This window comes from Procambarus clarkii, chromosome 14 (assembly GCF_040958095.1).
Source record: "Procambarus clarkii isolate CNS0578487 chromosome 14, FALCON_Pclarkii_2.0, whole genome shotgun sequence".
NCBI classification, from domain to species: Eukaryota; Metazoa; Arthropoda; class Malacostraca; order Decapoda; family Cambaridae; genus Procambarus; species Procambarus clarkii.
Genome location: NC_091163.1, coordinates 47,264,504 through 47,552,861, shown reverse-complemented (window position 1 = coordinate 47,552,861; position 288,358 = coordinate 47,264,504). Strand labels below are relative to the sequence as shown.

At 46.0% G+C, this 288,358-nt stretch overlaps 2 protein-coding genes across 2 annotated transcripts; both read left to right on the top strand.

Moving 5' to 3' along the window:
* The first annotated feature begins 51,393 nt into the window (after positions 1-51,393).
* On the top strand, positions 51,394-59,626 carry LOC138364633 (uncharacterized). The gene is made up of 2 exons (XM_069324592.1): positions 51,394-58,781; positions 58,844-59,626. The coding sequence occupies exons 1-2, from the start codon at positions 58,433-58,435 to the stop codon at positions 59,398-59,400; spliced, it is 906 nt and encodes a 301-aa protein (XP_069180693.1). The 5' UTR covers positions 51,394-58,432; the 3' UTR covers positions 59,401-59,626.
* Positions 59,627-175,497: 115,871 nt separating this feature from the next.
* On the top strand, positions 175,498-265,956 carry LOC123749125 (uncharacterized). The gene is made up of 6 exons (XM_069324591.1): positions 175,498-175,835; positions 191,392-191,462; positions 220,126-220,827; positions 240,080-240,226; positions 256,706-256,957; positions 257,074-265,956. The coding sequence occupies exons 2-6, from the start codon at positions 191,457-191,459 to the stop codon at positions 257,587-257,589; spliced, it is 1,623 nt and encodes a 540-aa protein (XP_069180692.1). The 5' UTR covers positions 175,498-175,835; positions 191,392-191,456; the 3' UTR covers positions 257,590-265,956.
* The last annotated feature ends 22,402 nt before the right edge of the window (positions 265,957-288,358 follow it).

The window sequence follows — 288,358 nt, the reverse complement described above, 5'->3', positions numbered from 1 at the left end:
AATGGGCTGACACTGTCCACAGGTGATAATGGTGCTGACTGTTATAAATAATAGTGTGTGGGGCTTCTATGGGGTACTGGTACTATTAAGGGGTAAGGGTAGTTAGAAGACAAGAGTATCAAATATGGGAGAGCTAAAAGGCCCGGCCCCCAAAATAAACTATCCACCGTAGTAATAACTTGCTACTAGACCATATATGTTAGTCTAAGGGTTGATCAATGCGCTCCCACATAGGAAAAAGGGATACTCTGTAATTCATGTACTTATTTATTAACCCCTTAACAACCCCCCCCCCCCCATATACACTCACACCAATAACAATAATAATAATAACTTTACCACACTATCTTACGTTAAAAGCCTTGGTCCACGTAGGCAGGATACAAGGTTTACACTAATAACAAGCTAGGGTAAAGTACTACTGGATAAGCACTGAAGCTGGATGCAGCTTAGGGTAGTGAGACCATGTGGTACCCTAATACAAAACACAACACTTAGGGTAAACAAAACACTGGCAAATACTAACCCCAGGTCTCACCAATATTTACTACCAGAGTAGGCACACTTAACACCATATAATACTTGCCTGAAGTTCCTATTCCCTTAAGTTAAGGGAAATAAGTAAGAGGAGAAGGGAGAAGAGTAGGGGTGCAGCCACAGAGTAGGTCTTATCCGCACGAACACCAGCCAGAGAAGAGGGAGCTCCTAGCGACCAGCTGGCCTCCCTCATGTCGTGGTGCCGGAAGGAGCCTAATTGATCGTGCAGCTAAGCACATTAAAGATCTTCCCCTATGCAACGTATTGTTACTTTATGAATGATTAGAAAGTATTAGTAAGCAAAGTTGGTGCCTATGTTATTATTTAATAATCAACCCCCAGCTCAGTCTTTAAATGCTCTTTGAGAAACAATAATAGTCTTACGTCTGGCAGGGAAGATACAAACAATTGCCGTTCGAGTTGCACTCAACTTGTACTACTAGAAAGTTTAATAGCTCAATTTTGACCTCTGGTTTCCACTGGAGAACCCAGGGTCGTAACACTGACACTAATCACAGGAGATAATGGGGCTGACACTGTCCACAGGTGATAATGGGGCTGAGACTGTACACATGTGATAATGGGGCTGACACCGTCCACAGGTGATAATGGTGCTGACACTAACCACAGGTGATAATGGGGCTGACACTGTCCACAGGTTATAATGGGGCTGAGACTGTTCACATGTGATAATGGGGCTGACACTAACCACAGGTGATAATGGTGCTGACACTGTCCACAGAGGATAATGGGGCTGACACTGACCACAGGTAATAATGGGCCTGACACTGTCCACAGGTGATAATGGTGCTGACACTGTCCACAGGGGATAATGGGCCTGACACTGTCCATAGGTGATAATGGTGCTGACACACCACAGGTGATAATGGTGCTGACATTGTCCACAGGGGATAATGGAGCTGACACTGTCCACAGGTGATAATGGGGCTGACACTGGCCACAGGTGATAATGGGGCTGACACTGTCAACAGGTGATAATGGGGCTGACACTGTCCACAGGTTATAATGGGGCTGAGACTGTTCACATGTGATAATGGGGCTGACAATAATCACAGGTGATAATGGTGCTGACACTGTCCACAGGGGATAATGGGGCTGACACTGACGACAGGTGATAATGGGCCTGACACTGTCCACAGGTGATAATGGTGCTGACACTGTCCACAGGGGATAATGGGCCTGACACTGTCCACAGGTGATAATGGTGCTGATACTGACCACAGGTGATAATTGTGCTGACACTGTCCACAGGGGATAATGGAGCTGACACTGTCCACAGGGGATAATGGGCCTGACACTGTCCACAGGTGATAATGGTGCTGACACTAACCACTGGTGATAATGGTGCTGACACTGTCCACAGGGGATAATAGAGCTGACACTGTCCACAGGGGATAATGGGCCTGACACTGTCCACAGGTGATAATGGTGCTGACACTGTCCACAGGGGATAATGGAGCTGACACTGTCCACAGGTGATAATGGGGCTGACACTGACCATAGATGATAATGGTGGTGACACTGTCCACAGGGGATAATGGAGCTGACACTGTCCACAGGTGATAATGGGGCTAACACTGACCACAGGTGATAATGGGGCTGACACTGACCACAGGTGATAATGGGGCTGACACTGTCCACAGGTTATAATGGGGCTGAGACTGTTCACATGTGATAATGGGGCTGACACTAACCACAGGGGATAATGGTGCTGACACTGTCCACAGGGGATAATGGGGCTGACACTGACCACAGGTGATAATTGGGCTGACACTGTCCACAGGTGATATGGAGCTGACACTGTCCACAGGTGATAATGGGGCCGACACTGTCCACAGGTTATAATGGGGCTGAGACTGTTCACATGTGATAATGGGGCTGACACGGTCCACACGTGATAATGGTGCTGACAGTGTCCACAGGTGATAATGGGTGTGACACTGACCACAGGTGGTAATGGGGCTGACACTGCACATGTGATAATGGTGCTGACACTGTCCACATGTGATAATGGGGCTGACACTGTCCACAGGTGATAATGGTGCTCACACTGACCACAGGTGATAATGGTGCTGACACTGTCCGCAAGTGATAAAGGGGCTCACACTGAACATAAGTGATAATAGGGCTGACATTGTCCTCATGTGATAATGGGTCTAACACTGACCACAGGTGATAATTGAGCTGACACTGGCCTCAGTTGATAATGGGTCTGACACTGACCACAGATAATAATTGAGCTGACACTGACCACAGGTGATAATGAGTCTGACACTGTACACAAGTTTATAATGAGGCTGACACTGACCACAGGTTATAATGGGGGTTACACTGACAACAGGTGATAATGGGCCTGACACTGTCTACATGTGGTAATGGGGCTGTCACTGACCACAGGTTTAATGGGGCTGACACTGTCCACAGGTGATAATAGGGGTGACACTGTCTACAGGTGATATTGGGGCTGACACTGTCCACAGTGGTAATGGGGCTGACACTGTCTACAGGTGATAATGGGGCTGACATTGACCACGTGTGATATTGGTGCTGACACTTTCCACAGGTGATAATGGGCCTGACACTGACCACATGTGATAATGGCCCTGACACTGACCACAATTGATAATGGGCCTGACACTATCCACATGTGATAATGGGCCTGACACTATCCACATGTGGTAATGGGGCTGTCACTGACCACAGGTGATAATGGGGCTGACACTGCCCAAAGGTGATAATGAGGCTGACACTGATCACAGGTGATAATGGGGCTGACACTTTCCACATGTGATAATGGGATTGACACTGTTCACAGGGGATAATGGTGCTGACACTGTCCACAGGTGATAATGGGGCTGACACTGACCACAGGTGATAATGGTGCTGACACTGTCCACAGGGGATAATGGGGCTGACACTGACCACAGGTGATAATGGGGCTGACACTGTCCACAGGTGATAATGGGGCTGACACTGTCCACAGGTTATAATGGGGCTGACACTGTCCACAGGTTATAATGGGGCTGAGACTGTTCACGTGATAATGGGGCTGACACTAATCACAGGTGATAATGGTGCTGACACTGTCCACATGGGAAAATGGGGCTGACACTGATCACAGGTGATAATGGGGTTGACACTGTCTACAGGTGTTAATGAGGCTGACAATGACCACAAGTGATAATGGGGCTGAAACTGTCCACAGGTGATAAGGGGGCTGACACTGATCACAGGTGATTTTGGGGCTGAGACTGACCACAGGTGATAATGGGGCTGACACTGTCCACAGGTGATAATGGGGCTGACACTGTCCACAGGTTATAATGGGGCTGAGACTGTTCACATGTGATAATGGGGCTGACACTAATCACAGGTGATAATGGTGCTGACACTGTCCACAGGGGATAATGGGGCTGACACTGACCACAGGTGATAATGGGCCTGACACTGTCCACAGGTGATAATGGTGCTGACACTGTCCACAGGTGATAATAGTGCTGATACTGACCACAGGTGATAATAGTGCTGACACTGTCCACAGGAGATAATGGGCCTGATACTGTCCACAGGTGATAATGGTGCTGACACTGACCACAGGTGATAATGGTGCTGACACTGTCCACAGGGGATAATGGAGCTGACACTGTCCACAGGGGATAATGGGCCTGACACTGTCCACAGGTGATAATGGTGCTGACACTGTCCACAGGGGATAATGGAGCTGACACTGTCCACAGGTGATAATGGGGCTGACACTGACCACAGATCATAATGGTGCTGACACTGTCCACAGGGGATAATGGAGCTGACACTGTCCACAGGTGAATGGGGCTGACACTGACCACAGGTGATAATGGGGCTGACACTGTCCACAGGTGATAATGGGGCTGACACTGTCCACAGGTTATAATGGGGCTGAGATTGTTCACATATGATAATGGGGTTGACACTAACCACAGGTGATAATGGTGCTGACACTGTCCACAGGGGATAATGGGGCTGACACTGACCACAGGGGATAATGGGCCTGACACTGTCCACAGGTGATAATGGTGCTGACACTGTCCACAGGGGATAATGGAGCTGACACTGTCCACAGGTGATAATGGGGCTGACGCTGACCACAGGTGATAATTGGGCTGACACTGTCCACAGGTGATATGGAGCTGACACTGTCCACAGGTGATAATGAGGCTGACACTGTCCACAGGTTATAATGGGGCTGAGACTGTTCACATGTGATAATGGGGCTGACACTGTCCACATGTAATAATGGTGCTGTCACTAACCACAGAAGATAATGGGACTGACACTGTCCGCAGGTGATAATGCTGCTGACAGTGTCCACATGTGATAATGGTGCTGACACTGTCCACATGTGATAATGGTGCTGACACTGTCCACATGTGATAATGGGGCTGACACTGTTCACAGGTGATAATGGTGCTCACACTGACCGCAGGTGATAATAGGGCTGACATTGTCCTCATGTGATAATGGGTCTGACACTGACCGCAGGTGATAATTGAGCTGACACTGGCCTCAGTTGATAATGGGTCTGACACTGACCACAGATAATAATTGAGCTGACACTGACCACAGGTGATAATGAGTCTGACACTGTCCACAAGTGTATAATGAGGCTGACACTGACCACAGTTTATAATGGGGGTTACACTGACAACAGGTGATAATGGGCCTGACACTGTCTACGTGTGATAATGGGGCTGTCACTGACCACAGGTTTAATGGGGCTGACACTGTCCACAGGTGATAATTGGGCTGACACTGACAACAGGTGATAATGGGCCTGACACTCCACATGTGATAATGGGGCTGTCACTGACCACAGGTGATAATGGGGCTGACACTGTTTACAGTTGATAATGGTGCTGACACTGTACATAGGTGATAATGGGGCTGACACTGATCACAGGTGATATTGGGGTTGACACTGTCTACAGGTGATAATGGGGCTGACACTGACCACAGGTCATAATCGCACTTAAACTGTCCACAGGTGATAATGGGACTGACACTGTCCACAGGTAATAATGGGGCTGACACTGACAACAGGTGATAATGGGGCTGACACTGTCTACAGGTGATATTGGAGCTGACACTGTCCACAGTGGTAATGGGGCTGATACTATCTACAGGTGATAATGGGGCTGACATTGACCACGTGTGATAATGGTGCTGACACAGACCACAGGTGATAATGGGCCTGACACTGACAACAGGTGATAATGGGGCTGACACTCACCACAGGTGATAATGGGGTTGACACTCACCACAGGTGATAATGGGGTTGACACTGTCCGCAGGGGATAATGGGGTTGACACTGTCCACAGGGGATAATGGGGCTGACACTGACAACAGGTGATAATGGGGCTGACACTGTTTACAGGCGATAATAGGGCTAACACTGTCTACAGGTGATAGTGGGGCGACACTGTCCATAGGTGATAATGGGGCTGACACTGTCCACAGGTGATAATAGGGCTGACACTGTCTACAGGTGATATTGGGGCTGACACTGTCCACAGTGGTAATGGGGCTGACACTGTCTACAGGTGATAATGGGGCTGACATTGACCACGTGTTATAATGGTGCTGACACTTTCCACAGGTGATAATGGGCCTGACTCTGACCACAGGTGATAATGGGCCTGACACTATCCACATGTGATAATGGGCCTGACACTATCCACATGTGATAATGGGCCTGGCACTATCCACATGTGATAATGGGGTTGTCACTGACCACAGGTTTAATGGGGCTGACACTGACAACAGGTGATAATGGCCCTGACACTGACCACAGGTGATAATGGGCCTGACACTATCCACATGTGATAATGGGCCTGACACTATCCACATGTGATAATGGGGTTGTCACTGACCACAGGTGATAATGGGGCTGACACTGTCCACAGTTGATAATGGTGCTGACACTGCCCAAAGGTGATAATGAGGCTGACACTGATCACAGGTGATAATGGGGCTGACACTTTCCACATGTGATAATGGGATTGACACTGTTCACAGGGGATAATGGTGCTGACACTGTCCACAGGTGATAATATGGCTGACACTGACCACAGGTGATAATGGTGCTGACACTGTCCACAGGGGATAATGGGGCTGACACTGACACAGGTGATAATGGGGCTGACACTGTCCACAGGTGATAATGGGGCTGACACTGTCCACAGGTTATAATCGGGCTGAGACTGTACACATGTGATAATGGGGCTGACACTAATCACAGGTGATAATGGTGCTGACACTGTCCACATGGGAAAATGGGGCTGACACTGATCACAGGTGATAATGGGGTTGACACTGTCTTCAGGTGTTAATGAGGCTGACAATGACCACAAGTGATAATGGGGCTGAAACTGTCCACAGGTTATAAGGGGGCTGACATTGACCACAGGTGATTTTTGGGCTGAGACTGACCACTGGTGATAATGGGGCTGACACTGACCACAGGTGATAATGGGGCTGACACTTTCCACATGTAATAATGGGATTGACACTGTTCATACGGGATAATGGTGCTGACACTGTCCACAGGTGATAATGGGGCTGACACTGACCACAGGTGATAATGGTGCTGACACCGTCCACAGGTGATAATGGGGCTGACACTGACCACAGGTGATAATGGGGCTGACACTGTCCACAGGTGATAATGGGGCTGACACTGTCCACAGGTTATAATGGGGCTGAGACTGTTCACATGTGATAATGGGGCTGACACTAATCACAGGTGATAATGGTGCTGACACTGTCCACAGGGGATAATGGGGCTGACACTGACCACAGGTGATAATGGGCCTGACACTGTCCACAGGTGATAATGGTGCTGACACTGTCCACAGGGGATAATGGTGCTGATACTGACCACAGGTGATAATAGTGCTGACACTGTCCACAGGGGATAATGGGCCTGATACTGTCCACAGGTGATAATGGTGCTGACACTGACCACAGGTGATAATGGTGCTGACACTGTCCACAGGGGATAATGGAGCTGACACTGTCCACAGGGGATAATGGGGCTGACACTGACCACAGATGATAATGGTGATGACACTGTCCACAGGGGATAATGGAGCTGACACTGTCCATAGGTGATAATGGGGCTGACACTGACCACAGGTGATAATGGGGCTGACACTGTCCACAGGTGATAATGGGGCTGACACTGTCCACAGGTTATAATGGGGCTGAGATTGTTCATATATGATAATGGGGCTGACACTAACCACAGGTGATAATGGTGCTGACACTGTCCACAGGGGATAATGGGGCTGACACTGACCACGGGATAATGGGCCTGACACTGTCCACAGGTGATAATGGTGCTGACACTGTCCACAGGGGATAATGGGCCTGACACTGTCCACAGGTGATAATGGTGCTGACACTGTCCACAGGGGATAATGGAGCTGACACTGTCCACAGGGGATAATGGGGCTGACACTGACCACAGGTGATAATGGGGCTGACACTGTCTACAGGTGAAAATAGGGCTAACACTGTCTACAGGTGATAGTGGGGCTGACACTGTCCATAGGTGATAATGGGGCTGACACTGTCCACAGGTGATAATAGGGCTGAAACTGTCTACAGGTGATATTGGGGCTGACACTGTCCACAGTGGTAATGGGGCTGACACTGTCTACAGGTGATAATGTGGCTGACATTGACCACAGGTTTAATGGGGCTGACACTGACAACAGGTGATAATGGGCCTGACTCTCCACATGTGATGATGGGTTTGTCACTGACCACAGGTGATAATGGGGCTGACACTGTCCACAGTTGATAATGGTGCTGGCACTGCCCAAAGGTGATAATGAGGCTGACACTGATCACAGGTGATAATGGGGTTGACACTGTCTACAGGTGTTAATGGGGCTGACATTGACCACAAGTGATAATGGGGCTGAAACTGTATACAGGCGATAAGGGGGCTGACACTGACCACAGGTGATAATGGGGCTGAGACTGACCACTGGTGATAATGGGGCTGACACTTTCCACATGTGATAATGGGATTGACACTGTTCACAGGGGATAATGGTGCTGACACTGTCCACAGGTGATAATGGGGCTGACACAGTTCACAGGTGATAATGGGGCTGAGACTGACCACAGGTGATAATGGGGCTGACACGGTCCACAAGTGATAATGGGGCTGAGACTGACCACAGGTGATAATGGGGCTGACACGGTCCACAGGTGATAATGGGGCTGACACTGTCCACAGGTGGTAATGGGGCTGAGACTGACCACAGGTGATAATGGGGCTGACACGGTCCACAGGTGATAATGGGCCTGACACTGTCCACAGGTGATAATGGGGATGACACTGTCCACAGGTGATAATGGTGCTGACCCTATCCACAGGTGATAATTGAGCTGACACCACAGGTGATAATGGGGCTGACACTGTCCACATGTGATAATGGTGCTGACTGTCCACAGGTGATAATGGTTCTAACACTAACCACAGGAGATAATGGGGCTGACACTGTCCACAGTGGTAATGGGGCTGACACTGTCTACAGGTGATAATGGGGCTGACATTGACCACGTGTGATAATGGTGCTGACACTGACCACAGGTGATAATGGGCCTGACACTGACCACAGGTGATAATGGCCCTGACACTGACCACAGGTGATAATGGGCCTGACACTATCCACATGTGATAATGGGCCTGACACTATCCACATGTGATAATGGGGTTGTCACTGACCACAGGTTTAATGGGGCTGACACTGACAACAGGTGATAATGGGCCTGACTCTCCACATGTGATGATGGGGTTGTCACTGACCACAGGTGATAATGGGGCTGACACTGTCCACAGTTGATAATGGTGCTGGCACTGCCCAAAGGTGATAATGAGGCTGACACTGATCACAGGTGATAATGGGGTTGACACTGTCTACAGGTGTTAATGGGGCTGACAATGACCACAAGTGATAATGGGGCTGAAACTGTATACAGGTGATAAGGGGGCTGAAACTGTATACAGGTGAAAAGGGGGCTGACACTGACCACAGGTGATAATGGGGCTGAGACTGACTACTGGTGATAATGGGGCTGACACTTTCCACATGTGATAATGGGATTGACACTGTTCACAGGGGATAATGGTGCTGACACTGTCCACAGGTGATAATGGGGCTGACACAGTTCACAGGTGATAATTGGGCTGAGACTGACCACAGGTGATAATGGGGCTGACACGGTCCACAAGTGATAATGGGGCTGAGACTGACCACAGGTTTAATGGGGCTGACACTGTCCACAGGTGATAATTGGGCTGACACTGACAACAGGTGATAATGGGCCTGACACTCTACATGTGATAATGGGGCTGTCACTGACCACAGGTGATAATGGGGCTGACACTGTTTACAGTTGATAATGGTGCTGACACTGTACATAGGTGATAATGGGGCTGACACTGATCACAGGTGATATTGGGGTTGACACTGTCTACAGGTGATAATGGGGCTGACACTGACCACAGGTCATAATCGCACTTAAACTGTCCACAGGTGATAATGGGACTGACACTGTCCACAGGTAATAATGGGGCTGACACTGACAACAGGTGATAATGGGGCTGACACTGTCTACAGGTGATATTGGAGCTGACACTGTCCACAGTGGTAATGGGGCTGATACTATCTACAGGTGATAATGGGGCTGACATTGACCACGTGTGATAATGGTGCTGACACAGACCACAGGTGATAATGGGCCTGACACTGACAACAGGTGATAATGGGGCTGACACTCACCACAGGTGATAATGGGGTTGACACTCACCACAGGTGATAATGGGGTTGACACTGTCCGCAGGGGATAATGGGGTTGACACTGTCCACAGGGGATAATGGGGCTGACACTGACAACAGGTGATAATGGGGCTGACACTGTTTACAGGCGATAATAGGGCTAACACTGTCTACAGGTGATAGTGGGGCGACACTGTCCATAGGTGATAATGGGGCTGACACTGTCCACAGGTGATAATAGGGCTGACACTGTCTACAGGTGATATTGGGGCTGACACTGTCCACAGTGGTAATGGGGCTGACACTGTCTACAGGTGATAATGGGGCTGACATTGACCACGTGTTATAATGGTGCTGACACTTTCCACAGGTGATAATGGGCCTGACTCTGACCACAGGTGATAATGGGCCTGACACTATCCACATGTGATAATGGGCCTGACACTATCCACATGTGATAATGGGCCTGGCACTATCCACATGTGATAATGGGGTTGTCACTGACCACAGGTTTAATGGGGCTGACACTGACAACAGGTGATAATGGCCCTGACACTGACCACAGGTGATAATGGGCCTGACACTATCCACATGTGATAATGGGCCTGACACTATCCACATGTGATAATGGGGTTGTCACTGACCACAGGTGATAATGGGGCTGACACTGTCCACAGTTGATAATGGTGCTGACACTGCCCAAAGGTGATAATGAGGCTGACACTGATCACAGGTGATAATGGGGCTGACACTTTCCACATGTGATAATGGGATTGACACTGTTCACAGGGGATAATGGTGCTGACACTGTCCACAGGTGATAATATGGCTGACACTGACCACAGGTGATAATGGTGCTGACACTGTCCACAGGGGATAATGGGGCTGACACTGACCACAGGTGATAATGGGGCTGACACTGTCCACAGGTGATAATGGGGCTGACACTGTCCACAGGTTATAATCGGGCTGAGACTGTACACATGTGATAATGGGGCTGACACTAATCACAGGTGATAATGGTGCTGACACTGTCCACATGGGAAAATGGGGCTGACACTGATCACAGGTGATAATGGGGTTGACACTGTCTTCAGGTGTTAATGAGGCTGACAATGACCACAAGTGATAATGGGGCTGAAACTGTCCACAGGTTATAAGGGGGCTGACATTGACCACAGGTGATTTTTGGGCTGAGACTGACCACTGGTGATAATGGGGCTGACACTGACCACAGGTGATAATGGGGCTGACACTTTCCACATGTAATAATGGGATTGACACTGTTCATACGGGATAATGGTGCTGACACTGTCCACAGGTGATAATGGGGCTGACACTGACCACAGGTGATAATGGTGCTGACACCGTCCACAGGTGATAATGGGGCTGACACTGACCACAGGTGATAATGGGGCTGACACTGTCCACAGGTGATAATGGGGCTGACACTGTCCACAGGTTATAATGGGGCTGAGACTGTTCACATGTGATAATGGGGCTGACACTAATCACAGGTGATAATGGTGCTGACACTGTCCACAGGGGATAATGGGGCTGACACTGACCACAGGTGATAATGGGCCTGACACTGTCCACAGGTGATAATGGTGCTGACACTGTCCACAGGGGATAATGGTGCTGATACTGACCACAGGTGATAATAGTGCTGACACTGTCCACAGGGGATAATGGGCCTGATACTGTCCACAGGTGATAATGGTGCTGACACTGACCACAGGTGATAATGGTGCTGACACTGACCACAGATGATAATGGTGATGACACTGTCCACAGGGGATAATGGAGCTGACACTGTCCATAGGTGATAATGGGGCTGACACTGACCACAGGTGATAATGGGGCTGACACTGTCCACAGGTGATAATGGGGCTGACACTGTCCACAGGTTATAATGGGGCTGAGATTGTTCATATATGATAATGGGGCTGACACTAACCACAGGTGATAATGGTGCTGACACTGTCCACAGGGGATAATGGGGCTGACACTGACCACGGGATAATGGGCCTGACACTGTCCATAGGTGATAATGGTGCTGACACTGTCCACAGGGGATAATGGGCCTGACACTGTCCACAGGTGATAATGGTGCTGACACTGTCCACAGGGGATAATGGAGCTGACACTGTCCACAGGGGATAATGGGGCTGACACTGTCTACAGGTGAAAATAGGGCTAACACTGTCTACAGGTGATAGTGGGGCTGACACTGTCCATAGGTGATAATGGGGCTGACACTGTCCACAGGTGATAATAGGGCTGAAACTGTCTACAGGTGATATTGGGGCTGACACTGTCCACAGTGGTAATGGGGCTGACACTGTCTACAGGTGATAATGTGGCTGACATTGACCACAGGTTTAATGGGGCTGACACTGACAACAGGTGATAATGGGCCTGACTCTCCACATGTGATGATGGGTTTGTCACTGACCACAGGTGATAATGGGGCTGACACTGTCCACAGTTGATAATGGTGCTGGCACTGCCCAAAGGTGATAATGAGGCTGACACTGATCACAGGTGATAATGGGGTTGACACTGTCTACAGGTGTTAATGGGGCTGACATTGACCACAAGTGATAATGGGGCTGAAACTGTATACAGGCGATAAGGGGGCTGACACTGACCACAGGTGATAATGGGGCTGAGACTGACCACTGGTGATAATGGGGCTGACACTTTCCACATGTGATAATGGGATTGACACTGTTCACAGGGGATAATGGTGCTGACACTGTCCACAGGTGATAATGGGGCTGACACAGTTCACAGGTGATAATGGGGCTGAGACTGACCACAGGTGATAATGGGGCTGACACGGTCCACAAGTGATAATGGGGCTGAGACTGACCACAGGTGATAATGGGGCTGACACGGTCCACAGGTGATAATGGGGCTGACACTGTCCACAGGTGGTAATGGGGCTGAGACTGACCACAGGTGATAATGGGGCTGACACGGTCCACAGGTGATAATGGGCCTGACACTGTCCACAGGTGATAATGGGGATGACACTGTCCACAGGTGATAATGGTGCTGACCCTATCCACAGGTGATAATTGAGCTGACACCACAGGTGATAATGGGGCTGACACTGTCCACATGTGATAATGGTGCTGACTGTCCACAGGTGATAATGGGACTGACACTGTCCAAAGGTGATAATGGTTCTAACACTAACCACAGGAGATAATGGGGCTGACACTGTCCACAGTGGTAATGGGGCTGACACTGTCTACAGGTGATAATGGGGCTGACATTGACCACGTGTGATAATGGTGCTGACACTTTCCACAGGTGATAATGGGCCTGACACTGACCACAGGTGATAATGGCCCTGACACTGACCACAGGTGATAATGGGCCTGACACTATCCACATGTGATAATGGGCCTGACACTATCCACATGTGATAATGGGGTTGTCACTGACCACAGGTTTAATGGGGCTGACACTGACAACAGGTGATAATGGGCCTGACTCTCCACATGTGATGATGGGGTTGTCACTGACCACAGGTGATAATGGGGCTGACACTGTCCACAGTTGATAATGGTGCTGGCACTGCCCAAAGGTGATAATGAGGCTGACACTGATCACAGGTGATAATGGGGTTGACACTGTCTACAGGTGTTAATGGGGCTGACAATGACCACAAGTGATAATGGGGCTGAAACTGTATACAGGTGATAAGGGGGCTGAAACTGTATACAGGTGATAAGGGGGCTGACACTGACCACAGGTGATAATGGGGCTGAGACTGACTACTGGTGATAATGGGGCTGACACTTTCCACATGTGATAATGGGATTGACACTGTTCACAGGGGATAATGGTGCTGACACTGTCCACAGGTGATAATGGGGCTGACACAGTTCACAGGTGATAATGGGGCTGAGACTGACCACAGGTGATAATGGGGCTGACACGGTCCACAAGTGATAATGGGGCTGAGACTGACCACAGGTGATAATGGGGCTGACACGGTCCACAGGTGATAATGGGGCTGACACTGTCCACAGGTGGTAATGGGGCTGAGACTGACCACAGGTGATAATGGGGCTGACACGGTCCACAAGTGATAATGGGCCTGACACTGTCCACAGGTGATAATGGGGATGACACTGTCCACAGGTGATAATGGTGCTGACCCTATCCTCAGGTGATAATTGAGCTGACACCACAGGTGATAATTGGGCTGACACTGTCCACATGTGATAATGGTGCTGACTCCACAGGTGATAATGGGGCTGACACTGTCCAAAGGTGATAATGGTTCTAACACTAACCACAGGAGATAATGGGGCTGACACTGTCCACAGTGGTAATGGGGCTGACACTGTCTACAGGTGATAATGGGGCTGACATTGACCACGTGTGATAATGGTGCTGACACTTTCCACAGGTGATAATGGGCCTGACACTGACCACAGCTGATAATGGCCCTGACACTGACCACAGGTGATAATGGGCCTGACACTATCCACATGTGATAATGGGCCTGACACTATCCACATGTGATAATGGGGTTGTCACTGACCACAGGTTTAATGGGTCTGACACTGACAACAGGTGATAATGGGCCTGACTCTCCACATGTGATGATGGGGTTGTCACTGACCACAGGTGATAATGGGGCTGACACTGTCCACAGTTGATAATGGTGCTGGCACTGCCCAAAGGTGATAATGAGGCTGACACTGATCACAGGTGATAATGGGGTTGACACTGTCTACAGGTGTTAATGGGGCTGACAATGACCACAAGTGATAATGGGGCTGAAACTGTATACAGGTGATAAGGGGGCTGAAACTGTATACAGGTGATAAGGGGGCTGACACTGACCACAGGTGTTAATGGGGCTGAGACTGACCACTGGTGATAATGGGGCTGACACTTTCCACATGTGATAATGGGATTGACACTGTTCACAGGATATAATGGTGCTGACACTGTCCACAGGTGATAATGGGGCTGACACAGTTCACAGGTGATAATGGGGCTGAGACTGACCACAGGTGATAATGGGGCTGACACGGTCCACAAGTGATAATGGGGCTGAGACTGACCACAGGTGATAATGGGGCTGACACGGTCCACAGGTGATAATGGGGCTGACACGGTCCACAGGTGATAATGGGGCTGACACTGTCCACAGGTGGTAATGGGGCTGAGACTGACCACAGGTGATAATGGGGCTGACACGGTCCACAGGTGATAATGGACCTGACACTGTCCACAGGTGATAATGGGGATGACACTGTCCACAGGTGATAATGGTGCTGACCCTATCCACAGGTGATAATTGAGCTGACACCACAGGTGATAATGGGGCTGACACTGTCCACATGTGATAATGGTGCTGACTGTCCACAGGTGATAATGGGGCTGACACTGTCCAAAGGTGATAATGGTTCTAACACTAACCACAGGAGATAATGGGGCTGACACTGTCCACAGTGGTAATGGGGCTGACACTGTCTACAGGTGATAATGGGGCTGACATTGACCACGTGTGATAATGGTGCTGACACTTTCCACAGGTGATAATGGGCCTGACACTGACCACAGGTGATAATGGCCCTGACACTGACCGCAGGTGATAATGGGCCTGACACTATCCACCTGTGATAATGGGCCTGACACTATCCACATGTGATAATGCGGTTGTCACTGACCACAGGTTTAATGGGGCTGACACTGACAACAGGTGATAATGGGCCTGACTCTCCACATGTGATGATGGGGTTGTCACTGACCACAGGTGATAATGGGGCTGACACTGTCCACAGTTGATAATGGTGCTGACACTGCCCAAAGGTGATAATGAGGCTGACACTGATCACAGGTGATAATGGGGTTGACACTTTCTACAGGTGTTAATGGGGCTGACAATGACCACAAGTGATAATGGGGCTGAAACTGTATACAGGTGATAATGGGGCTGAAACTGTATACAGGTGATAAGGGGGCTGACACTGACCACAGGTGATAATGGGGCTGACACTGACCACTGGTGATAATGGGGCTGACACTGACCACAGGTGATAATGGGGCTGACACTTTCCACATGTGATAATGGGATTGACACTGTTCACAGGGGATAATGGTGCTGACACTGTCCACAGGTGATAATGGGGCTGACACAGTTCACAGGTGATAATGGGGCTGAGACTGACCACAGGTGATAATGGGGCTGACACGGTCCACAAGTGATAATGGGGCTGAGACTGACCACAGGTGATAATGGGCCTGACACTGTCCACAGGTGATAATGGGGATGACACTGTCCACAGGTGATAATGGTGCTGACCCTATCCACAGGTGATAATTGAGCTGACACCACAGGTGATAATGGGGCTGACACTGTCCACATGTGATAATGGTGCTGACTGTCCACAGGTGATAATGGGGCTGACACTGTCCACAGGTGATAATGGTTCTAACACTAACCACAGGAGATAATTGAGCTGACACTGTCCACAGGTGATAATGGGTCTGACACTGACCACATGTGCCAATGGGGCTGACACTGTCCACAGGTGATAATGGTGCTGACACTGACCACAGGTGATAATGGTGCAGACACTGTCCACAAGTGATAATGGGGCTGACACTGTCCACAGGTGATAATGGGACTGACACTGTCCCCAGGTGATAATGGGGCTGACACTGACCATAGGTGATAGTAGAGTAGACCTGACACTGACCACAGGTGATAATGGAGCTGACACTCCACAGGTGATAATGGTACTGACACTGTCCACAGGTGATAATGGGACTGACACTGTCCACAGGTGATAATGGGACTGACACTGTCCCCAGGTGAAAATGGGACTGACACTGTCCCCAGGTGATAATGTGGCTGACACTGACCACAGGTGGTAATGTGGCTGACTCTGACCACAGGTGATAATGGAGTTGACACTGATCACAGGTGATAATGGGGCTGACATTGACCACAGGTGATAATGGAGTTGACTCTGACCACAGGTGATAATAGTGCTGACACTGTCCACAGGTGATAATGGAGTTGACATTGATCACAGGTGGTAATGGGGCTGACACTGAACACAGGTGATAATGGTGCTGACACTGTCCACAGGTGATAATGGGGCTGACACTGTCTGCAGGTGATAATGGGGCCGAGTCTGACCACTGGTGATAATGGGGATGACACTTTCCACATGTGATAATGGGGCTGACACTGTTCACAGGTGGTAATGTGGCTGACACTGACCACAGGTGATAATGAGCTGACACTGTTCGCAGGTGATAGTGAGGCTGACACTGTCCACAGGTGATAATTGGGCTGACACCACAGGTTATAATGGGGCTGATGCTGACCACAGGTTATAATGGGGCAGACACTGACCACAGGTGATAATGGGGTTGACACTGTCCACAGGTGATAATGGGGTTGACACTGTCCACAGGTGATTTTTGGGCAGACACTGACCACAGGTGATAATGGAGCTGACACTGTCCACAGGTGATAATGGAACTGACACTGTCCACAGGTGATAATGGGGCTGACACTAACCACAGGTGATAATGGGGCTGAGACTGACCACTGGTGATAATGGGGCTGACATTGACCACAGGTGATAATGGGCCTGACACTGTCCACAGGTGATAATGGTGCTGACACTGTCCACAGGTGATAATGGAGCTGACACTGTCCACAGGGGATAATGGAGCTGACACTGTTCACAGGTGATAATGGGGCTAACACTGTCCACAGGTGATATGGAGCTGACACTGTCCACAGGTGATAATGGGGCTGAGACTGTTCACATGTGATAATGGGGCTGACACTGTCCACAGGTGATAATGGTGCTGACACTAACCACAGGAGATAATGGGGCTGACACTGTCCACAGGTGATAATGGGGCTGAGACTGTTCACATGTGATAATGGGGCTGACACCGTCCACAGGTGATAATGGTGCTGACACTAACCACAGGTGATAATGGGGCTGACACTGTCCACAGGTTATAATGGGGCTGAGACTGTTCACATGTGATAATGGGGCTGACACTAACCACAGGTGATAATGGTGCTGACACTGTCCACAGAGGATAATGGGGCTGACACTGACCACAGGTGATAATGAGTCTGACACTGTCCACAAGTGTATAATGAGGCTGACACTGACCACAGGTTATAATGGGGGTTACACTGACAACAGGTGATAATGGGCCTGACACTGTCTACGTGTGATAATGGGGCTGTCACTGACCAGGTTTAATGGGGCTGACACTGTCCACAGGTGATAATTGGGCTGACACTGACAACAGGTGATAATGGGCCTGACACTCCACATGTGATAATGGGGCTGTGACTGACCACAGGTGATAATATGGCTGACACTGTTTACAGTTGATAATGGTGCTGACACTGTACATAGGTGATAATGGGGCTGACACTGATCACAGGTGATATTGGGGTTGACACTGTCTACAGGTGATAATGGGGCTGACACTGACCACAGGTCATAATCGCACTTAAACTGTCCACAGGTGATAATGGGGCTGACACTGTCCACAGATAATAATGTGGCTGACACTGACTACAGGTGATAATGGGGCTGACACTCACCACAGGTGATAATGGAGTCGACACTGATCACAGGTGATAATGGGGCTGACACTGACAACAGGTGATAATGGAGTTGACACCACAGGTGGTAATGGGGTTGACACTGTCCGCAGGGGATAATGAAGTTGACACTGTCCACAGGGGATAATGGGGCTGACACTGACCACAGGTGATAATGGGGCTGACACTGTCTACAGGTGATAATAGGGCTGACACTGTCTACAGGTGATAGTGGGGCTGACAATGTCCATAGGTGATAAAGGGGCTGACATTGTCCACAGGTGATAATGGGGCTGACACTATCTACAGGTGATATTGGAGCTGACACTGTCCACAGTGGTAATGGGGCTGATATTGTCTACAGGTGATAATGGGGCTGACATTGACCACGTGTGATAATGGTGCTGACACAGACCACAGGTGATAATGGGCCTGACACTGACCACAGGTGATAATGGGGCTGACACTGACAACAGGTGATAATGGAGTTGACACCACAGGTGATAATGGGGCTGTCACTGACCACAGGTGATAATATGGCTGACACTGTTTACAGTTGATAATGGTGCTGACACTGTACATAGGTGATAATGGGGCTGACACTGATCACAGGTGATATTTTGGTTGACACTGTCTACAGGTGATAATGGGGCTGACACTGACCACAGGTCATAATCGCACTTAAACTGTCCACAGGTGATAATGGGGCTGACACTGTCCACAGGTAATAATGTGGCTGACACTGACTACAGGTGATAATGGGGCTGACACTCACCACAGGTGATAATGGAGTCGACACTGATCACAGGTGATAATGGAGTTGACACCACAGGTGATAATGGGGTTGACACTGTCCGCAGGGGATAATGGGGTTGACACTGTCCACAGGGGATAATGGGGCTGACACTGACAACAGGTGATAATGGGGCTGACACTGTTTACAGGTGATAATAGGGCTAACACTGTCTACAGGTGATAGTGGGGCGACACTGTCCATAGGTGATAATGGGGCTGACACTGTCCACAGGTGATAATAGGGCTGACACTGTCTACAGGTGATATTGGGGCTGACACTGTCCACAGTGGTAATGGGGCTGACACTGTCTACAGATGATAATGGGGCTGACATTGACCACGTGTGATAATGGTACTGACACTTTGCACAGGTGATAATGGGCCTGACTCTGACCACAGGTGATAATGGGCCTGACACTATCCACATGTGATAATGGGCCTGACACTATCCACATGTGATAATGGGGTTGTCACTGACCACAGGTTTAATGGGGCTGACACTGACAACAGGTGATAATGGCCCTGACACTGACCACAGGTGATAATGGGCCTGACACTATCCACATGTGATAATGGGCCTGACACTATCCACATGTGATAATGGGGTTGTCACTGACCACAGGTTTAATGGGGCTGACACTGACAACAGGTGATAATGGGCCTGACTCTCCACATGTTATGATGGGGTTGTCACTGACCACAGGTGATAATGGGGCTGACACTGTACACAGTTGATAATGGTGCTGACACTGCCCAAAGGTGATAATGAGGCTGACACTGATCACAGGTGATAATGGGGCTGACACTTTCCACATGTGATAATGGGATTGACACTGTTCACAGGGGATAATGGTGCTGACACTGTCCACAGGTGATAATATGGCTGACACTGACCACAGGTGATAATGGTGCTGACACTGTCCACAGGGGATAATGGGGGTGACACTGACCACAGGTGATAATGGGGCTGACACTGTCCACAGGTGATAATGGGGCTGACACTGTCCACAGGTTATAATGGGGCTGAGACTGTTCACATGTGATAATGGGGCTGACTCTAATCACAGGTGATAATGGTGCTGACACTGTCCACATGGGAAAATGGGGCTGACACTGATCACAGGTGATAATGGGGTTGACACTGTCTACAGGTGTTAATGAGGCTGACAATGACCACAAGTGATAATGGGGCTGAAACTGTCCACAGGTGATAAGGGGGCTGACACTGACCACAGGTGATTTTGGGGCTGAGACTGACCACTGGTGATAATGGGGCTGACACTGACCACAGGTGATAATGGGGCTGACACTTTCAACATGTAATAATGGGATTGACACTGTTCACACGGGATAATGGTGCTGACACTGTCCACAGGTGATAATGGGGCTGACACTGACCACAGGTGATAATGGTGCTGACACTGTCCACAGGTGATAATGGGGCTGACACTGACCACAGGTGATAATGGGGCTGACACTGTCCACAGGTGATAATGGGGCTGACACTGTCCACAGGTTATAATGGGGCTGAGACTGTTCACATGTGATAATGGGGCTGACACTAATCACAGGTGATAATGGTGCTGACACTGTCCACAGGGGATAATGGGGCTGACACTGACCACAGGTGATAATGGGCCTGACACTGTCCACAGGTGATAATGGTGCTGACACTGTCCACAGGGGATAATGGTGCTGATACTGACCACAGTTGATAATAGTGCTGACACTGTCCACAGGGGATAATGGGCCTGATACTGTCCACAGGTGTTTATGGTGCTGACACTGACCACAGGTGATAATGGTGCTGACACTGTCCACAGGGGATAATGGTGCTGACACTGTCCACAGGGGATAATGGGCCTGACACTGTCCACAGGTGATAATGGTGCTGACACTGTCCACAGGGGATAATGGAGCTGACACTGTCCACAGGTGATAATAAGGCTGACACTGACCACAGGTGATAATGGGGCTGACACTGTCCACAGGTGATAATAAGGCTGACACTGTCCACAGGTGATAATAAGGCTGACACTGTCCACAGGGGATAATGGGCCTGACACTGTCCACAGATGATAATGGTGATGACACTGTCCACAGGGGATAATGGAGCTGACACTGTCCACAGGTGATAATGGGGCTGACACTGACCACAGGTGATAATGGGGCTGACACTGTCCACAGGTGATAATGGGGCTGACACTGTCCACAGGTTATAATGGGGCTGAGATTGTTCACATGATAATGGGGCTGACACCAACCACAGGTGATAATGGTGGTGACACTGTCCACAGGGGATAATGGGGCTGACACTGACCACAGGGGATAATGGGCCTGACACTGTCCACAGGTGATAATGGTGCTGACACTGTCCACAGGGGATAATGGAGCTGACACTGTCCACAGGTAATAATGGGGCTGACGCTGACCACAGGTGATAATTGGGCTGACACTGTCCACAGGTGATATGGAGCTGACACTGTCCACAGGTGATAATGGGGCTGACACTGTCCACAGGTTATAATGGGGCTGAGACTGTTCACATGTGATAATGGGGCTGACACTGTCCACATGTAATAATGGTGCTGACACTAACCACACAAGATAATGGGACTGACAATGTCCACAGGTGATAATTCTGCTGACAGTGTCCACAGGTGATAATGGGGCTGACACTGACCACAGGTGGTAATGGGGCTGACACTGTCCACATGTGATAATGGTGCTGACACTGTCCACATGTGATAATGGGGCTGACACTGTTCACAGGTGATAATGGTGCTCACACTGACCACAGGTGATAATGGTGCTGACACTGTCCGCAAGTGATAAAGGGGGCTCACACTGACCATAAGTGATAATAGGGCTGACATTGTCCTCATGTGATAATGGGTCTGACACTGACCACAGGTGATAATTGAACTGACACTGGCCTCAGTTGATAATGGGTCTGACACTGACCACAGATAATAATTGAGCTGACACTGACCACAGGTGATAATGAGTCTGACACTGTCCACAAGTGTATAATGAGGCTGACACTGACCACAGGTTATAATGGGGGTTACACTGACAACAGGTGATAATGGGCCTGACACTGTCTACGTGTGATAATGGGGCTGTAACTGACCACAGGTTTAATGGGGCTGACACTGTCCACAGGTGATAATTGGGCTGACACTGACAACAGGTGATAATGGGCCTGACACTCCACATGTGATAATGGGGCTGTCACTGACCACAGGTGATAATGGGGCTGACACTGTCCACTGGTAATAATGTGGCTGACACTGACTACAGGTGATAATGGGGCTGACACTCACCACAGGTGATAATGGAGTCGACACTGATCACAGGTGATAATGGGGCTGACACTGACAACAGGTGATAATGGAGTTGTCACTCACCACAGGTGATAATGGGGTTGACACTATCCGCAGGGGATAATGGGGTTGACACTGTCCACAGGGGATAATGGGGCTGACACTGACCACAGGTGATAATGGGGCTGACACTGTCTACAGGTGATAATAGGGCTAACACTGTCTACAGGTGATAGTGGGGCTGACACTGTCCATAGGTGATAATGGGGCTGACACTGTCCACAGGTGATAATAGGGCTGAAACTGTCTACAGGTGATATTGGGGCTGACACTGTCCACAATGGTAATGGGGCTGACACTGTCTACAGGTGATAATGGGGCTGACATTGACCACGTGTGATAATGGTGCTGACACTTTCCACAGGTGATAATGGGCCTGACACTGACCACAGGTGAAAATGGCCCTGACACTGACCACAGGTGATAATGGCCCTGACACTATCCACGTGATATAATGTGCCTGACACTATCCACATGTGATAATGGGGTTGTCACTGACCACATGTTTAATGGGGCTGACACTGACAACAGGTGATAATGGGCCTGACTCTCCACATGTGATGATGGGGTTGTCACTGACCACAGGTGATAATGGGGCTGACACTGTCCACAGTTGATAATGGTGCTGGCACTGCCCAAAGGTGATAATGAGGCTGACACTGATCACAGGTGATAATGGGGTTGACACTGTCTACAGGTGTTAATGGGGCTGACATTGACCACAAGTGATAATGGGGCTGAAACTGTATACAGGTGATAAGGGGGCTGACACTGACCACAGGTGATTATGGGGCTGAGACTGACCACTGGTGATAATGGGGCTGACACTGACCACAGGTGATAATGGGGCTGACACTTTCCACATGTGATAATGGGATTGACACTGTTCACAGGGGATAATGGTGCTGACACTGTCCACAGGTGATAATGGGGCTGACACAGTTCACAGGTGATAATGGGGCTGAGACTGACCACAGGTGATAATGGGGCTGACACGGTCCACAAGTGATAATGGGGCTGAGACTGACTACAGGTGATAATGGGGCTGACACGGTCCACAGGTGATAATGGGGCTGACACTGTCCACAGGTGGTAATGGGGCTGAGACTGACCACAGGTGATAATGGGGCTGACACGGTCCACAGGTGATAATGGGCCTGACACTGTCCACAGGTGATAATGGGGATGACACTGTCCACAGGTGATAATGGTGCTGACCCTATCCACAGGTGATAATTGAGCTGACACCACAGGTGATAATTGGGCTGACACTGTCCACATGTGATAATGGTGCTGACTGTCCACAGGTGATAATGGGGCTGACACTGTCCAAAGGTGATAATGGTTCTAACACTAACCACAGGAGATAATGGGGCTGACACTGTCCACAGTGGTAATGGGGCTGACACTGTCTACAGGTGATAATGGGGCTGACATTGACCACGTGTGATAATGGTGCTGACACTTTCCACAGGTGATAATGGGCCTGACACTGACCACAGGTGATAATGGCCCTGACACTGACCACAGGTGATAATGGGTCTGACACTATCCACATGTGATAATGGGCCTGACACTATCCACATGTGATAATGGGGTTGTCACTGACCACAGGTTTAATGGGGCTGACACTGACAACAGGTGATAATGGGCCTGACTCTCCACATGTGATGATGGGGTTGTCACTGACCACAGGTGATAATGGGGCTGACACTGTCCACAGTTGATAATGGTGCTGACACTGCCCAAAGGTGATAATGAGGCTTACACTGATCACAGGTGATAATTGGGTTGACACTGTCTACAGGTGTTAATGCGGCTGACAATGACCACAAGTGATAATGGGGCTGAAACTGTATACAGGTGATAATGGGGCTGAAACTGTATACAGGTGATAAGGGGGCTGACACTGACCACAGGTGATAATGGGGCTGAGACTGACCACAGGTGATAATGAGGCTGACACGGTCCACAAGTGATAATGGGGCTGAGACTGACTACAGGTGATAATGGGGCTGACACGGTCCACAGGTGATAATGGGGCTGACACTCTCCACAGATGGTAATGGGGCTGAGACTGACCACAGGTGATAATGGGGCTGACACGGTCCACAGGTGATAATGGGCCTGACACTGTCCACAGGTGATAATGGGGATGACACTGTCCACAGGTGATAATGGTGCTGACCCTATCCACAGGTGATAATTGAGCTGACACCACAGGTGATAATGGGGCTGACACTGTCCACATGTGATAATGGTGCTGACTGTCCACAGGTGATAATGGGGCTGACACTGTCCACAGGTGATAATGGTTCTAACACTAACCACAGGAGATAATGGGGCTGACACTGTCCACAGGTGATAATGGTGCTGACACTGTCCACGGGTGATAATTGAGCTGACACTGTCCACAGGTGATAATGGGTCTGACACTGACCACATGTGCCAATGGGGCTGACACTGTCCACAGGTGATAATGGTGCTGACAATGACCACAGGTGATAATGGTGCAGACACTGTCCACAAGTGATAATGGGGCTGACACTGTCCACAGGTGATAATAGGACTGACACTGTCCCCAGGTGATAATGGGGCTGACACTGACCATAGGTGATAGTAGAGTAGACCTGACACTGACCACAGGTGATAATGGAGCTGACACTCCACAGGTGATAATGGTACTGACACTGTCCACAGGTGATAATGGAACTGACACTGTCCACAGGTGATAATGGGACTGACACTGTCCCCAGGTGAAAATGGGACTGACACTGTCCCCAGGTGATAATGTGGCTGACACTGACCACAGGTGGTAATGTGGCTGACACTGACCACAGGTGATAATGGAGTTGACACTGATCACAGGTGATAATGGGGCTGACATTGACCACAGGTGATAATGGAGTTGACTCTGACCACAGGTGATAATGGTGCTGACACTGTCCACAGGTGATAATGGAGTTGACATTGATCACAGGTGGTAATGGGGCTGACACTGACCACAGGTGATAATGGAGTTGACACTGACCACAGGTGATAATGGTGCTGACACTGTCCACAGGTGATAATGGGGCTGACACTGTCTGCAGGTGATAATGGGGCCGAGTCTGACCACTGGTGATAATGGGGATGACACTTTCCACATGTGATAATGGGGCTGACACTGTCCACAGGTGGTAATGTGGCTGACACTGACCACAGGTGATAATGAGCTGACACTGTTCGCAGGTGATAGTGAGGCTGACACTGTCCACAGGTGATAATTGGGCTGACACCACAGGTTATAATGGGGCTGTGACTGACCACAGGTGATAATGGTGCTGACACTGTCCACAGAGGATAATGGGCTGACACTGACCACAGGTGATAATGAGTCTGACACTGTCCACAAGTGTATAATGAGGCTGACACTGACCACAGGTTATAATGGGGGTTACACTGACAACAGGTGATAATGGGCCTGACACTGTCTACGTGTGATAATGGGGCTGTCACTGATCACAGGTTTAATGGGGCTGACACTGTTTACAGTTGATAATGGTGCTGACACTGTACATAGGTGATAATGGGGCTGACACTGATCACAGGTGATATTGGGGTTGACACTGTCTACAGGTGATAATGGGGCTGGCACTGACCACAGGTCATAATCGCACTTAAACTGTCCACAGGTGATAATGGGGCTGACACTGTCCACAGGTAATAATGTGGCTGACACTGACTACAGGTGATAATGGGGCTGACACTCACCACAGATGATAATGGAGTCGACACTGATCACAGGTGATAATGGGGCTGACACTGACAACAGGTGATAATGGAGTTGACACCACAGGTGATAATGGGGTTGACACTGTCCGCAGGGGATAATGAAGTTGACACTGTCCGCAGGGGATAATGGGGCTGACACTGACCACAGGTCATAATGGGGCTGACACTGTCTACAGGTGATAATAGGGCTGACACTGTCTACAGGTGATAGTGGGGCTGACAATGTCCATAGGTGATAATGGGGCTGACATTGTCCACAGGTGATAATGGGGCTGACACTATCTACAGGTGATATTGGAGCTGACACTGTTCACAGTGGTAATGGGGCTGATATTGTCTACAGGTGATAATGGGGCTGACATTGACCACGTGTGATAATGGTGCTGACACAGACCACAGGTGATAATGGGCCTGACACTGACCACAGGTGATAATGGGGCTGACACTCACCACAGGTGATAATGGAGTTGACACTCACCACAGGTGATAATGGGGTTGACACTGTCCGCAGGGGATAATGGGGTTGACACTGTCCACAGGGGATAATGGGGCTGACACTGACAACAGGTGATAATGGGGCTGACACTGTTTACAGGTGATAATAGGGCTAACACTGTCTACAGGTGATAGTGGGGCGACACTGTCCATAGGTGATAATGGGGCTGACACTGTCTACAGGTGATAATGGGGCTGACATTGACCACGTGTGATAATGGTACTGACACTTTCCACAGGTGATAATGGGCCTGACTCTGACCACAGGTGATAATGGGCCTGACACTATCCACATGTGATAATGGGCCTGACACTATCCACATGTGATAATGGGGTTGTCACTGACCACAGGTTTAATGGGGCTGACACTGACAACAGGTGATAATGGCCCTGACACTGACCACAGGTGATAATGGGCCTGACACTATCCACATGTGATAATGGGCCTGACACTATCCACATGTGATAATGGGGTTGTCACTGACCACAGGTTTAATGGGGCTGACACTGACAACAGGTGATAATGGGCCTGACTCTCCACATGTTATGATGGGGTTGTCACTAACCACAGGTGATAATGGGGCTGACACTGTCCACAGTTGATAATGGTGCTGACACTGCCCAAAGGTGATAATGAGGCTGACACTGATCACAGGTGATAATGGGGCTGACACTTTCCACATGTGATAATGGGATTGACACTGTTCACAGGGGATAATGGTGCTGACACTGTCCACAGGTGATAATATGGCTGACACTGACCACAGGTGATAATGGTTCTGACACGGTCCACAGGGGATAATGGGGCTGACACTGACCACAGGTGATAATGGGGCTGACACTGTCCACAGGTGATAATGGGGCTGACACTGTCCACAGGTTATAATGGGGCTGAGACTGTTCACATGTGATAATGGGGCTGACACTAATCACAGGTGATAATGGTGCTGACACTGTCCACATGGGAAAATGGGGCTCACACTGATCACAGGTGATAATGGGGTTGACACTGTCTACAGGTGTTAACGAGGCTGACAATGACCACAAGTGATAATGGGGCTGAAACTGTCCACAGGTGATAAGGGGGCTGACACTGACCACAGGTGATTTTGGGGCTGAGACTGACCACTGGTGATAATGGGGCTGACACTGACCACAGGTGATAATGGGGCTGACACTTTCAGCATGTAATAATGGGATTGACACTGTTCACACGGGATAATGGTGCTGACACTGTCCACAGGTGATAATGGGGCTGACACTGACCACAGGTGATAATGGTGCTGACACTGTCCACAGGTGATAATGGGGCTGACACTGACCACAGGTGATAATGGGGCTGACACTGTCCACAGGTGATAATGGGGCTGACACTGTCCACAGGTGATAATGGGGCTGACACTGTCCACAGGTTATAATGGGGCTGAGACTGTTCACATGTGATAATGGGGCTGACACTAATCACAGGTGATAATGGTGCTGACACTGTCCACAGGGGATAATGGGGCTGACACTGACCACAGGTGATAATGGGCCTGACACTGTCGACAGGTGATAATGGTGCTGACACTGTCCACAGGGGATAATGGTGCTGATACTGACCACAGGTGATAATAGTGCTGACACTGTCCACAGGGGATAATGGGCCTGATACTGTCCACAGGTGATAATGGTGCTGACACTGACCACAGGTGATAATGGTGCTGACACTGTCCACAGGGGATAATGGAGCTGACACTGTCCACAGGGGATAATGGGCCTGACACTGTCCACAGGTGATAATGGTGCTGACACTGTCCACAGGGGATAATGGAGCTGACACTGTCCACAGGTGATAATAAGGCTGACACTGACCACAGATGATAATGGTGAAGACACTGTCCACAGGGGATAATGGAGCTGACACTGTCCACAGGTGATAATGGGGCTGACACTGACCACAGGTGATAATGGGGCTGACACTGTCCACAGGTGATAATGGGGCTGACACTGTCCACAGGTTATAATGGGGCTGAGATTGTTCACATGATAATGGGGCTGACACCAACCACAGGTGATAATGGTGGTGACACTGTCCACAGGGGATAATGGGGCTGACACTGACCACAGGGGATAAAGGGCCTGACACTGTCCACAGGTGATAATGGTGCTGACACTGTCCACAGGGGATAATGGAGCTGACACTGTCCACAGGTAATAATGGGGCTGACGCTGACCACAGGTGATAATTGGGCTGACACTGTCCACAGGTGATATGGAGCTGACACTGTCCACAGGTGATAATGGGGCTGACACTGTCCACAGGTTATAATGGGGCTGAGACTGTTCACATGTGATAATGGGGCTGACACTGTCCACATGTAATAATGGTGCTGACACTAACCACACAAGATAATGGGACTGACACTGTCCACAGGTGATAATTCTGCTGACAGTGTCCAGAGGTGATAATGGGTGTGACACTGACCACAGGTGGTAATGGGGCTGACACTGTCCACATGTGATAATGGTGCTGACACTGTCCACATGTGATAATGGGGCTGACACTGTTCACAGGTGATAATGGTGCTCACACTGACCACAGGTGATAATGGTGCTGACACTGTCCGCAAGTGATAAAGGGGGCTCACACTGACCATAAGTGATAATAGGGCTGACATTGTCCTCATGTGATAATGGGTCTGACACTGACCACAGGTGATAATTGAGCTGACACTGGCCTCAGTTGATAATGGGTCTGACACTGACCACAGATAATAGAGCTGACACTGACCACAGGTGATAATGAGTCTGACACTGTCCACAAGTGTATAATGAGGCTGACACTGACCACAGGTTATAATGGGGGTTACACTGACAACAGGTGATAATGGGCCTGACACTGTCTACGTGTGATAATGGGGCTGTAACTGACCACAGGTTTAATGGGGCTGACACTGTCCACAGGTGATAATTGGGCTGACACTGACAACAGGTGATAATGGGCCTGACACTCCACATGTGATAATGGGGCTGTCACTGACCACAGGTGATAATGGGGCTGACACTGTTTACAGTTGATAATGGTGCTGACACTGTACATAGGTGATAATGGGGCTGACACTGATCACAGGTGATATTGGGGTTGACACTGTCTACAGGTGATAATGGGGCTGACACTGACCACAGGTCATAATCACACTTAAACTGTCCACAGGTGATAATGGGGCTGACACTGTCCACTGGTAATAATGTGGCTGACACTGACTACAGGTGATAATGGGGCTGACACTCACCACAGGTGATAATGGAGTCGACACTGATCACAGGTGATAATGGGGCTGACACTGACAACAGGTGATAATGGAGTTGTCACTCACCACAGGTGATAATGGGGTTGACACTATCCGCAGGGGATAATGGGGTTGACACTGTCCACAGGGGATAATGGGGCTGACACTGACCACAGGTGATAATGGGGCTGACACTGTCTACAGGTGATAATAGGGCTAACACTGTCTACAGGTGATAGTGGGGCTGACACTGTCCATAGGTGATAATGGGGCTGACACTGTCCACAGGTGATAATAGGGCTGAAACTGTCTACAGGTGATATTGGGGCTGACACTGTCCACAGTGGTAATGGGGCTGACACTGTCTACAGGTGATAATGGGGCTGACATTGACCACGTGTGATAATGGTGCTGACACTTTCCACAGGTGATAATGGGCCTGACACTGACCACAGGTGAAAATGGCCCTGACACTGACCACAGGTGATAATGGCACTGACACTATCCACATGTGATAATGTGCCTGACACTATCCACATGTGATAATGGGGTTGTCACTGACCACATGTTTAATGGGGCTGACACTGACAACAGGTGATAATGGGCCTGACTCTCCACATGTGATGATGGGGTTGTCACTGACCACAGGTGATAATGGGGCTGACACTGTCCACAGTTGATAATGGTGCTGGCACTGCCCAAAGGTGATAATGAGGCTGACACTGATCACAGGTGATAATGGGGTTGACACTGTCTACAGGTGTTAATGGGGCTGACATTGACCACAAGTGATAATGGGGCTGAAACTGTATACAGGTGATAAGGGGGCTGACACTGACCACAGGTGATAATGGGGCTGAGACTGACCACTGGTGATAATGGGGCTGACACTGACCACAGGTGATAATGGGGCTGACACTTTCCACATGTGATAATGGGATTGACACTGTTCACAGGGGATAATGGTGCTGACACTGTCCACAGGTGATAATGGGGCTGACACAGTTCACAGGTGATAATGGGGCTGAGACTGACCACAGGTGATAATGGGGCTGACACGGTCCACAAGTGATAATGGGGCTGAGACTGACCACAGGTGATAATGGGGCTGACACGGTCCACAGGTGATAATGGGGCTGACACTGTCCACAGGTGGTAATGGGGCTGAGACTGACCACAGGTGATAATGGGGCTGACACTGTCCACAGGTGATAATGGGCTGACACTGTCCACAGGTGATAATGGGGATGACACTGTCCACAGGTGATAATGGTGCTGACCCTATCCACAGGTGATAATTGAGCTGACACCACAGGTGATAATGGGGCTGACACTGTCCACATGTGATAATTGTGCTGACTGTCCAAAGGTGATAATGGTTCTAACACTAACCACAGGAGATAATGGGGCTGACACTGTCCACAGTGGTAATGGGGCTGACACTGTCTACAGGTGATAATGGGGCTGACATTGACCACGTGTGATAATGGTGCTGACACTTTCCACAGGTGATAATGGGCCTGACACTGACCACAGGTGATAATGGCCCTGACACTGACCACAGGTGATAATGGGCCTGACACTATCCACATGTGATAATGGGCCTGACACTATCCACATGTGATAATGGGGTTGTCACTGACCACAGGTTTAATGGGGCTGACACTGACAACAGGTGATAATGGGCCTGACTCTCCACATGTGATGATGGGGTTGTCACTGACCACAGGTGATAATGGGGCTGACACTGTCCACAGTTGATAATGGTGCTGGCACTGCCCAAAGGTGATAATGAGGCTGACACTGATTACAGGTGATAATGGGGTTGACACTGTCTACAGGTGTTAATGGGGCTGACAATGACCACAAGTGATAATGGGGCTGAAACTGTATACAGGTGATAAGGGGGCTGAAACTGTATACAGGTGAAAAGGGGGCTGACACTGACCACAGGTGATAATGGGGCTGAGACTGACCACTGGTGATAATGGGGCTGACACTTTCCACATGTTATAATGGGATTGACACTGTTCACAGGGTATAATGGTGCTGACACTGTCCACAGGTGATAATGGGGCTGACACAGTTCACAGGTGATAATGGGGCTGAGACTGACCACAGGTGATAATGGGGCTGACACGGTCCACAAGTGATAATGGGGCTGAGACTGACTACAGGTCATAATGGGGCTGACACGGTCCACAGGTGATAATGGGGCTGACACTGTCCACAGGTGGTAATGGGGCTGAGACTGACCACAGGTGATAATGGGGCTGACACGGTCCACAGGTGATAATGGGCCTGACACTGTCCACAGGTGATAATGGGGATGACACTGTCCACAGGTGATAATGGTGCTGACCCTATCCACAGGTGATAATTGAGCTGACACCACAGGTGATAATTGGGCTGACACTGTCCACATGTGATAATGGTGCTGACTGTCCACAGGTGATAATGGGGCTGACACTGTCCAAAGGTGATAATGGTTCTAACACTAACCACAGGAGATAATGGGGCTGACACTGTCCACAGTGGTAATGGGGCTGACACTGTCTACAGGTGATAATGGGGCTGACATTGACCACGTGTGATAATGGTGCTGACACTTTCCACAGGTGATAATGGGCCTGACACTGACCACAGGTGATAATGGCCCTGACACTGACCACAGGTGATAATGGGTCTGACACTATCCACATGTGATAATGGGCCTGACACTATCCACATGTGATAATGGGGTTGTCACTGACCACAGGTTTAATGGGGCTGACACTGACAACAGGTGATAATGGGCCTGACTCTCCACATGTGATGATGGGGTTGTCACTGACCACAGGTGATAATGGGGCTGACACTGTCCACAGTTGATAATGGTGCTGACACTGCCCAAAGGTGATAATGAGGCTTACACTGATCACAGGTGATAATGGGGTTGACACTGTCTACAGGTGTTAATGCGGCTGACAATGACCACAAGTGATAATGGGGCTGAAACTGTATACAGGTGATAATGGGGCTGAAACTGTATACAGGTGATAAGGGGGCTGACACTGACCACAGGTGATAATGGGGCTGAGACTGACCACAGGTGATAATGGGGCTGACACTTTCCACATGTGATAATGGGATTGACACTGTTCACAGGGGATAATGGTGCTGACACTGTCCACAGGTGATAATGGGGCTGACACAGTTCACAGGTGATAATGGGGCTGAGACTGACCACAGGTGATAATGAGGCTGACACGGTCCACAAGTGATAATGGGGCTGAGACTGACTACAGGTGATAATGGGGCTGACACGGTCCACAGGTGATAATGGGGCTGACACTCTCCACAGATGGTAATGGGGCTGAGACTGACCACAGGTGATAATGGGGCTGACACGGTCCACAGGTGATAATGGGCCTGACACTGTCCACAGGTGATAATGGGGATGACACTGTCCACAGGTGATAATGGTGCTGACCCTATCCACAGGTGATAATTGAGCTGACACCACAGGTGATAATGGGGCTGACACTGTCCACATGTGATAATGGTGCTGACTGTCCACAGGTGATAATGGGGCTGACACTGTCCACAGGTGATAATGGTTCTAACACTAACCACAGGAGATAATGGGGCTGACACTGTCCACAGGTGATAATGGTGCTGACACTGTCCACGGGTGATAATTGAGATGACACTGTCCACAGGTGATAATGGGTCTGACACTGACCACATGTGCCAATGGGGCTGACACTGTCCACAGGTGATAATGGTGCTGACACTGGCCACAGGTGATAATGGTGCAGACACTGTCCACAAGTGATAATGGGGCTGACACTGTCCACAGGTGATAATAGGACTGACACTGTCCCCAGGTGATAATGGGGCTGACACTGACCATAGGTGATAGTAGAGTAGACCTGACACTGACCACAGGTGATAATGGAGCTGACACTCCACAGGTGATAATGGTACTGACACTGTCCACAGGTGATAATGGAACTGACACTGTCCACAGGTGATAATGGGACTGACACTGTCCCCAGGTGAAAATGGGACTGACACTGTCCCCAGGTGATAATGTGGCTGACACTGACCACAGGTGGTAATGTGGCTGACACTGACCACAGGTGATAATGGAGTTGACACTGATCACAGGTGATAATGGGGCTGACATTGACCACAGGTGATAATGGAGTTGACTCTGACCACAGGTGATAATGGTGCTGACACTGTCCACAGGTGATAATGGAGTTGACATTGATCACAGGTGGTAATGGGGCTGACACTGACCACAGGTGATAATGGAGTTGACACTGACCACAGGTGATAATGGTGCTGACACTGTCCACAGGTGATAATGGGGCTGACACTGTCTGCAGGTGATAATGGGGCCGAGTCTGACCACTGGTGATAATGGGGATGACACTTTCCACATGTGATAATGGGGCTGACACTGTCAACAGGTGGTAATGTGGCTGACACTGACCACAGGTGATAATGAGCTGACACTGTTCGCAGGTGATAGTGAGGCTGACACTGTCCACAGGTGATAATTGGGCTGACACCACAGGTTATAATGGGGCTGTGACTGACCACAGGTGATAATGGTGCTGACACTGTCCGCAGAGGATAATGGGGCTGACACTGACCACAGGTGATAATGAGTCTGACACTGTCCACAAGTGTATAATGAGGCTGACACTGACCACAGGTTATAATGGGGGTTACACTGACAACAGGTGATAATGGGCCTGACACTGTCTACGTGTGATAATGGGGCTGTCACTGACCACAGGTTTAATGGGGCTGACACTGTTTACAGTTGATAATGGTGCTGACACTGTACATAGGTGATAATGGGGCTGACACTGATCACAGGTGATATTGGGGTTGACACTGTCTACAGGTGATAATGGGGCTGGCACTGACCACAGGTCATAATCGCACTTAAACTGTCCACAGGGGATAATGGGGCTGACACTGTCCACAGGTAATAATGTGGCTGACACTGACTACAGGTGATAATGGGGCTGACACTCACCACAGATGATAATGGAGTCGACACTGATCACAGGTGATAATAGGGCTGACACTGACAACAGGTGATAATGGAGTTGACACCACAGGTGATAATGGGGTTGACACTGTCCGCAGGGGATAATGAAGTTGACACTGTCCACAGGGGATAATGGGGCTGACACTGACCACAGGTCATAATGGGGCTGACACTGTCTACAGGTGATAATAGGGCTGACACTGTCTACAGGTGATAGTGGGGCTGACAATGTCCATAGGTGATAATGGGGCTGACATTGTCCACAGGTGATAATGGGGCTGACACTATCTACAGGTGATATTGGAGCTGACACTGTTCACAGTGGTAATGGGGCTGATATTGTCTACAGGTGATAATGGGGCTGACATTGACCACGTGTGATAATGGTGCTGACACAGACCACAGGTGATAATGGGCCTGACACTGACCACAGGTGATAATGGGGCTGACACTCACCACAGGTGATAATGGAGTCAACACTGATCACAGGTGATAATGGGGCTGACACTGACAACAGGTGATAATGGAGTTGACACTCACCACAGGTGATAATGGGGTTGACACTGTCCGCAGGGGATAATGGGGTTGACACTGTCCACAGGGGATAATGGGGCTGACACTGACAACATATGATAATGGGGCTGACACTGTTTACAGGTGATAATAGGGCTAACACTGTCTACAGGTGATAGTGGGGCGACACTGTCCATAGGTGATAATGGGGCTGACACTGTCCACAGGTGATAATAGGGCTGACACTGTCTACAGGTGATATTGGGGCTGACACTGTCCACAGTGGTAATGGGGCTGACACTGTCTACAGGTGATAATGGGGCTGACATTGACCACGTGTGATAATGTTACTGACACTTTCCACAGGTGATAATGGGCCTGACTCTGACCACATGTGATAATGGGCCTGACACTATCCACATGTGATAATGGGGTTGTCACTGACCACAGGTTTAATGGGGCTGACACTGACAACAGGTGATAATGGCCCTGACACTGACCACAGGTGATAATGGGCCTGACACTATCCACATGTGATAATGGGCCTGACACTATCCACATATGATAATGGGGTTGTCACTGACCACAGGTTTAATGGGGCTGACACTGACAACAGGTGATAATGGGCCTGACTCTCCACATGTTATGATGGGGTTGTCACTGACCACAGGTGATAATGGGGCTGACAGTGTACACAGTTGATAATGGTGCTGACACTGCCCAAAGGTGATAATGAGGCTGACACTGATCACAGGTGATAATGGGGCTGACACTTTCCACATGTGATAATGGGATTGACACTGTTCACAGGGGATAATGGTGCTGACACTGTCCACAGGTGATAATATGGCTGACACTGACCACAGGTGATAATGGTGCTGACACTGTCCACAGGGGATAATGGGGCTGACACTGACCACAGGTGATAATGGGGCTGACACTGTCCACAGGTGATAATGGGGCTGACACTGTCCACAGGTTATAATGGGGCTGAGACTGTTCACATGTGATAATGGGGCTGACACTAATCACAGGTGATAATGGTGCTGACACTGTCCACATGGGAAAATGGGGCTGACACTGATCACAGGTGATAATGGGGTTGTCACTGTCTACAGGTGTTAATGAGGCTGACAATGACCACAAGTGATAATGGGGCTGAAACTGTCCACAGGTGATAAAGGGGCTGACACTGACCACAGGTGATTTTGGGGCTGAGACTGACCACTGGTGATAATGGGGCTGACACTGACCACAGGTGATAATGGGGCTGACACTTTCCACATGTAATAATGGGATTGACACTGTTCACACGGGATAATGGTGCTGACACTGTCCACATGTGATAATGGGGCTGACACTGACCACAGGTGATAATGGTGCTGACACTGTCCACAGGTGATAATGGGGCTGACACTGACCACAGGTGATAATGGGGCTGACACTGTCCACAGGTCATAATCGCACTTAAACTGTCCACAGGTGATAATGGGGCTGACACTGTCCACAGGTAATAATGTGGCTGACACTGACTACAGGTGATAATGGGGCTGACACTCACCACAGATGATAATGGAGTCGACACTGATCACAGGTGATAATAGGGCTGACACTGACAACAGGTGATAATGGAGTTGACACCACAGGTGATAATGGGGTTGACACTGTCCGCAGGGGATAATGAAGTTGACACTGTCCACAGGGGATAATGGGGCTGACACTGACCACAGGTCATAATGGGGCTGACACTGTCTACAGGTGATAATAGGGCTGACACTGTCTACAGGTGATAGTGGGGCTGACAATGTCCATAGGTGATAATGGGGCTGACATTGTCCACAGGTGATAATGGGGCTGACACTATCTACAGGTGATATTGGAGCTGACACTGTTCACAGTGGTAATGGGGCTGATATTGTCTACAGGTGATAATGGGGCTGACATTGACCACGTGTGATAATGGTGCTGACACAGACCACAGGTGATAATGGGCCTGACACTGACCACAGGTGATAATGGGGCTGACACTCACCACAGGTGATAATGGAGTCAACACTGATCACAGGTGATAATGGGGCTGACACTGACAACAGGTGATAATGGAGTTGACACTCACCACAGGTGATAATGGGGTTGACACTGTCCGCAGGGGATAATGGGGTTGACACTGTCCACAGGGGATAATGGGGCTGACACTGACAACATATGATAATGGGGCTGACACTGTTTACAGGTGATAATAGGGCTAACACTGTCTACAGGTGATAGTGGGGCGACACTGTCCATAGGTGATAATGGGGCTGACACTGTCCACAGGTGATAATAGGGCTGACACTGTCTACAGGTGATATTGGGGCTGACACTGTCCACAGTGGTAATGGGGCTGACACTGTCTACAGGTGATAATGGGGCTGACATTGACCACGTGTGATAATGTTACTGACACTTTCCACAGGTGATAATGGGCCTGACTCTGACCACATGTGATAATGGGCCTGACACTATCCACATGTGATAATGGGGTTGTCACTGACCACAGGTTTAATGGGGCTGACACTAACAACAGGTGATAATGGCCCTGACACTGACCACAGGTGATAATGGGCCTGACACTATCCACATGTGATAATGGGCCTGACACTATCCACATATGATAATGGGGTTGTCACTGACCACAGGTTTAATGGGGCTGACACTGACAACAGGTGATAATGGGCCTGACTCTCCACATGTTATGATGGGGTTGTCACTGACCACAGGTGATAATGGGGCTGACAGTGTACACAGTTGATAATGGTGCTGACACTGCCTAAAGGTGATAATGAGGCTGACACTGATCACAGGTGATAATGGGGCTGACACTTTCCACATGTGATAATGGGATTGACACTGTTCACAGGGGATAATGGTGCTGACACTGTCCACAGGTGATAATATGGCTGACACTGACCACAGGTGATAATGGTGCTGACACTGTCCACAGGGGATAATGGGGCTGACACTGACCACAGGTGATAATGGGGCTGACACTGTCCACAGGTGATAATGGGGCTGACACTGTCCACAGGTTATAATGGGGCTGAGACTGTTCACATGTGATAATGGGGCTGACACTAATCACAGGTGATAATGGGGTTGTCACTGTCTACAGGTGTTAATGAGGCTGACAATGACCACAAGTGATAATGGGGCTGACACTGTTTACAGGTGATAATAGGGCTAACACTGTCTACAGGTGATAGTGGGGCGACACTGTCCATAGGTGATAATGGGGCTGACACTGTCCACAGGTGATAATAGGGCTGACACTGTCTACAGGTGATATTGGGGCTGACACTGTCCACAGTGGTAATGGGGCTGACACTGTCTACAGGTGATAATGGGGCTGACATTGACCACGTGTGATAATGTTACTGACACTTTCCACAGGTGATAATGGGCCTGACTCTGACCACATGTGATAATGGGCCTGACACTATCCACATGTGATAATGGGGTTGTCACTGACCACAGGTTTAATGGGGCTGACACTGACAACAGGTGATAATGGCCCTGACACTGACCACAGGTGATAATGGGCCTGACACTATCCACATGTGATAATGGGCCTGACACTATCCACATATGATAATGGGGTTGTCACTGACCACAGGTTTAATGGGGCTGACACTGACAACAGGTGATAATGGGCCTGACTCTCCACATGTTATGATGGGGTTGTCACTGACCACAGGTGATAATGGGGCTGACAGTGTACACAGTTGATAATGGTGCTGACACTGCCCAAAGGTGATAATGAGGCTGACACTGATCACAGGTGATAATGGGGCTGACACTTTCCACATGTGATAATGGGATTGACACTGTTCACAGGGGATAATGGTGCTGACACTGTCCACAGGTGATAATATGGCTGACACTGACCACAGGTGATAATGGTGCTGACACTGTCCACAGGGGATAATGGGGCTGACACTGACCACAGGTGATAATGGGGCTGACACTGTCCACAGGTGATAATGGGGCTGACACTGTCCACAGGTGATAATGGGGCTGACACTGTCCACAGGTTATAATGGGGCTGAGACTGTTCACATGTGATAATGGGGCTGACACTAATCACAGGTGATAATGGGGTTGTCACTGTCTACAGGTGTTAATGAGGCTGACAATGACCACAAGTGATAATGGGGCTGAAACTGTCCACAGGTGATAAAGGGGCTGACACTGACCACAGGTGATTTTGGGGCTGAGACTGACCACTGGTGATAATGGGGCTGACACTGACCACAGGTGATAATGGGGCTGACACTTTCCACATGTAATAATGGGATTGACACTGTTCACACGGGATAATGGTGCTGACACTGTCCACATGTGATAATGGGGCTGACACTGACCACAGGTGATAATGGTGCTGACACTGTCCACAGGTGATAATGGGGCTGACACTGACCACAGGTGATAATGGGGCTGACACTGTCCACAGGTGATAATGGGGCTGACACTGTCCACAGGTTATAATGGGGCTGAGACTGTTCACATGTGATAATGGGGCTGACACTAATCACAGGTGATAATGGTGCTGACACTGTCCACAGGGGATAATGGGGCTGACACTGACCACAGGTGATAATGGGCCTGACACTGTCCACAGGTGATAATGGTGCTGACACTGTCCACAGGGGATAATGGTGCTGATACTGACCACAGGTGATAATAGTGCTGACACTGTCCACAGGGGATAATGGGCCTGATGCTGTCCACAGGTGATAATGGTGCTGACATTGACCACAGGTGCTGACACTGTCCACAGGGGATAATGGAGCTGACACTGTCCACAGGGGATAATGGGCCTGACACTGTCCACAGGTGATAATGGTGCTGACACTGTCCACAGGGGATAATGGAGCTGACACTGTCCACAGGTGATAATGGGGCTGACACTGACCACAGATGATAATGGTGCTGACACTGTCCACAGGGGATAATGGAGCTGACACTGTCCACAGGTGATAATGGAGCTGACGCTGACCACAGGTGATAATTGGGCTGACACTGTCCACAGGTGATATGGAGCTGACACTGTCCACAGGTGATAATGGGGCTGACACTGTCCACAGGTTATAATGGGGCTGAGACTGTTCACATGTGATAATGGGGCTGACACTGTCCACATGTAATAATGGTGCTGACACTAACAGAAGATAATGGGACTGACACTGTCCACAGGTGATAATGCTGCTGACACTGTCCACATGTGATAATGGGGCTTACACTGTTCACAGGTTATAATGGTGCTCACACTGACCACAGGTGATAATGGTGCTGACACTGTCCGCAAGTGATAAAGGGGGCTCACACTGACCATAAGTGATAATAGGGCTGACATTGTCCTCATGTGATAATGGTTCTGACACTGACCACAGGTGATAATTGAGCTGACACTGGCCTCAGTTGATAATGGGTCTGACACTGACCACAGATAATAATTGAGCTGACACTGTCCACAAGTGTATAATGAGGCTGACACTGACCACAAGTTATAATGGGGGTTACACTGACAACAGGTGATAATGGGCCTAACACTGTCTACGTGTGATAATGGGGCTGTCACTGACCACAGGTTTAATGGGGCTGACACTGTCCAAAGGTGATAATTGGGCTGACACTGACAACAGGTGATAATGGGCCTGACACTCCACATGTGATAATGGGGCTGTCACTGACCACAGGTGATAATGGGGCTGACACTGTTTACAGTTGATAATGGTGCTGACACTGTACATACGTGATAATGGGGCTGACACTGATCACAGGTGATATTGGGGTTGACACTGTCTACAGGTGATAATGGGGCTGACACTGACCACAGGTCATAATCGCACTTAAACTGTCCACAGGTGATAATGGGGCTGACACTGTCCACAGGTAATAATGTGGCTGACACTGACTACAGGTGATAATGGGGCTGACACTCACCACAGGTGATAATGGAGTCGACACTGATCACAGGTGATAATGGGGCTGACACTCACAACAGGTGATAATGGGATTGACACTATCCGCAGGGGAAAATGGGGTTGACACTGTCCACAGGGGATAATGGGGCTGACACTGACCGCAGGTGATAATGGGGCTGACACTGTCTACAGGTGATAATAGGGCTAACACTGTCTACAGGTGATAGTGGGGTTGACACTGTCCATAGGTGATAATGGGGCTGACACTGTCCACAGGTGATAATAGGGCTGACACTGTCTACAGGTGATATTGGGGCTGACACTGTCCACAGTGGTAATGGGGCTGACACTGTCTACAGGTGATAATGGGGCTGACATTGACCACGTGTGAAAATGGTGCTGACACTTTCCACAGGTGATAATGGGCCTGACACTGACCACAGGTGAAAATGGCCCTGACACTGACCACAGGTGATAATGGCCCTGACACTATCCACATGTGATAATGGGCCTGACACTATCCATATGTGATAATGGGGTTGTCACTGACCACAGGTTTAATGGGGCTGACACTGACAACAGGTGATAATGGGCCTGACTCTCCACATGTGATGATGGGGTTGTCACTGACCACAGGTGATAATGGGGCTGACACTGTCCACAGTTGATAATGGTTCTGGCACTGCCTAAAGGTGATAATGAGGCTGACACTGATCACAGGTGATAATGGGGTTGACACTGTCTACAGGTGTTAATGGGGCTGACAATGACCACAAGTGATAATGGGGCTGAAACTGTATACAGGTGATAAGGGGGCTGACACTGACCACAGGTGATAATGGGGCTGAGACTGACCACTGGTGATAATGGGGCTGACACTGACCACAGAAGATTATGGGGCTGACACTTTCCACATGTGATAAAGGGATTGACACTGTTCACAGGGGATAATGGTGCTGACACTGTCCACAGGTGATAATGGGGCTGACACAGTCCACAAGTGATAATGGGGCTGAGACTGACCACAGGTGATAATTGGGCTGACACGGTCCACAGGTGATAATGGGGCTGACACTGTCCACAGGTGGTAATGGGGCTGAGACTGACCACATGTGATAATGGGGCTGACACGGTCCACAGGTGATAATGGGCCTGACACTGTCCACAGGTGATAATGGGGATGACACTGTCCACAGGTGATAATGGTGCTGACCCTATCCACAGGTGATAATTGAGCTGACACCACAGGTGATAATGGGGCTGACACTGTCCACATGTGATAATGGTGCTGACTGTCCACAGGTGATAATGGGGCTGACACTGTCCACAGGTGATAATGGTTCTAACACTAACCACAGGAGATAATGGGGCTGACACTGTCCACAATGGTAATGGGGCTGACACTGTCTACAGGTGATAATGGGGCTGACATTGACCACGTGTGATAATGGTGCTGACACTTTCCACATGTGATAATGGGCCTGACACTATCCACATGTGATAATGGGGTTGTCACTGACCACAGGTTTAATGGGGCTGACACTGACAACAGGTGATAATGGGCCTGACTCTCCACATGTGATGATGGGGTTGTCACTGTCCACAGGTGATAATGGGGCTGACACTGTCCACAGTTGATAATGGTGCTGACACTGCCCAAAGGTGATAATGAGGCTGACACTGATCACAGGTGATAATGGGGTTGACACTGTCTACAGGTGTTAATGGGGCTGACAATGACCACAAGTGATAATGGGGCTGAAACTGTATACAGGTGATAATGGGGCTGAAACTGTATACAGGTGATAAGGGGGCTGACACTGACCACAGGTGATAATGGGGCTGAGACTGACCACTGGTGATAATGGGGCTGACACTCACCACAGGTGATAATGGGGCTGACACTTTCCACATGTGATAATGGGATTGACACTGTTCACAGGGGATAATGGTGCTGACACTGTCCACAGGTGATAATGGGGCTGACACAGTTCACAGGTGATAATGGGGCTGAGACTGACCATAGGTGATAATGGGGCTGACACGGTCCACAAGTGATAATGGGGCTGAGACTGACCACAGGTGATAATGGGGCTGACACGGTCCACAGGTAATAATGGGGCTGACACTCTCCACAGGTGGTAATGGGGCTGAGACTGACCACAGGTGATAATGGGGCTGACACGGTCCACAGGTGATAATGGGCCTGACACTGTCCACAGGTGATAATGGGGATGACACTGTCCACAGGTGATAATGGTGCTGACCCTATCCACAGGTGATAATTGAGCTGACACCACAGGTGATAATGGGGCTGACACTGTCCACATGTGATAATGGTGCTGACTGTCCACAGGTGATAATGGGGCTGACACTGTCCACAGGTGATAATGGTTCTAACACTAACCACAGGAGATAATGGGGCTGACACTGTCCACAATGGTAATGGGGCTGACACTGTCTACAGGTGATAATGGGGCTGACATTGACCACGTGTGATAATGGTGCTGACACTTTCCACATGTGATAATGGGCCTGACACTATCCACATGTGATAATGGGGTTGTCACTGACCACAGGTTTAATGGGGCTGACACTGACAACAGGTGATAATGGGCCTGACTCTCCACATGTGATGATGGGGTTGTCACTGTCCACAGGTGATAATGGGGCTGACACTGTCCACAGTTGATAATGGTGCTGACACTGCCCAAAGGTGATAATGAGGCTGACACTGATCACAGGTGATAATGGGGTTGACACTGTCTACAGGTGTTAATGGGGCTGACAATGACCACAAGTGATAATGGGGCTGAAACTGTATACAGGTGATAATGGGGCTGAAACTGTATACAGGTGATAAGGGGGCTGACACTGACCACAGGTGATAATGGGGCTGAGACTGACCACTGGTGATAATGGGGCTGACACTCACCACAGGTGATAATGGGGCTGACACTTTCCACATGTGATAATGGGATTGACACTGTTCACAGGGGATAATGGTGCTGACACTGTCCACAGGTGATAATGGGGCTGACACAGTTCACAGGTGATAATGGGGCTGAGACTGACCATAGGTGATAATGGGGCTGACACGGTCCACAAGTGATAATGGGGCTGAGACTGACCACAGGTGATAATGGGGCTGACACGGTCCACAGGTAATAATGGGGCTGACACTCTCCACAGGTGGTAATGGGGCTGAGACTGACCACAGGTGATAATGGGGCTGACACGGTCCACAGGTGATAATGGGCCTGACACTGTCCACAGGTGATAATGGGGATGACACTGTCCACAGGTGATAATGGTGCTGACCCTATCCACAGGTGATAATTGAGCTGACACCACAGGTGATAATGGGGCTGACACTGTCCACATGTGATAATGGTGCTGACTGTCCACAGGTGATAATGGGGCTGACACTGTCCACAGGTGATAATGGTGCTGACACTGTCCACAGGTGATAATTGAGCTGACACTGTCCACAGGTGATAATGGGTCGGACACTGACCACATGTGCCAATGGGGCTGACACTGTCCACAGGTGATAATGGTGCTGACACTGTCCACAGGTGATAATTGAGCTGACACTGTCCACAGGTGATAATGGGTCGGACACTGACCACATGTGCCAATGGGGCTGACACTGTCCACAGGTGATAATGGTACTGACACTGACCACAGGTGATAATGGTGCAGACACTGTCCACAAGTGATAATGGGGCTGACACTGTCCACAGGTGATAATGGGACTGACACTGTCCCCAGGTGATAATGGGGCTGACACTGACCATAGGTGATAGTAGAGTAGACCTGACACTGTCCACAGGTGATAATGGTACTGACACTGTCCACAGGTGATATTGGGACTGACACTGTCCACAGGTGATAATGGGACTGACACTGTCCCCAGGTGAAAATGGGACTGACACTGTCCCCAGGTGATAATGTGGCTGACACTGACCACAGGTGGTAATGTGGTTGACACTGACCACAGGTGATAATGGAGTTGACACTGATCACAGGTGATAATGGGGCTGACATTGACCACAGGTGATAATGGAGTTGACTCTGACCACAGGTGATAATGGTGCTGACACTGTCCACAGGTGATAATGGAGTTGACATTGATCACAGGTGGTAATGGGGCTGACACTGACCACAGGTGATAATGGAGTTGACACTGACCACAGGTGATAATGGTGCTGACACTGTCCACAGGTGATAATGGGGCTGACACTGTCTGCAGGTGATAATGGGGCCGAGTCTGACCACTGGTGATAATGGGGATGACACTTTCCACATGTGATAATGGGGCTGACACTGTCCACAGGTGGTAATGTGGCTGACACTGACCACAGGTGATAATGAGCTGACACTGTTCGCAGGTGATAGTGAGGCTGACACTGTCCACAGGTGATAATTGGGCTGACACCACAGGTTATAATGGGGCTGATGCTGACCACAGGTTATAATGGGGCAGACACTGACCACAGGTGATAATGGGGTTGACACTGTCCACAGGTGATAATGGGGTTGACACTGTCCACAGGTGATTATTGGGCTGACACTGACCACAGGTGATAATGGAGCTGACACTGTCCACAGGTGATAATGGAACTGACACTGTCCACAGGTGATAATGGGGCTGACACTAACCACAGGTGATAATGGGGCTGAGACTGACCACTGGTGATAATGGGGCTGACATTGACCACAGGTAATAATGGGCCTGACACTGTCCACAGGTGATAATGGTGCTGACACTGTCCACATGTGATAATGGAGCTGACACTGTCCACAGGGGATAATGGAGCTGACACTGTTCACAGGTGATAATGGGGCTAACACTGTCCACAGGTGATATGGAGCTGACACTGTCCACAGGTGATAATGGGGCTGAGACTGTTCACATGTGATAATGGGGCTGACACTGTCCACAGGTGATAATGGTGCTGACACTAACCACAGGAGATAATGGGGCTGACACTGGCCACAGGTGATAATGGGGCTGAGACTGTTTACATGTGATAATGGGGCTGACTCCGTCCACAGGTGATAATGGTGCTGACACTAACCACAGGTGATAATGGGGCTGACACTGTCCACAGGTTATAATGGGGCTGACACTGTTCACATGTGATAATGGGGCTGACACTAACCACAGGTGATAATGGTGCTGACACTTTCCACAGAGGATAATGGGGCTGACACTGACCACAGGTGATAATGGGCCTGACACTGTCCACAGGTGATAATGGTGCTGACACTGTCCACAGGGGATAATGGGCCTGACACTGTCCACAGGTGATAATGGTGCTGACACTGACCACAGGTGATAATGGTGCTGACACTGTCCACAGGGGATAATGGGGCTGACCCTGACCACAGATGATAATGGGGCTGACACTGTCCACAGGTGATAATGGGGCTGACACTGTCCACAGGTTATAATGGGGCTGAGACTGTTCACATGTGATAATGGGGCTGACACTAATCACAGGTGATAATGGTGCTGACACTGTCCACAGGGGATAATGGGGCTGACACTGACCACAGGTGATAATGGTCCTGACACTGTCCACAGGTGATAATGGTGCTGACACTGTCTACAGGGGATAATGGGCCTGACACTGTCCACAGCTGATAATGGTGCTGATACTGACCACAGGTGATAATGGTGCTGACACTGTCCACAGGGGATAATGGAACTGACACTGTCCACAGGGGATAATGGGCCTGATACTGTCCACAGGTGATAATGGTGCTGACACTGACCACAGGTGATAATGGTGCTGACACTGTCCACAGGGGATAATGGGCCTGACACTGTCCACAGGTGATAATGGTGCTGACACTGTCCACAGGGGATAATGGAGCTGACACTGTCCACAGGTGATAATGGGGCTGACACTGACCACAGATGATAATGGTGCTGACACTGTCCACAGGGGATAATGGAGCTGACACTGTCCACAGGTGATAATGGGGCTGACACTGACGACAGGTGATAATGGGGCTGACACTGACCACAGGTGATAATGGGGCTGACACTGTCCACAGGTGATAATGGGGCTGACACTGTCCACAGGTTATAATGGGGCTGAGACTGTTCACATGTGATAATGGCGCTGACACTAACCACAGGTGATAATGGTGCTGACACTGTCCACAGGGGATAATGGGGCTGACACTGACCACAGGGGATAATGGGCCTGACACTGTCCACAGGTGATAATGGTGCTGACACTGTCCACAGGGGATAATGGAGCTGACACTGTCCACAGGTGATAATGGGGCTGACACTGACCATAGGTGATAATTGGGCTGACACTGTCCACAGGTGATATGGAGCTGACACTGTCCACAGGTGATAATGGGGCTGACACTGTCCACAGGTTATAATGGGGCTGAGACTGTTCACATGTGATAATGGGGCTGACACTGTCCACACGTGATAATGGTGCTGACACTAACCACAGGAGATAATGGGACTGACACTGTCCACAGGAGATAATGGGACTGACACTGTCCGCAGGTGATAATGCTGCTGACAGTGTCCACAGGTGATAATGGGTGTGACACTGACCACAGGTGGTAATGGGGCTGACACTGTCCACATGTGATAATGGTGCTGACACTGTCCACATGTGATAATGGGGCTGACACTGTCCACAGGTGATAATGGTGCTCACACTGACCACAGGTGATAATGGTGCTGACACTGTCCGCAAGTGATAAAGGGGCTCACACTGACCATAAGTGAGAATAGGGCTGACATTGTCCTCATGTGATAATGGGTCTGACACTGACCACAGGTGATAATTGAGCTGACACTGGCCTCAGTTGATAATGGGTCTGACACTGACCACAGATAATAATTGAGCTGACACTGACCACAGGTGATAATGAGTCTGACACTGTCCACAAGTGTATAATGAGGCTGACACTGACCACAGGTTATAATGGGGGTTACACTGACAACAGGTGATAATGGGCCTGACACTGTCCACATGTGATAATGGGGCTGTCACTGACCACAGGTTTAATGGGGCTGACACTGTCCACAGGTGATAATTGGGCTGACACTGACAACAGGTGATAATGGGCCTGACACTCCACATGTGATAATGGGGCTGTCACTGACCACAGGTGATTATGGGGCTGACACTGTCTACAGTTGATAATGGTGCTGACACTGTACATAGGTGATAATGGGGCTGACACTGATCACAGGTGATATTGGGGTTGACATTGTCTACAGGTGATAATGGGGCTGACACTGACTACAGGTGATAATGGGGCTGACACTCACCACAGGTGATAATGGAGTCGACACTGATCACAGGTGATAATGGGGCTGACACTGACAACAGGTGATAGTGGAGTTGACACCACAGGTGATAATGGGGTTGACACTGTCCGCAGGGGATCATGGGGTTGACACTGTCCACAGGGGATAATGGGGCTGACACTGACCACAGGTGATAATGGGGCTGACACTGTCTACAGGTGATAATAGGGCTGACACTGTCTACAGGTGATAGTGGGGCTGACAATGTCCATATGTGATAATGGGGCTGACACTGTCCACAGGTGATAATGGGGCTGACACTGTCTACAGGTGATATTGGGGCTGACACTGTCCACAGTGGTAATGGGGCTGACACTGTCTACAGGTGATAATGGGGCTGACATTGACCACGTGTGATAATGGTGCTGACACTTTCCACAGGTGATACTGGGGCTGACAGTGTCCACAGGTGATAATGGACCTGACACTGACCACAGTTGATAATGGGCCTGACTGACCACATGTGATAATGGGGTTGTCACTGACCACAGGTTTAATGGGGCTGACACTGACAACAGGTGATAATGGGCCTGACTCTCCACATGTGATAATGGGGCTGTCACTGACCACAGGTGATAATGGGGCTGACACTGTCCACAGTTGATAATGGTGCTGACACTGCCCAAAGGTGATAATGAGGCTGACACTGATCACAGGTGATAATGGGGTTGACACTGTCTACAGGTGTTAATGGGGATTACCCTGACCACAGGTCATAATCGGGCTTAAACTGTCCACAGGTGATAATGGGTCTGACACTGACCACAGTAGATAATGGGGCTGACACTGTCCACAGGTGATAATGGGGCTGACACTGTCCACAGGTGATAATGGGGCTGACACTGTCCACAGGTTGAGGACCTCCGCAGGATAAGGGAGCCCGTCAAGAGCCTGGTGGAGGCTGGCCGGGTGGTGGCCGTCAAGAGCCTGGTGGAGGCTGGCCGGGTGGTGGCCGTCAAGAGCCTGGTGGAGGCTGGCCGGGTGGTGGCCGTCCAGGAAGACCAAGATGGCCGCCGCTCCGCCAGGATAACTCTACAAGACGGACAGCTGTACCTCCACCCACTCCTGCGTCAGCCCACGCCCGCCCACGCCCACACCCTCCAGGTTACTTTATTACACCCACTAGTCTTACTGACATTACTGACTTACTGAGTTGTGATAACTAATATGATAACATTTTGTTATACAGTTATCAACATGATTTATATCATCTTGTGCAGGAGAGTGATGTTGTGGGCGTGCTGGACCCCTCCTGCACCCTGGCGTTCCTTGACCTCGGGTGGGCGGGGTCAACAAGAGGGCGGGTCACCATCCAGCTGACCCCTGACACTCCGCTGGCCAGACAGTTTGTGTTGTTGTGTACGAGCCAGCGGGGCCACACCTACCGCAACACTAAACTGTTGTGCGTGGACAACAAGGGTCGCCCGGGGGAGCGGGTGGTGGGCGGAGACTACGAGAGTAATGATGGTAAGGGAGGAGCCCCAGTGTTGCCTGACCTCCGGGGGCAGTACCGGTGGTCACGCCAGGCAGGAGCTGTGTCGTCCAGGTGGCCGCTGGGGGGTCCCAAGAGTGCCCAGTTCATCATCATCATCAGGGACCTCCAGGATGGTGGCCAGTGGTCATGTGTCTTCGGTGATGTGGTGAGCGGCCTGGATGTGGTGAGGGCAGCAGTCAACCACAGTGACATTACGGAGGTGACTGTGGTGGACTGTGGTGTTGTGCTGCCACTCTAGTTCACTGTACCATCACCATCACTACTGTGGTGTTGTGCTGCCACTCTAGTTCACTGTACCACCACCATCACTACTGTGGTGTTGTGCTGCCACTCTAGTTCACTGTACCACCACCACCACTACTGTGGTGTTGTGCTGCCACTCTAATTCACTGTACCACCACCATCACTACTGTGGTGCTGTGCTGCCACTCTAGTTCACTGTACCATCACCATCACTACTGTGGTGTTGTGCTGCCACTCTAGTTCACTGTACCATCACCATCACTACTATGGTGTTGTGCTGCCACTCTAGTTCACTGTACCACCACTACTGTGGTGTTGTGCTGCCACTCTAGTTCACTGTACCATCACCATCACTACTGTGGTGTTGTACTGCCACTCTAGTTCACTGTACCATCACTACTGTGGTGTTGTGCTGCCACTCTAGTTCACTGTACCATCACCATCACTACTGTGGTGTTGTGCTGCCACTCTAGTTCACTGTACCATCACCATCACTACTGTGGTGTTGTGCTGCCACTCTAGTTCACTGTACCATTACTACTGTGGTGTTGTGCTGCCACTCTAGTTCACTGTACCATCACCATCACTACTGTGGTGTTGTGCTGCCACTCTAGTTCACTGTACCATCACTACTGTGGTGTTGTGCTGCCACTCTAGTTCACTGTACCATCACCATCACTACTGTGGTGTTGTGCTGCCACTCTAGTTCACTGTACCACCACTACTGTGGTGTTGTGCTGCTTTCTAGTTCACTGTACCATCACTACTGTGGTGTTATGCTGCCACTCTAGTTCACTGTACCATCACTACTGTGGTGTTGTGCTGCCACTCTAGTTCACTGTACCATCACTACTGTGATGTTGTGCTGCCACTCTAGTTCACTGTACCACCACCATCACTACTGTGGTGTTGTGCTGCCACTCTAGTTCACTGTACCATCACTACTGTGGTGTTGTGCTGCCACTATAGTTCACTGTACCATCACCATCACTACTGTGGTGTTGTGCTGCCACTCTAGTTCACTGTACCATCACCATCACTACTGTGCTGTTGTGCTGCCACTCTAGTTCACTGTACCATGACTACTGTGGTGTTGTGCTGCCACTCTAGTTCACTGTACCATCACCATCACTACTGTGATGTTGTGCAGTCACTCTAGTTCACTGTACCATCACCATCACTACTGTGGTGTTGTGCTGCCACTCTAGTTCACTGTACCACCACTACTGTTGTCTTGTGCTGCCACTCTAGTTCACTGTACTATCACCACCACTACTGTGGTGTTGTGCTGCCACTCTAGTTCACTGTACCATCACCATCACTACTGTGGTGTTGTACTGCCACTCTAGTTCACTGTACCATCACCATCACTACTGTGGTGTTGTACTGCCACTCTAGTTCACTGTACCATCACTACTGTGGTGTTGTGTTGCCACTCTAGTTCACTGTACCATCACCATCACTACTGTGGTGTTGTGCTGCCACTCTAGTTCACTGTACCATTACTACTGTGGTGTTGTGCTGCCACTCTAGTTCACTGTACCATCACCATCACTACTGTGGTGTTGTGCTGCCACTCTAGTTCACTGTACCATCACTACTGTGGTGTTGTGCTGCCACTCTAGTTCACTGTACCATCACTACTGTGGTGTTGTGCTGCCACTCTAGTTCACTGTACCATCACCATCACTACTGTGGTGTTGTGCTGCCACTCTAGTTCACTGTACCACCACTACTGTGGTGTTGTGCTGCTTTCTAGTTCACTGTACCATCACTACTGTGGTGTTATGCTGCCACTCTAGTTCACTGTACCATCACTACTGTGGTGTTGTGCTGCCACTCTAGTTCACTGTACCATCACTACTGTGATGTTGTGCTGCCACTCTAGTTCACTGTACCACCACCATCACTACTGTGGTGTTGTGCTGCCACTCTAGTTCACTGTACCATCACTACTGTGGTGTTGTGCTGCCACTATAGTTCACTGTACCATCACCATCACTACTGTGGTGTTGTGCTGCCACTATAGTTCACTGTACCATCACCATCACTACTGTGGTGTTGTGCTGCCACTCTAGTTCACTGTACCATCACCATCACTACTGTGGTGTTGTGCTGCCACTCTAGTTCACTGTACCATCACCATCACTACTGTGCTGTTGTGCTGCCACTCTAGTTCACTGTACCATGACTACTGTGGTGTTGTGCTGCCACTCTAGTTCACTGTACCATCACCATCACTACTGTGATGTTGTGCAGTCACTCTAGTTCACTGTACCATCACCATCACTACTGTGGTGTTGTGCTGCCACTCTAGTTCACTGTACCACCACTACTGTTGTCTTGTGCTGCCACTCTAGTTCACTGTACTATCACCATCACTACTGTGGTGTTGTGCAGTCACTCTAGTTCACTGTACCATCACCATCACTACTGTGGTGTTGTGCTGCCACTCTAGTTCACTGTACCATCACCATCACTACTGTGGTGTTGTGCTGGCACTCTAGTTCACTGTACCATCACCATCACTACTGTGGTGTTGTGCTGCCACTCTAGTTCACTGTACCACTACTACTGTGGTGTTGTGCTGCCACTCTAGTTCACTGTATCACCACCATCACTACTGTGGTGTTGTGCTGCCACTCTAGTTCCCTGTACCATTACCATCACTACTGTGGTGTTGTGCTGCCACTCTAGTTCACTGTACCACCACCATCACTACTGTGGTGTTGTGCTGCCACTCTAGTTCACTCTACCATCACTACTGTGGTGTTGTGCTGCCACTCTAGTTCACTGTACCATCACTACTGTGGTGTTGTGCAGTCACTCTAGTTCACTGTACCATCACTACTGTGGTGTTGTGCTGCCACTCTAGTTCACTGTATCACCACCATCACTACTGTGGTGTTGTGCTGCCACTCTAGTTCACTGTACCATCACTACTGTGGTGCTGTGCTGCCACTCTAGTTCACTGTACCATCACTACCGTGGTGTTGTGCTGCCACTCTAGTTCACTGTACCATCACTACTGTGGTGTTGTGCTGCCACTCTAGTTCACTGTACCATCACTACTGTGGTGTTGTGCTGCCACTCTAGTTCACTGTACCATCACCATCACTACTGTGGTGTTGTGCTGCCACTCTAGTTCACTGTACCACCACTACTGTGGTGTTGTGCTGCTTTCTAGTTCACTGTACCATTACCGTCACTACTGTGGTGTTGTGCTGCCACTCTAGTTCACTGTACCATCACCATCACTACTGTGGTGTTGTGCTGCCACTCTAGTTCACTGTACCATCACCATCACTACTGTGGTGTTGTACTGCCACTCTAGTTCACTGTGCCATCACTACTGTGGTGTTGTGCTGCCACTCTTGTTCACTGTACCATCACCATTACTACTGTGGTGTTGTGCTGCCACTCTAGTTCAATGTACCATCACCATCACTACTGTGGTGTTGTGCTGCCACTCTAGTTCACTGTACCATTACCATCACTACTGTGGTGTTGTGCTGCCACTCTAGTTCACTGTACCACCACCATCAATACTGTGGTGTTGTGCTGCCACTCTAGTTCACTGTACCATTACCATCACTACTGTGGTGTTGTGCTGCCACTCTAGTTCACTGTACCACCACTACTGTGGTGTTGTGCTGCCACTCTAGTTCACTGTACCATCACCATCACTACTGTGGTGTTGTGCTGCCACTCTAGTTCACTGTACCATTACAATCACTACTGTGGTGTTTTGCTGCCACTCTAGTTCACTGTACCACCACTACTGTGGTGTTGTGCTGCCACTCTAGTTCACTGTACCATCACCATCAATACTGTGGTGTTGTGCTGCCACTCTAGTTCACTGTACCATTACTACTGTGGTGTTGTGCTGCCACTCTAGTTCACTGTACCATCACTACTGTGGTGTTGTGCTGCCACTCTAGTTCACTGTACCACCACCATCACTACTGTGGTGTTGTGCTGCCACTCTAATTCACTGTACCATCACTACTGTGGTGTTGTGCTGCCACTCTAGTTCACTGTACCATCACTACTGTGGTGTTGTGCAGTCACTCTAGTTCACTGTACCATCACTACTGTGGTGTTGTGCTGCCACTCTAGTTCACTGTATCACCACCATCACTACTGTGGTGTTGTGCTGCCACTCTAGTTCACTGTACCATCACTACTGTGGTGTTGTGCTGCCACTCTAGTTCACTGTATCACCACCATCACTACTGTGGTGTTGTGCTGTCACTCTAGTTCTCTGTACCATCACTACTGTGGTGTTGTGCTGCCACTCTAGTTCACTGTACCATCACTACTGTGGTGTTGTGCTGCCACTCTAGTTCACTGTACCATTACTACTGTGGTGTTGTGCTGCCACTCTAGTTCACTGTACCATTACTACTGTGGTGTTGTGCTGCCACTCTAGTTCACTGTACCATCACCATCACTACTGTGGTGTTGTGCTGTCACTCTAGTTCACTGTACCACCACTACTGTGGTGTTGTGCTGCCACTCCAGTTCACTGTACCATTACCATCACTACTGTGGTGTTGTGCTGCCACTCTAGTTCACTGTACCGTCACCATCACTACTGTGGTGTTGTGCTGCCACTCTAGTTCACTGTACCATCACTACTGTGGTGTTGTGCTGCCACTCTAGTTCACTGTACCATCACCATTACTACTGTGGTGTTGTGCTGCCACTCTAGTTCACTGTACCATCACTACTGTGGTGTTGTGCTGCCACTCTAGTTCACTGTACCACCACTACTGTGGTGTTGTGCTGCCACTCTAGTTCACTGTACCATCACCATCACTACTGTGGTGTTGTACTGCCACGCTAGTTCACTGTACCATCACTACTGTGGTGTTGTGCTGCCACTCTAGTTCACTGTACCATCACCATTACTACTGTGGTGTTGTGCTGCCACTCTAGTTCAATGTACCATCACCATCACTACTGTGGTGTTGTGCTGCCACTCTAGTTCACTGTACCATTACCATCACTACTGTGGTGTTGTGCTGCCACTCTAGTTCACTGTACCACCACTACTGTGGTGTTGTGCTGCCACTCTAGTTCACTGTACCATCACCATCACTACTGTGGTGTTGTGCTGCCACTCTAGTTCACTGTACCATTACCATCACTACTGTGGTGTTTTGCTGCCACTCTAGTTCACTGTACCACCACTACTGTGGTGTTGTGCTGCCACTCTAGTTCACTGTACCATCACCATCACTACTGTGGTGTTGTGCTGCCACTCTAGTTCACTGTACCATCACCATCACTACTGTGGTGTTGTGCTGCCACTCTAGTTCACTGTACCATCACCATCACTACTGTGCTGTTGTGCTGCCACTCTAGTTCACTGTACCATTACTACTGTGGTGTTGTGCTGCCACTCTAGTTCACTGTACCATCACTACTGTGATGTTGTGCTGCCACTCTAGTTCACTGTACCATCACCATCACTACTGTGGTGTTGTGCTGCCACTCTAGTTCACTGTACCACCACTACTGTGGTGTTGTGCTGCCACTCTAGTTCACTGTACCATTACCATCACTACTGTGGTGTTGTGCTGCCACTCTAGTTCACTGTACCATCACCATCACTACTGTGGTGTTGTGCTGCCACTCTAGTTCACTGTACCATCACTACTGTGGTGTTGTGCTGCCACTCTAGTTCACTGTACCATCACTACTGTGGTGTTGTGCTGCCACTCTAGTTCACTGTACCATCACCATCACTACTGTGGTGTTGTGCTGCCACTCTAGTTCACTGTACCATCACCATCACTACTGTGGTGTTGTGCTGCCACTCTAGTTCACTGTACCATCACTATTGTGGTGTTGTGCTGCCACTCTAGTTCACTGTACCATCACCATCACTACTGTGGTGTTGTGCTGCCACTCTAGTTCACTGTACCATCGCCATCACTACTGTGGTGTTGTGCTGCCACTCTAGTTCACTGTACCATCACTACTGTGGTGTTGTGCTGCCACTCTAGTTCACTGTACCATCACCATCACTACTGTGGTGTTGTGCTGGCACTCTAGTTCACTGTACCATCACCATCACTACTGTGGTCTTGTGCTGCCACTATAGTTTACTGTACCATCACTACTGTGGTCTTGTGCTGCCACTATAGTTCACTGTACCACCACCATCACTACTGTGGTGTTGTGCTGCCACTCTAGTTCACTGTACCATCACCATCACTACTGTGGTGTTGTGCTGCCACTCTAGTTCACTGTACCACCACCATAACTACTGTGGTGTTGTGCTGCCACTCTAGTTCACTGTACCATCACTACTGTGGTGTTGTGCAGCCACTCTAGTACACTGTACCATCACCATCACTACTGTGGTGTTGTGCTGCCACTCTAGTTCACTGTACCACCACCATCACTACTGTGGTGTTGTGCTGCCACTCTAGTTCACTGTACCATCACCATCACTACTGTGGTGTTGTGCTGCCACTCTAGTTCACTGTACCATCACCATCACTACTGTGGTGTTGTGCTGCCACTCTAGTTCACTGTACCATCACTACTGTGGTGTTGTGCTGCCACTCTAGTTCACTGTACCATAACCCATCACCATCACTCCTGCATCACTATGGACTGTGGGTTTTGATGCCAATGTAATTCAAGTACAACCTTTATCACTATATTACCATAACTTCACTATCTTTGGTGTTTAACTATCATACGTGACTATCACTGCTGTATCACCATCATTTGCTCTTTCACAGTACTGTCACCTATCATTGCTATATCACTATCACCTCACTATAACATCTATATCACCATCACCTCAGGTCCCACACCTGGGATAATGTACTGACCATGTTGAGTAACTGATTGTTGGTGTCACTGTTATATCACCAACAGCTCACTATCACTTTCACTGCTTCACCAACATCATCTCACTTTCACTGCTTTATCACCTCACACTGATATATTTCCTCCTTACTTTCACTAATATATCACTATCATTGCTACATCACCACTACTGCACCATCACTGCTATATTTCCTTCACCTCACTATCACTGCTATGTTTCCTTCACCTCACTATCACTGCTATATCACCATCACCTCACTATCACTGCTATATCACCATCACCTTACTATCACTTGCTATATCACCATCTCACTATCACTGCTAGATCACCATCACCTCACTATCACTGCTATATCACCATCACCTCACTATCACTGCTATATCACCATCACCTCACTATCACTGCTATATCACCATCACCTTACTATCACTTGCTATATCACCATCACCTCACTATCACTTGCTATATCACCATCACTGGTATATCACCTTCACCTCACTATCACTGCTATATCACCATCACTGGGATATCACCTTCACTGCACTAGCACTGCTATATCACAATCACTGGTATATCACCTTCACCTCACTATCACTGCTATATCACCATCACTGGTATATCACCATCACCTCACTATCACTGCTATATCACCTTCACCTCACCATCACTTGCTATATCACCATCACTGGGATATCACCTTCACCACACTAGCACTGCTATATCACCATCACTGGTATATCACCATCACCTGCTATCACTGGTATATCAACATCACTGGTATATCACCTTCACCTCACTATCACTGCTATATCACCATCACTGGTATATCACCTTCACCTCACTATCACTGCTATATCACCATCACTGGTATATCACCTTCACCTCACTATCACTGTTATATCACCATCACTTGTACATCACCATCACCTCACTATCACTGCTATATCACCATCACTGGTATATCACCATCACCTGCTATCACTGGTATATCACCATCACTTGTATATCACCTTCACCTCACTATCACTGGTATATCACCTTCACCTCACTATCACTGCTATATCACCATCACTGGTATATCACCTTCACCTCACCATCACTGCTATATCACCATCACTTGTACATCACCATCTCCTCACTATCACTCAGGTCCCACACATGGGGTCAAACACTAAGCTAAGTAACAAAACTTAGCTGTGGATAAGCTGCCATGTATATATTTGACACCAGAATATAACAATGTAATATAATATATATTATTTCATTATCCATAGTGTTACTCTACAGTTGTAAATTGGTCGGTGCTTGTTAGTCTGTAAATAATATTACTGCTAAACACTACTAATAATTATGTGTTTAAATCACGAAAATTTACTCATGATGAAAAATTTGTTTCAATAATTACCCCTGAAATCATTCCATGGTTTAGATATGTTGATGATATTTTGTGTATATGGCCTACAGATGTAAACACAGACGAATTTGTAGCTAAACTTAATGATCAAGTCACCTCTAGAAAATTTACTATGGAGACTGAAATTGGTAAATGTTTGCCATTCTTAGATATACTTATTCATAGGGAAGATTGTTCACTAAAGTTTAGTTTTTACAGGAAGTCTACGAATAATTTATCTTATTCATTATTTCTCAGGACAGATACAATGTGAAAAAATCTATTTTTTCCTCTATGTATCTCAAGAGCTCTTCGGGTTGTTAGTCCAGAATTCTTTGATGAAGAGTTTAAGAATATTGATTCTATTGGTCTCAAGCTTTGTTATCCACTGAGTTTTTTGGAAGTTTGCCGTAGCAAAGCACGTCGTACATATTATAATAATATATGCAGTGAGAAAATTCCCCCAAAGAATGTGTTGTGTTTACAATATTTTTCTGGGTTTGAAAATATTGTCAAGGCCTTGAAACTTTTTGATATACATGTATTGTTTAATTACGAAAATACTGTTAGAAAACTATTAGCTAGAAACAGTCCTCGTAGTGATAATTGTATCATATATAAAATACCTTGTAAAGATTATAATAGGTTCTATGTTGGGCAAACATCTTAAGATTTGAAATGTAGAATGTCGCAACATAAATACTCTGTAAGACATGACCAATTGTCTAATGCGTTGTTTGTTCATTTGTCAGAAAATTCCCACCAAATTGATTGGGAGATGGCTTCTTCAATAATGAATTGTATAAGCACTTTCAGTAGGAACATAATTGAATCTGCTTTAATAGAGATTACAAAATTATGTAACTTGAACATTACCAGTGGTTTGTATAATTTATATCCATTTTTGATTGATCAGTTAAAGGGCATTTTTAGTAGGATCATTGATACACATTTGTCTCACTAATACCATGTTAATATCCACTATTTTATTAATATCAACGTATGGGCCTATTGACCCATAGGATAGAGCCCCCTATTTACATCCACCCTTTCCCAGTCATACGTTTATCATTGTACCTCACTTCACTTCACCTCTCTCCTGCCTATATATGTACAAATCTATGTACATGTAACTCACCCTTCTGAAGATGTATTATTAAATACGAAAGTACTTAAGGAAATTCCTGTTTCAATTCTTCCTTCGTGGTCTGACACTGTCACTACTAATAATTATGTTAATTGTAATAGTTATGGCAATTATGTTTTGTAACTGTTTGTTAACAGTTTCCACTGACTGTTGTCATACTGGTCCATAGTGTGTTGTGATATTACCATACTGGTCCATGGTGTGTTGTGATATTACCATACTGGACCATGGTGTGTTGTGATATTACCATACTGGTCCATGGTGTGTTGTTATATTACCATACTGGTCCATGGTGTGTTGTGATATTACCATACTGGTCCATAGTGTGTTGTGATATTACCATACTGGTCCATAGTGTGTTGTGATATTACCATACTGGACCATGGTGTGTTGTGATATTACCATACTGGTCCATAGTGTGTTGTGATATTACCATACTGGTCCATGGTGTGTTGTGATATTACCATACTGGTCCATGGTGTGTTGTGATATTACCATACTGGTCCATGGTGTGTTGTGATATTACCATACTGGACCATGGTGTGTTGTGATATTACCATACTGGACCATGGTGTGTTGTGATATTACCATACTGGTCCATGGTGTTGTGATATTACCATACTGGTCCATGGTGTGTTGTGATATTACCATACTGGTCCATGGTGTGTTGTGATATTACCATACTGGACCATGGTGTGTTGTGATATTACCATACTGGACCATGGTGTGTTGTGATATTACCATACTGGTCCATGGTGTTGTGATATTACCATACTGGTCCATGGTGTGTTGTTATATTACCATACTGGACCATATTGTGTTGTTATATTACCATACTGGTCCATAGTGTGTTGTGATATTACCATACTGGTCCATGGTGTGTTGTGATATTACCATACTGGTCCATGGTGTTGTGATATTACCATACTGGTCCATAGTGTGTTGTTATATTACCATACTGGTCCATGGTGTTGTGATATTACCATACTGGACCATGGTGTGTTGTGATATTACCATACTGGTCCATAGTGTGTTGTGATATTACCATACTGGTCCATGGTGTGTTGTGATATTACCATACTGGTCCATAGTGTGTTGTGATATTACCATACTGGACCATGGTGTGTTGTGATATTACCATACTGGTCCATAGTGTGTTGTGATATTACCATACTGGTCCATAGTGTGTTGTGATATTACCATACTGGACCATGGTGTGTTGTGATATTACCATACTGGTCCATAGTGTGTTGTGATATTACCATACTGGTCCATGGTGTGTTGTGATATTACCATACTGGTCCATGGTGTTGTTATATTACCATACTGGTCCATGGTGTGTTGTGATATTACCATACTGGACCATGGTGTGTTGTGATATTACCATACTGGTCCATGGTGTGTTGTGATATTACCATACTGGTCCATAGTGTGTTGTTATATTACCATACTGGTCCATGGTGTGTTGTGATATTACCATACTGGTCCATGGTCTGTTGTGATATTACCATACTGGTCCATGGTGTGTTGTGATATTACCATACTGGTCCATGGTGTGTTGTGATATTACCATACTGGTCATACAAATACAGGTTTGGATAACCTAAAGGTTATCCAAACCTGTATTTGTATGTTCTCTCCATGTTCCTAAAATATCCTCCCAAATGTCCATTCCATATTTTTCACCTGTTTCTCCATATTCTCTATTATCTACCAATGTTCACAGCATGTTCTCCGTATTCTCCATTATCTACCAATGTTCACAGGATGTTCTCTGTATTCTCCATTATCTACCAATGTTCACAGCATGTTCTCTGCCAGTTCAAATCATATTTTTGCATTCTCTTTCATGTTTTCTATGTTCTTTGTCATATTCTCAATGTTCTCAGCAAGTTCTTCACTGGGTTCATGTCATTCTCATTCATGTTCTCTGTGTACTTTCTCATGTTCCCCGTATGTTCACTGTGTCCTCCGCATTCTCTTACATGATCTTTAAAATCAAATGTACAATTATTTCTTCCATTCAGTAACTAGTTCTTTGTCAAATATTATCAACAGCAGCATTACTAATTCTTAACAAGTTAATACAAAGTAACTTTGTAGTAACTCATCACCTTTATTTTCAAAAACTATGTCCATGTATTTTTGCTTAACAATTTATTATTTGTTACCAGCACTGTTTGTAAACAAATCTTCACTTTATACAGTAACAAATTTACCAAGACAATCTTGTTCTTTTTAACTAAAAGTTTTTGTCAACAAAAAAATAATCACATTCGTCATCTTTTCTTGTCTTTTCTTAACTAAACTCATTCGTCAATCAACTAAAAATAGTCAGGATTAGCTTCGTTCAACACTGTTCTTAACTAAAATAAACCTTTCCTCTTAGCTAAAAATAGTCAAAAGAAACTTTCCAACACTGATCATAACTTACTTTATCCATAGTCATTCAACTAACAATAGCCACGTTCATCATTTCTTAACTAAAATTATTCGTCAATCAACTAAAAATAGACAAATACGTCATCTTTACATCCTTAACTAAAATAATTCTTCCCCTTAACTAAAAATATTCAAATGTAACTTCTTTAAACACTTTTGTAACTAACAATATACTTCATGGAGTAAGAAAAATAGTCAAATGTGACTTCTTTAAACACTTTTGTAACTAACAATATACTTCATGGAGTAAGAAAAATAGTCAAAGACATTCTTCGAGACATCAGTAACAAGCTCAAAGACTCAAGTGCCTCAAAGGCATTCTTTAAACATCTTCGTTAATCACAGTTATTCTCTAACATACCTTCGTTCATCAAAGTTGTTCTCTAATACATCTCAAAGTCATCAAAGTTATTCTCTAAGTCACCTTAATTCATTAAAGAAATTAAGCAGACTATGATACATTAGTGGACTGTATGACTCAAAAGTTGTCCTGCTAGTGGCCTGACGGCTGAGTGGACAGCGCTCGGGGTTTGTAGTCCTAAGGTTCCATGTTCGATCCCGGTGTAGGCGGAAACAAATGGGCAGAGTTTCTTTCACCCTGATGCCCCAGTTCACCTAGCAGTAAATAGGTACCTTGGAGTTGGACAGCTGCTTCTTTGGGGTGTGTAACAAAAAGGAGGCCTGGTCGAGGTCCGGGCTGCAGGGACGCTAAGTCCCAAAATCATGTCAAGATAACATCAAGAAGATAAGCTAGGAGCTTCCCTCACCACCTGGGAGTTTATTTAATAACCAGCTGTACCCGGCCACGCATTGCTGTGGCCCAGCAACACATGTGCGTCGCTGAGCCACAGCAACCTATCCCTGTCTCCCAGTCCTCCCCACCATTCTCCCCCTCCCCTATTCCCTCGTCCTCCCAACCATTCCTCACTCCCCTGTCCCCTCGTCCTCCCAACCATCCCCCACTCCACCGTCCCCTCATCCTCCCACTCCCTGTCCACTCGTCCTCCTCACCCTCACCTGTTCCCTTGTCTTCCCTACCACTTTCCATTCCCCCTATCCCTTCGTCTCCATCCCCAACTCCCACGTCCCCTCATCTTCCCCACCATTACCCCCTCCCTTGTTCCCTCGGCCTCCCCACCATCCATCCCCCACTACTGTCCCCTTGTCCTCCCCACCATTCCCCACTCCCTCATCCGATGCATTCCCAAATGATCTGATGTTCCCATCAGAAAATTGGAAACATCAAATGATCTGATGTTCCCATCCCTGAAATATAAGAAAAACTTTTAAACAACAAAATGAAAAACATTGAAAAAAATATAAAATAAACTATACTCACGAAATGAATGGTATGGTAAACAACACAGCTCAATTTCAATGAAATGTCACACAAAATAATTATAACAATTAAAATAAATCAAAATCTATGAAAATTAAATTTATGAATGCAATCAGAAACATTTATATGGAATCGTAACATATTTAATATAGTGTGTGTTGCTATTGTGTGCAACAGATGGCACTGTTTAAAAAAACAAAACATGTTTTTACCTGTCACAGGTGTGGCATCTATATAGTAGGTATATAAAAACACGAGCGTATTCAAATGGAACATTGTGTCAAATTTCAAAACAATTGGTGAAGAACGTTCTGAGATTACAGTGTGTGTTCCTCTTACCTACAACAGATGGCGCTGTTTTTCAAAAGAAGCATGTTTTTTCCTGTCACAGGTTAGGCATGTATATAGTAGATATATAAAAGGCCTATTTGAATGCAACGTTGTGTCAAATTTTCAAAGCAATCGGTTAAAAGTTATCGAAGATTTACCTCACATAAAAAACACAGTTTTTCAAAAAAAGCATGTTTTTTCCTGTCACAAAAGGGACATCTATATAGTATGTATATAAAAACCCACTCGGATGCGAACAGAAAGTTATGTGAAAATTTCAAAGCAATCACTGAAGAACTTTCGCATATTAGCAATTTTGAACAAACGAACTTTTACATTGTTATTTGTATAGACCAGCTGTATCTGGCCAGGCGTTGCTGTGGCTCAGCAACACATGTGCGTTGCTGAGCCACAGCATCCTTTCCCTGTCTCCCAGTCCTCCCCACCATTCCCCACTCCCCCATCCGCTCGTCCTCCCCTCCATTCCCCAGTCCCAAGTCCCATTGTCCTCCCCACCATCCCCCACTCCAGCGTCCCCTCGTCCTCCTAACCATTCCCCACTCTACTGTCTCCTCGTCCTCCCCACCAGCTCCCACTCTCCCAGTTCCCTAGTCCACCTTACCCCTTTCCCTGTCCCCCTCGTCTTCCCCACCATTACCCCCTCTGCCCTGTCCCCTCGTCCTCCCCACCATCCCCCACTCCCGTCCCTTCGTCCTCCCTACCATTCCCCATTCCCTTGTCCGATGCATTCCCAAATGATCTGATGTTCCCATCACTGAAATATTAAACAAAATTAAAAAACGAAATGAAAAAAAAAATGAAAAAAACTATGCTCATGAAATGAACATTTTGGTAAACAATACAGCTATATTCCAACGCAATGTCACACAAAATAATTAAATTTAAATCTATGAAAATTCAATTTTTCAATGGAATCAAAAACATTGAAATGGAATCGTAACATATTTAGTATAGCATGTGTTGCTATACTAAATATGTTATAAGTATACTAAATAAGTATACAACACGAGGTATACCAGGTGCAACACGTGGTATACCTCGTGTTGCACGTGGTATACCTCGTGTTGCACGAGGTATACCCCGTGTTGCACGTGGTATACCTCGTGTTGCACGTGGTATACCCCGTGTTACACGTGGTATACCCCGTGTTGCACGTGGTATACCCCGTGTTGCACGTGGTATACCCCGTGTTGCACGTGGTATACCCCGTGTTGCACGTGGTATACCCCATGTTGCATGTGGTATACCCCGTGTTGCACGTGGTATACCCCGTGTTGCACGTGGTATACCCCGTGTTGCACGTGGTATACCCCGTGTTACACGTGGTATACCTCGTGTTGCACGTGGTATACCCCGTGTTGCACGTGGTATACCCCGTGTTGCACGTGGTATACCCCGTGTTGCACGTGGTATACCTCGTGTTACACGTGGTATACCCCGTGTTGCACGTGGTATACCCCGTGTTGCACGTGGTATACCCCGTGTTGCACGTGGTATACCCCGTGTTGCACGTGGTATACCCCGTGTTGCACGAGGTATACCCCGTGTTGCACGTGGTATACCCCGTGTTGCACGAGGTATACCCCGTGTTGCACGAGGTATACCTCGTGTTGCACGAGGTATACCCCGTGTTGCACGAGGTATACCCCGTGTTGCACGAGGTATACCCCGTGTTGCACGAGGTATACCTCGTGTTGCACGAGGTATACCCCGTGTTGCACGAGGTATACCCCGTGTTGCACGAGGTATACCCCGTGTTGCACGTGGTATACCCCGTGTTGCACGAGGTATACCCCGTGTTGCACGAGGTTTACCCCGTGTTGCACGTGTTATACCCCGTGTTGCACGAGGTATACCCCGTGTTGCACGAGGTATACCCCGTGTTGCACGAGGTATACCCCGTGTTGCACGAGGTATACCCCGTGTTGCACGAGGTATACCCCGTGTTGCACGAGGTATACCTCGTGTTGCGCGAGGTATACCCCGTGTTGCACGAGGTATACCCCGTGTTGCACGTGTTATACCCCGTGTTGCACGAGGTATACCCCGTGTTGCACGAGGTATACCCCGTGTTGCACGAGGTATACCCCGTGTTGCACGAGGTATACCCCGTGTTGCACGAGGTATACCCCGTGTTGCACGAGGTATACCCCGTGTTGCACGTGGTATACCCCGTGTTGCACGAGGTATACCCCGTGTTGCACGAGGTATACCCCGTGTTGCACGAGGTATACCCCGTGTTGCACGTGTTATACCCCGTGTTGCACGAGGTATACCCCGTGTTGCACGTGTTATACCCCGTGTTGCACGAGGTATACCCCGTGTTGCACGAGGTATACCCCGTGTTGCACGAGGTATACCCCGTGTTGCACGAGGTATACCCCGTGTTGCACGAGGTATACCCCGTGTTGCACGAGGTATACCCCGTGTTGCACGAGGTATACCCCGTGTTGCACGAGGTATACCCCGTGTTGCACGAGGTATACCCCGTGTTGCACGAGGTATACCCCGTGTTGCACGAGGTATACCCCGTGTTGCACGAGGTATACCCCGTGTTGCACGTGTTATACCCCGTGTTGCACGTGGTATACCCCGTGTTGCACGAGGTATACCCCGTGTTGCACGAGGTATACCCCGTGTTGCACGAGGTATACCCCGTGTTGCACGAGGTATACCCCGTGTTGCACGTGTTATACCCCGTGTTGCACGTGGTATACCCCGTGTTGCACGAGGTATACCCCGTGTTGCACGAGGTATACCTCGTGTTACACGTGGTATACCCCGTGTTGCACGAGGTATACCTCGTGTTACACGTGGTATACCCCGTGTTGCACGTGGTATACCCCGTGTTGCACGTGGTATACCCCGTGTTGCACGTGGTATACCCCGTGTTGCACGTGGTATACCCCGTGTTGCACGAGGTATACCTCGTGTTACACGTGGTATACCCCGTGTTGCACGTGGTATACCCCGTGTTGCACGTGGTATACCCCGTGTTACACGTGGTATACCCCGTGTTGCACGTGGTATACCCCGTGTTGCACGTGGTATACCCCGTGTTACACGTGGTATACCCCGTGTTGCACATGGTATACCCCGTGTTGCACGAGGTATACCCCGTGTTGCGCGAGGTATACCCCGTGTTACACGTGGTATACCCCGTGTTGCACATGGTATACCCCGTGTTGCACGTGGTATACCCCGTGTTGCACATGGTATACCCCGTGTTGCACGAGGTATACCCCGTGTTGCGCGAGGTATACCCCGTGTTACACGTGGTATACCCCGTGTTGCACATGGTATACCCCGTGTTGCACGTGATATACCCCGTGTTGCACGTGGTATACCTCGTGTTGCACGTGGTATACCCCGTGTTGCACGTGGTATACCCCGTGTTGCACGAGGTATACCCCGTGTTACACGAGGTATACCCCGTGTTATACCTCGGGAATTACATAATACAAACATATGATCAGCAATATGACCATACAACACTAAACTGGTACAAGCCGGTAGCTCTCCACTATCATATCCTGGCTTCACCAACTGTCCATATCAAGTGGCTGCACAACTCTTGGCTTACCACTTACTACTCTTTCACTGCTTGGAACTGAGATACCTCAAACATCTACATAAGTATCCCACAACAAAAGAATATATTAATCTCTCACTTTACACTGCGTCTTACATGCCAATAACCATTCAAGCACTTGCCCTTATACAATCATGTGTCCACAATGAACCTCTGTTCTGCTCCTAGAAGCTCCTTAATCATTGCCTATATCTGGATCCTCCAAAATATCAGGAAAGGCACTTGTGCAGTTCTCCCAATCTGCTGCACTCCTCACTATGGAGTTCTGCTCTACCACAGAGTTCAGCACACACTTCTTCTCCAGCCTCGAAGTTCCTCCATTAACTTCTTCTCCAACCTCAATGTTCTTTCATGTACTTCTTCCCAGACACACCGCGCCCTCCAACAGTGTAGGGTACTCCCCCATCCTGGACGAGTCCAAGCTGGGAACATGTCTTGACATGCCAATAACCATTCAAGCACTTCCCCTTATAAATACTAACTTAACTTACCTAACCTAACCTAACCTACCTAACCTTACTAACTTAAGTAGTAAGTCATAAGGTTAACTTTCCTAACCTTACTCACTTACATAATGTAACCTATCCTAACCTAACCTTACTAACTTAACTTTACTTACATATCCTAATGTAACTTGACTTACCTGTACTATCCTATTCTAATGTAACTTAGTTAAACTTACCTATCCTGACAGTACCCAACTTACATAACTTAGCCAACTTAACTGAACTTAGCCTACCTTAATTAACATAACTTACACAACTTAACTTTGCTTACCTAACCTAACTCTCTCTCTCCTACATAATGTAACTTAACCTAAGAATCATCTTATTCTCTCTGAAACATAATTTTTTCATTTATTTTCCCAGAAATTCATACAACTCTTGACAAAAACACGAGCAACCTTACACAAACTTTATCAATAATCCTTTATATACAACCTCTCTCTCTCCCCCCCCCCCACCCACCACCACCACCACCACCACCACCACCTCTCCCACCACCACCACTACTCCCTACTACTGAGAGGTTGTGGTGGTGGTGGTGGTGGAGGCCAGATGTGGCCACACCCAGGCACCATGCAGGGAGGCCAGATGTGGACACACCCAGGCACCATGCTGGGAGGCCAGATGTGGACACACCCAGGCACCATGCTAGGAGGCCACATGTGGACACACCCCAGGCACCATGCTGGGAGGCCAGATGTGGACACACCCAGGCACCATGCTAGGAGGCCAGATGTGGACACACCCAGGCACCATGCAGGGAGGCCAGATGTGGACACACCCAGGCACCATGCTGGGAGGCCAGATGTGGACACACCCCAGGCACCATGCTGGGAGGCCAGATGTGGACACACCCCAGGCTCCATGCTGGGAGGCCAGATGTGGACACACCCAGGCACCATGCTAGGAGGCCACATGTGGACACACCCCAGGCACCATGCAGGGAGGCCACATGTGGACACACCCCAGGCACCATCCTGGGAGGCCAGATGTGGACACACCCCAGGCACCATGCTGGGAGGCCACATGTGGACACACCCCAGGCACCATGCAGGGAGGCCAGATGTGGACACACCCAGGCACCATGCTGGGAGGCCAGATGTGGACACACCCCAGGCACCATGCTGGGAGGCCACATGTGGACACACCCAGGCACCATGCAGGGAGGCCAGATGTGGACACACCCAGGCACCATGCAGGGAGGCCAGATGTGGACACACCCCAGGCACCATGCTGGGAGGCCACATGTGGACACACCCAGGCACCATGCAGGGAGGCCAGATGTGGACACACCCAGGCACCATGCAGGGAGGCCAGATGTGGACACACCCAGGCACCATGCTGGGAGGCCAGATGTGGACACACCCAGACACCATGCTGGGAGGCCAGATGTGGCACACCCGGCACCATGGAGGGAGGCCAGATGTGGACACACCCCAGGCACCATGCTGGGAGGCCAGATGTGGACACACCCAGGCACCATGCAGGGAGGCCAGATGTGGACACACCCAGGCTCCATGCTGGGAGGCCAGATGTGGACACACCCAGGCACCATGCTGGGTGGCCAGATGTGGACACACCCAGGCACCATGCAGGGAGGCCAGATGTGGACACACCCCAGGCACCATGCTGGGAGGCCAGATGTGGACACACCCAGGCACCATGCTGGGAGGCCAGATGTGGACACACCCCAGGCACCATGCTGGGAGGCCAGATGTGGACACACCCAGGCACCATGCTAGGAGGCCAGATGTGGACACACCCCAGGCACCATGCTGGGAGGCCAGATGTGGACACACCCCAGGCACCATGCTGGGAGGCCAGATGTGGACACACCCAGGCACCATGCTGGGAGGCCTGATGTGGACACACCCAGGCACCATGCTGGGAGGCCTGATGTGGACACACCCAGGCACCATGCTGGGAGGCCAGATGTGGACACACCCCAGGCACCATGCTGGGAGGCCAGATGTGGACACACCCAGGCACCATGCTGGGAGGCCAGATGTGGACACACCCAGGCACCATGCTGGGAGGCCAGATGTGGACACACCCCAGGCACCAGGCTGGGAGGCCAGATGTGGACACACCCCAGGCACCATGCTGCGAGGCCACATGTGGACACACCCAGGCACCATGCAGGGAGGCCAGATGTGCACACACCCAGGCACCATGCAGGGAGGCCAGATGTGGACACACCCAGGCACCATGCTGGGAGGCCAGATGTGGACACACCCAGACACCATGCTGGGAGGCCAGATGTGGCACACCCGGCACCATGGAGGGAGGCCAGATGTGGACACACCCCAGGCACCATGCTGGGAGGCCAGATGTGGACACACCCAGGCACCATGCTGGGATGCCAGATGTGGACACACCCAGGCTCCATGCTGGGAGGCCAGATGTGGACACACCCAGGCACCATGCTGGGTGGCCAGATGTGGACACACCCAGGCTCCATGCTGGGAGGCCAGATGTGGACACACCCAGGCTCCAAGCTGGGAGGCCAGATGTGGACACACCCAGGCACCATGCTGGGTGGCCAGATGTGGACACACCCCAGGCACCATGCAGGGAGCCAGATGTGGACACACCCAGGCACCATGCTGGGAGGCCAGATGTGAGTAGTAGGGAGTACAGTCCACAGGTGATTTTTTTTTTGGCCAGAGGACCCCTGTGGACTGTACAGTCCACAGGTAACTTTTTTTTCTGGGAAATATCGTGTCTGTGAGCCAGGGTTTTCAGGTAAATTTTGTCAGTCACAGATTTTAGAAGTATGGAGTTCTTATGATGAAAATAATTTCCGAGACTTAGAAGTTTGTTAAGGTCTTATGGGAGAAATTCAAATATCGTATGTAGCGCTTTAGGGTTTTCGGGAGAACTCTACGGACATATTTTACATGTTTCAACTTACAAAATCCGTCTGTGTGAGCCATAGTTTTCAGGTAAATTTAGAAAATCCCGTGTGTGAGCCAAGGTTTTTCAGTTCTCGTACCTCACACCCCCTCCCTCCCCCCCTTACCTCGCAATCTCTCGCGTCACCTTTATTTACCTTACGCCCGGCCAGCCAGACGCTTCGTGTAGATCACCTCGGTAATCTTATCTTATCTTCTCCATAATATCTGGACCGTCCCTCCACCCTCTCTCTCTCTCCTTTCATTCAGTTCAGCTATTTTCCAACATCGTATGTTTTCTCCTTTTCATTAAGCAAGTCAGTTTTACACAAATAAATCGTGTTAGTAAGCATGTTCTAGCTCACGTTCCCCCGCCTTAGTCCCCTGTCGTATAATGAATACTATCATTCCAATCTCTCTAAAATTTTAAAATAATCATATTTCAAACGTATTTCAATTCAGTAATTTAGTTACCGAGCTCCAGCGCTTGTCCTCCGCCTTAGCTCTCTCTCGTATCTTCGTTAATACCTATTCAAATTCCCCAAAATTTCTACCCGCTGTATTTCAGACATAGTTTAGTAAATGCAAACAATTATCAAACTCTGGCTCTTGTCCCCAGCTTAGTTCATTTATACAAGATCGTTAATACCTATTCAAATTCCCCGAAATTTCTACCCGCTGTATTTCAGACACCGTAAATAAGATCAAAACAGTTATCGAGCTCCAGCTCTCGTCCCCCACCTTAGTTCATTTATACAAGATCGTTAGTAACAGTCCAAATTCCCTGAGATTTTTACCCTCTGTATTTCAGACACCGTAAATAAGATCAAAACAGTTATCGAGCTCCAGCTCTCGTCCCCCACCTTAGTTCATTTGTACAAGATCGTTAGTAACAGATCAATTCCCCTGAAATTTTTTACCCTCTGTATTTTCAGGCTCCGTAAATAAGATCAAAACAGTTATCGAGCTCCAGCTCTTGTCCCCCGCCTTAGTTCTCTTTCGTATCTTTTTAAATAACCCATCAATTTCCCTGAAATTTTTACCCTCTGTATTTCAGGCACCGTAAATAAGATCAAGTCAGTTATCAAGCTCCAGCTCTCGTCCCCGCCTTAGTTCTCTTTCGTATCTTTTTAAATAACCCATCAATTTCCCTGAAATTTTTACCCTCTGTATTTCAGACATAGTAAATATGAAGTAAACAATTATAAAACTCTAGCTCTTGTCCTCTGTCCAAGCTCGCTTTTGTAAATTCATTACTCTCAGTCCAAATCCCCCTGAGATTTAAACACCCAACTACATTTTCAGACATAGTAAATAAAAACCAGTTCAGTTATCAAGTTTCAACTCTTGTGCCCCAGCTTAGTTCATTTTGTACAAGTTCTTTATTTTCCAACTAAATCACCCTGAGATTTAAGATCACCTTATTTTCTAACGTAGTAAAATTAATCTGGACATTAGCCAAGCTCCATTTCCTCAGCCTTAGATCATCAGACATAAATATATTCGATCAAGTCCGTCTCCAGCTTAACTCTTATCCGAGTACTCACATAACCCCAACCTGTGTAATTACCTTTCATCCCCTCTCACATTCCTCCATCTCATCCAAGTCTCATAAATTTAAATGTAGCTGTTAATTTGCGTTCTTTCCCCGTTCATAGCATATTCTCTGTAAGTTCAGATCTGTACTTAGTCTTACATATTCTCTAGTTCTTTCCCATTTTATACAAGACTTAAACAGCTATTACTGTCTCCTCTATCTTATTTAAACATGAGTCATATGTAAATATACCCGACTCCTTCCATCCATTACAAGTCCTAGCTTGTTCACCGCCCAACTCACTACACTGTCTACTTTACATGTTGTAGCATGTTTTCCGCACATCTTGATACCATCCCTTACAATCTCTCAATCCTTTACACATCCCAACTTTCAACCCTTTCTTACAATTTTCCTCCATCCTCCGCTACATGTTCTTACCCGTTCATTACAGTCCACTACATATTCTCTAATCATCTCTGTACTAATTCTCAAAACTAGTTGTTTCTGTCATTTTAGTAAGTAAGTAAGTAAGTAGATCATCGTTATTAACAACAACAACAACAACATTACTAATTCACAGTGAGTTACTACAGAGCATTTAGTAGTTATCCATTTTCAAAATAAGGTCAATATAAATCATTCTAAGACATCTTCGTACAATTAAAGATACTTGCCTGTGCACTAAGTCATTACTTACAGTAGCATCTTAAGGCAGTGTTTTCGTAACTCAGTTTTATTAAACATACACCTTCATTAGTCAAAGGAAAACTTTTCAAGTCATTGTATTCAATATTTCCGTTAAACTTACTACATTATGTCATTATTCGGTTTCATAATTAAGTACTTGTTTCAGTCCTCCAATGTAATAAGCAAATTATTCTATTAAGGATAAAGAAATCTTATTTAGAAGAGACATTAAGTTTATTACAACATTTAACGCATACAGTTATTCATAGTAGTTATACAAGTGTTCAAGAAGCAATCATATACAGTTATTCATAGTAGTTATGCAATTATTCAAGAAATCATAAACACTACAGTCTTATATAGAAATAAACATTTGAATTTAGAAAAGAATTATAAGTAAAACATGTATTTGATTTCACACAATGAAACTCACTAGCCAGCAAGTTAAAAAATCCATCACATGCACAGCAACCCCCTTCCCCTTCTCCAAAATAGATTAGTTTTTGTCCCTTAAATTCCTTTAAAACATAGAAAGCATCGCTATAAACATTATCGTCACAAATCAATTCAGGCCAGGACATTAGAAGTACTTCTCTGTCATTACAATAAGTCCTCACTGCTTCTACAGCATCCATTTGTTCAACCTCCATCCACTTACTCTCACCCATATGTGAGTAATTATCTGTAGCTCGTACCACATTAGTATGTCTTATCCTAATAAGATTTTCAATAAAGGCCATACCAGAGAAAACACCAAGTACAGGATCCTGTCCTATAAATCTCATCACTGCCTCTATTTCTATCTTTTGGGGGGTATGATATCCTATTTCTGGTCTCATCTTTATTAAATTTAACGGAAAAGATGGAAAGCTCTCCTCCATATGATCAATTAAACTCCAATGTTCATCTTCTTCCGTTTTAGGGTGAATAATACTAAGCTCTTTCACAGTCTTACTATTTACCTGCTGTTGCAGTTCATCCTGGCTCATTATAGTATACACTTCTCGTTCTTCAGAACTCAACTTATTAATAAACCAGTTTGCAGCATTTGGAGAACCAATTTCATCCACAAATTTTCTTATAAAAAATTTATCCTTTAAGTTACATCCTATAGGCACTTCTTCAAATTCTGGAAATATGTATTTAAAACGGGGTCTAGGTCTAAAAGTGCAAATTATTTTATCACCTTTAAATAACAAAGAAATTTTCTTCATCTCGGCCTTACTAGGAATTTTCGTCAGCAACAACACTTGACAATTCTCATGTTTCTTGAGTACATCTGTAACACTCTCTTTTAACGTAACTCTATGATTCACCACTGTGGGGCAGTGTGTTATTAACGTAAATTAATTGAGTAATTAACTTGTTAATTATGTTTGAATGGCGTCCAAGTGAGGTGCAGTAACGTAGTTGATTGTCTTGGTGACATTGAGTGTTAAAGTAACTGTGGCGAGTGTCTTAGTGACATTTGAGATAATAAAGTAATTACTGAGGTAATTGTCCTGGTGACATTGTTGTTTTATTTCACGTGTTCCTGTCATGTGTTGGTGTTTGACCTGACCAGAGTGTACACCAAGTGTCTCAGGTTAGTTCATTGTTGTTGATGACCTGTCCAGTGGGTCGAGGCCTTGTGTCTGTATACATCTGTCAGGTGGTGGGTCAAGGTCACCTGCTACAACAGTGGGTCGAGGCCTTGTGTCTGTATACATCTGTCAGGTGGTGGGTCAAGGTCACCTGCTACAACAGTGGGTCGAGGCCTTGTGTCTGTATACATCTGTCAGGTGGTGGGTCAAGGTCACCTGCTACAACAGTGGGTCGAGGCCTTGTGTCACTACACACCTGTCAGGTGGTGGGTCAAGGACACCTGCTACAACAGTGGGTCGAGGCCTTGTGTCTGTATACATCTGTCAGGTGGTGGGTCAAGGTCACCTGCTACAACAGTGGGTCGAGGCCTTGTGTCACTACACACCTGTCAGGTGGTGGGTCAAGGACACCTGCTACAACAGTGGGTCGAGGCCTTGTGTCACTACACACCTGTCAGGTGGTGGTGTTGGAAATTTCCAACATCGAATACAACACTGTTGTATTCTCATTAATTATTACTAACTCTACTGATTATTGTAGTAAGTAAAATTAACACCACGTAGAATTCACATGTACTAATAATTTCATCTGTGCAGTAGGCTAGAATTCTCACGTCACCCGACGCCAGTATTGCGTCAGATTTCATTACAATAAACACATTATATCCAATGTATCTGAGAACTGAATTCGATTCTCTATAACCAAGGCGTTCTATGTGATAATTAATTACAGATGAATTGGCCTCCAACTAAAAGCCGAATAGAGCGTTAGAGTCATAGCAGTTATCTAGTAATGAAAATTAACGTCACAAGTGAATGCCCTGGAGAGACATTAATTCCTCTCCCTTATATGTTTACTATCACTAAACTGGCAAATAATAATATTTCCCTCTTCTAAATAATAAACCCATCCTGTCTCCAACATTTCAAGCACAAATGCGAGAAATACTAATATTCATGACAATAATTTGTCTAATGAACGCAAGACGCGGCGTGGGGAAGGAGGGCACGCCAGTACACGTGTGCATAAGCTCTCGAGCGGACCTGTTCGCGTCGTGCTCACGAGGAGACGCCATTACCCAGTCATCAGGGTAAACGTTATCCATCCTCAGAAGAAAGTCGCCACTGTGAGGCGTGAACAACCTTGCAGACAATATCTTCAACTGGTGTCAGTGTAATATAAGGAACCTTTTTAATCTGGTTCTTGACTACACGTGACCGGCCAGAGAAGCGCGCCATTATCCAGGATAGGTGAAGCCAGAGCCTGGGGCGCGAATTTCGGCAATCTTAAAACTTATACAGTGCCCATATTAGCTAAGTATCTTATCCTTATTTGATGCATCGTGTAAGGTGTAGAATAGTAGCTGGGTGATTTGTCGTGACGACGTATACCAACACCAAACCACAGGTTATTACCCATTATCTCCTATTAATATTAATTTCTTGAACATAGAGATTCAGTAGTTTAATTAGTTGCTACTGTAAATATTTGTTTTGCAGCACGTGAGAAGAATTCTCCCTGCTGCCTTCTCCCATGTTAATCCATCCCACTCGTCATCTAGCCGAGCCCAGGAGAATCAGAGGAAGCATCGTGACTTACACAAAGGAATCGTCATTAAGCTAAGATTCCTTTGTTTTCCTTTATTAATTATCTGGAATTATTTACATGCAGAACTCTTTTTGGATTGACATGTGTTTATTGTGATTATCATTATTATACTCATAATCTATGTTCCCATTAATGGTAATGACATTGGTTTCATAATAATTCATAGGATTAGATTATTATATCTTGGATTAGTGAACGAACCACACTAGTTCCTGGACGTACTGAGTTTCAGTAATAACCCCCCAATGTAGGTGTTTGAGGGTTTGATTCATTTAATTATACAGCCCATTAATTATTTCTATGATCATATTCTCTAGTATTTTATCCATAGTTACTGGTTCATCTAGGAATTATCTAATGATCAGAAATTCTCAGTTTCCCTCTTTACTATAAAAGCGGGTGGTCCTTCGTAATTTAATTTACTACATTAATATTTAAATAATTAGATTCAAGCCCCAAATGTCCCACACTATGGTCCTTCAAACCGGATAGGCATTAAAATTATAATTAAAATATTAATCATTAATAACTAATCTTTGTGTGATAGAAGCTAGACTAACTATTTAATTAATTGTGTCAACTAAAAGTGTAACACATCAGTTAGCCTAGATCACACTAACATATTGCTACTTTCACCTCATGTATAAAGTAGCTTTAGTGGGTCATAGCCAATTACCCACAACACTTAGACCTATACCTCACACAGAGGTGAGAATCTGAGTTCTTTAGGTCACTTTAGGTCAATCTTTAGGTCACCAGGAGCAACAGCTCATAACTTTTATAATAACCCCACCCTAACACCTGCGTTAGAGTGGCCTCACCATCTAACCATTATATACTTAGGTGGTAATGACATCCACCCTACTCGTCATCCAGCTGAGGTGATCAAACACCTCAAAGCCATAATTTCTTCTTTCAAGCTCATCAGTGAATCGGTAGTATTCACATTAGTGGAGCCTCGCCAACCAAGTCAAGATAATCGTTGGGGAGTAACCCCAGAATACTACCTGAGAGCTGCTAAGTACATAAATTTCAGGCTGAAAAAACGAGTGAGATTGGATGCCACATATATCCAATTTACAGCCAGAACCTGACCAGAGATGGTGTACACTTGTCAGGGGAATCTAGGTTGCATGTGGTTGACAAGTTAATTAACACCATCAACCATCACAAAAGGCTGTGACTAGCAAGCCAAACTTAACTGTACATAATTGTTCACCTGTGTGTGCAAGAGCACTCTTATAAAACAAAAAACCCAAAAATACAGCACAACTATATTCACCTTACTGCACCACAATAATCTTTACCAATGTTATTAGGTAGAATTTAGGCTGAGATTGTGCTGAATTTGGTACAAGCCCAGACTAAATAACTTTATAGTTCTTAGTTAGGAATTATTACGACTAGACCTAAGCTAGTCAGTGTTGTATGTATTATACTATTTGTGCTGACCCTATACAGGGTGGGATTAAATTTTTAGATAACTCTGATTGGAGTGTCTCCATAATATTTCTCTTGTATGCATTATTTTGTGTATCTATTTTGTGTATTGCTGAATAATCTCCATTAACTGATGGTGATATAGAAGAGCTAACCGGACAAGAACTAATGGTGAAGTTCAGACAGTGCACAAAATATCTAGCTATTTGTTGTTAGGTAGGTAGGTACATTCAACCTCAAGTGAGGTAAAATATAAATAGCCACCTTAAATTAGGCTACATTTAATGTTACTTGTCCACTAATGAACAAGTACCCGAGCTTCATTAGTAATACATATACTAACACTGTGAAGTTTGAACCTAAGCCCAACATGGCTACTCCTGAGCAATTGAGGAGAACCTACAGTAGCCTTAAAGGTCATTTGACCAGGTTAATTAATAAACAAATCCACAAGGGCCGTGACGAGGATTCGAACCTACGTCTGAGAGCATCCCAGACGCTGCCTTAATCGACTGAACTACGACATGGTCAAGAGACCATGACATAGCTCGAGTGCATGGGGGAGTTGTGTAAAATCCTGGTTTGTGTCTCAGGGAGGTTGCAGGATCCGAGTAAGTTCAGTAGTACTTCTGGTTTCAACTCTTTTGACCATGTCGTAGCTCAGTCGATTAAGGCAGCGTGTGGGATGCTCTTAGACGTAGGTTCGAATCCTCGTCACGGCCCTTGTGGATTTGTTCATTGATGCTTCACGCTATTGTGATTTTTGTGTGTAGTTACGCTAATACACTGTCACCCTGACAATTAGCAGTCACTTCAATACGTTAAATTATTGTTTATCACAATAGATGAAACAATCAATTAACAACTCAATACAGTATCAAACTGATAGCTAACAATCAATGACAATAACGACTTCATTAAATAAGTTAGATGGCTTTAAATAATTAATCTGAAGGATTAATTATCTGGTGTCAGCAGACAATTAAGCCACTAACAAGAGTATCGCTCTATACCACAACACAATCAGCACACACACACATGAGAAATAATCTAAAGAGAAACAATCAACAATCAATGACTTAGTCTTACTGGTCCTCTGGAATGAGATAGAAACACTGTGTCACACGGACATTAATGATCAATCAATTCATTAACTACACTTAGACGTTAACAGCCTAATTGTCAATGTGTTATAGTTCACTTGTACACACACACAACACGTCACCTGTCCCTCTCACTAGTGACAGGTCAAGGACGGTTAAGAGCTGTCACCACACACATTAACAACCCCATAATCCCTTTGGACTACTGACACAGAGGTCACGTTACGAGCACACTCTCATAAATCCCAGATTGAGTGCTTTACTGTACCACCAAAACGATTGTGCACAATAGAATATGAGGAATAGAGGAATCTTATCATAAACAACAACCTCAACAAAAATCCCATAGTTCTGGGAGGTGACTTCAGTATTGACCTCAGGCAACAAAATAGCCCTCAAGTAGACTATTTCCTTAACAGCATGAATTCCTGTATGCTCATCCCCACAATCACCAGGACCACCCGAGTCACTCAACCATCGGCTACTACCCTGGATCACTTATGGACCAACATAACAGCTCCCCTTACATCTGGTATAATCACTGACACAACAACTGACCACTATCATACCTTCCTTGTAGCCGACGTGGCCATAACACCTCCAGCCAACAAGAAACTTACCTTTAGGTTACACAGTGAAGCAGCAATAGGTAATCTCACAAATGCCCTACACAATATAAACTGGGAATCTGAATTTAACAATACACAGGATATAAATTCGTTAACTAGCCTCTTCCTTTCCAAAATACTAAGCCTTTACAATACTTATTGTCCTCTCCTCACCAAGCAAGCAACTGGCAAAAGGTTAAATAATCCCTGGCTCACTAATGGCATACTCAATGCAATCGACAAGAAACATGAATATGAAATAAACTTAGGATTGGCCTAGTTACAAAGGCAGTAGTTAAGAGGTACTCGTCAGTGCTTACCAGTATAATAAGAAGAGCAAAGCGTTCCTATTACGAGAATAGATTCAAATAAGCAAAAGGCAACATGAAAAGCACATGGAGAGCCATCTCTAACATCCTAGGAGCTAAACAACATTCACATAATAAGATAAAAATCTCCAAGGATGGTTATACACCTGCAACACATCTTGAAATAGCAACTGAATTTAATAGCTTCTTTTCATCGATTGGTGCTAACCTTGCCAGTAAAATCCATAGACTCAGACACGTGTTACCACATATCTTTCCAGGCAGCTACCCAAACTCTCTTCTCCTCTCACCGGTCAGCCCTACAGATGTTGTGTCCATCATTCACTCACTAAAAGCCAAAGCTGGAACATTAATGAAATACCGTCGATGGTATACAAGAGTGCCTCCCATGCCCTTGCACCACCCACAGCTTTGCTGTTCAATAAATCTCTAGAGTGTCATACCTTCCCTGACATCCTTAAAAAAGCAAGAGTAACGCCAGTTCATAAAGGAGGTAACACGGCAGACATAAATAAATACAGACCCATACCAAATCTACCTATATTATCAAAAATATTTGAAACAATTATTTAAAAACAGCTCTACTCCTGTCTCGTAAAATTCAATATACTAAGTCCCTGTCAATTTGGCTTCCGCTCCCAAAAGAGTACCACTGATGCAATTGTTAGTCTGCTTGACTTAATCTACTCAGCCCTGGACAAAAGTGAGTTTCCGATTGGACTCTTCATCGACCTGAGCTTTTGATACTGTTAATCATGACTACCTCTTACTTAAACTCCACCATTATGGAATCCGTGGTCTTGCCCTGAACTATATCCGATCCTATCTTAGTGACAGACACCAATATGTAGCCATCAATGATATAACCTCTCTTACTCTATCACTAACCGTAGGGGTGCCACAGGGCAGCATCCTAGGACCCTCCTGTTTCTTATATGCATCAATGATCTGCCTAATTTCTCTAACATGTTTAAACCTATATTGTTTGCTGATGATACTACTCTCATCTACTCTGACCCCCAACCCACACACATTAATTAATGTTGTAAACAATGAATTAAAAAAGTCCAATGTGGATGTCAACCAACAAACTCACCCTAAAAATAAAAAAGACTTACTACATCTTATTTTGATGCAAATCAACAAATGCAATTCAGCTTCAGATAGATAATGTAAACATTAGCAATAAAAATGCTGGAAAATTCCTTGGCCTGCACTTTGACAAGAGACTCAACTTCAGCACCCACATTCAACATATAACTAAAAAGGTTTCTAAAACAATTGGTATACTCTCTAAGATCAGATATTATGTACCCTACTCTGCTCTCCTCTCACTCTATTATGCACTTATCTATCCCTATCTTACTTATGGTATCTGTGCTTGGGGTTCAACCTCTGCAAACCACCTCAAGCTCATCATCACCCAGCAAAAATCTGCTATCAGGACAATAACAAACTCTGCTTTCAGACAACACATAGCTCCCCTGTTTAAATCCCTAAACATGCTAAACATAAATTCACTCCATACATTCTCTTGTGCCAATTACATTTATAAGACCCTTTTCTTAAGTGCAAACCCTGTTCTGAAACTCTTCCTGGACAGATGAACACATACTCACCACACCAGACATAAATATCTCTTTGACATCCCCAGAGTCAAACTTAATCTATGTAAACACTCTATGCAAATAAAAAGACCCAGTCTGTGGAACTCACTCTTTAATGAATTGAAGAGCTGTCCAACTTTTGTGTCATTCAAAAATAAAACCAAAAAGTACGTAATTTCATCTTCATAGTTTCCTACCTAGTGCTGTAACTCGCTCTGTATCTAGTGCTACCAAATCCCCCAATATATGTACCTAAGCCATATTACTTTATCACTGTAATCTTTGATATCATCTGATATCATGATTGTTATATTGAGTATATACTAATAATAATAATAATTTTTATTTAGGTAAAGGTACATACATAAAGAGATTTTACAAAGTTTGTTGGCTTTATAGATAGAGCTAGTACATACAATGCCTAAAGCCACTATTACGCAAAGCGTTTCGGGCAGGAAAAAACACTAATGACTAAAGCTTAAAACTAATGGGTAAAAAGAATAAAATGTGTTGAGTACAAATAAGTGCATATTCATACTGCATATTCTACTGCATTAGTTCCTGAAATGATGCTCAAATTCTGCTACAGTGAACCAATGAATAACCCAAAATTTTACCGTAATGTACCTGGTAATCCTTGTTCATTATAGTGTATTGTTATTATTGTGTACTAATCTAATCTTTGTTTGTGTCAAAATTTCTTACAGTGTACTTGTAAACATTTTTTGGTCAATTTTACTGTAAATTATCTACTTAAAATTACCTATACCTGTACCTGTATCATGAGATGATTTCGGGGCTTTAGCGTCCCCGCGGCCCGGTCCTCGACCAGGCCTCCTTGTTACACACACCCAGGAAGCAACCCGTTGCAACTGTCTAACGCCCAGGTACCTATATACTGCTAGGTAACAGGGGCATCAGGGAGAAAGAAACATTTTGCCCATTTGTCGAACCCGGGACCTCAGGACTACGAATCCGAAACGCTGTCCATCCAGCTGTCAGGCGCAAAGTAAAGCTGTAAATTACCTGTAATTTTTTGTTTTCAATTTTACCGTAAATTATCTACTCCAAATGATGTGTTAGTTTAAGGACTTGCCAGAAACGCTAAGCGTGCTAGTGGCTTTACAAGAATGTGTTAGTTTAAGGACTTGCCAGAAACGCTAAGCGTGCTAGTGGCTTTACAAGAATGTGTTAGTTTAAGGACTTGCCAGAAACGCTAAGCGTGCTAGTGGCTTTACAAGAATGTGTTAGTTTAAGGACTTGCCAGAAACGCTAAGCGTGCTAGTGGCTTTACAAGAATGTGTTAGTTTAAGGACTTGCCAGAAACGCTAAGCGTGCTTGTGGCTTTACAAGAATGTGTTAGTTTAAGGACTTGCCAGAAACGCTAAGCGTGCTAGTGGCTTTACAAGAATGTGTTAGTTTAAGGACTTGCCAGAAACGCTAAGCGTGCTAGTGGCTTTACAAGCATGTGTTAGTTTAAGGACATGCCAGAAACGCTAAGCGTGCTAGTGGCTTTACAAGAATGTGTTAGTTTAAGGACATGCCAGAAACGCTAAGCGTGCTAGTGGCTTTACAAGAATGTGTTAGTTTAAGGACTTGCCAGAAACGCTAAGCGTGCTAGTGGCTTTACAAGAATGTGTTAGTTTAAGGACTTGCCAGAAACGCTAAGCGTGCTAGTGGCTTTACAAGCATGTGTTAGTTTAAGGACATGCCAGAAACGCTAAGCGTGCTAGTGGCTTTACAAGAATGTGTTAGTTTAAGGACTTGCCAGAAACGCTAAGCGTGCTAGTGGCTTTACAAGAATGTGTTAGTTTAAGGACTTGCCAGAAACGCTAAGCGTGCTAGTGGCTTTACAAGAATGTGTTAGTTTAAGGACTTGCCAGAAACGCTAAGCGTGCTAGTGGCTTTACAAGAATGTGTTAGTTTAAGGACTTGCCAGAAACGCTAAGCGTGCTAGTGGCTTTACAAGCATGTGTTAGTTTAAGGACATGCCAGAAACGCTAAGCGTGCTAGTGGCTTTACAAGAATGTGTTAGTTTAAGGACATGCCAGAAACGCTAAGCGTGCTAGTGGCTTTACAAGAATGTGTTAGTTTAAGGACTTGCCAGAAACGCTAAGCGTGCTAGTGGCTTTACAAGAATGTGTTAGTTTAAGGACATGCCAGAAACGCTAAGCGTGCTAGTGACTTTACAAGAATGTGTTAGTTTAAGGACTTGCCAGAAACGCTAAGCGTGCTAGTGGCTTTACAAGAATGTGTTAGTTTAAGGACTTGCCAGAAACGCTAAGCGTGCTAGTGGCTTTACAAGAATGTGTTAGTTTAAGGACTTGCCAGAAACGCTAAGCGTGCTAGTGGCTTTACAAGAATGTGTTAGTTTAAGGACTTGCCAGAAACGCTAAGCGTGCTAGTGGCTTTACAAGAATGTGTTAGTTTAAGGACTTGCCAGAAACGTTAAGCGTGCTAGTGGCTTTACAAGAATGTGTTAGTTTAAGGACTTGCCAGAAACGCTAAGCGTGCTAGTGGCTTTACAAGAATGTGTTAGTTTAAGGACTTGCCAGAAACGCTAAGCGTGCTAGTGGCTTTACAAGAATGTGTTAGTTTAAGGACTTGCCAGAAACGCTAAGCGTGCTAGTGGCTTTACAAGAATGTGTTAGTTTAAGGACTTGCCAGAAACGCTAAGCGTGCTAGTGGCTTTACAAGAATGTGTTAGTTTAAGGACTTGCCAGAAACACTAAGCGTGCTTGTGGCTTTACAAGAATGTGTTAGTTTAAGGACTTGCCAGAAACGCTAAGCATGCTAGTGGCTTTACAAGAATGTGTTAGTTTAAGGACTTGCCAGAAACGCTAAGCGTGCTAGTGGCTTTACAAGAATGTGTTAGTTTAAGGACTTGCCAGAAACACTAAGCGTGCTAGTGGCTTTACAAGAATGTGTTAGTTTAAGGACTTGCCAGAAACGCTAAGCGTGCTAGTGGCTTTACAAGAATGTGTTAGTTTAAGGACTTGCCAGAAACACTAAGCGTGCTTGTGGCTTTACAAGAATGTGTTAGTTTAAGGACTTGCCAGAAACGCTAAGCGTGCTAGTGGCTTTACAAGAATGTGTTAGTTTAAGGACTTGCCAGAAACGCTAAGCGTGCTAGTGGCTTTACAAGAATGTGTTAGTTTAAGGACTTGCCAGAAACGCTAAGCGTGCTAGTGGCTTTACAAGAATGTGTTAGTTTAAGGACTTGCCAGAAACACTAAGCGTGCTTGTGGCTTTACAAGAATGTGTTAGTTTAAGGACTTGCCAGAAACGCTAAGCGTGCTAGTGGCTTTACAAGAATGTGTTAGTTTAAGGACTTGCCAGAAACGCTAAGCGTGCTAGTGGCTTTACAAGAATGTGTTAGTTTAAGGACTTGCCAGAAACGCTAAGCGTGCTAGTGGCTTTACAAGAATGTGTTAGTTTAAGGACTTGCCAGAAACGCTAAGCGTGCTTAGTGGCTTTACAAGAATGTGTTAGTTTAAGGACTTGCCAGAAACGCTAAGCGTGCTAGTGGCTTTACAAGAATGTGTTAGTTTAAGGACTTGCCAGAAACGCTAAGCGTGCTAGTGGCTTTACAAGAATGTGTTAGTTTAAGGACTTGCCAGAAACGCTAAGCGTGCTAGTGGCTTTACAAGAATGTGTTAGTTTAAGGACTTGCCAGAAACGCTAAGCGTGCTAGTGGCTTTACAAGAATGTGTTAGTTTAAGGACTTGCCAGAAACGCTAAGCGTGCTAGTGGCTTTACAAGAATGTGTTAGTTTAAGGACTTGCCAGAAACGCTAAGCGTGCTAGTGGCTTTACAAGAATGTGTTAGTTTAAGGACTTGCCAGAAACGCTAAGCGTGCTAGTGGCTTTACAAGAATGTGTTAGTTTAAGGACTTGCCAGAAACGCTAAGCGTGCTAGTGGCTTTACAAGAATGTGTTAGTTTAAGGACTTGCCAGAAACGCTAAGCGTGCTAGTGGCTTTACAAGAATGTGTTAGTTTAAGGACTTGCCAGAAACGCTAAGCGTGCTAGTGGCTTTACAAGAATGTGTTAGTTTAAGGACTTGCCAGAAACGCTAAGCGTGCTAGTGGCTTTACAAGAATGTGTTAGTTTAAGGACTTGCCAGAAACGCTAAGCGTGCTAGTGGCTTTACAAGAATGTGTTAGTTTAAGGACTTGCCAGAAACGCTAAGCGTGCTAGTGGCTTTACAAGAATGTGTTAGTTTAAGGACTTGCCAGAAACGCTAAGCGTGCTAGTGGCTTTACAAGAATGTGTTAGTTTAAGGACTTGCCAGAAACGCTAAGCGTGCTAGTGGCTTTACAAGAATGTGTTAGTTTAAGGACTTGCCAGAAACGCTAAGCGTGCTAGTGGCTTTACAAGAATGTGTTAGTTTAAGGACTTGCCAGAAACGCTAAGCGTGCTAGTGGCTTTACAAGAATGTGTTAGTTTAAGGACTTGCCAGAAACGCTAAGCGTGCTAGTGGCTTTACAAGAATGTGTTAGTTTAAGGACTTGCCAGAAACGCTAAGCGTGCTAGTGGCTTTACAAGAATGTGTTAGTTTAAGGACTTGCCAGAAACGCTAAGCGTGCTAGTGGCTTTACAAGAATGTGTTAGTTTAAGGACTTGCCAGAAACGCTAAGCGTGCTAGTGGCTTTACAAGAATGTGTTAGTTTAAGGACTTGCCAGAAACGCTAAGCGTGCTAGTGGCTTTACAAGAATGTGTTAGTTTAAGGACTTGCCAGAAACGCTAAGCGTGCTAGTGGCTTTACAAGAATGTGTTAGTTTAAGGACTTGCCAGAAACGCTAAGCGTGCTAGTGGCTTTACAAGAATGTGTTAGTTTAAGGACTTGCCAGAAACGCTAAGCGTGCTAGTGGCTTTACAAGAATGTGTTAGTTTAAGGACTTGCCAGAAACGCTAAGCGTGCTAGTGGCTTTACAAGAATGTGTTAGTTTAAGGACTTGCCAGAAACGCTAAGCGTGCTAGTGGCTTTACAAGAATGTGTTAGTTTAAGGACTTGCCAGAAACGCTAAGCGTGCTAGTGGCTTTACAAGAATGTGTTAGTTTAAGGACTTGCCAGAAACGCTAAGCGTGCTAGTGGCTTTACAAGAATGTGTTAGTTTAAGGACTTGCCAGAAACGCTAAGCGTGCTAGTGGCTTTACAAGAATGTGTTAGTTTAAGGACTTGCCAGAAACGCTAAGCGTGCTAGTGGCTTTACAAGAATGTGTTAGTTTAAGGACTTGCCAGAAACGCTAAGCGTGCTAGTGGCTTTACAAGAATGTGTTAGTTTAAGGACTTGCCAGAAACGCTAAGCGTGCTAGTGGCTTTACAAGAATGTGTTAGTTTAAGGACTTGCCAGAAACGCTAAGCGTGCTAGTGGCTTTACAAGAATGTGTTAGTTTAAGGACTTGCCAGAAACGCTAAGCGTGCTAGTGGCTTTACAAGAATGTGTTAGTTTAAGGACTTGCCAGAAACGCTAAGCGTGCTAGTGGCTTTACAAGAATGTGTTAGTTTAAGGACTTGCCAGAAACGCTAAGCGTGCTAGTGGCTTTACAAGAATGTGTTAGTTTAAGGACTTGCCAGAAACGCTAAGCGTGCTAGTGGCTTTACAAGAATGTGTTAGTTTAAGGACTTGCCAGAAACGCTAAGCGTGCTAGTGGCTTTACAAGAATGTGTTAGTTTAAGGACTTGCCAGAAACGCTAAGCGTGCTAGTGGCTTTACAAGAATGTGTTAGTTTAAGGACTTGCCAGAAACGCTAAGCGTGCTAGTGGCTTTACAAGAATGTGTTAGTTTAAGGACTTGCCAGAAACGCTAAGCGTGCTAGTGGCTTTACAAGAATGTGTTAGTTTAAGGACTTGCCAGAAACGCTAAGCGTGCTAGTGGCTTTACAAGAATGTGTTAGTTTAAGGACTTGCCAGAAACGCTAAGCGTGCTAGTGGCTTTACAAGAATGTGTTAGTTTAAGGACTTGCCAGAAACGCTAAGCGTGCTAGTGGCTTTACAAGAATGTGTTAGTTTAAGGACTTGCCAGAAACGCTAAGCGTGCTAGTGGCTTTACAAGAATGTGTTAGTTTAAGGACTTGCCAGAAACGCTAAGCGTGCTAGTGGCTTTACAAGAATGTGTTAGTTTAAGGACTTGCCAGAAACGCTAAGCGTGCTAGTGGCTTTACAAGAATGTGTTAGTTTAAGGACTTGCCAGAAACGCTAAGCGTGCTAGTGGCTTTACAAGAATGTGTTAGTTTAAGGACTTGCCAGAAACGCTAAGCGTGCTAGTGGCTTTACAAGAATGTGTTAGTTTAAGGACTTGCCAGAAACGCTAAGCGTGCTAGTGGCTTTACAAGAATGTGTTAGTTTAAGGACTTGCCAGAAACGCTAAGCGTGCTAGTGGCTTTACAAGAATGTGTTAGTTTAAGGACTTGCCAGAAACGCTAAGCGTGCTAGTGGCTTTACAAGAATGTGTTAGTTTAAGGACTTGCCAGAAACGCTAAGCGTGCTAGTGGCTTTACAAGAATGTGTTAGTTTAAGGACTTGCCAGAAACGCTAAGCGTGCTAGTGGCTTTACAAGAATGTGTTAGTTTAAGGACTTGCCAGAAACGCTAAGCGTGCTAGTGGCTTTACAAGAATGTGTTAGTTTAAGGACTTGCCAGAAACGCTAAGCGTGCTAGTGGCTTTACAAGAATGTGTTAGTTTAAGGACTTGCCAGAAACGCTAAGCGTGCTAGTGGCTTTACAAGAATGTGTTAGTTTAAGGACTTGCCAGAAACGCTAAGCGTGCTAGTGGCTTTACAAGAATGTGTTAGTTTAAGGACTTGCCAGAAACGCTAAGCGTGCTAGTGGCTTTACAAGAATGTGTTAGTTTAAGGACTTGCCAGAAACGCTAAGCGTGCTAGTGGCTTTACAAGAATGTGTTAGTTTAAGGACTTGCCAGAAACGCTAAGCGTGCTAGTGGCTTTACAAGAATGTGTTAGTTTAAGGACTTGCCAGAAACGCTAAGCGTGCTAGTGGCTTTACAAGAATGTGTTAGTTTAAGGACTTGCCAGAAACGCTAAGCGTGCTAGTGGCTTTACAAGAATGTGTTAGTTTAAGGACTTGCCAGAAACGCTAAGCGTGCTAGTGGCTTTACAAGAATGTGTTAGTTTAAGGACTTGCCAGAAACGCTAAGCGTGCTAGTGGCTTTACAAGAATGTGTTAGTTTAAGGACTTGCCAGAAACGCTAAGCGTGCTAGTGGCTTTACAAGAATGTGTTAGTTTAAGGACTTGCCAGAAACGCTAAGCGTGCTAGTGGCTTTACAAGAATGTGTTAGTTTAAGGACTTGCCAGAAACGCTAAGCGTGCTAGTGGCTTTACAAGAATGTGTTAGTTTAAGGACTTGCCAGAAACGCTAAGCGTGCTAGTGGCTTTACAAGAATGTGTTAGTTTAAGGACTTGCCAGAAACGCTAAGCGTGCTAGTGGCTTTACAAGAATGTGTTAGTTTAAGGACTTGCCAGAAACGCTAAGCGTGCTAGTGGCTTTACAAGAATGTGTTAGTTTAAGGACTTGCCAGAAACGCTAAGCGTGCTAGTGGCTTTACAAGAATGTGTTAGTTTAAGGACTTGCCAGAAACGCTAAGCGTGCTAGTGGCTTTACAAGAATGTGTTAGTTTAAGGACTTGCCAGAAACGCTAAGCGTGCTAGTGGCTTTACAAGAATGTGTTAGTTTAAGGACTTGCCAGAAACGCTAAGCGTGCTAGTGGCTTTACAAGAATGTGTTAGTTTAAGGACTTGCCAGAAACGCTAAGCGTGCTAGTGGCTTTACAAGAATGTGTTAGTTTAAGGACTTGCCAGAAACGCTAAGCGTGCTAGTGGCTTTACAAGAATGTGTTAGTTTAAGGACTTGCCAGAAACAGCTAAGCGTGCTAGTGGCTTTACAAGAATGTGTTAGTTTAAGGACTTGCCAGAAACGCTAAGCGTGCTAGTGGCTTTACAAGAATGTGTTAGTTTAAGGACTTGCCAGAAACGCTAAGCGTGCTAGTGGCTTTACAAGAATGTCAAATCATCAACATTTCTATGTTCTCTCTTAACCCCCAGTGTACCTTCTGGTATATAAATAAATAAATAAATAAAATAAATAAACGTAAGTCGTCGCTCCAGAAGAAGAAGGATATTTGTGGCTTTTGGAGAGGAATTTGTGAGGACCCTACGTGAGTAACGTGTGAGGACCCTACGTGAGTAACGTGTGAGGACCCTACGTGAGTAACGTGTGAGGACCCTACGTGAGTAACGTGTGAGGACCCTACGCGAGTAACGTGTGAGGACCCTACGTGAGTAACTTGTGAGGACCCTACGTGAGTAACGTGTGAGGCCCTACGTGAGTAACGTGTGAGGACCCTACGTGAGTAACGTGTGAGGACCCTACGTGAGTAACGTGTGAGGCCCTACGTGAGTAACGTGTGAGGACCCTACGTGAGTAACGTGTGAGGACCCTACGTGAGTAACGTGTGAGGCCCTACGTGAGTAACGTGTGAGGACCCTACGTGAGTAACGTGTGAGGACCCTACGTGAGTAACGTGTGGGGACCCTACGTGAGTAACGTGTGAGGACACTACGTGAGTAACGTGTGAGGACCCTACGTGAGTAACGTGTGAGGACCCTACGTGAGTAACGTGTGAGGACCCTACGTGAGTAACGTGTGAGGACCCTACGTGAGTAACGTGTGAAGACCCTACGTGAGTAACGTGTGAGGACGCTACGTGAGTAACGTGAGGACCCAACGTGAGTAACGTGTGAGGACCCTACGTGAGTAACGTGTGAGGACCCTACGTGAGTAACGTGTGAGGACCCTACGTGAGTAACGTGTGAGGACCCTACGTGAGTAACGTGTGAGGACCCTACGTGAGTAACGTGTGAGGACCCTACGTGAGTAACGTGTGAGGACCCTACGTGAGTAACGTGTGAGGACCCTACGTGAGTAACATGTGAGGACCCTACGTGAGTAACGTGTGAGGACCCTACGTGAGTAACGTGTCAGGACCCTACGTGAGTAACGTGTCAGGACCCTACGTGAGTAACGTGTGAGGACCCTACGTGAGTAACGTGTCAGGACCCTACGTGAGTAATGTGTGAGGACCCTACGTGAGTAACGTGTGAGGACCCTACGTGAGTAACGTGTGAGGACCCTACGTGAGTAACGTGTGAGGACCCTACGTGAGTAACATGTGAGGACCCTACGTGAGTAACGTGTGAGGACCCTACGTGAGTAACGTGTGAGGACCCTACGTGAGTAACGTGTCAGGACCCTACGTGAGTAACGTGTGATGACCCTACGTGAGTAACGTGTGAGGACCCTACGTGAGTAACGTGTGAGGACCCTACGTGAGTAACGTGTGAGGACCCTACGTGAGTAACGTGTGAGGACCCTACGTGAGTAACGTGTGAGGACCCTACGTGAGTAACGTGTGAGGACCCTACGTGAGTAACGTGTGAGGACCCTACGTGAGTACCGTGTGAGGACCCTACGTGAGTAACGTGTGAGGACCCTACGTGAGTAACGTGTGAGGACCCTACGTGAGTAACGTGTGAGGACCCTACGTGAGTAACGTGTGAGGACCCTACGTGAGTAACGTGTGAGGACCCTACGTGAGTAACGTGTGAGGACCCTACGTGAGTAACGTGTCAGGACCCTACGTGAGTAACGTGTGAGGACCCTACGTGAGTAACATGTGAGGACCCTACGTGAGTAATGTGTGAGGACCCTACGTGAGTAACGTGTGAGGACCCTACGTGAGTAACGTGTGAGGACCCTACGTGAGTAACGTGTGAGGACCCTACGTGAGTAACGTGTCAGGACCCTACGTGAGTAACGTGTGAGGACCCTACGTGAGTAACGTGTGAGGACCCTACGTGAGTAACGTGTGAGGACCCTACGTGATTAACGTGTGAGGACCCTACGTGAGTAACGTGTGAGGACCCTACGTGAGTAACGTGTGAGGACCCTACGTGAGTAACGTGTGAGGACCCTACGTGAATAACGTGTGAGGACCCTACGTGAGTAACGTGTGAGGACCCTACGTGAGTAACGTGTGAGGACCCTACGTGAGTAACGTGTGAGGACCCTATGTGAGTAACGTGTGTGGACACTACGTGAGTAACGTGTGAGGACCCTACGTGAGTAACGTGTGAGGACCCTACGTGAGTAACGTGTGAGGACCTTACGTGAGTAACGTGTGAGGACCCTACGTGAGTAACGTGTGAGGACCCTACGTGAGTAACGTGTGAGGACCCTATGTGAGTAACGTGTGAGGACACTACGTGAGTAACGTGTGAGGACACTACGTGAGTAACGTGTGAGGACTCTACGTGAGTAACGTGTGAGGACCCTACGTGAGTAACGTGTGAGGACCCTACGTGAGTAACGTGTGAGGACACTACGTGAGTAACGTGTGAGGACCCTACGTGAGTAACGTGTGAGGACCCTACGTGAGTAACGTGTGAGGACCCTACGTGAGTAACGTGTGAGGACCCTACGTGAGTAACGTGTGAGGACCCTACGTGAGTAACGTGTGAGGACCCTACGTGAGTAACGGGTTAGGACCCTACGTGAGTAACGTGTGAGGACCCTACGTGAGTAACGTGTGAGGACCCTACGTGAGTAACGTGTGAGGACCCTACGTGAGTAACGTGTGAGGACCCTACGTGAGTAACGTGTGAGGACCCTACGTGAGTAACGTGTGAGGACCCTACGTGAGTAACGTGTGAGGACCCTACGTGAGTAACGTGTGAGGACACTACGTGAGTAACGTGTGTGTGGGAACCGACCTGTGAGATTTATATGAATTTATATAGAATTTATATTTACATTAATTTATATATTTCGATGGCAATTTGTATGATGTTAAGTGGACGGTATTTCTGCAATATTTCTCACAAATCGTTCCTTACACATTAGGGGGTTTATATTAAATTTATATATATGCAGCCAATCAAACTACAGTATTAAACTACATATATTAGTATATAAATTGAGGAGGTGTCTTATGTTATTGTAGAGCAGGCTTAGTCCACCAGGTATAACTAGGATGTAGACACCAAATTATCCTCGTGAGAGGCGAGCTTCCATCACCCAAGTAACTGATGTACCAAGATTAATTCTTGCTTCCTCTTCCTCTTCCTGTCAAAGGGCACTAGCTGTCAAGCCGGAATCCTAATATATGACAGCTATATCAGAGAAAACACTGTATATTATTAGATAACGACCAAGGCTTAATTACCTGTGTTGAGTCCATCGTTTGTGTTGTAACAGGAAATAATGCTATCTAACATAACATTACTGGCCAATAATGACTTAGATAAGATTTCTGAAAGACAGTTCCCTTGTGGTTGTTGACAGCGTGTTGATGATGGTAGAACACTTTGATCTCCATAACACTTCGTCCAAGGGAAATAAAGGAGCAGAATTTGCTGCAGACGACTCTGGTCTTAACAAACAATGGGTGAACTCCTTCACCACTCTGACGCTACTCCTGGCTCACTTTGTCCACATCTCAATATGTGCTACATGGCTCACATTTACTCTATTTTGCTACTGATAATTAACTTAATTCAAATAAGATGTTTTTATGATGTTATAAATCCAAAGACTACAGTATTTAAGAATAATTCCCAACAGAATAGCTGGTGAATTTATAGTACTATGTGGCAATGATATCCCGTTTTCTATTGACGGAAAATTCCACTACAAGCTACATGATCTATGGGTAACTTGTGTATACAACACAGCAGCAATATTATCTGACTATTGTATGTAATATTAGTAAATGGTGTCGCATTTTCCGATAGTGTGAGGAAGCTACAGTAGTAACGTGTGAGGAAGCTACGGTAGTAACGTGTGAGGAAGCTACGGTAGTAACGTGTGAGGAAGCTACGGTAGTAACGTGTGAGGAAGCTACGGTAGTAACGTGTGAGGAAGCTACGGTAGTAACGTGTGAGGAAGCTATGGTAGTAACGTGTGAGGAAGCTACGGTAGTAACGTGTGAGGAAGCTACGGTAGTAACGTGTGAGGAAGCTACGGTAGTAACGTGTGAGGAAGCTACGGTAGTAACGTGTGAGGAAGCTATGGTAGTAACGTGTGAGGAAGCTATGGTAGTAACGTGTGAGGAAGCTATGGTAGTAACGTGTGAGGAAGCTATGGTAGTAACGTGTGAGGAAGCTATGGTAGTAACGTGTGAGGAAGCTATGGTAGTAACGTGTGAGGAAGCTATGGTAGTAACGTGTGAGGAAGCTATGGTAGTAACGTGTGAGGAAGCTATGGTAGTAACGTGTGAGGAAGCTATGGTAGTAACGTGTGAGGAAGCTATGGTAGTAACGTGTGAGGAAGCTACGTGAGTAACGTGTGAGGAAGGTACGTGAGTAACGTGTGAGGAAGGTACGTGAGTAACGTGTGAGGAAGGTACGTGAGTAACGTGTAAGGACCCTACGAGACTAACGTGTGAGGACCCTACGTGAGTAACGTGTGAGGAAGCTATGGTAGTAACGTGTGAGGAAGGTACGTGAGTAACGTGTGAGGACCCTACGTGAGTAACGTGTGAGGAAGGTACGTGATTAATGTGTGAGGACCCTACGTGAGTAACGTGTAAGGACCCTACGTGAGTAACGTGTGAGGAAGGTACGTGAGTAATGTGTGAGGAAGGTACGTGAGTAACGTGTGAGGATCCTATGTGAGTAAAACGTGTGAGGACCCTACGTGAGTAACGTGTGCGGACACTACGTGAGTAACGCGTGAGGACCCTATGTGAGTAACGTGTGAGGATACTACGTGAGTAACGTGTGAGGACCCTATGTAAGGTTCGTGTGAGGACCCTACATGAGTAACGTGTAAGAAGAAGGTACGTGAGTAACGTGTGAGGAAGGTACGTGAGGAACGTGTGAGGACCCTACGTGAGTAACGTGTGAGGACCCTATGTGAGTAACGTGTGAGGACCCTACGTGAGTAACGTGCGAGGACCCAACGTGAGCAACGTGTGAGGACCCTACGTGAGTAACGTGTGACGAAGGTACGCGAGTAACGTGTGAGGACCCTACGTGAGTAACGTGTGAGGACCCTACGTGAGTAACGTGCGAGGACCCAACGTGAGCAACGTGTGAGGACCCTACGTGAGTAATGTGTGACGAAGGTACGCGAGTAACGTGTGAGGACCCTACGTGAGTAACGTGTGAGGACCCTACGTGAGTAACGTGTGAGGACCCTACGTGAGTAACGTGTGAGGACACTACGTGAGTAACGTGTGAGGACCCTATGTGAGTAACGTAGGAGGAAGGTACGTGAGTAACGTGTGAGGACCCTACGTGAGTAACGTGTGAGGAAGGTACGTGATTAACATGTGAGGACCCTACGTGAGTAACGTGTGAGGACCCTACGTGATTAACGTGTGAGGACCCTACGTGAGTAACGTGTGAGGACCCTACGTGAGTAACGTGTGAGGACCCTACGTGAGTAACGTGTGAGGATCCTATGTGAGTAAAACGTGTGAGGACCCTACGTGAGTAACGTATGAGGACCCTACGTGAGTAGCGTGTGAGGACCCTACGTGAGTAACGTGTGAGGAAGGTACGTGAGTAACGTGTGAGGACCCTACGTGATTAACGTGTGAGGACCCTACGTGAGTAACGTGTGAGGAAGCTACGTGAGTAACGTGTGAGGACCCTACGTGAGTAACGTGAGGACCCTACGTGAGTAACGTGTGAGGACCCTACGTGAGTAACGTGTGAGGAAGCTACGTGAGTAACGTGTGAGGAAGCTACGTGAGTAACGTGTGTGTGGGAACCGACCTGTGAGATAGCAACCCGTTCTCGCAAATTCGTAAAGTCAATATTGACTTATTAACTACGTGCATAGGTCATATACTAAACATAATAGATACCCTTAAAAAGATTCATAGAAAACACCGACCTTACCTAACCTTGTTAGTATCTTAAGATAAGCATCTTATTGCTTCGTAATTACAATTATTACTTAACCTATACCTATTATAAGGTGTGAGGACCTATACCTATTCCTATTATAGGTTAGGTAATAATTGTAATTACAAAGCAATAAGATGCTTATCTTAAGATACTAACAAGGTTAGGTAAGGTCGGTGTTTTCTATGAATCTTTTTAAGGGTATCTATTATGTTAAGTATGTCACCTATGCACATATTTAATAAGTCAATATTGACTTATTAAATTTGCGAGAACGGGTTGGAGATATATATGAATTTATATAGAATTTATATTTACATTAATTTATATATTTCGATGCCAATTTGTATGATGTTAAGTGGACGGTATTTCTGCAATATTTCTCACAAATCGTTCCTTACACATTAGGGGGTTTATATTAAATTTGTATATATGCAGCCAATCAAACTACAGTATTAAACTACATATATTAGTATATAAATTGAGGAGGTATCTTATCTTATTGTAGAGCAGGCTTAGTCCACCAGGTATAACTAGGATGTAGACACCAAATTATCCTCGTGAGAGGCGAGCTTCCATCACCCAAGTAACTGATGTACCAAGATTAATTCTTGCTTCCTCTTCCTCTTCCTGTCAAAGGGCACTAGCTGTAAAGCCGGAATCCTAATATATGACAGCTATATCAGAGAAAACACTGTATATTATTAGATAACGACCAAGGCTTAATTACCTGTGTTGAGTCCATCGTTTGTGTTGTAACAGGAAATAATGCTATCTAACATAACATTACTGGCCAATAATGACTTAGATAAGATTTCTGAAAGACAGTTCCCTTGTGGTTGTTGACAGCGTGTTGATGATGGTAGAACACTTTGATCTCCATAACACTTCGTCCAAGGGAAATAAAGGAGCAGAATTTGCTGCAGACGACTCTGGTCTTAACAAACAATGGGTGAACTCCTTCACCACTCTGACGCTACTCCTGGCTCACTTTGTCCACATCTCAATATGTGCTACATGGCTCACATTTACTCTATTTTGCTACTGATAATTAACTTAATTCAAATAAGATGTTTTTATGATGTTATAAATCCAAAGACTACAGTATTTAAGAATAATTCCCAACAGAATAGCTGGTGAATTTATAATACTATGTGGCAATGATATCCCGTTTTCTATTGACGAAAAATTCCACTACAAGAAACATTTTCTATGGGTAACTTGTGTATACAACACAGCAGCAATATTATCTGACTATTGTATGTAATATTAGTAAATGGTGTCGCATTTTCCGATAGTGTGAGGAAGCTATGGTAGTAACGTGTGAGGAAGCTATGGTAGTAACGTGTGAGGAAGCTATGGTAGTAACATGTGAGGAAGCTATGGTAGTAACGTGTGAGGAAGCTACGGTAGTATCGTGTGAGGAAGCTATGGTAGTAACGTGTGAGGAAGCTACAGTAGTAACGTGTGAGGAAGCTACGGTAGTAACGTGTGAGGAAGCTACAGTAGTAACGTGTGAGGAAGCTACGGTAGTAACGTGTGAGGAAGCTATGGTAGTAACGTGTGAGGAAGCTATGGTAGTAACGTGTGAGGAAGCTATGGTAGTAACGTGTGAGGAAGCTACGGTAGTAACGTGTGAGGAAGCTACGGTAGTAACGTGTGAGGAAGCTACGGTAGTAACGTGTGAGGAAGCTACGGTAGTAACGTGTAAGGAAGCTACGGTAGTAACGTGTGAGGAAGCTATGGTAGTAACGTGTGAGGAAGCTACGGTAGTAACGTGTGAGGAAGCTACGGTAGTAACGTGTGAGGAAGCTATGGTAGTAACGTGTGAGGAAGCTACGGTAGTAACGTGTGAGGAAGCTACGGTAGTAACGTGTGAGGAAGCTACGTGAGTAACGTGTGAGGAAGCTACGGTAGTAACGTGTGAGGAAGCTATGGTAGTAACGTGTGAGGAAGCTACAGTAGTAACGTGTGAGGAAGCTATGGTAGTAACGTGTGAGGAAGCTACAGTAGTAACGTGTGAGGAAGCTACGGTAGTAACGTGTGAGGAAGCTACGTGAGTAACGTGTGAGGAAGCTACGGTAGTAACGTGTGAGGAAGCTACGGTAGTAACGTGTGAGGAAGCTACGGTAGTAACGTGTGAGGAAGCTATGGTAGTAACGTGTGAGGAAGCTACGGTAGTAACGTGTGAGGAAGCTATGGTAGTAACGTGTGAAGAAGCTATGGTAGTAATGTGTGAGGAAGCTACGGTATTAACGTGTGGGGAAGCTACAGTAGTAACGCGTGAGGAAGCTATGGTAGTAACGTGTGAGGAAGCTATGGTAGTAACGTGTAAGGAAGCTACAGTAGTAACGTGTGAGGAAGCTATGGTAGTAACGTGTGAGGAAGCTACGGTAGTAACGTGTGAGGAAGCTATGGTAGTAACGTGTGAGGAAGCTATGGTAGTAACGTGTGAAGAAGCTACGGTAGTAACGTGTGAGGAAGCTATGGTAGTAACGTGTGAGGAAGCTACAGTAGTAACGTGTGAGGAAGCTATGGTAGTAACGTGTGAGGAAGCTACAGTAGTAACGTGTGAGGAAGCTACGGTAGTAACGTGTGAGGAAGCTACGTGAGTAACGTGTGAGGAAGCTACGGTAGTAACGTGTGAGGAAGCTATGGTAGTAACGTGTGAAGAAGCTATGGTAGTAACGTGTGAGGAAGCTACGGTAGTAACGTGTGAGGAAGCTACGGTAGTAACGTGTGAGGAAGCTACAGTAGTAACGTGTGAGGAAGCTATGGTAGTAACGTGTAAGGAAGCTACAGTAGTAACGTGTGAGGAAGCTATGGTAGTAACGTGTGAGGAAGCTACGGTAGTAACGTGTGAGGAAGCTATGGTAGTAACGTGTGAGGAAGCTATGGTAGTAACGTGTGAGGAAGCTACGGTAGTAACGTGTGAGGAAGCTATGGTAGTAATGTGTGAGGAAGCTATGGTAGTAACGTGTGAGGAAGCTATGGTAGTAACGTGTGAGGAAGCTATGGTAGTAACTTGTGAGGAAGCTATGGTAGTAACGCTTGAGGAAGGTACGGTAGTAACGTGTGAGGAAGCTACGGTAGTAACGTGTGAGGAAGCTACGTGAGTAACGTGTGAGAAAGCTACGTGAGTAACGTGTGAGGAAGCTACGTGAGTAACGTGTGAGGAAGCTACGTGAGTAAAGTGTGAGGAAGTTTTGGTAGTAACGTGTGAGGAAGCTATGGTAGCAACGTGTGAGCAAGCTACGTGAGTAACGTGTGAGAAAGCTACGTGAGTAACGTGTGAGGAAGCTACGTGAGTAACGTGTGAGGAAGCTACGTGAGTAAAGTGTGAGGAAGCTACGGTAGTAACGTGTGAGGAAGCTACGTGAGTAACGTGTGAGGAAGCTACAGTAGTAACGTGTGAGGAAGCTACGGTAGTAACGTGTGAGGAAGCTATGGTAGTAACGTGTGAGGAAGCTACGGTAGTAACATGTGAGGAAGCTACGGTAGTAACATGTGAGGAAGCTACAGTAGTAACGTGTGAGGAAGCTATGGTAGTAACGTGTGAGGAAGCTACAGTAGTAACGTGTGAGGAAGCTACGGTAGTAACGTGTGAGGAAGCTATGGTAGTAACGTGTGAGGAAGCTATGTGAGTAACGTGTGAGGAAGCTACGTGAGTAACGTGTGAGGAAGCTACGTGAGTAACGTGTGAGGAAGCTACAGTAGTAACGTGTGAGGAAGCTACGGTAGTAACGTGTGAGGAAGCTATGGTAGTAACGTGTGAGGAAGCTACGGTAGTAACATGTGAGGAAGCTACAGTAGTAACGTGTGAGGAAGCTATGGTAGTAACGTGTGAGGAAGCTACAGTAGTAACGTGTGAGGAAGCTACGGTAGTAACGTGTGAGGAAGCTATGGTAGTAACGTGTGAGGAAGCTATGGTAGTAACGTGTGAGGAAGCTATGTGAGTAACGTGTGAGGAAGCTACGTGAGTAACGTGTGAGGAAGCTACGTGAGTAACGTGTGAGGAAGCTACGTGAGTAACGTGTGAGGAAGCTACGTGAGTAACGTGTGAGGAAGCTATGGTAGCAACGTGTGAGCAAGCTACGTGAGTAACGTGTGAGCAAGCTACGGTAGTAACGTGTGAGGAAGCTATGGTAGTAACGTGTGAGGAAGCTACGGTAGTAACGTGTGAGGAAGCTATGGTAGTAACGTGTGAGGAAGCTATGGTAGTAACGTGTGAGGAAGCTATGGTAGTAACGTGAGGAAGCTATGGTAGTAACGTGTGAGGAAGCTACGTGAGTAACGTGTGAGGAAGCTACGTGAGTAACGTGTGAGGAAGCTACGTGAGTAACGTGTGAGCAAGCTACGTGAGTAACGTGTGAGGAAGCTACGTGAGTAACGTGTGAGCAAGCTACGGTAGTAACGTGTGAGGAAGCTATGGTAGTAACGTGTGAAGAAGCTATGGTAGTAATGTGTGAGGAAGCTACGGTATTAACGTGTGGGGAAGCTACAGTAGTAACGCGTGAGGAAGCTATGGTAGTAACGTGTGAGGAAGCTATGGTAGTAACGTGTAAGGAAGCTACAGTAGTAACGTGTGAGGAAGCTATGGTAGTAACGTGTGAGGAAGCTACGGTAGTAACGTGTGAGGAAGCTATGGTAGTAACGTGTGAGGAAGCTATGGTAGTAACGTGTGAAGAAGCTACGGTAGTAACGTGTGAGGAAGCTATGGTAGTAACGTGTGAGGAAGCTACAGTAGTAACGTGTGAGGAAGCTATGGTAGTAACGTGTGAGGAAGCTACAGTAGTAACGTGTGAGGAAGCTACGGTAGTAACGTGTGAGGAAGCTACGTGAGTAACGTGTGAGGAAGCTACGGTAGTAACGTGTGAGGAAGCTATGGTAGTAACGTGTGAAGAAGCTATGGTAGTAACGTGTGAGGAAGCTACGGTAGTAACGTGTGAGGAAGCTACGGTAGTAACGTGTGAGGAAGCTACAGTAGTAACGTGTGAGGAAGCTATGGTAGTAACGTGTAAGGAAGCTACAGTAGTAACGTGTGAGGAAGCTATGGTAGTAACGTGTGAGGAAGCTACGGTAGTAACGTGTGAGGAAGCTATGGTAGTAACGTGTGAGGAAGCTATGGTAGTAACGTGTGAGGAAGCTACGGTAGTAACGTGTGAGGAAGCTATGGTAGTAATGTGTGAGGAAGCTATGGTAGTAACGTGTGAGGAAGCTATGGTAGTAACGTGTGAGGAAGCTATGGTAGTAACTTGTGAGGAAGCTATGGTAGTAACGCTTGAGGAAGGTACGGTAGTAACGTGTGAGGAAGCTACGGTAGTAACGTGTGAGGAAGCTACGTGAGTAACGTGTGAGAAAGCTACGTGAGTAACGTGTGAGGAAGCTACGTGAGTAACGTGTGAGGAAGCTACGTGAGTAAAGTGTGAGGAAGTTTTGGTAGTAACGTGTGAGGAAGCTATGGTAGCAACGTGTGAGGAAGCTACAGTAGTAACGTGTGAGGAAGCTATGGTAGTAACGTGTGAGGAAGCTACAGTAGTAACGTGTGAGGAAGCTACAGTAGTAACGTGTGAGGAAGCTATGGTAGCAACGTGTGAGGAAGCTACAGTAGTAACGTGTGAGGAAGCTACAGTAGTAACGTGTGAGGAAGCTACGGTAGTAACGTGTGAGGAAGCTACGTGAGTAACGTGTGAGGAAGCTACGTGAGTAAAGTGTGAGGAAGCTACGGTAGTAACGTGTGAGGAAGCTACGTGAGTAACGTGTGAGGAAGCTACAGTAGTAACGTGTGAGGAAGCTACGGTAGTAACGTGTAAGGAAGCTATGGTAGTAACGTGTGAGGAAGCTACGGTAGTAACATGTGAGGAAGCTACGGTAGTAACATGTGAGGAAGCTACAGTAGTAACGTGTGAGGAAGCTATGGTAGTAACGTGTGAGGAAGCTACAGTAGTAACGTGTGAGGAAGCTACGGTAGTAACGTGTGAGGAAGCTATGGTAGTAACGTGTGAGGAAGCTATGTGAGTAACGTGTGAGGAAGCTACGTGAGTAACGTGTGAGGAAGCTACGTGAGTAACGTGTGAGGAAGCTACAGTAGTAACGTGTGAGGAAGCTACGGTAGTAACGTGTGAGGAAGCTATGGTAGTAACGTGTGAGGAAGCTACGGTAGTAACATGTGAGGAAGCTACAGTAGTAACGTGTGAGGAAGCTATGGTAGTAACGTGTGAGGAAGCTACAGTAGTAACGTGTGAGGAAGCTACAGTAGTAACGTGTGAGGAAGCTATGGTAGTAACGTGTGAGGAAGCTATGTGAGTAACGTGTGAGGAAGCTACGTGAGTAACGTGTGAGGAAGCTACGTGAGTAACGTGTGAGGAAGCTACGTGAGTAACGTGTGAGGAAGCTACGTGAGTAACGTGTGAGGAAGCTATGGTAGCAACGTGTGAGCAAGCTACGTGAGTAACGTGTGAGCAAGCTACGGTAGTAACGTGTGAGGAAGCTATGGTAGTAACGTGTGAGGAAGCTACGGTAGTAACGTGTGAGGAAGCTATGGTAGTAACGTGAGGAAGCTATGGTAGTAACGTGTGAGGAAGCTACGTGAGTAACGTGTGAGGAAGCTACGTGAGTAACGTGTGAGGAAGCTACGTGAGTAACGTGTGAGCAAGCTACGTGAGTAACGTGTGAGGAAGCTACGTGAGTAACGTGTGAGGAAGCTACGTGAGTAACGTGTGAGCAAGCTACGGTAGTAACGTGTGAGGAAGCTATGGTAGTAACGTGTGAGGAAGCTACGGTAGTAACGTGTGAGGAAGCTATGGTAGTAACGTGTGAGGAAGCTACAGTAGTAACGTGTGAGGAAGCTACGTGAGTAACGTGTGAGGAAGCTACTGTAGTAACGTGTGAGGAAGCTACAGTAGTAACGTGTGAGGAAGCTATGGTAGTAACGTGTGAGGAAGCTATGGTAGTAACGTGTGAGGAAGCTACAGTAGTAACGTGTGAGGAAGCTACAGTAGTAACGTGTGAGGAAGCTACGGTAGTAACGTGTGAGGAAGCTATGGTAGTAACGTGTGAGGAAGCTACGGTAGTAACGTGTGAGGAAGCTACGTGAGTAACGTGTGAGGAAGCTATGGTAGTAACGTGTGAGGAAGCTATGGTAGTAACGTGTGAGGAAGCTATGGTAGCAACGTGTGAGCAAGCTACGTGAGTAACGTGTGAGCAAGCTACGTAAGTAACGTGTGAGCAAGCTACGTGAGTAACGTGTGAGGAAGCTACGTGAGTAACGTGTGAGCAAGCTACGTGAGTAACGTGTGAGGAAGCTACGGTAGTAACGTGTGAGGAAGCTATGGTAGTAACGTGTGAGGAAGCTACGGTAGTAACGTGTGAGGAAGCTACAGTAGTAACGTGTGAGGAAGCTATGGTAGTAACGTGTGAGGAAGCTACGGTAGTAACGTGTGAGGAAGCTACGGTAGTAACGTGTGAGGAAGCTACGGTAGTAACGTGTGAGGAAGCTACAGTAGTAACGTGTGAGGAAGCCACGGTAGTAACGTGTGAGGAAGCTACAGTAGTAACGTGTGAGGAAGCTACAGTAGTAACGTGTGAGGAAGCTACAGTAGTAACGTGAGGAAGCTACAGTAGTAACGTGTGAGGAAGCTATGGTAGTAACGTGTGAGGAAGCTACAGTAGTAACGTGTGAGGAAGCTACAGTAGTAACGTGTGAGGAAGCTATGGTAGTAACGTGTGAGGAAGCTACAGTAGTAACGTGTGAGGAAGCTACGGTAGTAACGTGTGAGGAAGCTTTGGTAGTAACGTGTGAGGAAGCTATGGTAGCAACGTGTGAGCAAGCTACGTGAGTAACGTGTGAGGAAGCTGTTACCACCCTTGAGACTAAATAAGGTTCTTCTCCCCGCAGTGCAATAAAAGATAATAATAAATCGGCCTTGCCAACAACTGTCTAGGGGTAAATATAAATCACTGCATAAAAATGGAGAACAATATATTTATGCTAAGGGGGACAATCATAACAACACTTAAATGTATAATAACCAGAAATATTCTTCAGCATGCAAATCATAGAATAACCTCCTTATTGAGACATGAGCACTATCACTAAGACATGGATTAATTAGAGAGATATATACAATATGATCTAACCAGATAATTAACATTTATATGGGCTAAAATAACAGTGACCAAGGACTTAACTTAAAACACATCTTCACTCGACTTCAGCTGCCACGCTTCTGCCCACGCCTTGGACCGCAGGCCAAGCGTCTACCCAAATATCAACTAACCGTCCACACAAAACATTGTGGAAAATCTAATAATAAAACGCAGCACTAATATTCAAAACATTGTTAAACTAAAGAATAGTAAACACTGGTACAACATTCTATATAATAATACAGAAACCAAATATGGGAATAATTTAAGGTGAAACTATAAACACTCAATTGACAACAATGTTCCCACACTGGCCATATCCCAAATATGGTCAACCGCCCACACGGAGAAACTACATGAGAAATTAACACCAAAAGCCTCACACAATATAATGTAACTCATGCACACTACTGCATGCTATAATATATATATATAACATACAAATCTTATATCATACAACTAGATGCTATATTAAAGAACAAGACAATAAAGTAATATGAGAATCAAGAGTAATGCAGAATCCTAGTGAGATTCGTAACATCCCTCCCGTCCCCTAAGAAAAAAATGAAATTAACTGAAGGTTGATTTCATTTTTTTTTGACTGCATGAGTAAGTAAGTAAGTAATTATCAAAAGAAGGCACCAAACCGGGAAGGCTATGTAGCACCATCAAATACGCAAAATAATCAGAGGGCGCTAAATATCACCAAGGATGCCAATACGAGAACAAAAACGCATAAGGCGAACGATATCAAAAGTATCCGAGTCACCAAGAATTCTATCGAGGGACAGGTGACCGCGAGGGGCGGTCGGAAAGCAAGACACACGCTCGTCCTGGAAGTCAGGACATTCAAGAAGGACATGCACGACCGTAAGAGGGACAATGCAACTAGGACAATAAGGAGCAGGGCGCCGCTCCATCAAGTGACCATGGGTTAAGCGAGTATGGCCAATACGCAACCTCGCCAGAGCTGTTTCCCACCGCCGGTTACGGTGGAAGGAGGACTGCCACGAGGAAACACAACATTTAAGAGTACGTAGCTTGTTACCAGTAACAGACAACCAAGAAGCCTGCCAACGGGTAAGGACTGAGGAATGGATAACCGGGTAAAAGTCGGAATACGGAATGCCCTTACGAGAGATGGGACAAGAGCGGACAGCTTCCTTGGCGGCAGCATCCGCACGCTCATTTAAAGACACACCAATATGGCTGGGAACCCAACAAAACTCAACCGACTTAAATTTACTATGAACGAGAAACAGCCAATGCTGGATCTCGACAACCACTGGATGAACTGGATTAAAGGACCCGAGAGCCATGAGGGCACTACGAGAGTCAACAACAACTACAAAGGAAGACTGACAACGAGAAAGTAGGAGACGAAGAGCATAGAGAATAGCATAAAGTTCCGCTGTAAAGATGCTAGTCTCCGGAGGCAAGCGACACATATAAGTGCGATCAGGAAAAACAACAGAGTAGCCAACACCGTCCGCTGACTTAGACCCATCGGTGAAGACAGAAACGGAGCGGGAGTGAGAAGAAAAGTGCTCGAGGAAAAGGCGTTTTAGAACCGTAGGAGGGGTAAAAGCTTTAGTGATACGGGTCAAGGAAGTACAAAACCGCGGAAGAGGGACCCTCCACGGGGGCAAAGAAGGAACAACACGAGGAGAAACATCAGAAATACGAACGGAAAGAGAATCCTGCAGGCGAGATAACCGGACAGAAAGAGGGAGGTGGTGAAGAGGAACAGGAACCGCAGGAGGGGTAAAAGTTAAAGCACGACAGAGGCGAGAGGAAGGATGTTGCAAGGACCGCGCAAGATAGCGAAGACAGTAGCGATCACGGCGGTCCTGGAGAGACAGGAAGCCAGTGTCAACATACAAGCTAAGGACGGGAGTCGAACGAAAGGCACCAGAACTGAGGCGCAACCCAGTATGGTGCAAAGCATCAAGACGGCGAAGAGTAGAAGGAGAAGCAGACGAGTAAGCAGGGCAACCATAATCGAGCTTAGACAGGACGAGAGAAGAATGTAAAGCAAGGAGAGTGCGCCTATCTGCCCCCCAAGAAGTATGGGACAAGACCCGAAGGAGGGTAAGGGCCTTAGAGCACTCAACACGGAGGTAAGAGATATGGGGAGACCAAGACAAACGAGTGTCAAGGAATAACCCCAAAAGCTTCGCGGAATCTTTGTATTCAAGGGGATGACCATAAAGTGACAAAGAGGGACGAAGAACAACCCGTTTCCGCGTAAATGTCATGGCACAAGTCTCAGAAGTAGAGAACTTGAAGCCATGATCAGTGGCCCAAGACGACACGGCATCAATTGCAAGTTGAAGCCGGCGTTGAAGGAGAGGCGAATCATCACCCTGACAGCATAGGGTAAGATCATCGACATAGAGAGCGGAGAAGACACCAGAAGGAAGAGAGGAAAGAAGACCATTGAGGGCAACCAGAAAAAGAGTAGTGCTCAGAACACTACCTTGGGGCACACCTTCATATTGCTGAAAAGAGGGAGAGAGAGCGGTACCAAGGCGCACCCGAAAGGAACGACGAGAGAGGAAGCTGCGGAGAAAGAGAGGGAGATGACCACGAAGGCCAAAAGAATGAAGTTGAGATAGGATATGATAACGCCAAGTGGTGTCGTAAGCCTTTTCCAGGTCAAAAAGGACGGCAACAACGGAGGTCTTCGCAGCAAAAGCAGTACGAATATAGACCTCCAAGTTCACCAGGACATCTGTCGTGCTGCGGCACTTGCGGAAACCAAATTGAGAAGGGGAGAGGAGGTGATGGTGTTCCAGGAACCACATCAGACGAACGTTAACCATACGTTCAAAAAGTTTGCAGACACAACTTGTGAGAGCAATAGGGCGAAAGTCCTTAGGGGAAGTACCCAGAGACCCCGGTTTGCGAACAGGGAGGACAACGGCATCGAGCCAGTCCTCAGGGACTGACGACGACTCCCAGATCCGATTATACAGACTCGGTAAATACTGAGACGTGCTCGGAGGGAGATGGCGAAGCATCTCATAATGAATACCATCGGAGCCCGCCGCCGTAGAACCGCAGAGGGCCAGAGCAGAACGAAGTTCAGAGAGAGAGAAGGGATCATTATAGGGAAGCTGAAGATGAGTGCAGAAATCTAAAGGACGAGACTCAAGGATAGGTTTACGAAGAAGGAAAGATTGGGGAAGATGAAGACCAGAGCTAACAGAAGAAAAGTGGGAACCCAGTTCGGAAGCGACCTGCAACGGGTCCGCCACAAGAGTATCATGGAGGTGAAGGACCGGTGAAACATCGGGAACGAACTTACCCGCTATCTTGCGGATAAGCTTCCAGATCTGGGCCAGAGGGGTTTCGGACGTAATTGTTGAGACATAAGATGCCCAACATTCACGTTTAGCCGTACGGATGGCCCTACGGGCCACCGCACTCGCTTTCCGAAAGAAAAGAAAAGAATCGGTCGTCTGCCTACGGCGGTGCCTCTTCCAGGCTGCACGCTTACAGCGGACAGCCCGAGCACAGTCCGCATTCCACCAGGGAACGCACTTCCGTGGACCCCGAGAGGAAGAGCGAGGAATAGAGCGGAGGGCAGCGTTGAAGACAGTGTCATGAAAAAGGAGGAGAGCGCGAGAGAGAGGCAGAAGGGAGAGGTCAGAGAGCAGCACTGAGGGTAAATAGGGTCCAGTCTGCCTTAGCAAACTGCCACCTAGGGAAAGAGAGGGAAGGGCGAAAAGAGAAAAAGGAAACAAGGATGGGGAAATGATCACTTCCATGGAGGTCATCAAGAACCTGCCACGTGAAATCCAAGTAAAGAGAAGAAGAGCAGAGAGAAAGATCAAGACAAGAAAGGGCGCGAGTCCGAGAGTCCAAATGAGTGGGCTCACCAGAATTCAGAAGAGACAGGGAAGAAGATAGGAGAAACGGCTCAAGGAGGCGACCCCGGGTATTCGTCAGAACGTCACCCCAAAGAGAATGACGACAATTGAAGTCACCCAGCAGGAGCACAGGCTCCGGCAAGGAGTCTAGGAGGTGTTTCAAATCAGGAAGAGAGAGCGGGACACTCGGGGGGAGATAAATGGAACAAACTGTGTACCATTTCCCCACAAAGATACGAGCAGCAGAACAATGGAGAGGCGAAGGAAAAAGTAAAGGAACAAAGGGAACATCTGCACGAATCAAGAGAGCAGAAGAATTAGAAGCCCCAGCAATGGCTGGGGGGGGGGAGAGAAAGGAATAGCCACGAAAACGACCAGGACGAGCACCAAGCATTGGCTCCTGGAGACAGACACAAAGGGGCGAAAACCGCGAAATCAGAAGTTGGAGTTCGAGGAAATTGGCGTAATAACCTCGAACGTTCCATTGAAGAATGGACAACGACGGGAAGAGAAAGGACAAAACCAGAGAACAAGGAAGAAACAAAGGCGAAAGAGCAACAGAGCACGTTAAAGAATATCAGGGTCGGGATCAGGGTCAGCAAAGTCAGGGTTAGGGGGCATGGGTAAACTGAGCAAAGACGGAGGGAAGGAAACGGGAGAACAGATCAGAGGTGGGCGGGCGGGGTCCGGAGGAGGAGGAGGAAGAGGAGGAGACAACGGAGAGGAGCAGTCAAGGACAGCAGTAGGAAGAGGGGGAGTAGAAAGAGGGGAGCGCACCCCAGCAAGAGCAGCAACCGAAAGGGAAGCAGGGGCCAAAGAAACCTCCATAGCAGGAACAGGGGGCGCAACCACTGAAACGGGAGGGGAAGGAGCAACAGAGCCAGAAGTAGGAGCTAAGGAAGAAAGCGAAGCCTTCTTACCCGCCGGGGAAGAGGAAGGAGAGGAGCCAGGCTTACGCTTCTGACTTAAAGAGACAGGTGTCCCAGCAACTACGTACCGGGCAACGGATTCCAGTGTCTCAACAGGAGAAGCCGAACGAGAGCACACACGACGGCCGTTAGGAGAGCGATGGACATCCGCCTGCACCGACAGGCGGCGGGGAGAGCCGATAGATGGAGGAAGAGGATGGGAAGGAGGATCGGAGGGGGACGAGGAAGAAGACACAGGAGACATGACAGACCGGGTCGAAAGAAGGGGAACCCCAGACAGAGGACCAGGAGGGGGACCCCTCGGGAAAGAACTCAAAGGAACAGAGGAGGGGGCAGTGGGCGTATCAGGGTCCAAGGCCCAGAAACGGTTGAGAGTCTGAGGAGGGGGGGAAGGACGAGGAGAGGAAGAGCGCAACACGCGAGCATAAGAGATGTTAGTATAAGGCGGGAGCCGGCGAACCTGGCGCCTCGCCTCAGGAAAAGACAAACGCTCCCGGTGCTTCAGGTTAAGGACGGCCGCCTCAAGCTTGTAATGGACACAGGCACGGGAGAACGTAGGATGGGCCTCACCGCAGTTGAGGCAGCGAGCTTGGGGAGAAGTGCACTCCGACTTAGAGTGACCTTCACTCCCACACAAAGGACAGAGAGAGACAGTCCCAGAGCAGCGGAGGGCACCATGCCCAAACCTCCAGCACTTATTACAAAGTCGAGGAGAAGGAATATACTCCTGGACAGAGCACCTAGCACCAGCAAGAATGACAGAGGATGGAAGGGTCCTACCATCAAAGGTGATCTTCACAACGCGAAGGGGTTGACGGCGACGACCACGAGGGGGACGAGTAAACGAGTCAACCTGGAGGACAGAATGGCCTTGGGCATCAAGGATATGCCGAATATCATCGTGGCAATCCTGCAGATTCCGAACACCGGTTGCAACATGGGGTGGGAGGAGAATAGTGCCAACACTGGAATTCATCTGAACGTTCTTGGAGACCCGAACAGGGATCTCGCCAAGGCAAGATAAGGCAGCCAAGCGGGAAGCAGCATCCTGAGAAGGAGCAGCAACGACACGTGTACCGAGACGAGTGGGGTTGAAAGTAACACACGCATCCACGGAATCTACAAGATGCCGATGGAGGGAGAAATCGTCAGGAGGCGCAGAATCAAGAGGGAGGAGATCAAAGTATTTGGCCCATGAAGCAGGACCAAACAAGGCCTGATACGCATCAGCACGGGAAGGAATCGAGCGAGTGCGGTTGGGGCGCGAACGGCGTTGAGAACCCCTAGAGAGAGGGGTCAAAAGGCGCAGTAGTCACAACGAAAGACTTAGCCACACCAGGGGACGAAGTGGTCACCACCGGGGGCTGGAGGCTCGACCCAACCTCAGAGGAGGGAGGGGAGCTGGGGGAAGAAGTCAGGACGGTCAAAGGAGGAGCAAGGTCGGGGCCCAACGCAGCGGGAGCTACAGAGCCTGGTCTTCCAATACAGGCCGACTCGGGGGCCTGGTCGCCCACCCCACGAGCCTGAGAGGGTACAACGGAAACATTCAACGACATAGAGACGAAAAGTGACAAATTCATCCACGAATGTGCCCCCATACCCACCATGGAGCCACAATTAGAGGCAGGACACCCAACAGGAAGCTATCGCTGATCATGCCGGGGCCCCCTAGGGGTGCGTCGTGAGTATACGCCCCACAAACGCCACCTTAAGAACCGTCAGTCCGTCGAGATCGGGTTCAGCGACGAAAGGGGGATTGACAATAAAAGGTTCCCCTCGCTCGAGACGTCGGGTACTACAGTTCTACGGGTGCAAGAGTATGCCTCCTCAAGCACCCGGGCGTCAAAATAGAAGAAGTCCAAAGAAAGAATCCAAAACAAGCAAAAGGTCGGCAGGAAACGACAAGCAGATAGGAGAAGAGGGGGGAGAAAAACGAAACATAAGGAAAAGGAAAAGCGATCCGGCACAATTGGAGAAGACAGCAGCAGGAGTGCAAGGCCAGAAAAGGACAGAGGACTGCCCAACGGAGCATCACACTCCGGCAGCTGTCCACCAAGCCCCCTCACGACGCCAACGGGCCGGAAGGGGAGGGGGTTTGACTGCATGAAATATAACATGTAATATAACATGAAAATAAACAGGAAAATGCTTCGACTAAAATTCAAGTGCAAAGCAATGAAATCTCACACAGTAAAAAAAAAATACAAAAATTTCATACATCTTATGAATAGAACACTACATATTATGGCACTGCAACAGGAAATCCCCTGGATAAGGCATCAGCAATAACATTTTGCCTCCCAGGAATATGACGAATTACAATATTGAATTCTTGCAGAATCAATGACCATCTAAGTATTCTCTGGTTTTTACACTTCATAGAGTTGATAAATGTCAATGGATTATGGTCTGTATATACTACCACTTGATTACCTGACAAATATGTCTCAAATTTCTTCACTGCCAGTATTAAACAAAGTGCTTCTTTCTCAACTACAGAGTAATTAATTTGTGTCTTGTCAAACTTACGTGAGAAATAATAAACAGGATGTTCTAACTCATCTGGTCCTACTTGGAACAAAACAGCACCTGCTCCTAAATCTGAAGCGTCTATGTGAAGAATAAAAGGTTTATCATACTGTGGACTAGCTAGCACAGGTGAAGTAGAGAGAATTCCTTTCAACTTCTGAAAAGAGTTCTGACACTCCTGCGTCCACTTAAATTTTACCTGTTTCTTTAAAAGATTTGTTATGGGTGCAGCAACAATGGAAAAGTTTTTACAATACCTCCTATAATACGCACACATTCCAATAAATCTTTGCACAGACTTCTTATTTGTTAGGACTGGGTACTCCACAATTGCCTGAATCTTGTCGTGCAATGGGACTATCCTTCCTTGTCCGACCTCATGTCCTAAATACACTATAGTTCCTTTAGCCCAACTACATTTCTTCATATTGACAGTCAAATTAGCATGTTGTAACACATTAAACAATTTCTTTAAACTGGACATATGATCTACCCAATTCTTACTGAAAATCACAATGTCATCCAAATATGCCCTACAGTCTGGTACATCCTTCAACAAAGAATTCATTAATTTCTGAAAAGTGGCTGGAGCATTCCTTAATCCAAAAGGCATGACATTAAACTCGTAAGCTCCATCAGGAGTGATAAATGCTGTCACTTCCCTTGCAAAATCTGTAAGAGGTATCTGATGATATCCCTTAGATAAGTCTAATTTAGACACAAATTTAGCATGACCTATAGTATCAACACATTCTTCCAATAATGGTAAAGGATAAACATCAACTACAGTTACCTGGTTGAGTTTTCTATAGTCCACTACTAATCTCCACTTATCTTCTGGTTTTGGTACTAATAGACATGGCGAACTCCAGGAACTCTGACTGGGTCTAATGAACCCATGTCGAAGAAGATAATCAACCTCCTCCTGGATGATACGACGTTTCTCGGGTGTCACTCGATAAGGGTGCAGCCGAATTGGAGTCACATTTGTCAGGGTGATATCGTGAGTAATGAGAGAAGTCTGAGAGGGGACCTCCCCAAACAAGCTAGAAGACACCTCCAAAAGGTCCTGGAACTCTGCTCTCTCCTCATCCTGCAAATGACTCAACAATTCTTCCCCGGAACTACTGGAATTAAACAAACAAATATTACTATCTTCCTCAGCAACACTCGACTCTTCAGGAATTACCTCCTCAGCAACACAACAAGCCACAACACGAGGCCCACAATAAGCCTTCAACCGGTTTACATGCACACTCATGGTCTGTCGTTTCTGCTTGGGATGGCAAACCTTGTAAGTAACTTCCCCAAGACGTTTCAATACTTGGTACGGTCCTGCAAATTTATTTGACATAGATGTACCCATACGAGGCTTCAAGACCAATACCAAATCTCCTGGCTCAAAAACTCTGAGTTTGGCCTTGAACCTCTGGTCATGTTTCTGCTTCATTACCTGTTGTTGGTCACTTAGATGTCGTAAGGCCAACTCCCTCGTTCTGGACAGCTTGCTCTGGACATCCGTCAGATAACGCTCACTCTGCCTGGCTGTAACATCATCTAACAATTTCTCATATAACATCTTTAAAGGTCCTCTCACCTGATGTCCGAAAACCAGCTCAAATGGTGAACAGCCTAGTGCACTGTGCAATCCATCTCTAGCCGCAAATAAAACAAATGGCAGATTATCATCCCAATGCCTGGGTGAATCTTCCCCAGTTGCCTTTAACATTTTCTTGAGAGTTTGGTGGAACCGCTCGATTCCCCCCTGACTCTGAGGATGGTAAGGACTGGAAAAATTGTGCGCTATATTATAAGTTCTACAAAATTGTTGAAAAGTGGTGGAACAAAAATTACTCCCATTGTCAGTTTGAATTATACGGTACATACCAAATAGTGAGAAAAATCGTTCCAACTGCCTTATAATGGTAGATGCTCTAATGTTACGTAAAGCATACGCTTCAGGGAACCTGGTGGTCATACAGAGTATGGTAAACATACATATTTCCGGATTTGGTACGGGGTAAAGGTCCGACACAATCCAGTACCACATGAGTAAAAGGCTCCTCTGGCACTACAATAGGGTATAATGGTGCTCGTGGCACAGTCTGATTAGGCTTACCTACAGTTTGACACGCAACACAATTGTGGCAATATCTGACAACATCTTTTTTAAGTTTTGGCCAATAAAAAAGTTTACAGATCTTATGATACATACTGGTAATGCCTTGATGGCCTCCCATCAGGTCATCATGAGCAGCTTGCAATACCTGCTCCCTATACTCTGTTGGCACAACGAGCTGGGTTTTAGACTCACAATCATCTGAGGAGGGAGTTCCTGATGGTCTCCATCTTCTCATCAGACATTGATCCTTGAAATAACAACCCGTACTCTCCTCCAAAGTATCAATGGAGTCGGCTGCTTCTGCATAACACTCAGCAAGACTGGGATCAGTACTCTGTAACTTACGCAAGGTCTGGAACTCTACAACTGGAGCGAGCGGGCAAGGAATTGGTACCTGGGCCACATCTTCCAGACCATCTGGGTCAGAATAAATTAGGGCTTTGGCACCGGCCTCACTCTCGACATCCATGTGAGCTAAAAATGTATCTTCAAGGTCCACCTCCACCTCCCTGTCTGAAGGGGTCCTGGCCTCGAGAACATCCACCTTGGTAGTAACAGGACTTACCACATTCTGCTTACCCATGGATCTGGTCACAACACAGGCTGGATAAATGACACCATCATCCGCCTCTGATTGAGCCAGTACTGCATTAGGTTTAGTATACATAACAGGACAATCGGTCCCACTAAATTGACACTTGTCAAAATCATTACCTACAATGATATCAATCCCAGGAATGGGCAACTGCTCACTGACTGCTACAGTGCACCAACCTGGTGTAATAGAAGAATTCAGGTTAACCTTAATTAATGGTACACGCTGGATATGCCCTCCAAGTCCCTGCAATAACACTACCTCTCCAGTGTCTTCTGTGCTAACATCAGTAAGAACACGGCGAGAAATTAAAGACTGGGAAGCACCAGTGTCCCTTAACAACTGGACTGGTTTCCAGGTTCCACTAGTACATAGTAGGGTTCCCGAATGTAGGTATGGATCAAAATTAGTCATCCACTTGGGCATGACTGGAGCAACATTGGCATTAATGGTTTGCAAACCCCTACTCAAAATTAGACCAGTTGGTCTCAACTCAGGGTGCAAAGCATAACATGAATTTACCACATGACCTCTTCTCCTGCAATGCGTGCAATACCTGCTAGTGGTCGGAACAGCCGAACCCACTGCAGGCTTAATCACTACATTACTTGAGGGTGACAACCCTGTCGGTTTCTCAGATTTAGGCTTTACAGGAGAAGGGTTAAGGGGAGAAGGTGAAGTAGCTGGTCGAGTCTGGAAAACATGGTTTTTATGAGCATAATGATTAGTTTTAACATTAAAATGGTTAATTGGTGCTCTGAAAGGTACTTTTGTAAGTAGTTCATGTTCATCAGCTAGCTTGGCTAATTTGATAAGATCAGTGGTTTGTTTATTTTCAGCCATAAATAAAGCTAATTTCTCTGGTAGACATCCCACTACTTCCTCAGTTACTATGAGGTCTCTTAAAGTCTCAAACTCAGTAATATTAAGTGCTTTAATCCATCTGTCAAAGTGATTTAATTTTACTCGTACAAAGTCAGAAATAGTCTGGTCATGTGCTCTTTTTAAACTTCTAAATTTTATTCTATATGCCTCTGGGATCTGCTGGTAAGCATTCAAAATACTCTGCTGAACAAATTTAAAATCGAAAGAATTCTCAGCCGGCAAAGATGCAAATACCTCTTGAGCTTTACCCTTAAATTGTCCTTGTAATATGCTAACCCATTGATCGACAGGCCAGTTCATGCTGACTGCTAGTTTCTTAAAGTGCAAGAAAAATATTTCTGGATCTTCTTCATTAAACTTAGGTAATTCTACATGTTTACTGTACTTAGAACTATTTGTACTATCTGGATTATTACTAGTGTTACCTTGCCCTGCTGCAATTCTCTGCTGTTCTAACCTGTTATTATTTTCAGCAATACTCTGCTGAATTTCTAATTGTCTAGTCTGCTGCTCGGTTTGCTTAGTTTGTTGCTCTGCTAGTCTTAACTGAGCCTCCAACTCAAGATGTTTTGTCTGGTTCTGCAACTCTAACCTCTGCTTGTCTGCTGGCAGCCTAGCCATTTCTAATTTAGTCTCCAACTCCAACTTTAAGATTGCCACCTGGTCACTTGACTCTTCTTCTAACTCTCCCAAACACTCTTCTTCAAGTCTCTCCTCCTCCACCAAGTGTGTGACAATCACTCTTAACACTTGAGCTTTCAACATTTTACTGGGAATAGCTAGGTTCAATTTATCAGCCAGCAATAACAAACCAGACTTCTTTAAGTCTTTAATTTTACCAAAATTTGGCAGATCTACCAGCGCAGCAACCTGATCCTCCATGGTTGGCTCAATAATCACAACTTACACTTGAAACAACACTGAAAATTATGCTTGGCCCCTGGCACAAGCTAAACACTTACCTCAAATCGTGAAGCGTTGAGAAGTTTTCACAGCAGCTCAGATTGAACAGATAATTTCACAGGCTTGATTAGGTGTCACTAGATAATCAGAAGAGTACCTAGGAAGGCAATTGCTATTAATAATTAGCACTGTTAATTGTACAACATTACAGGGAATTAAGGCTTATTCTCCCGGACACAGGCCCTCATTTGTTACCACCCTTGAGACTAAATAAGGTTCTTCTCCCCGCAGTGCAATAAAAGATAATAATAAATCGGCCTTGCCAACAACTGTCTAGGGGTAAATATAAATCACTGCATAAAAATGGAGAACAATATATTTATGCTAAGGGGGACAATCATAACAACACTTAAATGTATAATAACCAGAAATATTCTTCAGCATGCAAATCATAGAATAACCTCCTTATTGAGATATGAGCACTATCACTAAGACATGGATTAATTAGAGAGATATATACAATATGATCTAACCAGATAATTAACATTTATATGGGCTAAAATAACAGTGACCAATGACTTAACTTAAAACACATCTTCACTCGACTTCAGCTGCCACGCTTCTGCCCACGCCTTGGACCGCAGGCCAAGCGTCTACCCAAAAATCAACTAACCGTCCACACAAAACATTGTGGAAAATCTAATAATAAAACGCAGCACTAATATTCAAAACATTGTTAAACTAAAGAATAGTAAACACTGGTACAACATTCTATATAATAATACAGAAACCAAATATGGGAATAATTTAAGGTGAAACTATAAACACTCAATTGACAACAATGTTCCCACACTGGCCATATCCCAAATATGGTCAACCGCCCACACGGAGAAACTACATGAGAAATTAACACCAAAAGCCTCACACAATATAATGTAACTCATGCACACTACTGCATGCTATAATATATATATATAACATACAAATCTTATATCATACAACTAGATGCTATATTAAAGAACAAGACAATAAAGTAATATGAGAATCAAGAGTAATGCAGAATCCTAGTGAGATTCGTAACAGAAGCTACGTGAGTAACGTGTGAGGAAGCTACGTGAGTAACGTGTGAGCAAGCTACGGTAGTAACGTGTGAGGAAGCTATGGTAGTAACGTGTGAGGAAGCTACGGTAGTAACGTGTGAGGAAGCTATGGTAGTAACGTGTGAGGAAGCTATGGTAGTAACGTGTGAGGAAGCTATGGTAGTAACGTGTGAGGAAGCTACGTGAGTAACGTGTGAGGAAGCTACGTGAGTAACGTGTGAGGAAGCTACGTGAGTAACGTGTGAGCAAGCTACGTGAGTAACGTGTGAGGAAGCTACGTGAGTAACGTGTGAGGAAGCTACGTGAGTAACGTGTGAGCAAGCTACGGTAGTAACGTGTGAGGAAGCTATGGTAGTAACGTGTGAGGAAGCTACGGTAGTAACGTGTGAGGAAGCTATGGTAGTAACGTGTGAGGAAGCTATGGTAGTAACGTGTGAGGAAGCTACAGTAGTAACGTGTGAGGAAGCTACGTGAGTAACGTGTGAGGAAGCTACTGTAGTAACGTGTGAGGAAGCTACAGTAGTAACGTGTGAGGAAGCTATGGTAGTAACGTGTGAGGAAGCTATGGTAGTAACGTGTGAGGAAGCTACAGTAGTAACGTGTGAGGAAGCTACGGTAGTAACGTGTGAGGAAGCTATGGTAGTAACGTGTGAGGAAGCTACGGTAGTAACGTGTGAGGAAGCTACGGTAGTAACGTGTGAGGAAGCTACGTGTGTAACGTGTGAGGAAGCTATGGTAGTAACGTGTGAGGAAGCTACGTGAGTAACGTGTGAGGAAGCTACGGTAGTAACGTGTGAGGAAGCTATGGTAGTAACGTGTGAGGAAGCTACGGTAGTAACGTGTGAGGAAGCTACGTGAGTAACGTGTGAGGAAGCTACGGTAGTAACGTGTGAGGAAGCTACGTGAGTAACGTGTGAGGAAGCTACGTGAGTAACGTGTGAGGAAGCTACGTGAGTAACGTGTGAGGAAGCTATGGTAGTAACGTGTGAGGAAGCTACGTGAGTAACGTGTGAGGAAGCTACGTGAGTAACGTGTGAGGAAGCTACGTGAGTAACGTGTGAGGAAGCTACGTGAGTAACGTGTGAGGAAGCTACGTGAGTAACGTGTGAGGAAGCTACGGTAGTAACGTGTGAGGAAGCTATGGTAGTAACGTGTGAGGAAGCTACGGTAGTAACATGTGAGGAAGCTACAGTAGTAACGTGTGAGGAAGCTATGGTAGTAACGTGTGAGGAAGCTACAGTAGTAACGTGTGAGGAAGCTACGGTAGTAACGTGTGAGGAAGCTATGGTAGTAACGTGTGAGGAAGCTATGTGAGTAACGTGTGAGGAAGCTACGTGAGTAACGTGTGAGGAAGCTACGTGAGTAACGTGTGAGGAAGCTACGTGAGTAACGTGTGAGGAAGCTACGTGAGTAACGTGTGAGGAAGCTATGGTAGCAACGTGTGAGCAAGCTACGTGAGTAACGTGTGAGGAAGCTACGTGAGTAACGTGTGAGGAAGCTACGTGAGTAACGTGTGAGGAAGCTACGTGAGTAACGTGTGAGGAAGCTACGTGAGTAACGTGTGAGGAAGCTACGGTAGTAACGTGTGAGGAAGCTACGTGAGTAACGTGTGAGGAAGCCACGGTAGTAACGTGTGAGGAAGCTATGGTAGTAACGTGTGAGGAAGCTATGGTAGTAACGTGTGAGGAAGCTATGGTAGCAACGTGTGAGCAAGCTACGTGAGTAACGTGTGAGGAAGCTACGTGAGTAACGTGTGAGCAAGCTACGTGAGTAACGTGTGAGGAAGCTACGTGAGTAACGTGTGAGCAAGCTACGTGAGTAACGTGTGAGGAAGCTACGGTAGTAACGTGTGAGGAAGCTATGGTAGTAACGTGTGAGGAAGCTACGGTAGTAACGTGTGAGGAAGCTACAGTAGTAACGTGTGAGGAAGCTATGGTAGTAACGTGTGAGGAAGCTACGGTAGTAACGTGTGAGGAAGCTACGGTAGTAACGTGTGAGGAAGCTACAGTAGTAACGTGTGAGGAAGCTACAGTAGTAACGTGTGAGGAAGCTACAGTAGTAACGTGTGAGGAAGCTACGGTAGTAACGTGTGAGGAAGCTATGGTAGTAACGTGTGAGGAAGCCACGGTAGTAACGTGTGAGGAAGCTACAGTAGTAACGTGTGAGGAAGCTACAGTAGTAACGTGTGAGGAAGCTACAGTAGTAACGTGTGAGGAAGCTACAGTAGTAACGTGTGAGGAAGCTATGGTAGTAACGTGTGAGGAAGCTACAGTAGTAACGTGTGAGGAAGCTACGGTAGTAACGTGTGAGGAAGCTATGGTAGTAACGTGTGAGGAAGCTATGGTAGCAACGTGTGAGCAAGCTACGTGAGTAACGTGTGAGGAAGCTACGTGAGTAACGTGTGAGGAAGCTACGTGAGTAACGTGTGAGCAAGCTACGGTAGTAACGTGTGAGGAAGCTATGGTAGTAACGTGTGAGGAAGCTACGGTAGTAACGTGTGAGGAAGCTATGGTAGTAACGTGTGAGGAAGCTATGGTAGTAACGTGTGAGGAAGCTATGGTAGTAACGTGTGAGGAAGCTACGTGAGTAACGTGTGAGGAAGCTACGTGAGTAACGTGTGAGGAAGCTACGTGAGTAACGTGTGAGCAAGCTACGTGAGTAACGTGTGAGGAAGCTACGTGAGTAACGTGTGAGGAAGCTACGTGAGTAACGTGTGAGCAAGCTACGGTAGTAACGTGTGAGGAAGCTATGGTAGTAACGTGTGAGGAAGCTACGGTAGTAACGTGTGAGGAAGCTATGGTAGTAACGTGTGAGGAAGCTATGGTAGTAACGTGTGAGGAAGCTACAGTAGTAACGTGTGAGGAAGCTACGTGAGTAACGTGTGAGGAAGCTACTGTAGTAACGTGTGAGGAAGCTACAGTAGTAACGTGTGAGGAAGCTATGGTAGTAACGTGTGAGGAAGCTATGGTAGTAACGTGTGAGGAAGCTACAGTAGTAACGTGTGAGGAAGCTACGGTAGTAACGTGTGAGGAAGCTATGGTAGTAACGTGTGAGGAAGCTACGGTAGTAACGTGTGAGGAAGCTACGGTAGTAACGTGTGAGGAAGCTACGTGAGTAACGTGTGAGGAAGCTATGGAAGTAACGTGTGAGGAAGCTATGGTAGTAACGTGTGAGGAAGCTATGGTAGCAACGTGTGAGCAAGCTACGTGAGTAACGTGTGAGGAAGCTACGTAAGTAACGTGTGAGCAAGCTACGTGAGTAACGTGTGAGGAAGCTACGTGAGTAACGTGTGAGCAAGCTACGTGAGTAACGTGTGAGGAAGCTACGGTAGTAACGTGTGAGGAAGCTATGGTAGTAACGTGTGAGGAAGCTACGGTAGTAACGTGTGAGGAAGCTACAGTAGTAACGTGTGAGGAAGCTATGGTAGTAACGTGTGAGGAAGCTACGGTAGTAACGTGTGAGGAAGCTACGGTAGTAACGTGTGAGGAAGCTACAGTAGTAACGTGTGAGGAAGCTACAGTAGTAACGTGTGAGGAAGCTACGGTAGTAACGTGTGAGGAAGCTATGGTAGTAACGTGTGAGGAAGCCACGGTAGTAACGTGTGAGGAAGCTACAGTAGTAACGTGTGAGGAAGCTACAGTAGTAACGTGTGAGGAAGCTACAGTAGTAACGTGTGAGGAAGCTACAGTAGTAACGTGTGAGGAAGCTATGGTAGTAACGTGTGAGGAAGCTACAGTAGTAACGTGTGAGGAAGCTACGGTAGTAACGTGTGAGGAAGCTATGGTAGTAACGTGTGAGGAAGCTATGGTAGTAACGTGTGAGGAAGCTACAGTAGTAACGTGTGAGGAAGCTACGTGAGTAACGTGTGAGGAAGCTACTGTAGTAACGTGTGAGGAAGCTACAGTAGTAACGTGTGAGGAAGCTATGGTAGTAACGTGTGAGGAAGCTATGGTAGTAACGTGTGAGGAAGCTACAGTAGTAACGTGTGAGGAAGCTACGGTAGTAACGTGTGAGGAAGCTATGGTAGTAACGTGTGAGGAAGCTACGGTAGTAACGTGTGAGGAAGCTACGGTAGTAACGTGTGAGGAAGCTACGTGTGTAACGTGTGAGGAAGCTATGGTAGTAACGTGTGAGGAAGCTACGTGAGTAACGTGTGAGGAAGCTACGGTAGTAACGTGTGAGGAAGCTATGGTAGTAACGTGTGAGGAAGCTACGGTAGTAACGTGTGAGGAAGCTACGTGAGTAACGTGTGAGGAAGCTACGGTAGTAACGTGTGAGGAAGCTACGTGAGTAACGTGTGAGGAAGCTACGTGAGTAACGTGTGAGGGAGCTACGTGAGTAACGTGTGAGGAAGCTATGGTAGTAACGTGTGAGGAAGCTACGTGAGTAACGTGTGAGGAAGCTACGTGAGTAACGTGTGAGGAAGCTACGTGAGTAACGTGTGAGGAAGCTACGTGAGTAACGTGTGAGGAAGCTACGTGAGTAACGTGTGAGGAAGCTACGGTAGTAACGTGTGAGGAAGCTATGGTAGTAACGTGTGAGGAAGCTACGGTAGTAACATGTGAGGAAGCTACAGTAGTAACGTGTGAGGAAGCTATGGTAGTAACGTGTGAGGAAGCTACTGTAGTAACGTGTGAGGAAGCTACGGTAGTAACGTGTGAGGAAGCTATGGTAGTAACGTGTGAGGAAGCTATGTGAGTAACGTGTGAGGAAGCTACGTGAGTAACGTGTGAGGAAGCTACGTGAGTAACGTGTGAGGAAGCTACGTGAGTAACGTGTGAGGAAGCTACGTGAGTAACGTGTGAGGAAGCTATGGTAGCAACGTGTGAGCAAGCTACGTGAGTAACGTGTGAGGAAGCTACGTGAGTAACGTGTGAGGAAGCTACGTGAGTAACGTGTGAGGAAGCTACGTGAGTAACGTGTGAGGAAGCTACGTGAGTAACGTGTGAGGAAGCTACGGTAGTAACGTGTGAGGAAGCTACGTGAGTAACGTGTGAGGAAGCCACGGTAGTAACGTGTGAGGAAGCTATGGTAGTAACGTGTGAGGAAGCTATGGTAGTAACGTGTGAGGAAGCTATGGTAGCAACGTGTGAGCAAGCTACGTGAGTAACGTGTGAGGAAGCTACGTGAGTAACGTGTGAGCAAGCTACGTGAGTAACGTGTGAGGAAGCTACGTGAGTAACGTGTGAGCAAGCTACGTGAGTAACGTGTGAGGAAGCTACGGTAGTAACGTGTGAGGAAGCTATGGTAGTAACGTGTGAGGAAGCTACGGTAGTAACGTGTGAGGAAGCTACAGTAGTAACGTGTGAGGAAGCTATGGTAGTAACGTGTGAGGAAGCTACGGTAGTAACGTGTGAGGAAGCTACGGTAGTAACGTGTGAGGAAGCTACAGTAGTAACGTGTGAGGAAGCTACAGTAGTAACGTGTGAGGAAGCTACAGTAGTAACGTGTGAGGAAGCTACGGTAGTAACGTGTGAGGAAGCTATGGTAGTAACGTGTGAGGAAGCCACGGTAGTAACGTGTGAGGAAGCTACAGTAGTAACGTGTGAGGAAGCTACAGTAGTAACGTGTGAGGAAGCTACAGTAGTAACGTGTGAGGAAGCTACAGTAGTAACGTGTGAGGAAGCTATGGTAGTAACGTGTGAGGAAGCTACAGTAGTAACGTGTGAGGAAGCTACGGTAGTAACGTGTGAGGAAGCTATGGTAGTAACGTGTGAGGAAGCTATGGTAGCAACGTGTGAGCAAGCTACGTGAGTAACGTGTGAGGAAGCTACGTGAGTAACGTGTGAGGAAGCTACGTGAGTAACGTGTGAGCAAGCTACGGTAGTAACGTGTGAGGAAGCTATGGTAGTAACGTGTGAGGAAGCTACGGTAGTAACGTGTGAGGAAGCTATGGTAGTAACGTGTGAGGAAGCTATGGTAGTAACGTGTGAGGAAGCTATGGTAGTAACGTGTGAGGAAGCTACGTGAGTAACGTGTGAGGAAGCTACGTGAGTAACGTGTGAGGAAGCTACGTGAGTAACGTGTGAGCAAGCTACGTGAGTAACGTGTGAGGAAGCTACGTGAGTAACGTGTGAGGAAGCTACGTGAGTAACGTGTGAGCAAGCTACGGTAGTAACGTGTGAGGAAGCTATGGTAGTAACGTGTGAGGAAGCTACGGTAGTAACGTGTGAGGAAGCTATGGTAGTAACGTGTGAGGAAGCTATGGTAGTAACGTGTGAGGAAGCTACAGTAGTAACGTGTGAGGAAGCTACGTGAGTAACGTGTGAGGAAGCTACTGTAGTAACGTGTGAGGAAGCTACAGTAGTAACGTGTGTGGAAGTTATGGTAGTAACGTGTGAGGAAGCTATGGTAGTAACGTGTGAGGAAGCTACAGTAGTAACGTGTGAGGAAGCTACGGTAGTAACGTGTGAGGAAGCTATGGTAGTAACGTGTGAGGAAGCTACGGTAGTAACGTGTGAGGAAGCTACGGTAGTAACGTGTGAGGAAGCTACGTGAGTAACGTGTGAGGAAGCTATGGTAGTAACGTGTGAGGAAGCTATGGTAGTAACGTGTGAGGAAGCTATGGTAGCAACGTGTGAGCAAGCTACGTGAGTAACGTGTGAGGAAGCTACGTAAGTAACGTGTGAGCAAGCTACGTGAGTAACGTGTGAGGAAGCTACGTGAGTAACGTGTGAGCAAGCTACGTGAGTAACGTGTGAGGAAGCTACGGTAGTAACGTGTGAGGAAGCTATGGTAGTAACGTGTGAGGAAGCTACGGTAGTAACGTGTGAGGAAGCTACAGTAGTAACGTGTGAGGAAGCTATGGTAGTAACGTGTGAGGAAGCTACGGTAGTAACGTGTGAGGAAGCTACGGTAGTAACGTGTGAGGAAGCTACAGTAGTAACGTGTGAGGAAGCTACAGTAGTAACGTGTGAGGAAGCTACGGTAGTAACGTGTGAGGAAGCTATGGTAGTAACGTGTGAGGAAGCCACGGTAGTAACGTGTGAGGAAGCTACAGTAGTAACGTGTGAGGAAGCTACAGTAGTAACGTGTGAGGAAGCTACAGTAGTAACGTGTGAGGAAGCTACAGTAGTAACGTGTGAGGAAGCTATGGTAGTAACGTGTGAGGAAGCTACAGTAGTAACGTGTGAGGAAGCTACGGTAGTAACGTGTGAGGAAGCTATGGTAGTAACGTGTGAGGAAGCTATGGTAGCAACGTGTGAGCAAGCTACGTGAGTAACGTGTGAGGAAGCTACGTGAGTAACGTGTGAGGAAGCTACGTGAGTAACGTGTGAGCAAGCTACGGTAGTAACGTGTGAGGAAGCTATGGTAGTAACGTGTGAGGAAGCTACGGTAGTAACGTGTGAGGAAACTATGGTAGTAACGTGTCAGGAAGCTATGGTAGTAACGTGTGAGGAAGCTATGGTAGTAACGTGTGAGGAAGCTACGTGAGTAACGTGTGAGGAAGCTACGTGAGTAACGTGTGAGGAAGCTACGTGAGTAACGTGTGAGCAAGCTACGGTAGTAACGTGTGAGGAAGCTATGGTAGTAACGTGTGAGGAAGCTACGGTAGTAACGTGTGAGGAAGCTATGGTAGTAACGTGTGAGGAAGCTATGGTAGTAACGTGTGAGGAAGCTACAGTAGTAACGTGTGAGAAAGCTACGTGAGTAACGTGTGAGGAAGCTACTGTAGTAACGTGTGAGGAAGCTACAGTAGTAACGTGTGAGGAAGCTATGGTAGTAACGTGTGAGCAAGCTACGTGAGTAACGTGTGAGGAAGCTACGTGAGTAACGTGTGAGGAAGCTACAGTAGTAACGTGTGAGGAAGCTACAGTAGTAACGTGTGAGGAAGCTACGTGAGTAACGTGTGAGCAAGCTACGTGAGTAACGTGTGAGGAAGCTACGTGAGTAACGTGTGAGGAAGCTACGTGAGTAACGTGTGAGGAAGCTACGTGAGTAACGTGTGAGGAAGCTACGGTAGTAACGTGTGAGGAAGCTATGGTAGTAACGTGTGAGGAAGCTACGGTAGTAACATGTGAGGAAGCTACAGTAGTAACGTGTGAGGAAGCTATGGTAGTAACGTGTGAGGAAGCTACAGTAGTAACGTGTGAGGAAGCTACGGTAGTAACGTGTGAGGAAGCTATGGTAGTAACGTGTGAGGAAGCTATGTGAGTAACGTGTGAGGAAGCTACGTGAGTAACGTGTGAGGAAGCTACGTGAGTAACGTGTGAGGAAGCTACGTGAGTAACGTGTGAGGAAGCTACGTGAGTAACGTGTGAGGAAGCTATGGTAGCAACGTGTGAGCAAGCTACGTGAGTAACGTGTGAGGAAGCTACGTGAGTAACGTGTGAGGAAGCTACGTGAGTAACGTGTGAGGAAGCTACGTGAGTAACGTGTGAGGAAGCTACGTGAGTAACGTGTGAGGAAGCTACGGTAGTAACGTGTGAGGAAGCTACGTGAGTAACGTGTGAGGAAGCCACGGTAGTAACGTGTGAGGAAGCTATGGTAGTAACGTGTGAGGAAGCTATGGTAGTAACGTGTGAGGAAGCTATGGTAGCAACGTGTGAGCAAGCTACGTGAGTAACGTGTGAGGAAGCTACGTGAGTAACGTGTGAGCAAGCTACGTGAGTAACGTGTGAGGAAGCTACGTGAGTAACGTGTGAGCAAGCTACGTGAGTAACGTGTGAGGAAGCTACGGTAGTAACGTGTGAGGAAGCTATGGTAGTAACGTGTGAGGAAGCTACGGTAGTAACGTGTGAGGAAGCTACAGTAGTAACGTGTGAGGAAGCTATGGTAGTAACGTGTGAGGAAGCTACGGTAGTAACGTGTGAGGAAGCTACGGTAGTAACGTGTGAGGAAGCTACAGTAGTAACGTGTGAGGAAGCTACAGTAGTAACGTGTGAGGAAGCTACAGTAGTAACGTGTGAGGAAGCTACGGTAGTAACGTGTGAGGAAGCTATGGTAGTAACGTGTGAGGAAGCCACGGTAGTAACGTGTGAGGAAGCTACAGTAGTAACGTGTGAGGAAGCTACAGTAGTAACGTGTGAGGAAGCTACAGTAGTAACGTGTGAGGAAGCTACAGTAGTAACGTGTGAGGAAGCTATGGTAGTAACGTGTGAGGAAGCTACAGTAGTAACGTGTGAGGAAGCTACGGTAGTAACGTGTGAGGAAGCTATGGTAGTAACGTGTGAGGAAGCTATGGTAGCAACGTGTGAGCAAGCTACGTGAGTAACGTGTGAGGAAGCTACGTGAGTAACGTGTGAGGAAGCTACGTGAGTAACGTGTGAGCAAGCTACGGTAGTAACGTGTGAGGAAGCTATGGTAGTAACGTGTGAGGAAGCTACGGTAGTAACGTGTGAGGAAGCTATGGTAGTAACGTGTGAGGAAGCTATGGTAGTAACGTGTGAGGAAGCTATGGTAGTAACGTGTGAGGAAGCTACGTGAGTAACGTGTGAGGAAGCTACGTGAGTAACGTGTGAGGAAGCTACGTGAGTAACGTGTGAGCAAGCTACGTGAGTAACGTGTGAGGAAGCTACGTGAGTAACGTGTGAGGAAGCTACGTGAGTAACGTGTGAGCAAGCTACGGTAGTAACGTGTGAGGAAGCTATGGTAGTAACGTGTGAGGAAGCTACGGTAGTAACGTGTGAGGAAGCTATGGTAGTAACGTGTGAGGAAGCTATGGTAGTAACGTGTGAGGAAGCTACAGTAGTAACGTGTGAGGAAGCTACGTGAGTAACGTGTGAGGAAGCTACTGTAGTAACGTGTGAGGAAGCTACAGTAGTAACGTGTGAGGAAGCTATGGTAGTAACGTGTGAGGAAGCTATGGTAGTAACGTGTGAGGAAGCTACAGTAGTAACGTGTGAGGAAGCTACGGTAGTAACGTGTGAGGAAGCTATGGTAGTAACGTGTGAGGAAGCTACGGTAGTAACGTGTGAGGAAGCTACGGTAGTAACGTGTGAGGAAGCTACGTGAGTAACGTGTGAGGAAGCTATGGAAGTAACGTGTGAGGAAGCTATGGTAGTAACGTGTGAGGAAGCTATGGTAGCAACGTGTGAGCAAGCTACGTGAGTAACGTGTGAGGAAGCTACGTAAGTAACGTGTGAGCAAGCTACGTGAGTAACGTGTGAGGAAGCTACGTGAGTAACGTGTGAGCAAGCTACGTGAGTAACGTGTGAGGAAGCTACGGTAGTAACGTGTGAGGAAGCTATGGTAGTAACGTGTGAGGAAGCTACGGTAGTAACGTGTGAGGAAGCTACAGTAGTAACGTGTGAGGAAGCTATGGTAGTAACGTGTGAGGAAGCTACGGTAGTAACGTGTGAGGAAGCTACGGTAGTAACGTGTGAGGAAGCTACAGTAGTAACGTGTGAGGAAGCTACAGTAGTAACGTGTGAGGAAGCTACGGTAGTAACGTGTGAGGAAGCTATGGTAGTAACGTGTGAGGAAGCCACGGTAGTAACGTGTGAGGAAGCTACAGTAGTAACGTGTGAGGAAGCTACAGTAGTAACGTGTGAGGAAGCTACAGTAGTAACGTGTGAGGAAGCTACAGTAGTAACGTGTGAGGAAGCTATGGTAGTAACGTGTGAGGAAGCTACAGTAGTAACGTGTGAGGAAGCTACGGTAGTAACGTGTGAGGAAGCTATGGTAGTAACGTGTGAGGAAGCTATGGTAGTAACGTGTGAGGAAGCTACAGTAGTAACGTGTGAGGAAGCTACGTGAGTAACGTGTGAGGAAGCTACTGTAGTAACGTGTGAGGAAGCTACAGTAGTAACGTGTGAGGAAGCTATGGTAGTAACGTGTGAGGAAGCTATGGTAGTAACGTGTGAGGAAGCTACAGTAGTAACGTGTGAGGAAGCTACGGTAGTAACGTGTGAGGAAGCTATGGTAGTAACGTGTGAGGAAGCTACGGTAGTAACGTGTGAGGAAGCTACGGTAGTAACGTGTGAGGAAGCTACGTGTGTAACGTGTGAGGAAGCTATGGTAGTAACGTGTGAGGAAGCTACGTGAGTAACGTGTGAGGAAGCTACGGTAGTAACGTGTGAGGAAGCTATGGTAGTAACGTGTGAGGAAGCTACGGTAGTAACGTGTGAGGAAGCTACGTGAGTAACGTGTGAGGAAGCTACGGTAGTAACGTGTGAGGAAGCTACGTGAGTAACGTGTGAGGAAGCTACGTGAGTAACGTGTGAGGGAGCTACGTGAGTAACGTGTGAGGAAGCTATGGTAGTAACGTGTGAGGAAGCTACGTGAGTAACGTGTGAGGAAGCTACGTGAGTAACGTGTGAGGAAGCTACGTGAGTAACGTGTGAGGAAGCTACGTGAGTAACGTGTGAGGAAGCTACGTGAGTAACGTGTGAGGAAGCTACGGTAGTAACGTGTGAGGAAGCTATGGTAGTAACGTGTGAGGAAGCTACGGTAGTAACATGTGAGGAAGCTACAGTAGTAACGTGTGAGGAAGCTATGGTAGTAACGTGTGAGGAAGCTACTGTAGTAACGTGTGAGGAAGCTACGGTAGTAACGTGTGAGGAAGCTATGGTAGTAACGTGTGAGGAAGCTATGTGAGTAACGTGTGAGGAAGCTACGTGAGTAACGTGTGAGGAAGCTACGTGAGTAACGTGTGAGGAAGCTACGTGAGTAACGTGTGAGGAAGCTACGTGAGTAACGTGTGAGGAAGCTATGGTAGCAACGTGTGAGCAAGCTACGTGAGTAACGTGTGAGGAAGCTACGTGAGTAACGTGTGAGGAAGCTACGTGAGTAACGTGTGAGGAAGCTACGTGAGTAACGTGTGAGGAAGCTACGTGAGTAACGTGTGAGGAAGCTACGGTAGTAACGTGTGAGGAAGCTACGTGAGTAACGTGTGAGGAAGCCACGGTAGTAACGTGTGAGGAAGCTATGGTAGTAACGTGTGAGGAAGCTATGGTAGTAACGTGTGAGGAAGCTATGGTAGCAACGTGTGAGCAAGCTACGTGAGTAACGTGTGAGGAAGCTACGTGAGTAACGTGTGAGCAAGCTACGTGAGTAACGTGTGAGGAAGCTACGTGAGTAACGTGTGAGCAAGCTACGTGAGTAACGTGTGAGGAAGCTACGGTAGTAACGTGTGAGGAAGCTATGGTAGTAACGTGTGAGGAAGCTACGGTAGTAACGTGTGAGGAAGCTACAGTAGTAACGTGTGAGGAAGCTATGGTAGTAACGTGTGAGGAAGCTACGGTAGTAACGTGTGAGGAAGCTACGGTAGTAACGTGTGAGGAAGCTACAGTAGTAACGTGTGAGGAAGCTACAGTAGTAACGTGTGAGGAAGCTACAGTAGTAACGTGTGAGGAAGCTACGGTAGTAACGTGTGAGGAAGCTATGGTAGTAACGTGTGAGGAAGCCACGGTAGTAACGTGTGAGGAAGCTACAGTAGTAACGTGTGAGGAAGCTACAGTAGTAACGTGTGAGGAAGCTACAGTAGTAACGTGTGAGGAAGCTACAGTAGTAACGTGTGAGGAAGCTATGGTAGTAACGTGTGAGGAAGCTACAGTAGTAACGTGTGAGGAAGCTACGGTAGTAACGTGTGAGGAAGCTATGGTAGTAACGTGTGAGGAAGCTATGGTAGCAACGTGTGAGCAAGCTACGTGAGTAACGTGTGAGGAAGCTACGTGAGTAACGTGTGAGGAAGCTACGTGAGTAACGTGTGAGCAAGCTACGGTAGTAACGTGTGAGGAAGCTATGGTAGTAACGTGTGAGGAAGCTACGGTAGTAACGTGTGAGGAAGCTATGGTAGTAACGTGTGAGGAAGCTATGGTAGTAACGTGTGAGGAAGCTATGGTAGTAACGTGTGAGGAAGCTACGTGAGTAACGTGTGAGGAAGCTACGTGAGTAACGTGTGAGGAAGCTACGTGAGTAACGTGTGAGCAAGCTACGTGAGTAACGTGTGAGGAAGCTACGTGAGTAACGTGTGAGGAAGCTACGTGAGTAACGTGTGAGCAAGCTACGGTAGTAACGTGTGAGGAAGCTATGGTAGTAACGTGTGAGGAAGCTACGGTAGTAACGTGTGAGGAAGCTATGGTAGTAACGTGTGAGGAAGCTATGGTAGTAACGTGTGAGGAAGCTACAGTAGTAACGTGTGAGGAAGCTACGTGAGTAACGTGTGAGGAAGCTACTGTAGTAACGTGTGAGGAAGCTACAGTAGTAACGTGTGTGGAAGTTATGGTAGTAACGTGTGAGGAAGCTATGGTAGTAACGTGTGAGGAAGCTACAGTAGTAACGTGTGAGGAAGCTACGGTAGTAACGTGTGAGGAAGCTATGGTAGTAACGTGTGAGGAAGCTACGGTAGTAACGTGTGAGGAAGCTACGGTAGTAACGTGTGAGGAAGCTACGTGAGTAACGTGTGAGGAAGCTATGGTAGTAACGTGTGAGGAAGCTATGGTAGTAACGTGTGAGGAAGCTATGGTAGCAACGTGTGAGCAAGCTACGTGAGTAACGTGTGAGGAAGCTACGTAAGTAACGTGTGAGCAAGCTACGTGAGTAACGTGTGAGGAAGCTACGTGAGTAACGTGTGAGCAAGCTACGTGAGTAACGTGTGAGGAAGCTACGGTAGTAACGTGTGAGGAAGCTATGGTAGTAACGTGTGAGGAAGCTACGGTAGTAACGTGTGAGGAAGCTACAGTAGTAACGTGTGAGGAAGCTATGGTAGTAACGTGTGAGGAAGCTACGGTAGTAACGTGTGAGGAAGCTACGGTAGTAACGTGTGAGGAAGCTACAGTAGTAACGTGTGAGGAAGCTACAGTAGTAACGTGTGAGGAAGCTACGGTAGTAACGTGTGAGGAAGCTATGGTAGTAACGTGTGAGGAAGCCACGGTAGTAACGTGTGAGGAAGCTACAGTAGTAACGTGTGAGGAAGCTACAGTAGTAACGTGTGAGGAAGCTACAGTAGTAACGTGTGAGGAAGCTACAGTAGTAACGTGTGAGGAAGCTATGGTAGTAACGTGTGAGGAAGCTACAGTAGTAACGTGTGAGGAAGCTACGGTAGTAACGTGTGAGGAAGCTATGGTAGTAACGTGTGAGGAAGCTATGGTAGCAACGTGTGAGCAAGCTACGTGAGTAACGTGTGAGGAAGCTACGTGAGTAACGTGTGAGGAAGCTACGTGAGTAACGTGTGAGCAAGCTACGGTAGTAACGTGTGAGGAAGCTATGGTAGTAACGTGTGAGGAAGCTACGGTAGTAACGTGTGAGGAAACTATGGTAGTAACGTGTCAGGAAGCTATGGTAGTAACGTGTGAGGAAGCTATGGTAGTAACGTGTGAGGAAGCTACGTGAGTAACGTGTGAGGAAGCTACGTGAGTAACGTGTGAGGAAGCTACGTGAGTAACGTGTGAGCAAGCTACGGTAGTAACGTGTGAGGAAGCTATGGTAGTAACGTGTGAGGAAGCTACGGTAGTAACGTGTGAGGAAGCTATGGTAGTAACGTGTGAGGAAGCTATGGTAGTAACGTGTGAGGAAGCTACAGTAGTAACGTGTGAGAAAGCTACGTGAGTAACGTGTGAGGAAGCTACTGTAGTAACGTGTGAGGAAGCTACAGTAGTAACGTGTGAGGAAGCTATGGTAGTAACGTGTGAGCAAGCTACGTGAGTAACGTGTGAGGAAGCTACGTGAGTAACGTGTGAGGAAGCTACAGTAGTAACGTGTGAGGAAGCTACAGTAGTAACGTGTGAGGAAGCTACGTGAGTAACGTGTGAGCAAGCTACGTGAGTAACGTGTGAGGAAGCTACGTGAGTAACGTGTGAGGAAGCTACGTGAGTAACGTGTGAGGAAGCTACGTGAGTAACGTGTGAGGAAGTGTTGGAGGAGGAATTGTGATGGTCTCGTAAATAGTGGCAAGGATATAGGGGCGACCTGAAGGCTGTTGGGCGTCTGTGGATAGTTAGCTGTAAGACTGAGGATAGTTACCTGTAAGACTGTGGATAGTTACCTGTAAGACTTAGGATAGTTACCTGTAAGACTGTGGATAGTTGCCTGTAAGACTGTGGGTAGTTACCTGTAAGACTGTGGATAGTTACCTGTAAGACTGAGGATAGTTACCTGTAAGACTGTGGATAGTTACCTGTAAGACTGTGGATAGTTACCTGTAAGACTTAGGATAGTTACCTGTAAGACTGTGGATAGTTGCCTGTAAGACTGTGGGTAGTTACCTGTAAGACTGTGGATAGTTACCTGTAAGACTGAGGATAGTTACCTGTAAGACTGTGGATAGTTACCTGTAAGACTGTGGATAGTTACCTGTAAGACTTAGGATAGTTACCTGTAAGACTGTGGATAGTTGCCTGTAAGACTGTGGGTAGTTACCTGTAAGACTGTGGATAGTTACCTGTAAGACTGAGGATAGTTACCTGTAAGACTGTGGATAGTTACCTGTAAGACTGTGGATAGTTACCTGTAAGACTTAGGATAGTTACCTGTAAGACTGTGGATAGTTGCCTGTAAGACTGTGGGTAGTTACCTGTAAGACTGTGGATAGTTACCTGTAAGACTGTGGATAGTTGCCTGTAAGACTGTGGGTAGTTACCTGTAAGACTGTGGATAGTTACCTGTAAGACTGAGGATAGTTACCTGTAAGACTGTGGGTAGTTACCTGTAAGACTGTGGATAGTTACCTGTAAGACTGTGGATAGTTACCTGTAAGACTTAGGATAGTTACCTGTAAGACTGTGGATAGTTGCCTGTAAGACTGTGGGTAGTTACCTGTAAGACTGTGGATAGTTACCTGTAAGACTGAGGATAGTTGCCTGTAAGAGTGTGGATAGTTACCTGTAAGACTGTGGATAGTTACCTGTAAGACTGTGGATAGTTACCTGTAAGACTGTGGATAGTTACCTGTAAGACTGAGGATAGTTACCTGTAAGACTGTGGATAGTTACCTGTAAGACTGAGGATAGTTACCTGTAAGACTGAGGATAGTTACCTGTAAGACTGTGGATAGTTACCTGTAAGACTGTGGATAGTTACCTGTAAGACTGAGGATAGTTACCTGTAAGACTGAGGATAGTTACCTGTAAGACTGAGGATAGTTACCTGTAAGACTGTGGATAGTTACCTGTAAGACTGTGGATAGTTACCTGTAAGACTGTGGATAGTTACCTGTAAGACTGTGGATAGTTACCTGTAAGACTGAGGATAGTTACCTGTAAGACTGAGGATAGTTACCTGTAAGACTGTGGATAGTTACCTGTAAGACTGAGGATAGTTACCTGTAAGACTGTGGATAGTTACCTGTAAGACTGAGGATAGTTACCTGTAAGACTGTGGATAGTTACCTGTAAGACTGTGGATAGTTACCTGTAAGACTGAGGATAGTTACCTGTAAGACTGTGGATAGTTACCTGTAAGACTGTGGATAGTTACCTGTAAGACTGAGGATAGTTAGCTGTAAGACTGTGGATAGTTACCTGTAAGACTGTGGATAGTTACCTGTAAGACTGTGGATAGTTACCTGTAAGACTGAGGATAGTTACCTGTAAGACTGAGGATAGTTACCTGTAAGACTGTGGATAGTTACCTGTAAGACTGAGGATAGTTACCTGTAAGACTGTGGATAGTTACCTGTAAGACTGTGGATAGTTACCTGTAAGACTGTGGATAGTTACCTGTAAGACTGAGGATAGTTACCTGTAAGACTGAGGATAGTTACCTGTAAGACTGAGGATAGTTACCTGTAAGACTGAGGATAGTTACCTGTAAGACTGTGGATAGTTACCTGTAAGACTGAGGATAGTTACCTGTAAGATTGAGGATAGTTACCTGTAAGACTGTGGATAGTTACCTGTAAGACTGAGGATAGTTACCTGTAAGACTGAGGATAGTTACCTGTAAGACTGAGGATAGTTACCTGTAAGACTGAGGATAGTTACCTGTAAGATAGTCCTTAACATCAGTACTGGAAGATGGAATATCATTTGCAAGGGATGACCCAATGGAAGAGAAGAACTTCAAAAGGTCAGATATAACAACAACAAGGAGCAGCGGTTTCAAGCTCAACATGCCACAATGTAGGACTTAGAACAGGAGATGCTTGTTCACCCATAGAGTTGTAAACCCGAGGACATGCATACCCACCAAAGCCACAAACGCCTAAACTCTGCCGGGTTTTATAATACAGCTGGAAAACATCAACAGGATAAATGGGGGGACATTTGACAAGCCGCCAGCTTCCTGTCCTCATCGAGGCCACTAGTATTAGTGGTCACTAGTATTAGTGGCCACTAGTATTAGTGGTCACTAGTGTTAGTGGTCACTAGTATTAGTGGCCACTAGTATTAGTGACCACTAGTATTAGTGGTCACTAGTATTAGTGGTCACTAGTATTAGTGGTCACTAGTATTAGTGGCCACTAGTATTAGTGGTCACTAGTATTAGTGGTCACTAGTATTAGTGGTCACTAGTATTAGTGGTCACTAGTATTAGTGGTCACTAGTGTTAGTGGTCACTAGTATTAGTGGCCACTAGTATTAGTGGTCACTAGTATTAGTGGTCACTAGTATTAGTGGTCACTAGTGTTAGTGGTCACTAGTATTAGTGGCCACTAGTATTAGTGGCCACTAGTATTAGTGGTCACTAGTGTTAGTGGTCACTAGTATTAGTGGCCACTAGTATTAGTGGCCACTAGTATTAGTGGCCACTAGTATTAGTGGCCACTAGTATTAGTGGCCACTAGTATTAGTGGTCACTAGTATTAGTGGTCACTAGTATTAGTGGCCACTAGTATTAGTGGTCACTAGTATTAGTGGCTACTAGTATTAGTGGCCACTAGTATTAGTGGCCACTAGTATTAGTGGTCACTAGTATTAGTGGTCACTAGTATTAGTGGTCACTAGTATTAGTGGCTACTAGTATTAGTGGCCACTAGTATTAGTGGCCAATAGTATTAGTGGCCACTAGTATTAGTGGCCACTAGTATTAGTGGTCACTAGTATTAGTGGTCACTAGTATTAGTGGTCACTAGTAATAGTGGTCACTAGTATTAGTGGTCACTAGTATTAGTGGTCACTAGTATTAGTGGCCACTAGTATTAGTGGTCACTAGTATTAGTGGCCACTAGTATTAGTGGCCACTAGTATTAGTGGTCACTAGTATTAGTGGTCACTAGTATTAGTGGTCACTAGTATTAGTGGCCACTAGTATTAGTGGCCACTAGTATTAGTGGTCACTAGTATTAGTGGCCACTAGTATTAGTGGTCACTAGTATTAGTGGTCACTAGTATTAGTGGTCACTAGTATTAGTGGTCACTAGTATTAGTGGTCACTAGTATTAGTGGCCACTAGTATTAGTGGCCACTAGTATTAGTGGCCACTAGTATTAGTGGTCACTAGTATTAGTGGTCACTAGTATTAGTGGTCACTAGTATTAGTGGCCACTAGTATTAGTGGTCACTAGTATTAGTGGTCACTAGTATTAGTGGTCACTAGTATTAGTGGTCACTAGTATTAGTGGCCACTAGTATTAGTGGTCACTAGTATTAGTGGTCACTAGTATTAGTGGTCACTAGTATTAGTGGCCACTAGTATTAGTGGCCACTAGTATTAGTGGTCACTAGTATTAGTGGTCACTAGTATTAGTGGTCACTAGTATTAGTGGTCACTAGTATTAGTGGCCACTAGTATTAGTGGCCACTAGTATTAGTGGCCACTAGTATTAGTGGCCACTAGTATTAGTGGTCACTAGTATTAGTGGCCACTAGTATTAGTGGCCACTAGTATTAGTGGTCACTAGTATTAGTGGTCACTAGTATTAGTGGTCACTAGTATTAGTGGTCACTAGTATTAGTGGTCACTAGTATTAGTGGTCACTAGTATTAGTGGCCACTAGTATTAGTGGTCACTAGTATTAGTGACCACTAGTATTAGTGGCCCTCAGGTAAATTCTGGTAAATATTGTGCCTCTTTACATGTTCAAAACGGCTGAATCTCTTCCCACACTTTGGACATTTTTTTTTTGTTTTGGATATATAGAAGAGTTGTTACATTTCTGGCCAGGGGGAGAAAGATACTGGCAGTATGGGGCGTTAAAGATTTATTGAAGATTAAATTCTGCAGAACATGTAAATATATAAAGTTCACATAAAGTAAGTAATTATATAAAGTTTATATTAAACACGGTTTATATTATAGGCTTAACAAAGTTGATATTATATAAAACTTAATATTGAACATGTAAATATACAAAGTTTCAAATATAATTTAAGGAATATATAACGTTTATATTAAAATATATAAAGTAAATGTATAAAGTAAATATATAAAGTAAGAATTAACAGTAACAATTCCAAGGACTAGATTTAACTTAAAAGGTACACCCGTAGTAAGTATGAGACCTTAGCCTATAGTGACATGGAAACTAATTCTGCAGAAACCTAAAGGTTAACTGGTACTAGAATTAAGGCCGAGTGCAAATGTGTAGTAATTATATAACACTAGGATATAACAGGCAGGACACAAAGAATAACTAATAAGTGAGAGACCACATAACACGTAATGTACCCGGCCAAGAGGCCGTAAAAGACCTAATGGATAAGGAGAAGGGTGTGTGACTACAAGTAGGGCTTACTAGCACCTAGACTGGGCAAAGTATTAGCTGCGGACAGCGGGACACTTGGGGACCGGCGCTGCACCCCCCTTCCCACATGCAGTGGGGAGACAATCGGGACAACTGTGCAAAGCATGACGGGGGTACAAAAGCAGCCGCTTGCAAAAGGGGGGGGAAAGTGGGGTTTTGCGAGGGCAGCGGCGAGGGCAGGCGGAGTGAGGCGGAGCCCCGTTGTGCGCCCGTATTTATGCGGCCCCAAACTGCCCGCGCAACGCCGCGGGACGCGCTGCGCAATTGTTTCTTTCTCCCCCGCCAGAAACATCCCCGCTTGTGTTGCAAGCAGTGACCATTTTCTGGCCAGGGGGAGAAAGATACTGGCAGCATGGGGCGTTAAAGATTTATTGAAGATTAAATTCTGCAGAACATGTAAATATATAAAGTTCACATAAAGTAAGTAATTATATAAAGTTTATATTAAACACGGTTTATATTATAGGCTTAACAAAGTTGATATTATATAAAACTTAATATTGAACATGTAAATATACAAAGTTTCAAATATAATTTAAGGAATATATAACGTTTATATTAAAATATATAAAGTAAATGTATAAAGTAAATATATAAAGTAAGAATTAACAGTAACAATTCCAAGGACTAGATTTAACTTAAAAGGTACACCCGTAGTAAGTATGAGACCTTAGCCTATAGTGACATGGAAACTAATTCTGCAGAAACCTAAAGGTTAACTGGTACTAGAATTAAGGCCGAGTGCAAATGTGTAGTAATTATATAACACTAGGATATAACAGGCAGGACACAAAGAATAACTAATAAGTGAGAGACCACATAACACGTAATGTACCCGGCCAAGAGGCCGTAAAAGACCTAATGGATAAGGAGAAGGGGGTGTGACTACAAGTAGGGCTTACTAGCACCTAGACTGGGCAAAGTATTAGCTGCGGACAGCGGGACACTTGGGGACCGGCGCTGCACCCCCACCGCAGGCCAGCAGCCGGACCCCCCCCCCGAAGGGCGAGTGCCAGCTGGCCGCGTGAGGCACTCAATGTAGCAGAGCAACAACGTCCCGTCTGACGTAGGATGTGAGCACTACTCTTCCGCCTGCCGTCTGCCATTATTTCTGATGTGGCGAGCCCGTCCCGAGACAGCTGGGTGCGGAGCGTAGTCATCTGAAGTCAAGCCTAGCGCCGAGAGGGCAGCGCGTAGGATCCTGGAGAAATCTCGCCTGGTGACAGGAGCGCTTGTAGGATCTGTGCTTGTAGGATCCGAAGAGTGTTGATTCCTGACCATGTAAGCGATACCTGGTCCAGTCGGAGCGTGCGTCGATTTTTTGTCGCGTAGCTCACCTCCCCCGGGCTGAAAGATATAAGGCAGTAAGGGTGGGCAGAAGCGGCGTGCAGTGTTATCGTGACAGGCAAGAGCACAGACGGGAGGGAAACCCTAGCTGAATCAATACGGAGACGAAAAACGGGGGAGGGAGCCCGGCAGCAGGAATTAAGAGAAACCTTAATTAACAATCCTGGACAGTTGCTTAATTTAGAACCTGTACTTGAGGTCGATCTCGAACCCATTGTTGATGTGATGACTTATATTGAATTTTGTAACTAGCTCATCAAGATTGTAACTTGCTTAGCTAAATGAATTGTGGGGTTCAGTCCCTGAGCCCATTATGTGCCTCTGTAACCCTTTCCACTACCGCCCACAAGATGGGTATGGGGTGCATAATAAATGAACTAAACTAACTAACAATCCTGGATGAATAAAGAGCATCTGAATAATTATACTGTAGCAATGAAGGGGGGCTAACAAATCTAAGAATCTTCCAGCAAACGGAAGGGGGAAGTACCTTTGCTAAGAGCAAAGGTGGGAGAAAACCGGAGAACAGCAAGGAGGCACAAAGCAACTATAACAGGGTAAGACGAAACACTATAAATCTTGAATATAAACAATACATATACCAAGAAAGGGTATAACAACTAAGCAACATATACATAAACAATAAAATGGAATAAGAACCAATTCTTAAAGCCAAATCTATAACATGCTTGTGTCCTAATCGGATGTAGAATGTGAGCGGGGAACATTACCCTTGGTCTCTATCCCATCTCTGCCTCCAGACGGGTGATTGGGCTGGGTAGAAGCCAAGGAGTCTGCCTTGAGTGGCCGCTGAGTGTAGTCTTGTGTTGTCAATGAGCGTCTGCGAGCCGCAGCTAGTACGCCGTGAACTTCGGCAACATCTTTAGAACAGGAGCAAAGTGAAATCGACGGCAGGGAACTGCCATTCAGTAACTGTAATAAGGATAATAATAAGAATACAATGTCGTAAATAATCGTACAATGAAGAATACAATGTAATATCGTAAATAACAGATGACGGCAAGTGCCGCAGAATGGAAGAAATTAAGAAAGCAACGCCAAACCATAATAACAATTTATATTTTAATAAAATAATACTGGAATGACAGTAACGGTACGGAGTAATATTAATACTGCCATATAGCCCAGCAAATAAAGAGAAGATAATAGTATTAACGTAGGCCCTGGGCGGCTGCATCCCGGCACCGCTGCGTGCGTTGATGGTGATCAGAGGAATATCCGGCTCGCGTTCTCTTCCTCGCCGCAGTAGGGTGTGAAGGGGGGGGGGGGTTCCGGCTTGTCGTGGCTGCGAATAAAGGGAACAGAAGAAACCGGCATTGAGCGCCAAGCGGGCAGAGCGCAGTGGAAGGAATAGCGGTTGGAGGTAAGGGGCCCCCTAACCTAATGAATAGACGAGGTAAAATTAAATAGAATACTATTACGTAGTAGGAAACAACAATGGCGAAGGAACAAGAAGAGTAAAATAGCCCAGAAGGCCGGATGGCCAAAGAACGTTAGCGACCTATGGCCAACAGCATGCTGGCTGCGCTGGCCAACCACAAGCTGGCCGACGTCATGCTAACTGACTGGCTTGAGCTTGCCGAAAGGAAGGCCGAATGGCCAGTTTTTTGCATGACACCGTGCGCGAGGCCATGCTAAACTTCTCGGTAGCATCCAAATGTAACTTAATGTACTGTCGATACGATGAAGAATGGGTGGTCAGATATAATGCACAAAATTCAGAATAGAATATAAAATGAGGGAAACGAGTGTAATAGGACGAAATAACCGGAGGAGAAAAAAAAAAAAAAAATTGTGGGGGGGGGGGCCACCCGAATGCACTGCAACTAGCGTACCTTAGCTGAAAATAACTTAAAGGCACAGAGGCAAAGCAATAGATTAATACAAATCCTAATTGATAGTCCCTTAATAACAAATTGAACGTGAAACTTAAACAAAGAGTAAATTGCGGGAGAAAAATTTTTCCGTAATAAATACAAATCAAATTGCGAGTCCAACAATAACAAAATTAACAGACACGCAGACGTAGGAGGAACCGATAAGCCGCGGCTCGCGCACCGCTAGCCATACCTAAACATACCTAGACAGGAAGGGGAGAAGCATAAAGGTAGCCCAGCGAAAGACTAGTAATTAGTAATTAGTAACTCTGCAAATAGCACATCCTGGCTGACTTAATAATTTACTTAGTAACTCTGCAAATAGCACATCCTGGCTGACTTCTTAATAATTTACTTAGTAACTCTGCAAATAGCACATCCTGGCTGACTTTACTTAATAATTTACTTAGTAACTCTGCAAATAGCACATCCTGGCTGACTTTACTTAATAATTTAATTAGTAACTCTGCAAATAGCACATCCTGGCTGACTTTACGTAATGACGTAAGGCAAGGAAAATGAACAAACATACTGAACACAGCAACGCAAAATTAAACATGCGACATGAGCAAAGCATCAACTGTCGGAGTAAATTAAGGTAGGCTGTTTGGGAAAAGGAATCCGTGGTAATCTGAAAGCAGGAGGCATGTTAGTGCTGAAATGTAGAACGTAATTAAGAGGAAGGGCAAGGCATGTCGCGAGATGTCTGCCAGTACAAAATAAGAAACCTTCCATATAAGCGTATAAAATCTTAATTTACATTGTCTTAGGAAGGCAAAGAACGGGATATCGTTAAATATACGACGTTCCCGACGACGCTTCGACGCCGCCATCTGCTGGAGTGTACCGTGCCCCAGGCAACGTGGGGGCCACCCCCCTGTCCAGGTCACCTGAATAGGGCAAGTCATGGCACGTGAAGTCTGCAGGTACAAAATAAGGGTATACAATCGGCGTGCATATATAACCATTTTTACATTAAGAGAACGGAGGGAAAGCATAACAAATATAACCTGATAAGTAACGTGAATAAACTGCAAGAGCCAAGCGTAAATACTGTAACCACTGAGGAAACTAAACTGCAAAGCTAAGCATAAACTACTGTAACTACCGATGAAACTAGGCAAAAATGCAGGGCCAGGAGACGTGAAGCTAAAATAAGGGCCCGCGAATACTGCAAATAGCACATCCTGTCTGACTTAATAATTCTTAGGAACTCTACAAATAGCACATCCTGGCTGACTTTACTTAATAATTTACTTAGTAACTCTGCAACTAGCACTGCCTGTCTGACTTTACTTAATAAATTACTTGGTAACTCTGCAAATAGCACATCCTGGCTGTCTTTACTTGATGACGTAAGGCAGGGTAAAAGTGGGCAGCATACTGGACACAGCAACGCAAAAATAAACATGCGACATGAGCAACGCATCAACTGTCGGAGTAAATTAAGGAGGCTGATTGGGAAAGAAAGTCCGAGGTAACCTGAAACAGGAGGCATGTTAGCGCCGAGATGTAGAACATAATTATGAATAGGGCAAGGCATGGCACGTGGTATCTGCAAGTACAAAATAAGGGTATACAAACGGCGTGGATATATAGCCATATTACATTAAGGGAACGGAGGAGATGCATAACATAAATATAACCAAATAAGCGACGTGAATAACTGCAAGAGCCAAACGAAAGTACTGTAACTACTGAGGAAACTAGGCAAACTGTGCTATTATAACATAATTACAATTAATACAATTATAACAAATAATTATAAATTGCAAAACAAAGTATGCTCAAAATAAAGCTGGACTATAATTCGTTAGAGAAACGGGATTAACACTTGTAAGTTTCCACAGTCGGTGGCTGTGGAAACGTTCCGGGCTACACCGGCAGATGAAACGTCTGGATAAACCAGCGGCCTGGGGGGGGGGGGGGGCCCACTGTGACTTCCGGGCTACCAGGCAGACAACACGTCTGGATAAACCAGCGGCCTGAAAGACCACATATTTATATGGGCAATGTAAATAAGATACCTGAATAACATCGCCAGCTTAACTCACCACAGGAAGAACGTCGGCTGGACATGAACCCCCGAGCGCAGACAGCGAAGACGGCAGCGGCTATGACAACCTTCGTGGCTACATTGGGCAGACAAAACGTCTGGAGAAACCAGCGGCCTGGGGGGCCGCAGTAGATTCCGGGCTACACCGGCAGACAACACGTCTGGATAAACCCGCGGCCAGAAAGGCCGTGTATTTATATGACCAATATAAATATAATACCTGTAGAACATCGTCGGCTTAACTCATCGCAGGAAGGACGTCGGCTTAACTCATCGCAGGAAGGACGTCGGCTTAACTCATCGCAGGAAGGACGTCGGCTTAACTCATCGCAGGAAGGACGTCGGCTTAACTCATCGCAGGAAGGACGTCGGCTTAACTCATCGCAGGAAGGACGTCGGCTTAACTCATCGCAGGAAGGACGTCGGCTTAACTCATCGCAGGAAGGACGTCGGCTTAACTCATCGCAGGAAGGACGTCGGCTGGGGAGCAGCCCCTGAACGCAGTCAGCTAAGACGGCAGCGGCTGTCAACCTTCCTGGCTACGTTGGGCAGACTAAACGACTGAATAAACCAGCGGCCTGGGAAGCAGCAGTATCTTCCGGGCTACACTGAGCAGACAATACGTCTGATAACCAGCGGCCTGGGAGGCCGCAGTATATTCCGGGCTACACCGAGCAGACAATACGTCTGATAACCAGCGTCCTGGGAGGCCACATGTCTGGATAAGCCAGCAGCCGGGAGGCTGCAGATTCTTCTGGGCTACACCGGGCAGACAAAACGACTGTAAAAACGTTTACTGGTACTGGTAAACGAAACTGGTACTGTCTAGCGTCAGTACTTAATAACTTTGACAAAGTCAAGGAAACAAGTATAAAGGAAAACAGTAAAATGACATGCACTTAGGCAATGCATAATTAGTAATAAATTGCTGATGGAGCTAATCAATACGAGTCCGAGATAAACTTAAAGGGAGAGGCATGAGGCCCGAAGACAGCATCTAGGACATCCTAGCTGACTTAAAGGTGAAGCATAAGTTAAACCAATTGTAAACCAGTAAAGTAAAAACATGCAGCAAGGGCAATGTAAAATGCAGGACATTTGCTGAGGAAACTAAACATAAATGCAGGGCCAGAAGAAACTTAAAGCAAGAGGCAAGGGCCCGATCCCGACAACTATCACATCCTAGCTGACTTTACATAATAACTTAAAGGCAAAGCAGAGGTTAAACAAACGAATGTAAAACCAGCAAAGAAACTAGCGGCTTGACACTGCATAAAATTCATTAATAAATTAAGGAAACTTATGGAAAACAAGTCCATAAAAACTTAAAGCTAGAGGCCGGAGGCCTGTGAACACAGCAGCTAGCATAACCTAGCTGACTTTACATAATAACTTAAAGGCAATAGCAAAAGTTAAACAAACAAATGTAAAACCAGCTAAAGAAAACATGCAGCTTGACACTGCATAAAATTCAATAATAAAGGAAAGTTATGGAAAAACAAGTCCATGAAACAAAGCTAGGAGCCAGAGGCCTGAGACACTGCAGCTAGCCTAACCTAGCCGACTTTACCTAATAACTTATAGGCAAGCAAAGTTACACAAACCTAAGTGTAAAACCTGCAAAAGAAAACATGCAGCTTGACACTGCATTAAATTCAATAATAAATTAAGGAAACTTATGGAAAACACAAGTCCAAGAAAATTTAAAGCTAGAGGCCGGAGGCCTGAGACACAGCAGCTAGCATAACCTAGCTGACTTTACCTAATAACTTATAGGCAATGACCAAAAGTTAAAACAACCTAAATGTAAAACCAGCTAAAGAAACACGCAGCTTGACACTGCATAAAATTCAATAATAAAATGAGGAAACTTATGGAAACAAATCCAGAAAACGAAGCTAGGGGCCAGAGGCCTGTGACACTGCAGCTAGCCTAACCTAGCTAACTTTACCTACTAACTTAAAGGCAATGACCAGAAGTTAAAACAAACCTAAATTTAAATCCAGCTAAAGAAACATGCAGCTTAACACTGCATAAATTTCAGTAGTAAATTAAGGAAACTTGTGGGAAAACAAGTCCACGAAAACAAAGCTAGGGGCCAGAGGCCTGTGACACAGCAGCTTGCCTAACCTAGCTAACTTTACCTACTAACTTAAAGGCAATGACCAGAAGTTAAAACAAACCTAAATTTAAATCCAGCTAAAGAAACATGCAGCTTAACACTGCATAAAATTCCAGTAGTAAATTAAGGAAACTTGTGGGAAAAACAGGTCCATGAAAACAAAGCTAGGGGCCAGAGGCCTGTGACACAGCAGCTAGCCTAACCTAGCTGACTTTCCCTAATAACTTAAAGGCAATAAGCTAAAGTTAAATAAAACTAAATGTACGGCCTGCAAAAGAAACAGGGAGCTTGACACTGCAATAAATTCGTTAATAAGTTAAGGAACTTATGGAAAAACTAGTCCATTAAACTTAAAGCTGGTGGCCAGAGGCCTGCGACTCGGCAGCTAGCCTAACCTAGCTGACTTTACCTAATAACTTATAGGCAATAAGCAAAAGTTAAAACAGACCTGAATGAAAAACCTGCAAAAGAAACATGCAGCTTGCCACCATTAAATTCAATAATAAATTAAGGAACTTATGAAAATACAAATCCATGAAAATTAAAGCTAGGGGCGAAAGCAAAGGTAAAATTACAGTAAATATTGTAGCGTGAGGAAACACACCCTGACTAACAGTCAGACTGTAAGGAAGGACATATAAAGAACGTAAATAAATAATAACGGCATAACAGAAGTCGCCCAACAGCATACCTCACGTCGACTGGGTGGGGAGCTTAAGGACAGGGCTGAGCAGATGGGGAAGGAGAGGGTAGGGGTGGACAGGCCTCCTCCCGAGTGTGGTTCAAATAACAGCCACCTACTGGAGAAAACCCAGTGCCCCATAACACCGAGGGTCACCTTCCCCTCTAGGACCACTGCACCTGCATTTGGTCACCAACGCTGAACCAACAGGCGTGCTTCAGGGCGCGCGCGCCAACAAAGAGACAAACACTGGTCTGACGCGCCAACACAAACACTGGTCCCGCGCGCCAACAAAACACAAAAACTACCTTAAATGTTGAGAAGGGCAGTACGCCCCTAACGGGTCGCTCCGAGTCGTTGTCGCGAGGAACTGTTGTAGGGTCCATGCTGTGAGAACAGTTTAGCGGGCTAAACTTCTGTGTTTACGACTCGCTGAGCAGCAGTGAGTTTTGCGAGGGCAGCGGCGAGGGCAGGCGGAGTGAGGCGGAGCCCCGTTGTGCGCCCGTATTTATGCGGCCCCAAACTGCCCGCGCAACGCCGCGGGACGCGCTGCGCAATTGTTTCTTTCTCCCCCGCCAGAAACATCCCCGCTTGTGTTGCAAGCAGTGACCATTTGTTGTAGAGCCACTAGTACGCGTAGAGTTTCGGGCAGGTCCCTGGAATACGATCCCCGCCGCGAAGAATCGTTGTTACAACCAAGTACACATTTTACTGTTGAGTTAAACAGAGGCTACAGTTAAGGATTTGCGCCCAGTAAATCCTCCCCGGCCAGGATACGAACCCATGACAAAGCGCTCGCAGAACGCCAGGCGAGTGTCTTACCACTACACCACGGAGACTAATGACATTCATGAGGTTTGTCACCAGAAAGCACTAACATGTATGTGCTTTATTATATTTCCACATGCTCTAAATTTTTTGCCACACTTGGCATATTCAAAAGGTATTTCATCCACATGCACCTTCCTGTGAGTCTTCATACTTCTATGACAACTTATTTATTTATTTATTTATTTATTTATTTATTTATTTAGATACAAGAAGGTACATTGGGTTCGTGAGAATTCATAACATAGTACAGTATTTACACTCTTGTAAAGCCACTAGTACGCGCAGCATTTCGGGCAAGTCCTTAATCTAATATGTGCCTTCTCATATATCCAAAATTCTTGAATCTCTTCCTACACGCTGGACTCTCACAAGGTTTGCCACCTGAATGCACTAACATGAGTCTTCACATGTTCAAGCCGAGTGAAACTCATCCCACACTCTGGTCACTCATGACGTTTGTCACCAGAATGCACTATGTGCTTCAAATAATGATGGTCAGCTTTCAGCCTCTGACTCTGCTTTTGAGTTCAATAGGTTCTTCTCTTCCATTGGGTCATCCCTTGCAAATGATATTCCATCTTCCAGTACTAATATTCAGGACTATCTTATAGGTAACTATCCACAGTCTCTGTACCTAATGCCTACTAATTCCACTGATGTTACTGACATAATCCTTTCCCTTAAAACCAAGTCTAGTGCCCTTGAAGAGATACCAACTCTAATTTACAAAAAAGCCTCCAGACCTGCGTAAGGCTTTTGACACTGTCAACCACCAAAACCTTCTTCTTAAATTACAACATTATGGAGTCAGAGGACACTCCCTGCAGTACATTAAGTCTTACCTTACTGAAAGGCTCCAGTATGTTTCTGTGAATAATTCAATTTCTCCAACCCTACCCATCAACATTGGTGTTCCTCAGGGCAGCACACTTGGCCCTCTCCTCTTTCTCATATACATTAATGACCTTCCAAATGCCTCCCAACACCTCAAACCAATTCTATTTGCTGACGACACGACCTTCATTTACTCCAACTGTGTAATTACTATATGAGTACTGGAACACTTGATGATATATTGGACTTGTACCCAAGATTAACCATGTAATGTATCAATTATACAATGTATGTATTTGATGTAACTATATAACCTGAGCTTGTAAAAGCACCTTCAGTGATTAAGTGCTTAATTGCACACTAGTTTCTCTATCAGCTATCTCACCGTGTCAGAGTAGAAGAGACAAATGTATGTGCATGCATATGTGTGTGCGTGTGTGCATGTATGTATATATGTATATGTACATATACGTGTGTGTGTGTGTATATATATATATATAATTAAATAAATAAATAAATATGTTTATTCAGGTTAGGTACATACATAGAAGTGATGTTACATTAATGGATTGATATATAGATAGGGCTAGTACATACAATGCCTAAAGCCACTATTACGCAATGCGTTTCGGGCAAGAAAAACATTAATATCTAGAACTTAATACTTATTGAGCATAAAGAATAAAAAGTGTTGAGAACAAATACAAATAAAGATAAAAAAAAGGGGGAACATGACTGAAAAAGCAGCACAATTACAATAGGTTGACAAACAGTGTTGATTAAAAAAAAATAACAGACATGGGTTGACAATAGAGGAGTGAGGTAGGTTACAGGGAATTTATTAGGTAGTGTTTAGTTTTTATCTTAAACTGGTTGAGAGAGGTACAGTCTTTAACATGGTTGGGAAGGTCATTCCACATTCTGGGTCCCTTGATTTGTAGAGCATTTCTAGTTTGATTAAGTCGTACTCTTGGAATATCAAAACTGTATTTTTTTCTGGTGTGGTGCTCATGGGTTCTGTTACAACCTTCAATGAAGCTTTTGAGGTCAGGATTGGCATTACAGTTCAGCGTTTTATATATGTATAATACACAAGAGAGAATGTGCAGTAACTTAATATCTAACATATTCAGAGATTTGAGTAAGGGTACCGAGTGATGTCTGGGGCCAGAGTTGGATATTGTCCTAATAGCAGCTTTGTGTTGGGTAATTAGAGGACGTAAATGATTTTGGGTAGTAGAACCCCAAGCACAAATACCATAGTTGAGGTATGGATAGATGAGGGAGTAATAGAGAGTAACCAGGGCAGGGCAGGGTACATAATATCTGATCTTAGAAAGAATGCCAACAGTTTTTGAAACTTTTTTTGATATATTTAGAATGTGTCCCTGGAAATTCAGCTTGTGGTCGATGAGAACGCCAAGGAATTTGCCATCTAATTTGTTACAAATTTGGGAATTGTTTATTTTGAGATTTATTTGATTAGAGGATTTATTGCCAAACAGAATATAGAAAGTTTTGTCAATGTTAAAGGTGAGTTTGTTGGCAGTTAGCCACAGATGGACTTTATTTAGCTCAGTATTTACTATGGCATTTAGAGTAAGGGGGTCAGGACTGGAGTAAATGAAGGTTGTGTCGTCAGCAAATAGAATTGGTTTGAGGTGTTGGGAGGCATTTGGAAGGTCATTAATGTAGATGAGAAAGAGGAGAGGGCCAAGTATGCTGCCCTGAGGAACACCAATGTTGATGGGTAGGGTGAGAGAAATTGAGTTATTCACAGAAACATACTGGAGCCTGTCAGTAAGATAAGATTTGAGGTATTGTAGGGAGTGTCCTCTGACTCCATAATGATGTAATTTAAGAAGATGGGTGGTACCCATGATGGGTGGGAGGCGGGTGGTACCGGCTCCGACACTGCTGCTGAAAATTCGTGTTAATTTCGTCTCCACTCAACGTTGCATGGCCTAACTGCTGCCTAGCACGAGTTAAGTGCATGGAGACTTAATATGTCATAACTCACAGTGAACCTCAACAGTAATCAACCAAAATTAACCAATTTTCGCCTGCCTTTCTACGACCCTTCAGCCAAGTGTTCCCTATACGCTAGGCATCCCTACTATAATTCACCAAGTATCTACCTTTAGAAACGCTACCAAGAATCTATTCGTCGAAAACATGCCCAAACATAACACCAAGCAAGGTAGGGGTGCCTCTCGCTCTGGTTCCATTACTCCTAGAGTTCTGAATGAAACACTGGCAACGTTGCAATCCCCGCCGATGTTGGTAAACACAGCATCCGCTCCCCCTCCTCACTCCCCCCCTTCAACTCACTCACAATCGAATAGCTGTAGAATTCACTCAATCTATGGCTCCCTGTCCAAACTTCAAACCTCTCCGAAGTAATCCATGGCTCCAGAAACTGCACAACCTTGTGAAAATGCAATCAGAAGCTATTTCGGCCCTCCAAGCCACAGTCACCCGACAACAACATACCATAGACCGCCTCCTTGAATCGTCGACGAACAACAACCAAGAAATTCACAACATACAAACTGTTGCAAATGGTGCAATGGAACAAATACGTAAGATTCAGGCCGAAGAAACCCACTCAGCTCAAAGTGACTGTGGTGTTTGTGTGTTACTGAGGAAGTCTTGGTTGTAGGGTTGATGTAAAGTCATGACTTGGTTACTGACTTTAATACTTAATATGATTACATGACTAGTAGCCACCAAGCTTGGCTGGCGTCCTGTACGCTCTCTTGTTTACCTTCTCTCTCTCTGGCGTCTCAGCCGCCGCACATAGAAAACGGATGGTACCATTTTCTGTGAACATGACATCCCTCCTTTTCTTTAAAAAGAATGAATACAGGATGTCTACCATGCTTGTAGCACAAAGCAAAGTTATTGACACAAAGTAAGTTATTACCATATCAAGAGATACTGCATACATTTAACATTAATTAAGCACACAAAGAATTTAAACAACTTAATCTTTTCCACAAAGGATTTCAATGTTAAAAATACATATGCAATGTTAAACAAACATGAAAGAAACTGTAATACAAAGTTACAAAATATTGAATGAGATATCTGCATTATTCAAACAATATTAAATTTAGTTTAGCATAATAAGTAAATACTTTTCATTACATAGGAACACAATTAATCATCAAATCGTGTAGGGCGTTTAACATGACGTTTAGGACGAGAGTCCTTAAATGCAATAACATCCCTTGATGAATTGTTTGTCGGGTTATAACTATTTTTTTCTTTTTCTTTTGCACGACTTTGCACTTCATCATTTTCTACACTAGTTGGAATCACTTTGAAATAAGCCATATTACGTGTTATACTATGATCTCTATTACTAGCTGTTACCATAGTTCCTTTTACACTAATCACTTTATATGGTTTTGTATCATACGGCATATCTAACTTTCCCTCTTTTTTCTTTTTAACGAGAACAGTGTCACCAACCTTTATGAACTGTTCCTTTGCACGTTGATCATGAGCAATTTTCATTTTGCCCTTGGCTAGTGCATCCTTCTGAGCGAGACGTTTATCCGTTACCTCGGCTGGCATGACGGGTAGTGCGATTCTCATAGGACGTCCAAATAAAAGTTCGCCAGGCGACTTGCCCAGTGTTCCATGTGGTGTTGCACGGTAGTTCCTGAGAAAAGCATACATAGCTTGTTTCCAGGATCGTCCTTCGGCATGAGCACAGCGTACCGCTTTCATGAGAGGTTGCATGAATCTCTCAACTTCTCCATTTGCTTGAGGATGTAGTGGCATCACACGGCGGTGTTTGAATCCAATATGCTCAGAAAAGTTGACGAAGTCTTGTCCATTGAATGGCGGTCCATTGTCTGTCTTGACAACTTCGGGAATGCCAAAGTTTGAAAAGATCTTGTCGAGTTTCGGGATGACAGCCTTTGCAGATGTGGAAGTGATGATTTCTACTTCTGGATAACGTGAGTGATCATCAATGACTACCATCAAGTACTCTCCAGTTGGTAGTGGTCCACAGAAGTCCATCGATACTTCCGTCCATGGTGCAGCAGGTAGTGGTGAAGGTGGTAGAGGTGTAGAGGTGCATGTTTCAATTATTTGCTGTTTGATTTCTTTGTCAACATCAGCAAACTCACAATGGGCTGCTAAACCCTGCAGACGTGTGTGGTATTGATCCACAGTTTCATTAGAGAGTTGTTTTGCTCTCCTGAAATGCATAATTTCCATTGCAGTATTTTGCCTTGGTTTGAAATGCTCTGTTAGTTTGGCTTTGGCAGTGCCATAATCTTTGGCACCACCAGTGTCTTTCAGTGTGTCAAAGATGTCACAAACTCTATCACCTGCATAATGAAGTAGAAAGGCACGCTTTCTTTCAGCACTTTTGATGTCAGAAACTATCAACAAATTTTCAAACCTTTTAAGCCATTTGACCCACCTCTGTGACAGGTTTGTCTGGTCACAGTCAGGATCAAATGCAGGAAACTGAGGTATTTTTGCCATTTTTACTGAATAAATGTAACTAATCACTTAAATGTTCCTCAGAATATTAAACACTTACTGCACTGTATATGTTAGTCAAGAATTCACTGTAATTACTTTAATTTTGCAAAGCACACAAGCATTTTAATGCAAAAGTTCACAACAGTGCACAATATAGCAGCAACTGACTTCTTACCTAGCCCTTGTGTACATGTGTTGTTCCTACTCACAGCAGCACAGCAGTTGTCAGCAGTTGGTACAGCAGTTGGTACAGCAGTTGGTACAGCAGTTGGTGCAGCAGTTGGTGCAGCAGTTGGTGCAGCAGTTGGTACAGCAGTTGGTACAGCAGCAGTTGGTACAGCAGTCAGTTCAGTGTGATGAATTTTGTAGCACGAAGCGTCGTTTCGCAACCAAAACATCAGGTTTTGTACACATCAAAGCGTCGTTTCGTACACAACGTCGGCAATACAATACAATACAATACAATACAATTTTATTTAGGTAAGGTACATACATACAATAAATATTTACAAGGATTGTTTAACTTATAGGTATAGCTAGTACATACAATGCCTAAAGCCACTTTTACGCAAAGCGTTTCGGGCATGATAAACTTAAATGACAAGCTTAATACTAATTGAGCATAATGAGTAGAATGAAAACAAGAAATGAAAACATAGATGAAAAAGCAGCACAAATACAATTATGTCGACAAACAGCGCTCTTTAAAGAAAAAAACAGACATTGGTTGACAATAGAAGGGTAAGGTAGGTTACAGGGAATTTATTAGGTATAGCTTCGCTTTTAACTTAAACTGGTTGAGAGAGGTACAGTCTTTAACATGGTTGGGAAGGTCATTCCACATTCTGGGCCCCTTGATTTGTAGAGCATTTCTAGTTTGATTAAGTCGTACTCTAGGAATATCAAAACTGTATTTATTTCTGGTGTGATGCTCATGGGTTCTGATACAACCTTCTATGAAGCTTTTGAGATCAGGATTGGCATTATAGTTTAGCGTTTTATATATGTATAATACACATGAGAGAATGTGCAGTGACTTAATGTCTAACATATTCAGAGATTTAAGTAGGGGTACCGAGTGATGTCTGGGGCCAGAATTGGATATTGTCCTAATAGCAGCTTTGTGTTGAGTAATTAGAGGACGTAAGTGATTTTGGGTAGTAGAGCCCCAAGCACAAATACCATAGTTGAGATATGGATAGATAAGGGAGTAATAGAGAGTCACCAGGGCAGGGCGTGGTACATAATATCTGATCTTAGAAAGAATGCCCACAGTTTTTGAAACTTTTTTTGATATGTTTAGAATGTGTCCCTGGAAATTAAGCTTGTGGTCAATGAGAATGCCAAGGAATTTGCCATCTAATTTGTTACAAATTTGGGTATTGTTTATTTTGAGATTTATTTGATTAGAGGATTTATTGCCAAACAGAATATAAAAGGTTTTGTCAATGTTAAGGGTGAGTTTGTTGGCAGTTAGCCACAGATGGACTTTATTTAGCTCAGTATTTACTGTGGCATTTAGAGCAAGGGGATCAGGACTGGAGTAAATGAAGGTTGTGTCGTCAGCAAATAGAATTGGTTTGAGGTGTTGGGAGGCATTTGGAAGGTCATTAATGTAGATGAGAAAGAGGAGAGGGCCAAGTATGCTGCCCTGGGGAACACCAATGTTGATGGGTAGGGTGGGAGAAATTGTGTTATTCACAGAAACATATTGGAGCCTGTCAGTAAGGTAGGATTTGAGGTATTGTAGGGAGTGTCCTCTGACTCCATAATGATGTAATTTAAGAAGAAGGTTTTGGTGGTTGACAGTGTCAAAAGCTTTACGCAGGTCCACAAACAACCCAACAGAGAACTCATTTTTATCAAGAGCTGTATGAATCGAGTTAAGCATACTAATAAGTGCATCGTTAGTGCTTTTTTTGGGTCTGAAGCCATATTGGCAAGGGCTAAGTATATTGAGTTTGGCTAGATATGAGTAAAGCTGCTTATAGATTAGTTTTTCAAAATTTTTTGACAAGTTTGGCAGGATAGATATAGGTCTGTAGTTGTTAACATCTGTGAGATTACCACATTTGTGGACAGGCGTTACTCTCGCTTTTTTTAGAATATCTGGGAAGGTTTGGAGTTCAAGTGACTTGTTGAAGAGCAAAGCAATAGCAGGGGCTAAAGATCTGGAGGCTTTTTTGTAAATTAAAGTTGGTATCTCCTCAAGGGCACCAGACTTGGTTTTAAGGGAAAGGATTATCTCATTGACGTCAGTGGAATTAATAGGCTTTAGGTACAGAGACTGTGGATAGTTACCTGAAAGATAGTCATTAATGTCTGTACTGGAAGATGGAATATCATTTGCAAGGGATGAACCAATGGAAGAGAAGAACCTATTGAACTCAGTAGCAGAATCAGAGGCTGAAAGCTGACCATCGTTATTAGACAGGAGAGTCGGTTTGTTATTTAAAGACTTCTTTGATCCCAATATTTGAGAAATTGTTCTCCAAGTTTGTTTAATGTTGCTCTTTATTTGGGTAAATTTATCTTCGTAGTATTTAGTTTTGGCTCGTCTAATTATCTTAGACAGCAATAATGAGTAATTCTTTGAGAATTCTTTGGAGACAATTCCTAACCTATACTTCTTCTCAAGGTCATGTTTTTTATTAATAGATTTAAGTATTCCCTTTGTAAGCCAGGGATTGTTAACCCTTTTGGTTGTGACTTGTTTTGTAAGCATAGGACAGTGGGTATTATAAAGGCTAAGAGTTTTTCGAAGAAAAGATTGTACTGCTAGGTTGATGTCCACTATGTTACCTAACTCGGACTCCCAGTTGACATTATCAGCAGCAGTTATAAAATTGTCTATAGCAGTTTCATTGTGTAGTCTAAAACGTATCACTCTTGACTCAAGAGGTGGTTTGCTAATGTTAGTTAAGAGAAATGTGGGGTAATGGTCTGTAGTGCTATTGGTGATTATACCTGAAGTAAGCGGAGAGGTTATGTTTGTCCAGATGTGATCGAGCGTCGTGGCAGTGCTATCAGTGATTCTAGTAGGTCTAGTGATTAAGGGTATGAGGAAGCAGGAATTCATACAGTTGAGGAAGCTAACAGCAGTGGGGTGTTCAGGCTCGCAGAGGTCAATATTAAAGTCCCCTGCGATAATTAGGTGGTTTTTGTTCAGTCTGTTATCAAGTATTAGATTTCTAAGGTTTGAGTTGAATTCGGACACATCAGTGTTAGGAATTCTATAGACTGCACCCACAGTCAGGACAGACTCGGCACCCTTGACTCTGAAGCTGGCGAAGATATACTCCCCATAGCAGTCTCTGGTTCTAATTTCTTTTAAGCATGTTAGTTCTTGGTGGTAGTAAAGAGCAGTGCCACCACCTCTCTGAATTTGACGACAGTTGTGAATTGCTGAGTAGTTAGGCATGTTAAAGAGCTGAGTAGTATCCTCTTTCAACCATGTTTCAGTAAGCATAATAAAAGAGAATTTGTTGTCAATAGCTTCAATCAAGGCACTAACATCATCGAAGTGTTTACCTAGGGATCTAACGTTCAAATTGATTACAGAGATATTGTGATTATGAGTTAATACATTGTTTACATCATGTGCTGCAAAATATCTGCAATTTAGATCATTAAAGTGATAATTGTCATAGATAGTGGATAAGAGGTTAAGTTCAGGGTCTATACTTGTCTGCATAAAAAATGCTGATTGCAGGAAAAACAAGGAAAGAAAGGCAAATAACAAGGTAGAAATAAGCTATAAAATAGGGAAAAAGATGTACACAATACAGAACAAAGCAAACTCAAAAGGGGCTTACAGGGGTACAATGGAGTAAGGGAGTATGGCTAGGCTAGGCAACCTAGGTAATAAATGAGATTAACGAAAAAACATATAAACATGGACTATACAAAACACAAGATAAAGAAATACAAAACAAAAATATAAACAAGACTAAGCAATACAAAAACAAATTGAGCAAAAATGAAAAATGAGGTAGATTGCTTACAAGTACTCTCAGGTACACTGTAAGTAACAATTTGCAATTTGAGATGCAGGCAAAGCCAGGGGTACAATGGAGTAAGGGAGCATGGCGAGGCTAGGCAACCTAGGTAATAAATGGAATCAAAGAAAAGTTGAATAATAAGCATAGGCAAATTTAAGCTAATGATTATTATCTATAAATAGTTCAGTTATGACTGTATAATTGATAAGACCTGAAGAACTATTTATGCACTCAATTAAAAAATTTCAGTAAATGACTAGTTAAGAGTAATTTAAAAATTAAGTCAGAAAATGAAACAATGAGACTTAGGAAACCTAGCCCCACTAGTTGACAGGGGGTTAATTAAGTTAATTCACTGGGAGTGATAATGAGCTGAGACAGACCACATTGGGAGAGGAAAGTGTTGAGGTTCTCTTCTTTAGTAATAGTGAACATTTTGCCCTCTGCGGTTTTTCTCACCTTTATCAGTCCATCTCTAACGAAGCACTGATGAATCGCATCTGGGTTTTGTTGACGGATTTGACGCAGGCGGTAGAGGAGGTGCTGTCTGTTCCTAGTCAAGCACTCGTTGATGTATAATCCCGTCCGTTGGGCTACAGCTGTCCGGACTAGATTGGATTTCGTGAACTGGGAAGACAGCTTCAGGCGAATTTTCCGTTGGTTTTGACTTGATGGATTCTTTTTGCCTACTCTGTAGGCAGCAATAACGTCAGATTTGTTTAGAATGAGCTGCAATTTGTCTTTTATGAGATCCAGAGCTATTTCGACACAGTTTTCACCATCATGTTCCACAGGTAAATCTTGGGACGACACTATAACAGAGTCTAGCAGCTTTTGCTGGTCTTGTTCATCCTGGGAGACAGAACGCTGGGATGAAAATGTACTGATACATGCAGTCATTTTGTTGAGGGCTTCCTCCTGTTTTTTAATGGCTTCATCAGTTTTCAGAAGGTTGCTTTCCTCACGGAGATCATTTAAATCATGCTGTAGTTGGTCTTGGCTTGCCTTGCAGTTTCTAATTTCCTCGCGGAGGAGGGTTATTTCTTGTTGTTGTTGTTGGAGATTAGCGCGGATCGCTAGATTCTCATTTAGAAGACTCAAGACTCAAGGCAGATTCCTCAGTACACAGTTTCTTCAGCACAGCTTGGGTAGCACACAGCTTGGGTAGCACACAGCATTGGTTAGCACACAGCATCGTTTAGCACACAACATTGGTTAGCACACAGCATCGGTTAGCATACAGCATCGGTTAGCATACAGCATTGGGTATGGCGCTCACAGCTTCTCTTCCTCCTCCAGGCAGCATGCTTCTCCCTTGTGTTTGAAACTGAACAAATACCTGCGTTCACAGTTCATCCTCGTCGCCAATGTGGTGTTTGTGTGTTACTGAGGAAGTCTTGGTTGTAGGGTTGATGTAAAGTCATGACTTGGTTACTGACTTTAATACTTAATATGATTACATGACTAGTAGCTACCAAGCTTGGCGGGCGTCCTGTATGCTCTCTTGTTTACTTTCTCTCTCTGGCGTCTCAGCCGCCGCACATAGAAAACGGATGGTACCATTTTCTGTGAACATGACAGTGACCTCCTTCAAAAGCTGGAAAAACAGATCAATCTCCTTCAGATTCACCAGGCGGCTTCTGAAGATGACCAAGAGCAACAACAACTTCATGACTCCCTGATAATTAGCTCTACTGATCTACCTGATGAACAACAAGGTGAGGATTGCTGTAACATAGCCAACACCCTAATTAATTCAAAGATCAGTGTCAATGTTCAAATCAAATCGGCTGTCAGGAAAGATAAAAACAATCCCCGTACCATTAGGAGAATGCTCATCAAACTTGCAAATCCCTCTGTGAAGTCTGACCTCATACAATCAGCTGCTAAGCAAAAAACCAACCTCTATATAAATGAGTGTCTTACAAAGCAGCGTGGATCCCTCCTCTACAGGCTGCGCCAAATTCGCAAACAAAACCTTGGTCTTATCAAGCAGTGCTACACTAGGAATGGTACGATTTTTGCGAAGAAGGAAATTACAGGAAAAAGATATGAAATAAAATGTGACCAACAACTCCTGGCCTTCTTAAGTGATTGTGGTATATCTGAAAACCTGAACCCGACCAATGCCAGTACTTAAAATAACTCTTTCAGTGCCTGAGCCTAACCTAACTTAATCTAACTTTGTCTAAGGTGCTGTCTCTGCCTTACCTTTTACCTAATGTTCTCTCATTCATATAATTTCCTAAATAATCCATCAAGTCTCCATGCACTTATGCAAGCATCTACCTCAGTTTCATTGTAAAATTTTACTCTAAAATCTAATCTTACCCTATTCCAATTATATTTTAAATTTATTTGTATTGATCTATGTCATTTATTGAAATCAATTATTGATCTCATTTTTGTTCTTTTAATTCAGTTCATACTAATTATAAGTTAAAACTAAGCTTAATAAAAAATTTTATCTTTAAGATTATTTTACTTTACAATTATCATTTGTCAAATTTTTTTATACATTCATCTTGACAGTCTCTACTGATTTTTTGTTCTCTCCGCCAAACTTGTGTATCCTCCATGGCTATCTAGTGACCTTTATTCTACCTCTAATTGTTTCAATTCTTTGTTTACTTGCATTTATTGTTGTGTTTTGCCATAATTATTCTCTAATTTAGCAGACTCAATACTTTGTAAGCTCTTATTGTATTGTTATATTATTATATTGTTGTGTTTTGCTATAATTACTTTCTATTTTGCAGCAGATTTGTCTTTCATCTGTTCCTGTAACTGCTCATCTTATTGTATCGTGACATTCTTATCTATATTGATATATATTATCTATCTATTGTTACATACAGTGTACCTGAGAGTACCTGTAAGCAATCTACCTCATTTTTCATTTTTGCTCAATTTGTTTTTGTATTGCTTAGTCTTGTTTATATTTTTGTTTTGTATATCTATATCTTGTGTTTTGTATATTCCATGTTTATATGTTTTTTCTTTAATCTCATTTATTACCTAGGTTGCCTAGCCTAGCCATACTCCCTTACTCCATTGTACCCCTGTAAGCCCCTTTTGTGTTTGTTTTGCACAGTATTGTGTACATTTTTTTTCCCCTATTTTATAGCTTATTTCTACCTTGTAATCTGCCTTTCTTTCCTTGTTTTTCCTGCAATCAGCTTTTTTTAATGCAGTCAAGTATAGACCCAAAACTTAACCTCTTATCCACTATCTATGACAATAATCACTTTAATGATCTAAATTGCAGATATTTTGCAGCACATGATGTAAACAATGTATTAACTCATAATCACAATATCTCTGTAATCAATTTGAATGTTAGATCCCTAGGTAAACACTTCGATGATGTTAGTGCCTTGATTGAAGCTATTGACAACAAATTCTCTTTTATTATACTTACTGAAACGTGGTTGAAAGAGGATACTACTCAACTCTTTAACATGCCTAACTACTCGGCAATTCACAACTGTCGTCAACTTCAGAGAGGTGGTGGCACTGCTCTTTACTACCACCAAGAACTAACATGCTTAAAAGAAATTAGAACTAGAGACTGCTATGGGGAGTATATCTTCGCCAGTTTCAGAGTCAAGGGTGCCGAGTCTGTCCTGTCTGTGGGTGCAGTCTATAGAATTCCTAACACTGATGTGTCCGAATTCAACTCAAACCTTAGAAATCTAATACTTGATAACAGACTGAACAAAAACCACCTAATTATTGCAGGGGACTTTAATATTGACCTCTGCGAGCCTGAACACCCTACTGCTGTTAGCTTCCTCAACTGTATGAATTCCTGCTTCCTCATACCCTTAATCACTAGACCTACTAGAATCACTGATAGCACTGCCACGACTCTAGATCACATCTGGACAAACATAACCTCTCCGCTTACTTCAGGTATAATCACCAATAGCACTACAGACCATTACCCCACATTTCTCTTAACTAACATTAGCAAACCACCTCTTGAGTCAAGAGAGATACGTTTTAGACTACACAATGAAACTGCTATAGACAATTTTATAACTGCTACTGATAATGTCAACTGGGAGTCCGAGTTAGGTAACATAGAGGACATCAACCTAGCAGTTCAATCTTTTCTTCAAAAAACTCTTAGCCTTTATAATATCCACTGTCCTATGCTTACAAAACAAGTCACAACCAAAAGGCTTAACAATCCCTGGCTTACAAAGAGAATACTTAAATCTATTAATAAAAAACATGACCTTGAGAAGAAGTATAGGTTAGGAATTGTCTCCAAAGAATTCTCAAAGAATTACTCATTATTGCTATCTAAGATAATTAGACGAGCCAAAACTAAATACTACGAAGATAAATTTACCCAAATAAAGAGCAACATTAAACAAACTTGGAGAACAATTTCACAAATATTGGGATCAAAGAAGTCTATAAATAACAAACCAACACTCCTGTCTAATAACAATGGTCAGCTTTCAGCCTCTGATTCTGCTATTGAGTTCAATAGGTTCTTCTCTTCCATTGGTTCATCCCTTGCTAATGATATTCCATCTTCCAGTACTGACATTAAGGACTATCTTACAGGTAACTATCCACAGTCTCTGTACCTAAAGCCTATTAATTCCACTGACGTCAATGAGATAATCCTTTCCCTTAAAACCAAGTCTGGTGCCCTTGAGGAGATACCAACTTTAATCTACAAAAAAGCCTCCAGATCTTTAGCCCCTGCTATTGCTTTGCTCTTCAACAAGTCACTTGAACTCCAAACCTTTCCAGATATTCTAAAAAAGCGAGAGTAACGCCTGTCCACAAATGTGGTGATTTCACAGATGTTAACAACTACAGACCTATATCAATCCTGCCAAACTTGTCAAAAATTTTGAAAAACTAATCTATAAGCAGCTTTACTCATATCTAGCCAAACTCAATATACTTAGCCCTTGCCAATATGGCTTCAGGCCCAAAAAAGCACTAACGATGCACTTATTAGTATGCTTAACTCGATTCATACAGCTCTTGATCAAAATGAGTTCCCTGTTGGGTTATTTGTGGACCTGCGTAAAGCTTTCGATACTGTCAACCACCAAAACCTTCTTCTTAAATTACATCATTATGGTGTCAGAGGACACTCCCTACAATACCTCAAATCCTACCTTACTGACAGGCTCCAATGTGTTTCTGTGAATAATACAATTTCTCCCACACTACCCATCAACATTGGTGTTCCCCAGGGCAGCATACTTGGCCCTCTCCTCTTTCTCATCTACATTAATGACCTTCCAAATGCCTCCCAACACCTCAAACCAATTCTATTTGCTGACGACACAACCTTCATTTACTCCAGTCCTGATCCCCTTGCTCTAAATGCCACAGTAAATACTGAGCTAAATAAAGTCCATCTGTGGCTAACTGCCAACAAACTCACCCTTATCATTGACAAAACTTTCTATATTCTGTTTGGCAATAAATCCTCTAATCAAATAAATCTCAAAATAAACAATACCCAAATTTGTAACAAATTAGATGGCAAATTCCTTGGCATTCTCATTGACCACAAGCTGAATTTCCAGGGACACATTCTAAACATATCAAAAAAAGTTTCAAAAACTGTGGGCATTCTTTCTAAGAATAGATATTATGTACCACGCCCTGCCCTGGTGACTCTCTATTACTCCCTTATCTATCCATATCTCAACTATGGTATTTGTGCTTGGGGCTCTACTACCCAAAATCACTTACGTCCTCTAATTACTCAACACAAAGCTGCTATTAGGACAATATCCAATTCTGGCCCCAGACATCACTCGGTACCCCTACTCAAATCTCTGAATATGTTAGACATTAAGTCACTGCACATTCTCTCATGTGTATTATACATATATAAAACGCTAAACTATAATGCCAATCCTGATCTCAAAAGCTTCATAGAAGGTTGTAACAGAACCCATGAGCACCACACCAGAAATAAATACAGTTTTGATATTCCTAGAGTACGACTAAATCAAACCAGAAATGCTCTACAAATCAAGGGGCCCAGAATGTGGAATGACCTTCCCAACCATGTTAAAGACTGTACCTCTCTCAACCAGTTTAAGTTAAAAACGAAGCTATACCTAATAAATTCCATGTAACCCACCTTACCCCCCTGTTGTCAACCCATGTATGTTTTTTGTTTTTTTGTTTTTCAAATCAACGCTGTTTGAATGTAATTTTCTGAAATAATTTGTAATTGTATTTGTGCTGCTTTTTCAACAATGTTCCCCCCTCTTTTACCTCTATTTTTTATATGTACTCATCACATCTTTTCTTTTTACCCATTAGTTTTAAGCTTTAGTCATTAATGTTTTTCCTGCCCGAAACGCTTTGCGTAATAGTGGCTTTAGGCACTGTATGTACTAGCTCTATCTATAAAGCCAACAAACTTTGTAAAATCTCTTTATGTATGTACCTTACCTAAATAAAAATTATTATTATTATTATTATTATTATTATAAGAAGGTTTTGGTGGTTGACAGTGTCAAAAGCCTTACGCAGGTCCACAAATAACCCAACAGGAAACTCCTTTTTATCAAGAGCTGCGTGAATTAAGTTAATCATACTAATAAGTGCATCGTTAGTGCTTTTTTTGGGTCTGAAGCCATATTGACAAGGGCTAAGTATATTGTGTTTGGCTAGAAAAGAGTAAAGCTGCTTGTAGATTAGTTTTTCGAATATTTTTGACAAGTTAGGCAGGATTGATATAGGTCTGTAGTTGTTAACATCTGTGAGATCACCACATTTGTGGACAGGGGTTACTCTTGCTTTTTTTAGAATGTCTGGAAAGGTTTGGAGTTCAAGTGACTTGTCGAAGAGCAATGCAATAGCAGGGGCTAAAGATCTGGAGGCTTTTTTGTAAATTAAAGTTGGTATCTCCTCGAGGACACTAGACTTGGTTTTAAGGGAAAGGATTATCTCATGTATGTATCTCATATGTATGTGTATGAAGTATATATGGAAGCTGATCAGAATTACATTTCACCTTTGTAAATGCACATTAATGACACTATGTAAAAGACACATCGAACACTTTATGTAGGGCATACGTAAATCTGCATATCTATGTATTTACGTATGTAGGTTAGCTTAGCATTTTAAAAGCACCAAATCACCTTCTGTGGTTGATTGTTCAATAAACCCTTGAACTATATGTTTAACACATCTCTAACTCTGTCCATAGAGGACAGAAGAAAATGTATATATGTTGGTTAGCATTGTAAATGTGTGGCCACGTCTGTGGTAGAAAATAATAATAATAATAAAAAACTCCAGTCCTGACCCCCTTGCTCTAAATGTCACAGTGAATACTGAGCTAAATAAAGTCCATCACTGGCTAACTGCCAATAAACTCACCCTCAATATTGACAAAACTTTCTATATTTTGTTTGACAATAAATTCTCAAATCAAATAAATCTCAGGATTAACAATACCCAAATTTGTAACAAATTAGATGTCAAATTCCTTGGCGTTCTCATTGACCAGAACGCTGAATTTCCAGGGACATATTCTAAATATATCAAAAAAAGTTTCAAAAACTGTGGGCATTCTTTCTAAGATCAGATATTATGTACCTCGCCCTGCCCTGGTGACTCTCTATTACTCTCTCATCTATCCATATCTCAACTATGGTATTTGTGCTTGGGGTTCTACTACCCAAAATCATTTACGTCCTCTAATTACCCAACACAAAGCTGCTATTAGGACAATATCTAACTCTGACCCCAGACATCACTCGGTACCCTTACTCAAATCTCTGAATATGTTAGATATTAAGTCACTGCACATCCTCTCATGTGTATTTTATAAATAAAATAAATAAATAAATATGTTTATTCAGGTAAGGTACATACATATAAGTGATGTTACATTATTGGATTGATATATAGATAGAGCTAGTACATACAATGCCTAAAGCCACTATTACGCAATGCGTTTCGGGCAAGAAAAACATTAATATCTAGAACTTAATACTAATTGAGCATAAAGAATAAAAAGTGTTGAGAACAAATACAAATAAAGATAAAAAAAAGGGGGGAACATGACTGAAAAAGCAGCACAAATACAATAGGTTGACAGTGTTGATTAAAAAAAATAACAGACATGGGTTGACAATAGAGGAGTGAGGTAGGTTACAGGGAATTTATTAGGTAGTGTTTAGTTTTTATCTTAAACTGGTTGAGAGAGGTACAGTCTTTAACATGGTTGGGAAGGTCATTCCACATTCTGGGTCCCTTGATTTGTAGAGCATTTCTAGTTTGATTAAGTCGTACTCTTGGAATATCAAAACTGTATTTATTTCTGGTGTGGTGCTCATGGGTTCTGTTACAACCTTCAATGAAGCTTTTGAGGTCAGGATTGGCATTACAGTTCAGCGTTTTATATATGTATAATACACAAGAGAGAATGTGCAGTGACTTAATATCTAACATATTCAGAGATTTGAGTAAGGGTACCGAGTGATGTCTGGGGCCAGAGTTGAATATTGTCCTAATAGCAGCTTTGTGTTGGGTAATATAGCTTTGTGGTTGGGTATATATATAAAACGTTGAACTGTAATGTAAAGCCTGACCTTAAAAGCTTCTTAGAAGGTTGTAACAGATCCCATGAGCACCACACCAGAAACAAATACCTATTTGATATTCCAAGAGTGCGCCTTAGTCAAACTAGAAATGCTTTACAAATCAAGGGACCCAGAATGTGGAATGAACTGTAGCGAGTAGATTATCCCAATAATATACTCGCTCCAAATGCATTGTTAATATTCCTGTCAACCTTTGGAGATGAATGAGGTGAGGCGTTGCCTGGGCAACACGGTGAGGTGTTGCCCGAGCATATAAGCAGCAGAATAGCAAACATTAACTAGTCTACTTTCAAGTGTGGTCTAGAGCAGACACTTGCGAGATACTGTACCGACGCTCAGTGCGCTCAACTCACACCAAAGTATCACCTGTGTACTTCTGTATATTCGACCAAATATATATATAGTATCTTAGTGTCTGTGTTTATTGTCACCATACTTTACGTAACAATAGAACCGTTACAGACCTTCCCAATTATGTTAAAGACTGTACCTCTCTCAACCAGATTAAGATAAAAACTAAGTACTACCTAATTAACTCAATGTAACCTACCTCACCCCCAAAATGTCAACCCATGTCTTCTATTTTAAACAATGCTGTTTGTTGACCAAATTGTATTTTTGCTTTTTTTCTGCCATGTTTTCCCCCCTTTTTTCATTTTTTTCTTATTTTTTCTCAACACAATTTATACTTTAATCTCAATTAGTATGAAGTTTTAGTCTTAGTGTTTTTCTTGCCCGAAACTCTGGAAGGAAAGGAAATTAATACACTTTCAGCCTCCCGGCGAACAAGGAAAAATGTTAGCGCAAAGTGCTCTCAGCGTTTCCGGCCATCGAGCGGAAACACTGAAAAGTGTTAACTCTTTTCACTGTCCTGATCTTAATTTTCGATGTACACATTTCATTTTTGTACCAATGTGTTCGCAATAGAATATTCTAGAAGAACATATGTATAAAATGTCCCCAAACTGTGATTTAAACCATTACCAATAAAGAAACTACCTGGATCACTAGCCGTGAGCTCCAAACACCGACGAGATGTTTCCATTCTTTTCACGGTTGTCAACTCCACACTTGTCCTACAGCGTTAAATTTGGTATCTTTGAGATTGCAATAAAATTCCCTACACGGACATATGCATATAAATGAAGAATGATGATCACGGCCCATCCGCAAGAGTGTGGGAAGTGGGTGAAGTGTTATCTGTTACTGCACATCGGCGATCTACAATAGTCTTCCCACGAAGATACAAGACAATGCCGTTCTCCCAAACAGGCTATGTGGCTACTAAAGAAAACGTAAATTTTATGGCAAACATGTTCATACTATCCCCAAGTCGATCGGATAAGAATTGAATTTTATAGAAATATTTGTTCGTTGGACATAAAAATATGTCCAACAGTAAAATATGGGCAACTTCAAGTGACCCCCGGCGGACACGCTCTTGTGTCCACGGGGGAGGAAAGTGGCAAACAACAGCCGTGTCCGGGATCCAGTATAACAACAACTCCATAGTGAACGTCCTTCACGCAGCAGCTGGGGACGAAGGATTGCACAGTTCTCTCCGTCGACAGGTGTCTGTTCAACCTGCGCCTGCCCGTCAGGTGCCAGGAACCTGCTGCCTCCCGGAGGTGTTGACACAACACTCGCCATACCCTTCACACCACCATGAAGAGCAGTTGCCAAATGCTGCCATCAGTCCCACTCGCTGTTCAGAGCCATCTGGAGGTGATGTTCGCTCCAGCTGGCTGCCAAACTCACCACCTTTAAATTACGAAGTGCACAAGGGGACCGGTGCCAGACCGAAGACTCGTGCCATCATCCCAGCTCCCCCACAAGAACCAGGTGCTGCATCTTCTGCCAGTGGTGGGCCTTCCCCTGATGTAGAGTGGCCACTTCCTGGTTCTGGGATAATGTCACCTACTGTGAGACCACCATCCACAGCTGGACCCCACAGTCAACTGGAAGTGGGGGATAAGGAACTGGATCAAAATGAGACAGATCGCAACCTCAGCCACCCTACCACCTCGCCCTTGGGTCGCTCCACTGTTCAAGCAGTGGTTGCCCTTCGTGACCGGTTGCAGGAACACCAGCAGCAGTCACAGCAGCAGACGGAGCGGCTGCAAGAGCAACTCCAACATGAGAAAAAATCCACCAGCGATATTTCGATGATACTCACTGTCATGTTCACAGAAAATGGTACCATCCGTTTTCTATGTGCGGCGGCTGGGACGCCAGAGAGAGACAGAAGGTAAACAAGAGAGCGTACAGGACGCCAGCCAAGCTTGGTAGCTACTAGTCATGTAATCATATTAAGTATTAAAGTCAGTAACCAAGTCATGACTTTACATCAACCCTACAGCCAAGACTTCCTCAGTAACACACAAACACCACACTCACGTGTATGAAAGTTGTGCTAAAGTATGTTCAAAACGACTCTATAGCTGGAAATGACCGACAAATTGTACTAGACCATTGGAGGCAAATGTGTGACATTGGTAATAAACTAAGAAATGGTCCTGGACTTATACCGTAGTGCAATAGATAATATGTATATAGATAATAAATATTAAGTGAACTAATAATATCAATATATAATGCTGACTTTAAATGCACAATTAACTAAGTTATCCGTCCTAAGCTGGAACATTGCATCCCTCAAAAAAAGGTTCTGAGATTTACATCACAAAGTAACAACTGAACACATCGATATTGTATGTCTCCAGGAGTGCAGAGTTCCCGCAAGATCCTCACCCCCGAAATTGCCCTCATTTGTTTCTTACAACCTCAGATCCAGTAACTCTTGCATTCTATACATCAAACAATCCCTACCCCATCAACTTCTGCCAGAAAAACAAACTGCCGGTCAACAGTATCATGGAGTGAGGATCTATGTGGGCAACTCTGTTCTCAATGTATTTAATCTATATGCTCCAGCAGGAAAGTTAAATTATATTGATCTTCCGGCCTGCGCTCAAGCAGAGCCAACCATCATTCTTGGTGACTACAATGCTAGACACAAGGACATTGGTGGCTCTCGCTTCAGTAACGGTAACGGGAATCAACTGCTGTCGCTACTAAATAGTCACCAAGATGTGCAGATTGTGGGTGACCTTGGACCCACGCATATTTGTGGAGGCATTCTAGACCTCTGTGTTGGTTTCAACGTCTCTCACGTCTGCTGCACATCATCTATTGTAACAGATTTGTTGTCAGATCATCACCCTAGATTGACTACTCTATGTATAGGAAATACCATCCTGCCCGGTGGGACTTTTAAACGCAAACGGCTCAGTGTTCCTCCTGCTCGACGTGAAGACTTTGTTGCTCATGTGTCAGAGTGGTACAGCACTTATGATCCCTCCACAGTCCAGACATTTAACGACGGTCTAGTACAGAGCATTCAGATGTTTGCTGACCCTTTAGGTCGGCCCCCTGCACCATCCAATAGTCGCAACGATATGAAAGGTAATAAACGCCATGCCTATTACAATGACCTCAAACTGCGTACTTTGAAACGCACTTCCAGACGAGTTGGGCTTGCATATAGGGAAACACGTACGCCAGCAATGCTCAAGCTCTTTCAGAAAGCCCTAGCCAAGGCGAGGGAGCGCATGACAGAGCTCAGGCAAGATAACTGGGAAACTTTTGTTAACAGTCTCAACTCTCACACCCCCTCAGCCAGGCATGGAAGGATATTAAAAGAATTAAAGGCGATAAGATCGGCCAAGTAGCACACCCTCACCCTCTACACAGAGCAAACGAGTTAGTCGATGCTTGGGCAACCACCTCTAGCTTCAATAATCTTCCCCCAGACATACAGTTCAGATTAAATGCTGGTTACGGAGATCGAGAAAGGCTCGTTGACTTCATGCTCCACAAGGAAGATGAATGCAACGTGCCATTTACTGAGTTTGAATTACTCGCGGCCCTAAACAAAGGCAAAGCCACATCCCCCGGTGAAGATGGTATCACTTATGACATATTGCGTCTGCTCCCTTTAGTACCAGGGAATCCCCTGCTTGATCTGTATAATATGAGCTATGTTACTGGGGAACTTCCTATCTCTTGGACCAACAGTATAATCATTCCAATTCCCAAGCCAAATCAAGAGAATGCTTTCCGCCCAATTTCCCTTACTAGCTGCATTTGCAAAACATTCGAGAGAATGGTCCTAAACCGTCTCCTCCATAGAATAAGAACCATGCTATCCCCCCAGATATATGGCTTCATGCATGGAAGGAGTGTGCATCATTGCATCACCACCTTTCTTACCCTGCACACTGAAAAGTTATATACCACCTTCCTAGATCTTAAGTCTGCCTTTGATATTGCAAATAGACATGTTATCTTGAGTGAGCTTGCAAGAATGAATATTGGTGGTCGGCTTCTTTGTTGGATCAGGGGTTACTTATCCAACAGGAAGTCATCTGTATTTTTCCAGGGGCATAGAAGTGTAACAAGAGACTTTGAACTAGGCACCCCGCAGGGTGGTGTCCTCAGTTCTACCTTATTTAATATCTTAATAAACACGCTGTTAAACTCTATACCGAGCAAACCCAACGTCCACATCATTAGCTATGCTGATGATATAATGATACACACCACTGGGTATGCTAACACGCAGAACACTCTTAACTCTGTATTAGACTCATGTCAGGACCTAGGTTTAATTATCTCAGCAGAGAAAACAAAGATACACAATCAGCGCCCACCCAGGCAGGGAGGAGGTGTTCGCAAGATGCAACTGTCTGATGGCTCCCAGCTTGACTATGTAAACAGATTCAAATACCTTGGCCTTGAGGTGCCACTGTATGGTCCTGTTGTATTCAGACTCTGTCGTCAGTATAAAGAGAGGCTCCGAGCTCTCAAGGCTGTTGCAGGTTATCACTCAAGCTATGGTGCCAATGTCAGCATTGTCAAAATGATGTACTTTGCATACATCAGAACTTTAGTGGATTATGCTGCACCTCTGCTTGTTTTGATGCCTGAAAGAAAGCTTGGAGGGCTTGAAAAATTGCAGAACGAAGCCTTGAGGATAATCCTTGGGTGCCCTCGTACCACAAAGATACTTAATATGAGAAAGGAACTTAATATTCTGAGCGTTGTTGATCATGTTACTGAAATTAACTGTCAAATTGGTATAAAAATGCTTAGGCTAACTCATCCTAATCCTTGCACAGAAGCCCTCCAGAATTTCTTTATTGAAGATCAGCATTGTTCCAAATGGATAACAAAAACTGGAACTCAACTCAGAATGTATGGGGTTCATGATTTGTACCAAGAGAAACAACAACGGCACTTTCCTGCACCGTGGGAGGTTACACCCTTTCCAGTTTTAATCCCTCCCTTTCCACCCAAGAAGCAAATTAGAGATCAGCCCAAGCTTCATCTTGAGGCAAAGCTCAACGCCTTAAGCCATATTGATGCTCTGTCCACAGAGCATTCTCTCTCTCAAATTATATACACTGATGGTTCCCTACACCGCACCACGGGTGCAGCTGTCCTGACAATGGGCGATGGCCTATACTTTGAGTGGGGAGTCCATATAAACAATTGGGCCTCTACCCTTCAGACTGAACTATTTGCCTTGATCCTTGCACTGAAATGTGTACAAGTCTCAAAACTTGATACATTAATTGTAAGTGACTCCTTATCATCCTTAAATGCTCTCAACTCTTTAAGACATAACTGTAACATGCTCGTGTCCGAAGCTAGACACAAATACAACAAAATTATTAAGGATGGTAACAGAGTCCATTTCATGTGGTCTCCATCTCATGTTGGCCTCCGAATGCATGATAGAGCTGATAAGTTAGCCAAAGAATCTGCCTTTAAAGGAGCCGTTGAGTGTAACCTTGGATTGTCAATGAGCAATCTGAGAGCAGCAGTACACCGAGAACTTCAACAAGATCTTGTAGATCTGAGGCAAAGTGAAATTGACACCAGTAATTTCATCTATCATCATACTATCATGCAAGAGGAGCCACACATCTATGGAACATCCAATAAAATCAGTAGACTTCTAGATGTTACTACTGCTCGGCTTAGACTCGGTTACAAGTATCTCTGGGAATTCTCATTATCTGCTGATGTAGACCTGACCAAATGTAAACTGTGTCAACAAAATTATTCGCACACCCTCCGTCACTATGTGATGAAGTGCGAAAAGATACGTGAATTTAGAGACAATTCTATAACCAATGTTCCAGCGATGTGTCAATATTTCATTCAAAATGATCTGCTACCAGAAATTTTAGCCAAATATCCCCAGTTTGCTAACTGTAGGTAGTAACTGAGTGATTGTAACCTATCCACCGCTGCCCACTGGATGGGGGGCGGTGTGCAGGACAAACATATCAATTGTGACACTAGCTCTCCACATATGTCAGTTGCTTAATTTAGAACCTGTACTTGAGGTCGATCTCGAACCCATTGTTGATGTGATGACTTATATTGAATTTTGTAACTAGCTCATCAAGATTGTAACTTGCTTAGCTAAATGGATTGTGGGGTTCAGTCCCTGAGCCCATTATGTGCCTCTGTAACCCTTTCCACTACCGCCCACAAGATGGGTATGGGGTGCATAATAAATGAACTAAACTAAACTAACTTTTTATTCCAGCATAGTTGAGGCAGTTGATAGTGGTAAGGATTGTGATGTTGTGTACCTTGACTTTAGCAAAGCTTTTGATACAGTGCCACATGAAACACTGATTAAAAAAATAGAGGCTCATGGTATTGGGGGTGCTATATTAAGTTGGATTAGGGCATGGCTATTCCAAAGGAAACAGAGTTAGTATAAATGGGGTTAAGTCAGAGTGGGAAAATGTTGTAAGTGGGGTGCCTCAGGGCTCTGTCTTGGGACCTCTGTTGTTTATAATATATATCAATGATTTAGATTCAGGTATGAGTAGCAACATTTGTAAATTTGCCGATGAATCGGCAGGGAAATTATCACGGAAGAAGACTCACTATCACTTCAAGTTGATCTAAATAGGGTTTTGAAATGGTCAAAACCAAAGGATTGGCAGATGCAGTTTAATGCTGATAAATGTAAAGTTTTGAGGCTAGGTAATGATGATAGAGTTACAAGATACGAGCTAGATGGTGTTGAGATTGCTAAGTCTCCGATCAGTCTCCGTGGTGTAGTGGTAAGACACTCGCCTGGCGTTCCGCGTGCGCTATGTCATGGGTTCGTATCCTGGCCGGGGAGGATTTACTGGGCACAATTCCTTAACTGTAGCCTCTGTTTAACGCAACAGTAAAATGTGTACTTGGATGAAAAAACGATTCTTCGCGGCAGGGGATCGTATTCCAGGGACCATAGGATTAAGGACTTGCCCGAAACGCTACGCGTACTAGTGGCTGTACAAGAATGTAACAACTCTTGTATATATCTCGAATTGCGAAAGGGATCTGGGAGTTATGGTTAGTAAGAATTTAAAACAAAAGGATCAATGCATGAATGTTCGTAATAAAGCAAATAGGACACTGGGATTTATTAATCGCAGCGTTAGTAACAAGACACCTGGTGTGGTCCTCAAGCTATATCTTGCTCTAGTTAGGCCCCATTTAGATTATGCAGTTCAGTTTTGGTCGCCATATTATAGAATGGATATAAATTCACTTGAACGTGTCCAGCGTAGGATGACTAAGTTAATTCCCCAAATTAGAAATCTTTCATATGAAGAAAGATTAACAAAGCTTAAATTGCATTCACTGGAAAGGCGAAGAGTTAGGGGTGACATGATAGAGGTTTACAAGTGGATGAATGGCCATAACAAAGGAGATATTAATAGGGTATTAAAAGTATCAACACAAGACAGAACACGAAATAATGGGTATAAATTGGATAAGTTTAGATTTAGGAAAGACTTGGGTAAATACTGGTTCGGTAACAGGGTTGTTGATTTGTGGAACCAATTACCGCGTAACGTGGTGGAGGTGGGGTCCCTCGATTGTTTCAAGCGCGGGTTGGACAAGTATATGAGTGGAATTTGGTGGTTATAGATAGGAGCTGCCTCGTATGGGCCAATAGGCCTTCAGCAGTTACCTTTGTTCTTATGTTCTTATGCTAGGTTGATATCCCCTATGTTACCTAACTCGGACTCCCAGTTGACATTATCAGCAGCAGTTATATAATTGTCTATAGCAGTTTCATTGTGCAGCCTAAAACTTAACTCCCTTGTCTCTAGAGGTGGTTTGTTAAAGTTAGTGAAGAGAAATGTGGGGTAATGGTCTGTAGTGCTATCGGTGATTATATACCTGAAGTAAGCGGAGAGGTTATGTTGGTCCAGATGTGATCTAGAGTCGTGGCAGTACTATCAGTGATTCTAGAAGGTCTAGTGATTAAGGGTATGAGGGAGCAGGAATTCATACAGTTGAGGAAGCTAACAGCAGTAGGGTGTTCAGGCTCGCAGAGGTCAATATTAAAGTCCCCTGCGATAATTAGATGGTTTTTGTTCAGTCTGTTATCGAGTATTAGATTTCTAAGGTTTGAGTTGAATTCGGACACATCAGTGTTAGGAATTCTATAGACTGCACCCACAGACAGGACAGACTCGGCACCCTTGACTCTGAAACTGGCGAAGATATACTCCCCACAGCAGTCTCTAGTTCTAATTACTTTTAAGCATGTTAGTTCTTGGTGGTAGTAAAGAGCAGTACCACCACCTCTCTGAATTTGACGGCAATTGTGAATTGCCGAGTAGTTAGGCATGTTAAAGAGTTGAGTAGTATCCTCTTTCAACCACGTTTCAGTAAGTATAATAAAAGAGAATTTGTTGTCAATAGTTTCAATCAAGGCACTAACATCATCGAAGTGTTTACCTAGGGATCTAACGTTCAAGTTAATTAAAGAGATATTGTGATTATGTGTTAATACATTGTTTACATCATGTGCTGTAAAATATCTGCAATTTTGATCATTAAAGTGATGATTGTCATAGATACTGGATAAGAGGTTTAGTTCTGGGTCTATACTTGTCTGCATAAAAAGGCTGGTTGAACATAAGAACATAAGAACATAAGAACAAAGGCAACTGCAGAAGGCCTGTTGGCCCATACGAGGCAGCTCCTATTCTATAACCACCCAATCCCACTCATATACTTGTCCAACCCGTGCTTGAAACAATCGAGGGACCCCACCTCCACAATGTTACGCGGCAATTGGTTCCACAAATCAACAACCCTGTTACTGAACCAGTATTTACCCAAGTCTTTCCTAAATCTAAACTTATCCAATTTATACCCATTGTTTCGTGTTCTGTCCTGTGTTGATACTTTTAATACCCTATTAATATCCCCCCGGTTATGTCCATTCATCCACTTGTAAACCTCTATCATGTCACCCCTAACTCTTCGCCTTTCCAGTGAATGCAACTTAAGCTTTGTTAATCTTTCTTCATATGAAAGATTTCTAATTTGGGGAATTAACTTAGTCATCCTACGCTGGACACGTTCAAGTGAATTTATATCCATTCTATAATATGGCGACCAAAACTGAACTGCATAATCTAAATGGGGCCTAACTAGAGCAAGATATAGCTTGAGAACCACACCAGGTGTCTTGTTACTAACGCTGCGATTAATAAATCCAAGTGTCCGATTTGCCTTATTACGAACATTTATGCATTGATCCTTTTGTTTTAAATTCTTACTAATCATAACTCCTAGATCCCTTTCACAATCCGACTTCGCAATCACAACACCATCTAGCTCGTATCTTGTAACTCTATCATCATTACCTAACCTCAGAACTTTACATTTATCAGCATTAAACTGCATCTGCCAATCCTTTGACCATTTCAAAACCCTATCTAGATCAACTTGAAGTGATAGTGAGTCCTCCTCCGAATTAATTTCCCTACCGATTTTTGTATCATCGGCAAATTTGCAAATGTTGCTACTCAAACCTGAATCTAAATCATTTATATATATTATAAACAACAGAGGTCCCAGGACAGAGCCTTGAGGCACTCCACTTACAACATTTTCCCACTCTGACTTGATTCCATTTATACTAACTCTCTGTTTCCTTTGGTATAGCCATGCCCTAATCCAGCTTAATATAGCACCCCCAATACCATGAGACTCTATCTTTTTAATCAGTCTTTCATGTGGCACTGTATCAAATGCTTTGCTAAAGTCAAGATACACAACATCACAATCCTTACCACTATCAACTGCCTCAACTAAGCTAGAATAAAAAGATAACAAATTTGTTAAACATGAATGGCCATTTATAAAACCATGTTGCGACTCAATTATTAATTTATGTTTTTCAAGATGAAGACGAATTTTATTTGCTATTATAGATTCGAGTAACTTTCCCACAATAGACGTTAGGCTAATTGGTCGATAGTTAGACGCAAGTGATCTATCTCCTTTCTTAAAAACTGGTATCACATTAGCAACTTTCCAAAACTCTGGCACTCTGCCTGTCTCTATTGATTTATTAAATATGGTTGACAGTGGGTCACAAAGCTCCTCTTTGCATTCTTTAAGCACCCTGGCAAACACTTCATCCGGCCCTGGGGATTTGTTTGGTTTGAGTTTTACTATTTGTTTAAGAACATCCTCCCTGGTAACTGCTAAACTCGTCAACCTGTCCTCGTCCCCACCCACATAGACTTGTTCGGCTGAAGGCATATTGTTAAGTTCCTCTTTAGTAAATACAGATACAAAATATTTATTAAAAATACTACTCATCTCTTCATCACTATCTGTTATTTGACCTGTCTCAGTTTTTAATGGACGGATTTACTGGTTGAAGGAAAACAAGGCAAGAATGGCAATTACAAAATAGAATTTTGATATAAAAGGGGGAAAAATATATAAACAAGACTATACAAAACAAACACAAAATGAACAAAAAAAGAAAAAAATGAGGTAGCTTACAAGGGGCTTACAAGTACTCTCAGGTACACTGTAAGTAATAATTTGCATTTTGAGACACAGGCAAAACCAGGGGTACAATGGAGTAAGGGAGTATGGCGAGGCTAGGCAACCTAGGTAATAAATGAAATCAAAGAAAAAAGTTGAATAATAAACATAGACAAATTTAAGCTAAAGATTATTAACAATAAGTAGTTTAGTTATGAAGGTATAATTAATAAGACCTAAAGAAATATTAAAGCACTCAGTTAACTAAGTCCAATAAATGACTAGTAAAAAGTAAATTAAAAATTAATTTAAAAAGTGAAACAAAGAGACTTAGGATACGTAGCCCGCACTAGGTGACAAGGGGGTTAATTATGTTGACTCATTGAGAGTGATAATAAGGTGAGACAAACCACATTGGGTGAAGAAAGTGTTGAGGTTATCCTCATTAGCAATTGTAAACATTTTACCTACTGAAGTCTTTCTCACTTTAATCAAGCCATCTCTAACGAAGCACTGATGAATCACATCTGGGTTTTGATGACGGATTTGACGCAGGCGGTAGAGGAGTTGCTGTCTTTTTCTAGTCCAGCACTCGTTGATGTAGATTCCCTGTCGTTGAGTGATGTAACACTCAATCACCAATGTTGTGCTTTCACAACCCACTCTACCTTCTTCAATATAAATAAATAAATATAAATAAATACATACCGGTAAATAATAAATCAATAAAACACAACATTAGACATAAGTGTGGGCAAAGATCAGTAACCAAAGAAAATGGAAGAAGGAAGGTGGCGGGGAAGCGAGCGAGTGACGTCATCACAACAAAGGTTCCACTATTGGACGTGTACACGACCCGTGAGATAACACTGACGCTCCTCGCCTATCTTAAAGACGGTCTCCTGTGTCCAAAATACCCGCCAAATTGTCCCTCTCACAATACTCACAAGACAGTTGTGGCAGTGTAAGTGTGTGGTGAGGGCACACCACTGAAGACATTGAGGATATACCACGAGGAAGAGACAAAACTGTTGAAGAAAGGAGTCACTGGCTCCACCTGACCACCTTGGGCCACATTCACCAAGGTACTTGGCAATGTTTTTCTTAGCTACTAATGTTTTTCTTCTTAGTGCCTTCGTGGCGGCTACGTCGGTATTCAGGTAGCTACACTAAGAAGAAAAACCTTCGTAACTTTGTTCCGTCATCTAAGTGTACTGTCGACCTCTCGTAACTGGATATAACTCAATTTTTCTCTACTACATAACACTGGGATCGATTTTAATATAAACAAAAGATTATTAGTTGGTGAATCTCGTGAAGAGGAGTCCTTCGTGTTAGTTATATATGCATTCTCTGCTTGAAACTTGAAGTAAATATGTCTTTTATGATAGGAAAATTAGTTTTATAATAGCAAGATATTATACCAGTAGTTATTAAGTAAATAAACACTGGTGAACCTGAAATATGAGAGAAGGTTATGACCCCTGCCTGATGGGAGCATTTACTATCACCAAATGCCCCTGTTCACCTAGTAATCAGTAAGGGTGTACCTTAGCTATACATACACACATTTAATTTATTTTGTTTGGTTTTATTGTGAAAATAAATCTGGGTGAGACACAAAAGATAAATATCCTGCACAAATGATGTTAGGTTAGGGTAAAAACTTCAAAACTTTTCTCATTGAAAAATTAAACCTATAATTATGACTATATGGAATATTAAAAAAAGAGAGAGGGAAGTAGGGGTTCAAGACCTCTTCCTGTTAAACAATTTGGGTGTGTGGAACCAGTAATTATTGCCACTACCTTGGATCACCTATGGACTAATAAAATAGCTTCCTTTACATCTGGGGTAATTTATGACAGAACAACTAACCACTATCCTACCTTCCTCATAGCAAACATTGACACATCACCACCAGAAACCAAGAAACTCTCATTTAGGTTACATAGTGAATCAGCTTTAGGCAATCTCTCTAATGCACTTCACAATATTAACTGGGAATCTGAATTTAATAATACACAGGATATAAACTCATCAACTAACCTCTTTCTCTCCAAAACTCTAAGCCTCTACAACACTCACTGTCCCCTCCTTTCCAAACAAGTAACTGATAAAAGAAAAAATAACCCGTGGCTCACAAGTGGCATAATTAAATCAATCAACAAAAAACATGAATATGAAAAGAAATTTAGGAGTGGCCTAGTTACAAAGGAAGTAGTTAAAAGGTACTCATCAGTGCTTACCAGTATCATAAGAAAAGCTAAACTTTCATATTATGAGACTAAATTCAAAGAAGCAAAAGGCAACATGAAAAGCACATGGAATACCATCTCTAATATCCTAGGAACTAAACAACACTCCCACAACCAGATAACACTCTCTAAGGATGGCCTTACACCATCATCTGACCTAGAAATGGCGAATGAATTTAATAGCTTCTTTTCATCGATTGGTGCTAACCTTGCAAGTAAAATCCCACAGACTCAGACACATATCTCTCAGGCAGCTATCCAAACTCTCTTCTCCTTTCACCAGTCAGCCCGACAGATGTTGTGTCCATCATACACTCACTAAAAACCAAAGCTGGGAACATCAGTGAAATCCCATCCATTGTATACAAGAGTGCCTCCCATGCCCTTGTGCCACTATAGCTCTGCTGTTCAACAAATCCCTTGAGTGCCATACCTTCCCTGATATCCTTAAAAAAGCAAGAGTAACGCCAGTTCATAAAGGAGGTAATCCGGCAGACATAAACAACTATAGACCAATATTGAACCTACCCATACTATCAAAAATATTTGAAAAAATTATCTACAAACAGCTCTACTCCTCTCTCGTAAAATTCGACATTCTTAGCCCCTGTCAGTTTGGCTTCCGCTCCCAAAAGAGTACCAACGATGCAATTATTAGTCTCCTTGATATAATTTACTCAGCCCCTGACAAAAATGAGTTTCCGATTGGACTCTTCATTGAGCTGAGAAAGGCCTTTGATACTGTTAATCACGATTACCTCTTATGTAAACTACATCATTATGGAATCCGAGGCCATGCACTGGACTATATCCAATCCTATCTTAGTAATAGACATCAATGTGTAGCCATCAATAATATAACCTCTCCCACTCTACCAATAACCGTTGGAGTGCCACAGGGCAGCATCTTGGGACCTCTTCTATTTCTTATATACATCAATGATCTGCCTAATGTCTCTAACATTCTGAAGCCTATTTTGTTTGCTGATGATACTACCCTCATCTACTCCAACCCCAACCCACATACACTAAATAATGTTGTTAATAATGATCTAAAAAAAGTCCACTTATTTATGTCAACCAACAAACTAACACTTAACATAGAAAAGACCTACTACATCTTATTTGGAAGCAAATCTACAAATGCAATTCAGCTTCAGATAGGCAATGTAAACATTAGCAATAAAAATGATGGAAAGTTTCTTGGCCTATTCCTAGACAAGAGACTCAACTTCAGTACCCACATACAACACATAACTAAGAAAGTCTCTAAAACAGTTGGTATACTCTCCAAAATCAGATATTATGTACCTAACTCTGCTCTCATCTCTCTATATTATGCACTAATCTATCCCTATCTCAACTATGGTATCTGTGCATGGGGTTCAACCACTGCAAACCACCTCAAGTCCATCATCACCCAGCAAAAATCTGCTATCAGAATAATATCAAATTTGCTTTCAGGCAACACTCAGCCCCCTTGTTTAACTCCCTAAATATGCTAAACATAATCTCACTCCATAAATTCTCTTGTGTCAACTACATTTACAAAACCCTGTTCTTAAATGCAAATCCTGCTCTGAAACTCTTCCTGGACAGATGTAATAGGACCCATTATCACCACACCAGAAATAAATATCTCTTTGATATCCCCAGAGTTAAACTTAATCTGTGTAAACACTCTATGCAAATAAAGGGACCCAGTTTATGGAACTCACTCCCTATTGAATTGAAAAGCTGTCCAACTTTTACATCATTCAAAATCAATACTAAAAAGTACCTAATTTCATCTTCATAGTTTTTCACCTTTTGCCTTAAAATTGCACTGTATTGCTACCCAATCTCCCAACCTTTATGTTCCCAATTTGAACATCTTTACCATTGTGATCATTGCTGTCTTCTTATATGTGCTGCCAATCTGCTGTATGGTGTTTATTAATCTTCTTTATCTTTATCTATTGCTACCCAGTCTCCCAATCTTTATGCACCCAATCTGAGCATCTTTACCATTGTGATCATTGCTGTCTTATATGTGCTGTCAATCTGCTGTATGGTGTCTATTAATCTTGTTTAAATTACCAATCAAGCTGTCAATGTAACCAATCAGAGCTTTAATATAACAATGTGCTCTAATATACTTACTAAGCTCTCTCATCTCATTTTTCTCTTGCAATGTATTTGTTATCATTTATCAATTCTGATAGAAATTACCTACTTAAAATTATCCGTTAGATTAAGGACCTGCCCGAAACGCTGTGCGTACTAGTGGTTTTACAAGATTGTAAATACTGTACTATTCAATGTATTCTCACAAACCCAATGTACCTTCTTGTATATATATAAATAAATAAATAAATAAATAAATAAATAAAAGAAGGCACTATGTCTGGAAGGCTATGTAGCATTAAGGCAGTAAGGTGAGGCAGCTACTTATTTGAGGAATGCTTATTTTATTTACCTTATAAGCTGAGGCAGCCTATTTTATTTGAGGAATGCTCAGCTGATTCCTCTACATTTAGCATGGAACAAATTAGTGTCCAAGACCTCTTCCTGTTACACAATTTGGCTGTGTAACAATCAGTAAGTAATTATCAAAAGAAGGCACCAATCTGGGAAGGCTATGTAGCACCATTGTGTGTAGCAATAAACCTAATTTTTTAACAAATAATGCACCTGTGAGAAACAAATCCTGTCAGCTGTAAAAATATTGATGCAGTTATTTAAATAAAAAATATAATGAAAGAAATATTACTGGTTATTTTTATTCTATCTTTTTGTACTATACAGTACAGTATATCCAAAGAAGTGAAATATTGAGACATAATGTATTATTTAATGAATAATTCAAAAGAAATATGACTTCTGTATTACATATCAACATGAGAACTTAATGATCCATGGTTAACATGATTTAATAAGGATAATATTGGTAATAACTCAAACTATAATTTAAAATCTTTATTACTGATATTTTTGTATTAAGAAGCTTAGGTATACATAGCAATGTGCTGCTACCCTATTCTATATGGAAGATTACACAGTGTAGATAAAAAACTAGCTATAAGTTCATCTAATACTCCCATCTCACAGGATGGTTAGTCATACATGGAATCACGGGAGAAAATACCTGCCTCAATACAAAAAACAAATCAGCTCTGACTAAACAATAACTTCACGATTTTCACAAGAGGTAAGCACTGAATCATGGAAACATTATATTATAACTACAGTACTCTTACTAGTTTCTACAAGACTCCTCTCAAACAATGTATTTTTTTTAACATGCTTAGGCATACACAGCAATGTGCTGCTTCCCTATTCTGTATGAAGGACCATATAGTCCATTCTCTGAAACTCTCCCTGGACATGTAATAGGACCCATTATCACCACACCAGAAATAAATATCTCCTTCATATCCCCAGAGTCAAACTTAATCTGTGTAAACACACTATGCAAATAAAGGGACCTAGTCTATGGAACTCACTCCCTAATGAATTGAAAAGCTGTCAGACTTTTACCTCATTCAAAAACAAAACCAAAAAGTACCTAATTTCATCTTCATAGTTTCCTACACTGTGCTTTAAATTTGGTCTGTATCTAGTGTTACCCAATCTCCCAATCTTTATGTACTTAATCCAAACAATATTACCTTTGTGATCATTGCTGTCTTCTTTTCAGTGCTAGCAATATGGTGTATTGTGCCTTGTAATTTTTGTTAAACTATCATTCAAGCTGTCACTGCAATCAATCTGAGCTACCTATGTGCTTTAATATACCTTCTAATTTCTCTCATCTTTTTTTCTTTGTTTTCTTACCATGTACATTACCTGTTATAATTTTTATAAATTTTGCTAGTATTTACTACTTAAAATTTTCTGTTAGATTAAGGACCTGCCCGAAACGCTGCGTGTACTAGTGGCCTTACAAGAATGTAATCACTATGCTATGTATCCTCACAATCCCAATGTACCTTCTTGTATATATATATTAATAAATAATAATAAATAAATAGTCTAGATAAAAAACCAGCTTCAAGCTCATCCAACATCCTCACCTCACAGGACGGCCAGTCATACATGGAATCAGGGGAGAACAAAATACTTAAGGCTGATCTATTAGCTCCCACTGACAAAATCTGGGTACAGCACAAGAATATCTTCAATATTCCTGAGTGTATGAAGTAATTACAGAGCTCAAAGTGCCTCATATCATCTGGTATGAAGTCACTGTTACTGTAACAGGGCAATCACAGATATAGTGTTGGAGAGTATGTCCTCTCAAGTAAGACTGAAAACAGATTTTTTTTTTTACCCAGATGGTTAAAACCCATGGAACCGCCTACCCGCTGAAGCCGTACCTGCCAAAATCCAGCTAGAAAATATCATTAGGACAATTAGCGGGACTTAACAAGCCCCCGGCTTTTTGTCCTCGTCGAGGCCACTAGATAGTGGCCCTTGGGTAAATTTAGGTAAATATATACGTAAATACTGTAGATACCATCGCTCTTCAAGTCTTGGGAGCGAGAAGGGGAGCTATACACTTATCTCGTAGAAATATGTAGGTAAACAAAAAATGTAACATATTTGTGTACTACAATGTCGGTGCTGGCTGTACAAGTTGAAAAAAACATTGTTTTACTTCGAAATATACTAATTTTGTAAGAAAATTTGACGTAAATATGTCGCAAGTGGTCACGGATAAGCTCTGATATGGCAGCGTCGTGATTGACTACAGCTGTAAGATGAAAAATGTTACCTTCTCTCTGATTGGTCAAACTAAAAGCGTAGTGACATCTAGCGAGACCTAAGTGAACTGCTTAGAAATCTTCATAAGTTTACTTCTCTGAATCGCCCTTTGGCGCGTTCTTAGCCGGCACTTGGGAACCTTCGTAGCAAACCTACTGACGAAGAAATACATGGAGCTTCGTGAATCTAGGTCCTTGTTCCTCGCACTCTCATCATCCACCAGTGCTGACCAGTACTTGAGTGCTGTATGCTCCACCATTGTCTTACATAGGCCTATGCAAGTGTTGGCGTATGGACATAGGCCTATGGAATTGCTGGGGCTTGGACATTGACTTATCGAATTGTTAGTGTTTGGACTATATTGATCTATTCATCGACCTGGAAAGTGAGGGTACTGCCTCTGCTGGTTAACCGAGAAAGATACAGACAAATGTCCAAATACTGATGACCTTCCAGATATTGGTGACCATCCAAATACTGGCGACCGTCCGGATGCTGGCGGCTGGGTAGCGGTAACTGTCTGGATATTGGTGGCCATTCAGGTACTGGAAACCATCTGGATATTGGTGACCGTTCAGGTACTGGAAACAATCTGGATATTGGTGGCCATTCAGGTACTGGAAACAATCTGGATATTGGTGGCCATTCAGGTACTGGTAACCGTCCTGATAGTGGCAACCATCCAGTTACTGGAAACTGTCTGGTTAATGGCAGGTATCCAGTTACTGGCAACTGTCTGGTTACTGGTGACTGTCCAGATAATGGTAACCTTTCAGATGCTAGCACCTGTCCAGATATGGCAACTGTCCGGATACTGGGACCTGTTCAGATATGGTAATTGTCTGGTGACAATTGACTGGTGACTGTCCAAATTGTGGCAATCTTTCAAATACTGGCAACTGTTCAGTTACTGGCAGCTGTTCAGTTACTGGCAGCTGTTCAGTTACTGGCAGCTGTTCAGTTACTGGCAACTGTTCAGTTACTGGCAGCTGTTCAGTTACTGGCAGCTGTTCAGTTTCTGGCAACTGTTCAGTTACTGGCAACTGTTCAGTTACTGGCAACTGTTCAGTTACTGGCAACTGTTCAGTTACTGGCAGCTGTTCAGTTACTGGCAGCTGTTCAGTTACTGGCAGCTGTTCAGTTACTGGCAACTGTTCAGTTACTGGCAGCTGTTCAGTTACTGGCAGCTGTTCAGTTTCTGGCAACTGTTCAGTTACTGGCAACTGTTCAGTTACTGGCAACTGTTCAGTTACTGGCAACTGTTCAGTTACTGGCAACTGTTCAGTTACTGGCAGCTGTTCAGTTACTGGCAGCTGTTCAGTTACTGGCAACTGTTCAGTTACTGGCAGCTGTTCAGTTTCTGGTAACTGTCCAGATACTGACGACCCCTCTAGATACTGTGACCCTCTAGATACTGTGACCCTCTAGATACTGTGACCCTCTAGATACTGTGACCCTCTAGATACTGTGACCCTCTAGATACTGTGACCCTCTAGATACTGTGACCCTCTAGATACTGTGACCCTCTAGATACTGTGACCCTCTAGATACTGTGACCCTCTAGATACTGTGACCCTCTAGATACTGTGCCCCTCTAGATACTGATGACCCTCTAGATACTGGTGACCCTCTAGATACTGTGACCCTCTAGATACTGTGACCCTCTAGATACTGTGACCCTCTAGATACTGTGACCCTCTAGATACTGTGACCCTCTAGATACTGTGATCCTCTAGATACTGTGACCCTCTAGATACTGTGACCCTCTAGATACTGTGACCCTCTAGATACTGTGACCCTCTAGATACTGTGACCCTCTAGATACTGTGACCCTCTAGATACTGGTGACCCTGTAGATACTGTGATCCTCTAGATACTGTGACCCTCTAGATACTGGTGACCCTCTAGATACTGTGACCCTCTAGATACTGGTGACCCTCTAGATACTGTGACCCTCTAGATACTGTGACCCTCTAGATACTGTGACCCTCTAGATAATGGTGACCCTCTAGATACTGTGATCCTCTAGATACTGTGACCCTCTAGATACTGGTGATCCTCTAGATACTGTGACCCTCTAGATAATGGTGACCCTCTAGATACTGTGACCCTCTAGATACTGTGACCCTCTAGATACTGGTGACCCTCTAGATACTGTGACCCTCTAGATACTGTGACCCTCTAGATACTGGTCACCCTCTAGATACTGTGACCCTCTAGATACTGTGATCCTCTAGATACTGGTCACCCTCTAGATAATGGTGACCCTCTAGATAATGGTGACCCTCTAGATAATAATAATAATATAATAATAATTTATTTAGGAAAGTACATACATAGTTGCAGAGTTACAGTACAAACATTGTGTTTGATATAAAGATAGAGGTAGTACATACAATACCTAAAGCCACTAGTACGTATAGTGTTTCGGGCAAGGTGAGGTGGGGAAAACCACTTAGACTAAAACTTAATAGTAATTGAGCTTAAAGTGTAAAATGCATTGAAAGAAAAAAAAATAAAAAAGATAAAAAAAAGAGGGGGAACATGGTAGAAAATAGCCAATATACAAGTTGATCAACAAACAGCATTTTTTTTTTTTAAATAGTAAGACATGAGTTGACATTTAGAAGTAAGGTAGGTTACATGGAGTTAATTAGGTAGTACTTAGTTTTCATCTTAAACTGGTTGAGAGAGGTACAATCTTCGACATGATTGGGAAGGTCATTCCACGTTCTGGGTCCCTTGATTTGTAGAGCATTCCTAGTTTGATTAAGTCTTACTCTTGGAATATCAAATAGGTATTTGTTTCTGGTGTGGTGCCCATGAGTTCTGTTACAACCTTCTAGGAAGCGTTGAAGGTCAGGATTGATATTACAATTCAGTTTTAAATATATAGAGTACACAAGAGAGAGTGTGCAGTGACCTGATATCTAATATAATGGTGACCATCCAGATATTGGTGACCATCCAGATATTGGTGACCATCCAAATATTGGTGACCATCCAGATATTGGTGACCATCCAGATATTGGTGACAATCCAGATATTGGTGACCATCCAGATACTAGTAACCAGACATTGGTGACTGGTCACTGGCAATTGTAGAGTTACTGGTGACTATCCATATACTGGCAACCATCCAGATACTGTCAACCATCCAAAGATATTTTGTGTAATGCATCCTGGTGTTCAGGGACTTTCTTGTTTGACACTCAGACAATTGGGTATGGCTCACAGCAGGTTTCTGGAGTTTGTGTCTCATCCCATTTTGGGTGGATGGCCTGGCTCAGGTGCCTGGCCCGGTGCTGGGGTCTTAGCATGGTGCCTGGCCCGGTGTTGGGGTCCCATCGTGGTGCCTGGCCCAGTGCTGGGGTCCTATCATGGTTCCTGGCCTGGTGCTGGGGGCACCATTGTGGTTTCTGTGTTTTTCTCGTGAGTTTTGTCTTCAGTTTTTTGGAAGATTTTAATTTTGATTCAAAATGAAGATTCTTCATTTTGGAAGAAAATGCAGAATAGAACCAGTGAAGAGCAGGGGTGCCATAGGCACAATCAGAGAACACTGTATAAACATCAGAGGTCTACGGTTGTTCAACATCCTCCCAGCGAGCATAAGAAATATTGCTGTAACAACTGTGGACTTCTTCAAGAGAAAACTAGATCATTTTCTCCAAGGAGTGCCGAACCAACCGGGCTGTGGTGGATATGTGGGCCTGCTGCAAGCAACAGCCTAGTGGACCAAACTCTCACAAGTCAAGCCTGGTCTCGGGCTGGGCTTGGGGAGTAGAAGAACTCCCAGAACCCCATCAACCAGATATCAACCAACCAGGTATCAACCAGTTCTGGTGTTTCTTCATACCTCTATTCCTTAAAAAGAAAGGGTGGGGAAGAGGGTTGTATTCTTTCCTCTTCCAGATACCTATGTGGGAATGCAGGCAAAAGACACTGGCACTGTGGCAGAAAATTCGGGTTAATTTTGTCTCCACCCAACACTACATTGCCTAACTGCTGTCTAGCAAGAGATAAGTGCATGGAGACTTAATATGCCATAACTCACAGGAAACTTCAACAGTAATCAACCATAAATAACAAATTTTCATTGTGCATGTTTATGTATGACCCTGCTGCCAGGCGTACACTATATGCTTAACCCACCTCCACTACCAATCTCCACGTATCTACCTCTGTAAACATTACCAAGTATCTACCACCGTAAACATGTCCAAACCTGGCAACAAGCAAGGTTTGAATGGGCGAGGTGCCTCTCGCCCATTCAACTTGTTACCAAGAGACCCAAATGAAACAACGGCAACACTGGGATCATCGCCAGTGTTGGTAAACACAGCATCTGGCGTTACGACTCTCTCTCCCAGCCGCTGCCAACGATTCAACTCAAAACTCAAGCTGTGGAATTCACTCAATCTATGCCTCCCTGTATAAATTTCAAACCATTGCGGGACAACCCATGGCTGAAGAAACTACACAATCTAGTGCTCCAGCAATTGGAAGCAATTGAGGCTCTGCAAGCCATGGTCTCCCATCAACAACAAACTATGTCCGCCTCCTTTAATCTTCGACGACCAACAATCAAGCAATTCACAGCTTACAAGTTGTAACAAGGGACACAATGGAGCAAATAAACAAGATGACCAGAGAAATGCAACCAGGACAAAGCAACATCCTTCAAAAGCTGGAAAAACAAATAAATCTCCAGATGCACCAGGCGGCCTCTGAAGACGCCTTAGAACAACAACAACTTCACAACTCTGATCATTAGCTCTGCGGATCTACCAGAGGAACTACAAGGTGAGAATTCGCCAACAAAACCCAGATGTTATTAAGCAGTGCTACACTAGGAATGGAACGATCATTGTAAAGAAGGAAAGAGCAGGAAGAAGATATGAAATAAAGTGTGACCAACAACTACTGACCTTTAATGACTGTGGCATATCTGAAAACCAGAATCTTTCCAATGTCAATACTGAAAATATCTCATGAGTGTCTGAGCCTAACCTGGCCTAACCTTGTCCAAGGTGCTGTCTTTTACTCTATTGGTTAAATAATGCTCTCTCATCCATAAAAGTTCCTAACATCTCAGTAAAGTCTCCATGTACTTATGTAAGCATCTACCTCAGTATCTTAGTAAAATCTTACTCAAATGTATTATCTTACTCTGTTATCTTTAAATTTAATGGTATTTTGATTTATATTGTTCACTTATTGGATTTAATTAATTGAGGTCATATTTTTCTTAAGTGTATATTAATTATAGGATCATAACTAAGCTAATTATAGTTAATTATCATTAAAATTATATTACTTTATGATTATTTAAGTCAGTATTAATTAATTAAGATTAACCTTGTATTTTTTTTGTCTTCATTAATTCCATATTCTTATTGAACATTATTCTTGTCAATCTTTATTGATTTTTGTTTTTACTTGTGTATCCTTCTTGTCTAACTACAGTGATCTTTATTTGACTTTTTTGTGTGTGTTTTTGTTATAGTTATTTGATATTTACAGCAGATATAGTATTTTACTGTTGTGTAATTGCTTGCCTTATTGTATCTTGACTCCATTGCATCTACATGCAAGCTGATATTGATCCTCAACTAAATCTGCTCTCACACATCTACAATAACCACCATATTGATCATCACTACTGCACCTATTACACACCAAACTTTGCACAAAAACAAAAACTCCAAAATAACACTTGCCTATCAGTTTTCAACCAAAATGTCAGATCACTTGGTAAAAAAATTTGATGATATAAATGCACTACTCACAGCATTATGTACTAAACTATCATTTATTATTTTAACAGAGACCTGGCTAAGTAAAGACTATACTCAACTTTACTTTTTCACTTATTGTGTTGCATATAATATTACTTGATATTGAATTATAATGCAACTTGCATACATTAAGTATACACCTGATTAATAGTGTCACAATAATGCACACACAAATGTTTTCAATTACGCCATGTATGTATTCACATTTTTCATTATTATATTTACACACATCCACTCACTATTTACAGGTTTTTGCAACATCATTGCACATTTAGAAGTCTTGGAGATAGTGGTAGTCGTTGAAGCAGTTGACAGCGCACAACGGGACTGCACACACTTAACACCATATTTGCACTAGTTTACGTTTCTGTGGTCTCTTTTTTTTTTTTTTTTTTGTTCTACAAACTATGCAATCACGTTGGTCTATATGCACGCTTTCCAGCTGGTGGCAAATGTTTTAGTCTGTGTGCTTAAAAGGCCTCCGTGTAAGTGAGCCTGGGTGTAGCAGTATGTTGCAACACTGGGTTCATGATGGGGTCTTTGTATGCCAGGAATTTCTTTGCCAAACTTTGTTAGTAACTTTGTCACAAGTGTAAAACCAAACAAACGGAAACTTGGTTTACGTCCAGTTTTCACCAGATACATATTGTAGCTGTTCAGCATGCTTACGTCAACCAGATGGAAAAACACTTTTCTCATCCACTTCAATGTTTTCCTAACACACTCGACAGCGCTCACCATCATGTCAAGTGTATTAACCAAACGCATGTTGATATTATAGTCAAGAAGACAATCTGGCTTATATACTGGTTGTTTTGTTACTCGGTTCACCTTGCCACTGTTCACCATTGTACCATCATGAACGGTTGTCAGCAAGTTCACTTCTCTCGTCTTTCCACCTAACTGAGAGTATTTGATCACTTTTTCTTAGCTGGCAGTCACCAACTTCAAGATTGTTGTCAAACACTGGCATTTCTCGTCGTCTTGGCTTTACTGTGCCACACACTCCAGTTCTATTTTCAATCAAGAACCTAGCTAGTAAGGGACTTGTATAGTAGTTATCTGTGTATAAAATGTGGCCCTTGTTCATCCATGGTGCCATCAGTGACTTTACCACACTACCTGAGAAACCATGTTGGTCGTTACCGGGAATGTCTACATTGCTAATACCTGTAGAATACAGAATCATGTGTAACACGTATCCTGTTTCACAGTCACAAAGAACAACGAATTTCAATCCAAATCTGTTGTGTTTGGAGGGAATATACTGCTTGAACCCAACACGTCCTTTGAAAAGCACAAGGGATTCGTCAATCACCAGCTTCTGTGCTGGTACATTGAAATATCTGTACTTTCCAATCACATCATTCATAATATGCCTGACTCTCCAAAGTCTATCAATCTCTGTCCGGTCTTCATTACTTGCAAAATGAAGACACCTGAGGAGTATCTGAAACCTGTTATGGGACATATATTTCCCGAACTAAGGTGTTGGAACAGTCTGGTCTTTGCTCCAATAATCTAAGATAATATGTTTTACACAATGTTTCATCAACATACATAGTGCCAAAAATAAATACATTTCACCTACAGTGGTATTTTTCCAATGCTGTAATCGTGAAAATTCTGTTATATTTTTCCAATGAGATGAGCTGCATGAAGGTTCGTTTGGTGTACAATATATTCCATGAGCGTCTCATCATTAAATGCTGTAAAATAGTCTATTTCACACACGTCCTTGCCAGTATCAGGGAAAAGGTTTGTAATACCATCACTCCACACAAGTACACCTTGTGTCCTGCAAGACGAAACACTGGCACGACGGCGAAGAATCGTTGCACACCATGTACCAGGAGCTGAAGCCTGTCTATGCAAAGTACGGGTGCTATGTGAACATGAGGTAATATCACGTGAACATGAGGGTCTTGGTTCCTCATGTGGTGCCCTGCGGCGGCGCTTGGCTGGGTGAGACGCTGCTGATGCGACAAAATCTCGCTTGGTAACACCACTTGCACTAGCGACAGGCATGGTAACACTATGTTCTGAATCCACCTCATTAAAAGCAGAAAAAAGAGTCACCTTCCTCTGACTCGTCGCCCAAAATATCCTCATACTCTAAATAAGTACAAGAACTGTCTGGTCGTGCACGAATTGGAGTAGACACTGGGCGAGGAGGCACTGGTGAGCGTGTAGGCCCCGCCATGGGAGGAGGCTGTATCTCAAATTCACTCTCTGTGCTACTATCATCGGTCAATTGTGTGTAGTGCTTATCAATGTCAGAGTTATCAATGTCACATTCCTCACCATCAGAAAATAATTCACTAGTTATAATTCACTTAACTCTTAAGTGATTGAGTGGTGTGTGCCCGGGAGGCGTTTGGCCGTGCGCTCGCCATGGTGACTGTTGGGTAACTGAGGCTTTCCATGCGTTGGTGGCGGAGCTGGATTTTTTCAAAATGGCAGCTGTTTACTATAGCCCCTAGGCAGCATGTGGGGGGCCCCCCACTACCCCCATTGGCTATTCAAATCTTGCGCGGTACTTCATTATGTCATATGACGTGATGCGCATTTTTGCGTAAGTTAGTCAAAAGTCATATGACGTGTTTTGCAGCTTAAGGGTTAAGTGAATGAGTATTACCTGATGCTTGGACAAAGAGTGTTATTGTTCATATCCCCAAACCACACTCAAATAATTATAGGCCCATATCTCTAACATCATGTGTTTGTAAAGTGCTTGAACACATTGTCCTTAACCGACTCACGTATCGTATACAGGGGCACCTGTCTCCCCAACTGTTTGGATTTATGCCTGAGGCTCAGTACACAACACTGTTTTCCTGACTACTTCGCTCATATTGAAGCTTCCCCTCAAGCCGTCTTCATCAACCTAGCAGCAGCTTTTGATACAGCAAACAGGGAAATCATGGTAGAACAGCTTGCTGTGCTGGGAATACAAGGAAAATTACTGAAATGGATAATGGGCTGCTGAAATGGTCTAATCGAACAGCATGTTTTGTTTAACCGCTGTACTGTTCTGCATTAAAATATGACAACCCCTTGGTGCACAGAAAATAAATTCTTTCCAAACAATTATTTTCTCTTCTTATATTGTTAAAAGAAGTCTCTGATCAATGAGAATAACTGGAAAAGTAGGACGCTGGATACTCAATTTCCTGTCGAACAGAACACAAAGAGTAACAGTCAATCAGATAAAATCGAGTCCAAGCGATGTTAAAAGCTCTCTACTTCAAGGTACAGTCCTTGCACCGCTACTGTTCCTTATTCTCATATCTGATATAGACAAAAATACACGTCACAGCTTCGTGTCGTCCTTTGCAGATGACACAAAAATCAGCATGAAAATTACCTCTGCTGAAGACATTGAAAAACTACAAGCAGATGTCAACAAAGTTTTCGATTGAGCAGCAGAAAATAACATGATGTTTAACAGTGATAAATTTCAGGTACTCGGGTACAGTAAAAATGAGGATCTGAAACATAATACATGCCTAATTAAACAGCTTGTCTTATATACTCGCATTTGGGTGAGGTGATATGTTGCAACAGTTTTGTATGAGGGTGAACAAACTTTTGACCAACACAAGACAGAACACGGAACATTAGGTATTAATTGGATAAATGAGAGGGAAGAATGGAAGTAACTGCAAAGGGCCTATTGGCGCATACTTACTCTTGATGCTTCTGGTACTCCGTACCAATATAGAACCTGCTCTTAGCATAATACATAAACAAAATTATTACATTTTTCTAAACATTTATTATGTTTTGATGGGAAAATTTAGTTATAGAAACCTTAAATGTTTTATTTCGCCTAATAGGTAATACGGCTTCCAGTCTCTGCTCGGCTACCAAGGACGATAGCAAACACAACTTCTGCCCATTAATGATGGTAAGAACACTTTTATTCTTACTGTACAAGAGGTGAGTGTGTGTGTCATGTTGATGTCATTAACCAGTTATGGTGAGCATATTAATCATGATGTTTACAGTAACTAGTGATAATGACTGTATTTATTATGTTTTCAATAACTAGTGATGGTGAGTGTATTTATTATAATGTTATTAACTAATGATGGTGAGTATTAATCTTGATGTCATTAACCAGTGATGGCGAGTGTATTAATCATGGTGTTGTCATTAACCAGTGATGGCGAGTGTATTAATCATATTGTCCTTAACCAGTGATGGTGAGTGTATTAATCATGGTGTTATTAACCAGTGCTAACAAGTGTATTAATCATGGTGTCATTACCCTGTGATGGTGAGTGTATTATTATCACCCAGTGATGGTGAGTGTATTATTGTTATCACCCAGTGATGGTGAATGTATTAATCATGGTGATATTAACTAGTTATGTTGAGTGTATTAACCCTCTGAACTGCACATAGTGCCTTAATGCACTGAATCGGGGGTGCGCATAACCCCTTAATGCACTCGTAGATATATTGTAGGATTCAAAACTTGGGTACAAGATGGAGGCCTGAGGCTTCCAATGAGCATCCAACAGTTTGAAAAAAATTCCCAGCATGCCTCACAGCCGTGGGCAGACTCATTTTCTGGGGGAAGCCCCTACGGCTCCCTGGAGCTATCCATAGATGATATGGATACCCTAACTATTTTGCATCAGTCAATGTGGGTGGAGTTCTAGGCCTACCGGGGACCACGAGCCAGAACCTGGCCCCCTCAGAGAGGCACGGGGAGCAATGGCCCATAGAAATGCACATGTGATTTGGAGCATTCTATATCTGCCATTGACCGGGACAGGCACCCAGAAAGGTAAGCGCCACAAAACAATCCCCTATTCTGGTTAACAACAAAAATCGACAAATGAGTGGACAGAACTCCCCCAGGAAAACGAACTAACAAGCATGACGTCACACGAGCCGCGTCGCATGTCTGTGCAGCTCCCCCCCCTCCCCTCGAGGGGGAAGGGGGAGCCCCAGACCCCCGCGCCGGCGATCCCCGCCCCAGTTCCTCGGCAGATGGGATAATGCACGGTCGTGTGGCTCCAGCTCCGGTCTTGTCTCAGTGCTGTGACTTGTTTTCAGTGCTGCTCTTACGGTGGTCGTGTGAGCTGGGAGTAGTATTCACAGGTACTCGGGCTGCATGTGCTTAGGGTCACCTTCCCTGAGTGCCCTGTAAGTACCGCCCTTGGGGCTTGGGGTTGCCTTCCACAAGTCACCTTGGGTCTACCTCTGTTGGCTTTTTGCTGCTTGGTGTTTGGCTGCCCCGAGTGTTTGGGGGTTTTACTCCCTTGTTTACCTTGGGGTAAGTGGTAGTTATAGCACTGGTGGGGCGCAGGGTACTGCGTAGCTAGTTTTCACCTATGACAGCGACCGGCTCTGTTCCCTCTGGGTACGTTGTCCACTTGTGTGATTTTTCTTTTATATTTGTTTTTGCCTGGAAGGGGGGTCTGCCTTGTGTTCCCCCCCCCTTATATAAGGTTCGTTTGTGTGGTGGCACCCCCTGCTTCGCCCTCACGGGTGGACACGTCCCGTGGGTTCAGCTTTAGCAGTTTGCTTGGTAGTTTGGGGCGCCGGTTAGCAGTGTCCTGCCTCATGCCTGGGATAACCCTTAGCAGACCCAGTCTAGAGGCCCTGGGAAACCCCGCGGGGGCTCTCGGGTCCGATAGTGGAGACCCTTGGGTCCCCTCTCACTTTGTGCGAGTTGAGGGTTGCTCTGTCCCTTTGTCTCAGGGTGACTCTCCTTGTTTTTGCCTCCATCATGCTGCCTGTTGGGTCGGTGACACATTCGACCCTGAGTCCTGCGAGCTTTGTTGCTTGTTCGTGACTCCATTCACCCAGTCTGCTGATGAATTCCTGTGGGTGCAGGCAACTTGCGCGTTGCAGGGTAGGATGTTGCAACGCGCTCAGATTTGTCGCTTCCCCGGACGCCCCGATGCTGCCCCACTTGTGTAGGGACCCAGACTTGGGGGTTTTGGTCACTTCAGCCTTGGTTCTTCCACAGCCCCCTTGTTTTTCCCCCTCCTGCTTCCGGCCCCTATGCATCTGCAGGCTTCGGGGTCGGGGCGAGGGTTAGAGGTTCTGAGACTTGGACAGTTTCGGGGGTTGCCCCGTCCGGGGTAGCTGCGGAGGCATTCGAATCTGTTCCTCCGGCCGATGCTCCGGGGTCTGACCAGTGGGCCCCTTCTCTTCCAGCTCTCTCGGCTGCCCCGGCTTTTTCTTGTGGGGCTGGGGCTTTGGAGGTCGACTCGGCCCCAGGGCCTGGTGTAGAGGCTCCTGGGGTTGGGGAGGAGCGGCCTTGGGGGCTTTGGGCTCCATTGCGCCCCGCCTGGATTTCCGTCCTTCTGAGCGGGGCTTACTGTTGCGAGGAGTGGGGTTTTCTTTCCCCCCTCTGCGTACGATTTGGGCTTGGGTTCTGCTCCTCCCCGGGTTCGGTTCCGTGTCCCTGTGGTTTCTTCGGTTCCGTCTACCGGAGGTTTTCGGCTAACTGCATCTCTTCGCCTGGTGCAGTTGGCCTTTGCGGCTTGCCTCCTGTGTGTCCCGGAGTTTGCCTCCATACTGGTTCCTTCTGTTCTGGACAGGTTGGGCTCCTTGTAGCCGTTTGGGCTCCTTGTAGCCGTTTGGGCTTCTTGTAGCCATTTTGGGCTCCTTGTAGCTGTTTTGGGCTCCTTGTAGCCATTTTGGGCTCCTTGTAGCCGTTTTGGGCTCCTTGTAGCCGTTTTGGGCTCCTTGTAGCCGTTTTGGGCTCCTTGTTGCAGTTTGGGCTGCTTGTCGCCAGTTGGGCTACTTCTCGCCTTGTTGGGCTCCTTGTAGCCGGTTGGACTACTGTCGCCAGTTGGGCTACTTCTCGCCTTGTTGGGCTAGTTCTCGACTGGTTGGGCTACTTCTCGCCTTGTTGGGCTACTTTTTATTTTTTTGCATCCTGCGCATGCGCCGTGGGAGTTAGTTTTGGTTCCGGGCGGTGTGCACACGTGTTCTGCATCCATTTTCTCTTGGGGGGCTTCACCTCTCGCTCTTTTCTTAATCCAATCCGTGCCCCGTTGCTTTGGGGTGTTCTGGGGTGCCGCTGTGGGGAAGTCACGTGGTTTTTCCCTGCGTTCTAGGATGGGGAGCCTCCTTCGCCGCTCCCCTCCTCTCCAGCATGGGCGCCCTGGCCGCCTCTGGCGGCTACGGACTCGAAAGCTTGAGTCATGGCCCTTCAGCGCCTATGTTCTGCAGGTGAGTTGGTGCGGTTTGGCATCTCCTTCGTCCTGACGCTGTTTTTGTTTTTGGAAGTAGGAATGGGTGTACATACGTCCTTGAGAACGTGGACCGTACCACCCGAGGTGCCTACTGCAGGGCTATTAGCCCATACTGGGCAGCTCTTGTTCTCTCCACCTGATTCCTTCCTCGGTTCACGGGTGTCTGCGGGTAGCCTCATGTCCCTTCCGAGGCGGCTCCTGCCTGTACTCCTCCTGCCCTTCTCCTCTAATTGTCTAACCTTGCTTGAGTTCGGGGCCCCGCCTCCACCTTGTTCCGCAGCGCAATGGTGGGGGTGCCTGTTCGGTGGTACGTTTTCCTGTGTCGAGGGTGTTTTGTGCTCGCCTCCTTGTGCTTGCAGGATTGGGTTCTGGCTCTTTGGTTCCACCTCTTCCCTGTCGTTTGCCTGTCGAGTTGATTCTGTGCTTCATGGGTGCTCTCGTCTCTGCTCTTGGGGCTGTGTATGGGGTCAGGCCAAGTTGGGCTGCCTAATGTGTTCCTTCGATTGCCTGTTACACTGCACATATTTCTTCTACCGTCCCTGTGGATCAGTTGGGTGCTTGGTTTCCGCCTATGTCCCCTTGTGTGCCATTCATGTACGATTTATCTATCTTCTGTTGCTTCCTCGGGGAGTGTGGTGACGTTTTGCTGCGGTTTTGGTATTGCAGCAGCGTGTCAGGGTTGGTTTTGGCATTATGTTCGGCCCTTCCGTGCTCCCTCTGGGGCCCTCCCTCCTTGCTGGTCTTGCTGTGCCAGGCCTGTTTTTTCCATGTTCCTTGGATTCTCTGGTTTGTCCTCGCCTCGTTGTGCTGGCTGGGGATGAACTTGGGGGTCTTCATCTCGCCCCTCGCCTATCCTCTGGTTTCGGTTCAAGTTCCAGAGCCTAGTGGGCTCCCTTCCTTAGTGTTTTCCTGGCTGCCCCGGGGTTTTTCTTGACGCTGGGGCTTTGAGAGGACAGCTTGGCCCCGGGGCCTGCAGGGGGGGTTCCCGGGGCTGGGGTTGGGCTCACGTGAGGGGCCTCAGGCCCCGTTGGTTCCCGCCGGGGTATTTCTACCCCTCTGGGCGGGGCTTGCGGTTTTGTGGTGTGGGGTTTTCCGTTCCCCCTCTTCGCACGTGCTTTGTGGGCGTCGGCCCCTCCCTGGGTTCGGTTTCCTTGTCCATTATGCCCGTTGTTTCCGTCCTGTCGGTGCGTTCTTTTCTACGGTCTTCGCCCCTTTTTTCCGGGATGGGCCTTCTCCGCCATGTCCCCCTCTTCTTGGGGTTTCTGCATGACTTTTGGTCTCGGGTGCGATGGGGTTTTTGTGCCTTCGTCCTTTGTGTTTGTTTCTTTTTGTTCTCAAAGGTTCGGGATGGTTTTGCTACTTCCCTCCGGTCCTTTCTAGAGCTTGTGGGTCCTATTCCTGGCAGCTTCTGGGTGTTTGGCCTTCTTGTTCTTTTGTGCATATCTCTTCTCTTCGCGCTATCTCTGTGCTACTTGTTTTCCTGGGGGCGATTTTGCTCCTCTTCATGAGTTTTTTCGTTCCTGCCCTTCTGCGGGATGTTGGTGCGGGGCGGCTTCTTATGCGGGTTCCTTCCCTGTCGGCTGCACTTGTGGCGGTGGACTTGCACGCTTGTGGCATTTTGGTTTTGGTCCTGCATTTTCTTTTCCCTCCTGGGGCTGTCATAGGATTGGCTTGCGGAGGATGTAGAGGCGCTTGGGGCCGTTCCTGGGTCTGGCACCTTGGTTTCTGCTGCTAGCTTTCGGTATCGATGTTCCTTCTGCGCCGTTTTGCAGGCTGTCTCGTGCGTTGTTTCACCTCCGGCCTGCTTATGTACTGCCTGTGCCGTCCTGGTCTTTGGACAGGGTGCTCTCCTGTTTTTCTTCTCCATGGTGGTTGTGGCTCCTTGGGGTCAGGTTTGCTTTGCCTCTGCTCTCTTTTTATGTTGGTATTGGCCTGTGGGGGTCGTGTGGCAGAGCTTCATGCTCTTCTCAGGCGCAGTGGTTTTTGGCTCCTATAGTCGTGGTCATAGGTTTCTTCGTCTGCAGCCGTTCTCCCTTTTTCTGGTGAATGATGTGCCTGCTGCTTTCCGAAGGGGGTCCTTGAGTTGTCGTCTCGACTTCGTGTTGAGTAGTGGTTCACCGACCGCCTCCCGGGTATGGCCCAGTGTTTTCTTAGGTAGTCTTTGGTGATGTAGCTCCGGGGAGCCGTAGGGGCTCCCCCCCAGAAAACCAGCGTTGAATGTAATGAAACGCCATTTTCTGGGTGAGTCCCAGAGGCTCCCCGGCACCCTCCCGCCCTCCGGTCGGCGTTTTTTTCGCGGTTTTGATATCCAGTCTCAAAACTGGGGCGGGGATCGCCGGTGCGGGGGTCTGGGGCTCCCCCTTCCCCCTCCCGGGTGGGGGGAGCTGCGCAGACATATGGCGCGGTTCGTGTGACGTCATGCTTGTTAGTTCGTTTTCCTGGGGGAGTTCTGTCCACTCGTTTGTCGATTTTTGTTGTTAACCAGAATAGGGGTTTGTTTTGTGGCGCTTACCTATCTGGGTGCCTGTCCCGGTCAATGGCAGATATAGAATGCTCCAAATCACATGTGCAATTCTATGGGCCATTGCTCCCCGTGCCTCTCTGAGGGGGCCAGGTTCTGGCTCGTGGTCTCCAGTAGGCCAGAACTCCACCCACATCGACTGATGCAAAATAGTTAGGGTATCCATATCAGCCATGGATAGCTCCGAGGAGCCTCCGGGACTCACCCAGAAAATGACGTTTCATTACATTCAACGCTGGTTTTTTACTGTAGCAACCATGTCGGACACATCCACATTGAGCTCCCAGTCCCCATTCGGCCATGTTGAGAAAACACTCCAATGTTGAAATGCAGGGCATATTGCTTGGAGATGACCATGCCAATGATATTGATAACTCGAATCTGGAAAAAGATCTAATACTGTACCGGTGTCTGATACTAGTGATATGGATATTGAAGTGGTCGATGTGAAGAGTGTGTACAGTAAACAATTCTCTCACCAGCCTTGCCGTGCCGGTCTAGGTCAACACCATCAGTAGAACAACACAGATGAATATTTGTATATTCCACTGAACATTTAGTACCGAATGCAATTTATTCAAACCAGCTGGGAATTCGTTAGAGCGAGGTTCGTTAAGAGTGAGGATGCACTGTACAGTACAGTGGAACCTCGGTTGACGAATGCCCCTCTTTATTAATATTTCGGCTTACGAGCTCAGTTTCTTCATAAAAATTTGACTCGGTATACGAGCTCTTCCTCGCTTGGCAAGTTTGTTGATACACGTATAGGTCGACCGAGCGCATGGTTCCTGGTTTACCAGTGTCTCCTGCTTAGTGGCATAGTGATGATCATGTCTGAATTCTTTGTGAAGAATTTAATTGTTTTTGTGCTTCTCTTGGGGGAGCCCTTGTCGGCTTCTTGGAGCTATTATGGCTGATATGGATATACAGTGGTACCTCGACTTACGATTGCCCCGACTTACGATAATTTCGAGTTACGATGTAAGTTTCATCGAAAAATGCGACTCGACTTACGATGGTGTTGTTGACTAACGATATTTGTTGGTACACGTTCGGGTCGACCGAGCGTGTGGTTCCCAGTCACGCGTTCCGACCTGCCTCAGTTTACTACAGCTGCCCACTTAGTGACGATCGCGCCTATAAGAAATTCCATGTTTGTGGTGATTTTTTGCATTTTGAACATTAAATTAATTAAAGTAATTATTATATATCATGGCATGAGTCCCAGGAAAGTCAGTGGTAAGGCTCAACATATGAGATCACATGTAAGGATGACCATAGATCAGAAACGAGATCATTTGTAAATATGAAGATGGTGTGCGGGTTGTTGAATTGGCTAGGCAATACAACAAATCCCAGTCAACGATATCCACCAAACTGGCTAAGAAAAAGGACATTATAGGTGCTAAAGTGGCAAAAGGCGTATCAATAATCACAAAACATAGAACACAAACACTTGAAGATGTCGAACAGTTATTATTAATTTGGATACACAACAAGGAGTTAGCGGGTGATAGCGTTTAGGAGGCCATCATTTGTGAAAAGGCAAGAAAATTGCATGAAGACCTTTTGAAGAAAACCCCTGGAACGAGTGATGCAGAAGTGAAAGAGTTTAATGCGAGCAGGGGATGGTTTGAGAAATTTAGAAAAAGAAGTGGAATTCATAGTGTTGTTAGGCATGGGGAGGCTGCCAGCTCAGACAAACCAGCGGCTGAAAGATTCATTGGCGAATTTAAAGATTTTGTGCAGAGTGAGGCATACCTACCACATCAAGTGTTTAATTGTGACGAGACAGGGCTATTTTGGAAAAGATTGCCAAACAAAACAAACATTACCAAGGAGGAGAAGTCATTGCCTGGACACAAGCATATGAAAGATTGGTTTACTCTAGTGTTGTGTGGTAATGCGAATGACGATTTGAAAATTAAACCCTTGCTTGTGTATCATTCTGAAAATCCAAGGGTTTTCAAAAAATATAATGTGTAGAAACACAAAATGTGTGTGATGTGGAAGGCTAATGCTAAGGCATGGGTGACTAGGCAATTTTTTACGGAGTGAGTGAATGAAGTGGTGTGCCCTGCCATCAAAAAATATTTGCAGGAGAACAGTTTGCCACTCAAGGCCCTGCTTCTCCTCGATAATGCCCCTGCCCATCCTCCAGGCTTGAAGGATTCATTGATGGAGGAATTTAGTTTTGTTACAATAAAGTTCCTTCCTCCCAACACCACTCCTCTACTTTAGCCTATGGACCAGAAAATCATTGCCAATTTTAAGAAACTTTATGAGAGGGCTGTGAGATTTTTTTCTACGCCTACCTCCCTTAGGAGGTGGACCTCAAGTTTAAAGAACTGCACACGGCAGATAAGCATGAGTCCAATAGAAAAAGGAAAAGCGGGAGCAAACCGCCAGGCTTCCGCCACTAGGGTGAAAACCTGTCCACATAGGCTGCTGATTGCTCCTAGTTAAACAGGACGTTAAAACCAATAAAGGGTAACCGACGGGTTCTCACAATCAAATATTTGTATTTGATGTGGTGCTATGAATTGGAATTCGAATTCCCAAGAACAACCGTCATTTAAAACATTGCAACAATCGTAATAAAGCAGAACATGGGTGGAAAAGAATGGTTGAAGGGTTGACATCAAAGACCGTTTCTATAACAACAAATGATTTATTAATAACAAGAGACTAAACTAATACAACATCAAGTTTATGTTACTTTAATGTCCATCCAGTGGCACTAAAACAAACAGCTAAAATAGCAATGACTCCGGTCCATTGCTGTGCGGCTTCATACTGAACTAACCTGAACACAGGTGTGCCCACTGACGACGCAATATTGCAAAGCAAAAAATAGAAAAATAATTCACAAGCCTAGTTTACACCACAGTGAGTGATTCGTTACGTTATTGTCTATCCAGTGGCACTTGCAACACAGCTATTCAACAGCCCTTCGCACTGCGGGCTGATACATGAACTAACTGAACAATGATGCCCACTGATGACACAAGCTTGCAATCAATATTGTCACGGCTTCACAGTGAACAGATACTATAATCACAATCTTACGGGTCCTCCAACCCTACAGCCGAGATACCCACGTAACTAGGCGGGTAGTCCAACAGTGACTCCTCCTATCACAACCTAATGTGAACACTCTTTGCAACTCCCTGCAAGAAGTTGCACTGTAAACTGTAAACAAAGCCAGGCAAGCTGGGATTCTGAGACACTACTTCAGTAATCCCCAAGTTACTTTACTCTTGTCACCAGATGATAAACAAAAGAAATTGCCTTAATCAATTACAAAATTGATTATGTGATTAATTACATTAATTGACTGATCACAGTAGTCAGCTACAAGGTACTTCTACGTTAATCACAAACACTTGTCTCTCTTAACACAAGTCATCTTGTTAACAATAACTCAAAGTCTCTTACATTACATCACACTTGACTCCTTGCAAGTATTCAGTGAGTAATTCCTAATTAATGTCAAACGGACAACTAATTAAATCCCCATCGAGTCACGTTAACTAAGTCTACCACTAACTTGGTAGCTTCTCAACAGTCTATGTCAAAATTACTTTAATGAGTGTTAATTACCCTTATTAACCCCGAGCAATTAATTAACTGTCACCAGGGCCGATAATTAATCATACATAAATACGTCTCGCTCCGCACTGCGTAAGCAAGTCTCATCAAACACTGTGAATTCACGGACGAGGAGTTAATTACTCCACTAATTAACAAGAGTGCATCTTAATCCACTGTCATCAGACAGGATATGATTAATATAATGAGTTATGCTAGCTCCATGACCTCGCTTTACCGAGTCATCAAGACCCCTGATGTTAATTACTCCACTAATTAACATAAGCCACTAATTGCTGTACCCCAGAAAGGTAATTAGTCTCGAGCAAATTACGTTAACACAAATACTGACAGACTCTGACAGTTCCTCACCACTACGTGAATTCATGATGAGAATGCTAATTACATAATTAGCTAGAGTGGTCAATTAGTTGTCACACAGACAATTGCACCGGAAACGTATCTCAACAAGCTCAGCACTGTTCACCTTAACAGCTCTCACACTCATCAAGTAATGTGCAACCCCTTATAAAGTTAGTTCCCATTAATTAACTCACTGAATCCTTAAGTCCTCAACACAACTTAAAGAATACAAAGTAACCCCAGGTTACATAGGTCACACTTACAGTGGCATGCATAACAACATAAATGCACAGCCCACATACGGTTGCAGCTTCTGCAACACGTTAATTACTGCACCCACACAGTAATAACACACAGTTTGGCAACAACAAAAGTATACCTACATTACTGCCCTCTCTAATCTTGCAACAGTTGCAAGGAACTACTGTGTGCAATCACAACTACTTCAGCAAAACAATTTACGTTAGTATAAAACACAGTCACTATGCGGACAGCTGGCACTAATTCTTATAATTAGGCTATAACTAATCAATTGCTTGCTCACATTAAGTACCGTGATTTCCCCTGAATAATCAAAGAGTATAATCAATCCTTACATCATCAACACAGCTCCTAGGGTGGATGTCACTTCTGCTCCGTTCCGCAAGCTTTCTCGGGCGTTCTTTCACCTCCGGCCTGCTCATGCGCCGCCTGAGCCGTCCTGGTCATTGGACCGGGTGCTCTCTTTTCTCTCTTCTCCTCGACTTGTGGTGGCCCCCTAGGTTCAGGACTGTTTTTCTAAGGCTCTTTTCTTGTTGGCATTGGCCTCTGGGGTTCAGATCGGGGAGCTTCATGCTCTCCTCCGGAGAAGGGGTTTCTGCTCTTTCGGTCCTGGTGGTTGTTTCGTTCGTTTGCAGTCTTCTCCCTCTTTTCTGGCGAAGAATGATTCTGCTGCTTTCCGAAGGGGTCCTTGGGTTGTTGATGCTTGGTTGGTTCGGCCGGGGGTGCATGATGTTTTGTGTCTGGTTGCAGTTCTTCGTCGTTACCTGCGCGCCACAGCCTCTGTGGTAAGGGACGCTCTTTGGGTGGATCCGGTTTCCCTTCTTTCCTGTTCCAGGGCACGGGTCTCCCAAGTCATCCGCAGGATTATTTGGTCCAGTCAGCCTGCAGTCTCTCCCCATGCCCACGACGTTCGTAAGTTCACGACTTTGGCTGCTGTTTTGGGGAATATGTCCTGGGCTGACATTCGGGCATAGGGCTTTTTGAGGTCGAACAGGGTCTTGGCCGCACGGTATCTTGTTAATGTTCCTGGCCCTTCTCGGGCGTGTATATCCTTGGGTCGCAGGTTGCAGCCAGTTGTCTCGACTTCGAGTTGATGAGTGAGTGACGACTGCCTCCCGGGTAAGTCCCTCTTTTCTTTTTCTTTAGTTAGGTAGCTCCGGGGAGCTGAAGGGGCTTTCCACAGAAAACCACCGTTGAATGTAATGAAAAGCCATTTTTTGGGTGAGACCCAGAGGCTCCCCGGCATCCCTCCCTCCCTCCGGTTGGCGTTTTTTTAGCGTTTTTGATAGTCAGCCTCTGAACTGGGGAGAGTTGCCGGTGCGGAAGTCTGGGACCCCTCCATCCCTCTCTCAGGGAGGGGGGGGGGGGTTGTGCAGACGGATGCTCGGTGTTTGTGGTGACGTCATACTGTTGTCCTTGGTTTTGGTGTTTGTGGTGACGTCATACTGTTGTCCTTGGTTTTGGTATTTGTGGTGACGTCATACTGTTGTCCTTGGTTTTGGTGTTTGTGGTGACGTCATACTGTTGTCCTTGGTTTTGGTGTTTGTGGTGACGTCATACTGTTGTCCTTGGTTTTGACTGGGGAAGTTCTGTTGCGAGTTAGGCTTTTGGTTTGCAATTTATTTGATCAGCAGTAATTTGTTTTGGAATTCCTACCTTTCTGGGTGCCTGACCTGGTAGATGGCAGACAAAGACTGCTTCCAATTACACGGGGGTGTCTTAAGGCCATTACTCCTCGTGCCTCTCTTGAGGGGGCCAGGTTCTGGCTCTGGTCCCTGGTAGGCCTAGAACTCCTTCGATTGACTGTTGCCACGGTCTAATATATACACATCAGCCCGGTATAGCTCCGGGGAGCCTCTGGGTCTCACCCAGAAAATGATGTTTCATTACATTCAACGCTGGTTTTTTTAACCACTGCACTGCTCTGCATTAAAATATGACAAACCCCTGATGTGCAGAAAATAAATTCTTTTCCAAAAATTATTTTCTTATATTGTTACAATACAGTCTCTGATCATGGGAAACTAAAAAAAATATATTGTATGTGACATACTTTAGCCGTGATGGAGCTGGGAAGTTGAGCAAATTATGGGCGCTGAGCGATGAAGGGTTCAAGGTCATTACGCCTCGCCACCCCATGGGGCAGCAGTTGCCGCGAATATAATGTTTCAACATTATTTTGATGTTTCTCATTCATTTCTTCTCTGTTTTTTTATGTAATATTATTCAAAAGTGTGTAATTTATGGAATTTATATAGTTCAATGTGTGGAATATCACTATGCTGGAAATTATGGGGCTCATGTATGTGACAGGTATATTATATTCTATGATCAATCAAACAGTGTTTTTGCTGTTATTAGACTATATGCACATATTGTATATACCTATCTACATATGTGTTCACCATAACGAACCATTAAGTTGGTATAGTGAGCCCAAAACAACAAGAGTGGCTGCGACACAGTGAGCCCAAAACAACAAGAGTGGCTGCGACACAGTGAGCCCAAAACAACAAGAGTGGCTGCGACACAGTGAGCCCAAAACAACAAGAGTGGCTGCGACACAGTGAGCCCAAAACAACAAGAGTGGCTGCGACACAGTGAGCCCAAAACAACAAGAGTGGCTGCGACACAGTGAGCCCAAAACAACAAGAGTGGCTGCGACACAGTGAGCCCAAAACAACAAGAGTGGCTGCGACACAGTGAGCCCAAAACAACAAGAGTGGCTGCGACACAGTGAGCCCAAAACAACAAGAGTGGCTGCGACACAGTGAGCCCAAAACAACAAGAGTGGCTGCGACACAGCAGGCAGCAGTCTGCTGGCTGACTCCCTCCCACCTTCAACACCCACTGACCAACATTCCTCCTCCCACCATACTGTTATTGTTTTATTACACTATTTACACACGTTATATATAAGTATCTACATGTTTTATTCCCCATTACTGTACAACTAAGCTGGTATGAGGAGTTCAGGCAATAAGAGAGGTCGCACCACACACACACACACACACAGCTGAAGCTGCCTCCCTCACTGGTTCACCATTACTGTACAACTAAGCTGGTATGAGGAGTTCAGGCAATAAGAGAGGTCGCACCACACACACACACACACACAGCTGAAGCTGCCTCCCTCACTGGTTCAAGACCAGATGCACTAACATTTTTCCCACAACAATACTGTTTGTGGTGTTATTACACAATATACACACATTATACATAAATATCTACATGTTTTATTCACCATAACTGTACAACTAAGTTGGTATGGTGTCCAAACAGCATAGTGGCCACTGCATTATAAGTCACACAGCAGGTAGCAGATGACAGCCTCACCCACTCCTTCAACAAAATGGTTTTTATTTATTTATTTATTTATGCATATACAAGAATGTACATAAGGAATGTGAGGATACAATTATGGTAATTACAGTCTTGTAAAGCCACTAGCACGCGCAGCGTTTCGGGCAGGTCCTTAATCTAAGAAAATTTTAAGGAGGTAAATACTTGCAAAATTTATAGACAAAAAAATGATAACAGATTACATGGAATGAAAAAAAAAAAGATGAGAGAAAATTATAGGTACAGTATATTAAGCACATAGGTAGCTATGATTGATTGCAATGACAGCTTGGGTTCCTCCCAACAAACTCCTTTTGCTGTTATTACACTCCATACACACGTTATATATAAGTATCTATATTTGTGTTCACCATAGCGAACCACTTAGTTGTTATCGTGGTTCCAGACAATAACATGTTGCCACACGCCAGCCAGCCAGCAGACAATGCTATCTCCCTCCCTCCCTCAACAACAATACTCCTCCTCCCACATCGCTAATTCTCACCACAATCCTGCTATTATTAGAATCCTGGTCACTAAATCATGTAAATGAATAATTTTCCATATGTTTATTTTATAATGACACATGAGAAGTCGCTTGAAGAATTTTAGATGGAGGTAATAATGGCAGTGTGCTGTGGCTAGCGCTGTGAGCATCTTGAACAGAGTTTATTCACTGATATCTGAACATTGTACACAGTCTTTATCAGTCAGGCTCTTCTGTAATACTATCATGGCTAAATAATACTAGATATATATATATTTGGACATTTTTAGGCGATGCTGTGGTCACAAGCTGAACAGCAATTCTGTTAGTTCATGATGTGTGCGCTAGCATTGGTTACTCATTCAGTACTGAGGCCTTCACACCCGGGAATATTGCCCACGTTTCTTTTTTTTTTTAATGGCGTTTGTTTAGGAGAGCCCTGAGGAAGCTGTTGTGAACCCCATGTAGCCGTGAGAGTTATGAATGATGCGCTATACTTATGAGATCTCAAGGCGCGTTGCGCAGTGTAGTGTTAAATAAGGTTAAGCTGGGTAGGCTTTGTCACTCATGTATTACTTGCAGCAATGACATTGTAAGTTTGCTGGCTTTCAGCTATGCCACAATCAACAAAGAAAGCCAATAATTGTTGGCCATTTTTTATTTCATATTTTTCCCTGTTCTTTCTTAGCAATGATCGTTCCATTCCTGGTGTATCACTGCTTGATAAGATTTGGGTTTTGTTTGTGATTATGATGCAGTCTGTAGAGGATCAACGCTGCTTGGTTAGGCACTCATTAACACTTGTGCTGCTCTGGGCCTTAACCACTGAACTGCGCCAACCGGGTATTCTCGGTCACTGGGAAACTGCGCCAAACGAGAAAACTTTTTTTTTATTTTTTCTTACCTATTCTAAATGTGTGCACGGTTGGTTGTGTACGAAATGTACTCTTAGTTCCTCCAGTGAGAGGCAGTCATCTTAGAACAAATTCCCAGAATGCCCTAGGGCTGCTGGCTGGGTTAGTACTGAGTGTGCAACCATGGGTGGCGCACGCACCTCTGGCTCCCAAACACCTGTCTGACTCGGTGTTGAAAGGTCGCGCTCTGTTGGTGAAATTCAAACCTTATTTGAAGAACATAAGGGTCATAATATTGGTGAAGCTAGGCGCAATAAGGACCTAACACAAAGGTCGAATGCAAGTGATACAGCACCTATGAGGACGATACAGCGAGCGTATCCCGTTGTAGCTCAGAGCGCCATCCTTGCTCACCTGTGCTATCTCCAATTTATATAGATGAATCGTTTTTTGTGTTCAGTGATGATGCATCTGATACAAGTAGCATAGATGAACAGTGTTAGCAGTTTCCATGGTGGTGTTTTCCATAGATATTTTCAAGAATAGCTGAATCTCTTCCTGACTGATGGACACTCTTTGAGGCTGGCTGAATCTCTTCCAGACTGATGGACACTCTTCGAGGCTGGTTGAATCTCTTCCTATGTGGGAAGCGATCTTCCCACATAGGAATCTTCCGCATAGCGATCTTCCCGGAAGATCGATTACAAAGCGATCTTTTCAAGACCATCTTACAAATTGATTTTTTCCTATAATCTTTTCAAGACTACCTTATGCTTTACAAGCTTGACTACATTCCACCTACAGGTACTAAAGCTAAGGGTGTACATGAGTGTGTTATTTGCAAGCACACAGAACGAAGAAACATGAAGCGAAAATCTATCTGTACCTGGTGCAACGAGAACGAAGTCTCGCTGTGTATCATGGACCACTTTGTTGATTATCGGACTAACTTCCGAAGTACTGAGTGTGTAATACAGTGTGTGTGTTACTGTGTAAATAGTGTGTGAAACTGTACATATTGTAATTTTAGTGAATTTTTAACAAGTAATATTGCGACAATAAACATTTATTGTGGACACATTACTGACACGTGTATCACAGTTCTATGGAACATTATGAACGTTCTACTGTATACATATTGTATAGGACACAAATATGCATCATATACATTAAAAAATAATAAAACAGCATTGGAAAAACATAGAACAAATAATTGAAAATATATTTGTGGCAACACCCTGTACTTGAATGGCCTGTGCGACCGTGTCTGGGCGTGTCACGCACGGGCGACCAGGCCCTGATGACGTCACAGCACATCTTATCCACGTCCCCACAGCCAAAGTGAATGGAATTTGGTATTTATTTTTACATAGACATATTCAGGGAAGGGAATTTATCATTTTACGAAGAAAAAAGGATTTTGGGGGAACATTTGATTTTATGTGCACAGGGAGAATTTCACAATAAACTCGGCGCATCACAGTGGTTAATGCCTTCAACACCGCCAGGCGCAAGAAAAAAATCCAAAATATTTTTGTCTGATAAAAGTGTTAACTTTTGTTTCCTGAACACAAGACACATAATAAAAAAAATTGTAGATGGCATATTTTGGCCGCAATAGGGCAAGGAAGTCTGGCAAAAATGAGGCGTTGACAGAGCAAGCATTGGAGGAGGTCTGCTCCGCCTGAGCTGTCAGGCGGGAGTTGCCACAAATATATTATTACCTATATATTTAAATGTTTTTGGTTTATTTTTTCTTAATTTTTTGCAGTAATATTATTCAATAGTGTGTAGTGTGATATACTTATATAATAAAATGTGTGAACCATTGCTATATACCATTGCATTGCCTGATATTGTTACATATTTAAGTGATGCTGTGTTCACAAGCCGAACAGCGGTGCTGTTAGCCTATGCTGCATGCACCAGCCTTGGTTGCTCACTCATTACTGAGGCTCTCACAGGAATGTTATCCACAATTTTTTTCCAAGATGGAGTCTGTTTACTATCGATCCTGGCTGGACTATAATTGCCCCTATCCCTCGCGGGGCATTTAAAATCATGTGCTATACCCTCAATCGTAAATGTACGATGTGCGCCATTCTGTGACAGTTACTCCCATCGTATATATATGTATTGTCCCATTCAAGGGTAAATATAAGGGCTGGTTTTATATTTGCAGTTAATTGAATAAGGTCTTACTTATCATTGGGATAAGCTAGCTTAGTGAGCATCTGTCTGATGCTATGGTGATTGTTCTTTGTCTATTCTGATAGATTTAATATTATCATTAAAGTTTGTTTCTGTTGTAATCAGTTCATGCACTACACTGGAGCAGTTCTCACCTTCTTGTTCTTCAGGCAGATCAGCAGAACTGATGATAAGCAAATCATGGAGTTTTTGTTGATTCCTGTTGTCTTGAGAACATGAAACACTTATGAATTCATTACTACCTACTTAACTTCACATGCTGTATTGCATATTAACTCTTAAACTGCGCAACACAACAATAGCTGTGGTGAGTAACTATCGCAGAATTGTGCACCACAGCTATTGATGTGTTGGATTACCGCGCAAGATTTAAAAGTCCCGCGGCTACACGGGGTTTATATCTGCTTCCTCAGGGCTCTTGTAAACAGACTCCATTTAAAAGAAAAATTGTGTGCAACATTGCAAGGTGTGAGAGCCTCAGTACTGACTGAGCAACCAAGGCTGGCGCATGCAGCATGAGCTAACACCATTGCTGTTCAGCTTGTAACTACAGCATTGCCTAAAAATGTAAAAATATACATGTAACTGGTATTATTTAGCAATGATAGTATTACAGAAGACCCCTGACTGATAAAAATGACCAGGATTCTGATAATAGCAGGATTGTTGTGATAATTAGCTCTGTGCGTAGTATTGTGGGAGGAGTAATGCTGAGGGAGGGAGATAACGTTGTTTGCTAACTGTGTGGCCACCTGTTATTGTCTGCACTCACCATACCAGCTCAGTGGTTCTCTGTGGTGAAGACATGTAGATACTTATATATAATGTGTGTATTAGTGTAATAACAACTAAAGGAGTATGTTGGGAGGAGTCATTTTGGTGAGGGAGAGGCATCATCTGTATGACTTGTCATGCTATGTAGGGTGGACACTATGCTCTTTGGGCACCATACCTGCTTAGTTGTACAGTTATGGTGAATAAAACATGTAGATACTTATATAGCGCACCACTTGGTTTCCGAACCCCTTGAGGACGAGACCCGTCAGTTATCATGTACGTTCGTAAATGAGAATTGAAGGAAAATGGAGAGAAAAACCAAAACCTGTGTTGGTGAGTGTATTAATATACCTGAGTCTTGTCTCCCTTTATTCGTAACCTTTGTGTACCTGAGTCTTGTCTCCCCTTACTCGTAACCTTTGTGTACCTGAGTCTTGTCTCCCCTTACTCGTAACCTTTGTGTACCTGAGTCTTGTCTCCCTTTATTTGTAACCTTTGTGTACCTGAGTCTTGTCTCCCTTTACTCGTAACCTTTGTGTACCTGAGTCTTGTCTCCCCTTACTCGTAACCTTTGTGTACCTGAGTCTTGTCTCCCTTTACTCGTAACCTTTGTGTACCTGAGTCTTGTCTCCCCTTACTCGTAACCTTTGTGTACCTGAGTCTTGTCTCCCCTTACTCGTAACCTTTGTGTACCTGAGTCTTGTCTCCCTTTATTTGTAACCTTTGTGTACCTGAGTCTTGTCTCCCCTTACTCGTAACCTTTGTGTACCTGAGTCTTGTCTCCCCTTACTCGTAACCTTTGTGTACCTGAGTCTTGTCTCCCTTTACTCGTAACATTTGTATACCTGAGTCTTGTCTCTTCTTATTCTTAACATTTGTATACCTGAGTCTTGTCCCTTCTTATTCTTAACCTTTGTATACCTGAGTCTTGTCCTTTCTTATTCTTAACCTTTGTATACCTGAGTCTTGTCCCTTCTTATTCTTAACCTTTGTATACCTGAGTCTTGTCCCTTCTTATTCTTAACCTTTGTATACCTGAGTCTTGTCCCTTCTTATTCTTAACCTTTGTATACCTGAGTCTTGTCCCTTCTTATTCTTAACCTTTGTATACCTGAGTCTTGTCCCTTCTTATTCTTAACCTTTGTAAAGAACTCAAAGAAAGTTTTTAATGTCTTCATCAGCGAGGTTCCTAATTCCCAGGATTGTCTTTGTCATTCTTCTCTGTTCATAAGTTTGTATGTTCAATACTGAACTGTTGTGCTCTGTGATGTTTGTCAGGTTATTAACCCAGCTCTGTGATGTTTGTCAGAATATTAACCCAGCTCTGTGATGTTTGTCAGAATATTAACCCAGCCCTGTGATGTTTGTCAGAATATTAACCCAGCTCTGTGATGTTTGTCAGAATATTAACCCAGCTCTGTGATGTTTGTCAGAATATTAACCCAGCCCTGTGATGTTTGTCAGAATATTAACCCAGCTCTGTGATGTTTGTCAGAATATTAACCCAGCCCTGTGATGTTTGTCAGAATATTAACCCAGCCCTGTGATGTTTGTCAGAATATTAACCCAGCTCTGTGATGTTTGTCAGAATATTAACCCAGCTCTGTGATGTTTGTCAGAATATTAACCCAGCTCTGGGATGTTTGTCAGAATATTAACCCAGCTCTGTGATGTTTGTCAGGTTATTAACCCAGCCCTGTGATGTTTGTCAGAATATTAACCCAGCTCTGTGATGTTTGTCAGAATATTAACCCAGCTCTGTGATGTTTGTCAGGTTATTAACCCAGCTCTGTGATGTTTGTCAGAATATTAACCCAGCCCTGTGATGTTTGTCAGAATATTAACCCAGCTCTGTGATGTTTGTCAGAATATTAACCCAGCTCTGTGATGTTTGTCAGGTTATTAACCCAGCTCTGTGATGTTTGTCAGGTTATTATCCCAGCTCTGTGATGTTTGTCAGGTTATTAACCCAGCCCTGTGATGTTTGTCAGAATATTAACCCAGCTCTGTGATGTTTGTCAGAATATTATCCCAGCTCTGTGATGTTTGTCAGAATATTAACCCAGCTCTGTGATGTTTGTCAGAATATTAACCCAGCCCTGTGATGTTTGTCAGAATATTAACCCAGCTCTGGGATGTTTGTCAGAATATTATCCCAGCTCTGTGATGTTTGTCAGAATATTATCCCAGCTCTGGGATGTTTGTCAGGTTATTAACCCAGCCCTGTGATGTTTGTCAGAATATTAACCCAGCTCTGTGATGTTTGTCAGGTTATTAACCCAGCCCTGTGATGTTTGTCAGAATATTAACCCAGCTCTGTGATGTTTGTCAGAATATTAACCCAGCCCTGTGATGTTTGTCAGAATATTATCCCAGCTCTGTGATGTTTGTCAGAATATTATCCCAGCTCTGGGATGTTTGTCAGAATATTAACCCAGCTCTGGGATGTTTGTTTGAATGTTAACCCAACTCAGGTACTGTATATGTTAGTTTGTTAAACACATTAATCCAGCTTTGGGATATGTTAATTTATCAGAAATGTTAGCCTGCTTCTGGGATATTTTAATCTTGTCATAAATATTAGCCCTCCTCCGGGATATGTTAGTACAGTGGTACCTCAGCTTACGAATATAATCCATTCCCAGAGACGGCTCGTAAGCCAAATATTAGTAAACTGAAACAAAATTTTCCCCGTAAGAAATAATGGAAATTGAATTAATCCGTTCCAGACTCCCCCAAAAATTTACTTCAAAGTAAATTTTATACCTAATTCACCCAAATCTTCAGTACTAATGTACAAGTTATTACTTACCTTTACTGATAACTCTTGCCGACTTCTCTGGGGTACACACTCTCTGACACGTTTTGCCTACATTCCACTAGGACCTGCTTTTGGCTCACAGCTTGCTTGTCTTACTAAGAATCTGTCTAAAGACACTTGTATTTCTCTACATTTTAACACTTGTCTGTAGTAAGACATCACATTGTCATTTAACCACTGTGCTGCTCGGCCTCCAAATATGGCACCGACGTGCGTAGGAAATAAATTCTCGTGAATTTTTTATTTATTTTTAATCTGTTTAAAACCCTTCCCTGATTACAGAAATATAAAAATAAACTCAAAATTGTACTTACTTTGGCCGCAATGGGATCCACAAAATGGCCTGTAACATCATCAATTGGTGGTCGCCCGTGGCGTAGACTCCCAGGGCCACTCGCCCGCCAGGTTCAAGATGCGCGAGTTGCCACAAATATATTTTTGTCCATTTTTTGAGCACGGTTCTAAATACATTTGTTTTGCTTTTTCTTGCCAATCCTATGTATAATTAACACGTACACAATATTATGGTAGTAGAACATCCGTACTGTCCCAAGACACTGTTACATGCATCACATGTGTCCTCATATATTGCTCATATATCCAATGTTTCATGTTCATTTATATATATTTACAACATATTTACACACTGTACACTATCACATACTATATACATTCACCATAAACACACTCACAACTCTGAGAGTGTGAGCTGCCACACCCAACCAGTCCTCCCTCACTCCCTCAACATCATACTCACCATCATTCCTCCTCCCACCATACTGTTAGTGTTTTTATTACACTATTTACATACGTTATGTATACCTATCTACATGTTTTATTCACCGTAACTATACAACTAAGCTGGTATTGTGTCGAAACAGCACAGTGGTCGCCATACACTACATGACAATTGTCACACAGCAGACGATGACGCTATGAGTACAATGCCAACTCCCTCACCAAAATGGCTCCTCCCAACATACTCCTGTTGTTGTTATTACACTATATGCACACATTGTATATACCCATGTACATATGTGTTCACCATAGCGAACCACTAAGCTAGTACTGTGAGCAAAACGAGTGGCTGCCCCACACACAGTGACGCTACCTCGATTCCCTCCCACACCAAAATTTCTCCTCCCACAATACTAAGCACAGCTCTAATTATCACCACAATCCTGCTATTATCACAATGCTAGACACTAAATCCTGTAAATGAATAATTGACCACAAGTTTATTTTGTAAAGGAACATAAGAAGTCATTTGAAGATTCCTAGATGGACGAAATAATACTGTGGTGCTGTGGCTAGCGCTGTGAACATCGTGAACAGCATTGATTCACTGATTTGATCATTGTACACTGTCATTATCACACTCAGGCTCTTCTGTAATACTATCATGGCTAAATAATACGAGTCACATATATATATTGATATTATTAGGCATTGCTGTGGTCACAAGCTGAACAGCAGTGCTGTGAGCTCATGCTGCGTGTACCAGCCTTGGTTGCTCACTCAGTACTGAGGCTCTCACACCCAGGAATGTTGCCCACAATTTTTTTTTTAATGGCGTCTGTTTACAAGTGCCCTGAGGAAACTGATGTGAACCCCATGTAGCCACGGGAGTTTTGAATCATACGCTAAAAATATAAGATCCTGTAGGCGCGTTGTGCATCCCCCGTCGAGCGCCTGCAGGCGTGTTGTGCAGTTCAGTGGTTAAAAGGTCAATGCAACGGCCTGCTACAGCTTTATCTGGATGAGTTTTTTCAACAAAACTTTGCAGTTCTTCCCATACTTCACACACTTTCTTAATGAGGAAGGGACATCCTCTACTGCCTCTACTCACAACTATTTTCTTAAGTTGAACCTTACCACTGACTTTCTTAGGACCCATGGGAAGATATATAATAATTACTGTAACCCCACGATTATCCGGGATTCGACCATCCGGAAAACGCCCTTATACGGCCAAAATCGTGATCAGATAAAGTTATCACAATATCCGGCCAAAATGGCCACAGGAACCGGATAAAAACTGGTTTGGCCGGATGAAAATTCGGCCGTACCGTATTAATCCCGTCTGTGGCTCTAGACGCATGGTGGAGGAGGGCGGTGGGGTGGGTGGGTGGTGTTGGGAGGGTGGGAGGGGTGCGTTGGAAGGGACCACCTGGGTACAGGAATTTCCATTAATTTTAGAACAATTAATCATAGCCAAAAACAAATGAAATAAGTACTAGTAATTATGTAATAACAAATAAATAAGTTTCCTAAAAGCAATGTGCACAGGCTGAAGTTTCCTTCAAAAATATTATGAGTTTTGTTCTCCTGGCGGCCTACGTAACGTGCTATAGCTGCCCCACCCCATGTGGACCCGTCCAACACTGGTCAAAGTTTGGACGAAGTTTTCTTACCATGTGCGTCCGTCCCTCGTGTTATACACAGTGCTGCGCCATTAGTGAAATATTTTTTTAAATATTTTTTTTATTTTCATAGTAACTTTGAACATTTTTGGCCAAGACTATGTCTGGTAGCAGCATCAATCGTTCTGGAGGTGTTAAGAGGAAGAAGGTTGTCCTAGCAATTAAAGACAAGTTACCTGTTGTTCAACCAGTGAGGCTTCACAGGCAGCTAAGCGCCTTCAACAAGTAAGGTGCCACAGGCAAGCCAAGCGCCTTCAACAAGTGAGGTGCCACAGGCAAGCCAAGCCCCTTCAACAAGTGAGGTGCAAGCAAGCACTTTCAACAAGTGAGGCGTCGCAGGCAAGCCAAGTGCCTTCAACAAGTGAGGTGACACAGGCAAGCCAAGCGCCTTCAACAACTAAGGCGTCACAGGCAAGCCAAGTGCCTTCAACAAGTGAGGCGACACAGGCAAGCCAAGCGCCTTCAACAACTGAGGCGTCACAGGCAAGCCAAGTGCCTTCAACAAGTGAGGCGACACAGGCAAGCCAAGCGCCTTCAACAACTGAGGCGTCACAGGCAAGCCAAGCGCCTTCAACAACTGAGGCCTCACAGGCAACCCAAATGCCTTCAACCAGTGAGGATTCAGCAGCTGGCAGTCAAAATTAACTTTGCTTAATGAACTAACTGTTCAGTAATTGTAAGTGTTAATTTTAGTGTTGTGTTAGTATAGGTTACGTAAATTGTTAAGAATTCTTAACTTCAAGATGTGTCGCATCAATCAAGAAGACGAACACCAACAAGGTAAGTTGAGGTTTCTAGTTGAATATTTAATAATTATATGTGGCAAGGCAATTCAAATTATGTTGTTTGTAGTATAAAAATAGTTGGAAATGGTCACTTTTGGACTCGTAGGTGAAAAAGTAGCATTATCCGAAAAATGTGATAATCCGGCTGGGGGTCCTTCCCATATAGTCCAGATGATCGAGTAGAGACAGTACTTTTATGTTCAAATACCCAAAAATAAAAAATAAAAATTGAAATTCTTTGCAAAGAATTCGGGCGGGATTGTCACTAGTCGGGAGCCACTAGTAAACTGAGGCACGATCGCTGTGCCACCGTGCCCTAGATTGGCCACACACGTATCAACAAACTCGTTTCCCGAGAAAAAGCTCTTAACCCGATTCAAATTTTCCGAAGAAATTGGATTCTTAACCTGAAAAGTTCGTAAATAGGGGCATTTGTAAGCCGAGGTGTCACTGTACGTCAGAAATGTTAGCCCAGCTTTGGGATATGTTTAACCCTGTTAGAAATGTTAGTTCTGCTCTGGGATACGTTTGGCAGAAATATTAACTCTGTTCTAGAATAACTGATACAGTATAAAGAAATTATGTTAATATTATATAATTTGTATCGGTGAATAAAGTACTGTAATATTTCTTTCTGTGTAGAGTCATCCGGCTCCCTGGAGCTATCGGAACGATATGCGCATATTAGTCCAGGATCATGTCAATTGGAGTTCAGCCTGTCGAGGACCATGAGTCAGAACCTGGCCCCCCTCAGGCAAAGGGAGCAATGACCTATGGAAACCCCCATGTATTTGGGGGCATTCCATGTCTGCAATCGACTGAAGTTAGCACCCAGAAAGGTAGGCATAACAAAACAAACCCCACATGGTAAGAAAAATTGCAACTGAAGTCCGAGCAGTGAGGCAGAATTCCCCTTATCTATAGAAACAAGCAAACAAGCAATTGTCATACACCGTCACCGTGCCGCTTGTCCGCGCAGCCCTCCCTTCCTCGGGAGTGGGAAGGGGGAGCTCATGACCCAAGTTTGTTGACTAATGCTCTCGTGGGTGGTCATTGACTCTGGCCCCATTCTTTGGCAGTATTCGTACCTTCGTATCTGCTGTTTGTGGTGTGGTGGCTAGGTGTAATTAGTGTACTGGGGCTGCATGGGCATATCCTTAACCCTTAAACTGCGCATGGCGTATTTATACGCCACGAGTAACATGTCCCACAGTGCGCATGGCGTATATAAACACCAAAGGGTGGCAGGCACGATTCAAATGGCCCACGGCTACATGGGGTTCACATTAGCTTCCTCAGAGCTCTTATAAACAGATGCCATGTTTAAAAAAAATGGTGGGTAATATTCTCCGGTGTGAGAGCCACAGTACTGTGGGAGCAACCAAGGCTGGTGCACACAGCATGAGATAACAGCATTACTGTTCAGCTTGTGACCACAGCATCGCCTAAAAATGTCAAAATAAAAATGTAACTGCTATTATTTAGCACTGACAGTAATACAGATGACCCCCTGACTGTGATAAAAATGACCAGGATTGTGATAATAGCAGAATTGTTGTGATAATTAGCACTGTGAGAGGAGTAATGCTGAGGGACGGAGGGAGATAGCATCGTTTACTTTGTGGTCACCTGTTATTGTCTGCATTCACTATACCAGCTCAGTGGTTCTCTATGGTGAACACAAAAGTAGATACTTATATATAATGTGCATATATAGTGTAATAACACTGCAAACAGGATTGTTGGGGAGAAATTTTAGTGCACCTGACCTTGAATGGGTGAGGGAGGCAGCCGCCAGCTGACTGTGTGTAGCGACGTCACTTAGTGCCTGAACTAACTATATCAGCTTAGCTGTACAGTTGTGGTAAACAAAACATGTAGATATTTATATATAACGTCTATATATAATGTAATAACACCACAAACGGCATTGTTGGGGGAGAAATTTTAGTGCGTGTGACCTTGAATGAGTGAGGGAGGTAGCCGCCAGCTGACTTTGTGTAGCGATGTCTCTTAGTGCCAGAACTAACTATATCAGCTTAGTTGTACAGTTGTGTTGAACAAAACATGTAGATCCTTATATATATAACGTCTGTACTGTATATAGTGAATAAAATAGAAAACAGGACGGTGGTAGGAGAAAGTGGGCGAGTGAGGCATTGTTGAGGGAGTGGCTGGCTGGTGTGTGGCGGTCACTCCTCGTTGTTTTTTGACTCATAATACCAACTTAGTGGTTCGTTATGGTGAATAAAACTTGCAGATACTTATATATAACCTATGTATAAAGTGTAATAACAGTAAAACTATTTGTTTATTGTTTTATGAACATAATAATTGAATCACTAATATGCACACCATACTTTTGAGTATAGCGATGATTCACCCTTTTTATTATATAAATCTATCACACTACACACTATTGAATAATATTACTGCAAAAAACTAAGAAAAAATCAATCAGACATTGAAATAATTATGTAATAATATCTTTGTGGCAACTCCCACCTGTCAGCTCAGATGACGCTGACGGTCTCTGACGACCGCTCTGTCAACGCCCACATTTTGCCAGACTTCCTCGGCCTATTGCGGCCAAAAGATGTCACCTACGATTTTTTTTTATTTTTTCCGTGCTCAGGGAACACAAATTAACATTTTTAGAAAACGAAATAATTTTTAAAAAATTTTCTTTCTTGCGCACAGGGGTGCAAATCTCCTCAGGACCCCTTAGCAGCTTAAGGGTTAAGGGGGTCTTCCCTGCTGCCATTTTTGTAGATTGGAACTATGTTAGCCTTTTTCCACTCAACAGCTACAACTAAAATAAATAAATAAATATAAATATGTTTATTCAGGTAAGGTATATACATACAAGTGATGTTACATTAATGGATTGATATATAGATAGAGCTAGTACATACAATGCCTAAAGCCACTATTACGCAATGCGTTTCGGGCAAACCCCGAAACTCCTGTAAACTGCCTGAAAAATCAGTTGAAGTGGAATGCTGAACTCAGGTGCACATTCTCTCAGAACCCATGGTGAAACTCCATCTGGACCAACTGCTTTGTTCTTACTTAGCTCCTTGAGCATTTTTTCCACTTCATCTCTAGACACCTCTATGTGCTCTATGTTGTTCTCTGGAATTCATATTGTGTCTGGTTCCCTGAAGATTTCATTTTGTACAAACACATTTTGGAACTTTTCGTTTAACCCTTCCACTGCTCAGGGGTCCTGAGGACATTTACATCCCTGTGCGCAAGAAAAAAAAAATAAAATTTTTTTTTCGTCTTCTAAACATGTTAATTTGTGCCCCCTGAGCACTGGAAAACAAAATCGTAGGTGACATATTTTGGGCGCAATTGACTGAGGAAGTCTCGCAAAAAGTGGGCGTTGACAGAGCGGTCGTCAGGGCCGGTCAGCATCACCCACGCTGACAGGTGGGAGTTGCCACAAAGATATTATTACCGAATTGTTTCAATGTCTCCGAGTGATTTTTTCTTAGTTTTTTTGCAGTAATATTATTCAATAGTGTGTATTGTAATATATTTATATAATAAAAGTGGTGAATAATCGTTATACTCAAAAGTATGGTGTGCATATTAGTGATTCAATTATTATGTTCATAAAACAATAAACAAATAGTTTTGCTGCTATTACACTCTATACACAGGTTATATATAAGTATCTGCATGTTTTGGTCACCATAACGAACCACTAAGTTGGTATTGAGAGTCGAAAAGCAACGAGGAGTTACCACGACACACACCAGCCAGCCACTCGCTGCCACTCCCTCAACACACGCACTAAACTTTCTCCCCCAACAATACCATTTGTGGTGTTATTACACTATACAGACGTTATACATAAGTATGTATATATTTTGTTCACCACAACTGTACAGCTAAGCTGATATAGTTAGTTCAGGCACTAAGAGTTGTCGCTATACACAGCTGGCAGCTCCCTCACTCATTCAAGGTCACATGCACTAAACTTTCTCCCCCAACAATAGTGTTTGCAGTGTTATTATCCTATATACACATATTATATATAAGTATCTACATGTTGTATGCACCGTAACTGTACACCTAAGCTTGTAGTGCGCCCAAAGAGCATAGCGGCCACCCTCTAAACAGCTAGACAAATCGTGCAGATGACGTCACCTCCGTCACCCAAATGGCTCCTCCCAGCATAATCCTTTTGCTGTTATTACACTAATACACACATTATATATAAGTATCTACATTTGTGTTCACCATAGAGAACCACTGACCTGGTATGGTGAATACAAACAATAACAGGTGCCCACACAGTAAACGATGCTGTCTCCCTCCGTCTCTCAGCATCACTCCACCCACAGCGCTAATTATTACAACAATCCTGCTATTATCACAACTCTGGATATTTATATCACAGTCAGGGGTCATCTGTAATATAGTCATCACTAAATAATAACAATTATATATTTACTTTGACATTTCTCGGCGATGCTGTGATCACAAGCTGAACAGCAATGCTGTTCACTCATTTTGCGTGTGCCAGCCTTGGTTGCTCCAACAGTACTGTGCCTCTCACACCTGAGAATATTGCCCACGATTTAAAAAAAAAATGGCGTCTGTTTACAAGAGCCCTGAGGAAGCTACTGTGAACCCCGTGTAGCCGCGGGCCATTTGAATCAGGCCTGGCACCCTATGGCGTATATATACGCCATGCGCACCATGGGACATGTTACTCAGGGCGTATATATACGTATATGGCTTGTGGTCCTTGGTAGGCTGAACTCCAATTGACTGATGACCCCAGACTAATATGCGCATATCAATCCGATAGCTCCAGAGAGCCGGAGGGACTCACCCAGAAGATAATTTTTTTCGTTGTAAATACATGTAACTTAACCAAATATTCTTTATCCACAGGATAACAACCCAGAGGAATGTTCAGTGTGTTTTAACAATTATGATGACACACTGCTACGGCCTCGCACTCTGCCTTGTGGCCACACATTCTGCTCCCAATGTATTGACAATGCTATCAAGAATGGTCAGCTGAACTGCCCCAGCTGCCGTGCCCAGCACACTGCCACAGCTGCTACTCAGTTCCCAATCAGTTATGGTATGGAGGCCTTTATCAGAAAACTAAAAGGTATGGAGGTGGTGCCAGTGACAACGGTACCCACAAAACCCAATAAAGCTCCGACCAGAGGCATCAGTAAGAAGTTACGTTCCCTGGTGGAGGAGCAGAAGAGCAGCATCAGCAGCCTCATTACCAGCTGTGAAGAGGTACTGTCCCAGCTGGGGGAGTACCGGGGGCAGCTGGGGGACTGGAAGACTCAACACCTCCAGCTCCAGGACAGACTCTATGCTCTGGTAGAGCAGAACAAGTCAGCAATGAAGCTCTTGGAACTGGAGGATACCAGTGTGGTGGATATGACAACACAAGGAGAGGAAGGGAAGACTCAGCTGCAGGCCATGTTGGGGAGCCTCGACACAGTCAACACAGCACAGGAAGTTGGCACAACCATAGACACAGCTGATGAGTGCAGCATAAAGGTAGAAGATTGGGTCCAGAAGTGCCAGGAACTCTTCCCAGATGTCAACACTGTCCACACCTCAGTGAAGGTATGCTGCTGAAGGTCACATTGTTCTCACCCAACTGAGTGTAGTATTGCCTCTATATAAACACTTTTGATATGGAGACACATCAAGATGAGAGTAAACTTTATATATATAGGATGATATGGAGACACATCAAGATGAGAGTAAACTTTATATATATAGGATGATATGGAGACACATCAAGATGAGAGTAAACTTTATATATATAGGATGATATGGAGACACATCAAGATGAGAGTAAACTTTATATATATAGGATGATATGGAGACACATCAAGATGAGAGTAAACTTTATATATATAGGAAACTTTTTGTTTTAAAGCATGACACATTTTTATTAATAAAGTCAACTGTCATCTTGGTGTTTCACTACACTGTGGTCAACACTCAGTGTTCACTACACTGTGGTCAGCACTCAGTGTACACTACACTGTGGTCAGCACTCAGTGTTCACTACACTGTGGTCAGCACTCAGTGTTCACTACACTGTGGTCAGCACTCAGTGTACACTACACTGTGGTCAGCACTCAGTGTTCACTACACTGTGATCAGCACTCAGTGTACTCTACACTGTGGTCAGCACTCAGTGTACACTACACTGTGGTCAGCACTCAGTGTACACTACACTGTGGTCAGCACTCAGTGTACACTACACTGTGGACAGCACTCAGTGTTCACTACACTGTGGTCAGCACTCAGTGTTCACTACACTGTGGTCAGCACTCAGTGTACACTACACTGTATTCACCTAGTTTTGCTTGCGGGGGTTGAGCTCTGGTCTTTCGGTCCGCCTCTCAACTGTCAATCACTCAACTGTTACTAACTACTAACTAATTTTTTCTTAGGGAGCCCCTATGGCCCCGGAGCTATCCAGGCTGACATGAATATCCTTAACTTTGGCATCAGTCGATGTGGGTGGAGTTCTAGGCCTACCGGTGACCACGAGCCAGAACCTGGCTCCCTCAGAGAGGCACGAGGAGCAATGGCCTATAGAAATGCACATGTGGTTTTGGAGCATTCTATATCTGCCATCAACCGGGACAGGCACCCAGAAAGGTAAGCACCCGAAAACAAACCCCTGTTCTGGTTAAAATGGCAAAAATAGACAAACGAGTGGACAGAACTCCCCAAATGAAAACTAGCAAACGAGCCTGACGGCACACAAGCTGCTCCTCATGTCTGTGCAGCTCCCCCCCCCCCTCCCCGGGAGGGGGAAGGGGAAGCCCAAGACCCTCGTGCCAACGATCTACACCACAGTTCTTCGGCTGGTGTGATGCATCGCAGTCGTGTGGCTCCAGCTCCTGACTCTTGTGTTGTGCTATGCTTTGGTTCAGTGCTGCTCTTAAGGTGCGTGGGAACGGGGAGTATTATTCCAAGGTACTCGTGCTGCATGCGCTTAGGGTTCCCTTCCCTAAGTGCCCTGTAAGTACCGCCCTTGGAGCTTGGGGTTATCATCCACAAGTCACCTTGGGTCTACCTCTGTTGGTCTTTTGCTGCTCAGCGACTGATCGCCCCGAGTGTTTGGGGGGGGGGGGGGTTCCCGCCCTTGTTTACCTTGGGGTAAGTGGTAGAATTTGCGCTTGCAGGGGGTGCGGGGTTCTGCGCAGCTAGTTTTCACCTATAACAACAGCCGGCTCTGTTCCCTTTTGGTACGTTGCCATCTTGCGAGGATTTTTTTTTTTTCGATTGGTGGGGGGGGGGGGTTCTGCCTCGGTATTACTTTCCCGTTTTACTAGGGTTGCTTTTGTTTGGTGGTACCCCCTGCTTTGCCCTCGTGAGTGGACACGTCCCGGGGGTTCAGCTTGAGCAGTGTTGTTTGGTCGCTTAGGCGCTGGTTAGCAGTACACTGCCTGGGATTATTTTTTTGTCCCCTAACTCCCCTTGCCACTTCGGGGGGGTATAGGGTTTTTATGTAGCTTCAGGGCACCGATCCCCCCAGCCACAGGGCATGGCGAGACGGCACCCCTAAGCATACCTAATACCCTAACAAACACAAACTAAAATAAACATATATGGCAGATCTCATCACACCCACAAGAGTTAAGATGATACTAATACAGTAATACATAATAATAACCTGAAAATAAACAAACATTAATGGAAAATTCTTTTGTAGTTGGTTTTTTCTATATGGGACACAGCACACATAGGTAGGGGTGCACAGTATAACATTTAAAAAGAACAAACGCTGAAGGCCAAAGCAGCAGGCTGCCCAATCGGCAGGGATGATGATTTGACGTCGGCATACATGGAAAACTAGACACAGTGGATGCTCCTAACAAGGCCCCGGAGCGGGAGGGTTATCATGTATGCGCATGGGGTCCCTCCGGTTGCCGCCTTACCTACTCGTGGGCTCCGGCCAAGTCATCCACCCTCTTGTGAGACGCCATTAGGAGAAGTGGTACTCCAGATGACAAAACTGCTTAGATAGTTGGCTACCAGCTATCGTGGCTGCGGTTCACCTAAGCGTGACTATATTGACCCTTATGCACCCTGTGTACAGTGATCCCGGGGCTAGGGGGGCCTGCCCCTTGACGTGGCCTTGGACCATATTCTGTATATTGAATATGTCCAGGTCAGGGCCTTCACGGAGCAAATTTCAAGGTCGCTCTTGGTGAGACCCATGCCTTGTAGACCATGCGCACTCTCCTTGCACCATCCACCCCTCCAATTAAGGGTTATTGAGGAGGCGGATGCTGTATGCTTTCCGGTATACTCCCGGACCTTCTGCAGGATCTCGGGGGTGCCGTACTTGTCGCACTTGCTCTGATGTGGACGGGAGAGTGGGAAGTTATCAGCTGAGACCTGGGTGTCTAATATGAAGGCCTTGTCACCTTTGCAAGCTATAATGTCAGGCTTACAGAAGGTCCCTCCATCTGGTATACGGACTTCGCGCTCCACCTCAAAGCCTCTTTGCCGCAGGCGGCCAGCTATGAACCGGGTGATGTCGTCGTGACGTTTCACCCGAGCCCCGTGTGTCTTGTGGCAAGCCTGGGATATGTGGCCCAGGGTTCCTGGTTTCTGACAAGCATCACAGAGACCAGAAGCCTCGGGTCTACCCCTGGCTGCCCTAGACGGCGTGGCTACAGCGTTTGCTCTGATTTGGATGGCGTGAGCTAAATCTCCTCCGCTTAGCAGACGGGTGCCGGACGCAACCCACTTGTGACAGGATGGGACCTCACAAGAGGAAGCGAGGCCAGCGCCATCGACCATGCTGTACAGTTTTGCCTTCCATCTCCTAGCGCACTCGGTCGTCCTGCTGGAAGGCGTTCCAGCGGCCGTGGTCGGGTCTACCCATCGACGCATTCTCGCTTGGAACGTGGGTAGGAGAGCCGCTGCCACCACCACTGGGTCCGCCGATCCTGCTAGCGCCCCGAGCCGCTTGTTCTTTTGTAGCAGACCTTTTAGCAGACCCAGTCTAGTGGCCCTGGGAAACTCCGCGGGGGCACTCGGGTCTGATGGATGTGACCCCTGAGTCTCCTCTCGCTATGTGCGAGTTTGAGGGTTGCTCTGTCCCCCTTGTCTCAGGGCGACGCTTATTGTTTTTGCCTCCGTCATGCTGCCTGTTGGGTCGGTGACACGTTCGACTCGGAGTCCTTCGAGATTTGTTACTTGTTTGTGACTCAATTCACCCAATCTACAGATGACATTGTTCGGGGTGCAGGCGGCTCGCACGTTGCAGGATAGGTTTAGGTTGTTGCAACGTGTTCGGTTGGTTGCTTCCCCAGATGCCCTGAGGCTGCCCCGTTTTGCTTATAGGGACCCAGACTTTGGGGTGTTGGTCACTTCGACCTTGGTTCAGTCTGCCCCCCCTTGTTCTTTCCCTGCTGTAATTCATTCAGTTCCTCACCCACCCACCCCCTGCTTCCGGCTCATAAGTGTCTGAGGGCTTCGGGGTCAGGGCAGGGTTCAGAGGTTTCTGAGACTAGGGCGGTTTCAGGGGTTGCCCCTTTCGGGGTGGAGATGGAGGCATTCAAGTCTGTTCCTCCAGCCATAGCTCCAGGGTCTGACCATTGGGCCCATTTTCTTTCTGCCATTCTGGCCGCCCCGGCTTTTTCTTTTGAGACCGGGGCTTTGGAGGACGACTCGCTCCCGAGGCCTGACGTGGAGGCTCCCGGGGTTGGGGAGGAGCTGGCTTGGGGGGCCTTGGGCCCCGTTGGACCCTTGGAGGGTCGGAACACTCTACAAGTGAGGCTTACTGTTACAAGGAGTGGGGTTTTCCTTTCCCCCCTCTGCGTACGAGTTGGATTTAGGTTCGGCACCTCCCCGGGTTCGGTTCCGTGTCCTTGCAGGTCCTTCAGTTCCGTCCTTCCAGAGGTTTTCAGCTTCCCGCGTCTCGCCTGCTGAGGTGCGGGCGGCCATTGCGGCTTACCTCCTGCACGACCCGGAGTATGCCTCCATAATGGATCTATCTTCTTTCAGGTTTGGGGCTTCGTCTCTGTACCGGGTTTGTTATGAGGTTCAGGGTTCGTCCTGGCTTATGGACTGCCCTTTGTTCTCGCTGGATGCTTGGGAAGCCTTCTGTCGTACCCACACGCTTGAGTGGCGCGAGGCGTTGACTGTGGTCCAGGTTTACCTGGGGGGACGACTTTGAGCACCTTAATGAGTGCCTTTTTGCTCCGGCCCGTCTGCTGGATGTTGGCACGGTTCAGCTTCACGTGCAGGTTCCTTCCCTGTCTGTTGGCTGCGCTTGTGGCTGAGGACTTGCACACACGTGGCCTGTTGGCTGCGCTTGTGGCTGAGGACTTGTGCACACGTGGCCTGTTGGCTCCGCTTGTGGCTGAGGACTTGTGCACACGTGGCCTGTTGGCTGCACTTGTGGCTGAGGACTTGTGCACACGTGGCCTGTTGGCTGCGCTTGTGGCTGAGGACTTGTGCACACATGGCCTGTTGGCTGCGCTTGTGGCTGAGGACTTGTGCACACGTGGCCTGTTGGCTGCGCTTGTGGCTGAGGACTTGTGCACACGTGGCCTGTTGGCTGCGCTTGTGGCTGAGGACTTGTGCACACGTGGCCTGTTGGCTGCGCTTGTGGCTGAGGACTTGTGCACACGTGGCCTGTTGGCTGCACTTGTGGCTGAGGACTTGTGCACACGTGGCCTGTTGGCTGCGCTTGTGGCTGAGGACTTGCACACACGTGGCCTGTTGGCTGCGCTTGTGGCTGAGGACTTGCGCACACATGGCCTGTTGACTTCAGTCCTGCGTTTCTTTTCCCTCCTGGAGCTGTCTTCGGATTGGCTTGAGGATGTGGTGGAGGTGCTTGGGGCCGTTCCTTGGGTCTGGTGCTTTGGTCTCGGCTGGTCGTGCGTCGTGTGCACTTTTGAAGTTGTTTGCGACGATCCTGCGGGATGCACTGTCGTGGTTTTTTGCTGCACGTCTCTCGTGTCGACAGGTGGTTTGCGCTGCACGTCTCTTGTGTTGACAGGTGGTTTTCGCTTCCTCCTTGGAATCCGCTTGGGCCTTGGCTCTTAAACTGTCTTTGCCCTTTTGTCTTTTGATGTTTGCGGCCTCTGCGGTCAAGCAATATATGCGGGCAGCTTCTTCCAGCTGCTGCCCAATGTCTGACTTGTTGGTTCTCTGGGGTTCCCGGGTGGGTTCTTCCCAGAGGGGTCGTGCCAGGGCTCGTGGTTCTGCTCGAGTAGGCCACAGGTGCCAGTTTTGGAGCGATGCCACCTTCGGTCCCGGCTGCACCTGGTGCAGCCAGGTGCAACCTGGTGATCTTTTTGCGGTGATCGCTCTGTGCGCAGGTCTGATTCTCATAAGGGGCATCGGCCATTTTGCATTTTTTCTCGAGGCCTGTGGTGCTGTTGGGTGGCTCCTCCTCCTTAGGGGGGGGGGGGGGTTAGGGGCTGGCAGGGCAGGCCTCTTCTCCTGCGCTTTGTCAGGTCGTCTTGGAGTGAGTGAGCTTGGGCGAGGTCGAAATGACGACGTCTCTCAGGTGGGTTTCCTGCCGTTTCTGGTTCCGAAATGGGACTGTGTGGACCTGCGGTTCATTCTGGACTTGTCATGTCTGAACCCCTGGGTTTCCTGCCCCTCCTTTTGGATGACCACTCTGCCCCAGGTCCGGCTGCTGGTGGAGCCGGGTGCTTCGATGGTGTCCTTGGACCTCAAGGACGCGTATTGGCATGTCCCGATTCATCCTGGGTTCAGGGACTGGCTTGGTTTTGTTGTGGGGCGTCGGAGTTACTGCTTTCGTTGTCTCTCGTTCGGGTTGAACCTGGGGTCTCGCATGTTCACACGCTTTACCCGGGTCGTGGTGACCTGTATGCGTCTGTTAGGTGTTCAGGTGTTGGCCTACCTTGATGACTGGCTGGTTTGGGCTCCCAGTTGGTCCGTGTGTCTGCTCGCCAGGGGTTTAGTACTTTTCCAGCTAGCCGGGTTCGGGTTCCTGGTGAACTGGCAGAAGTCCCATCTGGTTCCCGCCCAGGTTCAGACCTGGCTGGGTCTTGTATGGGATTCTCAGACCACTTCCTTGTCTCTCCCTCTGGAGTCTCTCCTTCAGCTGCAGTCCCGTGTGTGTTTGTTTCTGGGGGGTTCCCTGGTCACTCGGAGGTTGCTCGAGGGTTTGTGTGGGAGTCTGAACTTTGCGATGATGGTCTACTCACCGGTCGGGTTTGGCTTTGTCGGCTGTTCTGGTTCCTTTGGGGACGTTCCTTTCGCCTCTCATGCGATCGCTGGGTTCGACCCCCGGGGGGGCCTTACGTCAGCTGCTGCATTGTCAGCTTCCTCTAAGGGTTTTTTCCGGGTTCATTGCCTTGGCGCCTATCCAAGCCATCGCTCGATGTGTTCATGGAAGCGTCATTTCTCGCCTGGGGCTTTGTGACCAGTGCTCACCAGGGCAGCCGGGGGCAGTGGGGTCCGTACTTCCGTTGGGCCCACAGCACGGTGTGGGTGTTCGCTGCGGTGGGGTTCGAGCTTCGGAGGGTTCAGGTCGCCCGCAGATCGACGATCCGGCTCCATTCGGACTGCTCCCTGGTGGTTCATTGCCTGAATTGAGGGGGTTCGATGCAGTCCTTGGCTCTTTGGGGTTGGTCGCTTCAGGTGACTCGTCTGCTGAGTTCTCGGAGTCTGGCTCTCCTGGGGGTTCACTTCCCGGGTGGGGGGGGGGGTCCAATGTCCAGGTGAACGGCCTATCCCGGTTCGTTCCCCTGTCCAGGTGAACCTCATCGCGTCGGTGTGGTCGAGGCATCTTCCGTTATATGTGGCGCCCTTCCCCAACCATGAGGCCATCGGGATTGACACCTTCCACCAGGACTGGTGGAAGGTGTGGTGGTTCCTGTACCTCTTTGTCCCGGTTCAGCTGTTGCTCCAGGTTCTGGCTTGCTTAGAGACTTAACAGGGGCAAGTAGTCCTCTTGGCCCTGTGGTGGCTGGCCCAGCCGTAGTTTCAGGCGCTGCTTGCCCGGTGTCCGAATCCGGAGGTTTTCCGTGGCTCCGCCTCTTTCAATAGATCGGCCTGGTCCGTTACGAGACTGGTTCACTCCTCTCCTCAAGTCTTCGCATTTGGTGTTTTTGACTCCGGTTTATCACCATCTGTATGGTGATCAAGTGGCTTCATTAATGGTTTCCCACCTGCGGGCTTCTTCTCGGCGGCAGTATGAAGTTTCCCGGCGATCCTTCCGGTTCTTTTTGACTCTTCGTCTCTGTACTTTCCTTTCAGTTTGGGTGGTGGTGTTCTTTCTCTTGTGGTTGTTCCAGGACCGTCCTCTTATGCCGAATACTGTCGCCTCGTATCGTGGGTCGTTGGCGGAGCCGCTGCAGCTTGCTTTCGGTATAGATGTAACTTCTGTACAGTTTTGCAACCTGTCTCGCGCGTTGTTTCACATGAAGTACTAAAGGCACTAGACATGGAAGGGGCTGAGCATAGCATTGAGAAGGTTTTCAGGCTAGGCTGGTACAACAAAGACCGAGACCGAATGATAAAGATAGTGTTTGCAAACGAGAGCACATAGGAGAAGATCCTATCAAGGAAGAGCTCCCTGAAAAACATGGGAAAATTAAAAAATGTATTCCTCCAGAGAGACATGACAAGGGAGGAGAGAGCCGTGGCGGCAGAAGCAAGGAAGAGGCGCAGGGCGAGAGGGGAAAACCAGGAAGTCACAGCTCCCAACACAACACCCCCCAGAGGCGAGGGGGGAACCCACAACCAGCTACCCAGTAACACCAGAAGGGAGGACAACCCCGCCTCCCTCCTCTGCATAGAAAACCCCCCTACCCCAAACCCTCCCTGCCCCCACTCAAATGTTCAGCAAAATCTTCCTCCCCCCCGCACCCAATTCCCACCCTTCTACCCCTCCCCTCCTCCCGAGTCCTCCCTCCCCCCTGTTCCTTCCTGTCCTCCCTCCTTTTTCACCCCATACCCTCCCTGTCCCTCCCCCTTCACTGGATCCCCCGCCCCTCATCCCAGTATCCTCTGAGACCCTGTTATCCACCTCACAGGTCCTCACACCCATGGAACAGCCTCCCCCACCAGCAGAACACTCACCAAGGAGGCGATTTGAGAAGGGACAGAAGAAAGTGAGTCTCAAAGTGATGTACACTAACATAGATGGAATTACAAATAAAGCAAATGAGCTTGGAGAACGGGTACTAGAGGAAAACCCAGACATAATAGCCCTCACAGAAACAAAGGTCACGAAAACAATAACAGATGCAGTGTTCCCACAGGACTATTATGTTATGAGGAAAGAGAGGGAAGGAAGAGGTGGGGGTGGTGTAGCTCTGCTGGTAAGAAAAGGCTGGGATTTTGAGGAGATGGATATTCAGGGCTGTGAAGGTTTCAGTGACTACATAGCAGGTACTGTAACAAATGGAGGGAAAAAAATTATAGTCGTAGTCATATATAATCCACCACCAAATGACAGAAGACCTAGACAGGAATATGATAGAAACAACATGGCCACCATTAACATAATAGAAAGAGCAGCTTCTGTTGCTAGCAGGAATGGATCTGGACTACTAATTATGGGAGACTTCAACCATGGGAAGATAGATAGGGAAGAACAGAGACCCGCATGGAGGACCAGAAACATGGAGAGCTAAGCTGCTGGACGTGGCAACAAGAAACTTTGTAAGCCAGCACATCAAAGAACCAACAAGAATGAGAGGAGAAGATGAACCAGCAATGCTTGATTTGATATTTACCCTAAATGAGTGGGATATAAGGGAAGTTAAGATGGAAGCGCCCTTGGGAATGAGTGACCACAGTGTATTGAACTTTGAGTACCTGGTAGAGCTAGGACTTATCTCCCCCAAAAAAGAACTAGGAATCAAAAGGCTGGCATACCGAAAGGGGAATTATGAACAGATGAGAAGTTTCCTAAGTGAAATACCTTGGGACACAGACCTCAGAGATAAGTCTGTAAGGGTATGATGGACTATGTTACCCAAAAGTGTCAGGAGGCAGTAAACAGGTTCATCCCGGCCCAAAGGGAAAAATCCGAGAAGCAACAGAAGAATCCATGGTATAATAGGGCATGTATGGTAGCGAAGAAACTGAACAAAAGGGCGTGGAGGAACTTCCGGAATAACAGAACACCAGAAAGCAGAGAGAGATACCAGAGAACCAGGAATGAGTACGTCAGGGTGAGAAGAGAAGCAGAGAAAAGTTTTGAAAATGATATAGCAAACAAAGCCAAGACCGAACCAAAGCTACTCCACAGTCACATCAGAAGGAAAACAACAGTGAAAGAACAGGTATTGAAACTTCGAACAGGCGAGGACAGGTATACAGAGAATGACAGAGAGGTGTGTGAAGAACTCAACAAGAGGTTCCAGGAGGTCTTCACAATAGAACAAGGTGAGGTCACTGTGCTAGGAGAAAGGGAGGTAAACCAGGCGGCCTTGGAAGAGTTCGAAATTACGAGAGAGGAGGTCAAGAGACACCTGCTGGATCTGGATGTTAGAAAGGCTGTTGGTCCAGATGGGATCTCACCATGGGTATTGAAAGAGTGTGCAGAGGCACTTTGCTTGCCACTCTCCATAGTGTATAGTAAGTCACTGGAGATGGGAGACCTACTAGAAATATGGAAGACGGCGAATGTGGTCCCAATATACAAAAAGGGCGACAGGCAAGAGGCACTGAACTACAGGCCAGTGTCCTTGACTTGTATACCATGCAAGGTGATGGAGAAGATCGTGAGAAAAAACCTGGTAACACATCTGGAGAGAAGGGACTTCGTGACAAATCGCCAACATAGGTTCAGGGAGGGTAAATCTTGCCTTACAGGCTTGATAGAATTCTACGATCAGGTGACAAAGATTAAGCAAGAAAGAGAGGGCTGGGCGGACTGCATTTTCTTGGATTGTCGGAAAGCCTTTGACACAGTACCGCATAAGAGGCTGGTATATAAGCTGGAGAGACAGGCAGGTGTAGCTGGTAAGGTGCTCCAGTGGATAAGGGAGTATCTAAGCAATAGGAAGCAGAGAGTTACGGTGAGGGGTGAGACCTCCGATTGGCGTGAAGTTACCAGTGGAGTCCCACAGGGCTCTGTACTCGGTCCTATCTTGTTTCTGATATATGTAAATGATCTCCCAGAGGGTATCGATTCATTTCTCTCAATGTTTGCGGACGATGCTAAAATTATGAGAAGGATTAAAACAGAAGAGGATTGTTTGAGGCTTCAAGAAGACCTAGACAAGCTGAAGGAATGGTCGAACAAATGGTTGTTAGAGTTTAACCCAACCAAATGTAATGTAATGAAGATAGGTGTAGGGAGCAGGAGGCCAGATACAAGGTATCATCTGTGAGAGGAAATTCTTCAGGAGTCAGAGAAGGAAAAAGACTTGGGGGTTGATATCACGCCAGACCTGTCTCCTGCAGCACATATCAAGCGGATAACATCAGCGGCATATGCCAGGCTGGCCAACATACGAACGGCATTCAGAACTTTGTATACCACATATGTCAGGCCAATCCTAGAGTATGCAGCCCCAGCATGGAGTCCATATCTAGTCAAGAATAAGACTAAACTGGAAAAGGTTCAAAGGTTTGCCACCAGACTAGTACCCGAGCTGAGAGGTATGAGCTACGAGGAGAGACTACGGGAATTAAACCTCACTTCGCTGGAAGACAGAAGAGTTAGGGGGGACATGATCACCACATTCAAGATTCTAAAGGGAATTGATAGGGTAGATAAAGACAGTCTATTTAGCACAAGGGGAACACGCACAAGGGGACACAGGTGGAAACTGAGTGCCCAAATGAGCCACAGAGATATTAGAAAGAACTTTTTTAGTGTCAGAGTGGTTGACAAATGGAATGCATTAGGGGGTGATGTGGTGGAGGCTGACTCCATACACAGTTTCAAGTGTAGATATGATAGAACCCGATAGGCTCAGGAATCTGTACACCTGTTGATTGACAGTTGAGAGGCGGGACCAAAGAGCCAGAGCTCAACCCCCGCAAACACAACTAGGTGAGTACATCCGGCCTGCTCATGTGCAGCCTGAGCAGTCCTGGTCTTTGGACAGAGTGCTCTATCTCTCTTCACCTCGGTTTTTTGTGGGCCCCTTCAGTTCAGGATTGTTTTTCTAAGGCTCTTTTCCTGTTGGCATTGGCCTCTGGGGGTCAGGTTGGAGAGCTTCATGCTCTCCTACGGCGCAGGGGTTTCTGCTCTTTTGGTTGTGGTGATAGGTTTGTTCGTTTGCAGCCGTCTCCTTCTTTTCTGGTGAACAATGAGACTGCAGGTTTCTGGAGGAGTCCTTGGGTTGTTGATGCTTGGTTGGTCAGGCCGGGGGTGCATCATGTTTGTGTCCAGTTGCAGCCATTATTTGCGTGCCATGGCTTTTGTGTCCAGGGATGCGCTTTGGGTTGATCCAGTTTCCCATCTTCCCTGTTCGCGGGTACGGGTCTCTCAGGTCGTCCGCATTGTTATTAAGTCTAGCCAGCCTGTGGTCTATCCCTGTGCCCATGACGTTCGTAAGTTTGCTGCTCTTGTTGCCATCTCTGGGAACATGTCCTAGGCTGACATTCGGGTACGGGGTTTTTGGTGGTTGAACAGGGTCCTGGCTGCATGCTACCTCATTAACATTCCTGGGCTTTGTCGGGCCTGTGTCACTTTGGGTCGGCGGCTACAGCCTGTCTCGACTTTGAGTTGAGATGTGAGTACCAACCGCCTCCTAGGTAAGTCCCTTTTCTTTTTCGTCTTTGGTGAAGTAGCTCTGGGGAGCCGTAGGGGCTACCCCAAGAAAACCAGCGTTGAATGTAATGAAAAGCCATTTTCTGAGCGAGTCCCAGAGGCTCCCCGCCAACCCTCCCTCCCTCTGGTCGGAGGTTTTTGCGTATGTTGATATCTAGCCTCAGAACTGGGGTGTGGATCACCGGCACGGAGGGTCTGGGGCTCCCGCTTTTCCCTCCTGAGGAGGGGGGAACTGCGCAGACATGCGGCACGGCTCGTGTGACGTCATGCTCATTTGCTCGTTATCATTTGGGAAGTTCTGTCCACTTGTTTGTTTATTTTCGTTTTTTAACCAGAATAGGAGTTTGTTTTGGGGCGCTTACCTTTCAGGGTGCCTGTCCCAGTCGATGGCAGATATAGAATTCTCCAAAATCACATGTGTATTTCTACAGGCCATTACTCTTTGTGCCTCTCTGAGGGGGGCCAGGTTTTGGCTCGTGGTCCCCAGTAGGCCTAGAACTCCACCCACATTGACTGATGCCAAAGTTAGGGATATTCATATCAGCCTGGATAGGTCTGGGGAGCCTCCGGGACTCACCCAGAAAATGGCATTTCAATACATTCAAAGCTGTCTTTTTTCACACACACACACACACACACACACACACACACACACACACACACACACACACACACACACACACACACACACACACCTCTCTCTGTGTGTGCAGAGAGGTGTGTGTGTATGCAGAACTAGGAAACAGGATTGGTTCAACAGAAATTGCGAGAGGGCCAGAGACCAAAAGACACAAAAAATGGAATCAATACAGGAAGAGGCCAAACCCCCAAACATACCAGCGATACAAAGAGGCAGAAAGTAATTTTGAAAAAGGGATTGCAGGCAAATGTAAAACAGAACCAGGTCTATTCTATAAATTCATAAACAACAAATTGCAGGTAAAGGATAATATTCAGAGGTTGAAAATGGGAAATAGATTCACGGAAAATGAAAAGGAACTGTGTGAAACATTAAACAAAAAGTTCCAAAGTGTGTTTGTACAAAATTAAATCTTCAGGGAACCAGACACAATAAGAATTCCAGAGAACAACATAGAGCACATACAGGTGTCTAGAGACAAAGTGGAAAAAATGCTCAAGGAGCTAAATAAGAACAAAGCAGTTGGTCCAGATGGAATTTCACCATGAGTTCAGAGAGAATGTGCACCTGAGCTCAGCATTCCACTTCAACTGAATTTTCAGGCATCCCTGTTTACAGGAGTTGTAGCTGATGTGTGGAAAAAGGCTAACATAGTTCCAATCTACGAAAGTGGAAGCAGGGAAAACCCCCTTAATTATAGACCGGTATCATTGAAAAGTGTAATAATCAAAATATTGGAAAAAATAATTAAAACTAAATGGGTAGAACACCTGGAGAGAAGTGATATAATATCAGACAGACAGTATAGTTTTCGATCTGGAAGATCTTGTGTATCAAATTTACTCAGTTTCTATGATCGAGCAATAGAGATATTACAGGAAAGAGATGGTTGGGTTGACTGCATCTATCTGGACCTAAAAAAGTCTTTCGACAGAGTTCCACATAAGAGGTTGTTCTGGAAAATATTGGAGGGGTGACAGGTAAGCTTCTAACATGGATGAAAAATTTTCTGACTGATAGAAAAAAGAGGGCAGTGATCAAAGGCAATGTATCGGACTGGAGAAATGTCACAAGTGGAGTACCACAGGGTTCAGTTCTTGCACCAGTGATGTTTATTGTCTACATAAATGATCTACCAGTTGGTATACAGAATTATATGAACATGTTTGCTGATGATGCTAAGATAATAGGAAGGATAAGAAACTTAGATGATTGTCATGCCCTTCAAGATGACCTGGACAAAATAAGTATATGGAGCACCACTTGGCAATGGAATTTAATGTTAATAAATGCCATGTTATGGAATGTGGAATAGGAGAACATTTGAGCCGGTCGGCCGAGCGGACTGCACGCGGGACTTGTGATCCTGTGGTCCTGGGTTCGATCCCAGGCGCCGGCGAGAAACAATGGGCAGAGTTTCTTTCACCCTATGCCCCTGTTACCTAGCAGTAAAATAGGTACCTGGGTGTTAGTGAGCTGTCACGGGCTGCTTCCTGGGGGTGGAGGCCTGGTCGAGGACCGGGCTGCGGGGACACTAAAAGCCCCAAAATTATCTCAAGATAACCTCACACAACCTATATATTATGTGAGAAATCGTTAAAGAATTCTGATAAAGAAAGAGATCTAGGGGTGGTTCTAGATAGAAAACTATCACCTGAGGACCATATAAAGAATATTGTGCGAAGAGCCTATGCCACGCTTTCTAACTTCAGAATTGCTTTTAAATACATGGATGGTGTGACAGAGTTCCCCCCCCTTATAATTCTCCCACGCCTGCAGTAAGAGTCATGTCTACTTTTCCCAAGCGTTCTCTACGTTGCAGGCTACAATTTGATATATGGGAGAGAGTGAAGTGTTCTCGGAGAGCCGAGAAATTTGTGAAATAGCAATATTTTGGCCTGTGGTTTAGGCCCTTTAGGGAGCCAAGATGGCGCTTGCCTCCCTGATCTCCCGCCAAAACCGTGTGACGTCAGTGGCACCGGATTGGTCACCGACAGCAATGTGGCACCGGAAGCCAATGAAAACTTCCCATAGCAAAAGTAACGTCACGATGGAAGGGGGTCCAGGCCGCGCGCCACTCTGGCGCCATCAGTCAGACACGACACGTCATAGAGGTCGGACGTGCGACGGTTGGTCCTGTCAGTTGGACAGTTGTTTCCCGCTCCCGTGGATTTACGCGTCACCTGAAGTCCGCCAGTACTCTGAGAAGTCTTCCCTAGTTCATGTGTTGAACCGGAAGAGGGAATTGACGGTTATTTGAGCAACAAGTGCTCCAGTCAGGTACTGTGCCAGTAGCAATGAAGCCGTGCAGTGACGTACGTGACGTCTGTGGCAGTTCATCAGTTCGTGACAGCGTAGTGGCTGACAGAGCCACTGGGTAGCTGAGGAAGAGAGGACTATTTGGGGAAACCGGACGACTGTAGCTGAGACGTAGGCGACAGCCGTTGATGGGAGAAGACGACGGCCAGGAGACCGACTCCAACCTTCAAGAAGTTAAGAAGGAGGACGGACCTGCAGTGAGGAGGCACGGAGACGACGCGCTAAACGGTGGGACGACGAGAGGCTCTGGTGGGACACGACGACGTGTAGTGTGGGGGTGTTCCCGACACGAGGACCAGGAGCTACATCTCGACTCTCATCGGAGGATAGGGTGAAGTAGGTGTTTCTAGTTCCCTCCCCATTCCCCTTTAGTTAGCTATGTTATTTGGCTATATTATCTAGCCTGAGGATTTTATATGTCGTGAGCAAGTCTCACCCATGTCACGGTAAAGCACCAGTGTGCTAGACAGTACTATCAAGAGTACTTGTAATATTCATGTTGATTATTGGTGTATACAGGCACCAGAAACAAGTGATAAATTTACTGTGTTGTGTATATCTTTCTATAGATTTTGATATGAACATATAGTGGTGAATTATATATAATATTATGCCAGTATTTGAAAGTTAGGCTGTGTGCCCAGAAATCATTTATTTTCCATGTATTGATATTTGATGTATCTACAATATATATGCTATGTTCATGCAGTGATAAGTCGTTTGTGAGTACAGTGAATTATTGCGTTGTCGCCCACGAGAGAAAGTACTGAAAGCTCCAGTGTCAATATTTTATAATATATTGTTGGATGAATAACAGTATAAGACCATTACAGTGAGTCATTATAGCATTGATTGTAGACAAGACTGTTTGAGCCTGAGTACAGTGTAACCAAGTGATACGTGCTATTGTAGCCAATATCGTGTGTGCGAGTTCATAGTAATATTGGAGAACTTAAAGAAACAGCGCGCGTGATTCTGAAAACAAGCAAAGAGCTTCCGCGCGGGGGGCCAGGCGATCAGCTGTTCTTGACACTTGATGAGGAAGGGAGGTGTTGCCCCCTAGTGATCGCATACTATTCGTGGGAATTACCGGCCGCGTCAGGATCAGTTGATTTATTTGTTGTTGTTTGGCCTTTGTGACATCTTTCATACATTTTAAGTAAAATACAAAACTATCTTTGTGTTTATATCATCCCCTCCATTGATCTTGTGGCTATATTACACTGAAAGCATAGAGTGATAACAATAAGTACCTGCCTGATTCCTGATCTTTTGAGTGTGACCTTGCCAAGGCTACCACTAATTCCACCAGTCCACTGATGGTGTTACTGGCCACCTAAAACACCAGTTGGCGACCTTGTGGTTAACCGTAGAGCCCGATTGTTGGGGAGGGCACATGACAGTCAAGTGAACAAGTCGTGTTTCTCACTCTTTCTTAATCAGAGGCCGTTAAGATTGACTGGGAGACTCTCCTGGCGTGCAGTGGCGCCGTGAGGATCGAGTGAAGACCCGCAGGGCTACGGTGAGTTACCTTGAGCATAACTACTGCTCACCCCAGAGTAAGAGAATAGAGAGGTGAAACCCCAACAATGGCGATATACTAAAGAAATTGTTCACAACTTTTGTTAGGCCAAAGCTAGAATATGCAGCGGTTGTGTGGTGCCCATATCATAAGAAGCACATCAACAAACTGGAAAAGGTGCAAAGACATGCTACTAAGTGGCTCCGAGAACTGAAGGGCAAGAGCTACGAGGAGAGGTTAGAGGCATTAAATATGCCAAAACTAGAAGACAGAAGAAAAAGAAGTGATATGATCACTACGTACAAAATAGTAACAGGAATTCATAAAATCGATAGGGAAGATTTCCTGAGACCTGGAACTTCAAGAACAAGAGGTCATAGATTTAAACTAGCTAAACACAGATGCCGAAGAAATATAAGAAAATTCACTTTTGCAAACAGAGTGGTAGAAGGTTAGAACAAGTTAGGTGAGAAGGTGGTGGAGGCCAAGACCGTCAGTAGTTTCAAAGCGTTATATGACAAAGAGTGCTGGGAAGACGGGACACCACGAGCGTAGCTTTCATCCTGTAACTACACTTAGGTAATTACACACTTAGGTAATTACACATATGCCAGGCTGGCCAACATAACAGCATTCAGAAACTTGTGTAAAGAATCATTCAGAACTTTGTATACCACATATGTCAGGCCAATCCTGGAGTATGCAGCCCCAGCATGGAGTCCATATCTAGTCAAGGATACGACCAAACTGGAAAAGGCTCAAAGGTTTGCCACCAGACAAGTACCCGAGCTGAGAGGTATGAGCTACAAGGAGAGGCTACGGGAATTAAACCTCACTTCGCTAGAAGACAGAAGAGTTAGGGGGGACATGATCACCACATTCAAGATTCTCAAGGGAATTGATAGGGTAGATAAAGACAGGCTATTTAACACAAGGGGCACACGCACTAGGGGACACAGGTGGAAACTGAGTGCCCAAATGAGTCACAGAGATATTAGAAAGAACTTTTTTAGTGTCAGAGTCAAATGGAATGCATTAGGAAATGATGTGGTGGAGGCTGACTCCATACACAGTTTCAAGTGTAGATATGATAGAACCCAATAGGCTCAGGAACTTATACACCTGCTGATTGATAGTTGAGAGGCGGGACCAAAGAGCCAAAGCTCAACCCCTGCAAGCACAATTAGGCGAGTACACACACACACACCTTCAGGTCAGTGTTTACTACAACTAAATAAAGACTTTGGGTCCAGAATATAGACAATGCTTCATCAGTTAGAACTAATGACTTGACTCATAACTAATATTATAACCCAAGTCTCAAGGCAGCATGTTATACTTGAGTCCTTCACATGTTGACCCATTTGTGTATGTCAGCATGTCTATTATCTCTTAACTCAGAGCCAGATGCTTCATTATAGTCCAGTTACTTTACTCAGAGCCTGATGCTTCATTATAGTCCAGTTACTTTACTCAGAGCCAGATGCTTCATTATAGTCCAGTTACTTTACTCAGAGCCAGATGCTTCATTATAGTCCAGTTACTTTACTCAGAGCCTGATGCTTCATTATAGTCCAGTTACTTTACTCAGAGCCTGATGCTTCATTATAGTCCAGTTACTTTACTCAGAGCCTGATGCTTCATTATTGTCCAGTTACTTTACTCAGAGCCAGATGCTTCATTATAGTCCAGTTACTTTACTCAGAGCCAGATGCTTCATTATAGTCCAGTTACTTTACTCAGAGCCAGATGGTTCATTATAGTCCAGTTACTCTACTCAGAGCCAGATGCTTCATTATAGTCCAGTAACTTTACTCAGAGCCAGATGCTTCATTATAGTCCAGTAACTTTACTCAGAGCCAGATGCTTCATTATAGTCCAGTTACTTTACTCAGAGCCAGATGGTTCATTATAGTCCAGTTACTCTACTCAGAGCCAGATGCTTCATTATAGTCCAGTAACTTTACTCAGAGCCAGATGCTTCATTATAGTCCAGTAACTTTACTCAGAGCCAGATGCTTCATTATAGTCCAGTTACTTTACTCAGAGCCAGATGCTTCATTATAGTCCAGTAACTTTACTCAGAGCCTGATGCTTCATTCTAGTCCAGTTACTTTACTCAGAGCCAGATGCTTCATTATAGTCCAGTTACTTTACTCAGAGCCTGATGCTTCATTATAGTCCAGTTATTTTACTCAGAGCCAGATGCTTCATTATAGTCCAGTTACTTTACTCAGAGCCAGATGCTTCATTATAGTCCAGTTACTTTACTCAGAGCCTGATGCTTCATTATAGTCCAGTTACTTTACTCAGAGCCAGATGCTTCATTATAGTCCAATTACTTTACTTAGAGCCATATGCTTTATTATAGTCCAGTTACTTTACTCAGAGCCTGATGCTTCATTATAGTCCAGTTACTTTACTCAGAGCCAGATGTTTCATTATAGTCCAGTTACTTTACTCAGAGCCAGATGTTTCATTATAGTCCAGTTACTTTACTCAGAGCCTGATGCTTCATTATAGTCCAGTTACTTTACTCAGAGCCTGATGCTTCATTATAGTCCAGTTACTTTACTCAGAGCCTGATGCTTCATTATAGTCCAGCCTCCACCATTAATGTTAGTGTTGGTAATGACAGGTGCAGGAGACCATCAGGGAGGCCCTGGAGATGACGACCACAGAGACAGGTGCCACAGCTGACCCCGTACACCTGGGAGACTCGGACTCCAGCATCATGACTAAAGTTCAGGAAATCACTGGAGAAATCTCCCAGAAGGAAATAACAGTAAGTTTTTTTATTTTCTCTCATTGGTCATATCACAATATATTAAGTTCCATTTTGAAGACAGGAAGACTGTTCTTAGGTTTATTGAGGTTTCCCTAAGTCAACTACTGACTTTCCTCAACATGCAATCTGCAGTCCAGCCTAACTCCTGGATAAATATTTACTGGTAGGTGAACAGAGGCATCAGATGAAAGGAAACATGTGAACTATTTCAGCTACAGGTCCAGCACCAACCCCCTGCCAGTAGAGAGGGGCTGGAACTTCAGGTCCAGCACCAACCCTCTGCCAGTAGAGGGGGCTGGAGCTACAGGTCCAGCACCAACCCCCTGCCAGTAGAGGGGGGCTGGAGCTACAAGTCCAGCACCAACCCCCTGCCAGTAGAGGGGGGCTGGAGCTACAGGTCCAGCACCAACCCCCTGCCAGTAGAGGGGGCTGGAGCTACAGGTCCAGCACCAACCCCCTGCCAGTAGAGGGAGGCTGGAGCTACAGGTCCAGCACCAACCCCCTGCCAGTAGAGGGAGGCTGGAGCTACAGGACCAGCACCAACCCCCTGCCAGTAGAGGGGGGCTGGAGCTACAGGTCCAGCACCAACCCCCTGCCAGTAGAGGGGGGCTGGAGCTACAGGACCAGCACCAACCCCCTGCCAGTAGAGGGGGGCTGGAGCTACAGGTCCAGCACCAACCCCTTGCCAGTAGAGGGGGGCTGGAGCTACAGGTCCAGCACCAACCCCCTGCCAGTAGAGGGAGGCTGGAGCTACAGGTCCAGCACCAACCCCCTGCCAGTAGAGGGGGGCTGGAGCTACAGGTCCAGCACCAACCCCCTGCCAGTAGAGGGGGGCTGGAGCTACCGGACCAGCACCAACCCCCTGCCAGTAGAGGGGGGCTGGAGCTACAGGACCAGCACCAACCCCCTGCCAGTAGAGGGGGGCTGGAGCTACAGGACCAGCACCAACCCCCTGCCAGTAGAGGGGGGGCTGGAGCTACAGGTCCAGCACCAACCCCCTGCCAGTAGAGGGAGGCTGGAGCTACAGGTCCAGCACCAACCCCCTGCCAGTAGAGGGGGGGCTGGAGCTACAGGTCGAGCACCAACCCCCTGCCAGTAGAGGGGGGCTGGAGCTATAGGTCCAGCACCAACCCCCCTGCCAGTAGAGGGGGGCTGGAGCTACAGGTCCAGCACCAACCCCCTGCCAGTAGAGGGAGGCTGGAACTACAGGACCAGCACCAACCCCCTGCCAGTAGAGGGGGGCTGGAGCTACAGGACCAGCACCAACCCCCTGCCAGTAGAGGGGGGCTGGAGCTACAGGTCCAGCCCCAACCACCTGCCAGTAGAGGGGGGCTGGAGCTACAGGTCCAGCCCCAACCCCCTGCCAGTAGAGGGGGGCTGGAGCTACAGGTCCAGCCCCAACCACCTGCCAGTAGAGGGGGGCTGGAGCTACAGGTCCAGCCCCAACCCCCTGCCAGTAGAGGGGGGCTGGAGCTACAGGTCCAGCACCAACCCCCTGCCAGTAGAGGGGGGCTGGAGCTACAGGTCCAGCACCAACCCCCTGCCAGTAGAGGGGGGCTGGAGCTACAGGACCAGCACCAACCCCCTGCCAGTAGAGGGGGGCTGGAGCTACAGGACCAGCACCAACCCCCTGCCAGTAGAGGGGGGCTGGAGCTACAGGTCCAGCCCCAACCACCTGCCAGTAGAGGGGGGGCTGGAGATACAGGTCCAGCCCCAACCCCCTGCCAGTAGAGGGGGGCTGGAGCTACAGGACCAGCACCAACCCCCTGCCAGTAGAGGGGGCTGGAGCTGCAGGTCCAGCCCCAACCCCCTGCCAGTAGAGGGGGGCTGGAGCTACAGGTCCAGCCCCAACCACCTGCCAGTAGAGGGGGGGCTGGAGCTACAGGTCCAGCCCCAACCCCCTGCCAGTAGAGGGGGGCTGGAGCTACAGGACCAGCACCAACCCCCTGCCAGTAGAGGGGGGCTGGAGCTGCAGGTCCAGCCCCAACCCCCTGCCAGTAGAGGGGGGCTGGAGCTACAGGTCCAGCCCCAGCCACCTGCCAGTAGAGGGGGACTGGAGCTACAGGTCCAGCCCCAACCCCATGCCAGTAGAGGGGGGCTGGAGCTACAGGTCCAGCCCCAACCACCTGCCAGTAGAGGGGGGCTGGAGCTACAGGACCAGCACCAACCCCCTGCCAGTAGAGGGGGGCTGGAGCTACAGGACCAACACCAACCCCCTGCCAGTAGAGGGGGGCTGGAGCTACAGGTCCAGCACCAACCCCCTGCCAGTAGAGGGGGGGCTGGAGCTACAGGTCCAGCACCAACCCCCTGCCAGTAGAGGGGGGGGGGGCTGGAGCTACAGGTCCAGCACCAACCCCCTGCCAGTAGAGGGGGGCTGGAGCTACAGGACCAGCACCAACCCCCTGCCAGTAGAGGGGGGCTGGAGCTACAGGTCCAGCACCAACCCCCTGCCAGTAGAGGGGGGCTGGAGCTACAGGTCCAGCACCAACCCCCTGCCAGTAGAGGGGGGCTGGAGCTACAGGACCAGCACCAACCCCCTGCCAGTAGAGGGGAGCTGGAGCTACAGGTCCAGCACCAATCCCCCCTGTCAGGGGGTTGGTTGTAGTAGGTGTGTTGTGATGGTTGTTAATGTGCTGGTTGTGTAGGTGTGTTGTGGTGGTTGTTAATGTGCTGGTTGTGGTAGGTGTGTTGTGGTGGTTGTTAATGTGCTGGTTGTGGTAGGTGTGTTGTGGTGGTTGTTAATGTGCTGGTTGTGTAGGTGTGTTGTGGTGGTTGTGAGTGCGGTGGTTGTGTGTGTGATGGTTGTGTGTGTAGTGGTTGTGTGTGTGGTGGTTGTGAGTGTGGTGGTTGTGAGTGTGGTGGTTGTGTGTGTGGTGGTTGTGAGTGTGGTGGTTGTGAGTGTGGTGGTTGTGAGTGTGGTGGTTGTGAGTGTGGTGGTTGTAAGTGTGGTGGTTTTGTGTGGTGGTTGTGAGTGCGGTGGTTGTGTGTGTGATGGTTGTGTGTGTAGTGGTTGTGTGTGTGGTGGTTGTGAGTGTGGTGGTTGTGAGTGTGGTGGTTGTGTGTGTGGTGGTTGTGAGTGTGGTGGTTGTGTGTGGTGGTTGTGAGTGTGGTGGTTGTGTGTGGTGGTTGTGAGTGTGGTGGTTGTGAGTGTGGTGGTTGTGTGTGTGGTGGTTGTGAGTGTGGTGGTTGTGTGTGGTGGTTGTGAGTGTGGTGGTTGTGAGTGTGGTGGTTGTGAGTGTGGTGGTTGTGAGTGTGGTGGTTGTGTGTGTGGTGGTTGTGAGTGTGGTGGTTGTGTGTGTGTGGTGGTTGTGTGTGTGGTGGTTTTGTGTGTGTGTGGTGGTTGTGTGTGTGGTGGTTGGGAGTGTGGTGGTTGTGTGTGGTGGTTGTGAGTGTGGTGGTTGTGTGTGGTGGTTGTGAGTGTGGTGGTTGTGAGTGTGGTGGTTGTGAGTGTGGTGGTTGTGTGTGTGTGGTGGTTGTGAGTGTGGTGGTTGTGTGTGTGGTGGTTGTGAGTGCGGTGGTTGTGTGTGTGGTGGTTGTGTGTGTGGTGGTTGTGTGTGTGTGGTGGTTGTGTGTGTGGTGGTTTTGTGTGTGGTGGTTGTGTGTGTGTGGTGGTTGTGTGTGTGGTGGTTGTGTGTGTGTGGTGGTTGTGAGTGTGTGGTGGTTGTGTGTGTGGTGGTTGTGTGTGTGGTGGTTGTGAGTGTGGTGGTTGTGAGTGTGGTGGTTGTGAGTGTGGTGGTTGTGAGTGTGGTGGTTGTGTGTGTGGTGGTTGTGTGTGTGGTGGTTGTGAGTGTGGTGGTTGTGAGTGTGGTGGTTGTGTGTGTGTGTGGTGGTTGTGTGTGTGGTGGTTGTGTGTGTGTGGTGGTTGTGAGTGTGTGGTGGTTGTGTGTGTGTGGTGGTTGTGAGTGTGGTGGTTGTGTGTGTGGTGGTTGTGAGTGTGGTGGTTGTGAGTGTGGTGGTTGTGAGTGTGGTGGTTGTGAGTGTGTGGTGGTTGTGTGTGTGGTGGTTGTGAGTGTGGTGGTTGTGAGTGTGGTGGTTGTGTGTGTAGTGGTTGTGAGTGTGGTGGTTGTGAGTGTGGTGGTTGTGTGTGTGGTGGTTGTGAGTGTGGTGGTTGAGTGTGGTGGTTGTGAGTGTGGTGGTTGTGAGTGTGGTGGTTGTGTGTGTGGTGGTTGTGAGTGTGGTGGTTGTGAGTGTGGTGGTTGTGTGTGTGGTGGTTGTGAGTGTGGTGGTTGTGAGTGTGGTGGTTGTGAGTGTGGTGGTTGTGTGTGTAGTTGTTGTGAGTGTGGTGGTTGTGTGTGTGTGGTGGTTGTGTGTGTGTGGTGGTTGTGTGTGTGGTGGTTGTGAGTGTGGTGGTTGTGAGTGTGGTGGTTGTGAGTGTGGTGGTTGTGAGTGTGGTGGTTGTGTGTGTGTGTGGTGGTTGTGTGTGTGTGGTGGTTGTGAGTGTGGTGGTTGTGAGTGTGGTGGTTGTGAGTGTGGTGGTTGTGAGTGTGGTGGTTGTGAGTGTGGTGGTGGTGTGTGTAGTGGTTGTGAGTGTGGTGGTTGTGAGTGTGGTGGTTGTGTGTGTGTGGTGGTTGTGTGTGTGTGGTGGTTGTGTGTGGTGGTTGTGAGTGTGGTGGTTGTGAGTGTGGTGGTTTTGTGTGTGGTGGTTGTGTGTGTGTGTGGTGGTTGTGTGTGTGGTGGTTGTGTGTGTGGTGGTTGTGAGTGTGGTGGTTGTGTGTGTGTGGTGGTTGTGTGTGTGTGGTGGTTGTGTGTGTGGTGGTTTTGTGTGTGGTGGTTGTGTGTGTGGTGGTTGTGTGTGTGTGGTGGTTGTGAGTGTGTGGTGGTTGTGTGTGTGGTGGTTGTGTGTGTGGTGGTTGTGTGTGTGGTGGTTGTGAGTGTGGTGGTTGTGAGTGTGGTGGTTGTGAGTGGGGTGGTTGTGTGTGTGTGGTGGTTGTGTGTGTGGTGGTTGTGTGTGTGGTGGTTGTGTGTGTGTGGTGGTTGTGAGTGTGTGGTGGTTGTGTGTGTGTGGTGGTTGTGTGTGTGTGGTGGTTGTGAGTGTGGTGGTTGTGAGTGTGGTGGTTGTGAGTGTGGTGGTTGTGTGTGTGGTGCTTGTGTGTGTGGTGCTTGTGTGTGTGGTGGTTGTGGGTGTGGTGGTTGTGAGTGTGGTGGTTGTGAGTGTGTGGTGGTTGTGTGTGTGTGGTGGTTGTGTGTGTGTGTGTAGTGGTTGTGTGTGTGTGGTGGTTGTGTGTGTGTGTGTGTGGTGGTTGTGGGTGTGGTGGTTGTGTCTGTGGTGGTTGTGAGTGTGGTGGTTGTGTGTGTGTGGTGGTTGTGTGTGTGTGGTGGTTGTGTGTGTGTGGTGGTTGTGTGTGTGTGTGGTGGTTGTGTGTGTGTGGTGGTTGTGTGTGTGGTGGTTGTGAGTGTGGTGGTTGTGTGTGTGTGTGTGTGTGTGTGTGTGTGTGTGTGTGTGTGTGTGTGTGTGTGGTTGTGTGAGTGTGGTGATTGTGAGTGTGGTGATTGTGAGTGTGGTGGTTGTGAGTGTGGTGGTTGTGTGTGTGGTGGTTGTGTGTGTGGTGGTTGTGAGTGTGGTGGTTGTGAGTGTGGTGGTTGTGAGTGTGGTGGTTGTGGGTGTGGTGGTTGTGGGTGTGGTGGTTGTGAGTGTGGGGATTGAGTGTGTGGTGGTTGTGAGTGTGTGGTGGTTGTGTGTGTGTGGTGGTTGTGAGTGTGGTGGTTGTGTGTGTGGTGGTTGTGTAAGTGTGGTGGTTGTGTGTGTGTGGTGGTTTTGTGTGTGTGTGGTGGTTGTGTGTGTGGTGGTTGTGAGTGTGGTTGTGAGTGTGGTGGTTGTGTGTGTGTGGTGGTTGTGTGTGTGGTGGTTGTGTGAGTGTGGTGGTTGTGTGTGTGTGGTGGTTGTGTGTGGTGGTTGTGTGTGTGTGGTGGTTGTGTGTGTGGTGGTTGTGTGAGTGTGGTGGTTGTGTGTGTTTGGTGGTTGTGTGTGGTGGTTGTGAGTGCGGTGGTTGTGAGTGCGGTGGTTGTGTGTGTGATGGTTGTGTGTGTGGTGGTTGTGTGTGTGGTGGTTGTGAGTGTGGTGGTTGTGAGTGTGGTGGTTGTGTGTGTGGTGGTTGTGAGTGTGGTGGTTGTGAGTGTGGTGGTTGTGAGTGTGGTGGTTGTGTGTGTGGTGGTTGTGAGTGTGGTGGTTGTAAGTGTGGTGGTTGTGTGTGTGTGTGGTGGTTGTGTGTGTGGTGGTTGTGAGTGTGGTGGTTGTGTGTGGTGGTTGTGAGTGTGGTGGTTGTGAGTGTGGTGGTTGTGTGTGTGGTGGTTGTGAGTGTGGTGGTTGTGAGTGTGTGGTGGTTGTGTGTGTGTGGTGGTTGTGTGTGTGTGTGTAGTGGTTGTGTGTGTGTGGTGGTTGTGTGTGTGTGTGTGTGGTGGTTGTGGGTGTGGTGGTTGTGTCTGTGGTGGTTGTGAGTGTGGTGGTTGTGTGTGTGTGGTGGTTGTGTGTGTGTGGTGGTTGTGTGTGTGTGGTGGTTGTGTGTGTGTGTGGTGGTTGTGTGTGTGTGGTGGTTGTGTGTGTGGTGGTTGTGAGTGTGGTGGTTGTGTGTGTGGTGGTTGTGAGTGTGGTGGTTGTGTGTGGTGGTTGTGAGTGTGGTGGTTGTGAGTGTGGTGTGTGTGGTGTGGTGGTTGTGAGTGTGGTGGTTGTGAGTGTGTGGTGGTTGTGTGTGTGTGGTGGTTGTGTGTGTGGTGGTTGTGTGTGTGGTGGTTGTGTGTGTGGTGGTTGTGAGTGTGGTGGTTGTGTGTGTGGTGGTTGTGAGTGTGGTGGTTGTGAGTGTGGTGGTTGTGTGTTTGGTGGTTGTGAGTGTGGTGGTTGTGTGTGTGGTGGTTGTGAGTGTGGTGGTTGTGAGTGTGGTGGTTGTGTGTGTGGTGGTTGTGAGTGTGGTGGTTGTGTGTGTGGTGGTTGTGAGTGTGGTGGTTGTGTGTGTGGTGGTTGTGAGTGTGGTGGTTGTGAGTGTGGTGGTTGTGTGTGTGGTGGTTGTGAGTGTGGTGGTCGTGAGTGTGGTGGTTGTGTGTGTGGTGGTTGTGTGTGTGTGGTGGTTGTGTGTGTGTGGTGGTTGTGTGTGCGGTGGTTGTGAGTGTGGTGGTTGTGAGTGTGTGGTGGTTGTGTGTGTGGTGGTTGTGAGTGTGGTGGTTGTGAGTGTGTGGTGGTTGTGTGTGTGTGGTGGTTGTGAGTGTGGTGGTTGTGTGTGTGTGGTGGTTGTGAGTGTGGTGGTTTTGTGTGTGGTGGTTGTGTGTGTGTGGTGGTTGTGAGTGTGTGGTGGTTGTGTGTGTGTGGTGGTTGTGAGTGTGTGGTGGTTGTGTGTGTGGTGGTTGTGTGTGTGGTGGTTGTGAGTGTGGTGGTTGTGAGTGTAGTGGTTGTGAGTGTGGTGGTTGTGAGTGTGGTGGTTGTGTGTGTGTGGTGGTTGTGTGTGTGTGGTGGTTGTGTGTGTGGTGGTTGTGAGTGGTGGTTGTGTGTGTGGTGGTTGTGAGTGTGGTGGTTGTGAGTGTGGTGGTTGTGTGTGTGGTGGTTGTGTGTGTGTGGTGGTTGTGTGTGTGTGGTGGTTGTGAGTGTGGTGATTGTGTGTGTGGTGGTTGTGTGTGTGTGGTGGTTGTGTGAGTGTGGTGGTTGTGTGTGTCGGAAAATCCGACACCATTTAATATATCATACAGACAGATAATAGCTGTGTTGTATAAACAAGTTAACCCATAGAAAACGTAACTTGTAGTGGAATTACCGTCTAAAGAAAACGGGATATCATCACCACATACTATTATAATTCACCACCTATTATGGTGGGAATTATTATTAAATACATTAGTCTTTGGACTTTACCATCATAAAAACATCTTATATAAATTAACTTAATTATCAATATTATTATGTTGTGAGTGTGGTGGTTGTGAGTGTGGTGGTTGTGAGTGTGGTGGTTGTGTGTGTGGTGGTTGTGAGTGTGGTGGTTGTGAGTGTGGTGGTTGTGTGTGTGGTGGTTGTGAGTGTGGTGGTTGTGTGTGTGGTGGTTGTGAGTGTGGTGGTTGTGAGTGTGGTGGTTGTGTGTGTGTGGTGGTTGTGTGTGTGTGGTGGTTGTGTGTGTGGTGGTTGTGTGTGTGTGGTGGTTGTGTGTGTGTGGTGGTTGTGTGTGTGGTGGTTGTGTGTGTGGTGGTTGTGTGTGTGGTGGTTGTGTGTGTGGTGGTTGTGAGTGTGGTGGTTGTGTGTGTGGTGGTTGTGAGTGTGGTGGTTGTGAGTGTGGTGGTTGTGAGTGTGGTGGTTGTGTGTGTGGTGGTTGTGTGTGTGGTGGTTGTGAGTGTGGTGGTTGTGAGTGTGGTGGTTGTGTGTGTGGTGGTTGTGAGTGTGGTGGTTGTGAGTGTGTGGTGGTTGTGTGTGTGGTGGTTGTGTGTGTGGTGGTTGTGTGTGTGGTGGTTGTGTGTGTGTGGTGGTTGTGTGTGTGTGGTGGTTGTGTGTGTGGTGGTTGTGTGTGTGTGGTGGTTGTGTGTGTGGTGCGGTGGTTGTGTGTGTGTGGTGGTTGTGTGTGTGTGGTGGTTGTGTGTGTGTGGTGGTTGTGTGTGTGTGGTGGTTGTGTGTGTGGTGGTTGTGTGTGTGGTGGTTGTGAGTGTGGTGGTTGTGAGTGTGGTGGTTGTGTGTGTGTGGTGGTTGTGTGTGTGGTGGTTGTGTGTGTGGTGGTTGTGTGTGTGGTGGTTGTGTGTGTGGTGGTTGTGTGTGTGGTGGTTGTGAGTGTGGTGGTTGTGTGTGTGTGGTGGTTGTGTGTGCGGTGGTTGTGTGTGTGTGGTGGTTGTGTGTGTGGTGGTTGTGTGTGTGGTGGTTGTGTGTGTGGTGGTTGTGAGTGTGGTGGTTGTGAGTGTGGTGGTTGTGAGTGTGGTGGTAGTGAGTGTGGTGGTTGTGTGTGTGGTGGTTGTGTGTGTGGTGGTTGTGAGTGTGGTGGTTGTGAGTGTGGTGGTTGTGAGTGTGGTGGTTGTGTGTGTGGTGGTTGTGTGTGTGGTGGTTGTGAGTGTGGTGGTTGTGTGTGTGGTGGTTGTGAGTGTGGTGGTTGTGAGTGTGGTGGTTGTGAGTGTGTGGTGGTTGTGAGTGTGTGGTGGTTGTGTGTGTGGTGGTTGTGTGTGTGTGGTGGTTGTGTGTGTGGTGGTTGTGAGTGTGGTGGTTGTGAGTGCGGTGGTTGTGAGTGTGGTGGTTGTGTGTGTGATGGTTGTGTGTGTGGTGGTTGTGTGTGTGATGGTTGTGTGTGTGATGGTTGTGTGTGTGGTGGTTGTGTGTGTGGTGGTTGTGTGTGTGTGGTGGTTGTGTGTGTGGTGGTTGTGTGTGTGTGGTGGTTGTGTGTGTGTGGTGGTTGTGTGTGTGGTGGTTGTGTGTGTGGTGGTTGTGTGTGTGGTGGTTGTGAGTGTGGTGGTTGTGAGTGTGGTGGTTGTGTGTGTGGTGGTTGTGTGTGTGGTGGTTGTGAGTGTGGTGGTTGTGAGTGTGGTGGTTGTGTGTGTGGTGGTTGTGTGTGTGGTGGTTGTGAGTGTGGTGGTTGTGTGTGTGGTGGTTGTGTGTGTGTGGTGGTTGTGTGTGTTGTGGTTGTGTGTGTGGTGGTTGTGAGTGTGGTGGTTGTGAGTGTGGTGAGTGTGGTGGTTGTGTGTGTGTGGTGGTTGTGTGTGGTGGTTGTGAGTGTGGTGGTTGTGTGTGTGTGGTGGTTGTGTGTGGTGGTTGTGTGTGTGGTGGTTGTGAGTGTGTGGTGGTTGTGAGTGTGTGGTGGTTGTGTGTGTGTGGTGGTTGTGTGTGTGGTGGTTGTGTGTGTGGTGGTTGTGTGTGTGTGTGGTGGTTGTGTGTGTGGTGGTTGTGTGTGTGGTGGTTGTGTGTGTGGTGGTTGTGAGTGTGGTGGTTGTGAGTGTGGTGAGTGTGGTGGTTGTGTGTGTGTGGTGGTTGTGTGTGGTGGTTGTGTGTGTGGTGGTTGTGAGTGTGTGGTGGTTGTGTGTGTGTGGTGGTTGTGTGTGTGGTGGTTGTGTGTGTGGTGGTTGTGAGTGTGGTGGTTGTGTGTGTGTGGTGGTTGTGTGTGTGTGGTGGTTGTGTGTGTGTGGTGGTTGTGTGTGTGGTGGTTGTGTGTGTGGTGGTTGTGAGTGTGGTGAGTGTGGTGGTTGTGTGTGTGTGGTGGTTGTGTGTGCGGTGGTTGTGTGTGTGTGGTGGTTGTGTGTGTGTGGTGGTTGTGTGTGTGTGGTGGTTGTGTGTGTGGTGGTTGTGTGTGTGGTGGTTATGAGTGTGGTGGTTGTGAGTGTGGTGGTTGTGAGTGTGGTGAGTGTGGTGGTTGTGTGTGTGTGGTGGTTGTGTGTGGTGGTTGTGTGTGTGGTGGTTGTGAGTGTGGTGGTTGTAAGTGTGGTGGTTGTAAGTGTGGTGAGTGTGGTGGTTGTGTGTGTGTGGTGGTTGTGTGTGGTGGTTGTGAGTGTGTGGTGGTTGTGTGTGTGGTGGTTGTGTGTGTGTGGTGGTTGTGTGTGTGTGGTGGTTGTGTGTGTGTGGTGGTTGTGTGTGTGGTGCTTGTGAGTGTGGTGGTTGTGAGTGTGGTGGTTGTGTGTGTGTGGTGGTTGTGTGTGGTGGTTGTGTGTGTGGTGGTTGTGAGTGTGTGGTGGTTGTGTGTGTGTGGTGGTTGTGTGTGGTGGTGGTTGTGTGTGTGGTGGTTGTGTGTGTGGTGGTTGTGAGTGTGGTGGTTGTGTGTGTGTGGTGGTTGTGTGTGTGTGGTGGTTGTGTGTGTGTGGTGGTTGTGTGTGTGTGGTGGTTGTGTGTGGTGGTTGTGTGTGGTGGTTGTGTGTGTGGTGGTTGTGTGTGTGGTGGTTGTGAGTGTGGTGGTTGTGAGTGTGGTGGTTGTGTGTGTGTGGTGGTGTGTGTGTGGTGGTTGTGTGTGGTGGTTGTGTGTGTGTGGTGGTTGTGTGTGTGTGGTGGTTGTGTGTGTGGTGGTTGTGTGTGTGTGGTGGTTGTGAGTGTGGTGGTTGTGTGTGTGGTGGTTGTGTGAGTGTGGTGGTTGTGTGTGTGGTGGTTGTGTGTGTGGTGGTTGTGTGTGTGTGGTGGTTGTGTGTGTGGTGGTTGTGTGTGTGTGGTGGTTGTGAGTGTGGTGGTTGTGAGTGTGGTGGTTGTGAGTGTGGTGGTTGTGTGTGTGTGGTGGTTGTGTGTGTGGTGGTTGTGTGTGTGGTGGTTGTGTGAGTGTGGTGGTTGTGTGTGTGGTGGTTGTGTGTGTGGTGGTTGTGTGTGTGGTGGTTGTGTGTGTGTGGTGGTTGTGTGTGTGTGGTGGTTGTGTGTGTGTGGTGGTTGTGTGTGTGTGGTGGTTGTGTGTGTGGTGGTTGTGAGTGTGGTGGTTGTGTGTGTGTGGTGGTTGTGTGTGTGTGGTGGTTGTGTGTGTGGTGGTTGTGTGTGTGTGGTGGTTGTGTGTGTGTGGTGGTTGTGTGTGTGGTGGTTGTGTGTGTGGTGGTTGTGAGTGTGGTGGTTGTGAGTGTGTGGTGGTTGTGTGTGTGTGGTGGTTGTGTGTGTGTGGTGGTTGTGAGTGTGGTGGTTGTGTGTGTGGTGGTTGTGAGTGTGGTGGTTGTGTGAGTGGTGGTTGTGTGAGTGTGGTGGTTGTGAGTGTGGTGGTTGTGTGAGTGTGGTGGTTGTGTGTGTGTGGTGGTTGTGTGAGTGTGGTGGTTGTGTGTGTGTGGTGGTTGTGTGAGTGTGGGGGTTGTGAGTGTGGTGGTTGTGAGTGTGGTGGTTGTGTGTGTGTGGTGGTTGTGTGTGTGGTGGTTGTGTGTGTGGTGGTTGTGTGTGTGGTGGTTGTGAGTGTGGTGGTTGTGTGTGGGGGTTGTGAGTGTGGTTGAAGTAGAGGTTGTGGTGTGTGTACTCACCTAATTGTACTTCCCTGGCTTGAGCTCCGGCTCATTGTTCCCACCTCTCAGCTTTTAATCAACTGATGTACAGGTTCCTGAGCCTATTGGGCACTGTCATATCTACATTATAAACTGTGGATGGAGTCAGCCTCCACCACATCACTTCCTAATGTATTCCATACACCAACTATTCTGATGATGAAAAATTCTTTCTAATGTCTCTGTGGCTCATTTGGGTACAATGTTTCCTCCTGTGTCCCCTTGTTTGAACACCACCCGTGTTAGGCTGTCTGTCGTTATTAATTCCTCGTAGAATTTTGTATGTTGTAATCATGTCTCCCCCAACTCTTCTGTCTTCCAACAACATGGGGGTTTAATTCATGTAGCCTTTGCTTGTAACTCATACCTCGTAGTACTGGAACTAGTCTGGTGGTACAGTATACCTTTGAACCTTCTCAAACTTCGACTTGTGCTTGACTAGGTATGGACTCCATGCTGGCGCTGCATACTCCAGGATTGGTATGACATATGTGGTATACAAGGTTTTAAACGATTCCTTACACAAATTTATAAAGGCAGTTCAGATATTCGACAGTCTTGCATATGCCACTGATGATAACCTTTTGATGTGGGCTTCAGGAGACAGGTTCGGTGTAACATCAACTCCCAGATCCTTCTCTCTGTCCGTTTCTTGGAGGATTTCATCTCCTATTTGTTACCGTGAGTCTGGCCTCCTGCTCCCTACACCTAGCTTCATTACTTTACATTTACTTGAGCTAAACTCTAGTAGCCATTTGTTGGACCATACTTCCAGTTTGTCCAGGTCATCTTGGAGCATTTTGCTGTCTTCCTCTGTCTTAATCCTGCTCATAATTGTCGCATCATCAGCAAACATTAAGAGGAATGAGTCTAATCCCTCTGGAAGATCCTTTACATATATGAGAAACAGGATAGGTTCAAAAAGTGATCCTTGTGGGACTCCACAGGTGACATCTCACCACTTTGACATCTCAGCCCTCACAGTGACTCGCTGTCTTCTGTTGCCTAGGTACTCCTTTATCCACTGGAGTACCTTCCCTGTCACTGCTGCTTGCTTCTCTAGTTTATGTGTTAGTCTCTTATGGGTAGTGTGATGTGCTGGTTGTGGGAGTGGTGACTGATAATGGTGCTGACACTGTCCACAGGTGATAATGGTGCTGACACTGTCCACAGGTGATAATGGTGCTGACACTGTCCACAGGTGATAATGGTGCTGACACTCTCCACAGGTGATAATGGTGCTGACACTGTCCACAGGTGATAATGGTGCTGACACTGTCCACAGGTGATAATGGTGCTGACACTGTCCACAGGTGATAATGGTGCTGACACTGTCCACAGGTGATAATGGTGCTGACACTATCCACAGGTGATAATGGTGTTGACACTGTCCACAGGTGATAATGGTGCTGACACTGTCCACAGGTGATAATGGTGCTGACACTGTCCACAGGTGATAATGGTGCTGACACTGTCCACAGGTGATAATGGTGCTGACACTGTCCACAGGTGATAATGGTGCTGACACTGTCCACAGGTGATAATGGTGCTGACACTGTCCACAGGTGATAATGGTGCTAACACTGTCCACAGGTGATAATGGTGCTGACACTGTTCACATGTGATAATGGGGCTGACACTGTCCACAGGTGATAATGGTGCTGACACTGTCCACAGGTGATAATGGTGCTGACACTGACCACAGGTGATAATGGTGCTGACACTGTTCACATGTGATAATGGGGCTGACACTGTCCACAGGTGATAATGGTGCTGACACTGTCCACAGGTGATAATGGTGCTGACACTGTCCACAGGTGATAATGGTGCTGACACTGTCCACAGGTGATAATGATGCTGACACTGACCACAGGTGATAATGGAGCTGACACTGTCCACAGGTGATAATAAGGCTGACACTGACCACAGGTGATAATGGTGCTGACACTGTCCACAGGTGATAATGGTGCTGACACTGACCACAGGTGATAATGGTGCTGACACTGTTCACATGTGATAATGGGGCTGACACTGTCCACAGGTGATAATGGTGCTGACACTAACCACAGGAGATAATGGGACTGACACTGTCCACATGTACTCACCTAATTGTGCTTGCGGGGGTTGAGCTTTGGCTCTTTGGTCCCGCCTCTCAACTGTCAATCAACTGGTGTACAGATTCCTGAGCCTACTGGGCTCTATCATATCTACATTTGAAACTGTGTATGGAGTCAGCCTCCACCACATCACTTCCTAGTGCATTCCATTTATTAACTACTCTGACACTGAAAAAATTCTTTCTAACGTCTCTGTGGCTCATCTGGCTACTAAGTTTCCACCTGTGTCCCCTTGTTCGTGTCCCACCCGTGCTGAAGAGTTTGTCTTTGTCCACCCTGTCAATTCCCCTGAGAATTTTGTAGGTGGTTATCATGTCTCCCCTTACTCTTCTGTTTTCCAGGGATGTGAGGTTCAGCTCCTTTAGCCTTTCCTCGTAGCTCAATTCTCTCAGTTCCGGGACGAGCCTGGTGGCATACCGCTGAATCTTCTTTAACTTTGTCTTGTGTTTAACTAGGTATGGACTCCAGGCTGGAGCTGCATACTCCAGGATTGGTCTTACATAAGTGGTATACAGGGTTCTGAAAGATTCCTTACACAAGTTTCTGAAGGCAGTTCTTATGTTGGCCAGTCTAGCATATGCCGCTGATGATATTCTTTTGATGTGGGCCTCTGGGGACAGGTTCGGTGTGATATCAACCCCCAGATCCTTCTCTCTATTTGACTCTTGCAGGATTTCCCCTCCCAGATGATACCTTGTGTTCAGCCTCCTGCTCCCTTCGCCTAATTTCATCACCTTACACTTTCCCGAGTTGAACTTTAGCAGCCATTTTCTAGACCATTCCTCCAGTTTATCCAGTGATAATGGTGCTGACACTGTCCACAGGTGATAATGGTGCTGACTCTGTCCACAGGTGATAATGGTGCTGACACTGATCACAGGTGATAATGGTGCTGACTCTGTCCACAGGTGATAATGGTGCTGACACTGTCCACATGTGATAATGGTGCTGACTCTGTCCACAGGTGATAATGGTGCTGACACTGTCCACAGGTGATAATGGTGCTGACACTGTCCACAGGTGATAATGGTGCTGACACTGTCCACATGTGATAATGGGGCTGACACTGACCACAGGTGATAATGGGGCTGACACTGACCACAGGTGATAATGGTGCTGACACTGTCCACAGGTGATAATGGTGCTGACACTGTCCACATGTGATAATGGGGCTGACACTGACCACAGGTGATAATGGGGCTGACACTGACCACAGGTGATAATGGTGCTGACACTGACCACAGGTGATAATGGTGCTGACACTGTCCACAGGTGATAATGGTGCTGACACTGTCCACAGGAGATAATGGGGCTGACACTGTCCACAGGTGATAATGGGCCTGACACTGTCCATATGTGATAAAGGGGCTGACACTATCCACAAGTGACAATTGGGCTGACACTGACCACAGGTGATAATGGGGCTGACACTGACCACAGGTGATAATGGGGCTGACACTGACCACAGGTGATAATGGGGCTGACACTGACCACAGGTGATAATGGGGCTGACACTGACCACAGGAGATAATGGGGCTGGCACTGTCCACAGGAGATAATGGGGCTGACACTGACCACAGGTGATAATGGTGCTGACACTGACCACAGGTTATAATGGAGTTGACACTCACCACAGGTTATAATGGTGCTGACACTGTCCACAGGTGATAATGGGGTTGACACTGACCACAGGTGATAATGGAACTGACACTGTCCACATGGGATAATAGGGCTGACACTGACCACAGGTGATAATTGGGCTGACGCTGTCTACAGGTGATAATGGAACTGACACTGTCCACGTGTGATAATGGTGCTGACACTGACCACAGGTGATAATGGGCCTGACACTGACCACAGGTGATAATGGGGCTGACACCACAGGTGATAATGGGGCTGACACTCACCACAGGTGATAATGGGGCTGACACTGTCCACAGGGGATAATGGGGCTGACACTGAGCACAGGTGATAATGGGGCTGACACCACAGGTGATAATGGGGCTGACACTCACCACAGGTGATAATGGGGCTGACACCACAAGTGATAATAGGGCTGACACTGTCCACAGGGGATAATGGGGTTGACACTGACCACAGGTGATAATGGGGCTGACACTGTCTACAGGTAATAATGGGGCTGCCATTGACCACAGGTGATAATGGTGCTGACACTGTCCACAGGTGATAATGGTGCTAACACTTTCCACAGGTGATAATGGTGCTGACACTGTCCACAGGGGATAATGGGGCTGACACTGACCACAGGTGATAATGGGGCTGACACCACAGGTGATAATGGGGCTGACACTGTCCACAGGGGATAATGGTGCTGACACTGTCCACAGGTGATAATGGGGCTGACACTGACCACAGGTGATAATGGGGCTGACACTGTCCACAGGTGATAATGGGGCTGACACTGTCCACAGGTGATAATGGGGCTGACACTGTCCACAGGTGATAATGGGGCTGACACTGTCCACAGGTTGAGGACCTCCGCAGGATGAGTGAGCCCGTCAAGAGGCTGGTGGAGGCTGGCCGGGTGGTGGCCGTCAAGAGCCTGGTGGAGGCTGGCCGGGTGGTGGCCGTCAAGAGCCTGGTGGAGGCTGGCCGGGTGGTGGCCGTCCAGGAAGACCAAGATGGCCGCCGCTCCGCCAGGATAACTCTACAAGACGGACAGCTGTACCTCCACCCACTCCTGCGTCAGCCCACGCCCGCCCACGCCCACACCATCCAGGTTACTTTATTACACCCACTAGTCTTACTGACATTACTGACTTACTGAGTTGTGATAACTAATATGATAACATTTTGTTATACAGTTACCAGCATGATTTATATCATCTTGTGCAGGAGAGTGATGTTGTGGGCGTGCTGGACCCCTCCTGCACCCTGGCGTTCCTTGACCTCGGGTGGGCGGGGTCAACAAGAGGGCGGGTCACCATCCGGCTGACCCCTGACACTCCGCTGGCCAGACAGTTTGTGTTGTTGTGTACGGGCCAGCGGGGCCACACCTTCCGCAACACTAAACTGTTGAGGGTGTGGAACAAGGGTCAGCCGGGGGAGTGTGTGGTGGGCGGAGACTACGAGAGTAATGACGGTAAGGGAGGAGCCCCACTGTTGCCTGACCTCCGGGGGCAGTACCGGGAGTCAGGCCAGGCAGGAGCTGTGGGGTCCTGGTGGGGGTTGCCGGGGGGTCCCACGAGTGCCCAGTTCGTCATCGCCACCAGGGACCGCCAGGCTGGTCACCTGTGGCCATATGTCTTCGGTGATGTGGTGAGCGGCCTGGATGTGGTGAGGGCAGCAGTCAACCACAGTGACATTACGGAGGTGACTGTGGTGGACTGTGGTGTTGTGCTGCCACTCTAGTTCACTGTACCATCACCATCACTACTGTGGTGTTGTGTTGCCACTCTAGTTCACTGTACCACCACCATCACTACTGTGGTGTTGTGTTGTCACTCTAGTTCACTGTACCACCACCATCACTACTGTGGTGTTGTGTTGCCACTCTAGTTCACTGTACCACCACCATCACTACTGTGGTGTTGTGCTGCCACTCTAGTTCACTGTACCATCACCATACCTACTGTGGTGTTGTGCTGCCACTCTAGTTCACTGTACCATCACTACTGTGGTGTTGTGCTGCCACTCTAGTTCACTGTACCATCACCATCACTACTGTGGTGTTGTGCTGCCACTCTATGTCACTGTACCACCACCATCACTACTGTGGTGTTGTGTTGCCACTCTAGTTCACTGTACCACCACCATCACTACTGTGGTGTTGTGTTGCCACTCTAGTTCACTGTACCATCACCATCACTACTGTGGTGTGGTGTTGCCACTCTAGTTCACTGTACCATCACCATCACTACTGTGGTGTTGTGCTGCCACTCTAGTTCACTGTACCACCACCATCACTACTGTGGTGTTGTGCTGCCACTCTAGTTCACTGTACCATCACCATCACTACTGTGGTGTTGTGCTGCCACTCTAGTTCACTATACCATCACTACTGTGGTGTTGTGTTACCACTCTAGTTCACTGTACCACCACCATCACTACTGTGGTGTTGTGTTGCCACTCTAGTTCACTGTACCACCACCATCATTACTGTGGTGTGGTGTTGCCACTCTAGTTCACTGTACCACCACCATCACTACTGTGGTGCTGTGCTGCCACTCTAGTTCACTGTACCACCACCATCACTACTGTGGTGTTGTGCTGCCACTCTAGTTCACTGTACAACCACCATCACTACTGTGGTGTTGTGCTGCCAATCTAGTTCACTGTACCATCACTACTGTGGTGTTGTGCTGCCACTATAGTTCACTGTACCATCACCATCACTACTGTGGTGTTGTGCTGCCACTCTAGTTCACTGTACCATCACTACTGTGGTGTTGTGCTGCCACTCTAGTTCACTGTACCATCACTACTGTGGTGTTGTGCTGTCACTCTAGTTCACTGTACCATCACCATCACTACTGTGGTGTTGTGTTGCCACTCTAGTTCACTGTACCACCACCATCACAACTGTGGTGTTGTGCTGCCACTCTAGTTCACTGTACCATCACCATCACTACTGTGGTGTTGTGCTGCCACTATAGTTCACTGTACCATCACCATCACAACTGTGGTGTTGTGCTGCCACTCTAGTTCACTGTACCATCACCATCACTACTGTGGTGTTGTGCTGCCACTCTAGTTCACTGTACCATCACTACTGTGGTGTTGTGCTGCCACTCTAGTTCACTGTACCATCACTACTGTGGTGTTGTGCTGTCACTCTAGTTCACTGTACCATCACCATCACTACTGTGGTGTTGTGCTGCCACTATAGTTCACTGTACCATCACCATCACAACTGTGGTGTTGTGCTGCCACTCTAGTTCACTGTACCATCACCATCACAACTGTGGTGTTGTGCTGCCACTCTAGTTCACTGTACCATCACTACTGTGGTGTTGTGCTGCCACTCTAGTTCACTGTACCATCACCATCACTACTGTGGTGTTGTGCTGCCACTATAGTTCACTGTACCATCACCATCACTACTGTGGTGTTCTGCTGCCACTCTAGTTCACTGTACCACCACCATCACTACTGTGGTGTTGTGCTGCCACTCTAGTTCACTGTACCATCACCATCACTACTGTGGTGTTGTGCTGCCACTCTAGTTCACTGTACCACCATCATCACTACTGTGGTGTTGTGCTGCCACTCTAGTTCACTGTACCTCCACCATCACTACTGTGGTGTTGTGCTGCCACTCTAGTTCACTGTACCATCACTACTGTGGTGTTGTGCTGCCACTCTAGTTCACTGTACCTTCACTACTGTGGTGTTTTGCTGCCACTCTAGTTCACTGTACCTCCACCATCACTACTGTGGTGTTGTGCTGCCATTCTAGTTCACTGTACCATCACTACTGTGGTGTTGTGCTGCCACTCTAGTTCACTGTACCATCACTACTGTGGTGTTGTGCTGCCACTCTAGTTCACTGTACCTTCACTACTGTGGTGTTGTGTTGTCACTCTAGTTCACTGTACAATCACCATCACTACTGTGGTGTTGTGCTGCCACTCTAGTTCACTGTACTACCACCATCACTACTGTGGTGTTGTGCTGCCACTCTAGTTCACTGTACCATCACTACTGTGGTGTTGTGCTGCCACTCTAGTTCACTGTACCACCACTACTGTGGTGTTGTGCTGCCACTCTAGTTCACTGTACCATCACTACTGTGGTGTTGTGCTGCCACTCTAGTTCACTGTACCATCACTACTGTGGTGTTGTGCTGCCACTCTAGTTCACTGTACCATCACCATCACTACTGTGGTGCTGTGCTGCCACTCTAGTTCACTGTACCATCACTACTGTGGTGTTGTGCTGCCACTCTAGTTCACTGTACCATCACCATCACTACTGTGGTGTTGTGCTGCCACTCTAGTTCACTGTACCACCACCATCACTACTGTGGTGTTGTGCTGCCACTCTAGTTCACTGTACCATCACCATCACTACTGTGGTGTTGTGCTGCCACTATAGTTCACTGTACCATCACCATCACAACTGTGGTGTTGTGCTGCCACTCTAGTTCACTGTACCATCACTACTGTGGTGTTGTGCCGCCACTCTAGTTCACTGTACCATCACTACTGTGGTGTTGTGCTGCCACTCTAGTTCACTGTACCATCACTACTGTGGTGTTGTGCTGCCACTCTAGTTCACTGTACCATCACTACTGTGGTGTTGTGCTGCCACTCTAGTTCACTGTACCACCACTACTGTGGTGTTGTGCTGCCACTCTAGTTCACTGTACCATCACTACTGTGGTGTTGTGCTGCCACTCTAGTTCACTGTACCATCACTACTGTGGTGTTGTGCTGCCACTCTAGTTCACTGTACCATCACCATCACTACTGTGGTGCTGTGCTGCCACTCTAGTTCACTGTACCATCACTACTGTGGTGTTGTGCTGTCACTCTAGTTCACTGTACCATCACCATCACTACTGTGGTGTTGTGCTGCCACTATAGTTCACTGTACCATCACCATCACAACTGTGGTGTTGTGCTGCCACTCTAGTTCACTGTACCATCACTACTGTGGTGTTGTGCTGCCACTCTAGTTCACTGTACCATCACTACTGTGGTGTTGTGCTGCCACTCTAGTTCACTGTACCATCACTACTGTGGTGTTGTGCTGCCACTCTAGTTCACTGTACCTTCACTACTGTGGTGTTGTGTTGTCACTCTAGTTCACTGTACAATCACCATCACTACTGTGGTGTTGTGCTGCCACTCTAGTTCACTGTACTACCACCATCACTACTGTGGTGTTGTGCTGCCACTCTAGTTCACTGTACCATCACTACTGTGGTGTTGTGCTGCCACTCTAGTTCACTGTACCATCACTACTGTGGTGTTGTGCTGCCACTCTAGTTCACTGTACCATCACTACTGTGGTGTTGTGCTGCCACTCTAGTTCACTGTACCATCACCATCACTACTGTGGTGTTGTGCTGCCACTATAGTTCACTGTACCATCACCATCACTACTGTGGTGTTCTGCTGCCACTCTAGTTCACTGTACCACCACCATCACTACTGTGGTGTTGTGCTGCCACTCTAGTTCACTGTACCATCACCATCACTACTGTGGTGTTGTGCTGCCACTCTAGTTCACTGTACCACCACCATCACTACTGTGGTGTTGTGCTGCCACTCAAGTTCACTGTACCTCCACTACTGTGGTGTTGTGTTGTCACTCTAGTTCACTGTACAATCACCATCACTACTGTGGTGTTGTGCTGCCACTCTAGTTCACTGTACTACCACCATCACTACTGTGGTGTTGTGCTGCCACTCTAGTTCACTGTACCATCACTACTGTGGTGTTGTGCTGCCACTCTAGTTCACTGTACCACCACTACTGTGGTGTTGTGCTGCCACTCTAGTTCACTGTACCATCACTACAGTGGTGTTGTACTGCCACTCTAGTTCACTGTACCATCACTACTGTGGTGTTGTGCTGCCACTCTAGTTCACTTTACCATCACCATCACTACTGTGGTGCTGTGCTGCCACTCTAGTTCACTGTACCATCACCATCACTACTGTGGTGTTGTGCTGCCACTCTAGTTCACTGTACCACCACCATCACTACTGTGGTGTTGTGCTGCCACTCTAGTTCACTGTACCATCACTACTGTGGTGTTGTGCTGCCACTCTAGTTCACTGTACCACCACCATCACTACTGTGGTGTTGTGCTGCCACTCTAGTTCACTGTACCTCCACTACTGTGGTGTTGTGCTGTCACTCTAGTTCACTGTACCATCACCATCACTACTGTGGTGTTGTGCTGCCACTCTAGTTCACTGTACTACCACTATCACTACTGTGGTGTTGTGCTGCCACTCTAGTTCACTGTACCATCACTACTGTGGTGTTGTGCTGCCACTCTAGTTCACTGTACCACCACTACTGTGGTGTTGTGCTGCCACTCTAGTTCACTCTACCACCACCATCACTACTGTGGTGTTGTGCTGCCACTCTAGTTCACTGTACCTTCACTACTGTGGTGTTTTGCTGCCACTCTAGTTCACTATACCACTACAATCACTACTGTAGTGTTGTGCTGCCACTCTAGTTCACTGTACCACCACTACTGTGGTGTTGTGCTGCCACTCTAGTTCACTGTACCACCACTACTGTGGTGTTGTGCTGCCACTCTAGTTCACTGTACCATCACCATCATTACTGTGGTGTGTTACTGCCACTCTAGTTCACTGTACCATCACCATCACTACTGTGGTGTTGTGCTGCCACACTAGTTCACTGTACCATCACTACTGTGGTGTTGTGCTGCCACTCTAGTTCACTGTACCACCACCATCACTACTGTGTTGTGCTGCCACTCTAGTTCACTGTACCACCACCATCACTACTGTGGTGTTATGCTGCCACTCTAGTTCACTGTACCATCACCATCACTACTGTGGTGTTGTGCTGCCACTCTAGTTCACTGTACCATCACTACTGTGGTGTTGTGCTGCCACTCTAGTTCACTGTACCATCACTACTGTGGTGTTGTGCTGCCACTCTAGTTCACTGTACCACCACTACTGTGGTGTTGTACTGCCACTCTAGTTCACTGTACCATAACCCATCACTACTGTGGTGTTGTGCTGCCACTCTAGTTCACTGTACCATCACTACTATGGTGTTGTGCTGCCACTCTAGTTCACTGTACCATCACTACTGTGGTGTTGTGCTGCCACTCTAGTTCACTGTACCATCACTACTGTGGTGTTGTGCTGCTACTCCAGTTCACTGTACCATCACTGTTGTGCTGCCACTCTAGTTCACTGTACCATCACCATCACTACTGTGGTGTTGTGCTGCCACTCTAGTTCACTGTACCACCACCATCACTACTGTGGTGTTGTGCTGCCACTCTAGTTCACTGTACCATCACTACTGTGGTGTTGTGCTGCCACTCCAGTTCACTGTACCATAACCCATCACCATCACTCCTGCATCACTATGGACTGTGGGTTTTGATGCCAATGTAATTCAAGCACAACCTTTATCACTATATTACCATAACTTCACTATCTTTGGTGTTTAAGTATCATACGTGACTATCACTGCTGTATCACCATCAATTGCTCTTTCACAGTACTGTCACCTATCATTGCTATATCACTATCACCTCACTATAACATCTATATCACCATCACCTCAGGTCCCACACCTGGGATAATGTACTGACCATGTTGAGTAACTGATTGTTGGTGTCACTATATGACAGCTGTTGTCACTGTTATATCACCAACAGCTCACTATCACTTTCACTGCTTCACCAACATCATCTCACTTTCACTGCTTTATCACCTCACACTGATATATTTCCTCCTTACTTTCACTAATATATCACTATCATTGCTACATCACCACTACTGCACCATCACTGCTATATTTCCTTCGCCTTACTATCACTGCTATATCACCATCACCTCACTATCACTGCTATATCACCACATCACACTATCACTGTTATATCACTATCACTGATATATCACATCACCTCACTATTACTGTTATATCACTATCACTTCTATAGCACTATCACTGCTATATCACCACCTCACTATCACTTGCTATATCACCATCACTGCTATATCACCATCACCTCACTATCACTGCTATATCACCACCTCACTATAACTTGCTATATCACCTCACTATCACTTGCTATATCACCATCACCTCACTATCACTGCTATATCACCATCACCTCACTATCACTGCTATATCACCATCACCTCACTATCACTTGCTATATCACCACACTATCACTTGCTATATCACCATCACCTCACTATCACTAATATATCACCATCACCTCACTATCACTGCTATATCACCATCACCTCACTATCACTAATATATCACCATCACCTCACTATCACTAATATATCACCATCACCTCACTATCACTAATATATCACCATCACCTCACTATCACTGCTAGATCACCATCACCTCACTATCACTGCTATATCACCATCACCTCACTATCACTAATATATCACCATCACCTCACTATCACTGCTAGATCACCATCACCTCACTATCACTAATATATCACCATCACCTCATTATCACTGCTATATCACCATCACATCACTATCACTGTTATATCACCATCATCTCACTATCACTGCTATATCACCATCACCTCACTATCACTAATACATCACCATCACTTGCTATATCACCATCACCTCACTATCACTTGCTATATCACCATCACTGGTATATCACCATCACCTCACTATCACTTGCTATATCACCATCACCACACTATCACTTGCTATATCACCATCACCTCACTATCACTTGCTATATCACCATCACCTCACTATCACTTGCTATATCACCATCACTGCTATATCACCATCACTGGTATATCACCTTCACCTCACTATCACTGCTATTTCACCATCATCTGCTATATCACAATCACTGGTATATCACCTTCACCTCACTATCACCATCACTGGTATATCACCTTCACCTCACTATCACTGCTATATCACCATCATCTGCTATATCACCATCACTGGTATATCACCATCACCTAACCATCACTGGTATATCACCTTCACCTCACTATCACTGCTACATCACCATCACTGGTATATCACCTTCACCTCACTATCACTGCTATATCACCATCACCTCACTATCACTGCTATATCACCTTCACCTCACTATCACTTGCTATATCACCATCACTGGTATATCACCTTCACCTCACTATCACTGCTATATCACCATCACTGGTATATCACCTTCACCTCACCATCACTGCTATATCACCATCACCTCACTATCACTGCTATATCACCTTCACCTCACTATCACTTGCTATATCACCATCACTGGTATATCACCTTCACCTCACTATCACTGCTATATCACCATCACTGGTATATCACCTTCACCTCACTATCACTGCTATATCACCATCACCTCACTATCACTGCTATATCACCTTCACCTCACTATCACTGCTATATCACCATCACTGGTATATCACCTTCACCTCACTATCACTGCTATATCACCATCACTGGTATATCACCTTCACCTCACCATCACTGCTATATCACCATCACTTGTACATCACCATCTCCTCACTATCACTGCTATATCACCATCACTGGTATATCACCTTCGCCTCACCATCACTGGTATATCACCTTCACCTCACTATCACTGCTATATCACCATCACTGGTATATCACCTTCACCTCACTATCACTGCTATATCACCATCACTGGTATATCACCTTCACCTCACCATCACTGGTATATCACCATCACTGGTATATCACCTTCACCTCACATCACTGCTATATCACCATCACTTGTACATCACCATCTCCGCACTATCACTCAGGTCCCACACATGGGGTCAAACACTAAGCTAAGTAACAAAACTTAGCTGTGGATAAGCTGCCATGTATATATTTTACACCAGAATATAACAATGTAATATAATATATATTATTTCATTATCCATAGTGTTACTCTACAGTTGTAAATTGGTCGGTGCTTGTTAGTCTGTAAATAATATTACTGCTAAACACTACTAATAATTATGTGTTTAAATCACGAAAATTTACTCATGATGAAAAATTTGTTTCAATAATTACCCCTGGAATCATTCCATGGTTTAGATATGTTGATGATATTTTGTGTATATGGCCTACAGATGTAAACACAGACGAATTTGTAGCTAAACTTAATGATCAAGTCACCTCTAGAAAATTGACTATGGAGACTGAAATTGGTAAATGTTTGCCATTCTTAGATATACTTATTCATAGGGAAGATTGTTCACTAAAGTTTAGTTTTTACAGGAAGTCTACGAATAATTTATCTTATTCATTATTTCTCAGGACAGATACAATGTGAAAAAATCTATTTTTTCCTCTATGTATCTCAAGAGCTCTTCGGGTTGTTAGTCCAGAATTCTTTGATGAAGAGTTTAAGAATATTGATTCTATTGGTCTCAAGCTTTGTTATCCACTGAGTTTTTTGGAAGTTTGCCGTAGCAAAGCACGTCGTACATATTATAATAATATATGCAGTGAGAAAATTCCCCCAAAGAATGTGTTGTGTTTACCATATTTTTCTGGGTTTGAAAATATTGTCAAGGCCTTGAAACTTTTTGATATACATGTATTGTTTAATTACAAAAATACTGTTAGAAAACTATTAGCTAGAAACAGTCCTCGTAGTGATAATTGTATCATATATAAAATACCTTGTAAAGATTATAATAGGTTCTATGTTGGGCAAACATCTTAAGATTTGAAATGTAGAATGTCGCAACATAAATACTCTGTAAGACATGGCCAATTGTCTAATGCGTTGTTTGTTCATTTGTCAGAAAATTCCCACCAAATTGATTGGGAGATGGCTTCTTCATTAACGAATTGTAAAAGCACTTTCAGTAGGAACATAACTGAATCTGCTTTAATACAGATTACAAAATTATGTAACTAGAACATTAGCAGTGGTTTGTATAATTTAGATCCAATTTTGATTGATCAGTTAAAGGGCATTTTTAGTAGGATCATTGATACACATTTGTCTCACTAATACCATGTTAATATCCACTATTTTATTAATATCAATGTATGGGCCTATTGGCCCATACATTGATATCCTATGGGCTGTATCCTATGTATGTAAATATCCTATGGGCTGTATCCTATGTATGTAAATAGGGGGCTGTATCCTATGGGCCTATTGACCCATAGGATGCAGCCCCCTATTTACATCCACCCTTTCCCAGTCATACGTTTATCATTGTACCTCACTTCACTTCACCTCGCTCCTGCCTATATATGTCCAAATCTATGTACATGTAACTCACCCTTCTGAAGATGTATTATTAAATATGAAAGTTCTTAAGGAAATTCCTATTTCAATTCTTCCTTCGTGGTCTGACACTGTCACTACTAATAATTATGTTAATTGTAATAGTTATGGCAATAATGTTTTGTAACTGTTTGTTAACAGTTTCCTGTGGCTGTTGCCATACTGGTCCATGGTGTGTTGTGATATTACCATACTGGTCCATGGTGTGTTGTGATATTACCATACTGGTCCATGGTGTGTTGTGATATTACCATACTGGTCCATGGTGTGTTGTGATATTACCATACTGGTCCATAGTGTGTTGTGATATTACCATACTGGTCCATGGTGTGTTGTTATATTACCATACTGGTCCATGGTGTGTTGTGATATTACCATACTGGTCATACAAATACAGGTTTGGATAACCTTCTGGTTATCCAAACCTGTATTTGTATGTTCTCTCCATGTTCCTAAAATATCCTCCCAAATGTCCATTCCATATTTTTCACCTGTTTCTCCATATTCTCCATTATCTACCAATGTTCACAGCATGTTCTCTGTATTCTCCATTATCTACCAATGTTCACAGCATGTTCTCTGTATTCTCCATTATCTACCAATGTTCACAGCATGTTCTCTGTATTCTCCATTATCTACCAATGTTCACAGCATGTTCTCTGTATTCTCCATTATCTACCAATGTTCACAGCATGTTCTCTGTATTCTCCATTATCTACCAATGTTCACAGCATGTTCTCTGTATTCTCCATTATCTACCATTGTTCACAGCATGTTCTCTGTATTCTCCATTATCTACCAATGTTCACAGCATGTTCTCTGCCAGTTCAAATCATATTTTTGCATTCTCTTTTAAGTTTTCTATGTTCTTTTTTGTCATATTCTCAATGTTCTCAGCAAGTTCTTCACTGGGTTCATGTCATTCTCATTCATGTGCTCTGTGTACTTTCTCATGTTCCCCGTATGTTCACTGTGTCCACCGCATTCTCTTACATGATCTTTAAAATCAAATGTACAATTATTTCTTCCATTCAGTAACTAGTTCTTTGTCAAATATTATCAACAGCAACATTACTAATTCTTAACAAGTTAATACAAAGTAACTTTGTAGTAACTCATCACCTTTATTTTCAAAAACTATGTCCATGTATTTTTGCTTAACAATTTATTATTTGTTACCAGCACTGTTTGTAAACAAATCTTCACTTTATACTGTAACAAATTTACCAAGATAAAATTGTTCTCATTAACTAAAAGTTTTCGTCAATCAGCTAAAAAATAATCACATTCGTCATTTCTTAACTAAACTATTTGTCAATCAACTAAAAATAGTCAGGATTAGCTTCGTTCAATACTGTTCTTAACTAAAATAACCTTTCTCTTGGCTTAAAAAAAGTCAGAGGAAACTTTCCAACACTGATCATAATTTCTTTATCTATCGTCATTCAACTAAAAATTGCCACGTTCATCATTTCTTAACTAAACTTATTCATCATTTAATTAAAAATAGACAAATACATCATCATTACATCCTTTCTGAACTAAAATAACTCTTCCCCTTAACTAAAAATAGTCAAATGTGACTTCTTTAAACACTTTTGTAACTAACAATATACTTCATGGAGTAAGAAAAATAGTCAAAGACACTCTTCGAGACATCAATAACAAGCTCAAAGACTCAAGTGCCTCAAAGGCATTCTCTAAACATCTTCGTTAATCACAATTATTCTCTAACACATCTTCGTTCATCAAAGTTATTCTCTAAGACATAAAAAACTATTCTCAGACCCATCAAAGGTATTCTCAGAGACATCAAATATAATCTCAAAGATATTAATGTTATCCTCTAAGTCGGAGGGGAACCCCCAGAAATGGGCAGAGTTTCTTTCACCCTGATGCACCTGTTTGTCTAGCAGTAAATAGGTACCTGGAAGTTAGACCGACAACTGTGTGGGATAAGTCTCCCAGCAGGAATTTATTTATTTGTTTAATTATTTTGTTAAATTACTAGCTGTACCCGGCCACGCGTTGCTGAGTCACAGCAACCTTCCCCTCTCTCCCAGTCCTCCCCACCATTCTCCCCTCCCCCGTCCCCTCGTCCTCCCAACTATTCCTCACTCCCTCGTCCCTTTTTCCTCCCCTTCATCCCCCACTCTACCATCCCCTCGTCCTCCCCACCATCCCCCACTCCCCTGTCCCCTCGTCCTCCCCACCATCCCCCACTCCCGTCCCCTCGTCTTCCCCACCATTCCCCACTCCCATCCCCTCGTCCTCCCCACTCCCCTGTCCCCTCGTCCTCCCAACTATTCCTCACTCCCTCGTCCCTTTTTCCTCCCCTTCATCCTCCACTCTACCATCCCCTCGTCCTCCCCACCATCCCCCACTCCCCTGTCCCCTCGTCCTCCCCACCATCCCCCACTCCCGTCCCCTCGTCTTCCCCACCATTCCCCACTCCCATCCCCTCGTCCTCCCCACTCCCCTGTCCCCTCGTCCTCCCCACCATTCCCCACTCCCGTCCCCTCGTCCTTCCCACCATCCCCCACTCCCGTCCCCTCGTCCTCCCCACCATCCCCCACTCCCATCCCCTCGTCCTTCCCACCATCCCCCACTCCCGTCCCCTCGTCCTCCACACCATTCCCCACTCCCGTCCCCTCGTCCTTCCCACCATCCCCCACTCCCGTCCCCTCGTCCTTCCCACCATCCCCCACTCCCGTCCCCCGTCCTTCCCACCATCCCCCACTCCCGTCCCCTCGTCCTTCCCACCATCCCCCACTCCCATCCCCTCGTCCTCCCCACCATCCCCCTCCCCTCGTCCTTCCCACCATCCCCCACTCCTGTCCCCTAGTCCTCCCCACCAACCCCCACTCCCGTCCACTCGTCCTTCCCACCATCCCCCACTCCCGTCCCCTCGTCCTTCCCACCATCCCCCACTCCCGTCCCCTCGTCCTTCCCACCATCCCCCACTCCCGTCCCCTCGTCCTTCCCACCATCCCCCACTCCGTCGTCTGATGATCAAATGATCTGATGTTCCCATCAGAAAATTGGGAACATCAAATGATCTGAGCCTAGATTCACGAAGAAGTTACACAAACACCTAGGAACCTGTACATCTTTTCTCAATCTTTAGCAGCTTTGTTTACAATTATTTAACATTTAATGAGCTACGAAGCACCAGGAGGCTGTTTATAACAATAACAACAGTTGATTGGCAAGTTTTCATGCTTGTAACCCCCTCCCCGCTCAGCTCGTTGTCGCCGTGTGGGGGCTTAGTGGGCGGCTGCCGGAGTGTGATGCTCCTTGGGACAGTCCTCTGTCCTTTTCTAGCCTTGTGCTCCTGCTGCCGTCCTCTCCAATTCTGCTGGGCATCTTTTCCTTTTCCTTCTGTTTCGTTTTTCTTTCCCCTCTTCTCCTATCTGCTTGCCGTTTCCTACCGACCTTTTGCTCGTTCTGGTTCTTCCCTTGGACTTCTTCTATTTTGACGCCCGGGTGCTTGAGGAGGCATACTCATGCACCTGTAGAACTGCAGTACCCGACATCGAGAGCGAGGGGAACCTTTTATTGTCAATCCCCACTTCGTCACTGAACCCGATCTCGACGGACTGTCGGTTTCTTAAGGTGGCGTTTGTGGGGCGTATACTCGCGACGCACCCCTAGGAGGCCCCGACAAGATCGGCGATAGCTTCTTGTTGGGTGTCCTGCCTCTAATTGTGGCTCCATGGTGGGTGTGGGGGCACATTCGTGATTGAATTCTTCTTTTCGTCAAGATGATTACCCCTGCTTCGGCTTCTTCTGGTTTACCTTCTCAGGCTCGTGGGGTGGGCGACCAAGCCCCCGAGTCGGTCCGTATTGGAAGACCGGGCTCTGTAGCCTCCGCTGCATTGGGCCCCGACCTTGCTCCTCCTTTGGCCTCTCTGACTCCTTCCTCTGGCTCCCCTCCCTCCTCTGTGGTTGGGTCGAGCCCCAAGCCCCCAGTGGTGACTACCTCGTCCCCTGGCGCAGCTCCTTCTCTAGTTGTAACTACTGCGCCTTTTAACCCCTCTCTCTCTGGGGGTTCTCACCGCCGTCCTCGTCACGGCCGCCCTCGCTCGATTCCTTCCAGTTCTGCTACCTATCAAGCCTTGTTTGGTCCCGCTTCGTGGGCCAAATATTTTGATCTCCTCCCTCTTGATTCTGCGCCTCCTGACGATTTCTCCCTCCATCGACATCTCATTGATTCCGTGGATGCCTCCATTACTTTCAACCCTACTCGTCTCGGTACACGTGTCGTTGCTGCTCCTTCTCAGGATGCTGCTTCCCGCTTGGCTGCCTTATCCTGCCTTGGCGAGACCCCCGTTCGGGTCTCGAAGAACGTTCAGTTGAATGCCAGTGTTGGCACTATTTTGCTCCGGCCCCATGTTGCGACCGGTGTTCGGGACCTGCGCGACTGCCACGACGATATTCGACATATCCTCGCTGCCCAGGGCCATTCTATTCTCCAGGTGGACACGTTTACTCGTCCCCCTCGTGGTAGTCGCCGTCAACCCCTCCGGGTTGTGAAGATGGTAGGACCCTTCCACCCTCTGTCATTCTTGCTGGTGCCAGGTGCTCTGTCCAGGAGTACATTCCTTCTCCTCGGCTCTGCAACAAGTGCTGGAGGTTTGGGCATGGTGCCCTCCGCTGCTCCGGGACTGTCTCTCTCTGTCCTTTGTGTGGTGGCGAAGGTCACTCTAAGTCGGAGTGCGCTTCTCCCCAGGCTCGTTGCCTCAACTGCGGTGAGGCCCATCCTACCTTCTCCCGTGCGTGTGTCCATTACAAGCTTGAGGCAGCCGTCCTCAACTTGAAGCACCGGGAGCGTTTATCTTTTCCTGAGGCGAGGCGCCAGGTTCGCCGGCTCCCGCCTTATGCTAATATCTCTTATGCTCGCGTGTTGCGCTCTTCCTCTCCTCGTCCTTCCCGCCTTCCTCAGACTCACAACCGTTTCCGAGCCTTGGACCCTGATGCGCCCACTGCCCCCTCCTCTGTCCCTTTGGGTTCTCTCCCGAAGGATCCTCCTCCTGGTCCTCTGTCTGGGGTTCCCCTTCCTTCTACCCGGTCTGTCGTGTCTTCTGTGTCTTCTTCCTCGTCCCCCTCCAATCCTCCTTCCCATCCTCTTCCTCCATCTATCGGCTCTCCCCACCGCCTGTCGGTGCGGGCGGATGTCCATCGCTCTCCTAACGGCCGTCGTGTGTGCTCTCGTTCGGCTTCTCCTGTTGAGACACTGGAATCCGTTGCCCGGTACGTAGTTGCTGGGACACCGGTCTCTTTAAGTCAGAAGCGTAAGCCTGGCTCCTCTCCTTCCTCTTCCCCGGCGGGTAAGAAGGCTTCGCTTTCTTCCTCAGTTCCTCCTTCTGGCTCTGTTGCTCCTTCCCCTCCCGTTTCAGTGCTTGCGCCCCCTGTTCCTGCTATGGAGGTTTCTTTGGCCCCTGCTTCCCTTTCGGTTGCTGCTCTTGCTGGGGTGCGCTCCTCTCTTTCTACTCCCCCTCTTCCTGCTGCTGTCCTTGACTGCTCCTCTCCGTTGTCTCCTCCTCCTCCTCCTCCTCCTCCTCCTCCTCCGGACCCTGCCCGCCCGCCTCTGATCTGTTCTCCCGTTTCCTTCCCTCCGTCTTTGCTCAGTTTACCCATGCCCCCTAACCCTGACTTTGCTGACCCTGATCCCGACCCTGATATTCTTTAACGTGCTCTGTTGCTCTTTCGCCTTTGTTTCTTCCTTGTTCTCTGTTTTTGTCCTTTCTCTTCTCGTCGTTGTCCATTCTTCAATGGAACGTTCGAGGTTATTACGCCAATTTCCTCGAACTCCAACTTCTGGCTTCGCGGTTTTCGCCCCTTTGTGTCTGTCTCCAGGAGCCAATGCTTGGTGCTCGTCCTGGTCGTTTTCGTGGCTATTCCTTTCTCTCCCCCCCCCCCAGCCATTGCTGGGGCTTCTAATTCATCTGCTCTCTTGATTCGGGCTGATGTTCCCTTTGTTCCTTTACTTTTTCCTTCGCCTCTCCATTGTTCTGCTGCTCGTATCTTTGTGAGTAAATGGTACACAGTTTGTTCCATTTATCTCCCCCCGAGTGTCCCGCTCTCTCTTCCTGATTTGAAACACCTCCTAGACTCCTTGCCGGAGCCTGTGCTCCTGCTGGGTGACTTCAATTGTCGTCATTCTCTTTGGGGTGACGTTCTGACGAATACCCGGGGTCGCCTCCTTGAGCCGTTTCTCCTCTCTTCTTCCCTGTCTCTTCTGAATTCTGGTGAGCCCACTCATTTGGACTCTCGAACTCGCACCCTTTCTTGTCTTGATCTTTCTCTCTGCTCTTCTTCTCTTTACTTAGATTTCACGTGGCAGGTTCTTGATGACCTCCATGGAAGTGATCATTTCCCCATCCTTGTTTCCTTTTTCTCTTTTCGCCCTTCCCTCTCTTTCCCTAGGTGGCAGTTTGCTAAGGCGGACTGGACCCTATTTTCCCTCAGTGCTACTCTCTCTGACCTCTCCCTTTTGCCCCTCTCTCGCGCTCTCCTCCTTTTTCATGACACTGTCTTCGACGCTGCCCTCCGCTCTATTCCTCGCTCTTCCTCTCGGGGTCCACGGAAGTGCGTTCCCTGGTGGAATGCGGACTGTGCTCGGGCTGTCCGCTGTAAGCGTGCAGCCTGGAAGAAGCACCGCCGTAGGCAGACGCCCGATTCTTTTCTTTTCTGTCGGAACGCGAGTGCGGTGGCCCGTAGGGCCATCCGTACGGCTAAACGTGAATGTTGGGCATCTTATGTCTCAACAATTACGTCCGAAACCCCTCTGGCCCAGATCTGGAAGCGTATCCGCAAGATAGCGGGTAAGTTCGTTCCCGATGTTTCACCGGTCCTTCACCTCCATGATACTCTTGTGGCGGACCCGTTGCAGGTCGCTTCCGAACTGGGTTCCCACTTTTCTTCTGTTAGCTCTGGTCTTCATCTTCCCCAATCTTTCCTTCTTCGTAAACCTGTCCTTGAGTCTCGTCCTTTAGATTTCTGCACTCATCTTCAGCTTCCCTATAATGATCCCTTCTCTCTCTCTGAACTTCGGTCTGCGCTGGCCCTCTGCGGTTCTACGGCGGCGGGCTCCGATGGTATTCATTATGAGATGCTTCGCCATCTCCCTCCGAGCACGTCTCAGTATTTACTGAGTCTGTATAATCGGATCTGGGAGTCGTCGTCAGTCCCTGAGGACTGGCTCGATGCCGTTGTCCTCCCTGTTCGCAAACCGGGGTCTCTGGGTACTTCCCCTAAGGACTTTCGCCCTATTGCTCTCACAAGTTGTGTCTGCAAACTCTTTGAACGTATGGTTAACGTTCGTCTGATGTGGTTCCTGGAACACCATCACCTCCTCTCCCCTTCTCAATTTGGTTTCCGCAAGTGCCGCAGCACGACAGATGTCCTGGTGAACTTGGAGGTCTATATTCGTACTGCTTTTGCTGCGAAGACCTCCGTTGTTGCCGTCCTTTTTGACCTAGAAAAGGCTTACGACACCACTTGGCGTTATCATATCCTATCTCAACTTCATTCTTTTGGCCTTCGTGGTCATCTCCTTCTCTTTCTCCACAGCTTCCTCTCTCGTCGTTCCTTTCGGGTGCGCCTTGGTACCGCTCTCTCTCCCTCTTTTCAGCAATACGAAGGTGTGCCCCAGGGTAGTGTTCTGAGCACTACTCTTTTTCTGGTTGCCCTCAATGGTCTTCTTTCCTCTCTTCCTTCTGGTGTCTTCTCCGCTCTCTATGTCGATGATCTTACCCTTTGTTGTCAGGGTGATGATTCGCCTCTCCTTCAACGCCGGCTTCAACTAGCAATTGATGCCGTGTCGTCTTGGGCCACAGGTCATGGCTTCAAGTTCTCTACTTCTAAGACTTGTGCCATGACTTTTACGCGGAAACGGGTTGTTCTTCGTCCCTCTTTGTCACTTTATGGTCATCCCCTTGAATACAAAGATTCCGCGAAGCTTTTGGGGTTATTCCTTGACACTCGTTTGTCTTGGTCTCCCCATATCTCTTACCTCCGTGTTGAGTGCTCTAAGGCCCTTACCCTCCTTCGGGTCTTGTCCCATACTTCTTGGGGGGCAGATAGGCGCACTCTCCTTGCTTTACATTCCTCTCTCGTCCTGTCTAAGCTCGATTATGGTTGCCCTGCTTACTCGTCTGCTTCTCCTTCTACTCTTCGCCGTCTTGATGCTTTGCACCATACTGGGTTGCGCCTCAGTTCTGGTGCCTTTCGTTCGACTCCCATCCTTAGCTTGTATGTTGACACTGGCTTCCTGTCTCTCCAGGACCGCCGTGATCGCTACTGTCTTCGCTATCTTGCGCGGTCCTTGCAACATCCTTCCTCTCGCCTCTGTCGTGCTTTAACTTTTACCCCTCCTGCGGTTCCTGTTCCTCTTCACCACCTCCCTCTTTCTGTCCGGTTATCTCGCCTACAGGATTCTCTTTCCGTTCGTATTTCTGATGTTTCTCCTCGTGTTGTTCCTTCTTTGCCCCCGTGGAGGGTCCCTCTTCCGCGGTTTTGTACATCCTTGACTCGTATCACTAAAGCTTTTACCCCTCCTACGGTTCTAAAACGCCTTTTCCTCGAGCACTTTTCTTCTCACTCCCGCTCCGTTTCTGTCTTCACCGATGGGTCTAAGTCAGCGGACGGTGTTGGCTACTCTGTTGTTGTTCCTGATCGCACTTATATGTGTCGCTTGCCTCCGGAGACTAGCATCTTTACAGCGGAACTTTATGCTATTCTCTATGCTCTTCGTCTCCTGCTTTCTCGTTGTCAGTCTTCCTTTGTGGTTGTTGTTGACTCTCGTAGTGCCCTCATGGCTCTCGGGTGCTTTAATCCAGTTCATCCAGTAGTTGTCGAGATCCAGCATTGGCTGTTTCTCGTTCACAGTAAATTTAAGTCGGTTGTGTTTTGTTGGGTTCCCAGCCATATTGGCGTGTCTTTAAATGAGCGTGCGGATGCTGCCGCTAAGGAAGCTGTCCGCTCTTGTCCCATCTCTCGTAAAGGCATTCCGTATTCCGACTTTTACCCGGTTATCCATTCCTCAGTCCTTACCCGTTGGCAGGCTTCTTGGTTGTCTGTTACTGGTAACAAGCTACGTACTCTTAAATGTTGTGTTTCCTCGTGGCCGTCCTCCTTCCACCGTAACCGGCAGTGGGAAACAGCTCTGGCGAGGTTGCATATTGGCCATACTCGCTTAACCCATGGTCACTTGATGGAGCGCCGCCCTGCTCCTTATTGTCCTAGTTGCATTGTCCCTCTTACGGTCGTGCATGTCCTTCTTGAATGTCCTGACTTCCAGGACGAGCGTGTGTCTTGCTTTCCGACCGCCCCTCGCGGTCACCTGTCCCTCGATAGAATTCTTGGTGACTCGGATACTTTTGATATCGTTCGCCTTATGCGTTTTTGTTCTCGTATTGGCATCCTTGGTGATATTTAGCGCCCTCTGATTATTTTGCGTATTTGATGGTGCTACATAGCCTTCCCGGTTTGGTGCCTTCTTTTGATAATTACTTACTTACTTACTTTCATGCTTGTAAACTGTTTAATACATGTAACCAAAGCCATCAAAGATTGAGGAATGATGTACACGTTCGTAAGCACTTGCGTAACTGCTTTGTGAATCTGGCCCCAGATGTTCCCATCACTGAAATATAAGAAAAAGCAGTTCATAAAACGAAATGAAAAATAATGAAAAAATAAAAAAGATAAAGTATATTCACGAAATGAACGGTATGGTAAACAACACAGCTCAATTCCAAGGCAATGTCACCCAAAATAATTCAGTCAAAATTAAAATAAATCGAAATTTATGAAAATTCAATTTATCAATGAAATCGGAAACATTGAAATAGAATCGTAACACATTTAGTATAGAATGTGTTGGTCTTATGTGCAACAGAGAGCGCTGTTTTTCAAACACGCATGTTTTTACCTGTTACAGGTGTGGCATCTACATAGTAGGTATATAAAAACACGCGCCTATTCGAATGCAACGTTGTGTCAAAATTTCAAAGCCATCGGTAAAGAGGTTTCGAAGATTTGCCTCACATGAAAAACACAGTTTCTCAGAAAAAGCATGTTTTTTTTACTGTCACAGACGTGACATGTATATAGTATGTATATAAAAACCTGCTCGGATGCAAGTGGAACGTTGGGTGAAAATTTCAAAGCAATCAGTGAAGAAATTTCCGAGATTAGCAGTTAAGCACAAACGAACATTTCCATTTTTGTTTATATTGATTTTTAGCTTATTAAGGATTTGTTCTCTAATTTAAGCAGACTGATACTTGAGTGGACTGTATGACTTAAAAGTTGTCTTGCTAGTGGCCTGACGGCTGAGTGGACAGCGCTCGGGATTTGTAGTCCTAATGTTCCGTGTTCGATCCCTAGTGGAGTCAGAAACAAATGGGTAGAGTTTCTTTCACCCTGATGCCCCTGTTCATCTAGCAGTAAATAGGTACCTGGGAGTTAGAAAGCTGCTTCCTGGGGGTGTGTAACAAAAAGAAGGCCTGGTCGAGGACCGGGCCGCAGGGACGCAGTAATGGTGATTAACCATTGCAATGGTGATTAACCATTGTAATGGTCATTAACCATTATAATGGTTATTAACCATTGTAATGGTGATTAACCATTGTAGATTACCCATTGTAATGGTTAATGTGCAATGGTTAATTAATATAATATATTATTAATATATAATATTATTATATTATATAATATTAATATAAGGTTATAAGGTTAATTAATATAATATAGAGTTTCCTGGTAACCGTCACTGGACACGGCTCTGTCATGTGAGGTGGAGCTCCTAGGTCAGGCTTTATGGTCACTGGACACGGCTCTGTCATGTGAGGTGGAGCTCCTAGGTCAGGCTTTATGGTCACTGGACACGGCTCTCTCATGTGAGGTGGAGCTCCTAGGTCAGGCTTTATGGTCACTGGACACGGCTCTGTCATGTGAGGTGGAGCTCCTAGGTCAGGCTTTATGGTCACTGGACACGGCTCTGTCATGTGAGGTGGGGCTCCTAGGTCAGGCTTTATGGTCACTGGACACGGCTCTGTCATGTGAGGTGGAGCTCCTAGGTCAGGCTTTATGGTCACTGGACACGGCTCTGTCATGTGAGGTGGAGCTCCTAGGTCAGGCTTTATGGTCACTGGACACGGCTCTCTCATGTGAGGTGGAGCTCCTAGGTCAGGCTTTATGGTCACTGGACACGGCTCTCTCATGTGAGGTGGAGCTCCTAGGTCAGGCTTTATGGTCACTGGACACGGCTCTCTCATGTGAGGTGGAGCTCCTAGGTCAGGCTTTATGGTCACTGGACACGGCTCTCTCATGTGAGGTGGAGCTCCCAGGTCAGGCTTTATGGTCACTGGACACGGCTCTGTCATGTGAGGTGGAGCTCCTAGGTCAGGCTTTATGGTCACTGGACACGGCTCTGTCATGTGAGGTGGAGCTCCTAGGTCAGGCTTTATGGTCACTGGACACGGCTCTGTCATGTGAGGTGGAGCTCCTAGGTCAGGCTTTATGGTCACTGGACACGACTCTCTCATGTGAGGTGGCGCTCCTAGGTCAGGCTTTATGGTCACTGGACACGGCTCTGTCATGTGAGGTGGAGCTCCTAGGTCAGGCTTTATGGTCACTGGACACGGCTCTCTCATGTGAGGTGGAGCTCCTAGGTCAGGCTTTATGGTCACTGGACACGGCTCTCATGTGAGGTGGAGCTCCTAGGTCAGGCTTTATGGTAATTGGACACGGCTCTCACATGTGAGGTGGAGCTCCTAGGTCAGGCTTTATGGTCACTGGACACGGCTCTCTCATGTGAGGTGGAGCTCCTAGGTCAGGCTTTATGGTCACTGGACACGGCTCTCTCATGTGAGGTGGAGCTCCTAGGTCAGGCTTTATGGTCACTGGACACGGCTCTGTCATGTGAGGTGGAGCTCCTAGGTCAGGCTTTATGGTCACTAGACACGGCTCTGTCATGTGAGGTGGAGCTCCTAGGTCAGGCTTTATGGTCACTGGACACGGCTCTCATGTGAGGTGGAGCTCCTAGGTCAGGCTTTATGGTCACTGGACACGGCTCTCTCATGTGAGGTGGAGCTCCTAGGTCAGGCTTTATGGTCACTGGACACGGCTCTCTCATGTGAGGTGGAGCTCCTAGGTCAGGCTTTATGGTCACTGGACACGGCTCTCTCATGTGAGGTGGAGCTCCTAGGTCAGGCTTTATGGTCACTGGACACGGCTCTCTCATGTGAGGTGGAGCTCCTAGGTCAGGCTTTATGGTCACTGGACACGGCTCTCTCATGTGAGGTGGAGCTCCTAGGTCAGGCTTTATGGTCACTGGACACGGCTCTGTCATGTGAGGTGGAGCTCCTAGGTCAGGCTTTATGGTCACTGGACACGGCTCTCTCATGTGAGGTGGAGCTCCTAGGTCAGGCTTTATGGTCACTGGACACGGCTCTGTCATGTGAGGTGGAGCTCCTAGGTCAGGCTTTATGGTCACTGGACACGGCTCTGTCATGTGAGGTGGAGCTCCTAGGTCAGGCTTTATGGTCACTGGACACGGCTCTGTCATGTGAGGTGGAGCTCCTAGGTCAGGCTTTATGGTCACTGGACACGGCTCTGTCATGTGAGGTGGAGCTCCTAGGTCAGGCTTTATGGTCACTGGACACGGCTCTCTCATGTGAGGTGGAGCTCCTAAGTCAGGCTTTATGGTCACTGGACACGGCTCTCTCATGTGAGGTGGAGCTCCTAGGTCAGGCTTTATGGTCACTGGACACGGCTCTCTCATGTGAGGTGGAGCTCCTAGGTCAGGCTTTATGGTCACTGGACACGGCTCTGTCATGTGAGGTGGAGCTCCTAGGTCAGGCTTTATGGTCACTGGACACGGCTCTCTCATGTGAGGTGGAGCTCCTAGGTCAGGCTTTATGGTCACTGGACACGGCTCTCTCATGTGAGGTGGAGCTCCTAGGTCAGGCTTTATGGTCACTGGACACGGCTCTCTCATGTGAGGTGGAGCTCCTAGGTCAGGCTTTATGGTCACTGGACACGGCTCTGTCATGTGAGGTGGGGCTCCTAGGTCAGGCTTTATGGTCACTGGACACGGCTCTGTCATGTGAGGTGGAGCTCCTAGGTCAGGCTTTATGGTCACTGGACACGGCTCTGTCATGTGAGGTGGAGCTCCTAGGTCAGGCTTTATGGTCACTGGACACGGCTCTGTCATGTGAGGTGGAGCTCCTAGGTCAGGCTTTATGGTCACTGGACACGGCTCTCTCATGTGAGGGGGAGCTCCTAGGTCAACCTTTATGGCCTCGTGGTATACCCCGTGTTGCATGGGGTATACCCCGTGTTGCACGTGGTATACCTCGTGTTACACGTGGTATACCCCGTGTTGCACGTGGTATACCCCGTGTTGCACGTGGTATACCTCGTGTTGCACGTGGTATACCTCGTGTTGTGTGGGGCATACCCCGTGTTGTGTGGGGTATACCTCGTGTTGCACGGAGTATACCACGTGTTGTGTGCGGTATACCCCGTGTTGTGTGGGGTATACATCGTGTTGCATGGGGTATACCCCGTGTTGCATGGGGTATACCACGTGTTGCACGTGGTATACCTCGTGTTACACTTGGTATACCCCGTGTTGTACGTGGTATACCCCGTGTTGCACGTGGTATACCTCGTGTTGCACGTGGTATACCTCGTGTTGCACGTGGTATACCCCGTGTTGGACGTGGTATACCTCGTGTTACACGTGGTATACCCCGTGTTGTACGTGGTATACCCCGTGTTGCACGTGGTATACCTCGTGTTGCACGTGGTATACCTCGTGCTGCACGTAGTATACCTCGTGTTGAACGTGGTATACCTTGTGTTGCACATGGTATACCCCGTGTTGTACATGGTATACCTCGTGTTGCACGTGGTATACCTCGTGTTGCACGGGGTATACCACGTGCTGCACGTGGTATACCTCGTGTTGAACGTGGTATACCTTGTGTTGCACATGGTATACCCCGTGTTGCACGTGGTATACCTCGTGTTGCACATGGTATACCCCGTGTTGCACGTGGTATACCTCGTGTTGCACGTGGTATACCCCGTGTTGCACGTTGTATACCACGTGTTGCACGTGGTATACCCCGTGTTGCACGTGGTATACCACGTGTTGCACGTGGTATACCCCGTGTTGCACGTGGTATACCTTGTGTTTCATGTGGTATACCTCGTGTTGCACATGGTATACCTCGTGTTGCACGTGGTATACCTCGTGTTGCACGGGGTATACCACGTGCAGGCACGTGGTATACCTCGTGTTGAACGTGGTATACCTTGTGTTGCACATGGTATACCCCGTGTTGCACGTGGTATACCTTGTGTTGCACATGGTATACCCCGTGTTGCACGTGGTATACCTCGTGTTGCACGTGGTATACCCCGTGTTGCACGTGGTATACCACGTGTTGCACGTGGTATACCCCGTGTTGCACGTGGTATACCTTGTTTCATGTGGTATACCCCGTGTTGCACATGGTATGCCCCGTGTTGCACGTGGTATACCACATGTTGCACGTGGTATACCCCGTGTTGCACGTGGTATACCTCGTGTTGCACATGGTATACCCCGTGTTGCACGTGGTATACCCCGTGTTGCACGTGGTATACCCCGTGTTGCACGAGCTATACCCCGTGTTGCACGAGCTATACCTCGTGTTGCACGTGGTATACCTCGTGTTGCACGTGATATACCCCGTGTTGCACGTGGTATACCTCGTGTTGCACGTGGTATACCCCGTGTTGCACGAGCTATACCTCGTGTTGCATGTGGTATACCCCGTGTTGCAGATGGTATACCCCGTGTTGCACGTGGTATACCCCGTGTTGCACGTGGTATACCCCGTGTTGCACGAGCTATACCTCGTGTTGCACGAGCTATACCTCGTGTTGCACGTGGTATACCTCGTGTTGCAGATGGTATACCTCGTGTTGCACGTGGTATACCCCGTGTTGCACGAGCTATACCTCGTGTTACATGTGGTATACCTCGTGTTGCACGTGGTATACCTCGTGTTGCACGTGGTATACCTCGTGTTGCACGTGGTATACCCCGTGTTGCACGTGGTATACCCCGTGTTGCACGTGGTATACCCCGTGTTGCACGAGCTATACCTCGTGTTGCACGTGGTATACCCCGTGTTGCACGTGGTATACCTCGTGTTGCACGTTGTATACCTCGTGTTGCACGTGGTATACCCCGTGTTGCACGTGGTATACCCCGTGTTGCACGTGGTATACCCCGTGTTGCACGAGCTATACCTCGTGTTACATGTGGTATACCTCGTGTTGCACGTGGTATACCTCGTGTTGCACGTGGTATACCTCGTGTTGCACGTGGTATACCCCGTGTTGCACGTGGTATACCCCGTGTTGCACGTGGTATACCCCGTGTTGCACGTGGTATACCCGTGTTGCACGTGGTATACCCCGTGTTGCACGTGGTATACCTCGTGTTGCACGTTGTATACCTCGTGTTGCACGTGGTATACCCCGTGTTGCACGTGGTATACCCCGTTTTGCACGTGGTATACCCCGTGTAGCACGTGGTATACCCCGTGTTGCACGTGGTATACCCCGTGTTGCACGTGGTATACCTCGTGTTGCACGTGGTATACCCCGTGTTGCACGTGGTATACCCCGTGTTGCACGTTTTATACCTCGTGTTGCACGTGGTATACCCCGTGTTGCACGTGATATACCCCGTGTTGCACGTGGTATACCTCGTGTTGCACGTGGTATACCCCGTGTTGCACGTGGTATACCCCGTGTTGCACGTGGTATACCTCGTGTTACAGGTGGTATACCTCGTGTTGCACGTGATATACCCCGTGTTGCACGAGCTATACCCCGTGTTGCACGTGGTATACCTCGTGTTACAGGTGGTATACCTCGTGTTACACGTGGTATACATCGTGTTGCACGTGATATACCCCGTGTTGCACGTGGTATACCTCGTGTTACAGGTGGTATACCTCGTGTTGCACGTGAGGCTCGTGCAACACGAGCTATACATCGTGTTATACATCGTGGTATACATCGTGTTGCATGGGGTATACCCCGTGTTGCATGTGGTATACCACGTGTTGCACGTGGTATACCTCGTGTTACACGTAGTATACCCCGTGTTGTACGTGGTATACCCCGTGTTGCACGTTGTATACCTCGTGTTGCACGTGGTATACCTCGTGTTGCACGTGGTATACCCCGTGTTGCACGTGGTATACCTCGTGTTACACGTGGTATACCCCGTGTTGTACGTGGTATACCCCGTGTTGCACGTGGTATACCTCGTGTTGCACGTGGTATACCTCGTGCTGCACGTGGTATACCTCGTGTTGAACGTGGTATACCCCGTGTTGCACGTGGTATACCCCGTGTTGCACGAGCTATACCTCGTGTTGCACGTGGTATACCCCGTGTTGCACGTGGTATACCTCGTGTTGCACGTGGTATACCCCGTGTTGCACGTGGTATACCTCGTGTTGCACGTGGTATACCCCGTGTTGCACGTGGTATACCTCGTGTTGCACGTGGTATACCCCGCGTTGCACGTGGTATACCCCGTGTTGCACGTGGTATACCTCGTGTTGCACGTGGTATACCCCGTGTTGCACGTGGTATACCTCGTGTTGCACGTGGTATACCCCGCGTTGCACGTGGTATACCCCGTGTTGCACGTGGTATACCTCGTGTTGCACGTGGTATACATCGTGTTGCACGAGGTATACATCGTGTTGCACGAGGTATACCCCGTGTTGCACGTGGTATACCCCGTGTTGCACGTGGTATACCCCGTGTTGCACGAGGTATACCTCGTGTTATACCTCGGGAATTACATAATACAAACATATGATCAGCAATATGACCATACAACACTAAACTGGTACAAGCCGGTAGCTCTCCACTATCATATCCTGGCTTCACCAACTGTCCATATCAAGTGGCTGCACAACTCTTGGCTTACCACTTACTACTCTTTCACTGCTTGGAGCTGAGATACCTCAAACATCTACATAAGTATCCCACAACAAAAGAATATATTAATCTCTCACTTTACACTGCGTCTTACATGCCAATAACCATTCAAGCACTTGCCCTTATACAATCATGTGTCCACAATGAACCTCTGTTCTGCTCCTAGAAGCTCCTTAATCATTACGTATATCTGGATCCTCCAAAATATCAGGAAAGGCACTTGTGCAGTTCTCCCAATCTGCTGCACTCCTCACTATGGAGTTCTGCTCTACCACAGAGTTCAGCACACACTTCTTCTCCAGCCTCGAAGTTCCTCCATTAACTTCTTCTCCAACCTCAATGTTCCTTCATGTACTTCTTCCCAGACACACCGCGCCCTCCAACAGTGTAGGGTACTCCCCCATCCTCGACGAGTCCAAGCTGGGAACATGTCTTGACATGCCAATAACCATTCAAGCACTTCCCCTTATAAATACTAACTTAACTTACCTAACCTAACCTAACCTACCTAACCTTACTAACTTAAGTAGTAAGTCATAAGGTTAACTTTCCTAACCTTACTCACTTACATAATGTAACCTATCCTAACCTAACCTTACTAACTTAACTTTACTTACATATCCTAATGTAACTTGACTTACCTGTACTAGCCTATTCTAATGTAACTTAGTTAAACTTACCTATCCTGACAGTACCCAACTTACATAACTTAGCCAACTTAACTGAACTTAGCCTACCTTAATTAACATAACTTACACAACTTAACTTTGCTTACCTAACCTAACTTTCTCTCTCCTACATAATGTAACTTAACCTAAGAATCATCTTATTCTCTCTGAAACATAATTTTTTCATTTATTTTCCCAGAAATTCATACAACTCTGACAAAAACACGAGCAACCTTACACCAACTTTATCAATAATCCTTTATATACAACCTCTCTCTCACCCCCCCACCACCACCACCACCACCACCACCACCACCACCACCACCTCCTCTCTCCCAACACGAACTCTCTCCCCACCACCACTACTGAGAGGTGGGAGAGGTGGTGGTGGTGGTGGTGGAAGCCAGATGTGGACACACCCAGGCACCATGCAGGGAGGCCAGATGTGGACACCCAGGCACCATGCTGGGAGGCCAGATGTGGACACACCCAGGCACCATGCAGGGAGGCCAGATGTGGACACCCAGGCACCATGCTGGGAGGCCAGATGTGGACACACCCCAGGCACCATGCTGGGAGGCCAGATGTGGACACACCCAGGCACCATGCTGGGAGGCCAGATGTGGACACACCCAGGCACCATGCTGGGAGGCCAGATGTGGACACACCCCAGGCACCATGCTGGGAGGCCAGATGTGGACACACCCAGGCACCATGCTGGGAGGCCAGATGTGGACACACCCCAGGCACCATGCTGGGAGGCCAGATGTGGACACACCCCAGGCACCATGCAGGGAGGCCAGATGTGGACACACCCCAGGCACCATGCTGGGAGGCCAGATGTGGACACACCCAGGCACCATGCTGGGAGGCCAGATGTGGACACACCCCAGGCACCATGCTGGGAGGCCAGATGTGGACACACCCAGGCACCATGCTGGGAGGCCAGATGTGGACAACCCCAGGCACCATGCTGGGAGGCCAGATGTGGACACACCCAGGCACCATGCTGGGAGGCCAGATGTGGACACACCCAGGCACCATGCTGGGAGGCCAGATGTGGACACACCCAGGCACCATGCTGGGAGGCCAGATGTGGACACACCCCAGGCACCATGCTGGGAGGCCAGATGTGGACACACCCAGGCACCATGCTGGGAGGCCAGATGTGGACACACCCCAGACACCATGCTGGGAGGCCAGATGTGGACACACCCAGGCACCATGCTGGGGGGCCAGATGTGGACACACCCCAGGCACCATGCTGGGAGGCCAGATGTGGACACACCCAGGCACCATGCTGGGAGGCCAGATGTGGACACACCCCAGGCACCATGCTGGGAGGCCAGATGTGGACACACCCAGGCACCATGCTGGGAGGCCAGATGTGGACACACCCAGGCACCATGCTGGGGGGGCCAGATGTGGACACACCCCAGGCTCCATGCTGGGAGGCCAGATGTGGACACACCCAGGCACCATGCTGGGAGGCCAGATGTGGACACACCCCAGACACCATGCTGGGAGGCCAGATGTGGACACACCCAGGCACCATGCTGGGAGGCCAGATGTGGACACACCCAGGCACCATGCTGGGAGGCCAGATGTGGACACACCTAGGTGTGAGAGTTTTTGATGAGAATTTGTGGAATAAATTGAAATTGGTATAAGGAATTTTAGCTCTGAAAATTTCTAAGAATTTTCTTTATTCTTTAACCTTTATTCCTGTCGTGATATTCAACTAGGTCGCCTGAGGAAGGACTTGCTTAGCTAACACACCAGTGTAGTAAGCAGCTCATTCCTCACTTTGGGACCATGTATGAACAATTGACTAGGCGCGAGCAAACGCCGAGACTCCAATGAAAATTGAAATCCCCTCCACTAGGCCGCCGACCTTCGCCATTCGCCAAAGCGAATCTAATGAGTAGGTCACGGGCTCTCACAACAATAATTTATTGTTGTGTGGTGCCGTATATTTGATCCAAAGCTCAGAACTAGTCTCAACTTTATTAGTCGAGTGTGAAGAACATTTGCATAACAATAATAATGTGTGGGGTGTAACGAAAAGACAGTGTTAACCATAACAACTTAGTTTATTCAATAAAGTACTAACTACTACAACAAAACAAAAAGAAATGTCAATGATGTTACTCGAAATCCTTCCTGTGACACTATCAATGACAGCTAGACACCAGCCCCTCTGACTGCATAATGAACTAACTCGAACATAAGCGTGACCACAGAGGAATCAACAAGAAACAAGAACTAACAGATCTATAATCACAATTACAACAAATGACACAGTTGGTTCTGAAATACGTCTCCAGTAACCTCCTAACTGTTCTACGCCTCAGTGGAGTCTACACCTGCAATGGCGGTTGCAATGCAATCAAATCAGTAGTCTTTCAATGACAACAATAAATGGCCTCTGCTTTGAAATACAAAGCGGAGATGTTTCTGAAGAGGGGGACAAAGAAACAGTTGCGCAGTGCGCCCCGCGCAGATGCGCGGGAAGTCTGGGGCCATATAAATTCTGAGGCAGAGAGGGGCTCTCCCTCACTGCCACCCGACCGTCGCAGTACTCAAAACTCCCACCCGCCTCCCCTTCATGCAAGACTGTATTAAAGACTTTCAGTTTATTCCTCAATTTAGTCGGAAGGTACTGCGGCTTCCCAGCCGACGTCCTTCCTGTGACGAGTTAAGCCGGCGATGTTTTCAGTTTTATATTTATTCGGTCATATAAATAGGCGGCCTCCCAGGCCGCTGGTTTATCCAGACGTGTTGTCTGCCCGGTGTAGCCCGGATGTCACTGCGGCCTCCCAGGCCGCTGGTCACGAAGTTCCAGCTGAAGCGTTCCAGCTGACGTGTCTTTTTTCACTCCTTTTCGTTATTGTATTTGGTTGTGTTTACCTCGGCTCCAAGTGTTAATCCCGTTTCTCTAACGAGTTATAGTCCAGCTTTATTTTGAGCATACTTTGTTTTGCAATTTATAATTATTTATAATTAGTTATAATTAATTATAGTTATAATTGGGTTATAATTTTATTATTTACACCATTTATTTACGATTATTCATATAATATAATTTATTACATTGTTAGGCTTTTTTCCAACGACGTCGTCCCAGCCGGTGTTGTTCCTGCAGAGGATGGGCCAGCTGGTGGCTCGGCCGAAGCTGTTGCAGCGGGCGCCCTCACACTCTCAGCTAGTTTCAGCAGACGATGTTACAGCTGCTAACGCCCCAGTTCCATCTTAGGCTTCCCGGCAGCCGATGCTTCAGTCATGAAGCTCCAGCTGAAGCGTTCCACCCGACGTTGCGCCCATCAATTTATCACTCTTTTCAGTTTTGTACTTCTCGCTTTCCCAGCTTCATGAATTGTTCCCGTTATTTTCTAGGACACTTATATTCCCGCCTTTAGCCTAAATTGTCTTGCAGCTGGCCTTCTACTTACCACTAAGGTCTTCCC

Bases quoted from the DNA above. Each gene is read 5' to 3' on its own strand.
- LOC123749125 (XM_069324591.1), top strand. The intron at 220,828-240,079 runs GTATGCTGCTGA...TGGTAATGACAG, and splicing joins CTGTCCACACCTCAGTGAAG to GTGCAGGAGACCATCAGGGA. The intron at 256,958-257,073 runs GTTACTTTATTA...CATCTTGTGCAG, and splicing joins CCCACGCCCACACCATCCAG to GAGAGTGATGTTGTGGGCGT.
- LOC138364633 (XM_069324592.1), top strand. From the start codon at position 58,433: ATGTTTCCTTCACCTCACTATCACTGCTATATCACCATCACCTCACTA. The intron at 58,782-58,843 runs AATCACTGGTAT...CTGGTATATCAC, and splicing joins CACTAGCACTGCTATATCAC to CATCACCTCACTATCACTGC.